General features: G+C 38.1%; 4 protein-coding genes, 1 long non-coding RNA gene, 1 other non-coding gene and 1 pseudogene across 11 annotated transcripts; 4 read left to right on the plus strand and 3 right to left on the minus strand.

Moving 5' to 3' along the window:
* Positions 1 to 1,881: 1,881 nt before the first annotated feature.
* On the minus strand, positions 1,882 to 131,493 carry IFT74 (intraflagellar transport 74). 4 transcript variants are annotated; one of them, XM_050761718.1, is made up of 21 exons: positions 123,476 to 123,616; positions 118,174 to 118,312; positions 103,132 to 103,267; positions 101,159 to 101,207; positions 97,260 to 97,358; positions 97,068 to 97,128; positions 94,135 to 94,194; positions 92,061 to 92,122; positions 64,967 to 65,105; positions 62,239 to 62,301; positions 57,297 to 57,440; positions 55,678 to 55,718; positions 44,820 to 44,899; positions 23,272 to 23,325; positions 20,732 to 20,829; positions 19,828 to 19,954; positions 12,343 to 12,506; positions 11,636 to 11,761; positions 7,430 to 7,490; positions 5,030 to 5,177; positions 1,882 to 3,910 (listed from the first exon to the last, which is right to left on the minus strand). In XM_050761718.1, the coding sequence occupies exons 2-20, from the start codon at positions 118,291 to 118,293 to the stop codon at positions 5,059 to 5,061; spliced, it is 1,803 nt and encodes a 600-aa protein (XP_050617675.1). In that variant the 5' UTR covers positions 118,294 to 118,312; positions 123,476 to 123,616; the 3' UTR covers positions 1,882 to 3,910; positions 5,030 to 5,058. The 4 variants fall into 4 exon arrangements, with proteins under 4 accessions (XP_050617675.1, XP_050617674.1, XP_050617676.1 ...); XM_050761717.1 differs by lacking the exons at positions 1,882 to 3,910; positions 123,476 to 123,616 and adding an exon at positions 131,397 to 131,493 and having other exon boundaries at positions 4,865 to 5,177; XM_050761719.1 differs by lacking the exons at positions 1,882 to 3,910; positions 123,476 to 123,616 and adding an exon at positions 124,455 to 124,473 and having other exon boundaries at positions 4,865 to 5,177.
* Positions 68,187 to 84,404, plus strand: LRRC19 (leucine rich repeat containing 19). Of its 3 annotated transcripts, XM_050761723.1 has the most exons (6): positions 68,187 to 68,287; positions 69,907 to 70,000; positions 79,522 to 79,611; positions 80,970 to 81,483; positions 82,725 to 82,913; positions 83,374 to 84,404. In XM_050761723.1, the coding sequence occupies exons 3-6, from the start codon at positions 79,531 to 79,533 to the stop codon at positions 83,700 to 83,702; spliced, it is 1,113 nt and encodes a 370-aa protein (XP_050617680.1). In that variant the 5' UTR covers positions 68,187 to 68,287; positions 69,907 to 70,000; positions 79,522 to 79,530; the 3' UTR covers positions 83,703 to 84,404. The 3 variants fall into 3 exon arrangements, with proteins under 3 accessions (XP_050617680.1, XP_050617678.1, XP_050617679.1); XM_050761721.1 differs by lacking the exon at positions 69,907 to 70,000; XM_050761722.1 differs by lacking the exon at positions 68,187 to 68,287 and having other exon boundaries at positions 69,548 to 70,000.
* On the minus strand, positions 113,971 to 117,633 carry LOC126937892 (melanoma-associated antigen 3-like; annotated as a pseudogene).
* On the plus strand, positions 131,321 to 172,621 carry PLAA (phospholipase A2 activating protein). Its single transcript, XM_050761716.1, has 14 exons — positions 131,321 to 131,646; positions 141,352 to 141,545; positions 148,459 to 148,559; positions 148,647 to 148,767; positions 150,636 to 150,803; positions 151,224 to 151,359; positions 153,800 to 153,969; positions 157,365 to 157,522; positions 158,232 to 158,451; positions 160,560 to 160,628; positions 164,084 to 164,152; positions 167,533 to 167,634; positions 170,314 to 170,478; positions 171,885 to 172,621. Exons 1-14 carry the CDS (start codon positions 131,498 to 131,500, stop codon positions 172,448 to 172,450), a joined length of 2,388 nt encoding a protein of 795 aa, XP_050617673.1. The 5' UTR covers positions 131,321 to 131,497; the 3' UTR covers positions 172,451 to 172,621.
* Positions 172,622 to 184,647: 12,026 nt separating this feature from the next.
* CAAP1 (caspase activity and apoptosis inhibitor 1) lies at positions 184,648 to 238,693 on the plus strand. The gene is made up of 6 exons (XM_050759609.1): positions 184,648 to 185,370; positions 189,939 to 190,139; positions 191,241 to 191,325; positions 192,543 to 192,618; positions 218,679 to 218,752; positions 236,704 to 238,693. The coding sequence occupies exons 1-6, from the start codon at positions 185,092 to 185,094 to the stop codon at positions 237,048 to 237,050; spliced, it is 1,062 nt and encodes a 353-aa protein (XP_050615566.1). The 5' UTR covers positions 184,648 to 185,091; the 3' UTR covers positions 237,051 to 238,693.
* Positions 238,694 to 266,393: 27,700 nt separating this feature from the next.
* LOC126937370 (uncharacterized) lies at positions 266,394 to 279,246 on the minus strand. Its single transcript, XR_007719713.1, has 3 exons — positions 279,039 to 279,246; positions 270,755 to 270,961; positions 266,394 to 267,933 (listed from the first exon to the last, which is right to left on the minus strand). It is a non-coding gene; the product is annotated as an uncharacterized LOC126937370 (long non-coding RNA).
* Positions 279,247 to 284,953: 5,707 nt separating this feature from the next.
* Positions 284,954 to 285,089, plus strand: LOC126938172 (small nucleolar RNA SNORA31). Its single transcript, XR_007719997.1, has one exon. It is a non-coding gene; the product is annotated as a small nucleolar RNA SNORA31 (small nucleolar RNA).
* Positions 285,090 to 288,358: the final 3,269 nt, after the last annotated feature.

Below are 288,358 nucleotides of genomic sequence, written 5' to 3' on the forward strand. Positions count from 1 at the left end.
GGCAGCCCTCTCCTCCCCTCCAGTAAACTAAAGTGATTTCATTTTAACAAGAAGCTAATTAAAGACCTAGAAATGCTTTTAACAATGAACTATATTTTCCTTTAGTAAAAAAAAATCAGATTGAGCTTATGGACTTGAACAAATATTTTCACCTTCATGTCAGTCTGGACTTCCTCTATTAGAGTGAGCTTATCTACTGAAAATGATAACAAAGAGAATGAGATAATATTTCAGTTTGGTTAGTTAGCTCAGCTATTGTCTTCTAATCTTAAATGGCCAATTTAACAATAGTTCTCTCTTCACCCTCTGCCAAAAGTAATTTTAATTGATTAAGTCTGCCTTTCTTACATGGTATTACCATACTGCTATCAGGTTAAGAATACTGTTTTACAAAATATTTTGAAATAAAACAATTTTGAAAACCTCATTTTAGTTTTTTTCTCTTGTAGAAAGCTTTCTGTAGTGTGCCTGAGCCCTTTTTTAGGTACTAGACAACTCAACTTCTGACTCATGCTTTCTCCAAACCCTCTTGTATATTGGACTCCCCAATACATAAATGAGTATGTCTTTTCTATCCTGTGACATACCTTTTTTTTTTCTGAGATGGAGTCTCGCTCTGTCACCCAGGCTGGAGGGCAGTGGTGCGATCTCGGCTCATTGCAAGCTCCGCCTCCTGGGTTCACACCATTCTCCTGCCTCAGACTCCTGAGTAGCTGGGACTACAGGCCTGGCTAATTTTTTGTATTTTTAGTAGACATGGGGTTTCACTGTGTTAGCCAGGATGGTCTCGATCTCCTGACCTTGTGATCCGCCTGCCTCGGCCTCCCAAAGTGCTGGGATTAGAAGCGTGAGCCACTGCGCCCGGCCGACATACTTGTTCTTTATGTGCAACCACTTGACTTGCAGGAGGATACAATGAACAAACAATACAGCCTTCGTTTCTGAGTAGATTATTCCTACACAGGTTATTCCTATTTCTCTTAAAGTTATGCAGTCAGGTTTTCAGAGCAGCAATTCATTACGATACATTATGAGGAAAAATATTGAGGCAGCAAAGTATGATCTAATATATTCTAAAAATTTGCTTTCGATGTATATTACAAAGCTATAATGAATATTTTTAAAGGGATTTTTAAGAATCAGACTTTTTTGTAATTTTTGATACAAAAACATATCCTGCAAATTAAAATATAGCTTCTAATTGCAGTAATGCGGCAGTTTTTTTTAAGTAAAACAAATGAGGTAGTGCACTGTCAGCCTGGATAACACCAGTGTTGGTGACAATGCAGGGAAACAATCACTTGTGCACACTGCTAATAATGACACCCTTCCCAGGAGGATTTGTGTCAGACGTCTTGGGTTCTGCATACTCTTTGAACCAATCTTATGAGTTAAGCATTATTATTCCATTTGTGGATGAAAAAACTGGAATTCTGAGACTAACTTTCCAAGGTCTTATAACAAATTAGTGGTGAAGCTGGGATTCACATTTCCAGCTATCTGATCTAAAACTTACATGTAATCTCTATATCATAAATCTCATTCGATAATGTAGGATTTGTTTTTGAAAGTTTTGCACAATGAAATAATATGCAACAATTTAATATGTTGTACAAGAGTATATAATGACATGGAAAAATGTGTGCTAAATTATAAATAGCAAATGTAAAATTAAAAACAATATAATTTTAAAGGTGCATAAATACACAAATAAAACAGATATGTGTGACATAAATACAGACGCATATCTAAAAAGACTGGTGAGATCACAGGTAACTTATTTTCTTCATTTTATTTATCTGTCTTCCTAAATTATCTACCTTTGTATTAAAAATTGTCTTTTAAAAAATGTTTTTCAATTACCAAACAGTAAACCTGCAATTTTAAGACATAATCTACTTTTATTTTAAAACATATATAAAAATGAGACACAATATCAATTTAAAAATAGATTACTACAGTTCTCTAGTGGTCCATCTTTATTTCTTCTTACTTTAAGTCTAAACATTACAATTTCCCTAAGGTTGTTTACACTGCAATTGTATAGCAAAAGGAAAGAAATCTAGAGAAACTGAGCAAGGGGACAGCAAAAACCCCTGGAGCTACTACTAACTGGCCTTTCATCTCTGGTGTGAATATCATGACTCCATGCTGTAATCCTCCAAGCATGCACTGAATTTTGTACCTTAAAATGAGACTACAGTATTGTCCAAATGAGGGACTCCACAGGAAAAAGAATATCAAGAACTCATGTTTATTTACTGATAAAGGATAAGGATGGGAAAAACAAAGACTTGCTAACTTTCCCATGTTGATCTTCACTAGTAGAACTGCTCAGCTTGTTTGTTCAGTCTGCAGCTTCTTTCCACGTGACTTACAAGGTGTTATTTTAGCATGAATGGAACTCCCTGAGTAATGTGAGTGACTCAGGAAGAGCCAGTTCATGCAGCTATTAGCCTCCAGTTCTATCCCAGTAAAGAGAATATTCTTGTTGGATTTGTGGAAAGGCTCTGAGAGGAAGGAAGAGACATTAGTGAGAATTTCCCTCAGATAAAACATGTTTTAATTTAAAGAAATCCTGCTCAATTATTCCCCCCCACCAATATTATATATGAATAATTTAGGATGGAAATTGAAAGCCTTGCTTTTTGTCAAGAAATTTTCTTCCTCCCAAATTTCCCATTGTTATAATGCAAACACATATATTTAATGGACAGGCCAATTTTCCTCCTACTTTCTTTCTGCATAAAGATTGGTTCAGTTCTCCTTAGCGTCAAGGACTGAAGAGTTTTTACAACATCCTTTTCACGAGTTAAAGTAGTAACTGTATATAGTACTTTATTTGAATTTTATTGCATTTCTAAGTATTATAGACAATTTTGAAAATACCAAAAAGACCAAGGAAGATTACAATCACCCATAATCCCACCACTCAGATAAAAACCCTTATTACTAATAGTAAAAATTACTAAGTTGGTTATTAGTTTAAAAGGGTACAGTAAAATGTCAAGAACACTTAAGTAGAAATTAAAAAAAAAAAAACTAAGGAAAAAGTAAAGGCATTTAAATTTGCTTTCAAATGAGGAAAACAAAGATTACTCATCCACAAACACGTATTCCAGATTCCCTTCCTACTTGGAAGTATCCACTAAGTACAATCGATGTGATTAAGAGACCGTAGTAGTCAGTTCTCTTGCCTAAACTCTATGCTCGATCATACCTCTGGTTGTTACTGTATAAAAGACGAACATTTTTCAGCAGTCACGTATATTCATAAAGGCTCCTAATCACCAAATTACAGTAATATTTTATGAGTGAACAAAGGCCTGGGCAAACTGTCATCAAACTCTATTACTTGTTTCATCTACTGAATTTAAGATTTCACTCTCTTTAACTGCTAAGAGAGTTTTTTTCCCTTGTGAAATTTAATAAGCACTTTCTGCTACCAATTTCCAATAGAAAACTCCACAGAATCACAGCATAAAACATCTGAGGGTGGCTAAAAAGAGACATACTCAGGGGTTATCCAAAAAAGGCCAAAGAGCCACCCAAAGGACTTAAGTAGATGAAATTATTTTAGTGTATGAAGTCTATTTGGTGTACAAAGTCTATTTCTTGGAATGACACATCTCATGTGACCTAGGCTCTGTGAAAGTAAGGGTTTTGTGGACAACTATCTCTGGGAAATGCTTTACAGTATATATTCTTCTTGAGCTTATTATACATTAGCATATTAAGGGTTATAAGCAGTCAAGAAAAAATAAAATAATTCACCTTTGTTTCAGACAATGTTTCCCAAACTTCTTTGCCCATGAATCCTTTGGAGGCATAACACTATTAATAACGAGATGCTCAGGATTTGTGGAACACATTTTATGAATGCCACCTTAATGAATAGATTGTCCAGGATCTTCAGCCATATTAGTAATCCAGAGTTAAGCGAGCTCAACAATGCTCACTCCTTTATTTAAATGTGTATAAACTGAATTTGAATAATTTACCATTATAAATATTTATTTTAAAAAATCAACATATATGAGTAAATTTTAAGGTATGTAAATAATATCTCAATAAAGCTTTTTTTTTTTTTTAAAGAAATCAATGTATTGTTTCAGAAATACTGAAAAGTAGAGTTACTTAGTGAACATGATATCAGAGCAAAAATAGGATAGTTTTAAGTAATATTTTATGCTGGCCAACGTGACTCATTCCTGCACAATAAGAGAAGATACATCTACAGTTACTATAATGTCTTCCAGACTCTATGCCTCTCTCCCAATCCTACCTCTTCTAGCTTTTTTTCCCAAATATTCTGGCTAATGCTTATAAATTAATCTACTTAAGTCCTCCTAATAGTATAAGAGAGTAAACTCATACTGCAGGGTGGCAATGAACAGCAGTAGCCATAGTCCCAAACAGCCCACTGTAAATGTAGTTTTTTACCTAATGTTCTTCCAAGAATATATATATGAAAAAATATTTTAAGAATTGCAAAGATTAAAAGTTTCTAATTCCAAATCTTTAGGTATAACTGGAATATAAAGAATATGTGTTATGTATTTATCTGTGACATTATATGGTCTAATACACATCAAGTATAACCTATTTGAGAAGTAAGGTTCAAAGCTAAAAATCTCCCTTCTGATCTTACGATTTTTTTCCAGAAGTAAAAATTGACAATGTTGATATAGGTGCTAAATCAGAATCATACTCCATGCATCCGTCCTAGAGTTGATACAAGAAAAGCTTATCTCATTTGTTGCCATAGATGGAGTATACCAGCTAAATAAATTTCAATGGTCACTTTTAGTTTCTTTATCTCTTGGTTCAAATACAAGTATCATAAAAAGAAAAGAAGATGATATTTTTTAACATGCAAACCATTTACTGAACTATTGACTATTTTAAAATATCATTTTTAAAAGAGGCCACAAAAATAACATTCAGGAATTTTAGGTAAACTCCAAAGGTAAGCTTTTTTTTTTTTTTTTGGAGTCAACTTGTACCAAGTTTAGCAGCAAGAGGATACTTCCTTAGAGACTTTCAGTTGACTTAAACTCAGTTTCCGCTAGTGCTATGTAAAGCATCCACGATGGTTTTATTGTATTCTGCAATCTGCTTGGTCACATTTTTCATAATTGGCCGGTAATCACTCTCTTGACTCTTGGTTGCTATGACTAATTACATGAATTAAGGGGGAAAACAATGTCAATAAAAATCGAATTGTGGCTGAGAAAGGAACTAAATACTGATACTTTTCATATTTAAGATGGTACAAAAAAGCACAAGAATACTTTAAAATACAGTACATTATTTTAACAGATTAAGTATCGATTAAAACCTAAAATGCCAAGTTAAACTTATTGCAAAAAATTCATATACAATATAAACACTTTTTAATACTTAATATGTTACGCATTTTTAATCTAATTCTGGTCTTAGAACAACCTAACATTCAACGAACTAGTTCCCATATTCAAACATACATACACACATACACACACCATGTTCTCTAGGGTACCACAAATAATATAAGGCAAATTTCTAGACTTCACTCTGCTCCAAAATCACCTACTTTATGTTGCACAAAACTCCACTGCTAGACTTAGAGCATACTGTGAACAAGTCTTCTATTTTTTTTTTTTTTTTTTTTTTTTTTTTGAGACGGAGTCTCGCTCTGTCGCCCAGGCTGGAGTGCAGTGGCTGGATGGATCTCAGCTCACTGCAAGCTCCACCTCCCGGGTTCACGCCATTCTCCTGCCTCAGCCTCCCGAGTAGCTGGGACTACAGGCGCCCACCACCTCGGCCGGCTAGTTTTTTGTATTTTTTTAGTAGAGACGGGGTTTCACCGTGTTAGCCAGGATGGTCTCGATCTCCTGACCTCGTGATCCGCCCGTCTCGGCCTCCCAAAGTGCTGGGATTACAGGCTTGAGCCACCGCGCCCGGCCAAGTCTTCGATTTTTAAACTAAGTTGCACTAACACTGGCAACAGAGCACCGAAAACACTTTATCTGGAGGTAAGTTGGAGTCCAGGCTGCTTCTGAGCTGAAGTTCAGCACCACCCTAGGGGAGAACCTATGCTGCCACTGAGTCAGGATCTACTTCTCCAGGCAGACACCCTTGAATGGGTCAAAGAAGGGAATAGAAAACAACTTTTAAGGAAATATTTGTTACAACTCCACAATACATGTTCTCAACAGCTGCTTACTGCCTCCTATAATCAAACTAAAAGTAAACAGTAAGATGAGACATAAGTATCATCTTTGTAGACATAAAATGGAGTTGAATTAACTGAAACACGGATGAGCTTGGAGGTCAAACTTCTCAGGATCTTACTTAGTCTACCTCCCTTTGCTGCCCAGATATTCAAGGTAGAACATTATAAACAAGCAACTATATATTGTATACATATATAATATACGTTTTACTATACGGTTATATATAATTCTCCCAACAACACTGAGAAGGAAATATTAACTATATTTTAGAGATTTCAGAGATGATACAATTCTGGGGCCAAGAGCAGTGGCTCATGTCTCGAATCCCAGCACTTGAGCAGGCCGAGGAGGGATTGAGCCTAGGAGTTTGAGACCAGCCTGGCTAAGTTGGTGAGACTCCCGTCTCTAAACAAAAAAGAAATTCTTGCCATGTTTATCAGAAGATTTACTGATAATGTTTAACTTTACCCAAGCCCTGTGATCCTGGAAAACTGAATCTTAAGAGATGATACAGTGCTGGCTTGAACAGATTAAATTGTACAAAGTTTGTAACTTATAAGCAGTAGAGTTAACATTTAAAATTGGATCTCCCGACTCCAAAATCTGGGCACTTAATCACTATGCTACATTAAGTCTTTGTACTCCTTTTTTGGCAATTCCCAAAATCTGCTATTACTTTAGGGCACACACACACACACACACACACACACACACACACACACACACACCTAACTGCTGTAGAATTGAAACAGTCATATTCATTTAATTTAGCTCAGTGTTTTGTACATATTTGGTATTTAATAAGTATGTGTTGAACTAAATTTGAATCTTTAAAAAAATTCCTAGAAAAAAATAACTAACTCAGTCAACTTCATTTTTAGCTTTTTTTTTTTTTTTTTTTTTGAAATGGAGTCTTGCTCTGTTGTTCAGGCTGGAGTGCAGTGGCATGATCTTGGCTCACTGCAAGCTCCGCCTCCCAGGTTCATGCCATTCTCCTGCCTCAGGCTCCCGAGTAGCAGGGATTACAGGCACCTGCCACCACGCCCGGCTAATTTTTTTGTATTTTTAGTAGAGATGGGGTTTCACCGTGTTAGCTAGGGTGGTCTCGATCTCCTGACCTTGTGGTCCACCCCCCCTCGGCCTCCCAAAGTGCTGGGATTATAAGCATGAGCCACCGTGCCCGGCCCCATTTTCAGCTTTTTAAAGGATACATTCTTTCATCACAAAATTATTTTGCTCATGGTGTTGCCACTTTCTTTCCAAATTTGTAAGCTAAAAACATAAAAGAAAAATATTAACTAGTATCCATATTTAAAACAATTATATGTCTTTCTAAGAGGATAAGACAAAAAAAAATCACTCCAACTTTAAATCTTATCAACTTGCATTTTATTGAGATAAAGCCATGGTAGAAAAAAAGATTAAATAATAGTAAATACATTAATACAGTGATGAATTCTATAACATGTTTTACCCTATATATTTATTTTAATTATAAAATATTTTAAATGTTTATTATACCAATGAGCATGCCAACTAAAAGACAATTCATGATTTTCCTTTCCCTAAAAAAACTTTTAAAAGAAAAATGGGACACGATGGGAATCTCTTCTTGAAATCTGGAAGTCTAATGCCACAAATATAATATATATTCAAACACTGTCAAAGGTTCAGCCATATAGGAGAAACTTCCTTATTTCCAGGGCTAAATTTCCTGTCTAATTCCACAAGCTGTGATAAGAGCAGAGCTGCAGTGTGAAGATTATAAGAGAGCTGGTAAAAAGCTGGCACTGTTACAATAATTTCTGCATCAACAGGAAGCTAATGTGGATATTATATTGATGGTTGCTTCCTCAGAAGACAATTTTACTGTTATAGAATTAAATTGTTTTTCTGATTTAATTAACCTCGTAACTCTGGGTTATGGTCTTTCTTTTTTAAGATGCACATAGTTTTTTCCAAAGCAAAGGACCATTTGAAAATTGAAATGCTAAAATAATGTTCCGTCTGGACATTTCAAAGAAGTAATGATTAGTTTAAAAATACAATAATTGAAGCAGCAGTGGAAATGTTTCCTTCTACCCTCATGTTAAAATAATTTTCAGGGCGCAAATTCAGCCTTGATGTAGCATCCATCTCATTGTTTCCTCCAAAGAGATAAATCTAGATATTAGAATGAATCATAGCTCATTAATTATGTGAACTGTATGTGCTGTGAGCTGGTATTACTAAATCACATCAATCTCCCCCAGACAGGACCTTGAAGTTAAGATGGACTTAAGGAAGCAGTCAGCAGTTTCTGGCAGTAAATCTCTAATAACCTTCAGCAAAGTCAAGTACCAGACTTTTTTGTCATTGTTTAATACAAACAGGTGGCCTTCTTATAATGCATCAGACCTGTTAAGTGCTACAGGAATGGTATAAAAGCAATGCTGTGTCAGATGGTCAAATTCCTTTTACATTATACCTCCATATTATTGACTTTCCTTTAAATCTCCAAGGATATCATGAAAGAAAAATTCATTTTGAAAATCTGTTTTTCCCTAACTTATTTAAATAATCTGTTACATAAAATTCTTCATAGATGCCAAAAGCCAGTTTTCAAGAAAATAGTTGTGAAAGAAAGGAAGATCAGGATTTGATTTGATCAGCTGGGATTCACAAAAGATGACAAATAACACAGAGAAGGATTCAAAATTGTGGCTTATGTTGTGATTTCCAGTTATCACTACATGGAGTTAAGAATACAATTAGCACTTAATGTAGGGATAAACAAGGTAACCACTCACTGGCTCTAAGAAATGGTGTTTGTCAAATGCTTTCCATCTTAAATCATCTATTCAGTGAATGAGGAGGGCTAATATTCCATAAGAAGTATCAGTATTTTTTTCTAAGAACCACTGAAGACAATGGCCTCACAAACTTTGTCTTGTTTCTTCCCCAGCACTCATCCTCACTCTAAACAACCTGAGAAAATTTTGTCACTGATAAGTCTATATCTAGGTTTGTATATGAAGTAGAACAGAATAACTGGTAAATTTGAATTATGTAAACTAGTGATTTCTAACCTTTTAGTAGTTGTAGTAAGCTTTCATGAGATTCTACCCTTTTCAAAAAGAATGTAAGGTATATTTTGTTTTCAAATAGTACATCCATACAATGAAATAGCTAATGCTATAGAAATGTCACCAAAGGCTGGGTGTGGTGGCTCACACCTGTAATCCCAGCACTTTGGGAGGCCGAGGCAGGCAGATCACCTGAGGTCAGGAGTTCGAGACCAGCCTGGCCAACACAGTGAAACCCTGTCTCTACTAAAAATACAAAAAAAATTGCCAGGCGTGGTGGCAGGCACCTGTAATCCCAGCTACTTGGGAGGCTGAGGCAGGAAAATCGCTTGAACCCAGGAGGCGGAGGTTGCAGTGAGCCAAGATTGAACCATTGCACTCCAGCCTGGGTGACAAGAGCAAAACTCCATCTCAAAAGGAAAAAAAAAGCTGAGCACAGTGGCTCAGGCCTGCAATCCCAGCACTTTGGGAGGCTGAGGCAGGAGGACTGCTTGAGGCCACAAGTTCAAGACTAGCCAGGACAATACAGCAAGACCCTGTCTCTATAAAAAATAACAAAAATTAGCTGGGCATGGTGGTCTGTGCCTGTAGTCCTAGCTACTTGGGTGGCTGAGGCAGGAGGATCTGTTGAGTCCAGCAGCTCAAGGTTGCAGTGAGTTACAATTATGTCACCACATTCCACCCTGGGCAACAGCGTGAGACTCTGTTTAAAAAAAAAAAAAAAAAAAAAAAGGCTGAAAAAAGTTAAGAAAATGTTGAAAGACTGTATGAATAGCATGATTTCACTTTTTGTAAAAACAATATGGATGTATGTAAGGACAAAAAGACTACAAGGATAGAGCACTAAAATGTTAACAAAATGGTTGTACCTAGGTAGTGGAAAATCAAATGACATTGTTTTTATTTTTCTCTATCATGATCACATAACTATATGAAGAAAAAGGGGGATTTTTTTTTTTTTTGGAGACAGAGTCTTGTTGTTGCCCAGGCTGGAGTGCGGTGGCGCGATCTCAGCTCACTGCAACTTCTGCCTCTCGGGTTCAAGTCACTCCTCTGCCTCAGCCTCCAGAGTGGCTGGTACTATAGGCGCCCACCACCACTCTCGGCTAATTTTTTGTATTTTTAGTAGAGATCGGGTTTCATCGTGTTAGCCAGGATGGTCTCTATCTCCTGACCTCGTGATCCGCCCGTCTCAGCCTCCTAAAGTGCTAAGATTACAGGCGTGAGCCACTGTGCCTGGCCAAAGAGCGAATTTTTAATGCATTTAGCATTTTAAACCACGTGTGCAAATTTCTAGCATAGACTAATTAGATATGAGAATGATCAATCTTTTTCAGACCATAGTTGTTGACTTTGTATATGACACATAATGCTTCATTCAATCATTCAACAAATAATTGCTGAGCACCTACTATGTGCCAACCAACAGCACAGTGCAAGGAATAAACGAGATAAACATTGTCTCTGTCCAGTCTCAGCTCTCAATCTAGACCTCACACACTGTTCAAGTAGTTATCAGCAAGATGAGTGATATGAAAAGGGGGCTGCAGGTTTATATATCTATGTATCCTATGTAAATAATTGGAGACATGAATTAAGAAGTTCAAGGATACCTGGATTGCTCTTTATAGCATTATTTCAATGGTTTTAAAACTAGAAATTACCTAAATATCCAATGAAAGGGAACTGGTTCAATATATTATGCTACATCCATGTACTGGAATATCATTAAGCTATTAATATTTTTTAAAAGTCAATATATATATTGACAAGGGAAAGTACTTATGATGTACAGTTAATCGTGAAAAACAAGCTCCTAAATGATATGTACAATATGGTGCAATTTCTATAAATGCTTCGAAATAAATGTGTACCTAAGTATATGCATAAATATGTGTATACACATATCTATCTCTCTGTCTATCTATCTATCTCTCTATCTACCTATCTATCCATCGACTAAAAGAACCCACACTACAGCAACAATAAGCATTCTCTCTTCTGGGTGATGGGGTACTAGTCATTAGAATTTATTTTATTTGTGATTTTTATGGATTTTTAGCTTCTGCATTAGTAATGTTTCACTTTCAAGATTTTTAAAAGATACTATCCCATATATCTTAATAGCTGTGCCAAAGACAGTATCTAACAGAGTTGGCTTTCAATATAGGTTTATAGAAGGTAAGAAAGCAGGAATCCATTCATTCTGAATGAAGACTGTGCAGAATCTGGCTGTCTTAAAAGTCAGAAAATATAGAAGGTATATAAAGCAAATTTTAAAATAAAAAAAGATTGTTTTGGGGTGAAAATATAGACTAAGAGAATTTCAAAGTCATTTAAAACATTTTTTACCTGAGAATGTGTCTCATTTTCTTGCAATTGTGTTTTTAGTGCCTCATGTTCTATGTTTAGCTTCTCCATTATTTTCTTAAAGGCATTTCTGCGGGTTGATAAGATCATTCTCTCCTGATGTAATTTCTAGAAAGATCCAAATAGAAGTGACAGGTTATAGAAAATATGTAGTAAGCCAGCATAAAGCATATTTAACTTAATTTCAATAACTATATTCTGGTAAAATTATATCAAGGCTATAACTACTCTAAAACCTCTTTGTAAAAATATCCTTTGAACTATAAGCTATGTTAACATTAACTGTATTAATAACTCTATTAATGCTGTCATTATCTCTCCCGACCCTACCAAATTAAGTCTAAATTAATGTAAATAGCAATGGAAAGCCACTGACAAGTTTCAGGTAGGATAGAGTCATAATCTAATCTGCATTTAACAAAGCTCATATTCGCTGAAATGCTCTGCATTAAGTAGCAGCTTATACCTTGCTTTTCAATTTTTGCTTTTCTTTAAAACTTTAAGTCACTCTAAATTCCAACTACATATGTAAACATTTTTATTTTTTCTCAGCTTATACATATAAAATAATCAACTTAAAATAACAAATCCTATTATACCACAAATCCTAATATACCACAAATATATTACATTTGATCAAGAAAAAAACAATCTGAATTGTAATTCTGTAAGACTTGGTTAATGTTTACCTTTTTCTTTTCTTCACCTGATGATTTTAAAGCTGGCAAATCATTATATGTCTCCAGATCAGTTGTCATTTGCTTAATTTTGCTTTTTAGAGAATGCTGTTCTTCAGTCATCTTACTTTCTAGAAGCTCCATTTTCTGCAGATCCAACTGCAGACGCTGACTGTCTGAAACATAAGAATTTAAGGTGATAATTAATCAAAATGTTATTCCTTTCAACAGAAGGAAATGTAATGCAACTATTAAAAATCATGTTTTACAAGAATATCTGTAAAAGAAATATATGTTCACTGTAACAAGTGAGATAATATAAATTAAGAAAAAAAATACTCATCCCCTCAGTAACCAATTTCAGGTAACCAATATATTAGGGAATCAAGTTAACCTGATGCATATTAGCCACAAGTGTCTCCATGCTAACAAACATGTAAGTTTTTTTCTTGCTTAGTAATACAATCTATATTATGAGATAAAGACACATTATTTTTAATAGGAGCATGACACAGACAGTTACGTAGGGAAAAAACCAAGTTAAATAACATTATATATATATTTGAGCACAATTTTATAATTGCACATATAATTAACTCTTACTATCTGTGGTAGATATGTCTATGAAGTTATTGTGAACAATGAGTTAGCAAATATTGAACTATTGCTCCTAAGGGAAATACAGGGTTAAGTTCCTGTGAGCCTTTAGTCACATTTTAGTCAATTAGCCAATATATGATCTTGTCTTATGTGTGTTTCTGTTTAAAGACATCTTATTTACTATAGGTTGTAGATTCACTAACACTGACCTCACAGCCAACAGCACTGTAACTTATGCCTGAATTAAGTTTACCTATCACACGTTTTCTCCACAAGCCACATCACAGCCTTTGTGCTTAGGAACACTTAGCACATCAGCACTTTGTTTGGGGCCATTTTAAATGGCATGATCACCAACAGAAAGCACAAAAATGCAAAAAACATGACACTAAATATACTGCAAAAAGGAAACCTGTTTATAGTATGAGAACTGATATAAGAAGGCAGAGTGTTGCCTTTTTCAACTTCTGTTGGCAATGTACATGTCAGACTGTTGAAATTTTTCACGAGTCTGCCCATGTCCACAAATGATCACAAAAATGCTCCAAGTATTTATTTGGGAGATACAAAGTATAAAGTGAGAAGGCAAATTCACATGTTTGTTAGCATGGAGACAGTTGTGGCTAATATACATCAGGTTAACTTGATTCCCTAATGGAATCTATGAATAATGAGGATACCTGTGTGTGTCTCATTCTTCCATTGAAAAACACCAAGCATCTACTATATGCCAGGTGCTGAGGATATAATAGAAATCAACAGAGACATGGTTTTCACTCAGGGAGCTGTATCTTAGAGGTAGAAGCAGGCAAATAAGTATTTACAAGAAACTGGATAAATAAGAAAAGAGTAGTACAGGGTGCCATAAAAGCATGTAGCAGGGATCAAGAGAGCTCTCTAAAGATATGTCTTTCAATTAAAGGCTTAAGGTTTATAAATATCACACAAAGAGGAAGGTAAAAGTGTTCCAGCAAAAACAATCAGCATGTGCAAAGTCTAGAGGTAAGAAAGTCTAGTACCTTTGGGCCAGTAACAGAAGTTCAGCATACTGAATAGTAAATGAATATGAATGAATTTGAAGAGTAAAAAACAATGCTTCAAAAGTCACTGATTTAAGAAAAGAGACTGTTATCCAACCAAAATTTTTAAAGTTTGTGTAATTAAGCCAGGATTTCTTGAATATTTCCTTTTACCCCTCTAAGAGTTTTAAAAGTCAACCATAGCGACATACACTATTTAAAAATATATATGTATATGTACACATAAATATAAATATCTATATAGCAAGACTTAAATGTTGTTGCAAAGAGTTTTGTTTTGTTGGATTCTTATCGCTACCAGGGTTAGAAATAGTTATGAGAACCAAAGAGCTGAACAAGTGACTAAGGCTTATGCTATTTTAATGCTCTAAATAGGAACTGTTTTTAGCCTGTAGATACTTTGACTATTTGGAGTAAACACTGATATAAATCTAATTGCAAGTTTAATTTGAATATATACCAGGGAAATACATTTAAGAATCATACAAATTGATTTTTCTTGATAAAAGGAGAAAATGGTTGGTATAGGGTAAAGTTTATCTTCCTTTAACAACAGGTCCCCAGTGAAAAGCTAAATGCTACTCCAAGGGAAGAGACAGGAAGAGGATGCAGTCTAGTTCCTTCTGATATGCTGTGAAGTTGCAAAGTTTACCAAGCAGTGTGTACACAGTAGCAAAATCTCAGAAGGAACCACTTTGACCTGGGGAAGTGTTTCTAAGATAGTCTGTCATCAGCACATTTGTTTACTCTCTGGAGTTTCCTTTCAAAAAATATAAATAAAAACTATTGCTGATAAATCCTTGCCTCTTTGCCCATGCAGTACATCAGTGTTTCTCAACCTTTTTCTTACATTATTGACTCCCTAAGAAGCCGTTTACAGACTTATTTCCTCCAATCACCTCACTCCCCTGAAATTTTTTTTTTTTTTTTTTTTTTTTTTTGAGACGGAGTCTCCCTCTGTCGCCCAGGCTGGAGTGCAGTGGCGCGATCTCGGCTCACTGCAAGCTCCGTCTCCTGGGTTCACGCCATTCTCCTGCCTCAGCCTCCCGAGTAGCTGGGACTACAGGCGCCCGCCACCACGCCCCGCTAATTTTTTTTGTATTTTAGTAGAGACGGGGTTTCACCGTGTTAGCCAGGATGGTCTCGATCTCCTGACCTCGTGATCCGCCCGTCTCAGCCTCCCAAAGTGCTGGGATTACAGGCGTGAGCCACCGCGCCTGGCTTCCCCTGAAATTTTTACATCACCGATGTAGTGTGTAGCCCTTTAGGTACAGTGACCTGTGAAGGGCCATTATAATATCTAGGTTTTCTTCACCCTTCCCGCAAGAAGCGATTGCTCCATTAAAAAAAATAATAATAATAAAAATAAAATACAGAGTACACTAAATCCATTATATCTGAAAGGCAAACAAGAATATTATAAACCTCTCGTGGTGCTTTCAAGATACAAAAAATTTATTGAGTTGGAGGATGGTTTTAGGGAAAGAAAGAAAGAAAAAATTATATGGTTGGTTGAAGTTAAAATGAAAACAATGTAGTAAATAAAATTAAAGTCATTATCAATGCCTTTAACCTTTACTAAGAAAAATTTCCAGCAAAATCTTTATCATAGTATTAAACTGGATTTTTATCTCCACTGAAGTCAGTTTTCTTTTTTTTTTTCCCACTGTACCTCTCTGGAGAACACATAATGACTCCTTTTTTTTTTCTTTTTTGAGATAGAGTTTCGCTCTGCTGCCCAGGCTGGAGTGCAATGGCACGATCTCAGCTCACTGCAACCTCCACCTCCTGGCTCCAAGTGATTCTTCTGCCTCAGCCTCCTGAGTAGCTGGGATTACAGGCATGCGCCACCACACCCAGCTAATTTTGTATTTTTAGTAGTGATGGGGTTTCACCATGTTGGTCAACCAGGTCTTGAACTCGTGACCTCTGATGATTCGCCCACCTCGGCCTCCCAAAGTGCTGGGATTACAGGCGTGAGCCACCTCGCCCGGCCCATAATGACTAGCTGTTAAAAGGAACTATAAACACAAAGTATAAAATGTGGAATGAATACAAAGTCTTGATTATTGAATTTGTTTCCAGGTATTGATTTTTGCCTTTTAAAAAATGTACATTTCTTGACAGCTGTTACAGAAGATAGCTTAAAGGGGGAAAAACTTGTTGAATTTACATTGACCTTAGATAAATGAAAAACTTGGGCATGAAGATCTAAAATACAAAACAGGTTTTCTAGATGAAATAATAAAACTATAAAATTATTTAGTTTATAGAAAAGATAAAATATTTAAAAATATTCATATATGTCCAAAAGAAATGAAAATAGGATCATGAAGAAATATTTACACACCCATGTTCACTGCAGCATTATTCACAATAGCCAAAAGGTGGAAGCAATCTAAATGTCTATAGATAAACTTTAAAATAGGATATATACATGCAATAGAATTGTTATTGAACCTTAAAAAAGAAAATCCTTCTTTGCTACAACATGGATGAACCTTGAGGACATTATGCCAAGTGAACTAAGCCAGTCCCCAAAGGACAAATACTGTATGACTTCATTTATATGAGGTAATTTAAAGTAGTCAGACTCATAGAAACAGAAGTAGAATGGTAGTCTCCAGGGGTCAGGGGATAGGGAAATATGGAGTTGTTGTTCAGGAGGTATAGTGTTTTAGTTCTGCAAGATGAAAAAGTTCTAGAGATTTGTTGCAGAACAATGTGCATATGGTTAACATTACTGTATTGTACACTTCAAAATGGTTAAGATGATAAATTTCGTTGTTTTTTTACAATAAAAATAAACTCACAGTCAAACCAATAGTAGTTATATATCAAGAATGTAATTCCTCCAGTTACTTGGCATATAGACATACAAATAAAACTATGGTAAACTCAACAAATCTGGATGTAAAATAGGCTTAAATATAGCAATTATATACCTATATCACCACTATTAATGCAATTAATAGCATTCAGTATGCATTTATAGGTCCATAATCCCTTATCTAAAACTCTTGTATTTCAGAATGCAGAATTCTTTGGATTTTAGAAAAGTAATATAGCACATATACTAATAATTACATAACAGCAGGGTCTGAGATAATACCTTGTCATCAAGCACACAAATATTTCTACAGCAAAAAGCATAAATAGTCACACTAGGTAGGACAATTAAAAACTATAAATAGCCTCATGTCAGTTCAGGTCAGGTCAGGTTTTGCTGCCAATATCTTTTTAGATTTTGGGAATCCAGATAAAGGTATTATGGATTGGGAATCCAGATAAAGGTATTATGGATCATTATTTCATTTCAAAAATCCCTCAACATTCTTAAGTTAGCAAATATTAATTAGGTTTTCATTTCTCGTTATCTCTAACTGTAGTAATTCCAGGTAGACAAAAACATAGCTATTTCAAAGCTGCCACACACCAGCATAAAGAACACCCATAGAAGCCATTAGTTCATAAACCAAAGATCCCATCAAATTTTTACATGGCTTTATCCTAGTATCTTTAACCTCAACTTTATTTGTATCTAATCTCCACCTGCACCATCCCAATGGCAGCCAGTAGCCCCATGTGATTTGTGAGCACTTTTAAGTATGTCTAGTCCAAGCCAGGTGCAGTGGCTTATGCCTGTGATCCCAACACTTTGGGAAGCCGAGGTGGGCAGATGGCTTGAGCCCAGGAGTTGAGACTAGCCTGGAAAACATGGTGAAACCCCATCTCTATTAAAAATACAAAATATTAGCTAGGCATGCTGGTGTGTGCCTGTTGTCCCAGGTAGTTGGGAGGCTGAGGTGAGAGAAGCACCTGAGCCCAGGAAGTAAAGGCTGCAGTGAGCTATGATCACACCATTTCACTCCAGCCTGGGCAATGAGAGGGAGACCCTGTCTTATAAATAAATAAATACATAAATAAATAAGGCTAGTCCTAATTGAAATGTCATGAAAATAAAATATCTTTTTGATCATTTTTATATAGTTTACATGTTGAAATAATATCTTGGCTATACCAGTTTAAATAAAATATATTATTAAAATTAATCTGTCTCTTTTTACTTTTTCAACATGGCTACTAGAAAACTTTAATTATATAAATATAATATATATTGGCATTACATTTATCTTGGACAGTGCTGCTCTAGTCCCATGCTAGTAAGCATGACTTAAACTAATTAAAATTAAACATCATCTCTTCTTAACTATCCAAGACTGGGCTGGATATGTCCCCTATGTACTTCCATTGCTCCTTATGCTTACTTCTATCATAGCATTATTTCATTGTATCATAACTGTCACTCCACGAGGTTGAAAATTTCTTGAGGAAACAGATTAGATTTTTTTAAGCCTCTTATACTGACAAGAATTCAATCTTTGACCAAACTAACTAGGCTCCTCTGAGCTTTCTTCTCAACTAGGCCTCAACCTCTGTCTATAAAAATTCCACTCTCAGCACAAATGATTTCATGCACCACCTTCCACCCACATTAGAAGATTTAAACAAACAGTTTCTAACAGCTCAAGTCTGCATCCCTAGGATGACCCTATCCCCACTTAAAGTGCCTGCCAGACAAAGCTTAAGGCTGCCAAAAGGATGCACTATTTATTCTAGCCCATATTGGTCAACAGGCCCGACTACCCTTTCTTAGAGCATCCAGTTGTGAATCTTTCCTCTGTACCTTTAAGATGTATATGTGTGTTAGTCTATTTGCACTGCTATAAAGGAATACCTGAGACTGGGTAATTTATTTAAAAAAAATAAGTTTATTTGGCTCATGGTTCCACAGGCTGTACATGAAACATGGTGCCAGCAACTGCTTCTGGTGAGGGCCTCAGGAAGCTTATAATCATGACAGAAGGGCACCAGATATCAGGGGAAACCTACCCCCGATACTCAACGTAGGTTCCTTTCTATTTCCTTAAGTGTTGGCCGGTCTGAGAAATAAAGGGAAAGAGTACAAAAGAGGGAAATTTTAAAGCTGGGTGTCCACGGGAGATATCACAGAAGGGGAGCCTGCGTATTACAAGGCAAGAGAGAGAGGGAGGAGGTGCCAGGCTCTTTTAAACAACCAGATCTCGCCTGAACTCACAAAAAACATACCCATTACCACAAGGATGACACTGAGCCATTCATGAGAGATCCACCCCCATGACCCAAACATCTCCCAGTAGGCACACCTCGAACACTGGAGGTCATATTTCAACATAAAATTTGGAGGGGACAAAAAATCCAAACCATATCTATATGTACCTCCCACAACTCAGAAGTATTTTTCTCAAGGACCTAAAAGCCATTCCATTAAAATGTAATTATCAGGAAAGTTAGGGCCTCTGTCTGCTAGTCTGTGTATAAGCATAGAATCCTAACTTGATACTTGCTAGCTAACAGACACAGCTGGCCTAATCAGCATGTACACTGATGAACTCTGTAATTTTTCTTTTCCCTTACCACTCCCTCATTCTCCCTTTAAAACACTCAATCACCTCTGTACTAATCAAAATTGATTTCAATTCATGCTGGACCCTCCTTGCTTACTGCCACACTGTATTACTGACTAAAATCTGTCCTTAGCACTTTCACTTGCATCCAGCTTTGTTTATCTTTAACGATACCCAGAATTATATAGCACAGGCTTGAAATAAGTATTCAATAAATGTTGTTAAATCAGTGACAATATACAATATAATACTAGCCAGCTGATGAAAAAAGCCATACATAATTCTGGGGCAATAGGCAATCATAAATTATAGCCTCAGTCAATGAGGCTTTAAAAAAATCAAGGAGAATAACACTGATATATTTAAAAAAAAAAAAAAAAAGATTATTAAAATCTAGGTTGTTTTCTCACCTGAAGTCAAATTCCGAGCTGTACTTTGTGATTTCTGCACTTCAGTAGATTTAAAATTGAGGTCATCCTGCATCATCTTTAGCTCTTGATTGGTGATAGAAGATATCTGTTTCATACGATTTATATTCTGCATTTGCAGAGAAATAAAAATACAAAAAAATCCACTGATTTAACTCTCAATAAAACCCTTGGAAAACACTGTCAAAGGATGAGATGTTTGGATCAGGTATTTGTTTTTGAAATACACCATTCAAGTTATATGTTGTATAGAAAATGAGATTCAAAATTGGATTTTCTCAATAAAGACAGACTATAAATTCAAAATTGTGGGGTTTTTTTTCATTTCCTTTATTTCACTGTAGAAAAAAATTCAACTACACTATTTTAGAAACTGGTTGTAGTCTTAAAACACTAAGAATATTGAAAGGAGACCATGCATTTCATAATAGATGCCCAATAAACATTTTCTGATAATTTGAGATACTCATTATGTATACATGCAAGAAAAGAATCCTTTTTATTTACAATAAAATTTACAGTATAAAAACATAAACATTTTCTAACATGTCTAGGTTTTGAAATTATCTGTGCAAATGTTACTTTCAAAAGTTCAGATTAACAATGGAAGAAGATCATAATAATTATTCTCAATTAGGGCTTCATTTACTGCTGAATATTGATATTATACATATCATCCTTTTTCTCTATCGCCCTAATTACCTGACATTTTGCTAGAGTGATAAAAAAGTTAATAGCTGAAATAAATAGTAACAAGTAAGGGAATTTAAAGGAAGCAGTTAAATGAGAAGACATAATAGTGAGTCATTTTATTTTTTGAGTTGTATTTAGAGAGTTAATCACAGCAAAAATAAAGGCGACACCAAGACAGGCACAGGGTACTCACTCGACTACAGTGCTCCAAGAGTGAAACAATGTTGGCTTCTATCTGTGCCTTTCGTTCCAGTTCCTGATTCTTTGTTTCCTCAAAAGTCTCAATAAAAGCTGACAATTGGAAACCATAAGAGAGGTTACTGTTGATAGAGGTAACACTATATAAACTCTGATTTGTAGGTCTTAAGAGTGCTTTTTAGAAAGTTTTTTTTTTTTTTTTTTGATATGGAGTCTCATTCTGTCATGAGGCTGGAGCGCAGTGGTGCGATCTCAGCTCACTGCAACCTCCGCCTCCCGGTTCAAGGGATTCTCCTGCCTCAGTCTCCCGAGTAGCTGGGACTACAGGCCTGTACCACCATACCCAGCTAATTTTTGTATTTTTACTAGAGACGGGGTTTCACCATGTTGGCCAGGATGATCTGGATCTCTTGACCACGTGATCCACCTGCCTGGCCCAATTTTTAGAAATTTTAAGCTACCACTGTTTAATTTGTTATTAACCCAAAGGTAATTATTCAATAAGAACTTCACATACTTACAAACTGCCTAAATCCTGTGACCTTGATATAAATCGGAAAGTTATAAATATAGGCTCAAAAGAAATAGCTGATAAAATGACAATCAGAAGAAATTTGCTTTTATAAAGATCTCCTTTGATATATCAATAATTATTAACACCCTGGCTACTAACTTTATTTCTATAATTTCCATTGCTGAATACCTATTTTATCTGAAAATGAGTATTTTATTTATAATGCTGGATTCATTTCAACTAAATGAATTTAATAATTTATTCAGATTGTAAATAAATATTCTAGGAAATTATCTTTTTATTTGTTTAATATAGAACCAGTTCTTATTTACATTTTCGAGTATTTCTATGGGGCATCTAAAAAATAGAAACTTTCAGTCAAAAATAATTTTATTGTTAGCATGAAATAAACATCAACAGCTTGCCTTCTGTAATGGATTTCCATTCTACTTTTTTCTTATATTTAGTATATTTTTAAAGTGAAACAGTCTTCAACAAAACATTTTTTATTGGAATATGGTGGTAGAGGACCACAATCAATATTTTTTATAAAACTGAATTTTCTTTAATGTCCTGCTTCAGCATTCATACAGGTCTTACGTGTGAATATCCTGCTTTTATAATCTGTTGATTTTTGTAATCTGTTAAGTGGCCATATGAGATTTTTATATATACACAAAAGCATAAATGAACATTGTCTTTCAGGGGTTATTTTTTAAGGAAAACAAACCATAATTAATATGTGGAAAGAAATCTGAGCTAGGTGACCTTCTATTTTAAGATTCTGTAGTATAGGAATTCTTTCCATTCATTCAGTAAACATTCATTAAATGAACATTTATTGACACCTAAGTGCCAGATACCATACTAGGTAGTATCTAGTAATTTCTAATATTGTGGTGTCGTGACACATTGTTCCTTGATTTTACACCTTTCTCCCTTACCAAAAGACTCAAAATAATTTTTTTGAGATAATTTTTGGTATTTACTGACATTTTAAAGAAAACTTGGTACCTTGTAAAGTAAGAGCTGACAATTACTCTTTTATAGCATGCCTTCCATGAAGGTAACTATTGACATCAGACCTAGATGAAACTCTAGCATTTTGTTAGAATTCAGATTCTAGCAAAATGATAACTTAAAAGGAAACCAGTAATAGATAATACATGCCAATTTTTTAAAAAATTATAAATGTGTAACATAAGTTTAAGTGAAAACCAATTTATAAAATCAGGCTGAGGTTTTTTTTAAGTGAATCAAAACTGTAACAAAAAGTGACTAAAATTACAGCTGGTGATAGAACAGAGTGACAATATCTGATGTGAGGGCTAATAAACAAGTATTATGGAAAGCTAAATATAAAAGTGAAAGATACTAAAGGTGAATATAGTGAAGGATGTAAAAGAGAACATTCAATCAATAAATGGTCTATAGCAGCAGTCCCCAACCATTTTGGCACCAGGGACCGTGGAAGACAATTTTTCTATGGACCAGGGCTGGGGGGCAGATGCGGGTGATGGTTTTGGGATGAAACTGTTTTACTTCATATCATCAGGAGTTAGTTAGATTCTCATGAGTGCAACCTAGATCCCTCACATGTGATAGGGTTCACACTCATATAAGAATCTAATGCTGCTGCTGATCTAACAGGAGGCAGAGCTCAGACGGTAATGCTCGCTTGCCAGTGGCTCACTTCCTGGTGTGTGGCCTGGTTCCTACAGGTCTGCAGCCTGGGGGTTGGGGACCCCTGGTCTATAAGCTTCCTCTATACAGACTACGAATGTAAGTGCTAGCTTTAGAATCTAGCCCCAATGTATAGACATTCATCACATATCTTTTTAGAATTTTCTACCCATCTCTAAATTATGCTAGAAACTATTCTTCAAGGCAAAATGCTTTGAATGTCCACACTTCTGCATTTATTAGCCATTATATCTGCCCAAAATGAGGTCTCTGATTTGGTATAAATGAACAGCAATCTGAAAATATTGTATTTTTATATCTACAAGAATATCACTTACTGTCCATATTTTCCTCCCTTTTTTTCAGCTCTTTGTATTTCTGGTTCATTTCACCTATAAGAGATATAAAATACAACATTAATTTCAAAAATTCCACATACAGTGCTCTAAATTAAAAACATCTCTTTAGTTCTCTCTATGCCATTACTCATTGACTATTCAATGTGTTCCATTAGGTGAAATTCTTTTACAATGACTTATGTATAGAGACTTTTAAAGTAGATATATGCATGTACCTTGAATATGTGGAACAAACAATATGATTGGAAAGAACTTAAAGGCTTTCCATTCCCAACCTGGGGCTATTCACCCTATACATGAACACTATGGGTGCCGAGAAACGTAAGTTCCCAAGAAAGTCCATTCCATCTTTGAAAGATCACCAGCAAGATAGCAGAGTAACTTCATTCACAGAGTTTATACTCTAAAGATTTAACAATTAATTAAAATTAAAAGGTACTAAGTGCTATCACAGGAAAAATAAAAGATGCTATAGGAGCACACAGCAAGGGCAACTTACCTAGGTCACGGTTACAGAGACAGTTTCCCTAAACAAGTAATATTTAAGTTGCATTATAAAGAATAGTAGGAGTTACCTGGTCAAAATACAGAAACTGCAAACGTCAAAGCATTACCAGTAAAAAGTTTCAAAGTGAGGATGAATATGGTAGCATAAAGAACTGAGGGAGTGGTATGGCGGGGGCAGAGAATGAAGTGAAAAAGTGGCACAAAGATGAGGCAGATTACAAAGCACCTTATAAGATCCACATTAAAGAGTTTGGACTTTCTCCTAAGGACAATTACTAAAGAATTTTAACCAGAGAGAAGAAATAATCCGTTTGCAATTTTGAAAAATATTTCCAGTCTGGAGAATAAAAGAGAAGTAAGATTGGAGGCAATAAAACCAGTTAGAAAGTTGTCATAATAATCTGGGTGAAAGATGAAAGCTGCCTGGAGTAGAGTGGTGGTAATTAGGATGGAAGGTAGTGAATTATTTTTTGTGACATTTAAGAGCCACAGTGAATGGATTTTGGTAAGGGTTAAACAGGGAGGAATCAAGGATGCTTCCCAGGCTTCTGGCTTGGGCATCTGAGAAGATGGTAGTATGATTAACCTAAATGGGGAAAAAGTTGAGAAAGAGTTGCTTACAGCAGTTTTGCACATGTTGAGTTTAACAAACATGAAAAGCAGGTCTAAAGGTACAAAAATCCAAGGCCTAGAAAAATGAATGAATTCTGCCATTTTAGCCTCACAGAGAGACCCATTAGTAGGAGTGGATCATGATCATTTTATGACAATAGGATTTCACTGTAACAAAAACTGAGCTTTGAAGGAACATGGCAGCTGCCATCTGTAGAGAAAGCAGACAGCGACACAAACCTCCATCTGTGCATATACTTGCTTGGTGTTAAGTGAATTATGAGAACACAAGGGTGATGGCAAAGTCAGAGACGTGGATTAGCAAACAGCTTTTCTGCCTTCTGGTCTGAAAAGTTTTCTGAAATTCATTGACGACAATCCTGATACTGAGAAAATCTTATGTTAAGGCCTCTACTATATTACTGGTAGTAAAAAGCTGCAAGTGAAAGCTAATGTTTAAGGACAGTAAATACCTAATGTCACAAATTCCTAGCCAGGCTACACCTAGCACCAACGGGAAACCCTGGATCCACTCAGATAAGGCTCTAGATGGATTAGCAACTTTACTGAACTACTACTCAGGTCAAATGATCAACCATGGTCTCAAAATACACTAATGTACCCTGATTAACTGTGAAGAGGAGGCCAGAGGTAATCTGTTATTAATTAAACAAACTTTGTATATGTGTGTGTGTGTGTGTGTGTGTGTGTGTATATATATATATGTATACACATTCGTAAAATATACTAAAGACAGGGTTTTGAGTGGGAAACCGAAAGAGTTGGAGTTTGTAGCACACATGATCTGGGATACCCTTATAGGAGGAAGATGTGCATATAAATATCATTGCACATGTGAAGTGGCAGAAAAGCTACTATCTCCTGAACGTGCCATGGCCCATGTTTCTAAGAAAGTCCTAGTTTCTTGTTCTGGCTATTTAAGTTCCACTCTTGGGAGACTGGTCAGGCATTAAGGGATTAGGAGGGAGGCCTGGATCCTAGACTTTACAAGGATTTAACCATCATCTTATCTTTCTTCTTTTAATCTTGAGAGAATTCCTACACATGATGGTTCCAGTTTCTCATCTTGCTTTTAGACCCCAACACACTGCAATGAGGCTTTTCCTACTCCTATTCCAATGAAATTGTTCTCAGTGAGATTATACGACTGCTTAATGATCAAATACAAAGGGCAGTCAGTTATCTTACTCTGCAATATTTGACACTATTGATACAACCTTTCGACTTTCTTTGTTTTCCTTTATGTTTTGTTTTTGCTTTTTGGGGGGATGGGGGGCTTCTCTGACTTTTCTTACTCTCAGATCATTATTTTTCTGTCTTCTCTTCATGGGTCTGCTTCCTTCTTCATTTACATTCTAGAGTTCTGTTCTTAATGAACTTCTAACGCTATATCCATGGCAATTTCATACATTCTTGTGGTTTAAGAACTCTCAAATTTAATATATTGTCTGATTTTTAGATTCTTTAATCTAAATGCTTACTATATATATTTATTTGGAAGCCCTTTCAGGAAATCCTAACTCAGTATATTCATAATTAAACTCATAGTCTTCCCCCTCTTTATTCCCTATTACATTTGGCTGTCCTCACCATCCATTTATCATTCAAGTCAGAAACCTGAGAGGAGACTCCTCCCTCCTTCTCTCCTCAAAGTCATCCTCCTAGTTGCCAACAGATTGAGCTGGAAGACATAACTGGTTAACGTTTACAGCTGCACAGCTGGCCAGCTGGATTAGATGGGACAGAGCTCCCACACATCTCAGCAGATTCCCAAGCTTCACAAAACTTTCTCCAATATCACTATTGCTAAGAAAGAGAGTGGTCAGAGCATTAGTGAACTTCTCTATTTTGTGATTTCTCAGTGGAGGATTAGTATCTGAGTTGCCCATAAAGGCAATGTAAATGTAGGCAGTCCTAAGGTAGGGTAAAACATAATGGTCATTAGCAAATCTATCCTTAGATTCAGTATCACAGGACAGGACAAGACTGTAGATAGATGGAAGCAAGTCAGTGTATCACAATGAAGGTACAAGCAGTTAAGCAGAAGGCTCTAATGTAGTAGAATCAACAATGAGGAGACCAAGGGAGAGGGAAAGGGACACAATGGTAAAAGGAAGGTAATTTTGGAGATATCCTTTAATTCTAAGCATTTGATGTCAGCATAGTTCTATACTCGTTTATTTATTTCAGATAAATTTACTGATTATCTACTGTGTGCCACATACTGTAATAGGTGTTGGGATATCAAACTGAGTAAGACAGTTTCCACCCTATTCTCAAAGGGCTTACACTCATTAGGTGTATAAAAACAAAAATGTATAATGCAACATAAGTGCTCTAACAGGTACGTATGAAGTGCTGTGGTAACCAGAAGCGTGAAAAGAGTTCAGGAGGATTTTTCACAGGAATTATACTGGCAAGGTACTTTATCAGGTAACATGGGATTAAAGAAAAAGTAAAATATTTTCCTTTGAAGAATTTATACTCTAATAAGACAAGTATACAAAAATGTATACTATAAATTCAGGCTTTTTCATCACCCAAGTAGGAAAGAAGAAATGAGTATGGGCTGTTAAAAAAAGACTAGGGCTACTGTAGAACGGACACCATCGCTTTTTGATAGTCTCTGCTATAGCCAGCAGTGGAGAAAGGGAGTTATGCTCTTCTTGCACTGCCAATAGTCTGAGCACCACCAAAACTACCTCTGTCCTCACTGCAAGGAAGTTCACCCCACACTTTTACTTCTCTGGCATCAAATGACATTCTCCTGACTCAGGCTTTATAGGCTTTTATACTCTGAGAAGTAGATCTGCCCCTAAGGTCTGGTTACCGTTTTCCAAATAGGTGGCTATCCCAATCTTCTCTCCTGATCAATACACAACAAGGCATGTACTAGGAACTCTCCAGGCCTCAAGGCCCCCAACTCAGCAAAGCCTACTGATTTTAGAGTTGAAAGGTCAACAGGAAACAAAATCAGGGAGATGGGGCAAGAAAAAAAACTCCACAGGACTTCTGCACATCCAGATTGTTTCTTGGCACTTGAAATACTTCTGAAGCAGGCAAAGTCTCCCAGTACCCTTCCTTCTTTTTTTTTTTTCTTTTGAGACAGGGTCTCATTCTGTCACCCAGACTGTAGTGCAATGGTGCAATCTCGGCTCACTGCAACCTCCGCCTCCCAGGTTCAAGTGATTCTCCCACCTCAACCTCCCAGGCAGCTGGGGCTTCAGGCATGTGCCACCACACCCAGCTAATTTTTAGTAGAGACACGGTTTCACCATGTTGGCCAGGATGGTCTCGAACTTCTGACCTCAAGTGATCCACCCACCTCAGCCTTCCAGAGTGTTGGGATTACAGGCGTGAGCGACCGCACCTGGCCTCAATATCTTCTATGTGGCATAGTTTCTATCCCTATTACCATTCTGGTCACTCTACTATGAATGAGCTCTAGTTTTTCTCTAACCCTTTTAACATACTATGCCAATAAACTTAAAATTCCAAGAAGACCGTCACTTTCCATAGTCTATATAACCACTTTTTGTTATGCAATCTAGGATTTCAGCTGTTTTCAAGGCTGTATCACATTAATTCATATTGAGTTATCTAAACCCCTTCTAACATTTTCACGTATTTTAGTGAGCCAGAACACTTTCTCCTCCCTGACTCCTGTTTCAATTTGAATTAGTTGTGGGGGCCTATAAAATTCCATCTTTTTGCATTCAGTCTCTCTCTCCCATCTACTTTTCACATACCATTATTACAGTAAGCAGCAAATGAGTATACAAAACACAGTCATTCCGTGGTATCTGACGGGGACTGGTTTCAGTACCCCAATCCCCTCTGTAGATACCAAAACCTGAGGATGTTCAAGTCTTTTACATAAAATGGCATAGTATTTGCATATAACCTATATATACCCTCCTGCTATATACTTTAAGTCATCCCCAGATTACTTATGATAACTAATATATTGTAAATGGTTGTTACACTATGTTGTTTAGGAAATAATAACAAGGAAAAAAAGTTTGTACATGTTCAGTAAAGATGCAACCATTGTTGCAAACTACACGGTACACATCAGCAACAATGTAACATTTTTTGTTTTATTTTCATTTTAAAAATAGAAATGGGGTCTTACTATGTTGCCCAGGCTGATTTCGAACTCCTGATCTCAAGCAATCCTCCTGCCTCAGCCTCCCACAGTGTTGGAATTACAGGCATGAGCCACCATGCCCAGTCACATTTTCTATCAACACTTGCAGATGACTTTCATTTAATGGCCTGAAAGAGTACATTAACATGCATCAAAACTCTGGCTTTTCTGGCTGAGCACTGTGGCTCACAACTATGATCCCAATACTTTGGGAGGCCAAGAGGACTGCTTGAGGCTGGGAGTTTTAGATGAGCCTGGGCAAAATAGTGAGGCCTGTCTTTACAAAAAATTTTTAAATAAAAAAAAAAAAAACCACAAACCCTAGCTTTTCTCTCTTGATAACCCTCATTTGATGATTATGACTATTATAATTTCTATTTGGTGCTCACGGTGCCCATATGGTGAGGTGATGAGATGCACAGCACTGTAGGTAAGTGGTGAGACATGAGGCTAACTTGAACCTTCTAATAGGACGTCGGAAAGATCACTTATGCTGGAAGAATCTTCAAGCGCTTAAGGTCAAGGCTTCATAATACAGATGGCTTTAGTTAGGAACGCTGTTCTAGGAAGCTGTTTCTCCTTTTTCCTTGAATCATCAAACAACTCTTGCAGCGGTTGTAGGCATGTCTGCTATCCCTCAGGTGACATGGAGGCTTTGTTCCATTGAAGGATCATATCCTTTAACACTTGCACCTGTTGAAAAACTGATGCAAATTTTTCAAGTATCCAAATTGATGACTGTGTTTCCTCTAAATCTGTATCACTGTCATCATCTCCTGTAGAGAATTTCAGCAGAACCTTGAGTTCCTTGCTGGTAAGGGTTTCTCTATGCTCTTCTATGTGTTCCTTGAAGTCACCCTTGATCATGTTAGAGAAGCATTCCCCATCAACTTCCTTTGGAACATTCAAGATATTCCTGGGCCAGGCACGGTGGTTCATGCCTGTAATCCCAGCACTTTGGGAGGCCAAGACAGGCAGATCACGAGGTCAGGAGTTCGAGACCAGCCTGGGCAATATGGTGAAACCCCATCTCTACTAAAAATACAAAAATTAGCTGGGCATGGTGGCATGTGCCTGTAATCCCAGCTACTCAGGAGGCTGAGGCAGGAGAATTGCTTGAACCCGGGAGGCGGAAGTTGCAGTGAGCCAAGACCGTGCCACTGCACTGCAGCCTGGGTGACAGAGTGAGACTCCAACTCAAAAAAACAAAAGCAAAAAGAACCATATTACTGACTTCTGCATCAATAATGGGGAAGCTCCTGAAATCACTGACTACGTCATTCCATAATGACTTCCAACATGCATTGACTGTCTTGGGCTTTGGGGCATCTACAGCCTCTGTAAAAAGCACAACTACATTTGCAATTGTGAAGCTCTTCCATAAATCCATGACACTGTAGTCAAGGTTAGCATCAAGGACAGCACAAATCCTCCCGAAGGTGAGGTGGATGTACGTCACTTAATGCACTTGCTGATGCCCTGATCAAATGGCTAAAACAGTGAAGTTGCATTTGCTTTAGGAGGCAAGAACATCACTGCAACATTGTTATTAGTGAAGTAGAGAGATCAGGGATGGCCACGAGTAATGTCAATTATGAGGATGACCTTGAATGGCACCCTGTTCTCTTCCAGGTATTTCTTCATTTTAGGAATAAAAACGAATTCCAGGAACAAGATGGCCATCACCCAAGCCTTCCTATCGTGTTCCGGAACACAGGCAGGCAATTTTTGATTTTGTTTTTAAGGGCCCAGAGACTGTTTGGTACACAAGACCTGGCTTGACCATGTGACCTGTTGTGTTGCCACATAGCACCAGAGTAAGATGATCTTTCCAGGCTTTGAACCCCATAGCACCAGAGTAAGATGATCTTTCCAGGCTTTGACACTCTTAAGGATTTAGGTATTAGGCCTCTTCTTCCAGAACAAGTCTGTTTCAACACAACTGAAGACTTGCCATGAAAGGTATTCTTTGTCTTCTGAGTTTCTTGAGCTCTTGTGGGAATGCTGATACTGCCTGGCCATCAGCTAATGCTGATTCTCCTGTGATCTTTAAGTTCTTGAGGCTGTAGTACTTTCCACAGCTAACTAGTCATCCCTTACTATCCTTCAATTCCTTCCTCTCACTCTCTTCAACTTCCTCACAGGAATGCTCACAAAGGCTAAATGCTTTTTCATACATAATTTTTCACACATAATTTTACCATCAACAGGGACATGCTTTTGTGATACTTTGTCTTCTCATATATTTGATGTTTTCTTCATCTCTGTAAGCAATTTTTTTTTTTTTTTTTGAGATGGCTTTCGCTTTTGTCGCCCAGGCTGGAGTGCAATGGCACAATCTTGGCTCACTACAACCTCCGCCTCCCGGGTTCAATCAATTGTCCTGTCTCAGCCTCTCTACTAGCTGGGATTACAGGCGCCCACCACCACGCCCGACTAATTTTTGTACTTTTAGTAATGACAGGGTTTCACCATTTTGGCCAGGCTGGTCCTGAATCCTGACATCAGGTAATCCACCCACCTTGGCCTCCCAAAGTGCTGGGATTACAGGCGTGAGCCACTGTGCCTGGCCAGTCTCTGCAAGCATTGTATCATGAATCACAGCGACAATTTTTTTGCCATTGTTGGGGCAGCACTAACACTTCCACAAATGTCAGCTTCCTTCTGTTTTATTGTGCCACTTTGGTAAATCACACGCCACTTTTCAAAAGATCTAAGATTTTTATTTTCTTGTTGAGAGACGGCACTTTACATTCTCTCTTAGTCTGTAAGGGATTTCTTTCACCATATAACTGATTTTTAGGAGTCTTTTTTTTCAAAGAAGCAAAGAGTGAACACAAGTAGCCAATGAATAAATTGCCAGATGAACAGTACTCAAACAATGGGTGCTAGAGAGAGACTGGGGATCTGTGAAACAATGGGAGGCTATAGCAGGGTATTCTTCAGTTCATTCAGATGGATTCCTCATAGTGCTTATTAGTACATGGCAGGTTCAAACTTGCTTTTTGAAATTTTCTGTATTTTTTTTCAATTATTTTCCATCCATAGTTGGTTGAATCTGCAGATGAAGAACTCGTGGATACAGAGAATTGACTGTATTACTAAATTGCTATGGTAAAATGAGTATATATAAGCTTAATGTTTTAAACTAACTTTGGCATTAGGTTTCACCCAATTTTCTAAATACACATTCTCTGGGAAATACAGTTGACCCTTGAACAACACAAGTTTGAACTGGGTGGGTCTACTTATATGCAGATTTTCTTCTGCCTTTGCTATCCCTGAGATAGCAAGACCACTCTTCCTCCTCTTCCTCAGTCTACTCAATGTGAAGACAATGAGAATGAAGACCTTTATAATGATCTACTTCCATTTCATAACTGGGAAATAATAAAAATCTTTATAATTCTCTTAATAACATTTTCTTTTCTCTAGCTTACTTTATTGTAAGAATACAGTATATAATACATACAAAATATGTGTTAACTGTTCACGTTATTGGTAAGGCTTTCAGCCAACAGTAGACTATTAATAATTTTTTATGGATCAAAAGCTATACATGGATTTTTGACTGCATGGTACACTCAGCACCCCTAATCCCAACGCTGTCTTGAAGGGTCAACTCTCTCTCTCTATATATATATAATATATAATAAAAATATATTATATATCTTATTTTAATATATATTTAATAAATATTAATATATATTATATAAAATATATTTATATATAATATATAATATATTATATATAAGCATAATATATAACATATATTTTATGTATAATTATATTTATATATTAATAATGTATAAAATATATTTCTGTATAATATAAATATATATATTTATAAATCTATATATTATATATTTATTTATTAATATATATATTATACATTAATTACATATTAATAAATAAATATATAATAATATATGGTATTTATATATTATTTATATATTAATATATTAATATATATTAAATATTATATATTTATATATGTATATGATAAAATATATATATATATATATAATATATATTATTATATATATTTTATATAAACATATTTTATATATATATTATATATAATACATAAAATATATATATATGTAATATATAATACACATATATGTAAATATATGTTATATAAATAATATATATTTACATATATGTACATATACATATATATATATGTACATATATAATACATATATAAACATATATTTACATATATATATATATTACATATATGTATATAAACACATAAAATATATGTATATATAAACATATATAAACATATTTTATATATATTTTATAAAAACATAAAATATATAATATAAAATATAATATATATAAATATAAATATAAAATTAATATAAATATATTAAAATGTTATATATTAATATATATTATATAAACATATTTACATATAAATATGTATTTAATATATAAATATATAGTTAATATATATTTAATATATATATTATGCAATTTTTTTGGTTTTTTTTGAGACAGAGTCTGGCTCTGTCGCCCAGGATGGAGTGCAGTGGCATGATTTTGGCTCACTGCAAGCTCCGCCTCCCAGGTTCACACCATTCTCCTGCCTCAGGCTCCCGAGCAGTTGGGACTCTAGGCGCCCACCAACACACCCAGCTAATTTTTTGTACTTTTAGTAGAGACGGGGTTTCACCATGTTAGCCAGGATGGTCTTGATCTCCTGACCTCTGATCTGCCAGCCTCGGCCTCCCAAAGTGCTGGGATTATAGGCATGAGCCACTGTGCCCGGCCAGGGTCATCTGTATTTTAAATTTGGGCAGAAAAGTTTCCTTACAGCTATGAAAACAAGGTCAGATAATTATTTCTAAAGACAGGAGGCACTTTAAAAACTGTAATTGTGATTTTTATATATTGTATAAATTGTATAATTTTTATTAATTATCTAATTATGTAAAACAAAAGGACTATGTAGAAGTTTGTTCCAACAGAGTACTGTATATAAAATCATATAGTATAGGGCCGGGCGCGGTGGCTCAAGCCTGTAATCCCAGCACTTTGGGAGGCCGAGACGGGCGGATCACGAGGTCAGGAGATCGAGACCATCCTGGCTAACACGGTGAAACCCCATCTCTACTAAAATACAAAAAAAAATTAGCCGGGCGAGGTGGCGGGCGCCTGTACTCCCAGCTACTCGGGAGGCTGAGGCAGGAGAATGGCGTGAACCCGGGAGGCGGGGCTTGCAGTGAGCTGAGATCCAGCCACTGCACTCCAGCCTGGGCAACAGAGCCAGACTCCGTCTCAAAAAAAAAAAAAAAAAAAAAAAAATCATATAGTATAATTGGCAGTAGTTGGCATATACTAAACATAAGGTCCTTAATCATTTTCAAAAGTAGTGGTTATCAAACTTTAACATGAATCAGAATCACAAGGAGGACTTACTGAAACACAAATTGCTGGGCCCTCTCCTTAGGGTTTCAAATTCAATAAGTCTGGGGTACTGAATTTGCATTTCTAACAAGTTTCAGATGGTGACGATGATCCTGGTGTAGTCATAATACCACCATTTTAATGAAAGATTCAAAGTATAGTTTAAACAATTTCTAGATTGAACAAAAATAATTCATTCTTCTTCAGCAGATATATGTTGGAAAACCACAGAATAGCAATGGATAGATGCCATTTGAAATACCAGATACCAGAAGATAAACCACTTCGAAATTCAATAAATTTTGTACATCCTGAAGGAAATACTGATGGGAAAATACTTTCTAATGTATGCTTTGGGAAAATAACTGCGGTAAAGTTATTCAATTTTCCTTTTATAAATTAACAGCATTAATAAGTCACTAATTAATATTTATGAGTATATTTTAAATTGATTGCTATTATGAATGTGTTTTGTGTTTATATATTTACTATTTATGTTATTGGTAAGGCTTCCAGCCAACAGGAGACTATTAATAATTAAGCTTTTTTAATTATCTAATCTAATTTTCACAATAACCCTAAGAGGTAGGTACTGTAATTACCTCCATTTTAAAGAAAAAAACTAAGATAAAATAAGATTAAATAGCATAAATAGCATGTCCAAGATCAAACAGCACAGCCTGAATTTGAATCCAGGCATTCCAGCAACAGGACACATGCTTTTAAATAAAATTATTCTGACGGGGCATGGTGGCTCACACCTGTAATCCCAACACTTTGGGCAGTCAAGGCGGGCAGATCACCTGAGGTCAGGAGTTCAAGACCAGCCTGACCAACATGGAGAAACCCGTCTCTACTAAAAACACAAAAAATTAGCCGGGCATGGTGGTGCATGCCTGTAATCCCAGCTACTTGGGAGGCTGAGGTAGGAGAACTGTTTGAACCTGGGAGGTGGAGATTGTGGTGAGTCAAGATCGCGCCATTGCACTCCAGCCTGGGCAACAAGACAGAAACTCCGTCTCAAAAAATAAATAAACAATAAATACATAAATAAATAGAATTATTGTCTTTAACATTTTTTATTTTACCTTCCATAACTAAAGAAAAAATGGTCCTAACCTAAGCTTTAAAACTCTGGGTATGAAAAAGTATACTACAGACAAACCAAAGTATTATATTTTGTTATTTTACTACTTTTGAATGACACATATAAATTATGCAGAAAGTTACCATGAATTCATTCAGATTTTAGGACAGTAATTCAATATTCTTATAGCACTTTGTGTATATTTCTATTATGATGTATTTACCACATTGTAGCAACTAGTTATTTGTATGTACTATGGTATATTAATAATCACATATTTGGTTTTACAATCAACTCCACATTTGGGAAAATACTTGAATCTGGAAATTAATCATTTTTGGTGAGTAATAATGCCCAATAATCCCTCCTGGAGAGACATGTGACAGTGACTGTACTTTGTTAACTCTATTTATTAATCCTACTGTGTATATATTAATAGATGCTCAGAAAATTAGCCCCATCTTGTGGATCATAGTAGTACTACAAATTCAGGCCTAACAGTCAAAACTTTGGAACTGTCAGTGATGTGTACATTATCTTGACTGACAAAAACTAAAAATTGTATAGCTAGCATTGGTGAGGAACCACTTTCACACACTGCTTTTAGTTGTATAACATAATATAAGCTTTTTTGGGAAGAAATTTGCAAACCAGTTGTAAATATAAATAATATTCTATTCAAAATTTCACTTCTAGAAATTTATTCTGTAGAAATAAATAGACGAGTTAATAAACATGAATGTACTACAGTAGCACTGTTCTTGGGAGTAAAAAGTTATAAACAGCCTAAATATCAATGTGGATACAATGAATCCTATGTAACAACAATCATGGGGGTAGCTAATGGTTGTCAGAAGTGCTTAATATGTGTACCAGGCACCTTTTTTTCTTCTCTCTCTGTTTTTTTTTTTTTTGAGACACGGTCTCACTTTGTTATCCAGGCTGGAGTGCAGTGGTGTGATTTCGGCTGGAGTGATTTTGGCTCACTGCGGCCTCGACCTCCCAGGTTCAAGTAATCCTCCTGCCTTAGCTAAAAGCTGGGACTACAAGTAGCTGGGACTACAAGCCAAGCAAACATCACCACGCCTAGCTAATTTTCGTATTTTTTTGTAGAGACAGGTTTTCACCCTGTTGCCTAGGCTGATCTCGAACTTCTGAGCTCAAGCAATCCACCCCCTCCCAAAGTGCTAGGATTAAAGGCATGAGCCACCACACCTGGACCAAGAACCATTCTTAAGTCTGACTTTAGAGCCCTAACATTGACCACTATGCTATACCATTTCCCAGAATGAAGTATATATCCTCACAGGGAAGAATGTATATTATACAGTTAAATGAAAAGACTCAGGCTCAGAAGAATTGTATATTAGTATTAGTCCATTTAAAAATATGTTTGTAAATGTATTTAAAAAGTCTAAAAGCCTAAACATCAAACCGTAAACCATGATTTCTCTGAAGACTTGGATGAGGAGAAAGGAGATGACGTTTTACTTTATATACTTTTCCACTGCTTGCATTTTTCATGTTAAATACATGTCAGATTCATATTTAAAATTACAATTTTAAAAAATTAGCTAATCTGAATCTTCAAAATAATTTTAGTAGTTTAAGGACTTTTTTTCCTTTTTTTTTTTTTTTTTGAGATGGAGTCTTGCTCTGTCGCCCAGGCTACAGTGCAGTGGTGTGATCTTGGCTCACTGCAACCTCTGCCCCCCAGGTTCATGCCATTCTCCTGCCTCAGCCTCCTGAGTAGCTCGGATTACAGGTGCATGCCACCACGCTCAGCTAATTTTTGTATTTTTAGTAGAGATGGGGTTTCACCATGTTGGTCAGGCTGGTCTTGAACTCCTGACCTCGTGATCCACCCACCTCGGCCTCCCAAAGTGCTGGGATTACAGGTGTGAGCCACTGTGCCTGGCCAGGACATTTTTTTTAAAGCTGGAAAGGATGACCTCATATAAGCTGAGGCTAATTGCCCAGTTAATGAAAGCATGAGGATGGTCATTTAAGGCAAACACACACAAAAATTTTTTTTAAAAATCAGGAAAATGATGTACCTTCAAGGTGCTTAAACTCTCAGAAATTCTAGGTAAGTAAGGTTTACAATTGTCATTTATTGGTATGAATGGCAGGTTGAACATGCACATCTAATTTTGATCCTTCCCCAAACCCCACTAAAACTATAGTAAAAAGAATTTTTAAAGGTATAAACCCCCAGCATATAGAAATAGGAGAAAATAGCAATAACATTTTGGAAGCTGAAAGCAGATGGACAACTGGTAACTGACCTAGCAGAGTTGAGAAAGTCTAAATCTAAGCCAGTATTGGGTAAAGCTGAGAGCTATCCTGATTTCAAAAGGCTCAGTATTTTTGCATAGAAAACTGATCACCTTTTTGTGATTTGTGACAGACTTTGACATGTCTTATAATAGTAATGCTGTTCTTTATAGAATTTATTTAATGTAAGGGAATACACTAGTAAAGAGTAAAACACCAGGCACAGTGGCTCACACCTGTAATCCCAACACTTTGGGAGGCCAAGGCAGAAGGACTGCTAGAGCCAAGCACGTTGAGATCAGCCTGGGCAACAGAGCAAAGCCCTGTCTCTACAAAAAAAAAAGTTTTTAACAATTAGCTGGGCATGGTGGCATGCACCTGTACTCCTAGCTACTCAGGAGTTTATTTTACTTTATTTTATTTTAATTTATATATTTTATTTAGCTAAGGTGAGAGGATCACTTGAGCCCAGGAGTTTGAGGCTGCAGTGAGCTATGATGTCACACCACTGTACTCCAGCTGGGGTGACAGAAAGACCCCATCTCATTAAAAAAAAGAAAAAAGAAAAAAGAGTAAAGTAAGGGCCTGATTTCAGCTAAGTAGATGAAGACACCATTTACTCTGAAGGACTTCAATGTAAGATATAAACTCTCAAGTATTAATTTGTAGTAAGAATAAAAGAATTTCTTAACAGATTCCTTAACAAAAACAAGCTGGGCACAGTAACATGAGCCTGTAGTCCTGGCTACTTGGAAGGCTGAGGCAGGAGGACTGCCTGGGCCCAGGAGTTCGAGGCCACAGTGAGCTATGATCATGCCTGTAAATAGTCACTGCACTCTAGCCTGGCCAACACAGCAAGATTCATCTCTATTTAAAAAAAAAAAAATTACTTGGCTATATGTTAGAAGTAAGCCTTGAGGATAAAAAATCCTTATTTAGAATAGTATCCAATGTTGAGTGAAAATATAAGCTGCTCTTGTCCACTTGGTATGTTCTGCTTTACTCAGAAGAACAATACTTTTTCTATTACTTTCCCTTGCTTGTACAGAACCCATATTTTAGAAAGCAAAAATTAAGCAAACATGAAATTGTTGGCACTTCAACTGAGAAAGGAGAAATCAGGATGGGTTCAGGTTTTTTGGAAAGTAGCATGACACCTGCCAATAACACTCCACCTTACTAATGATGTAGAGCTTGTAGCCAAATTCTGACCATATGACTTTCATTAGAGCTTTTTCTCATTGCTTCTAGTTAGCGCACACACACACAAATTCCTTCCCTGCTAAAATATAGAACAGTGTACCCCCTTTTTTTTTCTTCGAGACGGAGTCTTGCTCTATCACCCAGGCTGGAGTACAGTGGCATGACCTTGGCTCAATGCAATCTCCACCTCTCGCGTTCAAGCAATTCTCCTGCCTCAGCCTCCCAAGTAGCTAAGATTACAGGCATGTGCCACCAGGCCCAGCTAATATTTTTGTATTTTCAGTAGAGATAGGGTTTTGCCATGTTGGTCAGGCTGGTCTTAAACTCCTGACCTCAGGTGATCCACCCGTCTCGGTCTCCCAAAGTGCTGGGATTAGAGGCATGAGCCACTGCGCCCAGCCAAACAGTGTACACATTTAAACCCAAATAAATTTGGAACCATTATAACAAAATTACCTGATCTATCAATAAAGAAACACTATATGGGTGCTGCCTAGCAAATATTTAATATCACAGAATCAAGTCTCCTAGTAGTTTTAAAAATATAATAATATCTAATTATAAAAAAATTTCTATTATGAGATTATTTTATTTTTAAAAATCACTTATAAGACCAAGGAACAATTTGACAGCAAAGAAGTCCTTCTAGAATTGGTCAAAAGTCTAAGAGTGGGCTCAAGTGTGTTATTGGTCAAACGTCTAAGTATTTTCTTTGCTTTATTCCACACTGCCACAGAAAAAAAGTCTAAAAGGCTAAACATCACACTGTAAACCATAATGACCTCTGAAGACTTGTATGAGTGTGAGGAGAAAGGAGATGACTTTTTACTTTATGTTCATACATTTTATACTGCTTGAATTTTTCACATTAAAAACAAACCAGATTCATACATAAAAATCATCATTTAAAACAAATTAATCAGAACCTTTAAAATTACTAATTTAGGGAAAATTTTTTAAAACTCAGCATCTGGCCGGGCGCGGTGGCTCAAGCCTGTAATCCCAGCACTTTGGGAGGCCGAGACGGGCGGATCATGAGGTCAGGAGATCGAGACCATCCTGGCTGACACGGTGAAACCCCCTCTCTACTAAAAAATACAAAAAACTAGCCGGGCGAGGTGGCGGGCGCCTGTAGTCCCAGATACTCGGGAGGCTGAGGCAGGAGAATGGCGTGAACCCGGGATGTGGAGCTTGCAGTGAGCCGAGATCTGGCCACTGCACTCCAGCCTGGGCGGCAGAGCGAGACTCCGTCTCAAAAAAAAAAAAAAAACAAAAAACAAAAAACAAAAAAAAACTCAGCATCATATGGACCATAAAGATTTTCATAAAGTAGCCCAATAACTGTTAACTGATTTTATTTAGTTAATTTTGAGACACAATTATTCAATGTAGCTTTTGGAAAATTATAACATTAAGGACTTACCAAAATGAATAAATGTGATATACTTGAGAAAGTTGTAAGATGACAAGGTCAGCATTAATACCTAGCAGAGAACACAACTGTACCTAATTCAGTTTCTAAGGATCTTTGAATTTAGAATGAATTATATAAATATTTTAAAGTTTACTTGAAAACTGAAAGATTGCGTTACTTAAGCCAGATAACATCATTTATGGTTTATGTGCTTTCCTAACCAGAAACCCTACAAGGCAAAAGGTGGTCTGGTTGGATTATACACAGATGCTGTTCACAGAAGCCGCCAGATGGCATCTAAGAAATGAATAAAATGAGCCAAAGAGGGAATAAAGCCAGGGGGCAGAACTAAGGATGAACTAGACAGACAACGTAATTTGATTACTATTGCTATCCTAACGAACACAGCATCTATAATTGTGAGTCAGGGTAAGAATGTCCATATAAATAAGTATCCACCACTTTACTGGAAAACATAATCCAAGGTAGGAATCCTCTGGAAAGTCATAAAGCCTTTGCAGTCAAGCTGTCTCTGGGGAACAATGCATACCTACATCATAAAACTAGAGAGCCAAAGAAGTAGGTAGAGCTCAATTTTTACCTTTAGTTCATTCTGAAATTCTTTTTCTGCTAAAATGTGATTTAGTTCATTTCACAAACATCTGATGAGTATGTATTTTCCCACACATTGTGTTGATGAAAGAGGTTACCAAAGTACGTAAGACACAGTCCCTGTCCTTGAGGACTTAGCCAAAGAGGGAAGACAAACACATAAATAGATAACTGTAATATTATGTGGTCAATCCAGTGATATGTTTATACATAGTGTGCTCTGAAAACATGGAGAAAGTTCGCTCACTTAGCATAGCCTAGAAACAAATCAGGGAAGGAAAACAAAGTTATGCTGGATAAATGGATACCTGAGCTATATCTTAAAGGATGAGAATTTGGTCAGGTAAAAAACAGGGGAAAGAACCCTCAAGACAAGGGGCTGGACATGGTGGCTCACAACTATAATCTCAGCACTTGGGAGGCTAAGGCAGGAGGTTCACGTGAGCCTAAGAGTTTGAGACCTGCCTTGGCAACATGAGACCCTGTCTCTAAAAACAGTAATAATAATAATAAAAGTCAGGCAGGGTGGAGCTTGCCTGTAGTCCCACATTCAGGAGGCTGAGGTGGGAGAATAATTTGATTCCGGGAGGTCAAGGCTGCAAAGAGCCATGACTGCATCACTGCACTCCAGTCTGGGCAAGAGCGAGGCTCTGTTAGGAAAAAAAAAAAAAGAGAGACACTTTGGGAGGCCGAGGCCGAGGTGGGCGGATCACAAGGTCAGGAATTCAAGACCAGCCAGCCTGGCCAACATGGTGAAACCCCGTCTCTACTAAAAATACAAAAATTAGCCAGGTATGGTGGCATGTGCCTATAATCCTAGATACTGAGGAGGCTGGGGTAGGAGAATTGCTTGAACCCAGGAGGAAGTTGCAGTGAGCCAAGATCGCACTACTGCACTCTAGCCTGGGCGACAGAGTGAGACCCCGTCTCAAAAAAAAAAAAAAAAAAAAGGAACAAATAGTAAGAGCAAAACATTGGGGCATGAAACAGTTTGATATATGGCAAAGGTGTGAGACATAGGGTACTACAAGCAGATTATTATTAGAATTTAAGGATAGAGATGAGGGGTGGGAGAGGAGGTTGACGATGCGCACAGGCCATATCACAGACGGACTAGAATGACATGCAAGAATTCTTACATTTTATGCTGTATATCATGGGGAACCAGTGTTAAGCAGCACAATGACACAGAATAACATTTTATATACATCACTCTGACAGCATATGTCGGGGAAGAATCTGAGAGGAGGCAAGACTGGAAGTGAGGAGACCAGTTAGGGAGGCTATTGCTAACTTGTTCAGGCAAGAAATAACGAGATCTTGAACTGACAAGTAATCTTATAACAAGTAATCTTATAACAAAAACCTCCTGTACTAATGTATCAATAATCTAGGATGACCACAGTGTAGCAGAACAAAAAACAAATGCATAAACATATATGTACATAACATAAATGCATATAATTACATATTACATAGATTCATATACATTATAAATGCCACTGTTACACTGCATTATAGATTATTTTTCCACATTAATAAAAAAGAACAAAGGTTAGAAAATAAAAAGGAAAATAGAAGTAAAAATTAAAAGCCTTCTATTTGTCTTAAAACTAACAATTAATAATAAATTATTACCCCCAAAATGCATTATTTTAGTGGAAAGAAATTAAATGTTAGAAATTTAGACTTAGGAAAAGGAAAATTCTTTAGAATGTGTCCTATAAGCATCTAAAATCAAGAACATTATCAGATTTCTCAGAATGGTTTTGAACATATTAATATAGAAAACCTAGAAACTAGATCTACATAAATCAAAAGCAATGAAATGATTTAATAAAGAAAATAACATGATTAAAAAATGCAAAATTGTGTTTGGGTAGGAGGAATATATCTCTTAGGTAAGAGATCTATGGTACAACATGGTGATTATGGTTAACAGTAACAGTATATTCTTCAAGATTGTTAAGAGAGTGAATTTTGAACGTTCTCACTACCAAAAATAAGTATGTGAAGTAATGCATATGGTAATTAGCCCAATTTAGGCATTCCACAATGCATACATATTTCAAGACATACTATACACAATAAATATATATGATTTTTATTTGTCAATGAAAATAAATAAATGTTTTAAAAAAGAAAATGACATGACTCTAGTCTTAACAATGTATTGTTAGCCTACCTCACCTGGTATGCCATTTAGCAATCATAAATCTCAGTAACATAGGATCATTATATTAATTTTGCAGATGAGAAAACTGAAGCTTGGGCAAGTTTATTTACCTAATACTGGGACTTATTTTCAAGTCTGTCTGCCTTTAGATACCTTATTGAAAGCTAGTAGTAGCCATGTGTAAATTCAACTGTGTAAGTATTTTATAAGAATATTTTAAATTTGCAATATGGCACTTCATATCAGAAAGTCAAGTTGAAGCTTAGGCAATAGAACTAAAGGCTTGGGGTCAGAGAGACCTTGGTTTAAAAATAGAATTAACTCTTTACTAGCTGGAGGAATTTGACTAAATTATATAACTTCTCTGAGCCTCATTATGTAAAAAATAGGTTAACGAGGCTTTAAAAAATTCTTGCAAGACTAAAAAGTGCTTAGCCAGGTAAGTAATTAATCAGTAGTGGCTAATGCTATTCATAAATCAAGAAAAAGTATAAAAAACATAAAAATTGAAGTTAAAAATTAATTTAGGAATAGACAGCCAGATGTGCTGGCTCACGCCTGTAATCCCAGCACCTTGGGAGGCTGAGGTGTGAGGATCGCTTGAGCTCAGGAGTTTGAGACCAGCCTGGGCAATATAGCGAGACCTCATCTCTACTAAAAATTTAAAACTTAGCTGGATGTAGTGGCAGACGTTATGTATTCCCAGCTACTCAGGAGGCTGAGACAGGAGGATCACTTGAACCCAAAAGTCTGAGGTTGCAGTGAGCTGTGATTGAGCCACGGCACTGCTATGAATGTTTCCTTAGCCATAACAAGAATACATGTACATGTGCACACTGTTTATAACATACCTAACTCATAAGAATATACAGTCAATTCTTGATAATCCAAGAGCATATTAACTGGTTTTCATTTAAACTATGATTAAAATGCTATGGGGAATCTACTTTTATCTTTCTTATTAGGGAGAAGCTTGTTAGGAAATTGATGCTCAACCTCCTCCTTTAACCATATATAAAAATGTAGCCCCCACACCCAAACTCCCACCACAGTATTTCTACATAGTCAAACCCCAAGCTCCCTCAGGTGTTCTGGTGTCTGCATTGGTTCTTCAAATTCCACTCCTGGGGAAAGTTGGGGAGGATAAAGTTGCTACTTCTTTACTACTTGCTACTTCATTACTAGGCCTGGGTGGGGAATTAACTCTGTCTGGATTATTTGTATGGTATTTGTGATTTGATTTTCATCCCCTCTAATGCTACCAGTTACGGCCATTAATAGTTGACTATATTATTATTAATTAATTAATTCTGTCTGGATTATTTGTGTGGTATTTGTGATTTGATTTTCATCCCCTCTAATGCTACCAGTTACTGCCATTAATAGTTGACTGTATTATTATTAATTAATTATTTATTTATTGAGACCGAGTTTCACTCTTGTTGTCAGGCTGGAGTGCCGTGGTGCGATCTCGACTCACCGCAACCTCCGCCTCCCAGGTTCAAGCAATTCTCCTGCCTCAGCCTTCCTGAGTAGCTGGGATTACAGGCCTGCACCACCACACCCAGCTAAATTTTGTATTTTTAGTAGAGACGAGGTTTCTCCATGTTGGTCAGGCTGGTCTCGAACTCCCGGCCTCAGATGATCCGCCCACCTCAGCCTCCCAAAGAGCTGGGATTACAGGCGTGAGCCACTGCACCCAGCCGACTATTTTGTTTACAGTAAACTGTTGACTATTACTAGGAAGGAAGTATAAGTTAGGAGGAAGTATAACAACTTTAAACATTTCACTTCTGTTTTTGTAAAAACAAAACTGCTTGGCAAAGATAAATAAATTTTATGCAATCATTTTAACTCGTAAGTGGTCAGTTTAAATCACTGCTTTAATATTACTCATATAGTATGCATTTTAGTAGTTAAAGTTAGCAATATCATAGAGAATTAAATAATACATCCCAGGTAGTTAAACAGTCTCTGAGACATTGATAATACTATATCAATACTGCTAAACATCTGTTAATCTACATTATAAAAATACCAGAAGCATTACCTTGGTGTTCCTCTAAATCCATATCAAGTTGTCTAATTTCTTCATTAAACTGATTTATCTTTTCTTTTATATCTGTTAACCTGTTGAAAATATTTTTAATGAATTTATGAAGGAAATGTAGACATTCAATAAAAACACCTGATGGGGAGGTTAGATGTCTTTTCCAAGTTGCATAAACAATATCTAAAAATAATATGTCTTATTCTAAGGACAATACTATAATTGATTATGACATTAGGATATCTTTTCCAAGTTGCATAAATATAGAAAAATAGCATATCCTATTATGAGGACAATACTATAAATTTAGAGAGGAAGAATCTTGTCTAGATCTTTTTTTTTTTTTTCTTTGAGACGGGGTCTCGCTCTGCCACCAGGCTAGAGTGCAGTGGTGTGATCTCGGCTCACTGCAACCTCTGCCTCCTGGGATCAAGCGATTCTCCTGCCTCAGCCTCCCGAATAGCTGGGCCTACAGGCACGCGCCTCCATGCCCAGCTAATTTTTGTATTTTTAGTAGAGATGGGGTAGAGACAGGGTTTCACCATGCTGGCCATGATGGTCTCGATCTCTTGACCTTGTGATCCACCTGCCTCAGCCTCCCAAAGTGCTGGGATTACAGGTGTGAGACACCACACCCAGCCTAGATCTTTTTTAATGATTCATATTTGGAGCCTAAGTATATTCTGAGAACATCAGGTTGCCTGACTTAAACAGTACACCCCTTCCCAACTCTCCTTTGAGTTTGATTTGCAGTATTAAGAAAATGAAAAATATTTAACAATATTCTTTTTGTAGGTTTCTACAAGCCAAATTAAGTTGGAAAATTAGTCTCAAAAATGAGAAAATAAGGGAAAACCTATCACTGGCAGAAGATTATATGGGTTGTTTTAACATAAAGCAGTTATACTTACTATAAAGCTACCATAACAAAAACAATGTGGTATAGGCATAGGGATAGACATATATATCAATGAACTAAAATTGTGAGTCCAGAAATAAGAACACATATCTATAGTCAACTGATTTTTGGCAAGGGTGCTAAGGTAATTAAATGATGAAAGAAGAGTATTTTCAATAAATGGTGCTGGGAAAAGTACATATGTAGAAGCTAAGGAATAAAATTGGACTCCTACCTCACATCATACACAGAATTAACTTGAAATTGATCAAAGATCTAAACGTTAGAACTAAATTACCAAACTCTTAGAAGAAAACATAGACATAGTCTTCATGGCCTTGGATTTGGCATTGGTTTCTTAGATATGACACTAAAAGCAAGAGCAACAAAAGAAAAATAGAAAAACTGGACATATTCAAAATTGGAAACTTTTATGCTTCCAAGGACACCAAGAAAATGAAAAGATAATTCATAGAACAAGGGAAAATTTTTACAAATCATGTATCTGATGAGACCTCTATCTAGCATATATAAAGAAATGTTACAACTCAGTAATGAAACAATCTAGTTTAAAAAATGAGCAAAGGAACTAAACATTTCCCCAAAGAATATGGCCAATAAGCATATGAAAGGAACCTCAACATCATTAGCCAGCAAACAAATACAAATCAAAACCACAGTAAGACACCGCTTCACATCCATTAGGGATGGCTATAATAGAAAAAGAGGTAATAACAAGTGAGCATGTGAAAAAAACTGGAACCCTCACATACTGCTCATATGCTGCTCATATTACATTACAAAGAAATGTAAAATAGTACCAATTCTTTGAAAGTCTGATAGAATTCAGCTGTGGCTCCATCTGGTCCTGGACTTTATGTTGGTTTTTTTTTTTTTTTTTTTTTTTTTTTTACCATTTCAATCTCACTGCTTGTTAATGGTCTGTTCAGAGTTTCTATTTCTTCCTACTTTAATCCAGGAGGATTGTATATTTCTCCAGGAATCTACCCATCTCCTCTAAGTTTTCTAGTTTGTGCATGTAAAGATGCTCATTATAAGTTTGAACGGTCTTTTGTATTTCTGTGGTATTGGTTGTAGTATCTCCCGTTTTGTTTCTAATTGAGCTTATTTGGATCTTTTCTCTTCTTTTCTTGATTAATCTTGCTATTGGTCTATTAATTTTGCTTATCTTTTCAAAGAAACAGCTTTTTACTTCATTTATCTTTCATATTTTTTGTTTCAATTCAATTTAGTTCTGCTCTGATGTTTGTTATTTCTTTTCTTTTGGTGGGTTTGGGTTTGGTTTGTGCTTGTTTCTCTAGTTCCTTGAGGTATGACGTTAGATTGTCTATTTGTGTTCTTTCAGACTTTTTGATGTAGGCACTTAATGCTCTGAATGTTCCTCCTAGCACTGCTTTTGCTGTATCCCAGAGGTTTTGCTAGGTTGTGTCACTACTATTGTTCAGTTCAAAGAATTTTTAAACTTCCGTCTTGATTTCATTGTTGACCTAAAAAATCATTCAGGAGCAAATTGTTTAATTTCCATGTATCTGCATGGTTTTTACGGTTCCTTCTGGAGTTGATTTCCAATTTTATTCCATTGTGGTCTGAGAATACTTCGATATAATTTTGATTTTCTTAAATTTTGAGACTTATTTTGTGTGGCCTATCATATGGTCTGTCTTGGAGAATGTCCCATGTGCTGATGAACAGAATGTATATTCTGCAGTTGTTGGGTAGAAGGGTCTATAAATATCTGCTAAGTCCATTTATTTGTTTTAGGGTATAGTTTAAATCCATTGTTTCTTTGCTGACTTTCTGTCTTGATGACCTGTCTAGTGCTGTCAATGGAGTATTGAAGTTCCCCACTATTATTGTATTGCCATCTATCTCATTTGTTAGGTCTAGTGGTAATTATTTTTTACATTTAGGAGCTCTAGTGTTAGGTGCATATAGATTTAGTATTGTGAATTTTCCTGTTCGATTAGTCCTTTTATCATTACATACTGTCCCTCTTTGTCTTTTTCAATTGTTGTTGAAGTCTGTTTTGTCTAATATAAGAATAGCTACTCCTACTTGCTTTTGCATGGAATATCTTTTTCCACCCTTTTACCTTAAGTTTACATGAGACTTTATGTATTAGGTGAGTCTCCTGAAGATGGGAGATACTTGGTTGGTGAATTCTTATCCATTCCACTATTCTGTATCTTTTAAGTGGAGCATTTGGGCTATTTACATTCAACGTTAGTATTGAGATATGTGGTACTGTTCTGTTCACTGTGATAGTTATTGCCTGAATACCTTGGTTTTTCATTTCCATTGTGTTGTTTTATAGGCCTTGTGAGATTTATGATTTAAGGAGTTTCTACTTTGGTGTATTTTGAGGTTTTGTTTCAAGATTTAGAATTCCCTTTAACTGTTCTTGTAGTGCTGCCTTGGTAGTGGTGAATTCTCTCAGCATTTGTCTGAAAATGACTTTATCTTTGCTTCATTTATGAAGCTTAGTTTCAGTGGATACAAAATTCTTGGCTGATAATTATTTCGTTTAAGGAGTCTAAAGGTAGACCCCAATTCCTTCTAGCTTGTAGGGTTTCTGCTAAGAAATATGCTATTGATCTGATAGGTTTTCCTTTATAGGTTACCTGATGCTTTTGCCTCCTAGCTCTTAAGATTCTTTCCTTTGTCTTGACTTCAGATAACCTTATGACTATGCCTAGGTGATTACCTTTTTGTGATGCATTTCCCAGGTGTATTCTTTGAAATTCTTTCTTTCCTTTTTTTTTTTTTTGTAGATGGAGTCTTGCTCTGTTGCCCAGGATGGAATGCAGTGGCGCAATCTTAGCTCATTGCAACCTCTGCCTCCCAGGTTCAAGTGATTTTTCTGCCTTAGCCTCCCAAGTAGCTGGGACTACAGGTGCACACCACCATGCCCAGCAAATTTTTGTATTTTTAGTAGAGACAGGGTTTTACCTTATTGGCCAGCCTGGTCTTGAACTCCTGACCTCATGTTCTGCTCGCCTCGGCCTCCCAAAGCGCTGGGATTACAGGTGTGAGCCACCACGCTCAGCTGCGACATTCTTGTATTTGGATATCTACATCTCTAGCAAAGCCAGGGAAGTTTTCCTTGATTATTCCCTCAAATACATTTTCCAGACTTACAGATTTGTCTTCTTCCTCAGGAACACCAATTATTCTTAGGTTTGACCATTTAACAGAATCTCAAACTTTTTGGAGGCTTTGTGCTTTTTTTTTTTTAGTACTTTTTTTGTCTTTGATGGATTGCGTTATTTTGAAAGCCTTGTCTTAGAGCTCTGAAGTTCTTTCTTCTACTTGTTTGATTCTATTGTTGAAACTTTCCATTGTATTTTGCATTTCTCTAAGTGTGTCTCTCATGTCCAGCAGTTGTGATTTTTTTTTTATTTATGCTACATATTTCTCTGGATATTTTTTTCATGCATATCCTATATTTTGAATTTCTTTAAGTTGGCTTTCACCTTTCTCTGCTGGCTCCTTGAGTAACTTAATAACTGATCTTCTGAATTCTTTATCTGTCAATTCACAGATTTCTTCTTGGTTTGGATCCATTGCTGGTGCTAGTGTGATCTTCTGGAGATGTTACAGAACCTTGTTTTGTCATATTACCAGAATTGTTTTACTGATTCCTTCTCATTTGGGTAGACTATGACAGAAGAAAGATCTGGGACTCAAGGGTTGCTGTTCAGATTCGTTTGTCCCATGAAGTGATCCCTTGATGTGGTGCTCTCTCTCTCCCTTCCCCTAGAGATGGGGCTTCCTGAGAGCCAGATGCGGTGATTATTATTGCTGTTCTGGGTCTAGCCACCCACCAGAGCTACCGGGCTCTGGGCTTGTACTGGGAAGGGTCTGCAAAGAGTCCTGTGAAGTGATCTGTCTTTAGGGTCTCAACCGTGGATACCAGCACCTGCTCTGGTGGAGGTAGCTGAAGAGTGAAGTGGATTCTGTGAGAGTTCTTGGTTGTAGTTTTGTTTAGTGCACTGGTTTTCCTGAATGCTGGTTATGCTGGCAGTAAAACTGTCATGTGAACAGACTCAGGGCCTCTGGTTAGTGTGGATGTTATAGACAGTGGAATTAGCTGTTGTTTTCTCCTTCCCTTGGAGGATTGTTCTGTTATGAATTGCTGTAATGGTTTGTGTTGGTTGGCCTCTAGCTAGGAGGTGGCACTTTCAAGAGGGCATCAGATGCAGTAGTATGGGGGGACACAAGCTTGCCCTAAGGTGACCTGAACAAATATTTGGGTTTCTCAGGTGATTGGTGGGGCCATAGACCTATACCACAAGTTTATGTCTTTTGTCTTTGGCTACAAGCAGGGTAGAGAAAGAACACCAGGTGAGGGCAGAGTTAGGCGTGTCTCAGCTCAGACTCTCCTTGGATGGGGCTGGCTGTGGCCAATGTGGGTGATGGAGAGGGTGGTTTCAGACCAAGGAAGTTATGTTCCAAGGGGGATATGGCAGCTTCTGCTGCTGATCTTACTGAAACTATTCCAAAAGATAGAGAAAGAGGGAATCTTCCCTAAATCATTCTATGAAGCCAGTATCACCCTAATACCAAAACCAGGAATGAACATAACAAACAAACAAAAAAAAACACTATGGACCAATATTCCTGATGAATTTAGAGGCAAAAATCCTCAAAAAAAATTAGCTAACCAAATCCAGCAGCATATGAAAAAGATTCACTATGATCAAATGGGTTTTATAGCAGAGATGCAGGGATGCTTAAACATATACAAGTCAATAAATGTGATATACCAATTAAACAGAATTAAAAACAAAACTCATACAATCATCTCAATAGATGCAGAAAAAGCATTTGACAAAATCCAGCATCCTTTTATGATTACATATCTTAAGGTAATAAAAACTATCTATGACAAACCCACAGCCAACATTATACTGAACAGGGAAAAGTTGAAAGCATTCCCCCTGAGAACTGCAACAAGACAAGGATGCCCACTCTCACCACTTCTATTCAACACAGGACTAGAAGTCCTAGCTAGAGCAATCAGAAAAAAGAAATGAATAAAGGGCACCTACATCAGTAAAGAGGAAGTCAAACTGTCACTGTTTGCTAATGATATGATCATATAACTAGGAAACCCAAAAGACTCATCCAGAAAACTCCTAGATTTTATAAATAAATTCAGTAAAGTTTCAGGACACAAAATCAATGTACACAAATCAGTATCACTGCTATATACCAACAGCAACAAAGCTGACAAAGAAATAAAGAACTCGATTGGGCGCGGTGGCTCACGCCTGTAATCTCAGCACTTTGGGAGGCCAAGGTGGGTGGATCACAAGGTCAGAAGGCCGAGACCATCCTGGCTAACAAGGTGAAACCCCGTCTTTACTAAAAATACAAAAAAGTAGCTGGGAGTGGTGGGAAGCACCTGTAGTCACAGCTACTCGGCAGGCTGAGGCAGGAGAATCGCTTGAACCTGGGAGGCAGAGGTTGCAGTGAGCCAAGACTGCACCATTACACTCCAGCCTGGGCAACAGAGCAAGACTCTGTATCAAAAAAGAAAAAAAGAAAAAAAAGAAAAAAAAAGAAGTCAAGAACTCAACTCCTTTCACAACAGCTGTGAAAATAAAATAAAATAAAATAAAATAAAATAAAATACAACACAACACAATACTTAGGAATATGCCTAACCCAAAAGGTGAAAGACCTCTACAAGGAAAACTACAGAACAATGCTGAAAGAAATCACAGATGACACAAACAAATAGAAACATATTCCATACACATGGATTTCCTTGAAGAGAGGGGTCTTTCACCTTTTGGGTCTTTCACCTTTTGGGTTAGGCATATTCCTAAGTCTTGTCTTTGTCTTTGTCCTGTCCTGTCCTGTCCTGTCTTGTCTTGTCTTGATGGCCATATTGTGAAAATGACCATACTGCCAAAAGCAATCTACAAGTTCAATGCAATTCCCATTTTACCATCATCATTCTTGGCACAGAACTAGAAAAGAAACAATCCTAAAATTCACATGGAACCAAAAGTGAGCCTGCACAGCCAAAGCAAGACTAAGCAAAAAGAACAAACCTGGAGACATCACATTACCCAACTTCAAACTACACTATAAGGACTATAAGGTCACCAAAACAGTATTGTATTGGCATAAAAATAGGTACATGGACCAATCGCACAGAACAGAGAACCCAGAAACAAAGCCAAATACTGACAGTCAGTTGATCTTCGAAAAAGCAAACAAAAACATAAAGTGAGGAAAGGATACCCTCTTCAACAAATGGTGCTGGGATAACTGGCAAGCCACAAGTAGGAGAATGAAACTGGATCCTCATCTCTCACCTTATATAAAAATCAACTCAAGGTGGATCAGAAACTTAAATCTAAGACCTGAAACGGTAAAAATTCTAGAAGATAACATCAGAAAAACTCTTCTAGACGCGGTGGCTCATGTAATCGCACTTTGGGAGGCCGAGATGGGCGGATCACGGGGTCAGGAATCGAGACCATCCTGGCTAACACGGTGAAACCCCGTCTCTACTAAGAAATACAAAAAATAGCCGGGCGAGGTGGCAGCGCCTGTAGTCCCAGCTACTCGGGAGGCTGAGGCCGGAGAATGGCGTGAACCCGGGAGGCGGAGCTTGCAGTGAGCTGAGATCCGGCCACTGCACTCCAGCCTGGGCTACAGAGCGAGACTCGGTCTCAAAAAAAAAAAAAAAAAAAAAAAAAAAAAAAGAAAAACTCTTCTAGACATCGGCATAGGCAAACACTGAAAGAACCTAAAAGCAAATGCAACAAAAACAAAGATAAATAGATGGGACTTAATTAAACTAAAAAACTTCTGCACCAACAAAAGAAATAATCAGCAGAGTTAATAGACAACCCACAGAGTGGAAGAAAACATTCATGAACTATGCATCTGACAAAGGAATAATATCCAGAATCTACAACAAACTCAAACAAATCAGCAAGAAAAAAAAACCATAAAAAAGTGAAAAGTGAGCTAAAGACATGAATAGACGACTCTCCAAAGAAGATATACAAATGGTCAACAATCATATGAAAAAATGCTCAACATCATTAATTATCAGGGAAATGCAAATCAAAACCACAACGCAATACCAGCTTACTCCTGCAAGAATGGCCACAATTTAAAAATTTAACAAAAATAGATGTTGGAGTGGATGTGGTAAAAAAGGAACACGTTTACACTGCTTGTGGAAATATAAAGTAGTACAACCACTATGGAAAACACTATGGCGATTCCTTAAAGAACTAAAAGTAGATCTACCATTTGATCCAGCAATCCCACTACTAGGTATCTATGCAGAGGAAATAGAAGTCATTATACGAAAAGACACTTGCACATGCATGTTGATAGCAGCACAATTTGCAACTGGAAAAAAGGGAAACCGCCAAAAGGCCAATAATCAACAAGTGGATAAAGAAAATGTGGTATGTATATGTGTGTGTAGATATATATTTATACATATATATACTACTCAGCCATAAAAAGGATCAAAATAATGGCATTCACAGCAACCGAGATGGAGTTGGAGACAGTTATTCTAAGTGAAGAAACTCAGGAATGGAAAACCAAACATCGTATGTTCTCATTTATAAGTGGGAGCTAAGCGGCCAGGCACGGTGGCTCATGCCTGTAATCCCAGCACTTTGGGAGGCAGAGGCGAGTGGATCATGAGGTCAGGAGATTGAGACCATCCTGGCTAATGTGGTGAAACCCTGTTTCTACTAAAAATACAAAAAAATAGCCAGGCATGGTGGCGGGCACCTGTAGTCCCAGCTACTTGGGAGGCTGAGGCAGGAGAATGGCGTGAACCCGGGAGGTGGAGCTTGCGGTGAGCCGAGACGGCACCACTGCACTCCAGCCTGGGCGACAGAGTGAGACTCTGTCTCAATAAATAAATAAATAAATAAATAAGTGGCAGCTAAGCTATGAGGACACAAAGGCATAAGAATGATACAATGAACTTTGGGGACTTGGTGGGAAGAGTGAGAGGTGGGTGAGGGATAAAAGACTACACAGTGGGTAGAGTGGACACTGCTTGGGTAATGGATGCATCAAACTCTCAGAAATCACTGCTAAAGAACTTATCCATGTAACCAAATACCACCTGCTCCCCAAAAACTATTGAAATAAAAAAGATAAAATAAAGCTGCTTTAAACGTTCCTAAAAAAAATCTTCTCTTAGCCATAATAATATAGAAATTTGCTTAAAGTTACAAATTAACAGAAAAAAAAACATTACTTTCTTAGTACCTTAGCCAGTACTGCAAGACTTAACATGGGCTTCAATTCAGCTCATATTAGAGACTGTGATTCCAAAATTTAATTTCATAAGTTGTAATCAGTGACAAAAACATTACAATAGAATATGAGAAACATTAAAAGGCAATTTCGTCATTGTTGACTACTTATTAGTTTACAACTTAGTTGATTAAAATTAAAACAATCTTAGCCGAGTACGGTGCCACGTGCCTGTAGTCCCAGCTACTCGGGAGGCTGAGGCATGAGAATCCCTTGAACCCAGGATGTGGAGGCTGCAGTGAGCCAAGATTGCACCACTGCATTCCAGCCTGGGCAACAAACTGGGACTCTGTCTCAAAAGAAAAAAGAAAAGAAAGAAAGTTAAAACAATTGGTATGCTTTCTGGTGACTGGTGGTAAAATGATTGTTTTACAAACTTTAAATAAATATATTCAAATAGAAATAAATGAAATGTAAAATGGTAAAGTTGTTTTGAAAAACAGTCTGGCAGTTCTTCAAAAAGCTAAACATAGTCATGAGTCAGCAATTCCACTCCTAGGTATATATACAAGAGAAGTGAAAACATATGTCCACACAAAAACTTGTACATGGATGTTCATAGGAGCATGATTCATAACAATAAAAAAATGGTAACAGCACATACATCCATCAATTTATAAATGAATAAACAGAATATGGTATATCCATGCAATGGAATACTATTTGGAAATAAAAATTAATAAAATACTAAGCATGTATCAGTATTAATAAAAATTAATAAAATACTGAGCATGTATTAGTATTGTATTAATTTCTATTTCCAAATAATATTCCATTAGTCTTAGTTTTCAAGGCTCATCTATGAGCCTTGGAACAGAATAGAGAACCCTGAAATAAAGCCAAATACTGATAGTCAGCTGATCTTCAAGAAAGCAAGGCTCACTGTGTTAAGTGAAAGCATCCTGCCACACAGAAGCACATATTGAATGATTCCATTTGTATGAAATGTCCAGAATAGGCATGGCTAGAGCTGGGAGAGGCATAAGGGAGGTGATGGTTAAAGGGTGTAGGGTTTTATTGGGCTGACTGAATAGTTCTAAAGTTGACTGGGGGCCTGGCACACTGGCTCACAGCTGTAATTTCAGCTCTTTGGGAAGCTGAGATGGGAAGATCGCTTGAAGCCAGGAGCTGGAGACTAGCCTGGGCAACATAGTAACATCTTGACTCTACTAAAAATAAAAATAAATTAGCCAGATATGGTGGCATGTGCCTGTAGCCCTAGCTCCTTGGGAAGTTTGAGCCCAGGAGTTTGAGGTTGCAATGAGCTATTATCATGCCACTTGCACTCCAGTCCGGGCAGCAGAGTGAGACCTGGTCTCAAAAAGATAAAAATAAATAAAAATTGAAAAATAAAGGTGATTTAGGTGATGGCTGCACACTTCTGTGAATATACTAAAAAGCTTTAAATTGTTTACTTTAAATATGTCTATTATATGGTATAAAGTATATCTTAATAAAGATATTTATAAAAAACAATTATACTATGCAATGGCTCTTAAACACTCAAAGAAATATTTAAAGCTATAAGAAAAATTGAAAGAATGAAAGCCACTCCTGTACCTTTAGAATGTAATTTTTAAAGTGAGAAATGGATGTAAAATGTCCTAGTATAAAGGTACTTACTGTCTTTCCATGCTGGCTATTTCCTGATTATCATCTTTAACCTACAAAGGCATAAAAAGAAAGTAGTATTTAAAAAAATAACTCATTGTAAGGCTATCTTAAAGACAATTTCCTTCTAGAGTGCATTGTACTAAAGTGTCAAATCTAGTCTCCTTCTTGAAATCTATTTTTTAGACTTCAACCTTTGAAGTTAAAGGGAACAGCACCAAGGAACCATTCACAGATTCCATCCTTTTTCCTCAAAGTAAGTGTAGTAACTGATATACTCATAGCTACCCCCCAGGCACCATCAGGTTAGCACATCTTCAGGCCTGGATAAGTTGATATAAACAACTAGGATTTCTGAGAGTCTCCCTCACTTTCCCACAGGTAGGGTTTTGCTAGATTGAGCAAGTCCAGTTAAATTTGAATTTCAGATAAGTAGTGATTATCTTTGAGGGGATATATATACCATGTAATATTTGGATTATTCGTATCATTCATAAGCAATGAATAATTTTTCTATATAGATATATGTGTCTGAAAGATTATTCATTGCTTATCTGAAATTGAAATTTAAGTAGCTATTCTATATTTTATGTGGTACGTGTACCTCAAGATCACTCCTCCCCATCCTTCAGTGATTTATTTCCAAGGAACTACACAGGTTCTAGAATTAATACCCTTCTGGAATGATTCTAATAATTAAATAGTCCCTGAATTGATACCTAAATTTCTTCTAAATGCAATGGGCTTGATCTAAGTCTAGGGGCAAGGGAGTCCCTGACTGGAGCTGTGCCCAAATATAGATGAAGTTCTCCTAAGGCCCTTATAGTTAGGGTGTGTCACGATAAACAACATGCTAATTATAATTTGGAGCTAAACTATATCTACCCTTGGGGTAGTAAGAAAGCTACTAAATATATGTTACATGTGTCATGACTTTAGGACATACGATAATTTCACAGGACATTTTAATTCCATTCTCTTCATGGAGGCACTGATAATAACAACCACAAAAAGTCATTAGCCTTGGGATACTCCATTTTCTAAATACAAGGCCCAAAACAAAAAGGAAACATATCTTCCAAAAGATTATCTAAATATTTAATGACCAATAAAGAAGAGTTTCAAGTATTCCTAATAAGGAAAAGTTAGCTTCACCTACGACAGTATGAAATACTTAAGAAAATCTAGACTGGGTGCCTATAATCCCAACACTTGGAGAGACTGAAATTGGAGGATTGCTTGAGGCCAGGAGCTTGAGACCAGCCTAGGCAACATAGTAAAACCCCATCACTACAAAAAAATAAAAATAAAAAATTAGTGTGTTGGCACATGCCTGTAGTCCCAGCTACTCAGGAGGCTGAGGTGGAGGATCGCTTGAGCCCAGCAGATCAGGGCTACAGTGAGCTATGATTGCACCACTGTGCTCCGGCCTGGGTTACAGAGCGAGACCCTATATCAAAAAAAAAAAAAAAAAAAAAAAAAGAAGAAAATCTAGATTAAAAAGTCATTTCTTCACATAAACTATTTTTAGACAATACACTTACTAGCTTTTGGTTGCATTAATATCCCTTAAATAAAACAAATCAATACAAAACCAGACATCTTAAAATAAGTATGTTTCTTTTGCCCACCTGCTTAAGTAATTTCTCTCTCTCTTCCATTGGAGATCCTATGCTTTTGTCTTCTGCAATCATTTGATCTCGATGGGACTCCAACTCATAAAGCTTTTCATGCAGCAATACAGCCTCCTGTTTCACCTGGGAGTGAGCTATTTCCTAAAGGAAAATAAGAAGGGAAATTTTTAATTTGTATTTTATCAATAATTATCATCAAATAGGTTTCGGGTAATAAGAATAGGGGGTAAACTACCAGCATCTTTAAATACAGACAACAAATATCATTAGTACTCAATAATGCTACAAAGCACATTCCTAAACTGGAAGAATAAAAATAAATCCTGTATATTTTAATAAGCTATTTTCAATCTAAGATTCACAAGAAGTTGATAGCCTTAGTTTATTTTATTTTCTACATATAAGACCTGAATAAATATAGGACAACTCTACCAACGGGAGGATAAAGACAATGTCAAAACATATGTGCAACTTTAAACACAATGTCTGATTCAAAGTCCACAGAAGTGATCTTTGGAGAGAAGATATTTTTCCCTAAATAGGTCATAACATATATTTTTCCACAATTTTGTGAGTTGAATTGTGTCTGCTCAAAAGGTAAGCTGGAGTCTTAACGACATACACCTGTCAATTTGACCTTTATTTGAAAATAGGCTCTTTGCATATTTAGTCAAGTTAAGGTCATTAGGGGTGGGCCCTAATGCAATATGATAGTGCACTTAATAAGAAGAGTACAAACGCAACAGAAACACACAGGGAGAATACCATGGTATGACTCAGGCAAAGACTGAGGTGATGCAGCTGCAAGTCAAGCAACATCAAGGGCTAATGGATACTACCAGAAGCTAGGAGGAGGCAGAGCAAGATTCTTTCTAGAGTCTCAGAGGAAGCATGGCTCTGCTGACACCTTGATTTCAGACTTTCAGGCTCTGGAACTGTGAGAAAATTTGTTTGTTTTAAGCCACCCAGTTTGTGATATTCTATTACAGCAGCACTAGGAAATTAACACATGAAATGACAGTTATTGTGTACTCACCACTATCCTACCTTTCACAAAGAAAAAAATAAGGACGTGACAAAAATGTTATTAGATTAAAAAAAAAAAAAAAAGCTAGGAATGGTGGTGGTGATGATTAAAACGACATTTGAAACTCTTGTTTACTGAGCATCTGTTCCGTGCCAGGCACTATGCTGCATGTTATTTATATGTTATCTCTACTATCCAAAGTGATACTCTACAAGATAGTACTATCATCTCCATTTTACAGATGAGAAAACTAAGGACCTGAAACGTAAATAACTTTTCAAAGTTAACAAAGACATAAGAGTTAACAGTGACATTTGAAAACAGACCTACAGCATGAACAAAACAAAATTCTTAAGAGGCAAGACCTCTTCTCTCTCTCTCTTTTTTTTTTTTCTTTTTTGAGACGGAGTTTCACTCTTTCACCCAGGCTGGGGAGCAGTGGTGCGATCTTGGCTCACTGCAACCTTCGCCTCCCAGTTTCAAGCGATTCTCCTGCCTCAGCCTCCCAAGTAGCTGGGATTACAGGTGCCCGCCACCACACCCAGCTAATATTTATTTATTTATTTATTTATATTTGAGACGGAGTCTTGCTCAGTCACCCAGGCTGGAGTGCAGTGGTGCGATCTCAGCTCAATGCAAGCTCCATCTCCCGGGTTCACGCCATTCTCCTGCCTCAGCCTCCCAAGTAGCTGGGACTACAGGCGCCTACCACCACGCCCAGCTAACTTTTTGTGTATTTTTAGAAGAGATAGGGTTTCATCACGTTGGCCAGGGTAGTCTCAAAACTCCTGACCTCGTGATCCGCCCACCTCAGCCTCCCAAAGTGCTGGGATTACAGGTGTGAGCCACCACGCCCGGCCGACCTCTTCCCTTTTAAAAGTATGAAAGAAGGAACCTCCAAAAAAGGAAAGAGTAGACGAGAATTTTTCAAAGTCCATAAGCAATGGATTATATATACAGTTCAAGTAATAGATTAGGCATCAGATAAGATAAAGGCATGCTAAAAAATACATATAGAGGAAATGCAGATATTTTATGCTATCCTTTTTCATAGTCTCTTCTCCTTTTTGCCTAACGATCCTATAGACTTGTTTGAATTGCATCTTGATAAAACTGTTCTGGAAGACTTAAGCTCATGTTAATTCTTCACCTGATTTTTTTCCATTCTCGTGAACTGAATAAGTATGACCTAATACGTTGTACAGTAGTGAACATATTCAATAAATACTAGTTGATTGACCACTATCTGACACATATTTTCTTGAAGAACAAGTCCTAAATAAATAAATAAAAGAAATCTGGGCTGGGCATGGTGGCTCACGCCTGTAATCTCAGCACTTTGGGAGGCTGAAGTGGGTGGATCACGAGGTCAGGAGTTCAAGACCAGCCTGGCCAACATGGTGAAACCCCATCTCTAATAAAAATACAAAAATTAGCCGGGCATGGTGATGCACGCTGTAATCCCAGCTACTCAGGAGGCTGAGACAGGAGAATTGTTTGAACTCAGGAGGCAGAAGTTGCAGTGAGCCAAGATCGTGTCACTGCACTCTAGCCTGGGCAACGGAGCAAGACTCTGTCTCAAAAAAAATTTTTTTAAAAAGAAAGAAATCTGGCAAAAGTTAAATAGAATTAGTGACTTATGTTATCCTAATTTGCAAACATTGTGTATCTTTAAAACTCTTGTTAATGTAGGCATAAATGTACTGACATCAGAGAAGAATGGCATCAGTACAAAATGTAAATCTAAGGTTATAGCTTATCTTCTTCCTATGGAAATTAAACTCACCAACTGAAATAAGACTTGACTCTCACAAACCCACTCCAAGAAAGATTAGTGACGAATTCTACAAGCTGGTTGTATTAATACTAAATGTGGTCCTTCTTTCTTTAAGCGTATTTCCATCACCAGAGATCCAAGGAAATAAAAATTAAGTGTATTTATAGATGGACAATCAGACACAGAAAACTACCTTCCTATTTTTTTTCTTTTTTTTGAGACAGAGTCTCACTCTGTCGCCCAGGCTGGAGTGCAGTGGTGTCATCTTGGCTCTCTGTAAGCTCTCCCTTCTGGGTTTATGCCATTCTTCTGCCTCAGCCTCCCAAGTAGCTGGCACCACAGGCACCTGTCACCATACCGGGCTAATTTTTTGTATTTTAGTAGAGACAGGGTTTCACCATGTTAGCCAGGATGGTCTCGATCTCCAGACCTCATGATCTGCCTACCTAGGCCTCCCAAAGTGCTGGGATTACAGGCGTGAGCCACCACGCCTGGCCAACTACCTCACTATTTTTAATTAAATAACTTTTGCAATAGCAAATTCTCAAAAGAATTAATTACAAAATATTCATTTCTTTTACAAGCTAGGGTGTCTGCAAGCCATCAATCTACAGCAGTTCCTAACACTATCATCATGTCATCCACCTGAATCCACAGGGAATCAGGAAAGGGAGGCAAGATTTAAAGTACAGTCAGTATACCGAAATGCCAAAAATATGAAAAAGGAGTTCAAAGAAAAAGAAATTCATTGGCCAAAAATGATATAAACAGATACTCAGCTTTATGCATAAATAAATGAAAATTCAAATAAGGTAGTAATTTTTACCTATCAAACTAGCTAAAATTGGAAAAGTCAGATAATATTTGCTGTCAGTGAATGCAGGGGAAATAAGCATTCACATACATTACACCTAGAAGTAAAAGTTGGAACAACCTTTTTGAAGGCAGTTTGGCAATCTTACAACATTTTTAAAGTGTATACCTTTTGACCCATTGTGAGAATTCAATCTTATGATATACTAATACAACTTTGCATAAAATGTATGCTTTCGCCAAGTATTGTTTATAATCCCAGAAAACTATAAACAACCCGTTCATTTACAAGGCTGTGTTATAATTATACAACATAATACAACATAGCAATTTAAAATAATGAGGAGGTTCTCTAAGAACTGATATAAATAGACACTGAATATATAATGTTAGGGTGAAAAAAAAGCTGCAGATAGCATAGCAAGTATGAACCCCACTTGAGGTTTTTCACAACTGTAAAACCAAGATGGGATTTAGGACTCTTGTGGGGATTATATGAAGATGATGCTGATATAAGTTTACAGCTCAAAAAAGTATACAGTAAGCACTTGATAAACGTCTTTCCAGTAGTTCCATCTGGAAAGAAGGACACAAAATAGACATTTTTACGTTAATGTTGTTCAACTATTTTTAAACCATAAGAACATTTTGTTTTGTGAATTAAAATGTTTTAAATAAACAAATAAGAAAACAAATGGAAGTTTTTACATCCTTAAAGAGATGAACTCAGGTCTCTCCCTCTTTGTTTTTAGTCTCTTGTGTATGTGTCTTTAAATTGCCATTAGAGACTGAGCACAATGCCTCACGCCTGTAATCCTAGCACATTGGGAAGCCAAGGTAGGCACACTGCTTGAGGCCAGGAGCTGTAGACCAGCCATAATGATACCCTGTCTTTACAAAAAGTAAAATAAAAATTAGCCAGGTGTGGTGGTTCCTGCCTGAAGTTCTAGCTACTTGGGAAGCTGAGGAGGGAGGATCGCTTGAGCTTAAGAGCTTGAATTTACAGTGAGCTACGATCATGTCACTGCACTCCAGCCTGAGTGACAAAGACTCTGTCTCTAAAAAAAAAAAATTTTAATTGTTATTGGATTTTGCCATGTCCTAGGTTGGGCAGAATGATTTGTTTTATACATAGCAGGTACTCAATAACTGAATCTAATTTCTTACCGTACTAGGATCTTTGTGGGTCCAGAATAGGAAGAAAAAGTATTAAACTCCTATTAGTAAACTGCCAGATCAATATGTACTTGAATTAGTTTACTTGGCTGAATTAACTTTTTTAACTGAGTAGTATGAGAACCCTTATTTGATTTTACACTTACTGCTTCCATGCTCTCTTTTTTCATGTTCTGTGAATCCAATTGTTGTTGAAGTGTATCTAATTCCTAAGTGGAAAAAAAAAGCAAACATAAATCCAAATTACATTAAGAATACTTTGTAGTAGTGGGGGGAGAGAGCTTGGAAAAAAAAATTTGTTTCTCTATTTCTCAACATTTCAAATACAGATGTGACAAAGTAAATTTTCTAAATATCTTCACTGGCATCTTGCACTTTGACTAGAATTTATTAACACTTCATTATTTATATTTTTCCCATCTTCTTTTATTATTCTTAAAAACTTGCTGTGTGCCTTCAAAAAAAAAAAAAACCAAAAAAAAACTTCATGAGTTTCTCAAAAGTAGCTAGACCTTAGACCTTTTCACAGTGAATCATCACTATGTTCTGAGACATCAAGTATCAGAAGATTTCAAATTATGTCATTAAGGTTATTATTTAAAATATTGATGTTTAATCATGTTTTCATATCTTTTGCCTAATTTCTCTATACTATACACACACACAACACATGCACACACACATACACATATATGTAAATATAAATATGGTTCACTCCTAGGATAAGATCCTTAAATTGTTTACTCATTCATTATCCCATACAAGATTAAATATATTTTGGAACTATTTTGGCATTTCTATCATACTCTTTCTTCTCTCTTTCTGAGACAGAGTCTCGCTCTGTTGCCCAGACCGGAGTGTAGTTGCATGATCTTGGCTCACCGAAACCTCCACCTCCCAGGTTCAAGCAATTACCTGCCTCAGCCTCCCACGTAGCTGGAAATACAGCCACCTGCCACCACACCCGGCTAATTTTTGTATTTTTAGTAGAGATGGGGTTTCACCATCTGGGCTAGGCCATACTCTTTCTTCAATGCTTCATTGTATCTTATAAATCTTGTCTAAAATAAAAAGGTTACTAAATTGTCAGCAAAGGAATGTCTCAGAAACTAAAACTATAATCATTATTGGCATTTATGGGGCCTAATTCTTTGCTTAATCTTTATTAAGGGCCATCTGGGCATGAAAGGGCACCATCATGACTGAGCATTGAGAGGATTCTCAATATCCCCTAAGCAGGGATTTAAATTGCTTATTTAATATTGCATGTTCTCACTCATCTGTAGGAGCTTAAAAAAGTGGATCTCGGCCAGGCACAGTGGCTCACACCTGTAATCCCAGCACTTTGGGAGGCCGAGGCAGGCGGATCATGAGGTCAGGAGATCGAGACCATCCTGGCTAACACAGTGAAACCCTGTCTCTACTAAAAATACATTAAAAATTGGCCAGGCATGGTAGCGGGCACCTGCGGTCCCAGCTACTCAGGAGGCTGAGGCAGGAGAATGGCATGAACCCGGGAGGCAGAGCTTGCAGTGAGCCGAGATCGCACAACTGTACCCCAGCCTGGGTGACAGAGTGAAACTCCATCTCAACAAAAAAAAAAAAGGGAGGGAGGTAGTAGAATGATGGTTACCAGAGGCTGAGAAGTTGGTGCCCAGCTGGGGGCATGGGGCGGTGGAGGGGGAGAGAAGGAATAAATTCTCATGTTTGATAGAACAGTAGGGTGGCTATAGTTATCAATAATTAATTGTATGTTTCAAAATAGCTAGAAAAGGAGATTTAAAATGTTTTCCAGCATAAGGCCGGGCACAGTGTCTCATGCCTGTAATCCTAGCACTTTGGGAGGCTGAGGAGGGCGGATCATGAGGTCAGGAGATCGAGACAATACTAGGTAAGACGGTGAAACCCTGTTTCTACTAAAAAAAATACAAAAAATCAGCCAGGTGTGGTGGCAGGCGCCTATAGTCCCAGCTACTCGGGAGGCTGAGGCAGGAGAGTGGCATGAACCCAGGAGGCGGAGCTTGCAGTGAGTCGAGATCACACCACTGCACTCCAGCCTGGGAGACAGATCAAAATTCCGTCTCAAAAAAATTTTTAAAAAAAGTTTCCAGCACAAAAAAAATCCTAAATGTTTGAGGTGATGAATATCCTGATTATCCTGATTTGATCATTATACATTGCACACATGCATGGAACTATCACATGTACCCCATAAATATATACAATTGTTGTGTATCAATAAAAAATTAATTTTTAAAAATTGATATTTAAGCAATATAATTACAGGACAATAGCCATTCAAATCATAATGCTAACAGGTAAAAAGTTTAGCTGTTTATTACGCAGGAAGGAAAAGGAAAGTAAATAGCTATAGGGAGCTGGTCTATGAGGACTTCTTTTTTTCTTTTTTTTTTTCTTTTTTTTTTGAGATGGAGTCTCGCTCTGTCACCCAGGCTGGAGTGCACTGGCATGATCTCAGCTCACTGCATCCTCCACCTATGAGGCCTTTTAATGTTTGCATTAAAAGTCTGTAACTGCAAGTATTTATAGACTTTTTAATTTATAGACAAGTATTTTTATAATTGCAAGTATTTTCATGTGTCTTTATGAAAAGCAAAATGAATAAATAGAAGTGAACAAAAAATAATAAGAGTAAAAGCTAGGTCATCAAGCAGCATACAAAAACGAAGTTTTCTAAATAAATGCTTCTGAAATGTGAATGTCCGTTTGAATCAGTTGGGGACCTTGTTAAAATGAAAACTGATCTCAAAGTCTAGTCAAGCTCTCAGGGGATGTTGACGCTGCTGATATTCAAACTATACTGTTAGTAGCAAGACTGATACATGCTTGGCACAGAGTAGTAATTCATATTACCTGTAACAGTTTCTCATTTGTGGCTTTCATCTCTAGGTACTTGACTTGGTTTTCAAGAGACATATTTTTGATAATGTCATCTGCTGCTTGTTTTTCCTGTTCAATTTCTTCTTCTATGCTTCTCATTTGTTTTTCTTTCCTAAAATCAAAAGCACGTAATATTCCTGATACTGTACTGAGGAAAAAATATCCAATTATTTTATACAAGTCACAGTCCTAATTTAATAGGATACTTAAAGATATTCAACCATAGTGTGTGACTGAAAAGTCTTTATATTTGTACTAAAAAAATGCTATTTGACCTATATAAAATTTGGCCCCATTAGCACAAACTTATTTGGCATCTTTCTCTTCTCCATCCCCAAATTCCTCTATTTCCTTACTCTCCATTTTACTTTACTAAGAAATCACAAAGATTATCAAAGAAAATCTTTAATGACTTATATATATGAGGATGCATTTATACTTTTTTAAAGTTATACCTTCAAAAGACAAATAAGAGACTGGGCTCGGTGGCTCACATCTGTAATCCCAGCACTTTGGGAGGCCAAGGCAGGTGGATCACCTGAGGTCTGGGGGTCGAGACCAGCCTGGCCAACATGCCAAAACCCGATCTCTACTAAAAGTACAAAAATTAGCCGGGCCTGGTGGCGGGTGCCTGTAATCCCAGCTACTTGGGAGGCTGAGGCAGGAGAATTGCTTGAATCCAGTGGGCAGAGGTTGCAGTGAGCTGAGATCGCGTCACTTCACTCTAGCCTGGGCAAAAGGGCAAAACTCCGTCTCAAAAAAAAAAAAAAAAAAAAAAAGACAAGTAAGAAGTTTTAGAATTGTGGTTTTCAAACATCCTTCAGCATAAATTTTTTTGACCAAATTAAATATTGTATAGAAGTTTGCCATGTAAATCATCCAGTGCAGCTCTGACAGAACTAGGAGAAGAGAGGCCTGCAGTGCAGTTTGATTTTTTTAAAGTTACGGCTTTAGATTAATAATATGCTTTGCTTAAATTCTCTTTTACTTACTGCTTTAGTTAACATTGCTGTTTCACAAATTATTGATATTTTTTAGCACTGTAAAATATTAAGCTCATTTCTCTAAAAACACAACAAACATTACAAATATAATTACACAAAAGTAGTAATAGTGAAATTAATTAGAAGCAATAACCATTTTTATCATGTAGCCAAAGAATACCAATGACATGCCACTTGTTGCCTAGGCAAGGTCAATTATTGATAGGGTAGAGAAAAATTATGAAAAAAGAATAGGTAAGATGCCACTTATCTAAATACTTTCAAGATTTACATTTTATAAAAAGCTGGATTGAACATATATTTTCAGCCCCAAGATCATTAATTTCTATTTTGGGTTTCAAAATCTGATTAACCTATCACTATTTACTCTCTTTCGCTCATAGATGTCAACTTCTACAGTTGTCACCATCACCAGCTAAGCCTGTGGATCCACAAATCCCCTATACACCTTCTACACATTCATATCCTACTACTACAATAAACAACCTAAACTCAGAAATTTCCCTACCAAAAAAAAATCTAAAATAACCAAATAAAAGATGAACATAATAAAACAGACAACCTGGAATTTCAATTTATTTTTGTGTCACTATTGGAGAAGATGTGGTATCTTCACTTGAAGCTTCAATTACAACAGTATAACAAATATGTTTCCTGCTGCTACAATTTGTATAGGTATATGAGCTCACAGAATTTGAAAGAGGAAAATATCTATTTCAATCTCTTTGTTTCATAGATTAAGGATACTGAAGCCCAGTGGAAATAATCTTTTGGAAGGATTTCATTCTAAACTTGATTACTCACCACCAACAATGTTTCTTCCTACAATGTAGGAAGAAGAACTAATGTTATAAAGTATTCCATCTTACAGAGGAGAAATTACAGCATAAGAAAGGTAACTGACTTTCTCAAGGCCAAATGATGTCCAGGTGTCAGGTCTTTTTGATGCTTTGAGTACTTTGCTCCTGTTATAAGTTGGCAGTAAAACCACTGATGATGGTGTCATAAAAATAAGTAAACAAAAAAGTTGAAACTCAATAGAATACAAAACTTGGTAATATCTTTACAATTTGAATCCCTCCTTCCCTCCTTTCTTTTTTCTTTTCCCCTTCCTTTCTTTTCCCCTTCCCTTCCCTTCCCTTCCCTCTCCTCCCCTCCCTTCTCCTTCCCTCCCCTCCCTTCTTCCTCTTCCCCCTCCTCTCTCTTCTTTCTCTCTCTTTCTCTTTCTCTCTCTCTCTCTCTCTCCCTCCCTCCCTCCCCCTATTTCTATCTTTCTTTCTTGACAGGGTATCACTTGTCACCCAGACTGGAGTGTGGTAGCACAATCATGGCTCACTGCATGCTCAAACTCAAGCCATCCCCCCACCTCAGCCACCCAAGCAACTGGGACTAAAGGTACACAACGCTATGCCCTGCTAATGTTTTTACTTTTTATTTTGAATAGAGACAAGTTCTTGCTAAGTTGGCCGGGCTGGCCTCAAATTCCTGAGTTCAAATTATTCTCTCACCTTAGCTTCCCAAAGTGCTGGGATTACAGGCATCAGACACTGCATCTGACCTCAATTTGAATCCTTCTAAGCATAAAATGCCATCAGGACAAACATAAATTAATTTAGCAACAGTATGTCTTTCAAAAGTATGCATTTTCAATATTGTAAACTCTAAATCAGTAAGTAAAATTGTTAACATTTTACTAAAAGAAACACAAAAGTAGGCCGGATACAGTGGCTCACACTTGTAATCCCAGCACTTTGGGAGGCTGAGGCAGGTGGACCACCTGAGGTCAGGAGTTTGAGACCAGCCTGGCCAACATGACGAAACCGCATCTCTACTAAAGGTACAAAAATTAGCCAGGAGCAATGCTGGGTACCTGTAATCCCAGCTACTCAGGAGGCTGAGGCAGGGAGAACTGCTTGAACCCAGGAGGCAGACGTTGCATTGAGCCAAGATCATGCCACTGCACTCCAGCCTGGGTGACAGAGCGAGACTTCATCTCAAAAAAAGAAAAAAAGAAAGAAAGAAAGAAACACAAAGGTTAGGCAAACAGTCTTACTTGTTACACTAAAAAAAGGAAAAGACAACTTTAAGAAATTATTCTTCTAGTCAATGTTTTGCTAAGGAAGTCTAGTTTTTTTTTTTTTTTTTTTTTTTTTTTTTTAAGTCACCTGTTCACTGGGTACAAAGGTTAAAACAAAGTGAAATGTAATCATACGATATACTTTTTTTAATGCTGTTGAAGAAACAGAGTAATTTCCTTTAGCACACCAGTCTTAGAGACAAAAGAAAAAAGGTAAGCTCTATATATTTATAGCTTTGGTTATTGTTGTATTTTTAAAAAAATCATATTTAAGTTTGTTAAGTCTGTACAACAATCTTTGCCTTTAAGAAGTGATGAAAAATAAGAAAATGTGATTATATTTTCACACGGTCTACCTCAAAAATACTATATACCTGGGACATGGCCAAAGGGTCTTTCCTAAATACAGTTAGAATACAATACTAAGTAATTGTTTTTGGGGAGGGGGGAAGGTTTCATCTAGCCAATCAAATTTAGAAGATTTTTTATTTTAAAACACGTTAATCACAGAGCATTCTGAAGCGACATTAGTCTAAAAGCCTATTTGCAAGATAAAAAAAAAAAAAGACTGGCCATGAGTTGATAATTATTGAAGCAGGGTGATAACTATTCTCCTTACTTAGGTTTTTTTCCTTGAAATTTTCCATTACAAAAGGTTTTAAATTTGAAAAAAATCTACACAATAAATAAGGAAACAAAGTTAATTGTGTATTATTAACATCGTACTCTAAAGACATTGAATTCTGGCATAAATATATAAAATATTTAATGGAAAAACTACATTTAGATTTTATTTAACAAAACCAAAATAATTGGAGCATCTCTTTATTTCATAGCATATAATAATCATATAAAATAAATAACTTAAGAAACATGTACTTGAAACTTTATTAAGAACAATGCTTCTTTTTCAGTATCCACCATTTCCTTTGAGTAAAGCTCTTTTTTTGTTCCAGTAACGTAGATCATATGCTAGGTAAAAATGCACGTAATTTTGTGAAATAACAAAAGACACTGATATTCCATTTTCTATTCCAGTTTTCTATTTTATATTAGTTCCTAAGTAATCACTATATGAAACTCAACTATCATTTCAAAAAAAATCCAAATTAGAAAATATTCCAAAAGGAGAAATAAAGTAGCAATAACTGACTTCCTTTAAAACCAACTGTTGAAATAGGCTAAACTGACTCATGGATAATTTCTACATTATCTACTTGGCTAGCTATTTTGTCTATATGATTTTTCTTTTTTTAAGACACCCAATAATGCTAGCAAATGCTTTGTCTGGGGATTTGAATAGTGTCATGAAAATCAACATTCGCCCCCTCTTACAATCTTTCTCCTCTCAAAAGGCACACAAATATGTGAAAACTCTCACGCATAGTATGGATCAATCAATGTATTTCACAGCTTCAGACCTAACAATGCTTTAGATTTGTTGAACGCTTTCTTGTACAGAATCTACCTTGAGCTGAGTATACGCTGCTTCTAAGATCTACCAAATGGAAAAGAAAAAAAATCCTTTTCTAATCCTTATGATTTTTTTCTTTTAGCACACTCGAGAAAACAATTATTAGCATTAAATAGCAGATACAGATAATAAATATAAAACTATACTCTGTCTCCATTTCCACATAAGCTCACAGTCATGCCTTGCCTCTATTACTTTGTTCACCTGCTTCTATTTCATATCAACTTTTAACTTAAATCTAGTTAGTTTTCTTTGTAGCCTATTTGCTTTCTTTCACTATCCCCATCCTATTTGTTTCTGGAAAAAAATAGCACTTCCCTTAACTCACCTCTCCTCAGTCACCTCTGCATCCTACCAGAGACATCAGTAAGAATGTCACCATATCATTGAGAAATAGTTAAACAAGCCATTGAAGAAGCTGAACACCTATTCCTAGGAATCATTAAACACAGGTAAACTACCTTTTGTAAATGATTTAGGCAGCCCTCTTCTGTGGGCAATCATCTTGAATAAGTGATAGCTTAAATGCACTTCTGGCTCTAAAAAGCATTCTATTATGATCTCCATCCAAATTTTATAAAATATAAGAGGCAGAGTAGCTTTTTCTAACAAATTTGATTTAACTATGGAAGGAGAGAAGGTAGAAGGGGAATAAGCATAAATGGATCAACAAATCAAAGGCAATGAGGAAGTTGACTAGAACAGATTAGCACTATAATAGCAGTAAATTCCTTATTGCTAACGAGGCGAGAGACTTTAGTATGCTGCATGGATTCTTGTTTACTCTGATTAGTTCTTCTTTTTTTTTTTCTGAAACAGTCTCACTGTCACCCAGGCTGGAGTGCAGTAGCATGATCATAGCTCACTGCAACTTCTGCCTCCCGGGTTCAAGCAATTCTGCTGCCTCAGCCTCCCAAGTAGCTGGGATTACAGGCACCCACCACTGCACCCGGCTAATTTTTGTATTTGTAGTAGAGATGGGGTTTCACCATGTTGGCCAGGCTGGTTTCAAACTCCTGACCTCAGGTGATCTGCTCGCCTCGGCCTCCCAAAGTGCTGGGATTACAGGCGTGAGCCACTGTGCCCGGCCTACTCTGATTAGTTTTTCTATTACCTGCTATAATGAAATAAACTTTCCTTAAAAAAATCGTAAGTAACTAATTGTAACAAATGCTGTAAGAATGCTCAAAAAACTAAATTTCTGAACACCCTTAAGGATGACAGAATATATTTATATATTTTGAAACGGATAATTTGTTTGCAAAAGGGTTTCTAAAATTGACTTTAAGAAAACAGAGATAAAGAACAAGAAACATCAAGGTCATGAATAAAATGACTAAATAAAAAAGTAACTATTTGGCAAGAAGAGTACAGTCCAATAAATGTCGATTTCTAGGCAAAGCTGAAACCTTAAATGCACCCATTAACTTTAAATTGTGTTCAAAACCTGATTAACATGAAAATAAAAGGTAAAAAGGGATATAAACTCACAAGGACAAACAGAATGGAACAGGAGTCAATAGCAATGAAACCTAGAAACCAGAAACCTAATAGCTGAGTGGAAATTGACTAGGAAAACAAAAATTTCCCAAGTCAGCAATGAGAAAAGCTGAGAGTCACTTGAATTGCACTGCAGAAACTCTAAATAGCCCAGAAATTGGCAGCACCAGGTATTCTGAAAGTAGAGGAGAGGCTAATTCCTCTCTGTCTGTCTAGCCAGATAATGTTCCTTCTCTACACAAGCAGATTAGAGGATCCCCCACGCCACCAGAATAAAACAAAGGGAATTTGGGCAATGGGCACAAGTGAGTGCAAAGGCATTGTTGAGATTAAGTTATAGTTTCCATACTAAATATTGATGCAAATCCAGCTTTTTTTATCACTTAGCACTCAGAATGCTGGCTACCAGGCCATTATCTCTTTGGGCAGTAAATCAGAAGAGTCATTTTGTGGATAATGACATTCCCTAAGAAAACAGTCCAGCAGTTACACTCTGTGGTCAAGTCTAGAAACAATGAGACCCACACAAATGCATTTTCCTATCAGCTTTTTAGTTTCCCACTCTCACACATAAACCCTAAATAAAATATTAACAGACTAAGAAGAAGGCCTCCAATATAAAGGACACTGCCCAAAGATAACTGGAAAAATACAATCTAAGGATATAGAGGCTATTCAAAGAAAAGGAAATAACAAAAGGCACAATGATAAACAAGAAAATATAATATATTCATGCAACAGAATACTAATAAAGAAAATACTCTGAAACAAAAAAGCTCTTAGAATTAAAAAAGATGGCAAAAAATTAATAGAAGAATGTGAAGATAAAATTGAGGATGTCTCCCAGAAAGGAAAGCAAAAAACACACTGAGATAAAATGTAGGACAGTAAAGGTTTTAAAATCATTCCAGGAGGTCCAACACCCAATTGAGGAAATTCTAGGAAAAAAAAAGTGAAATTTTATTTTAAAAAATAAAAAAATTATATCATCAATGAGATAATTCAGAAAATTTCCCAAAACTGAGTGACATAGCTTCTAGATGGAAAAGACTGACCAAGTACCCAGTTTAATAAATGAAAACAGGCCGGGTGTGGTGGCTCATGCCTGTAATCCCAGCACTTTGGGAGGCCGAGGTGGTGGATCACGAGGTCAGGAGATCGAGACCATCCTAGCTAACATGGTAAAACCCTGTCTTGGCCGGGCGCGGTGGCTCAAGCCTGTAATCCCAGCACTTTGGGAGGCCGAGACGGGCGGATCACGAGGTCAGGAGTTCGAGACCATCCTGGCTAACACGGTGAAACCCCGTCTCTACTAAAAAATACAAAAAACTAGCCAGGCGAGGTGGTGGGCGCCTGTAGTCCCGGCTACTCAGGAGGCTGAGGCAGGAGAATGGCGTAAAAACCCGGGAGGCGGAGCTTGCAGTGAGCTGAGATCCGGCCACTGCACTCCACCCTGGGCGACATAGCGAGACTCCGTCTCAAAAAAAAACAAAACAAAACAAAACAAAAAACCCTGTCTCTACATACAAAAAAATTAGCCAGGTGTGGTGGCGGGAAAGACACAGGATAATGAATATAGTATTGATTTTAAAAGCTTTGATAAATAATTAGAATGACATGGTATATTTCTTGACACAGGATAATGAATATAGTATTGATTTTAAAAGCTTTGATAAATAATTAGAATGACATGGTATATTTCTTAACAGTAATACTAGAAACTCAAAGACAGTAGGGTAATACCATCAACATTTTGAGGGAAAATTACTTCTTACCTAGAATTCTATCTCTAGCCAAAATATCTTTCCAAGTCTAAAAAGTTTTCCCTCCTATCCACACTCTCTAGAAGCTACTGAGGAAGCTCCATTGAAGAAAGGCAATAAACCAGACAGGGTGTTCTAGAAAATAAGTACCCAGTAACAAAGGCAAAAGGTAGACTCTTTGATGAGGGTGGAAGTAAACAGTTGTGCAGAAGGCCTAGTGATCAGCTAGCTCCTCCAGATTACAGCATGGTAGCAGGCTCTGGGAGGGAGTTTTTAAGCTGATAAAACAGGTTAAATACTTAATATCCATAAACAAATGACAGATATGCTAGGGGAGAGTTTGGTCATAACAAGAAAACTAAGCACATGAAAAAACAGTACAATTAGTTTGGAGGAAACAAAAAGGATGCAGCAACAGAAAAGTGATCCTGTTACATGGCTTAGCCAATAACAGCTTTTTATTGACTGAGTTCAATCATTCATGATAGTACAAACACTGAATACTCATCTAACCAGAATTACAAGTAACTATGTTAGGAGATAAAGACATAGGAAGTATATATTTGATGTGTTGGAGATGAAGGGAGGGGGTATTTGAAAGAGAGCTGAAGGGGCTATCAATTCCAAAATGGTGGCCAAGAAGCAAGCTGGCTTCACTCCCCTCTACAGAAAACCAAAAACAAATATACAGACCTGAGATAATTACCAGCAATATACCAGAATTCAAATGTGAAGATGAGACAGTTCTAGGGCCACAGAGAAGTGAACAAACTTTGAGCAGATAGTAAGAGAATTGGACTTCCATATCCACAATGCCCCTCCCCCATTCAACCTAGCACAAAGCATGTGGGAAAATTTCCCCCAAATTACAGTTTCTACCCACCATCTTGTATTCCCTGGCAAGAGACTTGTCCCTGCTTTAACCCATGGGAAACATCTCAAGTGCCTGGAGACAGAAATATTCCTGAGGACATGTAGAGACAAAGAGGAGAGACAGGATTACCATCCCCAGATCTGGAAACTCTGCTCTGTAACTCAGCCAAAGCGACACCAAATCAGAGTAGCTGTTCAACAGCACCACTTTGTAGGAGGTTGGCTCCACAGGTCTCTAGTGTGGGAAGGTTGGCTGGGCATGAACCTCTAGCCACCATTCCCACACTACCAGGATATCCCCTGGAACGTCCCCCATTCAGGAAGAGCAGTGCTCTGGTCATTTACCAGAGCCAAGGTGAAGCTGGGCTTAAGGTGCCATCTAAAGCTGAAAAGGAGGCAGCAACCTAGTGGTAAAAGATCCTCTAAGCAAATATATTCAATAAAAAACAAAATAAGCCACACAGAGAATACTGGAATAAACAACTAATCTGACAATGCAATGACACATATATATCTCTACAAGAAATAACAGCCAACAGGCCAGGTGCGGTGGCTCACACCTATAATCCCAGCACTTTGGGAGGCCAAGACAGGCAGATCACTTGAGGTCAGGAGTTTGTGACCAGTCCGACCAACATGGAGAAAAAATACTAAAAATACAAAATACATCTCTACTAAAAATACAAAATTAGCCAGGCGTGGTGGTGCATGCCTGTAATCCCAGCTACTTGGGAGGCTGAGGCAGGAGAATCGCTTGAACCCAGGAGGCAGAGGTTGCAAAGAGTCGAGATTGCGCCATTGCACTCCAGCCTGGGCAACAAGAGTGAAACTCTGCCTCAAAAAAAAAAAAAAGAAAAAAAAAAAAGACACAGCAAACAGGGAACCATGATGTGTTGGTCTATTTTTCATTGCTATAAAGGAATACTTGACATTGGATAATTTATAAAGAAAAGAAGTTTATTTGGCTCACAGTTCCACAAGTTGCAAAAGCATGGCACCAATATCTACTTAGTTTCTGGTGAGGCCTCAGGAAGCTCTTTGTCACAGTGGAAGGCGAAGGTGGAGCAGGTGTGTCACATGGCAGAGAGAGGGAGTAAGAACAAGAGGAGGAGGTACCAGGCTCCTTTAAACAGCCAGTCAGTAGCTTCCAGTCAGCACTATGCCTTTTAATTGGAGAATTAAGTCTATTTACATTGCCTTTACTGTTGGATCCTACAAAATATTTAAAGAAGAACTAATACCAATTCTACTCAAACTCTTCAAACAAAATTAAAGAGAAGGGAATATTTCCAAACTTATTCTACAAGATCAGCATGACCCGGACACCAAAACTAGACAAGGGCACAACAAAAATGAAAACTACAGTCCAATGTCCCAGAAGAACACAGATGCAAAAACCCTCAACTAAATAACAGCAAACCAAATTCAACAATACTTTAAAAAGATTATTCACCGTACCAAGTGAGATTCATTCCAGAGATGCAAAGATAGTTCAACATATGCAAATCAATAAGCATGACAATATGGTTTGGATGTTTGTCCCCATCCAAATCTCATGTTGAACTGTAATCCCCAGTGTGGGAGATGAAGCCTGGTGGGAGGTGTTTGGATAATGAGGGCGGATCCCTCATGAATGGCTTGGGCCATCCCCTTGGTGATAAGTGAGATCTTGCTCTGAGTTCACAAGAGATTTGGTTGTTTAAAAGTGTGTGGCACCTCCTTTCCCACTCTCTCCTCCTTGCTCTGATTTCATCATGTGATGTGCTGGCTCCCCTTTCACCTTCTGCCACAACTGTAAGCTTCCTGAGGCCTCCCCAAAAAATGAACTGCACCATGCTTCCTGTACAGCCTGTAGAACTGCGAGTCAATTAAATCTCTTTTCTTATAAATTACCCAGTCTCTAATATTTCACTATAGCAGTGCAAGAACAGCCTAATACACATGGTAAGCTGGGCACAGTGATATGTGCCTGTAATCCCAGCTTCTCGGGAGGCTGAGGTGGAAGGAACACTTGAGTCCAGGAGTTTCCAACCACCCTGGACAGCAAAGCAAGACTCTACCTTAAATAATAATTATTATAAAATAAAATAAACATGATACATCACATTAATAAAACCAAGAACAAAAACCATATAATTATTTTAATAAATGCTGAAAACACAGTTGAAAAATTCAACATCCCTTTATGATAAAATTCTCATTAAACTGGGCACACAAAGAACATACTTCAAGATAACAAATGCCATATATGACAAACCCACAGCTAACACCATTCTGAAAGGGGATAAATTGAAGGCCTTTCTTGTAGATGTGGAACAATACAAGAATGCCTACTTTCACCACTTTTATTCAACACAGTACTAGAAGTCCTGGCCAGAGCAATTAGGCAAGAGAGAGAAATAAAAGGCATCCAAATTGCAAAAGAAGAAGTCAAATTAGACTTGTTTGCAGATGACATGCTTTTTTTTTTTTTTTTTTTTTTTTGAGACAGAGTCTCACTCTGTCACCCAGGCTGGAGTGCAGTGGCGTGATCTCGGCTCACTGCAACCTCCACCTCCCAGGTTCAAGCGAGTCTCCTGCCTCAGCCTCCTGAGTGGCTGGGATTACAGGTGTCTACCATCACACCCAGCTAATTTTTGTATTTTTGGTAGAGACAGGGTTTCACCATGTTGGTCAGGCTGGTCTCAAACTCCTGACCTCGTGATCCAACCACCTCAGCCTCCCAAAGTGCTGGGATTACAGGCATGAGCCATCGCACCCGGCAGACATGATCTTATACTTAAAAAAATTTTTTTTAAAAACCACCCTAAATACGCCACAAAAAAAATCTGTAAAAACTGATAACTGAATTCAGTAAAGTTGCAAGATACAAAATCATCATATAAAAATTGGTAGAATTTACATATGCCAACAGTGAAGAATCTGAAAAAGAAATCAAGAAAGCAAGCCTGTTTACAATAGCTACAAAGACTATAAAATACCCTGCAATCAATTTAACCAAAGAAGTGAAAGCTCTACATAACAAAAACTATAAAACACTGATGAAACAAACTGAAGAGGATACAAAAAAATGGAAATATAATCCATGTTCATGGAGTCGAAGAACATTGCTAAAATATCAATACTAACCAAAGCAATTTACTGATTCAATGCAATTCCTATCAAAATACAGTGACGCTCTTAATAGAAGTAGAAAAAAAATCCTAAAACTCATACGGAACCACGAAAGATCCCAAATAGCCAAACAACCCTCAGCAAAAAGGAACAAAGCTGGAGGCATCACACTACCTGACTTCAAAATTTTCTACAAAGCTATAGTAACCAAATCAGCATGGCACTGGCATAAAGACAGATCCATAGACCAATGGGATGGAATAGAGAACTCAGATATAAACACACGCATTTACACCAACTCATCTTCAACAAAGGTGCCAAGAACATACAATGGAGAAATAATAGTTGTTTCAATGAATGCTGCTGGAAAAACTGAATAACTACATATGGAAGAACAAAACCAGACCCCTATCTCTTGCCATATCCAGGAATAAAAATGAATTAAAGACTTAAATCTAAGTAAGACCTCAAACTATAAAACTGTTGCAAGAAAACATTGAGGAATTGCTCTAGAACACTGGTCTGGACAAAGGTTTTTTTGTATCTGTAAGGCCTCAAAAGCACAGGAAACCAAAGCAAAAATGTACAAATGGGGTTTCGCCAAGCAAAAAACCTTTTGTACAGCAAAGAAAATGGTCAACAAAGTGAAGAGACAACATACAGAATGACAGAAAATATTTGCAAACCACCCATCTAACAAGGGGTTAATAATCAGAAGATATAAGCAGCTCAAACACCTCACTAGCCAAAAACAAACCAATAAAAAACAAATAATCCAAGTAAACATGGCAAAAGAACTGAATAGACATTTCTCAAAAAACATACAAAAGGCAAACAAGTATGTGGAAAAAATGCTCAACATCAGTAACCATTCAGGGAAATGCAAATCAAAACTACAATGAGATATAATCTCACCCCCAGTAAAGTAGCTTCTATCAATAAGACAGGCAATAACGGATGCTGATGAGGATGTGGAGAAAGGGGAACCCTCATACACTCTTGGGAATGTAAATTAGTATAGCCACTCTGGAGAACACTATGAAGGTTCCTCAAAAAATTAAAAATATAACACATTTATATTTGATCCAGTAATTCCACTGGATATACATTTTTAAAAAAGAGATGATTATATTAAAGAGATAGCTGCACTCCCACGTTTATTGCAGGACTATTCACAAGAGCAAAACTATGGAATCAACCTAAGTGCCCATCAACAGATGAATAGATAAAAAAAATGTAGCATATATATACAAGGGACTATTATTCAGCCATAAAAAAAATGAAATCCTGTCATTTGCGGCAACATAAATGCAACCAGAGGTCATTATGTTAAGTGAATTAAGCCAAGCACAGAAAGACAAATATCGCACATTCTCACCTGCATGTGGGAGCTAAAAAAGTGGATCTCATACAGATTAAGAGTAGACTGGTGGTTACCAGAGGCTGGAAAGGGTGGTGGGGAGGGAGGAATGCAGAGAAGTTTATTAATGCATACAAACATACCGTTTACTTAAAAAAGAAGGCCTAGTGTTAGATCAGTAGGGTAATTATAGTTTACAATGATGTTTTTCCTTCAACTTTTATTTTTAAGTTCCGGGGTACACGTGCAGGTTTGTTACATAGGTAAATGTGTGCCATGTTGGTTTGCTGCACAGATCAACCCGTCACCTAGGTATTAAGCCCAGCATTCATTAACTATTCTCTGATGCTCTCCCTCTCCTCTAATTTACTGTACATTTAAAAACAGCTAAAAGAGTATTTGAATGTTTCCAGTATAAAAAAAAGAAAAATATTTAACATGATGGATACCCCAAGTACATTAATTTGATTTTTTAAAATTATATGAATGCACTACATTATCACATGTACCCCAAAACTATGTATATCTATTATGCCTCAATAAAATTTTTAAAAATTACCATGGGGGGGAAAAAGAGTGCTAAAGATTCTCATCTCCCACAGTTTTAAGTCAAGGTTAATACCAATAGATAATGCCTAAAATTGAAAAAATCAAGACCATCAATATAGCATATACTTATGCATAAATATATATTTTCCTGAATTTCTTTTGTGCACTTATATATTAAATTTTTAAAGTTTACAACCACTTAAATTGCTTTAAAGCTCCTTTCGTCATATCTAGAAACTAATGAGACACCCTTAAAGATATTAATTCTCTCTAAAAAGAAAAAATAAAAATAAGTCTCTCGTTCTTCAAAGGGGCTTTCTAGTTTGTTAAGATCAGAGTCCAAGGATGGTGAATGGCTGTGCACTTGTTTCACATTTTATGTATTTCGAGAAAAAGTAGATTTGAAAGGCCAGGATAAGTGGCTCATATCTATAATCCCTGCACTTTTCAAGGCTACGTCAGTGGCTGGGGTGAAATGGCTTGCACCCAGGAGTTTGAGACCAGGCTGAGTAACACACGGTGACACCATCTCTCCAAAAATTTTAAAAATTAGCCAGGCATGGTAGCGCATGCCTGTGTTTCAGCTACTTAGGAAGCTGAGTTGGGAGGACTGCTTAAGCCTGGGAGATCAAGGTTGCAGTGAGCTGTGACCATGCCACCAGGTCTGGGTGACAGAGTGAGACCCTGTCTGAGCCAAAAAAAAAAAAAAAAAAAAAAGAATAAACAGATTCAAAAGGGCAAAAAATAAAAATGTCCTTAAAATCTCTAAAGTTCTAGTTTACCATCAAAATAAAAATACTCTCTTTTCTATCAGGTCTGCAACATGAAAGTCACAGGCATCACAATCCTCTTTTGGCCTCTCTCCATGGTATTATTATCAGACAAAATCCAGTCTTCTAAAAGAGTAAGTTTTTACAATCAAAATAGTAAAAATATTTTCAAAGGTACATTTTCTGTATATTTAGTAAAATATCAAAGGGCAATAAGAAAGCAAAGAAAATCTGACCTACTAAAATTGTTTACTTAGCTGTGTATATCCAAATTCCAATTTGACAAAAGCAGCCTTCATTTTTAAAAACTGAGTTCTTTAAAAGTTGATTAAAGGGAGAGATCTGAAAATTTTCACTATAAAATCAGAAATTAGTTTTAAGACTAAAATCTTGTTTAAAATATAGGAAACTTTTTTTAAAAAAATCACGTATTTATGAGGGAAACTGCTATTGAATTATTATTGGTGAAAAAATCTAACTGCAAAAACAGTAATAAACAAGAACTATTCTTAGTTCTATTTATTCTTAGTTTACTATTCAGTAAAAACCAGAACTATTTCTTTCTTTCCATCTATATCCACATAAAGGAAGTATTTCAGATTGTGTGGCTCTTTAAATTCACTACACGGCTCCATTTCTGATATAAGATAAATATTTCCTTTTAAAACACCAAACTTTGAACTGTTAAACCCAGAGAGCTATATATTGACATTTATTGATTGCTTTTGAGACGGAGACTCGCTCTGTCGCCCAGGCTGGAGTATAATGGCATGATCTCAGCTTACTGCAACCTCTGCTTCCTGGGTTCAAGCAATTTTCGTGCCTCAGCCTCCCAAGCAGCTGGGATTACAGGTGCTTGCCACCATGCCTGACTGGGTTTTTTTTTTTTTTTTTTTTTTTTTTGTATTTTTAGTAGAGACAGGGTTTCACCATGTTGGACAGGCTGGTCTTGAACTCCTGACCTCAGATGACCTGCCTACCTGGGCCTCCAAAAGTGCTGGGATTACAGGCATGAGCCACCATGCCCAGCCTATTTATTAATTATTTAACAGCCCTAGGTATAATGTCGTTAGCTCTGCTGATTTTAAAAACACATATAGTTTAAAATAATTTCCTCACTATAAAGCAATCATGCACACTGGAATATCAAATGTTAACAGAATTATTATTTACCATATATTTCCACATGTGTAAATGGGAATATACCAATAGCATTACTTTCTGTAATGATCATGTAATAACAGTTGGAAAATACCCATATAACAAATTGGAATCTCTTTGTTCAATTGTATGTATCAGAATATCCTTAATTTTTAGTATTTCATCCCAGAAAAGAAAAAGATTTGCTCTACTATAACACCAAAGATTAGATAGTAGGTTTTTTTTCCCAAAGTAATTTCCTTCTAATGTCTAAGTGCTGAAAATGAATTTTGAGGAAATTCTATTGATACGTTTTTCTGATTAATGCATTTCTTTTTTTTTCTTTTTCTAGGAAGTCCAATGTAATTTCACTGAAAAAAATTATTCCTTGATTCCAGCAGATATCAAGAAAGATGTTACTATACTTGATCTCAGTTATAACCAAATTACTCTTAATGGTACAGACACAAGAGTTCTACAGACATACTTTTTACTCACAGAGCTCTACTTGATTGAGAACAATGTTACTGTCTTACATAATAACAGTTTTGATAATCTCTCCAGTCTAGAAATTTTAAATATCTGTAGAAACTCCATCTATGTAATTCAACAGGGTGCATTTTTAGGCTTAAATAAACTAAAACAGCTACATCTCTGCCAAAACAAAATAGAACAACTGAATGCTGATATATTTGTGCCTCTAAGAGACCTAAAACTTCTGAATCTGCAAGGCAATTTGATTAGCTATTTGGATGTACCACCACTATTTCATCTGGAATTAATAACTTTATATGGAAACCTATGGAACTGCTCTTGCAGTCTATTTAATTTGCAGAACTGGTTGAACACATCAAATGTGACATTAGGTAAGCTATCATAATCAAGCAAAACCAACATGTGATTAACTCAATGTTCCACCACAGAAAAATTTCTCATATCATGTTTTAAAGAAAAGGAAGCAGCCAGGCGCAGTGGCTCACACCTGTAATCGCATCACTTTGGGAGGCCAAGGCAGGCGGATCACCTGAGGTCAGGAGTTCGAGACCAGCCTGGCCAACATGGTGAAACCCCATCCCTACTGAAAATACAAAAATTAGCTGGGTGTGGTGGCACACGCCTGTAGTACCAGGTACTCAAGAGGCTGAGGCAGGAGAATCACTTGAACCTGGGAGGCGACATTGCAGTGAGCCAAGATCGTGCCACTGCATTCTAGCCTAGACAACAGAGTGAGACTCTGTCTCAGAAAAAAAAAAAAAAAAAAAAAAGGAAACAATTTCTGTTTAAGCAAAACAGGAAGAAACACTAAAAAGTAACAGCTGCATAGATGCTCTCCTTTCCCATTACCAGGGGGAGAAATTAAGAATTTTTTTTTTTTTTTTTGAGACAGAGTTTTGTTCTTGTTGCCCAGGCTAGAGTGCATTGGCACGATCTCACCTCACCACAACCTCCACCTCCCAGGTTCAAGCAATTCTCCTGCCTCAGCCTCCTGAGTAGCTGGGATTACAGTCATGCGCCACCATGCCTGGCTAATTTTTTGTATTTTTAGTAAAGATGGGATTCCTCCATGTTTGTCAGGCTGATCTCGAACTCCCAACCTCAGGCGCTCCACCCGCCTTGGCCTCCCAAAGTGCTGGGATTACAGGTGTGAGCCTCCGTGCCCAGCCAGAAATGTAAATGTTCTATATATGTAGGATGATAACGTCACTTCGTGTATTGTTAGCAAAGTCAATATGTAAGAGTAATTTTTTAACAGTGCTTCCTAGATTAAGTGAAAACAAGTGACCTATTTTAACTGCAAATATTGTGCCTGAGATCCAGATTGTAACCATGTAACCACAATATTAATAATATAATCTACACTAATACAGATAAACTAAATAAAAAACAGATACTGCATTTAAGCTGTATTTATAAAACAATAAACAGAAATGTGCATTACCCTTTCACTATGTTGCTAGACAAATACAACAGGAATTTCTTATAATGCCTTTAAGAATGACAGATATGTCAAAAATTCTAGATAAAACAATTATAAAATGTTAACTATTAAAATGTTGTTAATGGTTATTTTTCTCTATTCTAAATCTTATTATTTCTGATTTACTAGAAAATGAGAACATCACCATGTGTAGCTACCCCAACAGCCTGAAGAGCTACAATATTAAAACAGTACCTCCTAAGGCTGAATGCCACTCAAAACTTCCTTCACCAGTAACTGAAGATCTTTATATTCATTTTCAGCCCATCAGCAATTCAACATTTAATAGCTCTTTGAACAACTTAACAAGAAATTCAGGTAATGTACCAGTTCTTAATATTAACACTGCTGAATGTATCATACTAAATAAACTGAGGTAGTTATCTTTATTTTAAATTTCTATAAAAATATAAAAGAAAGATTCCTCATCCAACTAAAGATTTACAAAATATTGGTCTTTCAAACTAGGTTCTGCTAGTTACAAGCCAAATGCCATTGTGCAAATTATTTAACTTCTCTGAGCCTTTGTTTTAACTAGTCTAGTCACAAATCTCAACGAGTATAAATCAATAATGGTCTTAGGTAAAAAGGTAACAAAATGGCAATAGCTGTTTTGAAAAAAGAGAATTCTTCCACCACACAAAATTTGTCTAAAGAAAACTACAACGTATGTTTATTTCTAATACCAATATTGAGGAGAATTAGGATATATAATTATGATTATTTTGCCAACTTAACAAATTTTCTTTCTCTCTTCTCTCTCGGTATTCCATTAAAGAACATATACCTCTTGGAAAAAGCTGGGCTTTTCTCGTTGGTGTTGTTGTCACTGCACTGACAACTTCACTTCTCATTTTTATTGCTATCAAATGCCCAATATGGTACAATATTCTGCTTAGTTATAATCATCATCGCCTGGAAGAGCATGAAGCAGAAACCTATGAAGATGGTTTTACTGGAAATCCAAGTTCTCTTTCACAGATACCAGAAACAAACTCTGAAGAAACTACAGTAATATTTGAACAATTACATTCATTTGTGGTAGACGATGATGGATTTATTGAAGACAAATATATAGATATCCATGAATTACGTGAAGAAAATTAATTTCTTTCAAAGTTTGCTTTTTAAACAAAGTTATCAGCTCACTTACAGTTTAGATATGGAGATTTTGCTATGTGATATACCAAAATACAGCTAGCAGACATTCATATTAACGACAACGTACATGAATATCATAAAATTATGTTCTTTGCATTGTATTGAGCAAGCAGGTCCAAATACAATAACTGACACTCCCTGGTAGCTGACAGTTACATAGTTTACAATACTGGCACTCCTATTCTTAGCAGTGTTTGGGTGACCATACAGACTAGTAAAAAGGCCTAAATTATTCATTAATTAAAATGAATGGATTCTCATATTAACACAGATATTTGACATAATATGTATTAAATTATACTAAAGTTTCAATCAGTAAAGAAATAAAAGTTTGGGATTTATTAACATACAGTAAGTCAAAGTGAGGAACAGATAGCTTAAATAATACAAGATTGATTTTATGCTCACAGAATAAATTCATAGAGTTGGAAAATATTTTTTCAAAATGCTTCCTGAAATAGCATAATAAATTTCCTTAAAATTTTATAGCAATTTAAAGCACAAGCACAATGTTCAGGCATAATCCCTAATAAGTCACTACTGATTCTGGTTATAAAGAAAGGCTGTCACCATAATGCAGGATCACTACAGTTGAATATCATAGTGGCTTACAAAGTGGGCATCACAATAATCTATAAATCTTGTTTTGTTTTTTTGTTTTTTTTTTTTTGAGACGGAGTCTCGCTCTGTCGCCCAGGCTGGAGTGCAGTGGCCAGGTCTCAGCTCACTGCAAGCTCCGCCTCCCGGGTTCACGCCATTCTCCTGCCTCAGCCTCCAGAGTAGCTGGGACTACAGGCGCCCGCCACCTCGCCCGGCTAGTTTTTTTTTTTTTTTTGTATTTTTAGCAGAGACGGGGTTTCACCATGTTAGCCAGGATGGTCTCGATCTCCTGACCTTGTGATCCGCCCGTCTCGGCCTCCCAAAGTGCTGGGATTACAATTCTTGTTTTAAAAATACATATTTCTACCTCTCTCTGGGAGATTTTTATTCAAATTGGTCTGTGCTGGGACTGAGGAATCTTCATGTGGTCCACAGACAGCTGTTTCTATCTATTCAGTAGATACAGCAATATTTCCCAAATTGTTTTCCCAAAATACTAATTTCCAGAGAGACATTCACAAGTATTTACAGGAGAAGAAAAAGGTACATGGTCAAATTACCATAGGAAAAACTAGGTTTAAACAAAGTAAAACAAGATTCTTTTTATTTATTTATTTATTTTTTTTGGAGACAGAATGTGGCACTGCCGCCAGGCTGGAGTGCAGTGGTGCTATCTTGGCTCACTGCAACCTCCGCCTCCTGGGTTCAAGCGATTCTTCTGACTCAGCCTCCCGAGTAGCTGGGAGTACAGGTGCACACCACCATGCCTGGCTAATTTCTGTATTTTTAGTAGAGATGGGGTTTCACCATATTGGCCAGGCTGGTCTCCAACTCATTATCTTGTGATCTGCCCACCTAGACCTCCTAAAGTGCTGGGATTACAGGCGTGGACCACTGTGCCTGGCCAAGATTCTTTACAATAGGATTTATGAAAAACTTTACTAAGCTAAATTTACGGCTCTCTGATTATTCGAGAGCAAAGTATTAAAAATTTCCCAAACTTACTTGACAACAAAACCCATTCTTTGAGTTACATCTACTAAGAGCTCGTAGTTCAACAACAATCCAAAGAACATAGTTTGGAAAACACTGGCCTATAGACTGTAATAAGAAGGGTCTACAGAGAATTATTTGCCAATTCCTTGTAATCAATTGGCTACAATCATAATTAAAAATTTATCAATGCAAACAGTACATTAAAAACTGTAGCACAATCTATAATTTTTACCTTCATATGAAGAGAAATTAAGAATTTATGTCTTTTACAAATAAGTATATCTCTGAAACACTGAAATACATTTATGGATGAAATAATATTTCTGGTATTTTCTTCATTATAACACATGGAATGGAAAAGTGGCCAGAGGTATGGATAGAGCAAGGTCAAATATGAGCTGAAGAAGCTGGGGGCTGAGTACATAAGGATATAATATGCTATTTTTATGTATGTTGTGTATGGTATAGTATGCTATTTCTGTGTATGTTCAAATTGTTTATGTATATAATAAAGTTTTACAAATTTGTATGTACTTGACAATTCCTTAGAAAAACGAAACTAAAATAAAATAGATCTATGTCATAATCTACAGAATAGTCATTTTAAAAGTTACGGCCGGACGCAGTGGCTCACACCTGTAATCCCAGCACTTTGGGAGGCCGAGGCAGGTGGATCACGAGGTCAAGAGATTGAGACCATCCTGGCCAACATGGTGAAACCCCAGCTCACTGCAACCTCTGCCTCCTGGGTTCAAACGATTCTTCTGACTCATCCTTCCAAGTAGCTGGGTGTACAGGCGCACACCACCACACCTGGCTAATTTCTGTATTTTTAGTAGAGACAGCATTTCACCCCGTCTGGGTGAGGTGGCAGGTGAGGTGGCAGGTGCCTGTAATCCCAGCTACTCAGGAGGCTGAGGCATGAGAATCACTTGAACCTGGGAGGCGGAGGTTGCAGTGAGCTGAGATTGCACCACTGCACTCCAGCCTGGTGACAAAGCCAGAATCCTTCTCAAAAATTTAAAAAAAAAAAAAAAAGTTACATAATTAGTAAATTCAATGCAAATGTCTACTGAGAGAAAATAAAAACTATCTAGGATGATATACCTGTAAAATAGAAGAACTTACTAATTTATAATACATATTTGCTTGTGTTTACAGAAACATGTTCTCAGCAAAGGATATAAGTATACTATGGCTAATGTTTCTTTATATATCAATTATACTTTGTTTTAAATCTCAATTACAAGGTGATTATAGAAACATAAAATATCTTTTTCTAAATAATGTACCACTCTGCCAAATTATTTCCTAAGATGCAAATATTTGTATTTGAGAAATGTAGCAAAATGAAATATAACTACAAATGAGTAAAGACTACACTTAAGCTTTTATATTTAAGAGCCTCTATTGAATATGGGGTATTCAATAAACAGCTGACTAAACAAAGAAAAATAAATGGGTATAAAATTATAATTACCTATATTTTTATAGGACAACTGATCTTGACTAATACCAAACTGGAAAGCACAGGATTAGAAGAGAATCATTAGTTCAAGCAAGCCTGTGAAACTGAATTAAATCCAGGTGTCTTACATATTGTTGTAGTAATATATTGAGGCTGTTTATTATAACCAACTTTTTATGGACGTGTTTTCCATAATAAACCACATGGTCAGACCACACTAAATGGTTGTACTGAAAGAGAAAAGAATGAAAACAGAAGCTTTTTACACCTGCCTTCTCAAGGTATGGCATTTCTTGTTCACTCTGAATGTATAGACTCAAGATAGATCGTTGTGTTATTGAGATGTTGGCCATCTGGTTAACACAAGAAATAAATCTATTCTACTGCTGTATATAAAAGTAAACTTCATCAAATTGTCCCTGTTTGCAGATGACATGATTGTATATTTAGAAAACCCCATTGTCTCAGCCCAAAATCTCCTTAAGCTAATAAGCAACTTCAGCAAAGTCTCAAGATACAAAATCAATGTGCAAAAATCACAAGCATTCTTATACACCAGTAACATGCAAACAGAGAGTCAAATCATGAGTGAACTCCCATTCACAATTGCTTCAAAGAGAATAAAATACCTAGGAATCCAACTTACAATGGATGTGAAGGACCTCTTCAAGGAGAACTACAAACCACTGCTCAATGAAAGAAAAGAGGACACAAACAAATGGAAGAACATGCCATGCTCATGAATAGGAAGAATCAATATTGTGAAAATGGCCATACTGCCCAAGGTAATTTATAAATTCAATGCCATCCCCATCAAGTCACCAATAACTTTCTTCACATAATTGGAAAAAACTACTGTAAAGTTCATATGGAAACAAAAAAAAGCCCACATTGCCAAGACAATCCTAAGTCAAAAGAACAAAGCTGAAGGCATCATGCTACATGACTTTAAACTATACTACAAGGCTACAGTAACCAAAACAGCATGGTACTGGTACCAAAACAGAGATATAGACCAATGGAACAGAACAGAGCCCTCAGAAATAATACCACACATCTACAACCATCTGATCTTTGACAAACCTGACAAAAACAAGAAATAGGGAAGGGATTCCCTATTTAATAAATGGTGCTGGGAAAACTGGCTAGCCATATGTAGAAAGCTGAAACTGGATCCCTTCCTTACACCTTATGTAAAAATTAATTCAAGATAGATTAAAGACTTAAATGTTAGACCTAAAACCATGAAAACCCTAGAAGAAAACCTAGGCAATACCATTCAGGACATAGGCATGGGCAAAACACCAAAAGCAACGGCAACAAAAGCCAAAACTGACAAATGGGATCTAATTAAACTAAAGAGCTTCTGCACAGCAAAAGAAACTACCATCAGAGTGAACAGGTAATCTACAGAACGGGAGAAAACTTTTACAATCTACCCATCTGACAAAGGGCTAATATCCAGAACCTACAAAGAACTTAAACAAATTTACAAGAAAAAAATCAAACAATCCCATCACAAAGTGGGCAAAGGATATGAGCAGACACTTCTCAAAAGAAGACATTTATGCAGCCAACAGACACATGAAAAAATGCTCATCATCACTCACCATCAGAGAAATGTAAATCAAAACCACAATGAGATACCATGTCACAACAGCTAGAATGGCGATCATTAAAAAGTCAGAAAACAACAGATGCTGGTGAGGATGTGGAGAAATAGGAACACTTTTACACTGCTGGTGGGACTGCAAACTAGTTGTGGAAGACAGTGTGGCAATTCCTCAAGGATCTAGAACTAGAAATACCATTTAACCTAGCAATCCCATTACTGGGTATACACCCAAAGGAATATAAATCATGCTGCTATAAAGGCACATGCACACGTATGTTTGTTGTGGCACTATTCACAATAGCAAAGACTTGGAACCAACCCAAATGCACATCAATGATAGACTGGATTAAGAAAATGTGGCACATATACACCAGGGAATACTAAGCAGCTATAAAAAAGGATGAGTTCATATCCTTTGTAGGGACATGAATGAAGCCGGAAACCATCATTCTGAGCAAACTATCGCAAGGACAGAAAACCAAACACCGCATGTTCTCACTCATAGGTGGGAACTGAACAATGAAAACACTTAGACACAGGTTGGGGAATATCACACACTGGGGCCTGTCGTGGAGTGGGTGGAGCAGGGAGGGACAGCATTAGGAGATATACCTAATGTAAATGACGAGTCAGTGGGTGCAGCACACCAACATGGCACATGTATACATATGTAACAAATCTGCACACTGTGCACATGTACCCTAGAACTTAAAAGTGTAATTTAAAAAAAGAAAGCAAACTTCATAACAATAATTTTTGGTTGTTGTTTTTTTTTTTTTTAAGACAGAGTCTCGCTCTGTCGCCCAGGCTGGAGTATAGTGGCATAATCTCAGCTCACTGCAACCTCCGCCTCCCAGGTTCAAGTGATTCTCATGCCTCAGCCTCCCGAGTAGCTGGGATTACAGGCACCTGCTACCTCACCCAGCTACTTTTTGTATTTTTAGTAGAGACGGGGTTTTGCCATGTTGGCCAGGCTGGTCTTGAACCCCTGACCCGAGGTGATCCACCTGCCTTGGCCTCCCAAAGTGCTGGGATTACAGGCATGAGCCACTGCGGCTGGCCGATTTTTGTTCTTAATTTCAATTTCTGCTTAAAATAGACAAGAGAACCAATTTCATTCAGCCTCAATTAAAATTACCACTAGAGTTGTAAATGGTTTGGATGCATCTTCAGGACAGATTACCATGTTTGAGGATTTTCCGTAATCAAAAAAACCAAATAGATATAAAAATCTATGACATTCTTAAACTTTTGCTCTTGAAATTATGTTGTTAGATGAAATATCTGTAAAATATGTAAATATAATTTTAAAACCTGACCTCATATTTTGTAACTTTGAGATAAATTATGAAATAAATGAGAACTTAAATGTTCTAAACTCTTTAAAGCCTTCAGGGGATTACAGCTTATATATTTCTTTTTTTTTTTTTTTTTGAGACAGAGTCTTGCTCTGTCGCCAGGCTGGAGTGCAGTGGCATGATCTCAGCTCACTGCAACCTCTGCCTCCCGGGTTCAAGCGATTCTCCTGCCTCAGCCTCCCGAGTAGCTGGGACTACAGGCACGTGCCACCACATCCAGCTGATTTCTGTACTTTTGGGAGGGAAGTGGTTTCACCATGTTGGCCAGGATGGTCTTGATCTCCTGACCTCATGATCCACCTGCCTTGGCCTCCCAAAGTGCTGGGATTACAGGTGTGAGCTGCCACACTGGCCTATAGCTTACATATTTCTTATTCTTTGAAGTACCTAAGACAGTATCTTATATATAGTAAATGACAAATATTTGTTTAATGGATTAAAACCAGGATAACAATAACAACAACAACAAAAAAGGAACGTTTTCAAGGAAGAGCTTGGTTACCATGAACAAAATTTTCCTTGTAAAAGGAAAAAGACTGCTAGTGTTTTGAGTTTTTAAGATGTTACTTTACAGCAGCATCAAATGATAGACAGTGGCCGGGTACAATGGCTCATGCCTATAATCCCAACACTTGAGGACGCCAAGGTAGGAGGATTGCTTGAGACCAGGAGTTTGAGACTAGCCTGAGCAACGTAACAAGACCCCATCTCCACAAGAAACAAAAAATTAGCTGGGCATAGTAGCATGCACCTGTAGTCTCAGCTCCTTGGAGGGCTGAGGCAAGATGACTTGAACCCAGGAGTTCAAGGCTGCAGTGAGCCATGAGTATGCCACTTCAATTCAGTGTGGGCAACACAGCAAGACTCTATTAAAAAAAAAAAAAAGACAGTGGAAAAGAGAGTCTTCTTTTTAATCAACAGAAGAATTACATTTATCTTTCAATGTTTTATCAGTATGTTTTAACATCTATTCATCATCAAATATTTACTGTTTTATGCAGAGATAACAAGAGAATGTATTTGGTGTTACTGAATTTTGGTTACTGAATATGGTAATTTGGGTTTATTATTGTCTTTGCTCTCAAAGAGACTAATATTAATAAATATCTGAGAGAGAATGTGCTTGTGTGTGTATTTATACAACATAGCTCATGGTCTGTGTTTGTGTTGCCTTAGAATAAATAAATCAAGAATAAAATTTGCGTTGGTTCTAAATTAACTACTCTTCACCAACTTTTTGACCTTAGAACGAACTTTGAACCAACACAAGTTTTATTCTTGAATAATTCAGGATTTTATCTGAGTATGCCTAGTTAAAAACCTGTGCGCACCCAGCCTAAAATATGGACCCATCCCAAACAACTGACAAAACACATAAAGAAGTTAACTACATCACATCTATTATTAACTTTGTAGGCATTACTCCCACTGCCACAATCACTTTATTTCCAGCATTAGGTGGTATTTAATCTCTCTTTTTTTTTTTTTTTTTTTTTTTTTTGAGACGGAGTCTTGCCCTGTTGCCCAGGCTGGAGTGCAGTGGCGCGATCTCGGCTCACTGCACGCTCCACCTCCCAGGTTCAAGCAATTCTCCTGCCCCCACCTCCCAAGCAGCTGAGATTACAGGCGCCCACCACTACGCCCAGCTAATTTTGTATTTTTAGTAGAGACGGGGTTTCACCATATTGGTCAGGCTGGTCTTGAACTCCTGACCTCATGATCCACGTGCCTCAGCCTCCCAAAGTGCTGGGATTACAGGCATGAGCCACCACGCCCTGCTGGTATTTAGTCTTTAGTCAGGTTATATATAAAGATACACATATAATCTATATATATGACGTAGATTGTTAATATAACTATTAAATATCAATGCTAAAGAAATAATGTAAATAGCTTCCTAATGAACAATGTGTCTTTCAGTAGATTGGGGCTGACACACTGCAATTCAAATTAGTTAAAAGCCTAGGTTAAAACTAAAAATAGTAGATATAAAGATGTTCTTATCCATCATAAGTTTTCAGCTCCTAGCAGCATAAATCCTATTTAGGTAAGTTATTTAGTAATATTCTTTATACAGAATTTAGCTATTTAATAGTATATGAAGATTACAGATGCATAAGCAACAAAATTTGTGTTGTAAATATTTTTAAATGAAAAAGGCAACAGGGAAATAGTTAGAAAAATTTACAAGGAAATAACTGAATCACAATTTAAACTACCTAATAAAGCTCACTTATGAATCTGATTTTTAAATTAGCTATACTTACGCTTGTCTTTCAGTAAATATGACATCCATACTTTGTGTTTCTCGATCATTTTGAGCTTTAAGCTGGATAAATAGTTAACACATAAGTTAGTAATAAATAAATACTAAATCAAATTTTTTCTTCGTAGGTTATTTTGGTTACGAACTAAATGAGAAATTATTATAATCATCCCAGTGCCACATTACAAAGTTTAAGAAAAAAAAATAGTTATTGTCTCATTTAACAAACAATACCAGATTTTTAAAAAGTCTTAAGAAGCATTGTAATCTCATACCAAAAATATTCATTGTACTTCAGTGGTCTGTCAAATTCAACGTGAATTCAATTTATGTAAACAGCATTTAAAACATGTATTGAATGTTCAATAAATATTTGATTAGTAATATGTTAAATTTAGAACCACCACAAGTTTTATTCCTGAACCATTCAGGATCTGAGTATAGCTAATTAACTACCTGTGCATACCCAGCCTAGAAAATGGATCCCCCATCCCAAACAACCAACAAAACACATAAGGTTTTTAACTTTTATATCTGGCATTGAAATTCTTTTTTTTTTTTTTTTTTGAGATGGAATCTTGCTCTGTCACCCAAGCTGGAATGCAGTGGCATGATCTCAGCACACTACAACCTCCACCTCCCGGGTTCAAGCGGGTCTCCTGCCTCAGCCTCCTGAGTAGCTGGGATTACAGGCACGCGTCACCACAGCAGGCTAATTTTTGTATTTTTAGTAAAGACGAGGTTTCACTATGTTGGCCAGGCTGGTCTCGAACTTCGGACCTAGTGATCCTCCTGCCTCTACCTCCCAAAGTGCTGGGATTACAGGCATGAGCCACCACACCCAGCTGAAATACAATTCTTAATTAGAGAATTCTCCTGTGTTCTAAAGGTAAAAGTAACTAAATTATCATAGTTTTAGAACCCCAAATTTAGAAGAGTCATTTTATAAATCCTATGTCTTCATAGAATAGCCTTTATTCACGTAAATAAATTACAAATCATATAAATCATAAATTGTATGTTATTTTCATCCAAATGCTTATATTCAAAATAAGCTAGCTATCAACATATTTTATTGTTTTCTACCAAGTAATCTAAGAACACTGAACACAAATTTGTTTTTGTTTTATTTTAGATTCAGGGGTACATGTGCAGATTTGTTACATGGATATATTATATAACGGTAAGGTTTGGGCTTCTAGTGAACCCATCACCCAAATAATGAACACTGTACCCGCTAGGTAATTTTTCCACCCTTATTGCCCTCCTACCATCCCCCTTTTTGGAGTCCCCAGTGATATGTCCATGTTAAATACAAATTCTCATTTACCAATCAAAAATTAATATTATGTCTGGATTCATATCTATTCATTTTTATCCACTGGTGACAAAAACTATGTAAAGTTATCATTTGTCACACTGAGTATTAATCAACATTTGTGCATAAACTAAGCCAGAAATATTATAAACTAATATATATAAGGAAATGCAGATGGCACTCCCTAACTAATGTTGCATGTGACACCAGTTCAAACACAGTAGACAGTCACTACACATCCACTTAGGGGCCGGGCGCGGTGTCTCATGCCTGTAATCCCAGCAATTTGGGAGGCCAAGGCGGGTGGATCATGAGGTCAGGAGACCGAGACCATCCTGGCTAACACGGTGAAACTCCATCTCTACTAAAAATACCAAAATTAGCCGGGTGTGGTGGCAGGCGCCTGTAGTCCCAGCTACTTGGGAGGTTGAGGTAGGAGAATGGCATGAACCTGGGAGGCGGAGCTTGCAGTGAGCCAAGATCATGCCACTGCACTCCAGCCTGGGCGACAGACTGAGACTCTGTCTCGAGGAAAAAAAAAAGAAAAATCCACTTAGGAAAGCCAACTAACAGCAAGAAAATTTAAAAGAGCAACTAAGGGAGCTCAATGAATACATAATAGTGATATTTACAATTAGAATAATATTCACCTCTATAGCACTTAAGGTTTTATCAAACTTTTTCTAGATATAAATGTTTTGCTTTGTAGGATATGACTTACACAGATCAATTTGCTTATATTTATAAATTTTCTTACCATATTGTAATCATTCATTACTTCTTCCATTTCAGTGTTGGTATTAAGTTTATCTACCAACTAAAAACAAAAATACAAACAAACAAACACCATTCTGTTAGTCTTTACACATGTTCTCTATAATTAATAATACAGGTATTCAGTCTTACAAATAATGAGTAGTAACTTAAGTATTAATACTTTTAAATATGTTCTGTTTTAAGATAAATATTGAGCTAAGTAAGCATGTATTATGTACCTTGCCAATAAACAAACTACATTTTTAACATGGATAAATGAGCAGTAACAAACTACTCTTCCTGCAAATTATACCTTGTAGACCCCTTTGCCTGCTCTGAAAAGATGGCTGAGCTTATAAATAAGGGTCTGGAAAAGACAAAAGTTTTGGAAAGATCTATCACTCTCTCTTCCCCTGCCAATGCCCCCAAGGAGAGAGGAGTGTTAGCAGATTTACAAATTTACACTAGCAAAAATGTAAAAAGATGTTCTTTATCATCTAATAATTTTTAAAAAATCAACAGGGCTTGCACAGATAGAACAGTAGTAAGCCTACTTCAAAAAATTAGGCAAGGATATCAGTTGCCAACATAGGGTATTTACCTAGTGTCAAACACTATTCCATATATATTAACTCACTTAATTTTTACAGTTACTCTGTGAAGTAGATATCATTGTACACATTTTACAGAAAAACAAAATTAGGAAGTGATACAGCCAGAATGTGAACAGAAGGTCTACTAAAAACAAACTATTTGGGTATAATGTATATCACATTTTTCACTTATAAGTGCTAATAAGACCTAGCATTTATTGAGTGCTAACTATATGTCAGATACCCAGCTAACTGCTCTGTATCAGATATCAGCTCATTAAATCTATAAATAGCATATTTTACACACTAGTATTTCTATATGAATATGTCTAATTTGTTCCAGCATAACTAAAACTCCCTTTCATCTAATGTCATTTCATACCTTATAAAAACAATTTTTCTCGGCCCGGCATGGTGGCTCACGCCTGTAATCCCAGCACTTTGGGAGGCCAAGGGGGGCAGATCACGAGGTCAGGAGTTTGAGACCAGCCTGGCCAACACGGTGAAACCCCATCTCTACTAAAAATACAAAAATTAGCCAGGCGCCTGTAATCCCAGCTACTCGGGAGCGTGCCTGTAATCCCAGCTACTTGGGAGGCTGAGGCAGGAGAACCATTTGAACCCAGGAGGCGGAGGTTACAGTGAACTGAGATCACACCACTGCACTCCAGCCTGAGCAACAGACCGAGACTCCGTCTCAAAAAAAAAAAAACAACAAAAGAAAAGCAACTATTTTTCTCATATTTAAAACAGAACATCATTTACTAAAGAAAATCCCACTGAATAATGGGCTCCACAAAATGTCTGTGATGAATTGTATAGTCCAGCAAATTTAAGAATTACAAGAGGGCTGGGTTCAATGGCTCATGCTTATAATCCCAGCACTTTGGGAAGCTGAACCAGGAGGGTCACTTGAGCCCAGCAGTTCGAGATCATCCTGAGCAACATAGCAAGACCCCATCTCTCCAAAAAATATAAAAATTAGCCAGGCATGGTGGCATGCACCTGTAGTCCCAGCTACTTGGGAGGCTGATGCAGGAAGATCACTCGTGCCCAGGAGTTCGAGGCTGCAGTGAACTACAATCATGCTACTGCACTTCAGCCAGGGCAACAGAGCAAGACCCTATCTCTAAAAAAATTAAAAAATAAAAATAGTCCAGGTACAATGACTTAAGCCTGTAATCCCAACACTCTGGGAGACCAAGGCAGGCAGATAGATCACTTGAGCCCAGGAGTTTGAGACGAGTATGGGCAACATGGCCAAACCTCATCTCAATAAAAAATACAAAAAAATTAGCCTGGTGTGTTGGCATGTGCCTGCAGTCCCAGCTGTTTGGGAGGCTGAGGTGGGAGAATCAATTGAGCTCAGAGAGTCTAGGCTGCAGCAAGCCATGATTGAGCCACTGCATTCCAGCTCAGGCGACAAAGCAAGACTGTCTCAAAAAAAAAGCCCAAAAAACAAAACAAAACAAAAAACAAACAAACGAAACCCATCACCACCACTAATAATAACAAAAACAAAAATAAAAAATTATACTACAATCAGCAAAATTTTTTGATAAGCACAAGGTAACAATATCAAGTAGGTATATCATAACTTATCCTAACCATTATGATAGAATGTTTATTTCTTGTAACACTATTTCTTAATAAGTGAGATAAAAATTTGTCTTTTTCATTAAATGCAGACACCGCTGCTGCTAAAGCAACTAAAAAGTTAGAAAAAAGAAAATTCTGACACTAGAAATTTCCATGGGGCCAATATTACCCAAGGACTGAGCAGTTATCAATACTGCCAGAGGGACTGTTTCTTCTGAAAGTCCACGGGTAGAAGCACCTTTGGTAGAACTATATTTATGTTATATACTCTATTTTGACAGAATGTACACAATATTTCAAGTAAAACATAGAGATGGTGGCAATTTGTATGTTAAATAATTAAATTTTAAAATTTTCAAGATGACAACACTCAATAAAAGTTTAACTTTTCAGCTTTTTGAGGAATTGCCACACTGTTTTCACAGTGGTTGAACTAATTTACACTCTCACCAACAGTTTATAAGCATTCCCTTTTCTCTGCAACTTCATCAGCATGTGTTATTTTTGACTTTTTAGTCATAGCCATTCTGATTGGCATGAGACGGTATCTCATTACTCTTTTGATCTGCATTTCCCTAATGATCAGTGATGATGAGCTTCTTTTCATATGCTTGTTGGCTGTATGTTTATCTTCTTTCAAAAAGTATCTGTGCATGCCCTTTGCCTACTAATGTATTTTTAAAGCAGTAGTAAAAACTAATGAAAATATTAACAGTAAATTCTCTTAGAAAAGAAAAAATACCATGTTGTAGTCTGCTAGTTGTCCTTGAAACTCTTTTATTTCAACAGCTAAAGTCTCAGCCCTGCAAGCATAAAATAAATATTCATAAATATATACATAAGAAAATGAACATTACAAACAGTATGGACAGCTACAAATTTAGTATTGTTTAAGTACAAAACACTGAATGAATACTACATACTTATTACTCACCTCTTTTCATACGACAAATATACTGAATTCTCTTGATTGTACATTTCTATTTCCTTCTGAAGTTTATTAACTTCTGTTGTAAGTTCACTTATTTTACTTCTATTAGAAAAGAAATAAAAAGGTCGGCAATACTTTCAATCCAGAAAACTCTAGGTAAGCAAAATTTAAACTTTTCAGTAATATGTAACAATAATGTAAATAGTTTTGTGAAATTCACTAAAAGAATACCAAAAGTTTAGGTGGCTTATTTCATTAAGAATGAGGTATATCCCAGCTGGGTGTGGTGGCTCACGCCTGTAATCCCAGCACTTTGGGAGGCCAAGGTAGGCGGATCACTTGAGGTCAGGAGTTCGAGACAAGCCTGGCCAACATGGTGAAACCCCATCTCTACTCAAAATACAAAATTTAGCTGAGTGTGGTGGCACATGCCTGTAGTCCCAGCCACTAGGGAGGCTGAGGCAGGAGAATAGCTTAAACCTGGGAGGTGGAGACTGCAGTGAGCCGAGATCGTGCCACTGCACTCCAGCCTGGGAGACAGAGCGAGACTCTGTCTCAAAAAAAAAAAAAAAAAGAATGAGGTATATCCCATCCTATTCTACTCAACTGATGAGAAACTGACATAGATTCATTAAGAAAGATGAAATAGAACCAGAATGAAAGCCTGGTCAAACTAGTACATGCCATAGGCAGATGTAGGTGCTTAACTGTCATCATCACAGCTGCTGCTACCCTCTAGAGCACAGTTTATCAACGGTAGCACTAATGACATTCTGGGTCGGTGATTAGTACTTCATGTTGAGAGCAATCTTGTACACTGTACGATGTTTACCAGCATCCTGGATCTGAACATCAGTAGCACTTCCTCCAGCCTCATTCATGACAATCAGAAACATGTATAGAAATTGCCAAATGTTCCCTGGGGGCAAAATCACCACCAGTTGAGAACCACTGCTCTACAGCCAATTACACAAATAGCTAGAACTATTCTTTGATGTGGAGGCACAAATCCTGGGGGAGAAAGGCAATGCAATCATTAGGAATAACTGTATTTCCTTTCCTTCCTTTGATTAAAAAGTGGCTGAATATCAGAGATACTAAACAACTGATGGCCTTACTATCTTTCTTACTTCTCTTAGCTTTGAGAACAGATGGGGAAAAACCATACTTTTCTTTATTGCCTTCTAGGAGTTTGAGACTCAAAAGGATCCAGGTACTGAGAAATAAAAGAAAACAGGGCTTTCAGAGCATGATGGGAGGACGGATTAAACAAAAGAGAAATAAAAGAGAAAGAAGATACAAATAATATGCCAAGAAGAAAATAAGGTAAAACAGGAAGATGGAGATAGGACAGTAGAACAAGTAACTGGAAAAACAGTAAGATTAAGAAAAAGTCATTGATTTAGAGATGCATCCCCAGAGACATACCCAGAGACATATAACAAAAGTTTATGAGGCCGAGTGCGGCGGCTCACACCTGTAATCCCAGAACTTTGAAAGGTGTAGGTGGCCAGGCTCAGGTGTGGTGGCCGGCGCCTGTAGTCCCAGCTACTTGGGAGCCTGAGGCAGGAGAATGAGCCAAGATCGTGCCACTGCACTCCAGCCTGGGCGACAGAGCGAGACTCCATCTCAAAAAAAAAAAAAAAAAAAAAAAAGCAAGGCATAGGCAGGTGGATTACCCGAGGTCAGGAGTTCAAGACTAGCCTGGCCAAAATGGTGAAACACCCATCTCTACTAAAAACACAAAAATTAGGCCAGGTGCAGTGCTCATGCCTGTAATCCCAGCACTCTGGGCAGCCGAGGTGGGCGGATCACCTGAGGCTGGGAGTTTGAGACCAGCCTGACCAACATGGAGAAACCCCATCTCTACTAAAAATACAAAATTAGCTGGGCATGGTGGCGCACACCTGTAATGCCAGCTACTCAGGAGGCTGAGGCAGGAGAATCACTTAAACCCCAGAGGCAGAGGTTGCGGTGACCAGAGATCATGCCATTGCACTCCAGCCTGGGCAACAAGAGCAAAACTCTGTCTCAAAAAAAAAAAAAATTAGCCAAGTGTGGTGGCAGGCACTTGTAATCCCAGCTACTCGCAGATTACAGGCACGAGGCTGAGGCAGGAGAATCACTTGAATCCAGGGGGCAGAAGTTGCAGTGAGGTGAGATCCCATCATTGCACTCCAGCCTGGTGACAAAAGCAAAACTCCATCTCAAAAAAAAAAAAAAAAAAGCTTACGAATTAATTAAAATTAGGCCATATTCGTAGCAACTGACCAAATATATACTTACGTAAGACTCTGCACTGATTAACGTAACATAAATAAGTATACACATTTTTCCTTTCTTATAGTTGGTAACATTTTAATGATATGAGTAACACATTTCAGATTAATTACTGAAAAAAAACATAAAAGATTATTTTTGGCCAGGCGCGGTGGCTCATGCCTATAATTTCAGCTCTTTGGGAGGCCGAGGCAGGTGGATCACCTGAGGTCAGGAGTTCAAGACCAGCCTGGCCAATATGGTGAAACCCCATCTCTACTAAAAAATACAAAAGTTAGCCGGGCATGGTGGTGCATGCCTGTAGTCTCAGCTACTCAGGAGGCTGAAGCAGGAGAATAGCTTAAACCTGGAAGGCAGAGGTTGCAGTGAGCTGAGATCACACCACTGCACTCCAGTCTGGGTGACAGAGTGAGACTCCGTCTCAAAAAAAAAAAAAAAAGAAAAAGAAAAAAAAATTACTCTTGGATATCATCAGATGAAAAAAGTGAACTTTAAAAATGCTACAAGGGGTCAGGCACAGTGGCTCATGCCTGTAATCCCAGCACTTCAGAAGGACGAGATGGGTGGATCATTTGAGGTCAGGAGTCCGAGACCAGCCTGGCTGACATGGTGAAACACCACCTCTACTAAAAACACACACAAAAATTAGGTGGGTATGGTCGCACACGCCTGTAACTGCAGCTACTCGGGAAGCTGAGGCAGGAGAATTGCTTAAACCCAGGAGACAGAGGTTGCAGTGAGCCAAGATCACGCCACTGCATTCCAGTCTGAGTCACAGAGCAAGACTCTGTCTCAAAAAAAAAAAAAAAAAAAACTATGAGGCCAGGTGTGGTGGTAGTTCATGCCTATAATCCCAGCACTTTGGGAAGCCAAGGCAGGAGGATCACTTGAACCCAGGAGTTCAAGGTTGCAGTGAGCTGTGATCATGCCACTGCACTCCAGCCTGGGCAACAGAGTGGGGCTCTGTCTCTAAAATATAAACAAAATAAAATAAGTATGCTATGGTTTGAATGTTTGTGTCTGTCTGAAATTCATATCAAAATTTAATCTCTAATGCAATAGTATTAAGTGGTAGGGACTTTAGGAAGTTGAAATCAGGCCATGACAGCTCTGCCCTCATGGATGGGATCAGTGCCTTATAAAAGGGTTGACGGAAACTAGCTAGGTATCTTTTGCCCTTCCACTCTTCTGCCATGAGGACACCTTGATGGCACCATCTTTGAGAAACAGATGCCCACCAAACATTGAAGCTGCTGGTACCTTGCTCTTGGACTTCCACGTCTCCAACACGGTAAGAAATAAATTCCTGTTAGTTACCCAATCTCAGGTATTTTATTATAGCAGCACAAACAAACTGAGAGAAAATATAGCTCATGTATACATGCAAATTCATAAAATTATAAATCTCAGGCTAATTATACTATCACATTTATTTTACAGCCTAGCCAAATTAACCAGAAATTGCTAGAATACCAAATAATTATTAGAAATCAATAGACACCTAATAAATCCTAACAAGTGCCATAGCTAAAACTTCATATTAAAGTTACATACTCTATTTTGACAGAAGGTACACAATATTTCGAGTAAAACATATGGATGAAAAGACATGTTTAACATACCTAAGAAGCCCAAGATAATAAGATTTGTCTAAAATTTGCCTCTGGGGACCTAAAAAAAATGTTTTAAGTGTTAGTGTTCAGTTTGAAATGCCACCAAAATAGCAAATCCAAAGCACAATCAGAATTACACTCCACAATTCTCAAGACAGTCTTCATGAATGCTCCAATGAATCAAGAAGAATCACTGAATCTGAAAAGAGAATTAGTATCTTAGAATCATGACATAAAGGAAGCTTCAATTAAAACTACGAAGATGGGACTAGAGGTGGGGCTGTTAAGACAGTAGACTCTACAGAACAGGCCAATGGAATGAAAATTGAGTCTAAGGGAATCTAGAACAGAGCTGTCCAAAGTAACTTTCTGCAGTGACAGAAATATTCTAAATTAAAACTGTCCAATAAAATGGACAGCGAGACTGCAGAGCACTTAAAATTTGGCTGGTGCTACTGGGGAACTAATTTAAATTTCTGACTACTGGCTGTCATACTGGACATTGCAGACATTCCTCAGTAGGAGAAAGTGACTATTATTTATCATTTGTCTCAGAGACTTTTGTAATAATGGTCTTACATTTCAGTAGAACTAAGAAAGTATTCTTGGTTAAATGTCTCAAACCTGGTAAGAGATGAAGTACCCTGCAAAGTATGAGAGGTAAAACTAGGTGTATTAACTATAAGGTCTACGCTGAGAAGTAAAGGTAATATCTTATTACACTGGGAAATGGGGCACTAGAGGAGGTAAGAATGAAAGTCACAGTAGATAGTTGTGTGGAGTGGTAATGTTCCGAATTCTCTCATAAAAGGCTTTGAAGTATACTGGTAGAAACTAACAATCCTAAATTATATCGGTTCTGCTCTGAGGGATAAATTAATACAGAAATAAACATTTGATAAATTTACTGCAGAATTTTAATATGTTTCTACCCTTGATGTTTTAAAATAATATTAAACATATAAATATTTTTGTGCATCCACTTTCAAAAGGCTAATTAAATGACTATGTAATTTTGAAATATTTTTTCATGGTACTGATAATCATTAAGCAAACATTTCTAAATAATCAATTCATTTTTAATATTTAATGATTTAAATGTTATTAGAATGTAGATGAAAAAACTTAAGTCTCTTGAAAGGGATGATATACTATATTATAGAAAGTAGCATGTATGATATGTTATAATTAATTTTGTACTAGCAGCATATCTTCATTCCTGATAAATCATCTGTCAAAAATATAGAAAACAAACTCTGAAACAGCTCACCACAGGCTACTGACCACTGCCTATGATAAAAAGAAAAAAAAAATAAGGAGTTTACCATATTTTGGTTTATATATACCACAGTTCTAAATTTTAAACTATAATATATAATGTATTATTATGCTTCTCTAAAGACATATGCAGAAGCATGAGAGATTTAATATAAATCTATGTGTTAGCCTCATTTCCTTACGTAAGTACTAGAACAGATAGTACTCATCAGAAAAAAAATTTCTTGATCCACTTCTCATAAATACACAAGTATTTTAAGTGTCATTTTAATACAGAAACTATCCAAACTATTTCAGAGTATTTTATAGTACTAAAAATCTAATTTTCAATCTTGAACTTTTCTCCAAGATTATTTCAAAGTTCTTCAAGTTGTACTACAGCTCCATGTCAGAAAAATGAAGACTGAAATAGCTCATATCTGTATATAGCTTTCTAATTCAAACTGTATTTTCATATTCATTCTGTTGTTTAACCCTCACAATAATTTTGTGATTCAAAGAATAACAATTATATGCCATAATTCTGACTACATGTCATAATTGCATGTAATAATTCTTACATGCTATAATCCCAATTTAATAAAATGGCACTGTAATACTTACTGTTCAAAATTACTCAACTTTTACAATTTTTTAATTGTTCACAATTATTTATTTCTTACAAAACACAGGCCCAAGTGTGATACTTATCTTAAAATAGGTACCTTTCATCCCAGTTTTCATTCCAGTCAAACCTTGTTGTGTTACAGGGCGATCGGCAACTTTGATTTGAGAAGACAGAACTCCACCAGTCCCTATGGGACCACCACGAGAACCTGGTCTTGCTGTCCCAGGTGGCATCTAAATGACAAACAAGATTTCATTTTTAGTAAACTGGAGAAAACACTGTACTCGTAAAACTGCAAAGACAATTTTTTTAAAAACCAAAATTCTACTTGATTTGTAAAAATTTCCTTATTTTTTAAATGTCTGAATTATTAAATACTGTTGTTCAATTTATTAACATATTTCTTTAACATTTAACATTCTGTGACTATTTAAAAATACATTTCATGAAAATTTTAAATTCCATATGTAGACATTATTTATAATACCTCAAAACTGGAAAGGAGCTAAATGTCCACAGTAGAAAATGGTTAAATAAGTTGCAGTATATAAAAAGGGCAGTTTAAGTTGGGTGTGGTGGCTCACGCCTGTAATCCAAGCATTTTGGGAGGCCAAGGCAGGTGGATCACGTGAGGTCAGGAGTTCAAAACCAGCCTGGCCAACATGGCAAAACCCCATTGCTACTAAAAATACAAAAGTTATCCAGGTGTGGTGGCACACGTCTGTAATCTCAGCTACTTGAGAGGCTGAGCCATGAGAATCGCTTGAATCTGGGAGGTCGAGGCTGCAGTGAGCCGAGATCATGCCACTGCACTCTAGCTTGGGCAACAGAGTGAGACTCAGTCTCAAAATAAGTAAATAAAATAAAAATTAAAAGGCAGTTTACAAGATCGTATTTATAACTCCATTTTTGTTTGTTTAAGAGACAAGGGCTCACTATGTTACTCAGCCTGGTCTTGAACTACTGGCCTAAAAAGATCCTTCTGCCTCAGCTCTCCAAGTAGCTGGGATTACAGGTGTGAGTCACTGTGCCTAGTTCACAACTCTAGTTTTTTAAAACAAAAAAAATGCTGGAAGTTTGGGCATGGTGGCATGTACCAACAGCCTCAGCTACTTGGTAGTCTGAGATGAGAGGATTGTTTAAAACCCGGGAGTTCAACGCCAGCCTGAAGAACACAAAGAGACCGTCTTTTAAAAAAAAATAAAGAATAAAGACAAAAATAAAAAATTTTTAAAACTATATGAAAAAATAGTAATGATGATGATCTATAATTATATTACAGTTGATTTTTATTTTCTCCTTTATATAATTTGGCATTTTCAGCCTTATTACAATGAGTATATATTACCTTTAAAAATCAGGAAAAAATAAGAAAACTTTAATCTTGTAAAAACAAATGGATATAAATGCATCCTAAGATGACCATGTAAGTACTAAAGGGCTTACATTATTAAACAAGCATTCATATTATTACTCAACGTGATTCTCTACTTCAGGTATGAAAAATCCAACATAACATTATATGACCTCAGGAAAGGCCAAAAGACTTCCTTTATGTCAGTTCATATAATACATACAAGCATGAGAAGATATAAAAGACGTGAGATATGGCAAGGTTTCCCTTCAAACAGCCTGCTGAGCTACTTATTCTCTAATTCCAAGTACCTCCTGCCTTTCTTCTCTTTTGTCCTTCTTTCTGATTTTCCTACATGCCCAGGCATGCCACAGCCCCAGCTCACATTCCTTTCCTTATTTGAGAAACGATTGGCTCTCTAGTCCTCTGTAGATGACCCCTTCCTCCTCTCCACTCTCTCCCATCACACACCCACCTTATCTAAGAAAGTTTAAATGTTTAGCCAATCGGGTCTAGTTTAGATTGTGCAGTCCGATCCCACCCAATGGGGAAAGGACACGGGGGCAGGAGTACCATTAGTAATAAAAGCTTCTACTCTCCTTTCTTTAGTGTGCTCTCGTGACAACCAGCCCCACGAGAAGCACCCTACTGCGCAGAAGTAAATTTGCTTTGCTGAGAAATCCTTTGAGTGCTCGTCTTTCTTTACAACTTCAAATTTTATTTCTAACAATTCTGGGGGCTTGTCTGGGATTCCCATTCTCCTTCAAGAAGGCGTCTTCAGTCACCCCACCCAGGAGAAGACGTGTCCTACCATCCCGTTGCAGTGGCCTCAGGGACAGGAGATTGAGATCCACCCATTCTGATGAACAAATCCAAGCGCTCAGCAACGGGGAAAGGAGAGGCTTACAACAGCGTGGCGACCAAGTAACTCCGTGCACAGACCAACGTGAAAAACGGTGCAAGAGCAGCAAAGTATTTCCTTGGTGGTCAGGGTATCTTGGAGGTTAAAAGTGTGTGTAGATGATGTTAACACTACTGCTGTGTGGATTGAGTGGGTCCTATCTGCAGTTCCGTGGTCGCCTCATATGGCTTAGGGCGGATCCTGCCATTTCCCAAGAGGAAAGCGGCCAGAGTAGACAAAGCGAAAGAAGGGTGCAAGGAGCCTCCAACAGGTGGGGCTAAAGGATAGGCAAAAATTTCTAATACTAGGGATTGAGCCTTAACGATGCCTCTGGAAATTGACAGGCAAGAAAATCTCTAATATGAGGGACTGAGCCTCAGAGCCTCAGTGAGCTTCTGAAAGGAGGGAGGGCGAGAAATCACTAGTAGGAGAGGTTGAGCACCCCCAACAGAAGCTCCGGGGAAAGGCCTATTTGAGTTAGACACCATCCCAAACCTCTGAGATGGGAAATGTTTCAAGTAAGAAAGGAAAAATAAAGAGCCAAGTGAGTGATGAATTTCCTCCTGATAGTCCCTTGGGACTTATGTTAAACTATTGGAAAGGTAATGAAAGAACTAAACATAAAAGAAAGCAACAAATGATAAAATATTGTTGTTTTATTTGGACTCGAGGGCCCATCCTCAAACCCTCAGTTTTCAAGCCAAAATTTGGTTCCAGTGAAGAGTGGATTTGTCAGCTCTTAATCGAACATGTTAATGACAAAAGCCCTGTCTCCCAAAAGGAAACAGACTATGCTCTTTGTTGGAGGCAAGAACCTGTTCTCCTCTACCCTTTAAAAACCAGAAGTAATAAGCCAGAAACCAACTCCTCTAACAGGGAAAGAGTCCCTGTTCCTAAACAACCCACACCCACCAACACATGGGATCCTCTGGATCATCTTCCTCCGCTCAGTGCCCCTGACCCTCCCCCTCAGGCAGCTGCTGCCGCCTCAGGTCCCATTCTAGATCCTTCCCCTGCTCATGTTATTCCTCCTCCTTATAACCCTAACTCTTAGGAATTATCATCCCATGAGCCTGTCCCCTTCCAGCCTATTAAGTACCCCTCCCTGAAAGGACTTCGACGTGAGAGAGAACAGTGTAAATTTCTAAATTTAATTTCCCATTTCCCTCCACACCTAAGGAGTCAGCCCCAACTCTCTTCCCCTTAAAAGAGGTGCCACAAGGAGGGGGAGCCATTGGATTTGTAAATATTCCCTTGACCAGTTCAGAGGTGCGAAGTTTGAAAAAAGAGCTTCAGTTGCTGTTGGATGACCTTTATGGGGTGGCTGATCAAGTTGATCAATTCTTAGGACCTCAGTTATATACCTGGGTTAAGTTAATGTCCATCAGAGGCATCCTCTTTTTGGAGGAGAAAAGAAGCATAACTGTAGGGCTGCTAAGGCAATTTGGAAATGTGAACACTCTCCTGGTCAAAATGTCCCTACTGCGGACCAAAAATTTCCCACCCAAGACCTCAGGTGGGACAATAATAATGCAGCTCAACAGGAAAACATGCAAGATCTAGGGAAATGAAAATAAAAGGAATTGGGGAATCAATACTCCGAACTCAAAACCTCTCTAAAGCATTTGATATACAACAACAAAAAAAAGATGAGGGGCCTATAAAATCCTTAGACAGGCTAAAGGAGCAAACGAAACAGTATACAGGCCTAAATTTGGAAGATCCCCTTGGGCAGGGAATGTTTAAGCTCCATTTTGTCACCAAGAATTGACCAGATATTTCAAAAAAGTTACAAAAATTAGAAAATTGGGAAGACTGACCGCTAAGTAAACTTCTTAGGAAAGCTCAAAAAGTGTATGTAAGGAGAGACAAAGAAAAGCAAAAACAAAGAGCAAAACTTACGCTATCCACCTTTTAACTGGTGGCTCCAAACCCATACACTTCTAAACAAGGCTTCCAGGGGGCCAAGAACTATAAAACGTCCAAACTCCCGTGCAAAGGAACCAAGCCTCCAATTAGAGGACGTGGGCCTTCATTTCCTAGGCCCTCTAAAGAGTGTGTGGGAGCAAAGTCAAAGAATCCCAGAATTGAAAGGGAGGAAGGACAAGATACATGTTACAAATGTGGAAGAACAGGCCACTTCAAGAGAAAATGTCCTAAATTAAAAAGGGAAAAAGAAGTCCTTCCACCTTGAAAGTCTTGAAAGAAGACTTTCAAGGAAGAGTAGGGGAGTCAGGGGCTCTGTCTCTTTTACTTTGAGTCCCACCAGGAGCTCTTGATAAATTTAGAGGTGGGACCTAAATGTGAACTTATCACCTTTCTAATCGATTCCGGAGTGTCTCACTCCTCTGTTTGTCTCACTCCATCTAATCTTGCTGGCTTTTCAGAAGAACTTTAAGTCTCTGGGGTAAAAGGAGAAGGATTTAAGGCCAAAATCTTAGAAAATACAAAAGCCAAATATCAAGATTGATTAACTCATATTCAATTTTTGTTGATCCCTGCGGTGGTAACTAATCTATTAGAAAAAGACTTAATGCTAAAATTAGGCATAGGCCTTCAAGTTGGCCCTAAGAGATTCCTCACCTCATTAAATCTACTCACCACCATGGATGAAAAATATATTCATCCTGATACCTGGTCAAGAGAAGGGAATCGAGAAAAACTTCGAGTTCCCCCAATACACATCAAACTAAAAACTCCTGGGGAAATAGTAGGAGAAAGCAATACCCCACTCCCTTCGAAGGCAGGATAGGGTTAAAGCCTGTAATTGAGAGTCTCATTAAAGATGGACTCCTTAAACGCTGTACGTCTCCCTATAATACCCCAATCCTGCCTGTCAAGAAATCAGACAGGTCAAAATGATTGGTACAAGACCTCAGAGCTATTAACTAGATAGTCCAGACCACTCAACCCATTGTCCCCAACCCTTACACCGTTCTCAGTCAAATTCCTTATGATCATCAGTGAGTAATAGATTTGAAGGATGCCTTCTGGGCATGCCCCTTGGCTGAGGATAGCCGAGACATATTTGCTTCTGAGTGAGAAGATCCCCATTCAGGGCAAAAACAACAATATCGATGGACGGTCTTACTCCAAGGGTTTACAGACTTCCCTAACCTCTTTGGTCAAATTCTAGAACGAGTATCGGAAAAGTTGTTGTCCCAAAGCAAATATGCCTGCTTCAGTATGTGGATGATAGTCTCATATCTGGTGAAGATATAAAAAAAAGTGGGTGACTTCTCCACACATATTCTTAACCACCAACAGTTTGAGGGATTACGGGTCTCAAAAGTGAAGCTTCAATATACAGTTAAATATTTAAGCCAACTAATAAGTGCAGGTAAGCAAAAATAGGGCCGAAATGGGTTGAGTGAATTGTGTCCTTACCCCTGCCTCAAACTAAGCAAGAACTAAAAAATTTTTTAGGATTAATTGGATATTGCCGTTTATGGATTGACTCATACTCACTAAAAAGTAAACTTTTATATGAAAAACTTACCCAGTGGAAGCCTGACTGTCTCTTGTGGACTTCTGCTAAAATCCATCAGACTAAAGAGCTGAAAGAGATGCTCATAATTGCCCCTGTTCTAGCCCTGCCTTCCCTAGAAAAGCCATTTCACCTTTTTGTTAACGTGAATAATGGGTTAGCTTTAGGAGTGCTTACCCAAGAGCACAGAGGCAACCGGCAGCCCATGGCCTTCCTGTCAAAAGTTTTAGACCCAGTTACCTGTGGATGGCCTCAATGCATCCAGTCAAATGCAGCTAGAGCAGTATAGGTTGAAGAAAGTAAAAAGTTAACCTTTAGAGGAAAATTGACAGTAAGCACGCCCCACCAAGTTAGAACTATCTTAAACCGAAAAACAGAGAGGCATATTGTTAGAATGTCTAAAGTCAATGTGAAGAAAAGAATTTTAAAATTAGTAAAAGTATCTAGTCACCTATAAAGACAATCCTATCAGAATAAAAGCAGACCTTTCAGTGGAAATCTAAAAAATAAAAAATAAAAAAGAGAATCGGATGTCATTTTCGAAGTGCTAAGAAAAAAAACAAAAACAAAAACAAAAAGTCAGCCACAAATTTTATATCCTGACAGAATAAGATTCATAAATGAAGGAGAAATAAAGTATCTGCAAGACAAGCAAACACTGAGGGAATGTGTCACCACTAGGCCAGTCCTACAGTAAATGCTCAAAGGGGTCTTCAACATAAAAATTAAAGATGGATATACAGTATCACAAAAACACATAAAAATATTAAACTCACAGTTCTTATAAAACAATCACAAAGGAGGAGGACAAAATAATCAAATGCCAACATGAAAGAATTTCATCAAAACATAAAGATACAAAGACAGAGAAAAAGAAACAAATAAATAATTTATACAACTTAAAAACAACTAACAAAATAACAGGAAGAAAGCTTCATATATCATTATTAACTGTGAATGTAATGTAAATGAACTGAATTATTCAATTAAAAGATACATATTAGCAGAAGATTTTAAAATAGCAACAACAACATAATCCAACTATATCCTGCCTATGAGAAACATATCTAGTCCTAAAAGACACACATAGGCTAAAAATAAGAGTGGGAAAAGGTATTTCACACTATCAAAAGCAAGCAGGAGTAGCTATACATACATAAGATTAAAAAGACTTCAAATCTAAACAAGAAGATCATTATATAATGATAAAGGAATCAATTCAGCAAGAGATACAACAATCCTAAATATATATGTATCTTCTCTGACCATAATGGAATAAAACTACAAATTGATAACAAGAGGAATTTTGAAAACTATACCAACAAATAGAAATATGTTCCTGAATGACCAGTGGGTCAAAGAGATTAAAAAGGAAATTTGTTTAAACTCTTGAAACAAATTACAATGGAAATACAACATATCCAAAACTTACGTGATATGGTAAAAGCTGTACTAAGAGGAAAGTTTATACCTTTAAATGCCTACATTAAAAAAGTAGAAAAACTTGGCCGGGAGCGGTGGCTCAAGCCTGTAATCCCAGCACTTTGGGAGGCCGAGACGGGCGGATCACGAGGTCAGGAGATCGAAACCATCCTGGCTAACACGGTGAAACCCCGTCTCTATTAAGAAATACAAAAAACTAGCCGGGCGAGGTGGCGGGCGCCTATAGTCCCAGCTACTCGGGAGGCTGAGGCCGGAGAATGGCGTGAACCCGGGAGGCGGAGCTTGCAGTGAGCTGAGATCCGGCCACTGCACTCCAGCCTGGGCGACAGAGCGAGACTCCGTCTCAAAAAAAAAAAAAAAAAAGTAGAAAAACTTAAAATAAACCACCTAATAATGCATATTAAAAAATCAGATAAGCATGGCAAACCAAACATAAAATTCATATCAGAAATTAATAAAGATCACAGTAGAAATAAATGAAACTGAAACAAAAAAATATAAATGATCAACGAAACACAAAGTCAGTGTTTTGAAAAGATAAACAAAATCAACAAACTCTTAGCCAGGCTAACTAATGAAAAAAAGAGGGAAGACTCAAATAAATATAATCAGAAATAAAAAAAAAAAAAGACATTACAACTGATAACACAGAAACTCAAAGAATCATTAGAGGCCACTATGAGCAACTATATGCAATAAGTTGGAAAATCTGGAAGAAATGAACAAATGACTAAACACATACAACCAACAGAGACTGAACCATAAAGAAATCCAAAACCTGAACAGACCAATAACAAATAATGAGATCCAAGCCATAATAAAAAGTCTCCCAGCTGGGTGTGGTGGCTCACGCCTGTAATCCCAGCACTTTGGAAGTCCAAGGTGGGTGGATCACGAGGTCAGGAGTTCAAGACCAGCCTGACCAACATGGTGAAACCCCGTCTCCACTAAAAATACAAAAATTAGCTGGGTGTGGTGGCGCACGCCTGTAATCCCAGCTACTCAGGAGGCTGAGGCAGGAGAATAGCTTGAACCCAGGAGGCGGAGGTTGCAGTGAGCAGAGATCACATCACTGTGCTCCAGCTTGGGCGACAGTGAGATTCTGTCTCAAAAAAATTTTTAAAAAGTCTCCCAGCAAAGAAAAGCTCAGGACCTGATGGCTTCACTGCTGAGTTCCACCAAACATTTAAAAAAGGACTAATACCAATCCTACTGAAACTATTCTGAAAAATAGAAGATGAGAAAATACTTTCAAACTCATTCTACAGGACCAGTATTACCCTGATTTAAAAAAAAAAAACAGACAAGACATATGAAGAAAAAAGAAAACTAGAGGCCAATATCCCTGATGAACATTGATGCAAAAATTCTCAACAAAGTACCAGCAAACTGAATTAAACAACACATTAAAAAGATCATTTGTCATGACCAACTGGTATGTAAAGATAGTTTACATCTATCTTTGTAAAGATAGGTATGTAAAGATAGGTATGTAAAGATAGTTCAATATATGCAAATCAATCAATGTGATAGATCATATCCTCAGACTGAAGGACAAAAACCTTCCATTGATATTGTAAAAGTATTTGATGACATTTAACATCTCCTGATGATAAAAATCCTCAAAAAACCAGGTATACAAGGAACATATCTAAATACAATAAAAGCTATATATGACAGATCCAGATCCATAGTTAATATCCTATGGAATGAGGAAAAACTGAAAGCCTTTCCTCTAAGATCTAGAACACAACAAGGATGCCCACTTTCACCACTGTTATTCAACATAGTACTGGAATTCTTGGCTAGAGCAATCAGACAATAAAAAGAAATAAAGGGCATCCAAACTGGAAAAGAAGAAGTCAAATTAACTCTGTGTGCAGATGATGTGATCTTATATTTGGAAAAATCTGAAGACTCCACCAAAAAAACTATTCGAACTGATAAATAGTAAATTCAGTAAAATTCAGAAAAATTGCAGGATACAAAAATCAACAGCATTTCTATATACTAACAGTGAACAATATGAAAAAAAGTCAAGAAAGTAGTCCCATTTACAATAGCTACAAATAAAATAAAACACATAGGAATTAACCCAAGAAGTGAAAGATCTCTACAATGAAAACTATAAAACACTGATGCAAGGAACTGAAAAGAACACCAAAAAATAGAAAGATATTCCATGTTCATGGAATGGAAGAATCAATATTGTCAAAATATCCAGAATATCCAAATTAATCTACAAATTCAATGTAATCCTTGTAAAAATATCAATGACATTCTTCTCAAAAATAGAAAGGAAAAAAAAAAGGCCAGGCACGGTGGCTCATGCCTGATATCCCAGCACTTTGGGAGGCCAAGGCGGGCAGATCACAAGGTCAGGAGATCGAGACCATCCTGGTTAACATGGTGAAACCCCGTCTCTACTAAAAATAAAAAAAAAAATTAGCCAGGCGTGATGGTGGGCGCCTGTAGTCCCAGTTACTCCAGAGGCTGAGGCAGGAGAATGGCTTGAACCCAGAAGGCGGAGCTTGCAGTGAGCCGAGACTGCACCACTGCACTTGAGCCTCGATGACAGAGCAAGACTCTGTCTCAGAAACAAACAAACAAACAAAAAAAGCCTAAAATTTATATAGAATCATAGAAGATCTAGGACAGCCAAACCCATTCTGAATTAAAAAAAAAAAAAAAAAAAAAAAAAAGCATACTGGCATAAAAACAGAATAGAGAACTCAGAAATAAATCCATATACCTACCGGAACACATTTTTGACAAAGATGCAAGGAACATACACTGAGGAAATGCCAATTTCTTCAATAAATGGTACGGGAGAACTGGATCTCCACAGGCAAAAGAATGAAACTAGAACCATATCTCTCACCATATATAAGAATCAAATCAAAATGGATTAAAGACTTAAATTAAAACCTCAAACTATGAAACTACTAAAAGAAAACATGGGGGAAATTATCCAGAACATTGGTCCAAGAAAAGGTTTTTTTGAGTAATATCACACAAGCAAAGGAAACCAAAGCAAAAATAAACAAATAGAATCACATCAAGTTAAAAAACACCTGCACAGCAAAGGAAACAATCAACAAAGTGAAGGGACAACCAAAGGAATAGGAGAAAATATATGAAAACTATCCATTTGACAAGAAATTAATAAACAGAATATATAAGGAACTCAACTCACTAGCAAAAAAATCTAATAATACAATTAAAAAATGGACAAAACGTCTGAATAGACAACTTCTCAAAAGAAGATACACAAACGTCAAACAGGTATATGAAAAGGTGCTCAACATCACTGATCATCAGAGAAATACAAATCAAAACTACAATGAGATATCATCTCACCCCAGTTAAAATGACTTTTTTCCAAAAGAAAGGCAATAGCAAATGCTGACAAATATATAGAGAAAAGGGACCCTTTGTACAGTGTTGGTAGGAATGTAAGTTAGTATAACCACTATGGAGAACAGTATGGAAGTTCTTCAAAAAGTAAACATAGATCTATCATATGATCCAGCAATCCCACTGCAAAAGGAAAGAAATCACTATTTCAAAAAGATACCTGCATTCCTATGTTTATCACACAACTTTTCCACAACAGCAAATATATGAAAAAAAACCTAAGTGTCCATCAACGGAGATGGAGGGCTACGTAAAGAAAATGTGGTCACACACACACACACACACACACACACACACACATATATATATACACACACATACTATGAAACACTACTCGGCCATAATAAAGAATGAAATCATGTCTTTTGCAACAATATGGATGGAACCAGAGGCCATGATCCTAAGTGAAACAACCCAGAAAGAGAAAGTCAAATACCGCATGTTGTCACTTACAAGTGGGAGTTAAACAATGGGTACATATGGACATACAGAGTGAGACAATAGACTCTGAAGATTACAAAAGATGGGTGGGAGGAAGGTGAAGGTTGCAAAATTACCTACTTGGTACAGTGTTCACTATTCAGGTGATGGGTACACTAAAAGCCCACACTTCACCATTACACAATATATGCATGTAAGACATCTGCATAAATATATACAAATTTTAAAAATTTTACAAATAAATAGATAAAGTGCCTGGCAAATAGTAGGTGGCCAATAAATGTCAGATTCTTTTTATAAATATTTAATTATCAATTTTTACTGGAATAAAAGAAAAAGATACCCTTACTATCCTATGTATGAAGATTTTAGAAAAATTATGTCGGTCTAAGTTGATGACGATGTCCTAATATTATTACCTGAAACTCTAGAAAAAAATCTGAAAACTTTAGGAAAATCTGACTTTAACAAAATCATTCCCTCCAAAAATGCTGCTTTTCTTATGAGTTAACCACAGGACCCATCATTATCTGTAGTTTGCAGTTAGCCTACTGTAGGAGCTTGACTATTGGCCCTCTGCAAGTTCTCAGTTAGTTGAAATTACCTGTGTGAACATCAGATAAATTTGTGGACATTTCTGTCTATTCATTTATTTTCATTTCATTTCTATGTATGTATAAATGTATGTTTCTATGTTAAATTGATACAACACTGCTTTTAAACTTTCGTTAAAGTATATTATTTTCTGAAATATCTTGAAAGTAGTTTGTAATGACTATCTAATAGCCTATTATAGGGATATACATATCATTATTTGTTTAAGATTCACCTGTTGTAAGGTCTTTTAGGTTGTTTCCCAATTTTTTTTTAAATTATTTATTCAGATTTAATTTCTCTTGCATTCTCAAAGAAGCCAAGAAAATTCAGGTATGCATATCTGTTTGATTTTACAGAATAGACTGAGGTATAAGGCAAGAATTAACTATCTTTTAATGTCTTGAGTTCTTTATCTCATGTGTGTTATTGCTAATTCGTTCACAATTTTAAGCAAATACTTTTCCCACTGCTGTAATTAAGTCACAATTCACAAAATGGAATGGATTTCTCAATCTGAATAAAAAACAAGACTTTTACTCCTAAACTATATAAACACACTATGTGTGACTACTGCAATTCACAAACTTGGATGCTGAAGTTCATTCAACCATCTGTTAAAAGGAACATTTGAACAATTCCAATAGGAAACAAAGATAAATCTCCAAGTCATCCAATACAACAGAAACCCAAAACTGAGAATGCTGACTGCTCTCTTCAAAGAGTGAAGAATGGGCCTCATGTCACACGAGGCAGTGGAAGCTAATGGATGGGGCCCTGGAAGGTGCATTGGCCCAGACCCCCTCCCACTGGCCCTGGCGCAACGCGTGCTCGGACTCACTCTTCCCCGTCTCTCAAAGCCCATTCATGCAGGGGTGAGTAGGAAAAGTGAGGTCCTCCACTGATCTTTAGCATATGGCACAGGACTTTCACATAGCTGGTTTCAACGAGGGCTCTTGGACCCCACAGGAACTCGTAGCATGCAGGATCACTGCCGGGCACCTGCCAGTACTCCAGGTAGTTTTCTTGCACAAAATCTTGGGTGAGCAGCTTCCTGGGATCCGCGAAGATACTGTGCTCCCTCTCCTCAAACACCTCCAACACACTCAGCTCCTCCCAGATTTTCTCCTCAGGGGCGCAGTCGCCCTCTTTTGCGATGGCCAGGAGGATTATCAGGAGGCCTGTCTTGGGCATGATCTGATTGTCACCCAGCAGGCCATCGTAGGAGAGGCCCAGGCAGGTGACAAAGATGTACAAGTGGCCAATTGGGTCCACTTCCATCAGCTTGATGCCAAAGACCAGCTGCAAGGAATCAGGGGCTTTGCTGAAGATCACAGGAAAGAAGTACTGGCAATTTCTCATGACACTCTCCAGCATTTCTGCCTTTGTGACTGGCTCCCTGGCTCGATACTTAAGGAGCAGAAAATGAACCAACTCAGCCACTTTTCTACTGAGTGCTGCTTGGAAGCTGGACTCCAGGTCAGAAAAGGCGCTTGGCCCCTCCTCTTCTTGGTTGCTGGAGTCCTCATCAGATTGGCTCCAGAGAGTGTAGCTGATGGTAGTGGGAAGGGTGGAGGCTCCTGAGGACTCTGGGGAGGACCCAGTGACTCAGCAGCAGGCACCTCCCCCCGGGTGACTTCCACTACAGTAGAAGAGGAGGAGGGAGTCTCCTGCTCCTCAGTAGCAGAAGCCTGCGCACCCACCGGGCCCAGGGCCTCTCCTCCGGCTTCAAGGCGTTCTTCAGGCTTGTAGTGTTGACTCCTCTGCTCAAGAGGCATGCTGACTCTGATCAGGGCAGCAGGCGGGAGTGTGGGCAGGAGCTGGGCAATGGAAACCCACAGGCAGATCTTCTCCTTCCGTGCTCCTCCGGGGGCCTCTGGTCCTCCTTGTCAGCCTGTCCCCTCAGAACCTTGCCTCCTCACCAAGCCTAGGCCTGCTTCCCTCCACCAACATCAGGCCGTTGCCTGTTTCCCAGTTTTTACATTATAATGATAATGAAAATGTAATAATTATCTTTACAGGATATCCTGCTTAGAATATCAACTCATAAACTTCATCTAACTTTTCCTCATATGCTGTGTTTCTCTTATTGATTCACTATTTATGACACACACTCCTATGTTAAATTCTTTAACATTCACTAGAGTTTATTTCCAGGTACTGTGGCAATCAGAATATTGTTTCACTCATTGTCTATAATATATTTTACGTTAGAGTATTGTACTTTTTCTTATTTTTGTATTATTCTAGATGAGTTTTATAATAGTTTTATAGTATTACCCCAGCCTCAAAAGAAATGTCATGAAATTTTGATTGGACATAAGGCTTGTAGTCTTAATACAGAAAGAGCACTTAAAAATTAGCAGAGTTGGTCGGGCACGGTGGCTCACGCCTGTAATCCTAGCACTTTGGGAGGCCAAGGTGGAAGGATCACAAGATTAGAAGATCGAGACCATCCTGACTAACACGGTGAAACCCCGTCTCTACTAAAAATACAAAAAATTAGCCAGGCGTGGTGGCAGGTGCCCATAGTCCCAGCTACTTGGGAGGCTGAGGCAGGAGGATGGCGTGAACCCAGGAGGTAGAACTTAAAGTGAGCCGAGATCATGCCACTGCACTCCAGCCTGGGTGACAGAGCAAGACTCTTGTCTCAAAAAAGAAGTAAAGTTTACTTTTTGAGATTCTGATCCTATATATGGTATATATATTATAAATGTTTTTACCAGGTGTCATTTCTCTTTTAATTTTTATGGTGTTTTATTTTTTGTAAATTCAGATATATAATAAAAATGCTTTCCTTTTCAGTACTTGTTATTTCTGTCATTTTTAGAAAAGCCTAGTCCGTATCAAGTGTATACAAAATACTTGCCAGCATTTTCCTCTACTACATTTATGGTTTCATTTTTGAAATACCAAGTTTCTAAACTATGTAGAATTCTGACAAAAGGTATAAGAGAGGATTAAAAATACTTTCAAACAAATGGTTTAATAATTATTGGAATGTTCTATTGAATACTCCATGTTTTGCCAACTAATCTGAAACACCACATTAATCATTAACTAAATTCTTATATGCTTGATTCTATTTCTGGTCTATTCATTTCATTTTATTCTGGCCCCAATACACTATTCAACTAAAATTATTGCAGCTTTAAATTGAGTATCTGCAGGAGCAGGCATCTTCTTCCCAGAGTGTCTTTCAAACATTCTTCCACATTTACATTTCCAGATGCTTTCCAAAAAAACAACCCAAACATGTTTAATAATATGCTTATGAAATAAAGAAACAACAAAGTAGAATCTCTTATTACAGAGGGGATTTCCAACTTCTACCACAATATATGCACAAGCATTCAACAGATTTTTTGGGGTGGAAAGAGTCAAAAACTCACAAACTGGGGTGCAGTGGCATGATCTTAGTTCACTGAAGCCCCAGTCTCCTGGACTCAAGTGGTCCTCCCACCTTGGCCTCCCAAAGTAAATAGATTTGTTTCAAACTTACTGCAGTTGCCACTCGAATATTTCCTGATAGGGGTCGTATCCCAGAAGGAGGCCTTCCTGTTAATCCAACTCCACCTCTTGAAACAGGGCGAGCTGCTGAAGATTTGTGATTGCTGGCCATTGTTTCTTTACTTTAATCACTGTTTGGAAGCAATAAACAGTTCAATCCTTTGATGTCTTCTCTAGCAAGACAATAACGACCCATCATACACTTACATTTAATTCACAATTGTTCTTGCAAGCTGCCATTCTGTGTACCACTACAAGGTTAACTTTGTTCAAATTTGACATTGTGCTCCATTTAGAACTATGAGATTGTTTCTTGCAACATTCCTTCCTCCTCTTTCTATTATCTTACCAAAATGCAAGCCCCTGTAGTTATCTATTTCTTTAGTATTCTCATCCTATACTCTGGTAAGTTTTCTCTCCTGTCACAGCCAACATCTTTCTTTGCTCTTAATCTTTTCTCTGCATTTTCTGGTTCACAATTAACTCTCTTATATTCTGAATCTTGTTACAAATACTTTCTATTTTCTTAACTTTAACAGAATCTTGGCTTCCACTGAGAGTAACACTTTCAGTAGTCCATTTGTTTTAGCTTCCTGTCCTCTTTTAAAGCAAAGGAGGTGGCACTTTTCTTGCTCCCAAATGTCACTTTCAAAATATTCTTCCATACCTTTAAAAAAATAAACAAGAGGCCAGGCGCAGTGGCTCACACCTGTAATCCCAGCACTTTGGCAGGCCGAGGAAGGTGGATCACGAGGTCAAGAGATCAAGACCATCCTGGCTAACACAGTGAAACCCTGTCTCTACTAAAAATACAAAAAATTAGCTGGGCGTAGGGGTGGGCGCCTGTAGTCCCAGCTACTCGGGAGGCTGAGGCAGGAGAATGGTGTGAACCCAGAAGATGGAGTTTGCAGTGAGCTGAGATTGCACTACTGCACTCCAGCCTGGGTGACAGAGCGAGACTCCATCCCTGAAAAAAAAAAAATTAAAAAAAAAAATAAACAAGATTCACTTCCTCTGAGGATCTGTGAATGCAACAATATTGCCTTGATCTTTCCTGGTTGCTGGTAATTTGTGACTTCCTAATCTCTCCTCTATCTTTACTAAAGTCTTTTGTACCTAGTTCACAGCTTCTCTATTCCAATCTCACCATCATCCTGGATGACTTCCATTTGGATACTAGATCCAATACCTAACATTGCAGCTTCACAGTTCCGTGATCTCAACTTTAGCAATGATCTTAACTCCATTTCAGTCACTGATAGCCATGGCAATACATGGAGCTTGTCATCATCTGGAATTGCTTCATCTCAAACATCTTAATTGAAATACTCTATTCTTGGGTCTTCTCTCCTTCTACCCTTTTCTCATCTTCATTCCTGCTACACCTGCCTTTAAACCATTTCCTTAATTTACTCATTTTCTCCCGGTTTATCAGCCCTCTCCTTTATTCATCAGAATATAATATTATTTAAAATTATCTCATAATTTAGAGTAGTAGTTTTCAAATTGTTGGTCACATCCATTAGTGAGTTCTGAAAACAATTTTGCAGGTTATGACCAAGATACTAAAATGTGAAATAAAATTTAAACAAAAAGAGTTCACTGAACATACGAAGGGTAAACATTGTTTCAGTAAATTTTTGTTTCAGCTATATTTACATAAATTTACACATATGTGTTTACTAGGCTACAATATAAAAATGTATGTCCTATTGTAGGTCATATAAAATAGTTATGAAGATACTTATCTAGAGAGAGAATATGGAGAAAAAGAGAATAGTGCCCAAGATTGTCCTGAGGAACATCAATACATACAGATCACACAGAAGAGGAAAATCTAGTATGAGAGAATGAAAATTAAGGCCCAGAAAGCAAAGAAAAAAACCAGGAGTGTATGTCAGAGATGCCAAGAGAAGGCAGGAACAAGCCATGCCATTTACAGTTGGAAATTCAAGTAAGATGAAAACTGAAATATCCAATGGAGTCCCCATCCAAGAAGTCACTAGTGATACCCTGACAAGGGTGGTTAAGAACTCTCCTCCTTCTCTCATGAAATTAGTGTCTCATGAGCACCATCAAATAATTTGTATCCTGGAACTCTTTTCCACCCATCTGGCAAAATCAGAAACCCTTCTCCACATCCAACCTGAAGTGCTGAATATTGCTGGTGGAAATCATACAACTGTACAGACTGGGGTACTGCAAAGTGATAGTCACAAATCTTAGTTGGACCTTCATTTCAGAAAGTGTTTAGCCTTGTTAAGATACCTCTCTACTTGATAATTCTCATCCTTAACTACTTTTCAATCTCTGTTCCTGCCACTCTTAGCAGATGACTCATTTAAGAAAATTACAACTTGAACTCCATCACCTTTGGGGCACATAAACTTCTCTACATCCATTCTGCCCTCCTATCTCAACAGCCATTCCTTCTGTCATTCAAGATCAATCTCTACTCTGATTTACCCTTGATCCCACCTTCTTTGTGGCATTACGCTCACTGCTACCAATATCTTTAAACTTTCTCCTTTCCTTCAGTCTGTTACCATGTTCAATTCTTTTCTACCTTCAAAAACTTATTTCTTGACCCTGCAACCACCTCTATCTAACTGTCCCATATATCCTTCCCTTATGCAGCCAAATTCTTATGAATAGCTTATATCCGGCCAGGCGCAGTGGCTCACGCCTGTAATCCTAGCTCTTTGGGAAGCTGAGGCTGGTGGATCATGAAGTCAGGAGACCGAGACCATCCTGGCTAACACGGTGAAACACCATCTCTACTAAAAAATACAAAAAATTAGCCGGGTATGGTGGCAAGCACCTGCAGTCCCAGCTAATCGGGAGGCTGAGGCAGGAGAATGGCGTGAACCTGGGAGGCGGAGCTTGCAGTGAGCCGAGATCGAGCCACTGTACTCCAGCCTGGGCAACAGAGCAAGACTCCATCTCAAAAAAAAAAAAAAAAAAAAAAGAATAGCTTATATCCACTATTTTCTACTGCTTTGTTTCCACTATCTCCTGGATTGCTACTGTTTGATTCAAATGACCATTGCCAATACTGCCAGTGATGTAAATGTCATCCTACTTTACTGGTGTCCACATTTATATGAAACATCTCCATGACACTTCCCTCTCTTCTGGTTCTTCTTTCCGTCTTCTTGAGACAGAAATGCTTATATAGAGCATTTTCTAAGATACCATCCACCATCTTTTTCTTCTCTCTCTCTAAATTCTCCTTGGCCCACTTATCCACACTCAGGGTTTTAACAATTAACAACTGATTCCACACAATTTCATATGTCCAGCCCTTATTTTAGCACTCAGCTTGTGGTGTTTATATCCAAATAATAATATCTCCACTTAGACATCTAAATATTTCAAAATAAACATATATAATCCAAACTCATTATCAGCTCCGCAAAATTTGTCCTTCCTCTTGGTATCACCTCCTAGTCACAGAAGTCAGAAACTTAGTCCCTGATATCTCCCTCTCCCTCACTTCCCATGGCTGATCACATAGTTCTACTGAGTTTGTTTTGTTTAGTTCTACTGATTTTGTTAATAAGTGTTTAACAGGTACTTTACTCTCTATTCCTACAGCACTGGCCAATTCAGGGCATCACTGACTCAAGTGGACTATTATACCAGCCTCTTAAGTGGTCCCCTTGCCTAACACACATTTTGCCTGTTACTTTCTCAGGGAATCCTTCCATGACCAGTCCATAACTGGTCTTGGAATCTTCGTCTTCTTCAATTTCAGTGTATAGACCTGTTCTATGTGCTGCCATGCATCCTGTGTATTTCTTTATTCCAGAAGCTATCACACCACTTGAAATGATCTGCTTAAGTATTTCTTGCCCTTTTTGGCAAGAGCTGAATCTTAATCATCTTTATATCCCCAACATCTGTCTCAGTGACAAGCAAAAACGTTGTTCTCTTTTGTACCTTTTAAATTTCCTCCTACATAAAGGTATTGCCAATTACAAAAATTTACTGAATTGTTAAAAAGCAAACAAAGCGTGTGTTGGACTAAAATGATTTCTCTGTTTCTACACTGTATGTCCAGTACTACTTTTCTGACTTTTCTTAGCATTATTCATAATCAGTCCTTGGATTGCTTCTATTCTTTCTACAATCATGCATCTTTGTAACTCCAACTATGTGCCTGGCTCACTAAGCAATGTCTACAGTTCTGCGCTTTCAACTGGGCACCAATTTTGAGTTTTCAATTGTTTATCTGAAATTTCCAGTCAGATCTCTCATTTGAATACGTTCACACCAATCTTCCTGACCCCACTAGCTCCCTGATTCTAATTCCTTGCCATTTTGAACTCTATGTAGAAAGCAAAAGAATTTCAAATGGAAAAAGTAATTTCATGAAATGACTGTTTGAAAAGAAAGACAGGGTGTATGATCAAAATGGTTTTTCCACAAGTAAACGAGTACAATAAACATCTCTTTCCAGTGGAAAAGATATTACTCTAGGTTTCCTGCTAACTTTGAGAAAATGTACAACATACAGAAATTTCACCCAATTTTCTTTTCCACCGCTTTACTGTCGCAAAAAAAAAAGCTTACCATTATATTATTACCAGTCGGATTAAGAGGGGGGCATTAGCAACAAATATACCACTAACTCCGGGGTTATTCAATCAAAGAGTCACACAATTTCCAGTTATTCACACAATCAGAGAGGCAGCCTGGCCTTTGGATCCAGAAAAATTAGCGATACAAACTAGTGCTGACAAAGTTAGCAGCTGCATAATCTTGCCACCTTACTTAGCCCCTCAGGATTTCATCTTCTGTAAAACAGAAGGGTGACAATAAGCTCTACCTTGCAGAGCTGTTGTGAAGATAAGTATTAAATGTAAAACATCTGGCTTCTAATTATTATTCTGTCATTATCCTCCCTAAGTCAACCGTTCTCACACGTGAAAAAGTGGAAAGTTGCTAACTGCCCGCACTGTGATCAACAGACAGAAATAAATCCCTTCCACTGTAACAGGTAGAAATCTATTTCTTTGACTAAAATCCTTTAGCCCATCGTGGTCCTTCCCTCCGCTCTGTGCTTGGCGGGTCTCCTAGGGGAGTAGGGTAGTGGGGAGGGGGGTGGTTGGGCTGTTGGAGGAGGTCTGTTCTCACCCTTCGCCGGACTAGAATTGGTACATGCCTGGCCCGACAGTAACAGCTAAGACCCAGAGTTAGAATTTGTTTTGTTTGGAGCGGATCAGCATCTCCAAGGCAAGAGAACAGACACGGGAGGGAGGGAGGAAGAGATGGGACCCGGGGTTTCTCACCTCCGCCGGCGCGGAAGGGGGGCGGTCGCCCGACTCGCGTGTGCCCTATAACTTCTTTCTGAGGCCCACGCGCAGTTTTCCTCTGCTCTCAGGCCTACCCACTAGCGGCCGTGCGCCGCGGCGTATCCCGGCAACGGGGGCGGGATAGCGGAGCCTCCTCATCCTGCGTGACCAATCCTCCGCCTCAGCCGCTGGTTACACGCGGAGCTCTCGCGAGAATGGAGGACTGATGTTTGTTTCTTCACCACTCTTCAGAGATTTTTGGAAGAAGTGGGAAAGAGCGGGGCGGTCGGAAAACGTTTTATGTGAACGTTTGCTTTTCTTGATAATCAGAGCAACCTCTGTGTGCCTTACCTGAAGTAACTCTAGCGAGTTTTGCTATGTCCCTATGTAACCTCACGTCGGCTAACGTGTAACAGGTTACATTTGAAGTTATTACGTGGTAGGCAGCACTGTGCAATTTTCTAAATTCGTAATTAGTGGTAGTTTTCCTCCCTATTAGGACTGCATAGCGTACACAATGCATCATGACGTATGGATGCGATTCTGGCACCAACTGTTCTGTTCCTCATTTCACCAGAAGCTTTGTGTCTTTAAGCTTCCTTTCATTAGAATTTGGATCCAAGTTTGTGGGGAAGACTGTGAATTCAATGGAAAGTGTCTTTTTTTTTTTTTTTTTAAGAACTACTTCATCTCAAATCCCACTTCTCTAATAAAATAACTTTTACTGTATGTTTCCTTCCAATCTTCATAGATAGAGCTTAAATGTGATTGCATATGTATTGGGATTTTCACATTATTTTACACATATTTCCAACTTGCCTGCCCTCAAGGAGTTAAAAATCAGTACAAAATGAGATTATGTCATGTGGCTGAATTCCCCCTTAGTTTCTGAAACATTTTCATGTAATTATCTCATTAGAGCCCACCCTATTTGCAGTGGCCATTTGTCATCCTTTTGGCAGAGTTTCTCCCTTACCTTGTCCCCAAACACCCTTACAGGAACTGGAAGTGACAGATACTGGCTTTCCTAGTCTTCCTTATTACTGGGACATGAGTATTATTGCTTGCTAGACTCTCCAATCTAATTTGGTGGACCCAACTCAAACTTGAATGACAACCAGAAGCAGGACTTCAGAGAGTCTGTTGAAGTAAGGGTGACAGCCACGGTAACTACATCGTTTCCGAGACTGCAAAGTTCTATCACCAGCAACCAATGTCCAGCATCAGTGTGTTGGTGCAGGCTGCAGTGTTGGTACCCAGAGGCTTTATTGGGAGGAGAACCTCTAGCTTGTTTCTTCAGCTTCTGGGAGAGTCTGTGAGCTGCTTGATGTCCTTTAATAAATTCATTTTCAGCTTTTATATCATTTATAGATGATTTCTGTTTCTTGCACCTAAGGACCCTGACAGATATTAACAGTTGAAATTGGCAGAACAGATACTATTATCCAAGTTTTAAAGAGATTAAATAATATGCTTAAGCTCATTTGGGTAATAAGTATTGATCCCTGTCCCCATATCTTTTTCATGATGAAAAAGGAATAGAGAATAGGAATACATATCACATATTCGCCTCTGAGCTTCCTGAGAGTAGGCACCGTATCTTATTTGACTTTGGATCATTATGTATTAGGTTCTGTTGCTTTTAAGGTTATATCAAATTGTAATTAGGTTATATCAAGTTATAATTTGTTTAGTAATCAGGTTATATCAAATTGTAATTTTATTGTAAGACTACTTGTGTATCAAGTTCCTTTCTGTCTCTAGTCCTTTTCACTGCAATTCTCTCTTCCTGGAATCTTTGTCCCTTTGCTTTTCACTGTCCAAAGTCCTGTTCATCATTCAAGTCTTAACCCAAATGTCTTTTATTAGAGAGGTCTTCTTCTCTGACAGTCCATACTAGATTAGTGCTCCAACTCCTTCTGGTCTCCCACCTCATTATATGTCCTCAGTGCACCCTGTACTATTCCTGTTAGAAGGTAAACTTTGGAACATTAAAATTTTAAAGAGCTTGTTTGAACAGACAGCAATTCATGAATTGGGCAGCTCCAAATCATAAGTGGTTTGGGGCTCTTCTAGAGGTAGCTGAAAGCTTTCAGAGAGTAAATGCAGAGCATAGCAAAGAAATTATTTGATTGGTTAAAGTTTGAGCAGTTGTCTTATTTTGACTGTTCTTGTGGCAAGTTCAAGACAATATAACTGATGACTAGTTGGCCACTTGTGATTCTATTTTAAGTTTGTTTCCCTATGTAGGAACTCAGTGCATTAAAGCGACTTCAGTCTAATGACCTCCAATTTCATTATTTTAACACTACATATCACTCATTATAACTTGCAGTTATATATTTACTTTTGTTGTCAAAGATAACAAACCCTGACAGTAAGGACACATTTTTATCCATAATTTACTACTCCAATAGGGAAAATAGTCCAATGTGAAAGGAATTCAACCTTGATTTGTACAGCAGTGATTGGATGTTTTAAAGGGAGAATGACAGAGTAGGGAAGGGGGCAAGTGGGTACTCAGTAGAGTCAGGGGCAATAAGGCCCAATGAAGAGGATACCACGTGGTACTGAATATGGCCAGTCATGCTTATGTAGCCCAGGGTGCACAGAAGAAAAACGTTAATAACTCAAAAATGTCTTTGTAGGATGTGTGTAGGTTTTTTAATAAAATAAACTTTTTGGCCAGGTGTGGTGGCTCATGCCTCTAATCCCAACACTTTGGGAGGCCAAGGCAGGATGGTCACTGAGGCCAGGAGTTCAAGACCAGCCTGGGCAACATAGTGAGACCCCACCCTACAGAAAATGAAAACAAAAATGAATTTTAAAAAAGAAAAGAAACTTTGAGGAGTGACATCATTAAGTTATTCTACTATAAAATAGAGAAAAGTTAGTGAACTTACTAGTGAATAGGTACATCAACTAAGATTTTGGATACACTGGTAGGAGTGTCTATTGAAAGAAGATGGCTATAGACATCCAAATGCACATGTCCTTTGACCTAGTAACTCCACTTCCAGGAAGTCAGCACGTATTCACACTGAATTCATACATATAAATGACATATGCTCATTGTCCAAGGTTATTTCTTTGAACAGTGCATGTTACAGAGAAAGAATAGGAAAAAAATCAAACAACACTGAATTAATAATGCTACAGTCATAAAATCACATGAAATTTGGCCATCTATAAAAAACGATGCCCCTTGTATACTGATATTGCAGAGGCTGACTACGAACCCCAGAGCTGGTATAAAAATATTTTGGCCAGGCACGGTGGCTCACACCTGTGATACTAGCACTTTGGGAGGCCGAGGCGGGTGGATCATGAGGTCAGGAGATTGAGACCATCCTGGCTAACATGGTTAAACCCTGTCTCTACTAAAAATACAAAAAATTAGCCAGACGTGGTGGCAGGTGCCTGTAGTCCCAGCTACTCAGAAGGCTGAGGCAGGAGAATGGCATGAACCTGGTAGGTGGAGCTTGCAGTGAGCCAAGATTGCGCCAGAGAGTTCCTTATCTGATTAAAAGCAAAATTTCTGGGGAATGATGCTACCATAAATCCCCTAACTTATGGCCTTGAAGAAGCTGGAAACACCACTCCTAACCATATAGATGAACACAAACTTTCTTATTTGTTCTCCTAAAAGTCCATGTTTCTATTTTTCCCTGTAAAAGCTGTTTCTCCCCCACCATTTTCCCTACTTAGTTATGTAAGCCTTAAAGTTTAACCATTTGACTAGCCAGCTGCTGCTTTTGTTGGCTGTTTTATGCATAAGAAATTGATATTTTTCTCCTGTTAGTCTGTCTTTTGTCAGTTTAACTCGTAGGCCCTTGAATAGTGAACATGACAGGGTAGAGGAAAAGTTTTCTTCTTCCCATACAATATGGAAAGTTTTCCAAGATATATAAACTAAGGTGAATAAGTATTCAATGCTAACATTTTCTTGCATCTGTATAAACAATCTTTGGGAACAACACAAGAAACTGAGAAGCCTCCAGAGAGGAAAACTGGGTGGTTAGGGTTTGAAAATGTGCATCCTTTACATCTTTTGAATTTTAAACCAAGGAATGCATTATTAATACTTTTTAAAAATAAACTTTTGGCCAGGCACAGTGGCTCACGCCTGTAATCTCAGCACTTTGGGAGGCCAAGGCGAGTGGATCACCTGAGGTCAGGAGTTCGAGACCAGCCTGGCCAACATGGTGAAACATGTCTCTACTAAAAATACAAAAATTAGCTGGGCGTGGTGACAGCTACCTGTAATCCCAGCTATGCGGGACGCTGAAGCAGGAGAATTGCTTGAACCCGAGAGGCAGAGGTTGCAGTGAGCCAAGATTGCGCCATTGCACTCCAGCTTGACGACAAGAGTAAGACTTCATCTCAAAAAAAAAAAAAAAAAAAAGTTAAAAAAATAAATAAATAAACTTTCAATAAGGGGACAATAAAAATCATAATGAATATTCACGTTAGCCATCTTTCAATGAATTATGTAATTATCTAGACAATATTTCAAAGCATATGAAAAGAAAGGATAAAGTGTCCTTAAATGTTTAACAAAAAACTTATTAAAAGCCAAGAAAAAAGCTTACTAAATGTATTAGCACTAGAAGAATGTTTTTCTCCTTTTTGGGCACCAAAAACTTGAAAACAGCAATTATCTTTTGGGATATTGAAATGTATTAGCTTTGAAACATTTTCTGCAATGTTCTACAGGACCGGCAAGACAAATGTGATTTAGAAGCTGATAACCATCCTTAAAGATGAAGTTCATATTTCACTGTTTGTTTTTTTTTTTTTGAGACAGAGTCTTCCTCTGTCACCCAGGCTGGAGTGGAGTGGTGCTATCTCGGCTCACTGCAACCTCTGCCTCCCAGGTTCAAGCGATTCTCTTGCCTCAGGCTTCTGAGTAGCTGGGACTACAGGTGCATGCCGCCGTGCCCAGCTAATTTTTTGTATTTTTAGTAGAGACAAGGTTTCACTGTGTTAGCCAGGACGGCCTCAATCTCCTGACCTCGTGATCCACCTGCCTCGGCCTCCCAAGTTGTAGGATTACAGGCGGAGCCACCTCGTCCAGAATAATTAGCTTGCTTTTCTATAGAGCCTCCTGCTCTGGAGTCATGTAACCAGAGGTCACAAGACTTGTAACTTCGCCAACTACTCCTACAGATAACATTACTATTGTGAAACCTAATTAACTGGTGTTTGAGATATTTTTCAAATTTAGCATTTTGGCAGACCAACAGACACAACCTGGACCTGTGAACCCCACTCATCAGAAATGACTCAGGTTCAGGAAGATAGTTCTGACACGCCTGTGATTCATCCTTGACCCAACCAATTAGCATTTCCCATTTCCTAGCCTCCTGCCCACCAACTGATCCTTTAAAAACCTAGCCTCTACATTCTTGGAGGTGGATTTGAGAAATATCTCCCATCCTCCTCGCTCGGCTGGCTCTGTGATTATTCATCTTTCCCTGCTGCAACATTTGTAGTTCTCAGTGCATTGGTTTTTTTGGAAGGCAGCAGGTAAGAACACAGTTGGGCAATTACAGCATGAGGCGAAAACTTTTATAAAGGGTTGGTGGAAGCAAGACCAAGAAAATATACTTACTTGATTGGTTAAAGTGGAAAGTCCATAGTTAGAGGTTTGTCTGTTTCTGTTAGTTAAGCTTAAGTTTCATTTTACTGTTTACATTGAGTTGGGCTCCAGAGCTGGAGCTATCTCAACCTAATAGCCTCCAAATTAACATTTTTTAAACGAGGCAAATTCTTTATGTGTGAAATGGGAATAATAATACTATCTACCTTGCAGGGTTATTTTGAGAACTAAATGAGAGACTGTGAAAATTGGTAAACTGAATACAAAGTTGAAAAACATTTCCTGTTATATAGGAGGCAGTAAACTAGATGGTTAAGATTCATGTAAAATAAAAGGTCTTGATAATAATAAAATGTAGTCCGGTAGAAAAGACAGACATAAAAGAATATATTAGAATGCAGTAAATACTATATTGACAACAAATAAAACTGCATTGGTTCCCCAGGGGAACTAGAAGAAACCAGAAGATAAACTGGTGTTGAACTATGACAGATGGAGAAAGTGGAATTCTAAGTTAAAAAAAAAATGCATGTACAAAGAGCATAGAGACATGGACAGCATACAGTATAATGTGTTCAGGGAATGGTGACAAATTCGAAATGGCTAGAATAAGAGAGAAAACAGAGGGAGATGAATCTAGTAAAACAGATTAGGGAGATTGTGTGAAAGGCCCTATGTAATGCTGTACTGTAAGAATGGAAAGCCAGCCGGGCATGGTGGTTCACGCCTGTAATCCAGTACTTTGGAAGGCAGAGGCCGACAGATTACGAGGTCAAGAGATTGAGACTAGCCTGGCCAACATGGTGAAACTTCGTTTCTACTAAAAATACAAAATTTAGCTGGGCGTGGTGGCGCGCTCCTGTAGTCCCAGCTACTCGGGAGGCTGAGGCAGGAAAATCGCTTGAACCCGGGAGGCGGAGGTTGCAGTGAGCCGAGATCGCGCCACTGCACTCAGCCTGGCAACAGAGCAACACTCCGTCTCAAACAAACAAACAAACAAACAAAAAACAACAACAAAAAAAATGGAAAGCCATCAGAGGTCGTCAAGCAGATAAAAAACAATAAAGTGTGTATTTCACAAATATATTTTAATGTGTAGGATTGGCTGGAGAGAAGGGGTAGAAAGGCTAAAGAAAAGTTGAAATAATTTAAGTAAGACTAATTGGTAGAGATTTCTAACAGCTAGAAATACAGACCTAGAGTTTGGAAAAGACAATATGGGAATACAGCTTTAGAAATAAGCAAAGTAGTAAATAATCCACCCAGGGAGGGGATATGGTAGCAAAGAAGTATCAAAAGGCAACATTTCAAGAATGATCTCCCAAACCAGGAGAAAAGTGATTCCAAACCTAGAGTGGAAGTTTTAGGAAGGGGAGAAATCAGAAAAGTGTGAATTGGGCTTAGCAATTTAGAAAGGTTTGTAGAAAAGTGTAGTTGGATGCGAGAGAATAGCGGATGGGAGGGAAACAAAGTAAAGAGACAGGTCATGTTGACCCTGGTACTCAGTAAGATCTGATAATGACCAGCAAGTAGCACCACGGGTGGGTGGGCGGGGGGCTTGTTAACAATACGTATCTCGGCTCTAACCCAGACCTACTGAATCAGAATCTACATTTTAACAAGTCGCCAGAAAAAAGTAGTTATACCTTTAAAAAATTGACTTGGACCACTGTATTTGTTTGTAAATTTGACAATAGAGGGTAGGACATTCGGATAACTTGAAACGGAGGAATAGTTCAGTGATTAATAGTTCCCAATTTGGCCTCAAGCTTTCTCGTTTTAATTGAAAAACACAGTTAACTTGCAAAAACCTCGGGATTATCAGGGAAAAGAGGTGAGGATGACCTAACAGTACACACCAAACAATCTCACTCAGCCATTCCGCCAAGCCCAGCGCGAAGAACTCAGGCTTAAAATATCCGGATTCGGCGCGCTGGATGTTCACGCCAACTGGCGCGGCATTATGGGAGTTGTAGTCCCGGCCCGCGTCCCGAATTACGACAAACGGTTGGGCCCGGAGTCGGAAGAGATCTGGGTTTGGGAAGGATCCCCGGGTCGGGCGTCCTGGTGGCAGGGAGGGGCTCTTTCTCTCTTCCTTGGCGGGGAGTCCCGAGCCCAGGAGTAAAGCGAGCTCAGCTCCACATCGCCGTCAGCTGCCGGGACGCACACACTCTGCGTCATGGAGGGCTGAGGCCGATGATGAATTCCGGTGTGCCTGTCAGGCTTGCTGTGTCACTCGGCCCGCTCGGCGCGCCCCTTCCCAGCCGCCCTTCCGTACCGGCTCTCGGGCTCTTCCGGTCTCCGGCCGCCACTTACCTACAGGCCCTTCTCCGGCCGCGGCCCGGCGCTTTCCGAGTCGCCCCTACGGACTGGACTTGCGCAGTGCCCGGGCACCGGGCGCCCAACAGACACTGGCCATGACGAGCGGCGCCACCAGGTACCGGCTGAGCTGCTCGCTCCGGGGCCACGAGCTGGACGTACGGGGCCTGGTGTGCTGCCCCTTTCCGCCGGGGGCCTTTGTGTCCGTGTCCCGAGACCGCACCACCCGCCTCTGGGCCCCAGACAGGTGAGCCCTGGGAGTTGCCCCCAGGTTGCCCCCGGCTGTGTTGCACGCTTCCCGGAGAGTGGAAAGAGAGTGACCCTTCCCTGTCAATCCTGCCGTCTCTCTCTCCCCCCAGTCTTCCCTCTGCTCTCCGCTCCCTTCCAATTCTCAGACTACTGAAACTCTGTGTAAGAAACCATCGAGATTTAAGTGGAAAGAGCACCGGTTTGGGGGACCAAAGACCAGCCTTGTTGTGCTAACTTGACCGCAGACCAGTCTCCTACCTTTTGGGCCTTCAGTTTTTGGACGATGATCTCCCAAGTTTCTTTTAGACTTGAAAATTTATTGATGCCAATTGCACCCTCTGAAGTGAGGTAGTTTGAAGACATCTGACATGTCCCTTTTTTTATTTTCGAAGAAGATGCTCTGTAGTCTTCTCTAAAATTTAATTTTTGAAGACTTTAGTTCTCAAAAATTGTATTGCTGAATCCTCTTCTCGTCCAGGTTAGAATTTTAGTCTGTGGTCTGTGCTGGTCTTGAGGGAGTGAAACCTCTTGGATGTTTTGTTTCTGTGCATGTGCTGTTTCTTGAGGAGAAGGAGCATTCATTACCTTCAAAGGATTTGTCAGAAAGGTTCACGAACCAAAAAAAAAAAAGGTTAGGAATCAGTCCTGATCGAGTTCACGGGCTCAGCCCTGATTTGGCTGGTTGTTGCAGGATATTTAAGAACTAGAAGACAGATTTCAGTTCACAGAAAGAAGAATTGAGGTTATTTGTTATTTAGTAGCTCTCCCACTGTTAGGAATTTCAGAATTTGAGTCACCATCCATAAATTCAGTTGATAACTATTGAGTGCCTCCTATTTGTTTGGGATACTGGAGAGGAATAAAGGCAGACAAGTTGCCAGTTTTTCTGGAGCTTTCTTACAGTCTGATGGGGAAGATACGTTAGAAAACAAGCCAATAAATAATTAAAAACTGGCATATGAAGAAAACATACAGTTAATAATTAGGTGGAGAGATATTAAAGGAAGCCTCTCTGAGGAGTTGTTTGTTTAAAGCTGACATTTGAAGCATGAGATGGATGGAGCTGGTCGTGGAAGAGCAAATGGGGAGGGTTGAATTGGAAAAGCATTCCAGACAGCAGGAGGAGCAAACAGGAGGAATTTAGCTGTGAGCTGAGGGCAGGTCTTTGAGGCTGGCAAGAGCCAGGTTATGGAGTTTGCAAATGGAAGCCTTCAAATAGTTTCAAGCAGGGAGCAACATAATCTGATTTCCGTGTTGAGAAGTTTCTGCTGGCTGATGATAGAGAATAGATTGGGAAGGGATAAGTGTAGAAGTAGGTTTGTTTGGAGGCTTTTGAAGTAGTATAATCAACACAAGATGGTCCACTAGACTAGGTATAGTATAGAGCAAATTCCTGTATTAATTGAATGACATGATCTCTAAAGATCTCTTCTAACTCTAAAATTCTATAATATCCAAAACTACTTAGTAACACTAATATTTAACTTTTTGTTTGAGTTATTAGGTTTTTAACCTTTAAAATGGAATCCAGTGGAAGCATAAGCCCGGTAGAATATAACCATTGCAGTAAGGAGTATAGTCAAGGATGCCTGTTTTAATAGTGGAATCCTGTCATTAAACTTTTGGGACTACTAGTTTGACAAGAGTTTAATCACTGGAGTGGTTGTACTTACCAGGAACTTGAAGAACTTTGGGCTGAACTGATTCTCTATTTGAAAAGTGATTTTGTTTTTCATTGAACTATTGATTTCTTTTCTTTTCTTTTTTTTTTTTTTTTTTTGAGGCAGAGTTTCGCTCTTGTTGCCCAGGCTGGAGTGCAGTGGCACGATTTTGGCTCACTGCAACCTCTGCCTTCGGGGTTCAAGCGATTCTCCTGCCTCAGCCTCCCAAGTAGCTGGGATTACAGGCATGTGCCACCACGCCCAGCTGATTTTGTATTTTTAGTAGAGCTGGGATTTCTCCATGTTGGTCAGGCTGATCTTGAACTCCCGACCTCAGATGATCTGCCCACCTTGGCCTCCCAGTGTTGGGATTACAGGTGTGACCCACCATGCCTGGCCGAACTCATGATTTTTTTGTTTTTGTTTTTCAAAATTCATTCCTGTATGTATTTATCTAACACCAATGAAGAACTTGCATTTTGCCAGTTACAGTGTTAGTGCGTAGTGAGGTAAGATTATCTAGTCTCTCATATCCAGCTGGTTACGTTAGCAAACTTGTCCATCCTGTGGCCCATGGGTGACTTTGACAGTGACCCAACACAAATTCATAAACTGTCTTAGAACATTATGAGGCTTTTTTTGTGATGTTTTTAAATGCTCATCAGCTATTGTAATTATTAGTGTATTTTATGTGTGGCCAAAGACAATTTTTCTTGCAACGTGGCCCAGGAAAGTCAAAAGATTGGATACCCCAGGGTTAGAGTGTTTTATAGTCATTAGGTGATTAAGTTCTTATTGATGCCAACTAAAGTGTCTCAACCGTACCTTTAGTGTTGTAGAAGTGTCCTCAAGTCTGACATATTGACAATTTTTATTTCATGATACGTGTCTTCTCTTTTGTGTTGCTGTAGCAGAGTACTACAGACTGGGTAAGTTATAAAGAAAAGAAATTTATTTTTCATAGTTCTGGATACTGGGAAGTCCAGTATCAAGGTATCGGCATCTTGAGAGGTCCTCTTTGCTGCTGCATCATCCCATGGTGGAAGGGCAAGAGAGCACACAGCAAGAGGCATGGGGGGACAAACTTGCTTTTATAACAAAGCCACTCTCTAAGCAATAATGACATTAATCCATTCATGGGGGCAGAACCCTCCCGATCGAATCACCTCTTAAAGGTCCTACTTCTCAACATGGTTGCATTAAAGATTAAGTTTCCAGCACATGAACTTTGGGGGACACATTCAGGCCATTAATAGAATATGTGTGTCATTTTGTTTTTTTTGAGACAGGGTCTCACTTTGTTGCCCAGGGTGGAGTGCAATGGTATGATCACTGCTCACTGCAGCCTCGATCTTCTGGGCTCAAACAATCCTCCCACCACCTCAGCCTCTTAAGTAACTGGGACTACAGGCGAGAACCACCATGCCCGGCTAACTTTTATTTATTTTTGTAGAGATGGGGGTCTTACTAGATTGCCGAGGATGGTCTCAAACTCCTGGGCTTATAGCAATCCTCCTGCCTCAGCCTCCCAAAGTGTTGGAATTAAAGGTGTGAGCCAGCACTCCCAGCTCATAACAGCATATTAATAAAGTTAATGAAATCCTATAAATGTTTGGAACCAAGTAGTAAGTGAAATTTGCTTTCCCATGTAGCCAAGTGGTAAATGAAATTTACCACTGTAAATTTGAATCAGTACCACCGATTCAACTTCAGATTCGTTGTTCGTTACCAAATTGCCTCTTACCGAATCTGACCTGGTCTGTCTACCTCTAATGCAAATGAAATTTACCACTGCTTTCCATATATGTTGTTGCCAAGGTTCATGTAGGGATGGACTGGGAATAATGGGGGAAGTTAGTTCTAGGGAGGTAGAAATAGTTCTGTTTTAGAGTAGACTGAACCAGATACCTAGTCTTTCACAAAAGCCGTTTGAAAACCCGGAAAGTCTCGACCTTCTGAACACCTTTCAGAATGGAGACATATCTGTTAGTTGGGCATTGAACTAAGCCAGCAACATGCCATTGTTTCAGACTACTTCAGACCTCTATAAGCTAACTTCAAGCTAAATTACATTTCCCAAGTCTGTCTGTCATTGACTTCTGGGTAGGGAGAGATGAGTGAGATAAGACTTCAGCAACTTTGCCTTTATATTGCCTTGCCTTTTGAAAAACGACCCCTATTTGAAGACACATCTTCAGATACAGGATCTGATTATGTTAATCTATATTAATAGATTTTTTTAGGTGTAATCTATTAGTTCCTACTGTAGAATATGAGAATTTAGCTCTCTTTCTGCCTTCCACTCACCCCATCACATATCCATCTTTTCTGTGCTCTGACTCTTACAATTTAAGCTGTGGAATAATCTATAACTCTTCCTCAACAATTTTATAATCTCCATGTGGCTAATAATTGTTTTATTTTGGTTTTCATTTGCTTAGCTTTCTATGTGTTTATCACTGATTCAACTTCAAATTCTTTGTTCGTTACCAAATCACCTCTTAAGGCATTTAGATACATTGGATATTTTACAATTTCCTCTTCGGGACAATGCAAACTTTCTGACCTGGTCTGTCTACCTCTGATGCACAACTAATCCTGGGGTTTCCCTTCATCGTTGTTTACAAAATAACTTTTTTGAACCTCATGTGTTGGATTTTTACTGTCAGTATCCTTTAGCTTTCTCTTTGTTGGTTTCTTCCTTGTTGCCTTATTGGAACATAACCTCTAGGAGCTTCCTGAAACATAGTGCATCAGTAATAAATGTTTTAAGACCTTGCAAGTCTGAAAGTGGTTTTATTTTGCCTTGCTACTGGAACGATAATTTGAATGGTTGTAGCATTCTAATTTTAAAATAATTTTCTTTCAGAATTGTGATGGAATCCATTTTATTTCATCTTTTAGTGTTACTGTTGAGAAGTCTGAAACCATTCTGATTTTTGAACTACTATTTTTTTTCTTTCTGTAAGGCAGTCTACTTCTATCCATTGTTCCAGCCCATTGGTGGGCCCTTTTACTATGAAAACTCATGTCCATAAAGTCTGGGAAATGTTCTTCAATTAATTCCAATTAATTCTTTGGCTGCTTTCTCTTTATTCTGTCTTCTTTTTTCTGAAACTGTTTTTATTCAGATACTGAACTTGCTTTCTAAATTTCTCTTTTTTTTTTTCTTGTCTATATCTCTAGCAGGTTGCCTTGACTTTTTGTGAAATTATGTCCTGTTTCATGGTTGCAATGTCTTACACCTCTAAGGATGATAATGACAATTTTTAAAAATGTTTTAAGTTATTTTCTCCTTAATGGTCTGTTTTCCTCCAGATTGGTTTTTTTCTCGTCTCTGTTTGTTTTGATCACTGTATTTCATGCTGGAGGCTTTCCCCAGATGTCTGGTAATCTTTATTGTGTGCTCAGCCTTATGGGTAGAGAATTAAGAAGCTCCTGGGAGATCTATGCTCCTGAATGGGGCTTGTTGGTTGTGAGTTTTACTGTTGAGTTATCTGGTAGGGCCATTATATTGGGCTGATCTGCTGCCTGGAGGATGAGGGTGTGGTTTCCAGGGTTTTGTTTTGGTGGTCTTGGGCTCCAGTTCTTCACACTCCAAGACTCAACTATCCTTATGTGCCCCCATTCAAAGATTTTCACCTTTTTAAAGAAAAAGCTTCAGACTTTCGCTGAGTGCTAGCAGGACAGTTGTCTGGCTGGGTTGTCTAGCTGCCTGCCCACCCCTCCCCCCGCCTTTTTTTTGTCTTAATATCTAAAGTATTTTTTTAAATCAAGTTAAGAAGTACTTAATGCTAACCATGTAAAACATTGTGCTAGGGACTTGGGAAGATACAAAGAACCTAATCTGGATTCTGCCATTAAGAACTTCACAGACCACTATGGAAGATGCACACAAACATCTATGCTTTGAAGTGCTAAGGGATACATATAGCAGGTAGATTTAGTGGTTTACGTAATACAGGTTTTAAAACATGTTCTTTTGACTTCCTCTGGACTTATTGATAAAATGGTTTCAAAAGCATATTAAAAAACAAAAACAACACCCACTAAAATGAAGTGAACAAGTTGAAATTGGTTACTACCAGATACCTTTCTTTGAAGACTTTTTCATAACGCTTCAGATTCTGAAGACTTTCAATTAGTCTTTCTTATCTTAGTTCCTGCCTCTTTGTCCTCATTTCTAGAGGTATATAGTGCTATTAATTCTTTTCCTCCATTTTTTTATTGTGAGAAAACACACATAACATAAAATTTACCATCTTAACCATTTTAAAGTGTACAGTTCAATGGTATTAAGTATATTCATAATGTGTAACCATCACCACCATCCATCTTTTAACTCTTTTTTTCCCTTTATACTGAAACTGTGTACCTGTTTAAGCAATAACTCCTCATTCTCTCCACCCCCAGACCCTGGCAACCACCATTCTACTTTATGTCTCTGTGATTTTGACAGCTCTAAGTTCCACATATAAGTGGGATCATACAGTATTTGCCTTTTTATAACTGGCTTATTTCATTTAGCATAATGTCCTCAAGGTTCTTCCATGTTGTAGCATATGTCAGAATTTCCCTCCTTTTTGAGGCTGAATAAAATTTCATGTTTATACCTCATTTTGTTTATTCATCCATTGATGGACACTTAGGTTGATGTCACATTTTAGCTATTGTGAATAATGCTACTTTGAATATGGTTGTACATATATCTCTTTAAGATCCTGCTTTCATTTCCATTGGGAACATACCCAGAAATGGAATTGCTGGATCATATGGTAATTTTATTTTTAATTTTTCTAGATATTGCCGTATTTTTTCTGTAGCAGGTGTCTTTGTTTTCACATAGCATATTCTGTATGTCTGTTAGTTCTAGTTGATTTATTTTGTTAAGTCCTCTTTTTCCTTACATGTGTTCTGTCTGATTATTCTATCCATTATTGAGATTGGGATTTTGAAGTCTTCAACTATTATTGTAGAACTATATATCACTTCAATTATGTCAGTTTTTGTTGTATATATTATGTGCATAAATGTTTATAATTGTTATATCTTCTTCCTGCACTGAACTTTTTATTAATATATAATATCCTTCTTTGTCTCTTATTTTCTTTTTTTGATTTAAGGTCAACTTTATCTGATACTAATATAGCTACTCCTACTTTCTTTTGTTTGCTATTTTCATGGAATATCCTGTTTCATCCTATCACTTTCAGTATATTTGTGTCTTTGGATCTAAAGTGAGTCTCTTATAAAAAGAGCACCAAGTTGGATTATGTTTTTTAAAATGGTTTCTGCCAATCTCTGTCTTTTGACTGTAGAGTTTAATTCATTTACGTTGAAAGTAATCACTGATACCATTTTGCTGTCTATTTTCTTTCTTTCTTTTTTTTTTTTTTTTTTTTTTTTGAGACGGAGTCTCGCTCTGTCACCCAGGCTGGAGTGCAGTGGCCAGATCTCAGCTCACTGCAAGCTCCGCCTCCCGGGTTTAGCCATTCTCCTGGCTCAGCCTCCCGAGTAGCTGGGACTACAGGTGCCCGCCACTTCGCCCAGCTAGTTTTTTGTATTTTTTAGTAGAGACGGGGTTTCACCGTGTTAGCCAGGATGGTCTCGATCTCCTGACCTCGTGATCCGCCCGTCTCGGCCTCCCAAAGTGCTGGGATTACAGGCTTGAGCCACCGCGCCCCGCCTTGCTGTCTATTTTCTATCTGCCTTAAAGTTTTCTTTGTCCTTCATCTCCTGCATTACTGTCTTCTTTTGTGTTTAGTTGATTTATTTATTTATTTATTTTATTTTATTTCATTTTTGAGATGGAGTCTCGCTCTGTGGCCCAGGCTGGAGTGCAGTGACGCAATCTTGGCTCATTGCAAGCTCCACCTCCCGGGTTCACGCCACTCTGCTGCATCAGCCTCCCGAGTAGCTGGTACTACAGGCCCCTGCCACCACGCCCGGCTGATTTTTTGTATTTTTAGTAGAGACGGGGTTTCACCATGTTAGCCAGGATGGTCTCAATCTCCTGACCGTGATCTGCCCACCTCAGCCTCCCAAAGTGCTGGTATTACAGGCGTGAGCCACTGTGCCTGGCCGGGCATCAGCCTTTTAAATCCCCTTGGAAGTCACTTCAGCTCAAGAGGTAGAGGCTTGTATCAGTGGGGGGAGGTGCAACAACAATGGCTGCCTGCCTCTTTGTTGTTGCTCTATGATCAAAGCAGGCAATCAGTGATCAGAGAGCAGATCTCTGATATTTGGAGGACAGGATCCTTTTTGCCAACCCTAGTTCCTACAACTGTGAGCAAAGTTCTCCGGGAACAGATGCATGGCTACCTGCCATGGGGCTAGAAGGGTGAGGTGTAGGTAACTGCTACTGTGCCAAGAGCAGGCATTGATCAAAATTAACCTCAATTTACAATCCAAGCCTTCCCCTGGAAGTTGCAAGCTTTCAATTCACTGCAGAGTTTCATAATAGTTACATCAGACAGATTCTGCCAGTACCGTTGTTGTCTAGGTGGGAAGACAGATACCTGGTGCTTCGGACTCTGCCGACTTCCCAGAATATTCTCTAGTTCTTAAGCCCTTTGTTGGTAAATTGGTTCTTCGGTTGTCCTGCTGTCTGCTAGGACTCAGGTCTCCTTTGGCCCTTACTACTTTTCTGTAGGCTTTAAATATTCAAATTGTGTTCATGTCTTTTTTTTTTTTTTCATTCTCCTTGGCCTTGTGGGTTTAATTAAGCTTTATTAAAAAACGTAACTATTTATTGTTTTTAGTGGGATTTGGGAAGGAAGTGAAAATAGATGAGTTTGTTTAGTCTTTATCTGGAAGTCTTGTCTCTTTTTTTTGTTTGTTTGTTTGTTTTGAGATGGAGTCTCGCTCTGTCGCCCAGGCTGGAGTGCAGTAGCATGATCTCGGCTCACTGCAAGCTCCACCTCCCGGGTTCACGCAATTCTCCTGCCTCAGCTTCCCGAGTAGCTGGGACTACAGGCACCCACCACCGCGTCCGGCTAATTTTTTTGTATTTTTTAATAGAGACAGGGTTTCACCGTGGTCTCGATCTCCTGACCTCGTGATCTGCCCACCTCGGCCTCCCAAAGTGCTGGGATTACAGGCGTGAGCACCACGGCCGGCCTATCTGGGAGTCTTGTCTCTTTATGTGCACTTGTCTTATCTTCTTCAACTAGCCTGCAAACTCTTTGATTTAGCTGAGTTGGGGATATAATTCTTTTTATCCCTCTCAGCAGCTAATTTATTGCTTTCCACATAGAAATCATAATCTGCTGGTTGAACTTGTTAAGTAAGGCAGTGATGCTAAGTGATTGATACAGATAACAAATTGGTAATCATTTTAATCCCAGGGCAATTATTAATGTACTGTGTTCCTTGATACACATAATTACATATAACATTATATATTATATAATATACTGTAGCCATTTACATATTTCTGTATTAGGTGGGTTTTTTTTTAATTGTTTTAGCTTATCAGCTATCATTAGTGTTAGTATATTTTATGCGTGGCTTAAGACAATTCTTCTTCAGTGTGGCCCAGGGAAGCCAAAAGATTTGACACCCACCCGTGTTCTAGCTATGTAGAAACACATACTATACCATACTACTGGGCACTAAGTCAATGCTTCGTCATGTGAAAAAGTCGTCACTATATTTAGGTCTTCTTAATAATACATTTCATTATCTTAATTGCACCTATGTTTCATTTAGCCAGGGATTTCTTAGGGTAACAGTCACTAATTACCTAGAGATTGAGAAAAAACTCAGTTATGATTATTTGTTGCCCTTTCTTTTTCCCTGGTTCTCTATTTCAATGTATTCTTATCAATGAAACACTAAACAAACTTCTCTTAATCTAATGTAATTCTCTATAGTAGTTCATAGGAATTATGTAAGGTTCAGTTTAAAACAATGGATTCTTAAAATAGTATGTACTCTAAAGTTTGGTCTAGACACTAAATGAAAGTGAGTGCTTTGGCAGTTTATGTCCTAGGCTAAGTCAGGGTACAGATATATATCTATTAATTATCTTGTCTTTCCAGTCCAAACAGGGGCTTTACAGAAATGCACTGTATGAGTGGCCATTCCAATTTTGTATCTTGTGTATGCATCATACCCTCAAGTGACATCTACCCTCATGGCCTAATTGCCACTGGTGGAAATGACCACAATATATGCATTTTCTCACTGGACAGTCCAATGCCACTTTATATTCTAAAAGGCCACAAAAATACTGGTGAGTATAATAATACTTCGGTATTTTTCTATTTGAAGAAGTTTTATCCCTTTGAAAGTAAAATTTACATATCCATTTTCTCAAGTTTTTATTATATTTTGTTTTATCTATAGGTGTGGCTTGGTAATGGAAACCCTTTTGGGCTATCTTAGTTTTGTAAATTCTGTTAAAAATTTGTTGTGATCAGTAAAGGTTGATACGCTTATATATGTAAAAAGTAATCTGTTCAGTTATTGGCTGGGGACGGTGGCTCACACCTATAATCCCAGCACTTTGAGAGAGTGAGATAGATTACTTGAGGCCAGGAGTTCGGGACCAGCCTGGAAAACGTGGCGAAACCCCATCTCTAATAAAAATACAAAAATTATCCAGGCGTGGTGGTGCACACCAGTAATCCTAGCTGCTCTGGAGGCTGAAGCATGAGAATGGCTACAACCCAGCAGGCAGAGGTTACAATGAGCCAAGATCCTGCCACTGCACTCCAGCCTGGGTGACAGAGTGGAGGTTGTCTCAAAAAAAAAAAGTAAAGTGTTCAGTAATAAAAGAGGCTATATAATTTGAATATACTTCATGACTTTGGTTTTTAACTATTTTATGCAATGAATGCTTTTATTCAGGAAAACTAAAAGTATTTAATAAAAGACCCAGCCAGAAGCAGTGTGTTTAGGGCTGTGGTATTATTGAAGAGTATTTAATACATTTGCATATTATTTTCTGTGATTTGTATATATTTCTGATTCCGTGATAGTTCTGGATTTCTGTGTGGCTTAACAATTCTTTATTGTAGAATGACATGCTTAATCGGTGCACTAAGTATACTTTTTTTAAATATAAATGAAATGGTTTGGAACATTTTTCATAAACACTTTACACTTAATTCCGTCTCAAAAAAAAAAAAAAAAAAAAAAAAAAAAAAAAAAAAAAAAAAAGAATTTGTATAATGTGCCAGTCACCATGACTCATACATGTAATCCCAACACTTAGGGAGACTAAGACGGGAGGATTGCTAGAGGCAGTTTGAGACCAGCCTGAGCAACATAGGAAGACTCTATGTCTACAAAAAATTAAAAAATTAGCTGGACATGGTGGTGAATACTTGTAGTCCCAGCTACTCAGGAAGTTGAGGTGAGAAAATCACTTTAGCCCAGGAGTTGGAGGCTGCAGCGCCACTGCACTCCAGCCTGGGTGATAGAGTGAGACCCTGTCTCTAAAAACAAAAATAATTTTTTTTTTTTTGAGACAGAGCCTTGCTCTGTCGCCCAGGCTGGAGTGCAGTGGCGTGATCTCGGCTCACTGCAAGCTCTGCCTCCCAGGTTCATGCCATTCTCCTTCCTCAGCCTCCCAAGTAGCTGGGACTACAGGTGCCTGCCACCATGCGTGGCTAATTTTTTTGTATTTTTAGTAGAGACGGGATTTCACCATGTTAGCCAGGATGATCTCGATCTCCTGACCTCGTGATCTGCCCACCTTGGCCTCCCAAAGTGCTGGGATTACAGGCATGAGCCACCGCACCCAGCCAACAAAAATAATTTTTTATTTTTAATAATTTTTTAATTTTAATATTAATTTATTTTGAGACAGTCTCCATCTGTCACCAGGCTGGAGTGCAGTAGTGTGATCTCGGGTCACTACAGCCTCTGCCTCCCGGGTTGAAGCGATTCTCCTGCCTCAGCCTCCAGAGTAGCTGGAATTACAGACACCCACCACCACGCCCAGCTCAGCTCATTTTTGTGTTTTATTGTTTTGTTTTGTTTTGTTTTGTTTTGTTTTTAGACAGTCTCGCGTGGTCACCAGGCTGGAGTGCAGTGGCGTGATCTCGGCTCACTGCAACCTCTGCCTCCCGGGTTCAGGCAGTTCTGCCTCAGCCTCCCGAGTAGCTGGGACTACAGGCACCCACCATCACACCCAGCTAATTTTTGTATTTTTAGTAAAGACAGGGTTTTACCATGTTGGCCAGGATGGTGTCGATCTTTTGACCTTGTGATCTGCCCGCCTTGACCTCCCAAAGTGCTGGAATTACAGGTGTGAGCCATCAAGCCCGGCCTATTTTTGTGTTTTTAGATAGGGATGGGATTTCACCATGTTGGCCAGGCTGGTCTCGAACTCCTGACCTCAGGTGATCCACCCGCCTCAGTCTCCCAAAGTACTGGGATTACAGGCGTAAGCCACTGTGCCCAACCAAAACAGAAAGAATTTTTAAATGTTTGTGTGCATATGTGTGTGTTTGTGTGAGAAATCTTCAATACAGAGTGATACAGATTTTTAAAATTTTATTATGGAAATCGAATGTACACAAAAGTAGAGGTATCTTATTTTTGTTTCATCTTCCCCTCCTTCTGTTACATCATTTAAAAATTTCTGATATTCTATTATTTCATTTATAAATACATCCTTCATTATGTGGCTCTAAAATAGGGGATGGCAAACTTTTTCTTTAAAGGATCAGATAGTAAATACATTTTAGGCTTTTCAGGCCATATGGTTGCTATCATAACTGCTCAGCTCTGCAGTTGCAGTGCACAGCAGCTATAGACAGTAAATAAACAAATGAGCATGTCTGTGTTTCAATAACTCTTCATTTGTGAACACTGAAATTTGAATTTCATAGAATTTTCACATATTAGAAGATTGCCTTTGATTCTTTTTCTCTCAATTACTTAAATATGTAAAAGCCATTCTTAGATTGTTAGGTGTACAAATACGGGTGGCTCACTGGCATTAGTTTGCTGACCCTTCTAAAAGATAAAGACACTCTCGTCCTCTAAAAGGAAAGAATAACCACAATATTATTATCACACCTAAAACAAAACAAAAACTAATCTATTGTCAACTATCAAAATGAATGTTCAAATTTACCCAGTTGTGTCATAAATGTTTTTTACAGTTTATTTGAATTCTGACCCAAATAAGGTCCACATCTTTTTTTTTTTTTTTTGACAGGGGAGATGGAGTCTCGCTCTTTTGTCCGGGCTGGAGCACAGTGGAGTAATCTCGGCTCACTGCAACCTCCGCCTCCCGGGTTCAAGTGATTCTCCTGTCTCAGCCTCCCAATTAGCTGGGATTACAGGTGCCCACCACCAGGCCTGGCTAAGTTTTTTGTAGTTTTAGTAGAGATGGGTTTCGCCATGTTGTCCAGGCTGGTCTCAGACTCCTGACCTCTGGTGATCCATGTTGTCCAGGCTGATATCTAACTCCTAACCTCTGGTGATCTGCCTGCCTCAGCCTCCCAAAGTGCTGGGATTACACGCATGAGCCACCGTGCCCAGCCCTACATCTTTCAATCGTCAGTTTCTTTCTTTTTTCCTTGTTGTTTGAAACCAGATTATTTTAGCTGTAGAATTTCCCACAGTCTCAATTTTACTGGTTAAAGCCTTGTTGTTCCCTTTAATGTGTTCTTCAGTCACCTATATTTCTTGTAAGCTGTTAGATAGATCTAGTAGCTTTATCAGGTTCAGACTCAAGTTTCTGGCAACAGTATATGTGGTATTCTGTATTTTCTGTTGTATCACATCAGGAAGCACACAATATCTTTTTGTGATATTAAGATTGATCAGTGGAGCTGGGCGCGGTGGCTCGCGCCTGTAATCCCAGCACTTTGGGAGGCCGAGGCGGTTGGATCACAGGGTCACCCCGTCTCTACTAACAATACAAAAAATTAGCCGGGCGTGGTGGTGGGTGCCTGTAGTCCCAGCTACTTCAGAGGCTGAGGCAGGAGAATGGCGTGAACCCGGGAGGCAGCGCTTGCATTGAGCGGAGATTGTGCCACTGCACTCCAGCCTGGGCGACAGAGTGAGACTCTGTCTCAAAAAAAAAAATAAATTAAATAAATAAATAAAGATTGATCAGTGGGTTCAAGTATTGTATCATTCATTCATTATAAAGTTCCCATCAGCCTTTCACATAATGGTAATTTTTAGCAGCTACTGATAATCATTTCCTAGATTTGATATTTTATTAAGATTAACAAAATGATTGTACTGTAATTCTAATATTATTTCTGCATTTGATCACCAACACTTTTCTGTATAGATCTTTCCACATCAACTCTGGTTACCATGTGGAACTTTTATAGAGAAAAGACAGAATAAATGCTTGCCTTGACCCTTCTCCTAAATTATTTACTGATTTTCAGAAGGAGTTGTTTACTGAATATCTTTTTTTTTCTTTTCATTTCTCAAATTGTTTCATATCTGGCCATTGGAAACCTCTTTAAATTGGCTCCTATGACCTTTTAATAAGACCTTCAGTAGTCTTCCTTGCTTTCTAATATTACAGAATGTTCTAAGTTCAATTTGCACATTTCTTGCTCTAGACCTCAAACCAGCACTTTTGCCAGGAAGTCCTGTTTGTTTTTTTTCTTTTAATGGGAAATGGTATTTTATTCAATTATTTTATACTGGTTTGTGGAAGAATGTAAAGAGCACCCAAGTTACAACTATTAAGATCTCAAGCTGGGCACGGTGGTGCACGCCTGTAATCACAGCACTTTGGGAGGCCGAGGCAGGTGGATCACCTGAGGTCAGGAGTTCACGACCAGCCTGACTAACATGGTGAACTCTGTCTCTACTAAATACAAAAAAATTAGCTGGGCGTGGTGACGCATGCCTTGTAATCCTAGCTACTTGGGAGGTTGAGACAGGAGAATCACTTGTGCCTGGAAGGCAGAGGTTGCAGTGAGCCAAGATCGTGCCATTGCACTCCAGCCTGGGCAACAAGAGCAAAACTCCATCTCAAAAAAAAAAAAAAAAAGATCTCAGTGACATAACATATGAGTATTTCTCATTAACCCTGCATGTTCAACATGGATTAATAAAGGGACTCTGTTCATTAGATTTTCTCAGGGACTCAGACTCATGGGGCTTTCTCTCCACACGTGCTTCAGTGGTTGTTGCAGCAGTCAAAGGGCAACATGGTTAATAAGGCACTGGCTGTCTGGGCGCGGTGGCTCACGCCTGTAATCCCAGCACTTTGGGAGGCCAAGGTGGGTGGAACACAAGGTCACAAGATCGGGACCAGCCTGACGAACATGGTGAAACCCCGCCTCTACTAAAAATACAAAAATTAGCCGGGTGTGGTGGCAGGCACCTGTAATCCCAGCTACTTGGGAGGCTGAGGCAGGAGAATTGCTTGAACCCAGGAAGTGGAGGTTGCAGTGAGCCGAGATCACACCACAGTAGTCCAGCCTGGTGACGGAGTGAGACTCCACCTCAAAAAAAAAAGAAAAAAAGGCACCAGCTTTTAAAAGCATGTGCCTTCCTTGAATGTCACCGTAGTGGATAATTTTTAAAAATCAATTTTAAAAAACACCAAAAACGTGTCTGACTGAAAGTGTCAGCTACCATTTCTGACATTTCTGTTAAAGCTGGAAAGTGTGTTGACTAATGCAAGTATCGTGACTGTGCCTTAACTTCAAATGGAGGAGGAAAGTACCATCCTCCCATGCGTCCAAAAAGGGAGAGTTACCACAGCATGCTTTCTGGTCATCAGTTATTCAGCGTCATCAGACAATCCGAAAGTCTTCTCTGAGTGATGCTAAGTATTCTAAACATCAGGGAGGAGATGCTTATAAGTAAGCTGTCACCCATACCCAGTATACAATTATGGAAAAGGAATAGGATAATCAGAGCAAACCCTCTCATTCAGAAGAGGAAGCAGTGCAGGACAACAGTTTTTAATCTAGAGCCATTCTGAAATCCAAATAAGTGGCTGTCTCAAGGATCCTGAACTCAGGGTAGAGAGAGTTTTGTGATTGCTTCCTTCTGGTCTAGGAAAAAGGTTTCCCAATCCATTGTTCTTTATGGCTGTGCTTTGACCCCCCAGGATATTCTTCTTTGTAAGATAATTTTTTTTTTCTTTTTTCTTTTGAGAGAGGGTCTCGCTTTGTTGCCCATACCAAAAGGCAGTGCTGCTACAGCTCACTGCAGCCTTGACTTCCCAGGCTCAAGTGGTTCTCTTACTGGGACGACAGGTGCGTGCCACCATGCCTGATTAATTTTAAAATTTTTTTAGAGGCGGTGTCTCACTATATTGCCCAGGCTGGTCTCAAACTCCTGAGCTCAATCCAAAATGCTAGGATTACAGGCATGAGCCACTTCACCTGGCTAATTTTTCTTTCTTTTTGTTTTAAAGACAAGATCTTGCTGTGTAACCCAGGCTGAAGTGCAGTGGTATGTGATCACAGTTCACTGCAACCTCTGTGCCCTGGGCTCAAGCAGTCCTCCCACCTCAGCCTTCCAAGTAGCTGGGACCACAGGCGCATACCACCACTCTCAGCTAGTTTTTTGTACTTTTAGTAGAGATGGGGTCTCGCCACATTGCTTAGGCTGGTCTCGAACTCCTGAGCTCAAGCAGTCTGCCTGCCTTGGCCTCCCAAAGTGCTGGGATTACAGGTGTGAGTCACCATGCCTGGTGTAATTTTTCGTATTTGTAATTTTTAGCCTGCATACTTTTATATCAAGAAAGACATTTAATTAACCATTTCATTACTGTTGGACTTTGAGCTTGGCTGCAGGTTTTATGGTCATTTTAATGAAAGCAATCTTAAATATATATATAAACAGTGTTTTGAAATCATTTACATTATCTCCCTATTATGATTTGTTAAAGCTGGAAGGATTGTGTATTTCACTTAAGTTCTGCTCCCTCATTTTACAGACAAGGAATCTGATTTTGAGTAGTATTTCTGCAGTTACGTGACTTGTAAGTGCACAGATAGGCCTTGCACCTAGGCAGTCTGGCACCAGAGTCTGCTCTTGACCACTGTACTCTTGTGTGTCTCTGCTGAATTAAGCCTTAGTTAGCTAAGATACCGCCACTTCAAAGAGTGTTTTTAAAATTGGAATGCTTTAGTAACTTTCAATGTTGAGCATTTTTCTATATGAAAATGTGTTATCTAATGATGTTTTTTCCTTAGTTTGTAGTCTATCATCTGGAAAATTTGGGACATTACTTAGTGGTTCATGGGACACCACTGCTAAAGTCTGGCTGAATGACAAGTGCATGATGACCTTGCAGGTACAGTAGTTCTGTGTAAATATTCTAAAGAATAATTAAATTGAATGATTCTGTGGCAACTTAAATTGATACCCATTTTACTCACAGGGTCATACAGCTGCAGTGTGGGCGGTAAAGATCTTACCTGAACAGGGCTTAATGTTGACTGGATCAGCAGACAAGACTATTAAACTGTGGAAGGCTGGAAGATGTGAGAGGACTTTTGCAGGTAAGATCAGGGTAGACAAGTTTTATAATATCATTGCTTTTTATTTGCTCAGATATTTTTTCTCAGAAGTTTAAAAGCATTTGAAAATATTTGAAAACATTAGTATATTTAAGCTACTAATTTGAGTTAATGTAATTTTTCTGATGAGTTAATATCTAATACCTTTAAAAAAGATATAATGAGACCTCTCATAAAACAGCCAGGTGTAGACTGATAAATAGCTGTCTGATAAGCTATATATAATATATGTATGTGCTCTGCATATATGTATGTAAATTTTGGTACATAGTTACATTCTTGGTTGTCATTTTAATACTTTTAGCCTGAAACTTCTAAACATAAGCCTTATTGATGGTTAGTCAGCAGTGTTATCTTCATATATGGAAGAAAGCATTATTAATGTCTTTATATTGAAGCACATTGTTTATAATGGATTTCAGGCTTTGTTTATGTTGTGGTTTGTGGTGAGTATTCTTTTTAAGCCCCAGCTATTAAATAATGCCAATACTGATGCATCTGCTATCTAATAGTAATATCACTGATTTATTTGTAGAGTACTTAAATTTTTACTGTGAATTTTAATTGGTGTTGTTTTTCCTCTCTTTTTGAATTTTTTCCTTAAAAGTTGGTAACTACCCTAGATAATATGCAAGAGGTCCCTTTGTACAGATAAAAGTGTCTTTTGGCTGGGCGTGGTGACTCACACCTGTAATCCCAGCCCTTTGGGAGGCTGAGGTGGGTGGATCACTTGGGACCAGGAGTTCCAGACCAGCCTCTGCAACATGGTGAAACCCTGTCTCTATTAAAAATTTAAAAAAGGCTGTGCGCGGTGGCTCACACCTGTAATCCCAGCACTTTGGGAGGCCGAGGCGGGTGGATCACAAGGTCAAGAGATCAAGACCATCCTGGCCAACATGGTGAAACCCTGTCTCTACTAAAAATACAACTGGGCGTGGTGGTGCGCACCTGTAATCCCAGCTACTCGGGAGGCTGAGGCAGGAGAACTGCTTGAACCCGGGAGGTGGAGGTTATAGTGAGCCGAGATTGTGCCACTATACTCCAGCCTGGCGATGGAGCAAGACTCTGTCTCAAAAAAATAAAATAAATATAAATAAAAATACAAAAAAATTAGCCAGGCATAGTAATGCACGCCTGTAATCCCAGCTATTTGGGAGGCTGAGGCACAAGAATCTCTTGAACCCTGGAGGCAGAGGTTGCAGTGAGCAGAGATAGCTCCATTGCACTCCAGCATAGGCAACAAAGTGAGACTCTGTCTCACAAAAGCAAGAAAGAGAAACAAAAAAAGTATCTTTTGATGGAAAGTGGATGATGACTAAACATCCTTTTATTTCTGCTTCAATATATATTATATATATGTATCAATCATTATTAATCTGTGATAGCTAATCTAAGTCAACAAATACTGAACATAGGAAATCTGACTTCTGATCTCCTTCACAAGGTTCAGAGAATGTTTTGTTCTTAAATTTATGGGCTATTCTTTGTTTTATATTTCTATTATGTTTGAATATTATGTATTTTATAAGTTACTCTTGTTATTTGGGAAGAAAAATTAAAAATGAATTATCAGGTAGAAATGAATTGTTGGGATCAAAATACTATTTCTAGAGGTTTTTGGAGAAGACAGGATGAATATAAAATAACTTCCCAAGACTGATGATAAAAAAATATTGCTAAACCTTAAATACAAATTTTGGTTACCAGACTTTCAACAGAAAATAAGATTTCTCTAACTTGAAAATTAATTTTTACTACTCACTGATATGTTTTATAATGTTTGTAAAATGTATAAAGCCATCAGCCAAATTATCTGTTTTATTGATATGCATTATTGTTTTTTAATGCAGGGCATGAAGACTGTGTAAGAGGTTTGGCAATTTTGAGTGAAACAGAATTTCTTTCCTGTGCAAATGATGCTAGTATTAGAAGGTGGCAAATCACTGGCGAGTGTCTTGAAGTATATTATGGACATACAAATTATATTTATAGCATATCCGTTTTTCCAAATTGTAGAGGTAAGGTTATATTATGTATTTAATGTTTTGTATTGATCATTCCGTCCCATTTGTGAGATAAAAGGAGGAGGGCTGATTACTGTCTGTGGGGACTTGAATAATTTAGTAAATTTATTTCGTAAGTATCTTTCTCCTGTTTACAAAGAAGAAAATTGTATGGCGATCTTTGTATTAATTCAGATTACATTGTTGTGTTGTAAAAAGTTCTTGGGTATCTGAAGAAAGACTTTCTAAGATGTGACATGAATAAAAAATGTGATTTTGAAGTTGTATATGTTGTAGGTGACAAAACATATGAAATTTAAAGCTGTAATTTTAAAACTCTTTGGGTTTCAGAAAGTGTATCCGGAAAGATGGTATGTATAAATGTACTTAATTTTATTTATTCAAACTAATACTTCCTATGTTCATTAATTTTAGACTTTGTGACAACAGCAGAGGACAGATCTCTGAGAATCTGGAAACATGGGGAATGTGCTCAAACCATCCGACTTCCAGCTCAGTCTATATGGTGCTGCTGTGTGCTCGACAATGGTGACATTGTGGTTGGTGCGAGGTATTTATATCCTAGTCAGTCATTAAATGTTATGTGTCTAGGCCTTCAGTAGGCACTAGAGTGTATAGAGATAAGCCATGAGGAATTTCAGGTGTCTTGGGAAGACTATATGGACACTTCAGTTACTAAACAAAACAGTAGTAGATTTTATAGCTTTCACATTAAGTGATGCATGATGTACCAGTATTGTACTGCAATTGTGCAGTCAAGATATTGACTACAAAAGAAGTTAGAGAAGGTAGAGATTGGTGTGGGAAAACTTTCTGTAGAAGAAGTTTGAATTGGATTTTGGAAGATTATGAGTAAGAAAAGGTACATGAATTTTTGTCAAAGCTAAGAGTATAAGTTTCCTTCGTGAGAATGAATGCAGCATGCCTAGGAAGTGAAGGAAAATGGTGGAGTACTGATGCTGGGATAATAGGTACAATGGGGCTTAACTGTGGAGAACCTTTAGTGCTTTCATGCCAGGCATTTTTTAGATTCATTGCTTGGGGTTAAAGGGTTGTGGTTCTTGAGCAAGAAATAGAATTGAAGCAGAACTTACGAATTATTAAATGTGTAGATTGGATTTAACTACTGGTGACAATGGACAGGAAAGTATATTAGAAAGCAAATACAGTAGGAGTGTGAAGTTATAAGACATTGGCCCCACAATGCTAATGGGTAGGAAATAAATAAATGAGATAATCCAGAAGGAAAACAGTCAGAAAAAGGATGAAAGAAAAGGATAAAGCTTCAAACTGTTGGTGATTGGAAGTCCCCATTAATAAAAATGGAGAAGTGGGAGAATTGGTTGGGTACAGAAGGTGATGACTGTGGCCTTAGACTTCCTGAGGTCTGCAGTGGTGGTGAGCCACACTCATGCCGGTGGATCATGGTCATTTGAACTGGAGCCTAGTATAAGAACTGAGGCTAAGATAAAGATTTTGCAAAGCTTCCAAAAGCAAACCATAGAACACCATTCTCTGAGAGAAGAAATACAGGGGAGGAACAGAAGACTAAGAACTGAGTTTTATGATACACCATTAGTAGAGAAAAAGAAGCTAGTAGGTTAAACAAAACAAAGCAATTCAAATGTTGAAATTTCTGGGAGACAGAAAAGGAAAGATTTTGGAGGGAGATTGTCATCAGTGTCAAAAAGTGTTTGAGGAGTCAAGGAATGGTAAGTTTGGAAAGCATTTGGATTTGAAAGATGTTGTTAGTGACTTTTGGCATCAATCACATTTTGAATGGAAAATGATAGGAAAAAGGCAAATAAGAGGAAATAAAGGGTTGGAGGAGATGGATGAAGGATCGTAGACTACTCTATAATGCTACTGTAGCATTGAAAGCAATAAGAAGGCCAGCTGCTGTGGCTCACACTTGTAATCCCAGCACTTTGGGAGGTCAGGGGGGAGGATCGCTTGAGCTCAAGAGTTCGAGACTATCCTGGGTGAGCTCCTGAGACCCTGTCTCCACAAAGAAAATTCTTTAATTAGCTGGGCGTGGTGGCATGCATCTGTAGTCCCAGCTGCTCAGGAGGCTGAGGTGGGAGGATTGCTTGGGCCCGGGAATTTGGGGTTGCAGTGAGCTGTGATTGCCACCGCTGCACTCCAGCCTAGGTGACAGTGGGACCCTGTCTCAAAAAAAAAAAAAGAAGAAGAAAAAGAAGGTGACAGCTATAAGGGATAGAGGGTTTAATAAAGTGAGTGTTTTATTTTTTGGCTGGGACAGGGGGTGATTTATAGGCTTAGTTTTTTTCCCCCCAAGCATATTTGAAGTTGAAGAAAAACCAATAGAAAGAGTGATACACATGTTTGTGGATGATTAAGTTAGAAACAGGTTTCCTGTAGAATGGGCCAGGATTAATACAACTGAAAGTGTCTAATTTGCTTCTCCTATCTCAACATTTAGAATTAAGAAATCATGGAGATGAAGTAATTTTTCTGAGAAAAGAGGTTAAGATTGGCCATCTAATCCAAACATTAGGCCATTTTTTTTCCCCTTGATTGAAGTTACATTGCTAGTTACTGGCATAGTAAAGGAAGACCATATTTTTCTACTGAACATCTGCTAATTTTAAGCCCTACGTTGGGTCTTTGAGCCCTTTATAAACTAAACTAGCCCACTACCCTTCTCTATATGGTAATAACTATATAATATTGACTTTAAAACTACATACTATAGTTCTAGATTTTTACGATGGTAAATATTTAACTTGGAATTGGAACTTGTATAAAATATATATTTCTCTGTTCTTTGTCAATAATTTGTCTATTAAATAGTTGACATAATAGTAGTATGTGCTGAAGTCAGCACAGTGCTATAATCAGCAATTAATACATGCTAATGTTTCTCCTTCACAAATACAGATGATTTTTACTATGGATCATTCAGGTGTGATAATGTTAATGTATTATTATGGCAATGACTTTTTAAATCAGTTTATTTTTCCTTACAGTGATGGCATTATTAGAGTGTTTACAGAATCAGAAGATCGAACAGCAAGTGCTGAAGAAATCAAGGCTTTTGAAAAAGAGCTGTCTCATGCAACCATTGATTCTAAAACTGGCGATTTAGGGGACATCAATGCTGAGCAGCTTCCTGGGAGGGAACATCTTAATGAACCTGGTAAGTATTTTATTGTACCTAGTAGGAAAAATTCACCATATTTGGCTTTTGGAATAATTAAGAGAAGAAACATAAATGTTGTTTTGCTCGTGTTTTAGTGTTACTCTCATTGCTAGATGCTGATTTTTGAGAATTTCTACTATTATATATAATCACTATGAGAAACCATGTTCTTGCCTCTGTCTCACAGTAGACTTTGAATTAAGCTTCTCATAAACAGGAATTAAAAAATAAATCTCCCAAGACTTAGACCATTTACAGTAGGCATTCAAAAGGCACTCATTTAATACTTTTTGGTTGATTGGATTCTCTAAGAGGGGTTGTACAAACTGAATATTAGAACGAGTTTAAATACATAATTAGCCAGGTGTGATGGCATGTTCCTATAGTCCCAGCTACTCGGGAGGCTGAAGTGGGAGGATGATTGAGCCCAGCAGGTCGAGGCTGAGCTGAGACCACACTATTGCACTCCAGCACAGGTGACAGAGTGTGACTGTGTCTCAAAAAAAAAAAAGAGTTTAAATCAAGCATTGTCTGTGTAATGAGTTGGGAATCATTTGAGTTCGAAATCAGGAGACAGTAGTCATCTCAAATGAAATCTTGTGTTGGATGTATCTCTTGACTGCGTAATTATACCAGTGCTTCTAAAAGCTTGATTCATGGACCTCTGGGGATTCTGAGATCCTTTCAGGATGTCCATGAGGTCAAAACTAATTTTTGTAATACTAGATATTATTTGAATTTTGTACATTGTGTTAATGTTTGCACTTATGGTACAAAAACAATGGTGGGTGAAACCATTGGTTCATTAGTATGTAAATCAGGGCAGGGGCATTAAGCCATTCTGGTAATGTTCTATTTGCATGCAGTGTTTGTTTTGTTTTTTTTTTTTTAATGGTTTGCCATTAAGCATGTCCTTGATGAGGCATTAACATTAAGAATTATAAATTTTATTACATTTTGACACGTCTTTTTAAATATTCTGGGTGAGAAAACATAAAGTAGACATAAAATAAATCAAAATACTACGGTGTCTCAAAGAAAAGAACTTGTGCCGTCATTTGAGTTGCAGGTTAACTGCCAGTTTTTTCATGGAGTGCTATTTTTATTTGAAAGAATGACTATGGTTATTTAGGCTTTGGTATTTGGCAGGCTTTTTTGGAAAATGAACAAAGTGAGCATGTTCCCTCAAGGAAAATAACTGACAATATATGTTGCCAAAGATAAAATTCAAGTGTTTGAGTGAAAATTGAAATTTGGGAAAAATGTATCTCCACCAGGAACTTAGTAGCTTCCCATTTGTATTGATACCAGTGATAATATTAACAAATGCCATTTTTTAATGTGGAATAATTATATAAATATGCAGAAGATCTGCGTAAGTCATTGGACCATTATTTTCCGTATGACTAGTATCTCATACCAACTCAGACATGGGTAAAAGAGCCATTCAAAGTGCAAGATGGCCGGGCACAGTGGCTTATGCCTGTAATCCCAGCACTTTGGGAGGCCGAGGCGGGCGGATCACGAGATCAGGAGATTGAGACTATCCTGGCCAACATGGTGAAACCCTGTGTCTACTAAAAATATAAAAACAAAATTAGCCGGGTGTGGTGGCAGGCGCCTGTAGTCTCAGCTACTTGGGAGGCTGAGGTGGGAGAATGGCATGAACCTGGGAGGCAGAGATTGCAGTGAGCCGAGATCGCGCCACTGCACTCCAGCCTGGGTGACAGAGCAAGACTCGGTCTCAAAAAAAAAAAAAAAAAGTGCAAGATAGACCAGTGGATTTTAGTATAATAGAGCATGAAAAATTCATTGATGCTGTTTCAGATTGTACACTATAACCTTTAAAAAACTAGTATTTCTGGCCTATCCACATTTTCTGAAAAGACTCGTCTTCTCTTTTTCAGCCACCCCCGTATGTTAGGCTGGATTTTCTTTATGTGGTCAACCAAAATAACAAATTGAAACAGATTAAGATGGGGTAAGAGGGGAGATTAAAGTATGATGGTCTAGGCCAGAAGCGGCATATATCACACCCACCCAGATTCCACTGACCATTACTCAGTAATGTGACATCATGTGACTGCTCGATGGCATGGGGGCTAGATAATGTAGTCTCTGGCTAGACAACTACAGCTGTATCCAATGGAAGAAGAGCATGATTCTTTGGAGGATGGATAGCTGTCTCCACCACTGAAGGCCTTGTTGAGAACATGACATTTGTGTAAAGTCATTAAAGAGGCAAAGGAGCAAATACTGCCAATATCTATGTAAAGAGTATCATAGGCAGAATAAACAGCCAGTGCAAAGGCTCTGTGGCTGAAATTGGCAGATGAGGGGACAGGGGGAGTAGTAGAAAGTAAGATCATATAGGGTAGTAGGGACAATTTATATTTGGTCTTGTACACTACTCAAGAGTTTAGGCTTTTACCAAGTGAGATTAGAAGCATTGATGGGTTTCAAGCAGTAGAGTGTCAGGACCTACTTAAACTTTTGAAAAAATTCCTGAGGTTGCTGGGTGGAATATACACTGTCAGGGGCCAAGAGCACAGGTAAGAGGCCATTGAATCAACCCAACTGAGAAATGATGGTGGCTTGGACCAAGGGATGATGATGGAGATGTTAAGGAGACAGTTTTCTGGATATAAAGAATGAGCTGGGCCGGGCGCGGTGGCTCAAGCCTATAATCCCAGCATTTTGGGAGGCCGAGATGGGCAGATCACGAGGTCAGGATATCGAGACCATCCTGGCTAACACAGTGAAACCCCATCTCTACTGAAAAAATACAAAATACTAGCCGGGCGAGGTGGCGGGCACCTGTAGTCCCAGCTACTCGGGAGGCTGAGGCAGGAGAATGGGGTGAACCTGGGAGACGGAGCTTGCAGTGAGCTGAGATCTGGCCACTGCACTCCAGCCTGGGCGACAGAGTGAGACTCCATCTCAAAAAAAAAAAAAAAGACTGAGCTGATAGAAGTAGCTGAAGCGGGTGCTGAGAAGTAGCTGAAGGAGCTATGCGGTTGAGAGAAAGGTATCAGACTTTCCTGCTTTTCAGCCTGAGCCACTGGATTAATGGAGAGCCATTTATGGAATGAAATGTGTTAGGAAGATACATTCACTAATAAAACTTGTTTTATTTTTGATGGGCCAGTTGCTTCCTAGTGGAATCACGTTTTGTTAACCTTCCTTTGACTAATAATATTTCCTTTTAACTGTTATTTTTTTTTGGCCACTTTCTAGTAAAATTACATTTTTAAATATTTAATACAATTTTATTTTAAAACAAAATCCATATTCTCTTGTGTGTAAATTTTAATGTTAAGAATTTTCTATCTAAATGTTTTTCAATTTTACACTGCCATTCTACCTTTGATTCTTAAAATTTTTATTTTAAGGTACTAGAGAAGGACAGACTCGTCTAATCAGAGATGGGGAGAAAGTCGAAGCCTATCAGTGGAGTGTTAGTGAAGGGAGGTGGATAAAAATTGGTGATGTTGTTGGCTCATCTGGTGCTAATCAGCAAACATCTGGAAAAGTTTTATATGAAGGGAAAGTATGTCGACTTCTACTTTCTAATTACTGTTATCTTAAATCATGAGGCAAATTAAAGATTTCCTTTGCCCCATAGTGATAAAATTTTCTTTGTTTTGACATTTAAAAATACATTACTGTGTGGGATAATAATCTTTTTTTTTTCCTTGTCTTGAAATAGATATTTTAAAAGTATCTTTCCATGTAGTAAGAGCTGCATTTGATAGACAAATTAGCAATTGTCTGTCACTTAGTAATTTCTGTACAAAAGCTGTTCCCAGCCATTTTGTATTGGGAGCTTCTGTGCCACCTTTCATCTAATACCTCATGCCTGGCTATATTTAACTTGACAAGACATGAGGGACCCTGCAGGGCAGTGCTTAAAATGCTGGCATGTTTTGGTGAGTAGGGCACAGTAACAGCTGATAATTTTGACGTTGGTATCAACTAGTTGGAAACTCTCCTTTGGCTCTAGAATTAATATGTAGTTGTAATCCATCTTTCATCCTCACCCCCATCCCCTAATGAAATACTAATTTTGCATCACATGCAGATGGGGGCTATTAATCTTTATCTGCCAAAAAGGAAGATTTTAGCACTGTACTTTGGAGAAAATTTAAGTACTATAATTATTAAAATAAAGAACACATCTGTGTTATCTTGTATGTCATTAATATATGTGAACAGATAAATTAATAAACATGTGTCTCCTTTTTATATTCCTACTTTAGGAATTTGATTATGTTTTCTCAATTGATGTCAATGAAGGTGGACCATCATATAAATTGCCATATAATACCAGTGATGATCCCTGGTTAACTGCATACAACTTCCTACAGAAGAATGATTTGAATCCTATGTTTCTGGATCAAGTGGCTAAATTTATTATTGATAACACAAAAGGTCAAATGTTGGGACTTGGGAATCCCAGCTTTTCAGATCCATTTACAGGTAAGTTAGTGTTTATATTGAGTCTTACATATTTCCATTAGTGTTGATTGATACTTTTGATGTTTTCAAACACTCATGTGATTAGCTTTTTCAATAAATACCAACATCTACAACAAAGTTTTACTCCACATTCGTATGTTTAAGCCTCAAATTATGTAGTAATTCTGTATTTTACAGAAATAATAGTAAATTGTTGTCTTTCAAAAATACAATCATACTATAATGGAATTTCAGTTATTTGAAACAAAAACAAACTTGTAAGTTCTTTTATATAGTGTTTCTTTTTAAAAATTATATTTTGGCAAAATTTAGTAAATAATTCTTTTTTCACATGAGGCTAAATTGGTCAGTCATGCATCAAATCTAAAGGTGAGCCCTGTGGGTAGTTTTAGTTTATATGTGATATATATTCTACAAGTTCATTTTAAGTTAGTTGTTTGTAACATCGTATGCAATATCTCAGATGTTATAAATGCAGTTAGGTGCTCATAACAGTCTGTAAATTGTAATGCTGGTGGTACTAGTCCAAATTCTGGCTCCTAAGAAGTGGAATCTAATCCTAGTAATATTAATGTGAGTTCTGGAGGCTGGTTAAGAGGAAATAAAATGCCTCCTCCAAATAACATTTTGAGATAGGCACTTGACTGTTAATGTTTTCCTCTCGTCATTTCTGACTCACATTTTTCATGTGCTAGTGCTCTTCCTTGTTTAAAAGGACCTCATATTGTATTCCTGTCTCAAATCCTTATGTAGATCCACCTTTTCTTCCCTGAAAGCTACTCCACATTCCCAAATTATCTCTTCTCCTTCTACTTCAAAATTTCATTGCCCATTCATATAATAAAACTAATGTTTCCTGCATCTTGATTTAAATAGAATTATCAGGTCAGGTGCGATGGCTCATGCCAGCACTTTGGGAGGCTGAGGCAGGCAGATCACAAGGTCAGGAGTGCAAGACCAGTCTGGCCAACATAGTGAAACCCCATCTCTACTAAAAAAGAAATACAAAAAATTAGCCAGATGTGGTGGATATGTGCCTGTAATCCTAGCTCCCTGGGAGACTGAGGCAGGAGAATCACGTGAACCCGGGAGGCAGAGGTGGCAGTGAGCTGAGATTGCACCATTGCACTCCAGCCTGGGCGACAGTGCAAGATTCTGTCTGAAAAAAATTAAAAATTAAAAAAAAAATTATCAAAGTAACTCACTACTGAATTACAGATGATCTGATCCTCCAAATACTTGCACTTAAAAAGAAAATAAGTGCTTAGTATCTGGATATTTTTGTTGTTGGAATTTTAGACTATAGTTCAAAAGAGTGAACACAGATTGTAGTACTGTGTAAGCTATTTTGCATGTGGGATACAGGAAAGGAATTAAAGCAGCTGACTTTGTCTGGAAACCTAGGAAGCACTTGGCTTGTTTTGCCCTTCTAAGACTCTTAACTTTATAAGCATCCTTACTTTTTTTTTGTTTTTGTGGACAACCTGATTATTTCCCTAGAGGTACTAACAAAACATAGGCACATATGCCACACATTCGTAAATGTATAAATGGAAATCTCTTTCCTTTGTAGTTTTCATCCCCTTTCTAATTCTCTTCTCCAGTGGGTTGTAAGCTTCAGTGGGTATTAGCAATTTTGTTCCCTACTGGATCCCCAGCACTGAGTCCATTGTTTGACACATGAATTAATGAACCTGGAGCTCTAAAAGATTAACATTTAGTGCCTGTGGTTTTGATAACAACAACAGCAGGAATTCTTGTGAGTTTGTATAGGAACAGAGACAGGAATTGATTGTATGTATATATATTTAGGTCAGATATCACCTGCAATTCTCTTTTGATATTTGAATTAAGCTTTAATATTTAAGTGCTGGGGCTAAGATATAATAAAACATTAAAGTTAAGAAAACAAAACTTGGATATTCATTAAAATTTCAGTTTTTTCCCAGCTATAAGACTTCTAACTATAGTTTCTGTCATTCTATCATGTGAAAGTTTTGCTCTTCTGTTTTTCTCCAAATGTAGGTTCTTCTAAAACAAGCATTGTGCTGTTTGAAAAATTCAGAACTTTGGTGCACTTCTGCCTTTTCTTTGTTTTGCATGCACAGGTGGTGGTCGGTATGTTCCGGGCTCTTCAGGATCTTCTAACACACTACCCACAGCAGATCCTTTTACAGGTGGGATGCAGTTTTGATTCATGTATCTTTCTTCACTAAATGTATGGCATCTTGCATTACATGGCTTTACATCTTGGAGATGTCATCCCATAACTGATAATTCTCTTACCTGTATTTTCAATTTTGATGGATCTCCTTTTCTTTAACTTCTGATTTTTGCTTTTTCCTGGAGTAGTTGTGTAGATTTCCTCGTGAATTTTAAATAGCATATTATTAGAACTCATTGTTTTCTCCAGGGGTCCTTCCTACCAGGAGAGCAGTGTAGTTAAGAACATAGGTTTTAGAGTCAGACAAACCTTGGTTCAAAATTGGGCTCTACCACTTACTTGCTGTGAGAAGTTGGCAAGTTACCTAACCTGTCTGAGCCTATTTTTTTTATCTGTGAAATTAGATAATAGGGGAACCCACCAACCAAGACACAGCATGAGTGCTATCACTGGCGAGATGCTACCAATCACGAGCAGAGAAGGAGCCATGTGAGTCCCTGATATTGGATGGAGCAGTACAATCAAGAAGTCTCCCCAGGCATATTTTGACTTAACATGGAAGGAGACATTCCACCCAGCTACCCAGGAATAGTCTTCCTAATCTAAGTTATTAATGTCCTTCTTGAAGCCCTTGAAGTGTTGGTGTATCTCTTCAAAATGAATTTATTTACCAAGGTATGCATGCCTCAGCGTCAACACTACTGGAAAAAGTTGCCAGAGTTGGACTTTAAGGCAGCTGAAGAAGTCTCTATTTTCAGAATGGCTTTTGATATCTTATATGATGCTGTTGTTGGATCTTCAGACAGAGTTCCTCGACAGTATACTCAGTTTGGGAAGAGATCATAGCCTTTAGATATCCACTGGCCTTGCAGATTAGTACTGTGAGCTATAAAAATCACAATCTACAGTCCTAAGCCAGAGATTGGACAAACATACAATGTTGCCGGGCGCGGTGGCTCAAGCCTGTAATCCCAGCACTTTGGGAGGCCGAGGCGGGCGGATCACAAGGTCAGGAGATCGAGACCACAGTGAAACCCCGTCTCTACTAAAAATACAAAAAATTAGCCGGGCGCGGTGGCGGGCGCCTGTAGTCCCAGCTACTCAGGAGGCTGAGGCAGGAGAATGGCGTGAACCCAGGAGGCGGAGCTTGCAGTGAGCCGAGATCGCGCCACTGCACTCCAGCCTGGGCAACAGCGTGAGACTCCATCTCAAAAAAAAAAAAAAAAAAAAAAAAAAAAACATACAATGTTAAGTCAGTGTCATGAAGTTGTGGATTGCTGTCAGTGAGCTTCCTTTTTCCTGTGAATGTTTTTGTGGCCCAGATGCAAATGGTTGGACCATGTGCATTGATAACCAGTAAATGAAAATAATTAACTATCGCACTAAATGCTGTGATGGTACAGTGGCTGTTAAGGAAGTCTTTGATAACATGTGATTTCAAATGGTAGTAAGGATCTGAAGAGTAGATAAGATGGCTTTCTCTTTATCAGCAGTTCAGAAACAGTGATGCCCCGAAACTTAATACCAAGTGAGAATCCAAATCACTTTGGCGGCCTTTTTTTCTGGAACAGAAAGAACATACCAAGCTTCAACTAATACCAGCAAAATCAAGAAAACTCCGGGGGCCATTATAACCAGAGTATATCTCACTGTTCCATAATGTCAGTAACTCAGAACATGCAGTGATTATGCAGATATGCAAGATAGCATACACAATGTCCAAGAGAATTAGGGTATCATTAGGATAATTGAATACCTTTCATATAAATATATAACAGCCTCTACCATATTGAGGTATGAAAATAAAATGGCATAATATGTGTAAGTGTTAAGCAGAATGCCTGGCGTATATTTAAGCCATCGGTGTATGTTAGTCATTGTTGATGATGATGTTTTCCCAACTTTGTCAGTGGCACTGGGGCCAAAAGATTTCCCTGTCTGGCTACAACTTAAAGTCCATCTTAATTCTTCTTTCTTCCCCATATTAATTTATGCTGTCCTTAAACTGCTAATGTTTATTAGAATGATCTGGGAAGCTTGTTTAAATTACTTATCCCAGGGTTCTACGGCCAAGAGATTCTGATTCAATAGATTAGTGAGGAGGTTAAAACTAAAACTATTCATGATCTGATCTCTCACCAAAGGATTCTAATTAAATAAATGATCTTGGTGGTAGTTTGATCTTAGATTTTTTTTTTTTTTCCAAGTCAAGAGTTTTGCTCTTGTTGCCCGGGCTGGAGGGCAATGGTGCGATCTCAGCTCACCACAACCTCTGCCTCGCATCTTTAAGCAATTCTCCTGCCTCAGACTCCCGAATAGCCAGAATTACAGGCATGCGCCACCGTGTCTGGCTAATTTTGTACTTTTAGTAGAGACGGGGTTTCTCCATGTTGGGCAGGCTGGTCTCGAACTCCTGACCTCGGGTGATCTGCCCACCTCAACCTCCCAAAGTGCTGGGTTTACAGGCGTGAGCCACCATGCCCAGCGATCTTAAAGTTCCTCAAGTGTTTCTAAAGTGGAGCCAGTTTGGAATACCCCTGGGTTATGGGTGGACTCTGGGAATCTGTGTATTGAAACTGTGATTCATTCAGGTGGTCAGAAAACCATATTTAGAAAAGTGTGAGACTGTACTTTACCTCTTAAGAGCTTAATGCCTTGGGCAAGTTATTCAGCCTTCTGCTTCTAAAATATTGTGAATTATAATGGTATCTATAGAATAGTATAATGAATATATGCATAGAAGATGATTAGCTGGCATATGGTTAAATTTCAACAAACCTATTTATTCTGTGTTTCTCATTATTTTAATTAATCTTACTCTCTTTCTGGTTTTGCTTTTTAAATTTTGTTTGGCTTTTCTGTATATGTTGCACCAATTATAACAACTCCTGGAGTGTAAATTGAGAGAGGCTAGAACAGTAGCTCATTTTTCTTCTTCCCATAAAGGCTGATCCAATATTCTGAGTATCTCCAAATCCTGCTGATTCTCTCTCTATACTTACTTTTTATGTTTCCTTCTTTTTATTTTCAATAGGACAGCCACAAGTATTATCTATAATAAAATGTGACTGGGCTGTTGTCATAGTATCTCTAACCTACCTGAGTCTTTTCCAATTGTCTTATGTGCTAGTTAGTCCCACCCCTTTACTTCAATAGAATAGCATTCACATTTCTTTCTGGAAACTTTTATTTCTCTCCAATCCACTTACATTTTTGTAATTTACTAAACTTCTACAATTATAATATATAAGGCATGTAATGTTTAATTTGTAGCTAACATTTGTTGGGCACTTATGACATGCCCAGGCACTGTTCTCAGCATTTTTCTGTATTAAATTTATGGCATATTTATTATGTATAGTATGACACCATTGTGAATTCTGCTTAATAATGGAAATAAGCAAAGAAGAGTTTGAACTTTATAATTTGCAGTCACCTTTGCTTACTAGGAGTACTATTGTATTGTAGGTGCTGGTCGTTATGTACCAGGTTCTACAAGTATGGGAACTACCATGGCCGGAGTTGATCCATTTACAGGTACATACTTTTTGTTTCTTTTTCCTTTTTTTAGATTTTAAAAATTCACTGGAACTTTTATTTAATGAAAAGAGTAAGAAAATTTGTGTCATTTTCTTGGTTGAGAACTTTTTGTGTAGTAAATCAAGACCAAACTTGTCTGGCTTTTCGAGTTTTCTCAGAATTGTCTCATTACTACGTATTAGAATCATCTGGGGAGCTTTCCAAACGTACTTCAGCCTTATCCCCAGAGATGCTTACTTGGTCTAATTCTGCTGTGAGTTAGGGACTTGGCAAAGGGTAGTTTTATAATCTTCCAGTGTGATTCTAATATGCATCTAGGAACGGAAACTACTGTTTTACTGTAGTAAGTCTGCTTTCCTCGCTACTATTACAAAGTCTATGTTTATTCTCATCTCTTCATTCTTACTTAATGTGTTGAGAATGTTATTCACTGGATTATACATTGGTCTCTTTAAGAAGACTCAGGAAAGAATTTGCTTCTGTGATTTAGGCCTGGAATAGCTATCATTCTTCTGAGCAACTAATTGTTTTTTAATCCTTAGTTATCTAGTCTACAGTCTGACATACCTAACTTGTTCATTGAATATGTGCTGGTATGTTTTCCTCTGTATTGGCTGCCAGTAAAACACAGAGCTAAATTTGTGGTTCATCTCTTTCAAGTTTGACAGATATCTTGGCATTTTTTTTTCTACTTAATTTTTATATTCTTCGTAATTTATATGAGAGAAATTGAGTAACATATGTGTTATTCAGCATTAAAATAAACACCCATAAACCTACCACTCAATAACTAACCTAGCCCATGTTTTTATTTTTTATTACTTTTGAGATGGGATCTTGTTTTGTTGCCTGGCCTGGGCTCAAACTCGTGGGCTCACATGATCCTCGCACCGGAGCCTCCTGAGTAGTTGGGTTTACATGCTCATGCTACCATGTCCATCACTTGGCATGTGATTTTGTAAGCTATTTTTTAATTGCATAAGTAACATTGGTTAGCAATACTGACGTATAACATAGTAACTCTAATTAAGATTATGGATTCTGGAGTGAGAATCTAAATTCAAATCTCAGCTCTACTACTTTTTATCTGCTTGACCTTGAACAATTTATTTGATGTGTCTGTGCTTTTGTTTTTCTCATTTGCAAAGTTGAGGTAATATCTACTTACTAGAATTAAGAGCTTAAAATTATAAAATTTATGTAAATAACTTTTTACCAAATTAATGCTTAGTAATTGTTAGCTGTACTTGTTAACAAAAGTTAACAGTGCTCCCTCCCATTTTCCAGAAGTTAGTTTTTAACAGTATGGTGTGTATATTGGAACTTTATATACCTTAGTACAAGCTAATGTCACCTCTTGCCTAGAATAATGAAATAACTTCCAAATTGGTCTCTCCATGATCCATACTGCAGACAGTGATCATTTTATTGTTTACTCTTATGTTTCTGCACCTCCCTTGATTAAAAAACTCTTCAGTGGCTTCCCAGTGAATATTTTTCTTTTGCCTTGCCTCACATTCCTCTCTGCCTTTCCTCTGTCCCGCCATACTGACCGGTGTCAGTTTCTTAGCATGTAATACTGTTTTCTACCTCCAGAGCTTTGAACTCACTGTTTTCTTTTGACATACTTATGTATTGCCCTTTGCCTTGTCATTTAGACCACAAATTATTGGCTGTTTTTCTGCCTTTTCTTTTTTACTTAATTGTATAATACAGTATTAGATAAGCTCAGTGAAACTTTTCTGAACACCCACATATGCCCTTTGCTAGATCACCTACTCTTATCTTTCATTGCATCCTGAACTTTTCCATCAGGGAACTTTTCATTATACATATTTGGATGATATTTGATTAATATTTGCATTCTTAACACAACTACTAGACTATAATGACCAAGAATGCAGGCAGCGTGTGTATAGCTCATTTTTATGTCAAGAAAAATTTATTCTTTATAAACAGAATTAATTTTATACACCAGTCTCACTGTTTCATCTTTACCTTCATCCCTTTCTATTCCTGATATACTCAGAATATTAAAATAAATCTTTTATTCATATTTTTGCACAATACCTTAAATGTACGTTAGAACAAAATAGGGTTTACGTTGATTCAGATTTGAAATTTGAGATGTAAATTAGATTTAAATTATACTTAATTGAAGTCACTTTATTCATTGAATATTGATGAATTTTCATCATGTGCCAGTTCATGATCAGATACTGAGTTTCTGTTAATATAATAGAGACTTAAGATGTGAAAAAAAGTGTAAAAGACTAGGACTTGGATGGGCCTGGTGGTTCATGCCTGAAAAAAAAAAAAAAATCAGTCATGCCTCCATGATGGAGCTTTCATAAAAATCCCAAAGGTGGCTGGGCATGGTGGCTCACGCCTGTAATCTCAGCACTTTGGGAGGCCGAGGCAGGTGGATGACGAGGTCAGGAGTTCAAGACCAGCCTGGCCAATATGGTGAAACCCTGTCTCTACTAAAAATACAAAAATTAGCCAGGCGTGGTGGTACATGCCTGTAATCCCAGCTATTCTGGAGGCTAAGGCAGGAGAATTGCTTGAACCCAGGAGGCGGAGGTTGCAGTGAGCCGATATTACGCCACTGTACTCCAGCCTGGGCAACAGAGCGACACTCTGTCTCAAAAAAAAAAAAAAGGCTAGGACTCCTCAACAAACCACCATGGCACACATTTACCTATGTAACAAACTTGCACGTCCTGCACATGTACCCTGAAACTTAATAAAATAATTAAAAAAAAAAAAGACTAGGACTCCTGTCCTTCAGGGATTTATAACTTGGGAATTTATAAAGATGATGCAGAAAAAGATTAGAGCAAACGATAATGCCTACTACATCATTTGGAATAAGCAATAAAAGACATAAGGGAGAGATCAGCATGCCTTAGAAAAGATGAGAATGGAAAGTTTCATATAATTATATGGTATTCTTTGACATTTTTTAAAATGTATAATTTAGATTGAATCTTAGGCCAGGCTTGGTGGCTCACACCTGTAATCCAAGCACTTTGGGAGGCTGAGGTGGGAGCATCGCTTGAGCCCAGAAGGTCGAGGCTGTAGTAAGCTGTAATTGCACCACTGCACCGTATCTCAGAAAGAAAAAAAAGAAGTAGAAAGTATGAGATGATCTTGTTCTACATTTAAGCTTCCATTCCCCAAACCAAAAAATATTATATCAATAAATATAAAGTAACCAAAATATTGTGGATATTTTTCCCCTTGAGGTTCCTTGTTTAGTGCATGCACTAAATAGTTGCATATCTCAATAATTGTCAAAACTAAGTCATATGGTTAGTAAAATCTCATTTTTGATCACTACTTACAGTTATCATCATCTTCTATTCTTTAAATAGGGAATAGTGCCTACCGATCAGCTGCATCTAAAACAATGAATATTTATTTCCCTAAAAAAGAGGCTGTCACATTTGACCAAGCAAACCCTACACAAATATTAGGTAAGTCTCTTTAATTAATTTTTTCACATATTCACAGACTGTTTGAGATGTCATCAAGGTTGTTTCTCTTCCCAACATGTGTCAGGAATTGGGTACTTAATATGAATAGAGATTTCTATTGCGGTATTAAACAACTATGTCCACCACAAATATACAGTTTGGTAAAGGATCCATAATACTTTCTAAGAAGCCTTACACAAATGTAAAGTAAGTAATTTATGATGACTTTAATAAAAAAAAATTAAAGGTAGAAAATGTAAATTCTACCCACCCAGGTTCTTAATGTTTTTTTAAAAAAATTAATGAACATCAATGAGTCAAGCATTTGAAAAATAAAGATCTTATCTTTAAAAAATTAGTGGACCTCAGAAATAATACAAGTTCATTTTCTTTTTTTTTTTTTTTTTTTTTTTTTTTTTTTTTTTTTGAGACGGAGTCTCGCTCTGTTGCCCAGGCTGGAGTGCAGTGGCCGGATCTCAGCTCACTGCAAGCTCCGCCGCCCGGGTTTACGCCACTCTCCTGCCTCAGCCTTCCGAGTAGCTGGGACTACATTAGCTGGGACTACAGGCGCCCGCCACCTCGCCCGGCTGGTTTTTTTTTGTAGTTTTTAGTAGAGACGGGGTTTCACCGTGTTAGCCAGGATGGTCTTGATTTCCTGACCTCGTGATCCGCCCTTCTCGGCCTCCCAAAGTGCTGGGATTACAGGCTTGAGCCACCGCACCCGGCCACAAGTTCATTTTCAATTGCCCATTAGAAATGAATCTGCTGGCCTGGTGCAGTGGCTCATGCCTGTAATCCCAGCATTTTGGGAGGCCAAGGTGGGCGAACTGCCTGAGGTCAGGAATTCAAGACTAGCCTGGCTAACATGGTGAAACCCTATCTCTACTAAAAATACAAAAATTAGCTGGACATGGAGGTGGGCGCCTGTAATCACAGCTACTCTGGCACGAGAATCACTTGAACCTGGGAGGTGGCGCAGTTGCAGTGAGCCCGAGATCGTGTCACTGCACTCCAGCCTGGGCAACAGAGCAAGACTCCGTCTCAAGAAAAAAAAAAAAGAAATGAATCTGCTTTAGCCACTTTGATTGCTTTTTCTGTTTGTGTTCCTCAAAACAAAATAAGTGTTTTGTTGTTGTTGTTGTTGTTTTGGACTAAGGGTACTGTTAGCTTGTTCGCCACAAAGATTATGATGAGAATTAATTGGGATAACATAACATAACATACTTACCAGAGTATAAGGCAGGGTCAGTATTGTAAAAATTTATAAAAATCACTCATTAATGTTTTCTTAATTGCTTTATTTTGAATAATGTAGTATATGCACACTTTTAGATGTTTTTTAAAAACTCGTGAAAATCTAACAGGTATCTTGATATTTGCATTCCTTAATAAACTTGATTTTTGTTTATTAGAATTAAAGTTGTTAATACCTGAGATTAGTGAAACAGGCCCTAGTTTCCATTTATAATTGATTTCAACGGTGTAAATTTGGATAATTTACCTTTATTATCGGAATGTGGACTTTTTTATTCTTGAGATAAAGATTTTTAAAGAAACACAGTAACTCAAAAGTCATAAAAAGGATGCTGATACTAAAGATACATGTGAAGGATTTGAAGGAAATTGTTTCATGAAATGTGAACATGAGAAGAAAGGGCAGTATGTCCATTAAATAAATTTTTAAAATAATGTGATGTCAGATATGCGTATGGAACTAAGTCATAAATTAAATGTTATCAGTAGGCATTTAACTCTTTGACTATTTCATTGACAACTGTAGAAGTTGACATAAATTGGCTAAAAAGTTGTTATAAATTTTCTCATGGAGAAACTAGGTTATTGACTTATACTTGAATATATATTACACATATTTCTTTGAAAGTCATTCAAAATGGAGGCTGGACGTGGTGGCTCATGCCTGTAATCCCAGCAGTTTGGGAGTTCAGGGCAGGCGGGTCGCTTGAGGTCAGGAGTTAGTCACCATGGTGGTCAGCCTGGCCAACATAGTGAAACCCCATCTCTACTAAGAATGCAAAAATTAACTGGTGTGGTGGTTCATGCTGGTAGTCCCAGCTACTTGGGAGGCGGGAGTAGGAGGATCGCTTGAATCCTGATGGCAGAGGTTGCAGTGAGCCAAGATCAAGCCACTGCACTCCAGCCTGGGCAACAGAGTGAGATTCTGTCTCAAAAAAACAACAACAGAAAAAACTGGGTGTGATGGCTCACGCCTGTAATCTCAGCACTTCGGGAGTCTGAGGAGGGTGGATCATGAGGTCAGGAGATCGAGACCATCCTGGCTAACACAGTGAAACCCTGTCTCCACTAAAAACACAAAAAATTAGCTGGGCGTGGTGGCAGGCGCCTGTAATCCCAGCTACTTGGGAAACTGAGGCAGGAGAATTGCTTGAACCCGGGAGGTGGAGCTTGCAGTGAGCCGAGATCACACCACTGCACTCCAGCCTGGGTGACTGAGCAACACTCCGTCTCAAAGAAAAAAAAAAGACAAAGCTCACAAGCCTTATCCTTACTTTATGGTTTTTGATGATTGTGATAATTGCTGAGAAACATCTTAAATCCCCATGGTGTACACTAGAGTACTTTTATTGAAAGTCTTGACATTTATATATTATCTGGCCAATTACAGTTAGGGAATTTTGAAAGTTTGGTTTTGGGTTTTAGGTAAACTGAAGGAACTTAATGGAACTGCACCTGAAGAGAAGAAGTTAACTGAGGATGACTTGATACTACTTGAGAAGATACTGTCTCTAATATGTAACAGTTCTTCAGAAAAACCCACAGTCCAGCAACTTCAGATTTTGTGGAAAGCTATTAACTGGCCTGAAGGTAAATAAACGCTCTTCAAAAATATAACCAGAAAGCAAGAAATTTTATCTTCATTTCTATCAATATTACTGGTATTTGTAGATTAAATAAAAGTTAACTTGGGTAGTTCTAGTTCACTATGGAAAATCTTCACGAAAAGGGTTCACTACACTACTGGAATTGATAATCTTGTTTTCATTACATGCCTTATGAGAATCTGAAGGTAATATAATGATCCCCATATATGCACCAGTTTGTTTACTGTTTGAGAGCATTTGTGGATTCCCTGCCAGGCATCCAAGATACTCTTAGTGACCTGTTAACCCTAGGCTATAAACATGCACTATAAGTTTGGTGTGTTTTTTTCCCAATTATGTCAGTTAAATCTTTTTTGATTCCCAAAGAGTCCTTGCCCGTTTTTTGTTTTTGTTTTTTTTTCATGCCATTGATTTATTGCAGAAAAAGCCTTTTTTTCTTTTTTTCAATAAAATGTCCCATATTATGGATTTTGCTGATGTGTTCCTCCATCTCTGTATTTATTGCTAGTGGCAAAATTAGATTCTGGTTCAGTAGGAGTTTTTTTTAGGTAAAATTCTTTATAAATGATGATGCATACTACTTTTATATTATGGAGCACATAATGTTGGATTTTCTCACCTTTGGTGATGCTAAGATTACTTTGTGCATTCATTCAGATGGCATCTACCCAAGTCCTTGATTATAAAGCTCCCACCAACCTATAAGCATCCTATCACTTGTTAACTGGAATTCTTAAGAACTTTCTGGCTGGGCTCGGTGGCCCACGCCTGTAATCCCAGCACTTTGGGAGGCCAAGGTGGGTGGATTACCTGAGGTCAGGAGTTTGAGAGCAACCTGACCAATATGATGAAACCTCGTCTCTACTAAAAATACAAAAATTAGCCAGATGTGGCGACATGCACCTGTAATCCCAGCTACTTGGGAGGCTGAGACAGGAGAATTGCTTGAACCCGGGAGGTTGAGGTTGCAGCAAGCCAAGATCACGCCATTGCAATCCAGCCTGGGCAACAAGAGTGAAACTCTGTCTCAAAAAAAAAAGAATTTCCCGTTTAATTGTTCGGTCTTCAGAAGTTTTAAAAGCAAGGTCTGTGCCCTGTTCTTTCCATTCATTTTTGAATACTCACAGTGTGTAGGCTATTTGATAACCTGAGAGAGTTACCTTATTTTAAAGTGAATATGATCTTATAATAATTAATCTAGTTTATATAAAATTATGGAAAATTAACAAAAGTTTCAGAAATATGTGCATTTTTTAAAAGCTGACACATGATTTTTCACATTTTCTAAAATGGTTAATTTTGTAGTGGGAACATAAAATCCTTAAAAGTTGATAGTCAAAAGAAATTTTCTTTATTTTCATAAGCATTAATGACTTTTTTTTTTAATAGATATTGTCTTTCCTGCACTTGACATTCTTCGGTTGTCAATTAAACACCCCAGTGTGAATGAGAACTTCTGCAATGAAAAGGAAGGGACTCAGTTCAGCAGTCATCTTATCAATCTTCTGAACCCTAAAGGAAAGCCAGCAAACCAGCTGCTTGCTCTCAGGACTTTTTGCAATTGTTTTATTGGCCAGGCAGGACAAAAACTCATGATGTCCCAGAGGGAATCACTGATGTCCCATGCAATAGAACTGAAATCAGGGAGCAATAAGAACATTCACATTGCTCTGGCTACATTGGCCCTGAACTATTCTGTTTGTTTTCATAAAGACCATAACATTGAAGGGAAAGCTCAATGTTTGTCACTAATAAGCACAATCTTGGAAGTAGTACAAGACTTAGAAGCCACTTTTAGACTTCTTGTGGCTCTTGGAACACTTATCAGTGATGATTCAAATGCTGTACAATTAGCCAAGTCTTTAGGTGTTGATTCTCAAATAAAAAAGTATTCCTCAGTATCAGAACCAGCTAAAGTAAGTGAATGCTGTAGATTTATCCTAAATTTGCTGTAGCAGTGGGGAAGGGGGACGGATATTTTTAATTGATTAGTGTTTTTTTCCTCACATTTGACATGACTGATAACAGATGATTAAAAAAGAAAATACTGTGGATTAAGTAAAATTTTACATCTTGTAAAGTGGTGGGGAGGGGAAACAAAGAAATAAAATTTTTGCACTGCTGAACTGTGAGATTTTCCTGTGTAATTTGGGTAGGTTTTCAAGAGTATGAAAACAAATTTAAAAAGAGCTATAATCAGCAACAACACAATGACAATGACATCTTCCCCTTACCTTAGCCACTAAGGAGAAGATAAGGGCTGTTACTCATATAATTTGCTTTTATTATGTACACCAAACTGTTAATTGTTGTCAATTATCTTTTATTTAACTTCTCCATCTTCATTGCTAGGTTTTTCAAACAGCACTGATACATTTAAAGGTCTTGTTTTAGGGTAACTATTTTTAAAATTTTTAAATTATATTTATAAAATAATTTATAAATTATTCATATATTAAAACAATATAAGATAATTTCTTGATTTGTCAGTTAAAAATCCTAAAATATATTTGTTAAATGGCTTATTTTTAGATGAAGAAAAAGCCAGTTGGTAAACTATGTTAGTCATCTATCAGTTCAGACAGACGAGGTCTCAATTTAACTCCAGGCTTAGATCCAGTTTCTTTTGCCCTTCACTGTTTGAGGTAACTTCATTTTTCATTCTAGTTCTGACATTTGACTATTTATTTTTGTCATTTTCCATTATTTCAAAGGGAGTTCGGAACATGTTGAATTTTATCAAGTGATTACATAAGCAAGAGTACGTCAAACTGGGTTATTTGAAAGTCTAGAACCCCTGTCATGTGAAATTACTATTTTTGAGCCCTCTATGTTGTCCAGGCAGTATGGTAGACACACTGATATTTAATCCTTAAAACCCTTTTAAATGAAGGCGAGTATTATCCCTGCTTTCAGAAGTAGACATAATAGGATGAATCATGTAAGAGAGAAACAAAAAGTGAAGCCAAGAGGGAGTTAACTACTCAAAGTACATGCCATGCTATACTTTCTAGAGAGGAGGTCACAGATGTGTGTGAACATCCTAGCAATTAACACAAAGAAGAAACCATCACATTAATTACACAATTTATTGTGTCTGAGGTAACCCAATTTCCTGAGAGAGGCATAACTATTCTATTTTCAAAAGTGGGAAAGATCTTTTCATAAAGAAGACATTGCCAAATACAGTGAGCAACATTCTCAATATTCATGGTATAAAGAACCATGAATTTCCTGGCTTAATGCCAAATTACAGCCTTAGAAGAATAATTCTTCCCCAAATGGGCAAGAAAAGGTTCTAATTGTCTAGAATAATCTAAGTAAAAACTTCTGGAATATCAAAAGGAAATGAGTAAAATGTAAATAGAAGGGGATATGTACTTTGGTGAGTATTAAATTGCAACTTCCTGGTGTGTACCTGGACTTTAAATATTCTGTTCACTGGCTCAGTTACATAACCTATACTTTTCTTTTTGTTGATTGGGTTTAGGTGGTTATGTCAAAGTTAAATGGCAAAATTAGGAATTTAACCCAAGTATGACTGGTTCCTTTACAATACACTGCTTTCTTGTTAATAAGTCCAGTCTAGCATTAAGTTAATAAGTACAAATAATTTATTTGCAATATTTAGGAAAAGTAGGTACTTTTGAATAATGATAAGAAATAGTCTTGGTTAAGATTATGAGTTCCCTTTTCAAAATGTAAGGAGCGGCAGAATGTAAACACTGCTTCCTATTACTGTGCAAGTTTTTTTATATCAACTTTTATTTTACTATTTAATGTTTGTTGTGGAGATTACAAAATATAGCTTAGCAAAAGGAAGCAATCTCACTTCAAGGATATGTTAAATAATATGATATTTTCTTTTTTAGTTAAACTTTCCTATGATTCTATTAATGTTTTTTCTGAATACAAAAGTAATAAACATTTACTGAGTAAAACATACACACACACACACCCCAAATAAAAATTGCCTGTAAGGCCACTATCTAGAGAAAACTATTCGTAACATCTTGTGGCATAGTGACTATGTATGTAAATGTGTTTTATTTTATTAAAAAAGCATTGTATCATACATACTCTTTGATAACCTGATTTTTAAACTTATATTTGGTACCAAGAGCTCCACATTAATAAATATAATATTCTATCATATGGATAATACCCATTTCTTACTAACTGGCACTGTTTCCAATTTTCAGCTATCAAGCAAAGATACGACAAATCTCACAAGAGTCTTACTAGTTCCCTAAGAACATTTTATACATGGAATCGGTAGATCAAGATAGTGTACATTTTTTAGACTATTTACATTGCCATCTCACCTCTAGCGGTACAACTCTTGGAATTAATGTACTTCATATTGCATTTGAAACCCCATTGCCTACAAAAGAGTTAAGTTATTATTGTCTCCATTTCATAACTATTACCTTCTTTCTGGCATTAGGTTCCTTTAGATGAGTATGTTACTATTTATATGACTAGCTGAATTTATAACTAAATAGCAATGCAATGAAATTTATTATCTACCTCATAATCTTCTTAAGTGATGGAAGAAGCAAAGGTAAAAATGGATTCTTTACAGAGATAATTCTGAGGATAAGAGTGGGAGGTAGGTTCCTTAGCAGTTACCACTTTGTATGTTACTGTTATTTTATTAGGAAATGATAAAATGCATAAAAGACCATTTGTGATGTATCATCCTTCCTGAAAGTCTTAGATAAATTCCAGACTTTTAAAGTGTTATTCAATCTATTTTTAAAAAACTATTCTAATCGCTAATGCATTATTTTCTGTAGAAATTATATGCAGTATAGTTGTGATTATAAATAGTTTTGAAGACTTTAATAGCATTTTCTCATGAGTTTTCCTTCAATTTTTTAATAAAAATATTCATACATAAAAATTTAAAGAGGCTGGGTGCAGTGGCTCACACTTGTAATCCCAGCATTTTGGGAGGCTGAGGTGGAAGCATCGTTTGAACCCAGAGTTCAAGACCAGCCTGGGCAACAGAGTGAGATCGCATCTCTACAAAAAAATTAAAAATTAGCCAGACATGATGTTGCGTGTCTGTAATCCCAGCTACTCAGAAGGCTGAGGTGGGAGGATCACTTGAGCCTGGGAGGTCAGGGTTGCAGTGAGCCATGATAGTGCCACTGCACTGCAGCCTGGGTGTTGACAGAGCAAGACTTTGTCTCAAAACAAACCAAAAAATTGAAAGAAAAGTACAGTGAACATTCATGGACTTGTTAACTAGATTCCACAGTTATTAACATTTTGCCAGATTTGCTTCATCTCCATAGTTTATACTTTCTTTTGAAATTACTTAAATGCTTATCAACTGGATACTTCATTATGCATCTTATAAGAATTAGGGCATTCTTAACATAATTTGTCACCGATAATATCACACTTAAGGAAATTAGTAATTTCATAATATCTAATATCTAATCCATATTTCAAATTTCCTCATTGCTCTAAGAATGCCTTTTATAACTTCTGCTTTAAAAAGATCTAAATTCAAGGTTTGTGTATTGTATCTATTAATAGTTATTTATTAACTATTGCTTCTTTGACTTCTTAATCTAGAATAGTCTTTCATATTTTAAAACTATCATTGACTTTTTGAAATTTTTAGGGCACTCCAGCATGTGAAGCACCTCACATTTTGTGTTTGTAAAATATTTTTCTACAAGACTTTGATATTGGTTATCTATTGCTGCTTAATAAACTACTCCAAAACTTGGTGGGTTAAAATAGCACACATTATCTCAAATGTCCTGTGGTTCAGGAATCCTAACACAGCTTAGGTGGATCCTCTTGAGGCTGTAAAGTATCAGCCAAAGCTGGTGTCTCATCAAAAGGCTCCACTGAGGAAGGTTTCATTTTCAAGCTCATATCGTTGGTGTTTAGTTCTTTTGGGGTTGGACTGAGGACCTCAATTCCTAGGTAGCTGTTGGCCAGAGACTGCCCTCTCTGATTTTTGCTATATGGGCCTCCCCAGTGTGGCAAGTTGCTTCATCAAAGCCAACAAGGGGGAGTCTGCTGGCAGGACCAAAGTTGGAATCTTTATAATCTAATCACAGAAGTGACATCTCAACATCAAGGTATTGTATTGGTTGGAAGTTAATCAAGGGGAATGGATTATGCAAGGCAGTGAATACCATTGGGGAGGGATCACTGGGAGCTATCTTGGAGTCGGCCTGCACCACCTATTTCCTATAAATTGAAAGTCGTTTCCATTGAGATTAAAACTGTTTGTAGGAATACTTTACAGGTGATATGTACTTGTTATTTTGACTTGATTATATCATATTTGAGCTTCCTTAAGGGGTAAAATAGTCTTTAGAATAAGGTGGGTAATGGAAGCTGTAAACAGGAGAAAGTTGCCTAAAGCCCTTTTGCAAAGTAGATAGTCTGATGTTGGTCCTAGGCTTAAAATGAGATGTTGGGGCTTAAAACCTGACCTTGGAATTCCTGGACATGTGATAACTCAGAAAAATAAAATGTTCAAATGGCTGTGATCATCAGATTTCAAGGTATATAGCAACATTTACCACAACAGTTTGCAACGATTTAAACCAAGTAACAATGCAAAAAACAACTAGACAGCCTGCATTAATCACTTATTCTTTTCTAGTTGTATATGCATAGTTTATCCTCATTATGAGGTAGGTATTACACAGGTGAAGAAACTGAAAGAAATCAAATCTGTGTAAGTCAGTAGTAACTAAACAATGGAGAAGATAGCAGTATTTAATCAATGATGTTGCCAAAACTGGATATCAATATGAAGAAAAATATCAATTTGTAGTAGCCTCTTTATCAAAATAGCAACTACAGTGGCTACTAGTGCCATATAAGCATGACATGGATCAAAAGAAAGTGGTTTTAAGCCATTGAATGACATTTTTTTCCTTCCTGTGTCCTCAAAGGAACTAATACATTCAATAAATGTTCACTTATTTCTGTATTATTTAAAATTTTCAGTAGTAATAGCAATCAAAGGTGCAGTATAAAATAGTGAAGGAGCACTGACTTTGGCGTTCAGAAGTCATACATTCCAATAGCATTTCCACCACTTAGTAATGAATTAAGGCAAGTTGCTTAACCTTAGCCTTAGTTTAGTCATCTGTACAGTGGGACTTCATATGACAGATGAATAATTGAAGATTCATGTAAAAGCCTAGCAAAATGATGGCCACATAAATGTTTAGCAAGCATTTCTTCCAAAGACACTGCAAGGCTACCATGTTCTTTAATAATAATTGCCTTTACAAAAACAAACAAAAGGGGGGAAAAGTAATTAAGTTTTATTTCTACTGGGGAAAAAATGCGCATGGGGTGGGGGGTAATCCTGAAGGATATTTATAAAGTTGTTTAGAACTCAAAATCCTTACACTTCTTTTAAACTTCTTATAATGCCCCAGGACCCAGCAAGAAAGTGTTCTGCTGGACTGTAAAAATCACATATATGCATACTACAACCCTAGCAGTGGTCTCAAGATTTCTTGTAAGACTTCTGTGTATCGTATAGTGACAATATCAAACCAGTTTTGAAGACTTCTTACTACTAACAGAGAAATACAGGGAAAGGGTCTCTTTTAGACAGAGTGCATATCGGTTAACTATAGCCACAGTAATAGTGTGCAACAACCAACAACAAAAATAATAGTTTTTATTTAGCTCAAGAGTTTCAAGCTTCGGGTAGTATGGTCCTGGCTGGGCTCATTCATGTTTCTACAGGTTGTCTGAGGACTCACCTCCAGGCTGGGCTTGTCTGGGTAGCTTAGTTGAGGCAGCTGTGCTCTACTTGTTTCTTATCTTCTGGGACCAGTGGGCCACTTTGGGTATATAATTTTCATGATGATGGTGGAAGCACAAGTCAGTCATCCTAATTGCACAAGCTTTTTTGAGACTCCACTTGCTGCACATCTGCTAACATCCATTTGGCCAAAGTAAGTTAGATGGCTGAGCAGAAGGGTAGGGAATTATGTCTCTTGCCTGTAGCAGAAGAGCACTGCCAAATTACATTGCAAGCTGTGGATATAGGGAGAAGTGAAGAACTGGGGTCATTAATGCAATTTGCTACAAGTGTGATAGAAAAAGAAGCTCTGTGTGGGTCCTGAAATTATCAGTTTAGAATTTTGACAAATACTTGCATCCCTAGCTTGTTCCAGGCAATGTATTAGGTGTTGAGACTACAAAAAAATGTATATGCATAGTTCCTGGGAACTAACAGTATACTGGAGAAGAAACTGAGCAAGCGCCTGCAGTAAAGAGTTCTGGACACTCTAGGGAGAACAGTGGGTTACAAAAAAAAAAGAAGTGGTTAATTTTAGGAGGATTGAGAATGGAAGTGATGTGGAAATGTTTTAAATAAGTTATACTTAAAATGAATCTTAGATGCAGTAAGTATATGTGGGGCTGTTGAACAGGCCTGAAGAGTATATTTCTAGGAAAGGCTGAAGAGAAAAATGCTGTCAGATCATGGAAGGTCTTACATGTACTATTAATTAGGACTTCAGGTTGCAAGCAACAGAAATCAACTCAGATCAGGCGGAGTGCTGTGGCTCATGCCTGTAATCCCAGCAATTTGGGAGGCCGAGGCGGGGGATCATTGGAGGTCAGGAGTTCAAGACCAGCCTGACTGATATGGTGAAACCCTCTAAATTAGCCAGGCATAGTGGTGCACGCCTGTAGTCCCAGCTACTCAGGAGGCTGAGACAGGAGAATGGCTTGAACCCAGGAGGTGGAGGTGGCAGTGAGTCGAGATCATGCCATTGCACTCCAGCCTGGGTAACAGAGTGAGGCTGTCTCAAAAAACAAAAACAAAAACAAAAAACTTAACTCAGATCAGCTTAATGGGGGAAAAAAAAAGAATTACATTGGCTCACTGATGGAAAATAATAGTATCAGGATTTTTTTTACTTATTTCCGCAAGCGCTTTTGTTGGCCTCATTTTCTTAGAATTGTCACAAGACAGAGAACACGACAACGAGCAGCTAAGAGACAGTTTCCTTACAGTAGACAAATGAAATTAAATGATGACTTAGTGTGAAAGAGCAAATTTCTCACCTAATATCTCTTTATAAAATCCCAGAGAAGAACTGATTGACCCCGGCATTAATGCATGCCTATCCCTGGCAATCATTGTGATCAATGCTCAATGCATTGCTGAAATTGGTGTGTAAGAACCAATCTCTGTCCACCCTCCCATATATACTTGTTCTGGGCAGAAAAGCAGTCTGCATTTGTTTGCAGAGCTTTAAGTCCATAGCATATTTAGTGCTGAGCCTCTTAAGCATATTAAGTTGAACCATATGAAGCTGTCAATATTCAACTACATTTTCCTTTTTTTTCTCTCTCTCTGCTGCTTGAATCAACATTCAACCATTTTCAATCTGTAAAAAGCCACTTTCATATGGTTCAACCTAAAGAGACATCTCTCTAAGTCAGGCTTGTGATGTCTCTATGGCATGTTCCTAGCATAAATCAAAGTCCTTCCCCTGTCTTCCATTCAGCAGAACCCCATATAGAAAGCAGTTTGTACCTGTGGTTCCAAAACCCACTTGACTGTCAACTTCTCAGTAGCAGCTAAGTCCCTACAGCTATATCTCTCTGCCATGCGATGTAAGAGCACTGCAAACCTCCTCCCGACCTCATTTATTAAAAGACTAGTTTCTAGCCATTAATTTTACTCATTCTGTCCCCCATACTGGAGTGCAGTGGTGCATTCACAGCTCACAGCAGCCTCAGTCTCCCCAGGCCTCAGGTAATCCTTCCACCTCAGCTTCCTGAGTAGCTGGGACTACAGGCATGTGCCACCATGCCTGGCTAATTTTTTTTTCTTTTTTTTTTTTTTTTTTGTATTTTTTTGTAGAGATGGTGTTTTGCCATGTTGCTCAGGCTGTTCTTGAACTCCTGGGTTCAAGGGATCCACCCAACTCAGCCTCCTAAAGTGCTAGTATTACAGATTGGGCCACTGTATCCAGCCTTTGTCAAATTTTTAATAAGGACAGTGGGATATTCGGAATAAAGAAGCAAATAAGGCCAGGCGCAGTGGCTCACGCCTGTAATCCTAGCACTTTGGGAGGCTCAGGCAGGCAGATCACAAGGTCAGGAGTTCTAGAACAGCTTGGCCAACATGGTGAAACCCCATCTCTACTAAAACTACAAAAATTAGCTGGGTGTGGTGGTGGGTGCCTGTAATCCCGGCTACTCGGGAGGCTGGGGCAGGAGAATCACTTGAATCTGAGGCTGCAGTGAGCTGAGGTCGCACCATTGCACTCCAGCCTAAGCAACAGGGCGAGATTCTGTCTCAAAAAAAAAAAAAAAAAAAAAGCAGCAGCAAATAAAACAAAGTCCTTGCTTTCAAAGAGCTTACATTCAAGTGGAAGGAGACAGATAAATATATGTGTGGTAGTGTTTAAGGGTGCTGAAGAAAAATGGTAAGAAGAATGCAGAGTGCCATAGTGAGTGAGGACAGAAGCACTTCCTATTGTGTATTTTCTTATTGTTTCCCCTCACTAAAAATATGCTTATGAAGGCCTGCATTTTGTCTATTTTCTCCCCTTCTCTATCGCCAGAGGTAGAACAATGCCTTTGTGTCCTAGAACAAGTGTGTGAGAGGACAAAGACTGTGATTCATCTGCCAAGTTCATAAATACTGTACAGCAATCTAGTGAGGAGTGCCTTGCCTTCTTGGTCCACCTGAAGAAATATGAACACCGTCTGTCAGGTAGCTGTAGAACAAAATGGAAACCCGGAAGCTTCTCAATTAATTTTATAAGAGAGCAATTTGCAGCCAGAAATTAATAAAGAACTAGCTCTATCCAGGCTACACATAACATTGTAGATCTGTATTAGCTAGCTCAAGGTGCCATAACAAAGTGCCACAAACTGGGTGGCTTAAACAGAAATTTATTTTCTCAGTTCTGGAGGCTAAAGGTCCAAGATCAGCATGTCATCAAGGTTGGTTTCTGGTGAGGCTTCTCTTCCCGGCTTGTAGATGGCTACCTTCTCACTGTGTCTTCACATGGCCTTTCCTCTGTGCGTGGTGAGAAGACAGGGCAGTCTGTTCTTTTCTTTAGAGGCGTGGTCTTGCTTTGTTGTTCAGGGTGGAGTACAGTGGCTATTCACAGCTGTGACCTCATTACTAATCAGCATGGGAGGTTTTGTTTTGTTTTTTGAGATGGAGTCTTGCTCTGTTGCTCAGGCTGGAGTGCAGTGGCACCATCTCGGCTCACTGCAACCTCCACCTCCAGAGTTCAAGCAATTTCTGGCTAATTTTTGTATTTTTAGTAGAGATGGGGTTTCACTATGTTGGCCAGGCTGGTCTCGAACTCTTGACCTCAGGGGATCTGCCTGCCTCGGCCTCCCAAAGTGCTATAATTATAGGTGTGAGCCACCATGCCTAGCCTAGCATGGGAGTTTTTACCTGTTCCATTTTGGGCCTGGCCCAGTTCACCCCGCTTAGGCAACCTGGTGGCTTCCACTCCCAGAAGGTCACCATATTGATGCTGAACTAAGTGCAGACACCTGATCAGTACAGCACACCACAGCCCGGAATTTCTGGCCTCAAGCAATCCTCCCCAGTTTGCCTCCTGAGTAGCTTGCACTGCAGGCATGCACCACTGTACCAGGCTCTTTTTTTTTTTTTTTTTTGAGATGGAGTCTCACTCTGTCACCCAAGCTGGAGTGCAGTGGTGTGATCTCGGTTCATTGCAAGCTCTGCCTCCCGGGTTCACGCCATTCTCCTGCCTCAGCCTCCCAAGTAGCTGGGATACAGGTGCCCGCCACCACGCTGGGCTAATTTTGTATTTTTGGTAGAGATGGGGTTTCACCGTGTTGGCCAGGATGGTCTCCATCTCCCTTGTGATCTGCTCGCCTCAGCCTCCCAAAATGCTGGGATTACAGGCGTGAGCCACCGTCACTGGCCCAGGCTCTTCTTTTAATAAGGACACCAGTTAGATTAGGGATCCACCCTTACGACCTCATTTAACCTTAATTACCTCCTTAATGACCCTATCTCCAAATTCAGTCACATTGAGGTTAGGGTTTAGGGATTCAACATATGAATTTTGTGGGTGATGTTATAGAACCATCAGGTTCTATTAACCACTACATGGTACCAGACCAATACATGGAAACAGCAGGAGTTGCAGCAGAGAAATAGTTTAATAATGGTATGGCAGCCAAGGGAGAAGATGGGAGGGAACCTCAAATCACCTCCCTCCGTAAGTTTTGGACAGGGGTTTTTAAGGAAATGTTGGTAGGCAGGGGGCTGAGGAGCTAGGGGTTGCTGATTGGTTAGGGCATGGGGGATGTAATCATAAGAAGGTAGAAAGTGTATTCTTGTGCTGAGTTCGTTTCTTAGAAGGGGTCTTCAAACGGAGTAGCATCAGTGACCCCACTGATATGGTTCCAATGACTGGAGGAGTCCTTTATCTCATGCTGGTTTAAATAAAATGATACAGACAAAAGTGGAGTGGTTTTAAGGAATGGAGAATTTAATATGCAAGAAATAAGAGGCTCCATCATACACAGCCAGAGGGAAGAGGGCTCCAAGCCAAAAGAGGGAATCCCACGTGCAGCAGGCAACAGCCAATTATGAGGCTGGAGGAGGTGGTGACGAATCTGCATATGACCCAGGGAATTGGTTTGACCAGGTATGTCATTCACATAGCCTGCAAAAAAAGTGGCCCTCCCACCCTAGTCTTTTAATATGCAAATGCAGGGTGCCATGATGTTCTACACATGTGGGGGTATGTGGGGATGGTCATATTGCTAGGCACGTGGGGACAAGAAGAAGAGGGGAATCGCCATACTGAGTAAACCAAGTTTCTAATGGTCTGCATTTGCATATCAAAGCTTGCCAGCCCAGCTTTCTTGCTAGACAAGGAACATTTCTGGAGCTGCTTTAAAAGGAAAAAAACTTTCCAAAGACCGCTTTTCCTCTCTATCTACCTAAAATAATTTCTTAACTCCTATAACACCATTGGAGTACAGAATCTGGGAAATATCTCAAAATGGGAAACTTGAGATTTCTTAACTGAGTCAAAGATACTATCTATAAAGCAATAAGCAGCTATAAGGAAGTGGGCTATAGGAAAAGTTTGTTAATGTTTAGCTATGCTTCTACTCAAAACTTATCTTTTGTTAAAAATCTCGCAATTTGGCAGGGCACGGTTGCTCACACCTGTAATCCCAGCACTTTGGGAGGCTGAGGAGGGTGGATCACCTGAGGTCGGGAGTTCGAGACCAGCCTGACCAACATGGAGAAACCCTGTCTCTACTAAAAATACAAACTTAGCCTGCCGTGGTGGCGCATGGCTGTAGTCCCAGCTACTTAGGAGGCTGAGGCAGGAGAATCGCTTGAACACGGGAGGCAGAGGTTACTGTGAGCTGGGATCGTGCATTGTACTCCAGCCTGGGTAACAAGAGTGAAACTCAGTCTCAAAAAAAAAAAAAATTCTAGCAATTTAGTTTTATTAAAATTATGAGGATGGTTTCAGGGACACAATTCATAACAGGTTTATAAATGTAACATGTTATTAATTTTATGTATTTTTCCCATCTGTGAACACAACACTCTCAATCCTTTCAGATATGACTCTTAATGAGTGTGATACTTAATGGAACCCCTGGGAACACACTGGGCTCAGTCCCAGCATTTACCTTAGAAGACCAATTTAAGAGTGGGGCCTGGGGGAAGACAGTTTTCCTAGGGCTGGAAGTATTCCTAGTTATTAACCCTAGGCTGGTTTGTTTTAGGCACTTAAGTAGTTGCTGAATGACTGAGACAAATAGGAGACAAAGTGAAGGGAAGCTTCTTTAGTTGCTTCTTACCCCAGGGAAAGGCACAGAATTACTACCACCCAGCTAGTTTTGCCCCAGGCTCTACGTTTTTCCCTCAGTGGCTAAAGGCCCCTGCTGAAATGGCAAAGACCTTGGTTCACTTTTTAAGTGTTCTAGCTCCCTTTCCTCAAAATCTGCCTTCTGTTTAGATTACATCCACCCATAAAATCTCATAAAGCTTTGACCCATTTTCAATTTTAAAAATGAACTCAAGCTCTTTACTTGTCCATGTTAGACTCTACGCAAGAAATACATAATTTGCCCAGGTAATGACGAAAAGGAGATGCAACAACTTTTCCCTAGGTTCTCTTTATTGTTACAGCGTTGTTAATATCTTAAAATTTGGAGGTAAACGGAAATGGAGAATCAACAACTATACTTCAACCTTACTGTAAACTGACAAACACTAACACTAAAAAGTTTCGAAGGTAAAAGGACATAAGTTCCACCTTCTATGCTTTGTGGAGGTATAAAAACAAAACAAAACAAAACAAAAACTGTCTAGACAGGCTACCCGCTACACACTCCAACCGACCTCAGCGACCGGAGGAGGAAGCGCAACTGGTTCTAGCAACCCCTCCGCCACCCTGGCCCATAACGCTTCACCACGTTCTGTGTCACGGACGGAAGTGACGCATAACCTGCGACGCCAGTGCCTGCCGCCCACTGCCGCGGGAGTCGGGTTTCGGTCACACCAGGCAGCAGACTTTCCTCCGATGGTTGCAGCAGAGGGACCATGACGGGGAAAAAGTCCTCCCGGGAGAAACGGCGCAAACGTAGCAGTCAGGAGGCGGCTGCGGCGCTCGCGGCCCCGGACATCGTACCCGCCTTGGCCAGCGGCGGCAGTGGAAGCACTAGCGGCTGCGGGAGCGTCGGGGGCTGCGGGAGCGTCAGCTGCTGTGGGAACGCCAGCTGTAGTGGAAGTGTCACCGGCGGTGGGAGCGGCGTGGAGCGTAGTGAGCGCCGGAAGCGGAGGAGTACCGACTCTTCCAGCGTCTCGGGCTCCCTGCAGCAGGTGCGTGCGCGCCCCTCTGGCCGCTTCCCGGAGCTGCTGCTTTTTCGGAAGAAGTCGGGCTACCAGAGGGATGGGGCGCCGGCTGGAGCTCACTGCTAGCGCGGCGATCCCAAGGTCGTCCGTGCTTGAGGTTCATGTTCCTACCTAAGTCCTGGTGAGCCCCACACTCCCATCCGTGTCTTGAATCTTGAACGTCAAGTTTCTGGATTTCCTGATCATCTCTTTTTTTTTTTTTTTTTTTTTTTTTTTTAATACTCTTGGCTCCTTCCACTCCTATGGTTTCAGTCTCCCAGAAGAGTATGAGTTGGAAGCTAGCCTTCATTTCCCTTGCAAGCCAAACAGTTCTCCCTTCGTGTTCATCTTTTCATAGATGTGGTTAACTCCACATTACTGATGAGAAAATTGAGGCCCAAGGAAGTTAAGAAACTTTACCCACAGTCACAGAGTTTGTTAATAGCTCCTAGGTTTGAATCCAAATATCTGACTACAAAGGCCATGTTCTTTATACGCCACCAATCTACCAAGAGAACGCCGTTTAAAAAAAGTTCGTAATTTGTTTCAAAACAATGTAATTTAAATTCATTCAATGCAGAAATAAAGGGAAAGCGTTAAGTCCTTCTTGCCCCTCCATTAATATTTTGATACGCGGCCTCTTTTAATCACTCCTCGTCAGATATGTGTATTTAAGTTGCTACATTTAAGCTGTCTTGTGTTATTCCCGCTGTTGAGTACCTGCGTTGTTGTGATAGGCTTCTTTATATACGTGGTTTGTTATTTTTAGTGACTGCCTGGTATTTTATTATTTTTTTTGGTATTTAGGTTTGCAGGTTTTTTTTGTATTGTGACTACGAACACCTTTATGTATATATCTTATACAAGAGTTATGTTGGGAGAGAGTGTCAGCACTGAAATTCCTGGGTCAAAGTTTGTGCTGTTAAAAACTTGGTGAATGCCGCCAAATGCTTTCCAAATGAGACTTTACAGATTTATAGTGCAAACAGTACATATATAAGAATACCTATTTTTGAAATTCTTAACTAGCTTTTGATAACCATTTTTTTTTAAAAATGCCAGACTAATGGGTCAAATTAATATTGTATTTGTTTTAATTTTTATTTTCCTGATTAGTGAGATTGAACATTTTAATATTTTTATTTGCCATTTGATTCCTTCTCGTGTAATTTTCTGTACATATCCTCTGCTCATTTTTCTCTTTCGTAGAGTACAGTTTCTCTTTATGTAGAGATTTTATCAGGTGGTTTTCTGGTATTCTGTTGAGATGATCACGTACTTTTTCTCCTTTAATCAGATACTGTAATTTATTGATAAGTTAGTTGATGTTAAACAGTCTTTGGAGTCTTGGGACAAGTTCTGTTTGGTTTGTTGTACTTGGCTGGAAATCAGTGTTTTTACTTTTATATATGTGTTTCTAAATTAGATCAGTCTGTAGTTTTTATTTTTGTAATGGATTGAATTAGGAAGCTTTGTGTTTTTTTGGTGTGTTCTAGAATGGTTTATATTTTCTTCTCAAATATTTGTCAGAAGTATCTGGGTCTAGTGGAGATTTTTAGGGTGATTTTTTAAAACACTCTTTAAAAAATTATTTAATATAGATCTATTCAGTTTTCCCACCCTTTCTAGATTCAGTGTTGCATATCACCATTCTTATTTTAAATAGTTTCCTTTTTTTTTTTTTTTTTTGAGATGGAGTCTCACTGTGTCACCCAGGCTGGAGTGCAGTGAGAGGCACCATCTCAGCCCACTGCAACCTCTGCCTCCCGGGTTCAGGTAATTCTCCTGGCTTAGCCTCCTGAGTAGCTGGGATTACAGGTACCCGCCACCATGGCCAGCTAATTTTTGTATTTTTAACAGAGGTGGGGTTTCACCATGTTGGCCAGGCTGGTCTCGAACTCCTGACCTCAGGTGATCCACCCATCTCAGCCTTCCAGAGTTCTGGGATTACAGGCGTGAGCCACTGCGCCTGGCCAGTTTCCCTAGTTCTAACACTCCGTTGTAATGGGGAGACCAACAACATTGGTCAGTTGAATATTGAAAACATTTGCGTACAGAACTAAACCCATCTTCTAATGAAAAATTAATGTATTTTTGAAGAAAAGGTCATTACATATTAGGCTTGTAGATAACATTTCAAACTTTAGAGAGTGCCATTATATCTGTTGTGTATTGAGTTCCTTATTTTATTTTTTTAATTTTTGTTTTTATTTTTATTTTTTGAGACGGAGTCTTACTCTGTCGCCCAGGCTGGAGTGCAGTGGCGCTTTCAGCTCACTGTAAGCGCCGCCTCTCCGGTTCACGCCATTCTCCTGCCTCAGCCTCCCGAGTAGCTGGGACTACAGGCGCCCGCCACCGCGCCCAGCTAATGTTTTTGTATTTTTAGTGGAGATGGGGTTTCACCGTATTAGCTAGGATGGTCTAGATCTCCTGACCTGGTGATCTGCCCGCTTCGGCCTCTCAAAGTGCTGGGATTACAGGCATGAGCCACCTTGCCCCGCTGAGTTCTCTATTTTTGGGGGAAGAACTTTATTGAAATATAGTTGACATACCATACAATTCACCCATTTCACATGTACAGCTAAGTGATTTTGCATATATTCATAGAGTTGTACAACCATCACTACAGTCAATTTTTTTGTTTTTGTTTTTGTTTTTTTGAGATAGAGTTTCCCTCTTGTTTCCCAGGCTGGAGTGCAGTGGTGCCATCCTGGCTCACTGCAATCTCAGACTGCTGGGTTCAAGCAGTTCTCCTGCCTCAGCCTCCCAAGTGGCTGGGATTACAGGCACCCGCCACCTGCCCGGCTAATTTTTCTGTTTTTATTAGAGACGGGGTTTCACCATGTTGGCCAGGCTGGTCTTGAACTCTTGACCTCAGGTGATCTGCTCACCTCGGCCTCCCAAAGTGCTGGGATTACAGGCTGAGTCACTGTGCCCTGCCTAGTCAGATTTAAAATATTTTCATCACTCCAGAAAGCAACCTTATGTGTAACTTTTAGCTTATATAATATGTGGTGTTTTGTGTCTGGCATCTTTTACTTAGCATAATGTTTTCAAGATTCATCCATGTTGTAGCACATAGGGTTCATTCCTTTGTATCACAGATTCATGCCTTTTTATGGCTACTATATCACATTTTGTTTTGTTTTTGTATAGCTGTACATATGTACCACATATGTGTAGGTACCGCTATACAACATGTCATTTTTCCATTTATCACTTGATGGACATTTGTGTTGTTTCTGCTTTTTGGCTATTATGAGTCATGCTGTTAAGAACAAGTAAGTTTTTGTGTAGACATATCATTACATTTCTCTTGGGTATATATCTAGGAATGAAAATGCTGGGTCATACGGTAACTTTTTGAGGTACTGCCAAATTAGCTTCCAAAGTAGCTGCACAATTTTATATTCCTGCTAACAGTGTATGAGGATTCCAGTTTCTCTACATTATTTCATTGTAAGCTGTTAGAACAAGTGCTGATTCTTTTACTTTTTCAGTCTAATTATCATAGTGTTCTTTAAAATTGACCTATTTTAAAACTGCTTTGTAAACAACTATCTGACCTCTGTGGTCAGGGAAGATTTTCCAGAGGAGGTGACTGTTGAATTGTCCGAAGTATCTGAATTTGTTAATCTTGTGAATATAGTGTGATAGAGAAAGGAAAGAGGAAAGACTGTCATAGGAAAACAGTACGCCAAAGCCCTGCCTGTATGAGCTGAAGGAAGGAGAATAGGTTACAGTCGAGTAATTCAAAGAAGATTGTGTTCTAAACACAAAGAATGAGCATGAAGGTCAGGTAGGCCATATTACCTTAAGAGCAATGGGAATTCGTTGAAGGGTTTGAAACAAGAAGGATGAGTACATATACATTTTATAAAATCCATTCTGCTAACAGTGTCCAAAACAGAGAGACCTCAGATTAGATGCAGGGAGTCCCATTCAATGGCTATTGGTATAACCTAGGCAAAAAATTTTGGTAGTTTGGAACAAAACTACAGCAGTAGATTTGAAGAGACTGGATAGAGTAGGGAGACAGAAAGTAAAATGGACAGAAATATCTTAAATTACTGAAATTACTTGGTTACTTTGATTATGATTATGTAAGTTTTAAAAATGATGATAGCTCCTGGTAAGTATGTTACTTTTCTGTATATTTGTGATTTGTGACATTTTTACTTTAATTTATTTATATGAATTTAAGTACAATGATTATGCATACATAGAGCTTTTGGGTGAATGGCCTTTTAGGGGAAAATCCTAATTCTTCAAAAGTCTAAAACTTTAAGAAATTATTCAATATTTAGTATACTTTTGTTTGTGTATCCTAAGTATCTCTTCCCTTTATAGCTACTCCTTGAGTTAATTGCAGTATGGAGAGGAAAATCAAAGAATATTAAACAAATATTCTCTCCTATGGTTTTAGAGAAATGTGCAAAGAATTTGGGAATTTTTGATGAAGAAGAATTTATTAAATGAAAATGTATGATGTCATGTACATATTCTTTATATTTTAAATAGTATTGTTTAATGGTTCTTTATTCTTTTAACTTTAGGAAACCAAATATATTTTGCCAACTTTGGAAAAAGAATTATTCTTGGCAGAGCACAGTGACCTTGAAGAAGGTGGACTGGACCTGACTGTGTCATTGAAACCAGTTAGTTTCTATATATCAGACAAAAAAGAAATGCTTCAGCAGTGCTTCTGTATTATAGGAGAGAAGAAGTTACAGAAGATGCTTCCTGATGTGTTAAAGGTACTTCATTACACATCACACTAGATACATACATAGAAATACAACGTTCTTTGTCACAATTGTTTGTTTTACTTAATGCGTTTTTTTGTTTGTTTTTTTTGAGACAGAGTCTTGCTCTGTCGCCCAGGCTGGAGTGCAGTGGCGTGATCTCGGCCCACTGCAATCTCTGCCTCCTGGGTTCAAGCAATTCTCTTGCCTCAGCCTCCTGAGTAGCTGGGATTACAGGCACGCACCACCACGCCCAGCTAATTTTTGGATTTTTAATGGAGACAGGGTTTCACCATGTTGGCCAGGCTGGTCTTGAACTCCTGACCTCGTGATCCTCCCACCTTAGCCTCCCAAAGTGTTGGGATTACAGGTGTGAGCCACCGTACCTGGCCTTAATGCAGTTTTTAATTGGATGTTTGCATCTAAAACAAGCTACTTGAAAAGATTTTGTAAAATAAACAACCATAAACAGCCTTGTATATTTAAAAATTTGCCAAGATAAAATGTTTAGGCAAGAAATTTATTGACCCTGTGGAGATAATTCTGTTAAATGCAGGGAATGATGGTAACTAAATTGGACATATAATATTTCTGGTGCTTTAAGAAATAATGTCACAATATGCTGCTGTGTAACAACAAACAGTAATGGTTAATAATAGTTTATATTTCATTAGATTCACAAGTATTTTTGATTATTTTTGAAAATTATTTAGGGAAATATTTGTTGTTCTAGTTTTACAATTGTAGAAATTGACCTTGGACACTCAAGCCCGAGATCATGTATCTAAAGATACAAGACTTTAATATTTTAAACCTTTAGAATAATTACTTAACATAAATAGATTGCTTAAGAATAGCTGGGAAACTGTCTCACTCTTTAGTTTGTTCTTTGATAATAAATACAGCTTTATGCATTCCCATCGAATCTACAGTGTTCACACATTAACTGGCAGTTTTTCAGATTTCATCCCAGGAGAAGATGTGAATCTACTTGAGGCTTTAATTTATTTTATTGTAAGATTTTGCTAACTTAAATTTTTATGATTGAAATTTTCCAGTTTACATTGGGGCTGTGTTACATAAATGCATTTTTTAAAATGTCATTTCCTTTAGAACTGTTCAATAGAAGAAATTAAAAAACTATGCCAGGAACAGTTAGAGCTCCTGTCTGAAAAAAAAATTTTGAAGATTCTTGAGGGTAAGAATACATATTTTTACATTCTGGCAACTTATTAATTAATACTATATTCAGCATAAATCCTGAGGTATTCTTTCTCCTACTTGGATATTTAATTTCGTTACTGGGTTATCATTGAAGAGTATTTTTACTTCTATTTGTACTAAAAAATATAGTTTACATATCAGAAAAGCATTTCAAGAATAGACAATATATCATTTTTCCAAATAAAGTATATATAGGTAAGAGTATAATAAAATGAAATTTTAAAAAGTACCAAAAATCTGTAAAAAAATTAATTATTGGAAAGGCAAAGAATTTCCCTTAAAATCTTTTTAATTTTCTGCTTTAGATTTTTTATAGTGTTTAGTTACTTATTGCATACTGTTTACTCTCTAGTAAGACCCAGATGTAGAGTTAGAATACTTCCATGCAATTTACCAATATTTGTTTGTCTGCCTGTAGTATGACTACTCTTTGTGATACTCACACCTCTAGAATTTTGGATTCTCAGGCATGTTTTTTTTCCTTTTGGAACTTTGCAAGGATTTTAGCTTTAACATGACAGAAGAAGAAACAAAAATTGGAGCCTTTTAGTTTCCAGAGAGATTGCTTCATTTTTAAATGTAAAATTGATGGCATTTTGTAACTCTGGAAATAGATACATATTTATGTATGTAGTGTGTAAGTGTATATACACATTTTCTTGTCTGTATACATTTATATAATAGGTAAAAAGAAGGCAATGAGGCCGGGCGCGATGGCTTACGCCTGTAATCCCAGCACTTTGGGAGGCTGAGGCGGGCGGATCACAAGGTCAGGAGTTTGAGACCAGCCTGGCCAACATAGTGAAACCCCGTCTCTACTAAAAATATAAAAATTAGCCGGGCGTGGTGGCGGGCGCCTGTAGTCCCAGCTACTCGGGAGGCTGAGGCAGGAGAATTGCTTGAACCCAGGAGGTGGAATTCGCAGTGAGCCGAGGTCGTGCCGCTGCACACCAGCCCTGGTGACAGTGCAAGACTCTGTCTTAAAAAACAAAACAAAACAAAAGATGTCAATGAGAAATACCTAAGGCATTGAAAAAATTATTTTAAATACAAGCAATTAAAAATTTAAATTTTGACCCAGTATAAAGTTCTTTAATGCATAACTTTTAAAGATTATACTTTTTAATGTAATGATTACATCATTTTAACGTTTTTATAAGTGTGCTTTCAATAGTTTCTTTCATTTATAAGGTGACAATGGAATGGATTCTGATATGGAAGAGGAAGCAGATGATGGTTCTAAGATGGGATGTGATTTAGTCAGTCAGTAAGTTTAAAAACTTTCATTTTTATTTCAAAATGTCTTTGTTATTCCTTTGGTGATTTCTTATGTCAAAGCTGTGATTGTTTTTCTGTGTTTTATTTATAAAATCATTCAGTGGTATAGAAAGATTTATTTGTCTACTTGTAATGATTGGTCCTTTTGGTATATATGAGGATGGAGTGAACTACTTTCAGGATTAAGATGGTTTTTAAAAACTACTCCACATAGATATAGAACAATAGCAGTGCCAACCTAAAGCAGAATCACTCTTACTTGGATTTTGAATATACTCTTCATGATCCTCACTATTTATTAAGCACTTACTCTACCAGGTACTATATTAAACAGCATAGAACAATTGATCTCATGAAATTCATCTATGTATCTATTAATATTAGTCAATAATAGCCTCATTTCACAGATGAGATAGTTATGTTCATGTAAGTCTACATATTTTACCTATAAATATGTATTATTTGATTATTGGGATGATTAAAAAAATACCCATTTTGGGGTGCTGACTAATCAAGAAGCTACATGCTAATTATTAGTTTTTTCTTCATTAGTGCACATCAAACTTTCATCTTTTAATTTGAGCATCTATTGATGCTATTTGCTTAAAATAATTATTTTGGTAGTTTCCAAAGAATGACTTGTTCTTTGCAAAGCTTAGCATTTTTCCTGAAGAATATAAAAGACTTGTGCTAGATCAGAAAAAGATGAAGTATAAAAGAAAAATAAATACTTGTGTCACAGGCAGTAATACACATAAGAAGAGGTTACCAGGGGCAGTAGCATAGAGAAGTACATAGTTAACCTGAAATGCAGAATTTTTTTCATTTCTAAAAGAATGCTATTGGGTAGGAGTATTATCGGGTAATTTATATGAAAACATAGAGTAAGCCGGACATGGTGGCTCACGCCTATAATCCCAGCACTTTGGGAGGCTGAGGCAGGCAAATCACTTGAGGTCGGGAGTTGAAGACCAGCTTGGCCAAGATGGTGAAACCCCGTCTCTAATAAAATACAAAAAAATTAGCTGGGCATGGTGGCACGCGCCTGTAATCCCAGCTACTCTGGAGGCTGAGGCAGAGAATTGCTTAAAAACCTGGAGGGGCGGAGGTTGCAGTGAGCTGAGATCGTGCCACTGCACTCCAGCCTGGGCGACAGAGCGAGACTCCGTCTCAAAAAAAAAAAAAAAAAAAAAGAAAACATAGAGTAGAAAGTGTACACATTTTTAACATCTTACTGTTGGCGTTCCTACAAAATACTTAGCTTTAAATCATTTATATAGTATACTAATTTAGTTCAGCTAGTTTAAGCATTTACAAGGCCTGTTAACTTTTTAATATTTTAAAGTTCCTTAAATTATCTAAATTAATCACTTTGTTTGTTTTTAAAAAAATTTCTTTCCCCCAATCCCCACATTGATCAACATTTTGTTTCTTGATGCTACTTATAGAGAATCCTAAATTGAGCTTCTGCTTGATTATATTTATTTTCCCTCTTTAAAAATCTATTATTTTTTTCCAGTTTTTGAGGTGCCATTAGGCTTAAGTGCTTTACTTCTTCATACCTGGGCATTAGTGTTATGTTTTCAACTGTTAGAAGCCATTTAATGGTGTATTAGTTTGTTTTCATGTTGCTGATAAAGACATACCCAAGACGGGGTAATATATAAAGAAAAAGAGATTTAATGGACTCATAGTTCCACATGGCTGGGGATGCCTCATAATCATGGTGGAAGGTGAAAGGTGCTTCATACATGGTGGCGGCAAGAGAGAATGAGGGAACCACTGTGAAAGATCTGATGGTTGGAAAACCACCCCCATGATTCAATTATCTCCCACTGGTTCCCTTCCACAACATGTAAGAATTTTGGGAGCTATAATTCCAGATGAGATTTGGGTGGAGACACAGCCAAACCATATAATTCTGCCCCGGCCCCTCCCAGATCTCATGTCCTCACATTTGAAAACCAATCATGCCTTTCCAACATTCCCCCAAAGTCTTAACTCATTTCAGCATTAACTCAAAAGTCTACAGTCCAAAGGCTCATCTGAAACAAGGCAAGTCCCTTCCGCCTATGAGCCTGTAAAATCAAAAGCAAGTTAGTTACTTCCTAAATATAATGGGGATACAGGCATTGGGTAAATACACCCTTTCCAAATGGGATAAATTGGCCAAATTGAAGGGGCTACAGGCCCCATGCAAGTCTGAAATCCAGCAAGACAGTTAAATCTTAAAAGCTCCAAAATGATCTCTTTTGACTACATGTCTCATATCCAGGTCACACTGATGCAAATGGTAGGTTTCCATGGTCTTGGGAAGCTACGCCCTTGTGGCTTTGCAGGGTACGGGCTACCTCCTAACTGCTTTCACATGCTGATGTTGAGTGTCTGAGGTTTTTCCAGGTGCACAGTGCAGGTTGTCAGTGAATATACCATCCCGGGATTTGGAGGATGGTGGCCCTCTTCTCCCAGCTCCACTAGGCAGTGCCCCAATGAGGACTCTGTGTAAGGCTTCAACCCCACATTTCCCTTCTGCACTGCCCTAGCAGAGGTTCTCTATAAGAGCCCTGCCCCTGCAGCTAACTTCTGCCTGGACATCTAGGTGTTTCCATACATCCTCTGAAATCTATATGGAGGTTCCCAAACCTCCTGCAGGTGCACATTTCTTGACTTCTGTGCACCTGCAGGCTCAACACCACATGGAAGCTGCCAAGGCTTGGGGCTTGCGCCCTCTGAAGCACCAAGTCCCCAAGCCTGGCCCATGAAACTATTTTTCCCTCCTAAGCCTCCAGGCCTGTGATGGGAGGGTCTACTGTGAAGACCTCTGACATTTTCCTCATTGTCTTGGCGATTAACACTCGGCTGCTTGTTATTTATGCAAATTTCTGCAGCCGGCTTGATTTTCTCCTCTGAAAATGGGTTTGTCTTTGGCTTTGGAGGCTGCAAATTTTCTGAACTTTTATGCTCTGTTTCCCTTTTAAAACCAAATGCTTTTAATAACACCCACATACGTCTTGAATACTTTGCTGCTTAGAAATTTCTTCCAGTGGATACCCTAAATCATCTCCCTCAAGTTCAAAGTTCCACAAATCTCTAGCTCAAGGACAAAATGCTGCCAGTCTGCTAAAATATAGCAAGAGTCACCTTTACCCCAGCTCCCAACAAGTTTCTCATTTCCATCTGAAACCACCACACCCTGGATTTCCTTGTCCGTATCATTATCGGCATTTGGTCAAAGCCATTCAACAAGTCTCTAGGAAGTTCCAGACTTTCCCACATTTTCCTGTCTTCTGGCCCTCCAAACTGTTCTAACCTCTGCCTGTTACCCAGTTCCACATTTTTGTGTATCTGTAAAGCAGTACCCCACTCTTCTGGTACCAATTTACTGTATTAGTCTGTTTTCACACTGCTAATAAAGACATACCTGAGACTGGTTAATTTATAAGGAAAAAGAGGTTTACTGGGCTCACAGTTCCATATGGCTGGGGAGGCCTCACAGTCATGGTGGAAGGCAAAAGGCACTTCTTATATGGCTGCAGCAAGAGAGAATGAGGGAACCAAGTGAAAGGGGTTTCCCCTTATAAAACCATCAGATCTTGTGAGACTTACTCACTACCACCAGAACAGTATGGGAGAAACTGCCCCCATGATTCAGTTGTCTCCCACTAGTTTCCTCCTACAATATGTGGGAATTACGGGAACTACAATTCAAGATAAAACTTGGGTGAGGACATAGCCAAACTATACCAAGTGGAGATAGCCAATTATAGTAGCTATTTAACTTTTTTAAACAATTACAGCAATGGCTGTGCATGGTGGTTCACACCTGTGATCCCAGCACTTTGTGAGAACAGGTTGAGAGGATCACTTGAGGCTAGGAGTTTGAGACCAGCCTGGGCAACATAGTGAGACCCTGTCTCTACAAAAAATTAAATTAGATGGGGTCTTGCTATGTTACCCAGGTTGATGTTGAACTCCTGGCCTCAAGCTGTCCTCCCACCTCAGCATCCCAAAGCATGGGTGACTCCATTTTGATTTTTAGTCAAGGTTTTTTCTAAAGTTATGGAATAGGATTTAAGGTTTAAAGATGACAGAGAGGGCTTGGCACACTTGCTTATGCCTGTAATCCCAGCACTTTGGGAGACCAAGGTGGGTAGATGACTTGAGGTCAGGAGTTTGAGACCAGCCTGGCCAACGTGATGAAACCCGGTCTCCACTAAAAATACAAAAATTAGCCAGGCCTGGTGATGCACGCCTGTAATCCCAGCTACTTGGTAGGCTGAGGCAGGAGAGTCACTTGAACCCGGGAAATGGAGACTGCAGAGAGCCAAGATCCCCCCCACTGCACTCCTGGGTGACAGCAAAACTCCCATCTCAAAAATAAAGAAAGATGACAGGTTTTCACAACTTCTCCTGTTCTGCTGACCCACTGAGACTCTACAAGGCTGGTGCCGTCTCTAGCTTACTGAACTCTAGGTGAAGGAAAAGCGGACTAAGTAAGGAGGTTGCTATATGGTGGCTCCTACAAAGCAGACTGCACATTAACTGGTGGCAAAGCACCCAGGAAGCAACTGACTGCAAAGCCTGCATACGAGAGTGCACCCTCTCCTGGAGTGGTGAAGAAACCTCGTTGTTACAGGCCTGGTACTATGGCCCTCCATGAAATCAGTTGTTTCTGGAAGTCCGCTGAACTTCTGAATCACAAACTTCCCTTCCACAGTCTGGCTTGAGAAATTGCTCAGGACTTCAAATCAGACCAGTGTTTGCAGAGCACAACAGCTATTGGTGCTTTGCAGGAGGCAAGTGAGGCCTATCTGGTTGACCTTTTTGAAGACACCAACCTGTGTGCTATCCATGCCAAATGTATAACAATTATGCCAAAAGATACCCAGTCAGCATGGAGAACGTCCTTTTAAGAAGCCACTGTGATGGGAAACATTTCATTCTCTAAAAGAGAAACCCCCCACAATTTTTTTCCTGTTATTGGTAGTTTTGAGCTTAGATTTTTTTTGCCATAGAGTCAAAAGGTACCTGTATTAGTCAGGGTTCTCTGGAGGGACAGAACTAATAGGATATATGTATGTGTGAAAGGGAGTTTATTAAGGAGAATTGAGTCACATGATGACAAGGTAAAATCCCATGATAGACTATCTGCAGGTTGAGGAGCATGGAAGCCAATGGTGGATCAGTCCAAGTCCCAAAACCTCAAAAGTAGGGAAGCCGACAGTGTAGCCCTCAGTCTGTGGCCAAAGGCCAAGAGCCCCTGGCAAACACTGGCATAAGTCCAAGAATCCAAAAACTGAAGAACCTGGAGTCTGATGTTCAAGGGCATCCAGCACGGGAGAAAGATGAAGGCCGGAAGACTCAGCAAGTCTACTCTTACATCTTTTCCTGTCTGCTTTATTCTAGCTGTGCTGGCTGCTGATTAGATGGTGCTCACCGATTGAGGGTGGGTCTGCCTCTCCCAGTCCACTGACTCAAATGTTAACCTCCTTTGGCAACATCCTCACAGACCCAGGAACAATACTTTGCATCCTTCAATCCAATCAAGTTGACACTTAATATTAACCGTCACAGTACCTAAGTATATGATTGTTAGTGAAAAAATAGGGGATAGAAATCAAGTATTTCCAGTTTTTCCATTTTTATTTATGTGTGAATTTTTAACATAAATTCAGGGACATAAAGCATTAATGCAAGTCAAAATATTTCAGTGAACAAGTTTCAGTGGTTCAACTTTATAATAATTATAAATCTGTTAAAATTTTCTGGGAAAAAATGACATCATAAACAGCAGTTTTTCCCTTTTTAGAATTTACTACAAAGCAACAACAAAAATAAACAGAAATAGACATTATCTTGGATGAAATGAGATATCCTTAACTTCAAATCACTTTGAGGAACTATTCTTAAATGCAGTGATTTTCAAATAATGTTGTGCAAAGATACCTGTGGAAAACTTCCGTGTGTACAAATCTCAAAGATTCAGTGTACGTTTCTCCAAAGTCAGAGGAAGTGTTTCAGGGAAGAAGGAAACTTTAATGTTGCTCCTTTTTTCTTTGACTAGTAGCCATGTAGTAGTGTATCTGTTTCTCCAGAGTAAGATGGATGTTGGTTGCTGGTAAGATTTTGGCCCTTTGGGAATCATGGCAAAGATAATAACTACAAAGATGTTTACTTTGGGGTGGATAGGTACTTGCTGATTTGCATTGAAGATCCTAGAGGAAAGTGTTGGATTTTTTTTTTAGACAGTGTCTCACTCTGTCCCCCAAGCTGGAGTATAGTATGCAGTCTTGGCTCACTGAAACCTCTCTCCCACGCTCAAGCGATCCTCCCACCTTGGCCTCCCAAACTGCTGGGACTAGAGACTTAAGCCACCACGCCTGGCCAAAGTGGTGGATCTTGAGGAAAACTTGGTTTACTGAGGTCTGAGAACTCCTGTGGGGAAATGGAGGAAGATGGGGAATGGGAAAGGGAAAGTTAACATATATCTTGCGTGAATATGCCTGGTTACTTTCATTTTGTAAGTCGAAGATAGAATTGAATTCACCAGCTGTTTCCTGTCTCTGAGTCTGGGAGAACCTGAAAAAAACTGGGGAGTAGATATCTCAAAGAATAGTGGTTTACTTCTTCATTGTGGATCTGTGGAGGGAGAGACTGCTTTGCTTTCTGCCAGTTTCAGAGTAGCTGCTAAACCTGAGTCCCAAGGAATTGACCATAATGACATGCATAAACACATGCATGAATACATATATAACATCTTTAAAGGATCTTGATATCTGGAGAAAAGATTACTTGAAAGAAACAAAGCACATGCCACGCTAAATTAAACTAAATTAAACTGTTAGAGGAATGAACACTTGCAGGGAATAAAATGAGCTCTTATGGAAAATCAAGTGCAGCACAAATAATTATTCTTGGGCTGAAAAATATGATTTTTTTAAACTAAATTCTGTAAGTTAATCAGAGTAGGGGATCGTTACTGTTAAGTACCAAATTAGATGCCTGAAAGAATGGATCACAAAGCAAAAATATAAAAGATGGAAATCATAAGAGAAAATAAGTAAGTTAGAAGGCTTTAGCATCCTCATGTATAATAAATAGGAATCCTAGAAAGAGAAAATGAAACATAGAAAGAAGAGGTAAAATACTAAATCATTAAGGAATTATTAAATAGTAATTCAATAATATAGGAATTTTTTCCTGTGTGATAAATATAGGAAAATATAACAAATATAGGAAATATACTTAATAAATATAGGAAAATTTTTCTGACCTGAAAAACAAATTTTAGTCTTCAAATTTAAAGTGTTCACTGAGTTCAGGCCGGGCGCGGTGGCTCACGCCTGTAATCCCAGCACTTTGGGAGGCCGAGACGGGCGGATCACAAGGTCAGGAGATCGAGACCATCCTGGCTAACACTGTGAAACCCCGTCTCTACTAAAAATGCAAAAAATTAGCCGGGCGAGGCGGCGGGCGCCTGTAGTCCCAGCTACTCGGGAGGCTGAGGCAGGAGAATGGCGTGAACCCGGGAGGCGGAGCTTGCAGTGAGCCCAGATCGCGCCACTGCACTCCAGCCTGGGCGACTAAGCGAGACTCTGTCTCAAAAAAAAAAAAAAAAAAAAAAAAAGTGTTCACTGAGTTCTAGGCAGGATTGCAGGGAAAAAATAACATGGAAGCAGTTTTTTTTTATAAAGTGAAAAATTTAACAGCCTTCCAGTCAACATAACACATCAAAGAAGGAAAAAGATCAGATTTTTCATCTGCAATACCGGAAACTGTAATAAGATAATGGAGTAACATGTTCATACAACTGAAATTGCAACCCTTGCTTCTATACTTGGTTAAGTTACCATTCATCTGTTGGGTGAAAGAAGGATGCAGTTAGGCAGGAATGCAGAGTTATATACCCTTGTACTCATCTGAGGAAAACACAGTCATGTGACGATAATGGGGAGTTGTACTGAGAGATGTGTAGTTAGGTGATTTGTTGTGCAAACATCATAGACTACACTTACACAAACCTAGATGTTACAGGTTCAGTATCCTTTATTGGAAATGCTTGGGGCCGGAAGTGTTTTGGATCTCAGATTTTTTTTCAGATTTTGGAGTATTTGCATATACATACTGTTATCTTGGGGATGGACCCAAGTCTAAACATGAAATTCATTTATGTTTCATATACATCTTATATATATAGCCTGAAGGTAATTTTACACAACATTTATTTATTAAACAAATTATTTTAGAGGCAGGTCTCGCTCTTTTGCGGATGCTGGAGTGCAGGTGCAATCATAGCTCACTGTAGCCTCAAACTCCTGAGCTCAAGTGAACCGCCTCAGCTTCCTAAGCAGCTGGGACTATAGGCGTGTGCTACTGTCCCTGGCTTACTTTTAAATTTTTTGTAGAGACAGGGTCTCACTATGTTACCCAGGCTGGTCTTGAACTCCCAGCCTCAAGTGATCTTCCCACTTTGGACTCCCAAAGTGCTAGGATTACAGACATGAGCCACTGCACCTAGCCAATGTTACAAAATATTTTTAGTTTTTTTTTTTTTTTTTTTTTTTTTGAGATGGAGACTTGCTCTGTCCCCAGGCTGGAGTGCAGTGGCAAGATCTCGGCTCACTGCAAGCTCCGCCTCCCAGATTCATGCCATTCTCCAGCCTCAGCCTCCCGAGTAGCTGGGACTACAGGTGCCCACCACCATGCCCAGCTAATTGTATTTTTAGTAGAGACGGGATTTCACCGTGTTAGCCAGGATGGTCTCAATCTCCTGACCTTGTGATCTGCCCACCTCAGCCTCCCAAAGTGATGGGATTACAGGCGTGAGTCACCGCTCCTGACCAAATATTTTTTGTTGTTGTTGTTGTTTTGAGACAGAGTCTCGCTCTGCCGCTGGGGCTGGAGTGCAGTGGCCGGATCTCAGCTCGCTGCAAGCTCTGCCTCCCGGGTTTACGCCATTCTCCTGCCTCAGCCTCCCGAGTAGCTGGGACTACAGGCGCCCGCCACCTCGCCCGGCTAGTTTTTTGTATTTTTAGTAGAGACGGGGTTTCACTGTGTTAGCCAGGATGGTCTCGATCTCCTGACCTCATGATCCGCCCGTCTCGGCCTCCCAAAGTGCTTGGGATTACAGGCTTGAGCCACCGCGCCTGGCCCTGACCAAATATTTTTAATGCTTTTGTGCACCTGTCACAAGAGGTCAGGTGTGGAATTTCCCACTTGTGGCATTATGTTGGTGCTCAAAAAAATTCATACTTTGGAGCATTTTGGATTTCGGATTTTCAGATTAGGGATGCTTAAACTGTAGCCTACTACATACCTAGGCCATGTGATATAGCCTGTTATTCCTAGACTCCAAACCTGTACAACAGGTTATTGTAGTGAATACTGTAGACAGTTGTGGTACAGTGGTATTTGTGTATCCAAATATTGTCTAAACATAGAAAAGGTACAATAAATGATACATCTGCACAGGGCACTTACCAATACAGAAGTATGACCATTTATATAGAAAGTTTTAAGGAATCTCAAAAAAAAAAAAAAACCCTTTAGAATGCATATATGATAGAATAATGACCTCCCCCTCAACCAAGAGATATCCAGATTTTAATTCCCAGAATCTGTGAATATGTACTTTTAAAAGACAAAAGAGACTTTGCTGATGTGATTAATTAAGGATCTTGAGATGGGAAAACTCTTCTGGATTATCAAGATGAGACCAGTATAATCATGAGGATCCTTATATGAGGGAGATAAGACAGTTAAAGCCAAGAGATGCTGGGCTGGGCGCGGTGGCTCACACCTGTAATCCCAGCACTTTGGGAGGCCAAGGCGGGTGGATCACAAGGTCAGGAGATCGAGACCATGCTGGCTAATATGGTGAAACTCTGTCTCTACTGAAAAACAAAAAATTAGCCGGGCATGGTAGTGGGCACCTGTAGTCGCAGCTACTTGGGAGACTGAGGCTGGAGAATGGCGTGAACCCGGGAGGCGGAGCTTGCAGTGAGCTGAGATCGCGCCACTGCACTCCAGTGCTGGGCCACAGCATGAGACTCCGTCTCAAAAAAAAAAAAAAAAAGGCAAGAGATGCTGGAAGCAGAGATTAAAATGATGTGCTTTGAAGATGGAGGAAAGATCCACAAGCCAGGGAATGTAGGCTGCCTTTTAGAAGCTGGAAAAGACAGGAAGGAAATAGATTTTTCCCTGGATCCTCTGCAAGAAATTACCTACAACTTAATTCTAGTTAAGACTTATTTTGGATTTACAACCTTCAGAACTGTATGAGGATAAATATATGTTCTTTTAAGCCACTCAACTTGTGATAGTATGTTAGAGTGGCAATAGAAAACTAATACAATGTACTTGATTAAAATCTGGACAATAAGCAAAGTTATAGATTGGTTGCCTAGAACAATAGGGTCATTTTCTATGACCTAAGCAATGTTTTAAAATTTTTGAAATTGTTTCCAACATTCCAAGTGAGATTGCACCACAGTCTGGATTTCTTAGTTGCTCAAAAAAAAATCAGATCAAGCAACTTTCCGGGTGTGCCAAAAATTAGAGCTGAGTGCTGCAGTTCTTTATATGACATTGTATTTCAGTGCACTGCCTACTACTTCATTTGTCTGAATGTTTAATATACAAAACGTTTATAAAATGAGACTCTGATTGAAGGGGAAAATACATAAAGGACAAAAGTTGGCTTTAGAAACAATCATATCAATTTGTCAGCTTCTTATCAACTAAGACATACAGCTTTTTTAATGAAGAAAAATAATTTCAAATATGTCTAGATTAAAGCACTCTGTGTTATTAAAATACATGAAAAAATTTGGTGTTTTCTTTTAATGGGCGACCTATGCTTTTTTATTATAGTGTTTTTTTGTTTCTGTTTTTGTTTTTTGAGATAGGGTCTCGGTCTGTTGCCCAGGCTGGAGTGCAGTGGTGTGATCTCAGCTCATTGCAACCTCCACCTCCCAGATTCAAGCAGTTCTCCCACCTTAGCCTTCCAAGTCGCTGGGATTACAGGTGCATGCTACCACGCCTGGCTAAGTTTTGTATTTTTTAGTAGAGTTGGGGTTTTACCATGTTGCCCAGGCTGGTGTTGAACCCCTGACTTCAAGTGATCCACCCGCCTTGGCTTCCCAAAGTGTCTTTTATTATAGTTTTAATTAGAAAGGACATAACATCAATAGAATTGTCTAAGAAGCTGTGATGTGACATCTTTCAGTATGAGGTGTACATATATGTGTGTATATGTATGGTATTTAATGTAACCTATGTGTGTTAGTTTTCTTGTAACACATTAAAGATTTTAAGATACAGAATTATGCACAAGTGTTTTGAACAAGCTTTAAAGATTCTAAATTTATCTTTACAGTTTATCCTCTCATACTGCCAGCTTTATATATTCAAATTCTATTTCTCCTCTAAGGTCAGCTTTCAAATGTATTTTTTTTTCCAGATTTTTCTTTCTATTGCTGTTTTAAAGATTATTTCCCTACTTTTACCATACCTTAAGATAGCTCCTTTTTACTACCAATAGTAACAAGAAAGCAGTAGCCATAAGACATTTTTGATAGTGTGCTAGTTTGAAATTTGAAATTAATAATGAGCGTTACAACAGTTTTAATGGAGATGAAGATTAGGTACTGTGGAGATACAAAATCCATAGTTTCTAAATACCTTCATTTTTTAATGAATTTAGAAAATTGATTTCATGGAGGTAGTAAATAGAATGGTGGGTACCAGAGGTTGGGGTGGGTACGGGGAGAGGTTGGGTGAAGAAGGTTAGTTCAGTGAATATAAAAATACAGTTAGATAAAAGGAATAAGTTCTGGTGTTCAGTGGCACAATAGGCTACTGTAGTTAACAATAATTTATTGTTTATTTTGAAATAGGTAGAAGAGAAAACTTTAGAATGTTCCCAGCACAAGGAAATGTTAAGTGTTTGAGGTGATGGATATTCCAGTTATGCAGATGTCATCATTATTCATTGTATGCTTGTATTTGAAATACCACATATACCCCATAAATATGTACAACCATTAGGTATCTGTAAAAAAAAATTTTTTTTTTTTTAAATGGAGTCTCTCGCTCTGTTGCCCAGGCTGGAGTGCAGTGGTGCGATCTCAGCTCACTGCAAGCTCCACCTCCCAGTTTCATGCCATTCTCCTGCCTCAATCTCCCGAGCAGCTGGGACTACAGGCGCCCGCCACCACGCCCAGCTAATTTTTTGTATTTTTGGTAGAGATGGAGTTTCACCATGTTAGCCCGGATGGTCTTGATCTCCTGACCTCGTGATCCACCCGCCTCAGCCTCCCAAAGTGCTGGGATTACAGGCATGAGCCACCGTGCCTGGCCCAGGTATCTGTAAAATTTTTCAAAGAGTGAAAAAAGGCAAGGAATGGTATTGTCACCTTAGGGAAAAGAAAATGAGCAAATTTGTATTTTATTTCAGGTTGTCTAAAAACTTTAGCATGTATAGTTTTGTAGTGTTTTAAAACTATTAGGAATTGTGACAACATTTGTAAAAGTTACAGATTAAGACAACATTGCTTAACAAAGCAGCAATTTTAAGTAAATAGGTAGTATGGAGTCTTGGAATTAGAGTGTTGTCTCTGATCGGAAATGGGCTGGAAAAAAAGCTTTATTCTAGTTAAAATAGCACTAAAAATGAGAACAGGTATTAGTTTGGCCTGTAATATTAGATGATTATGTTCTAAAGAATGTGCTTATAATGAAATTTAAGTCTTGAATAACACAATAAAATAATCAGGATTGAGGTTTTATATATAAGGAATAAAAGTGTAAATACTGTAGGGAAATCTTAGCAAGTTTTAAAATTGCTTTCTCTAAATATCTTTATTAATTTTAAATGAATGTGCTTTTATTGAGTGATTTTGAGGGAGATATCAGTGAAAATGATGCTGCATTTTCCTACAGATGATAAACAGTGTTGAGATAGTATCATAGTTGTAGAAGATAAATAAATTTTTAAAATCTTAAGTTCTCAAAATAAGTTATAACACAAAGTAGGTACTTTTTGAGGCAGCTGCTCTCTTGTCACCCAGGCTGGAGTGCATTGGCTCAATCACGGGTCACTGCTGAAGTAATAAGTGATCCTCCTACCTCAGCTTCCTGAGTAGTTGGGACCACAGGCATGAGCCATGACAACCAGCTAATTTGTAAAGTTTTTGTAGAGACCCTGTGTTGCCCAGGCTAGTCTCAAACTCCTTGGCTCAAGGGATCCTTCTGCCTCAGCCACCCAAAGTGCTAGGATTATAGGAATGAGCCACTGCACCCAACCAAAGTAGCTTCTATATGAGTGTTTTGGAGCTATTTTTTCTAGCCACTACTGCTTTCTTAGCAGAGGATGGGTGTGTTTTAAATTAGTTACCAAATTTTAATTTGAAATTGTTGACTTAAAAAAGATGCTGCTAAATAGGCCTTACATTTAGGCAATATGTATAAATGGAACCATTTTATTTCTAATGAGAATATTTAAATATCTAATATATTCCTTAGGGAATTGTTTGTAATGTGAGTAAGTCTTTGATGATAATTATTTTAGGGCATGGTGGCTTATGCCTGTAATCTGAGCACTTTGGGAGGCTGAGGTGGGAGGATTGCGTGAGCCCAGGACACTGAGGCTACAATGAGCTTTGATTGTGCCACTGCCTTCCAGCCTGGGCAACAGATTGACACTCTGTCTAAAAATATATACATTATATGTATATCTATCTGTTTAAAATCTCCATTTAAGTTGCCTGTTTTATAAATCTGAAATATGAGTGCTTTTGTTTAAAATAGAATACATGTGTATTCTTAAAATATAAATTGATCAAAAAGCAAGTTGGTGTCATGTAATTACTAGTTACTACTCAAAGTGTACTGATTACTGGTTATACTAGATTTTAGTACATTGTAACAGTTACGTTTCTTACGTAGTCTGCAACGTACTGCACCCTTCAAAACAGGAGTTTCCTGCATACTGCCATTTATGGTCAGGGTAGGTATTTAGAGAAGACAGAATGAAAGAAAGTACGTAAATGTACGAGGTTTAATGACTGCTTTTGCAGTAAGATATTTATTCTTGAAAAATACTGGCTATTCCTTTGGCTCGATCAGTTGTCTTATTGAGAGCAGTAACTAGAGTTACCTCTATAACCACTCTTCTATTGCTGAACCCTAGCAGTGATATGTGGTAAAACGCTTGCTGTTTGTTAGTTTAATAAATTTTCATGAGTGTATAGAGTTACATAGCCCTTCCGCTTACATAGCCCAATTGAAAGCCAGAGATTAAAAGCTGCATTAGATTTTTTATTTATTTATTTTTGAGGTGAAGTCTGGCTCTGTTGCCCAGGCAGGAGTGCAGTGGCATGATCTTGGCTCACTGGAACCTCCACCTCCCAGGTTCAAGTGATTCTCCTGCCTCAGCCTCCCAGGTAGCTGGGATTACAGGACCCGCCGCCATGCCCAGCTAATTTTTGTATTGTAGTAGAGATGGGGTTTCGCCATGTTGGCCAAGCTGGTCTTGAACTCCTGACCTCAGGTGATCCACCCATCCCGGCCTCCCAAAGTGCTGGGATTACAGGTGTGAGCCACCATGCCCGGACTGCATTACTTTTTCTACCGAGCTATTATAACACAGCTACTCACCATCTTTTGTGTTTTTTTGTTTTGTTTTGTTTTGTTTTGTTTTGTTTTTTAAGACAGAGTTTTGCCCTGTCATCTAGGCTGGAGTGCAATGGCGTGATCTTGGTTCACTGCAGCCTCTGCCTCCCTGGTTCAAGCGATTATCCTGCCTCAGCCTCCTGAGTAGCTGGGATTACAGGCATGTATCACCGTGCCTGGCTGATCTTTGTATTTTAGTAGAGACAGGGTTTCACCATGTTGGCCAGGCTCGTCTCTTAATTCCTGACCTCATGTGGTCTGCCCTCCTCTGCCTCCCAAAGTGTTAGGATTACAGGCGTGAGCCACTGCGCCCGGTCTCTTTTATTTTTAATAAGGGAAAAACATCCATGTCCTTTTTGATGAGTTGGAGCCATCCAGTAGGTTCAGCTCATGTCATTAGAATACTACGAATTTGACTTGTTTCAATTTAGGTGACATATATTCCCTGAATATGTATGTATAAAATAGCTTTCAGAGGGGCAATGGTGTTCAGCCAAATGATAACTTCTCTCAGTAAGTGTCAGCAAAACTGAACTTGTTGAGAATAAAAGAGTTCTCCTTAAACCACTATTAATAAACTTGAATGCAATAAAGTATTTGAGTAAAATTTACCGTGCTCTATAGAACTGCATTAATGGGCAGCATAAATCTGCAGTACATACCTAAGGAAATACTTTTATCAAAAATACAGACCTGAGGCTGGGCACAGTGGCTCACACCTGTAATCCTAGCACTTTAGGAGGCCAAGGTGGGAGGATCACTTGAGGTCAGGAGTTCGAGACCAGCCCAGCTAACATGGTGAAACCCGGTCTCTTCTAAAAATAGAAAAATTAGCTGGGCGTGGTGGCGCTTGCCAGTAGTCCCAGCTACTTGGGAGGCTGAGGCAGGGGGATCACCTGAACCGGGGAGGCAGAGGTTGCAGTGAGCTGAGATCGCGCCGTTGCAGTACTCCAACCTGGACAACAGAGCGACTCCGTCTCAGGGAAAAAAAAAAAAAAAAAAAATTTATATATATATATGTATACACACACACGTGTATATGTGTGTGTATGTATACATATGTGTGTGTGTCTATATACACACCTCTGAGATCTAGGCCTCTTGGGAATTATCCAATTGGGAAATTGACCTGTGATTCAGACAACTCAGATAACCACTCTGGAATGTATCAGTTGTTATGTACCAGTTACTTATTTGCTTAACTCTATCACAGAGAAATTTTAATGTACAAAAAAGAAAAGACAGCAGTACGATGAACCCTTGCATACTTATCACTCATTATGTCCCTTCCATATGACTTTAAACACCCTCCTCCCAGTTTTTCTAATCTGATCTGAAGCAAATCTTGACATAGTTACTTTTAAATAGGAAACAGATAGGCACCTTTCCAGAATCTATAGAACTTTTCCTTAGAATGGGAGAGCATGAGCTTGCCAGAAGCCCCAGATGGGATCTTCATTTCAATCAGGTGGTATGCTTGGCAACTGTTTCCCTGTGGGGAACTCTGAGGGACTTGGGAAGCATTGTTACCTGTTTTTGTAGCTGCTTCTGGGTAAAAAAATAAAAAATAAAAAATAAAAATTATTCTATTACAGAAACCTAACTTTTAAACTGTATCTATTGTCATTTTTCCATCAGTCAATTTACTGCCTCATCCTGCTGCTCAAGCACTGGGTTAGATGATTAGCAGGTATTTTTCCTTTTTTCTACTCTTTCTCTATCACTTTTTTTTAAAATTGAAGTTTCTCTTAATCACTTAACTGATTTGTTTTATTAATTGTTCATTTCATTTGAAAAATAAATTCACTAATGTTCACAGTGTCCTAAATTGGTTGTTAATGACTACTCTCTAATAATGCCCATGTACCTGTCCCATCATTTAAACTGTTTGCTTACCAAGAGTCACTCATCTCTGTTTCCAAGTCAATTTATAATTGTGTGATTTAAATATGTAAACAGGTTAACTATTAATAAGAAAAGATTGATTGATTAAATTGTTTTGAGTTTGGGAAAATTCGAGTTTCTAAAAAGTTGCACTCAATTAGCTGTAGGGAAACAGAATATCTGGAGGGGAATTGTATAAATATAAATGGGTTTTTTTTCACATTCGGATTTTTTCATTTTAACTAAGCCAAAACTAGAAATGTCAACAATGGTTTATGTGAGTAGGATGATATGGAACTCTATTCCATGGATTTGTATTAAAGGTAAGGCCCCATTTCCAAATTGGTGAATTAAAGATGTTTTTAATTTTAAGTTAATAAAAAATGCTCAAAATTACATAATTTAACTTCAAAAAAAGTGTTTCCTATGTTAATAAGTTTTTTTTTTTTGGTGGAAGTAACATTTTCTGTCTGAGTTAAATAAAAGGAATTTCACTGTATTAGGTTTTATTTTGGTTTATTTTATGGTTCATTTTTTATTACTTTTTATTATGAAAAATATCAAGCATATAGAAAAGTAGAAAGAATGGTATAATCAACTCCCATATGCCTGTCATCTAGATCTAACAGTTATTACAGTTTTCCATGTTTGCTTCGTCTATTTTCTTGTAGTATTTTTAGTATATTGCAGATGTTGTTTTTTTTTTTTTTTTTTTTTTTTTTGAGACGGAGTCTTGCTCTGTCGCCCAGGCTGGAGTGCAGTGGCCGGATCTCAGCTCACTGCAAGCTCCGCCTCCCGGGTTTACGCCATTCTCCTGCCTCAGCCTCCCGAGTAGCTGGGACTACAGGCGCCCGCCAAGTTTTTTGTATTTTTTAGTAGAGACGGGGTTTCACCGTGCTAGCCAGGATGGTCTCGATCTCCTGACCTCGTGATCCGCCCGTCTCGGCCTCCCAAAGTGCTGGGATTACAGGCTTGAGCCACCGCGCCCGGCCTATTGCAGATGTTTTAAATCTAATTTTTTAATTTTAATATTTGCCTATACAGTCATATCTTTGTAACACTTAATGTAATTAGCAATAATTCTCTAATATGTGATATTTATTTCATATTCAGATTTTCCCAGATGTTCCCTAAAGGTCTTTTACATGTGGTTTCTCTGAAGCAGAGTACAAGCAAGAGTACACATTGCATTTAGTTGTTCTCCCTTTTTTTTTTTTTTTTGAGACAGAGTCTCTCTGGTCACCCAGGCTGGAGTGCAGTGGCGCGATCTCGGCTCACTGCAAGCTCCGCCTCCCGGGTTCACGCCATTCTCCTGCTTCAGCCTCCAGAATAGCTGGGACTACAGGCGCCTGCCACCACGCCCGGCTAATTTTTTGTATTTTCGGTAGAGACGGGGTTTCACTGTGTTAGTCAGGATGGTCTCGATCTCCTGACCTCGTGATCCACCCGTCTCAGCCTGCCAAAGTGCTAGGATTACAGGCATGAACCACCACGCCCGGCTGTTCTCTCTAAGTCTCTTTTAATGTAGAACTGTGTCCACCTTCCTATTGTCTCTTTGCTTTTTTATTAATAAATGATCTTGTTGAAGAAAGTGGGTAAGTTGTCCTGTACACCTGTTGGCTTTATCTGATTGTATCTTCATGGTGTTATTTGACTTGTTCCTGTATCCTCTGATTTTTCTTGTAAGCTGGGATTTATTAAGTTTTTAAAATTATAAGTGTGTTAGTTCCCTATTGCTGCTATAACAAATTACCAGAAACTTAGTGGTTTAAAGCAACACATATTTATTCTCTCATAGTTCTGGAGATCAGAAGTGAAAATCAGTTTTTCTGGGCTAAAGTCAAGGTGTCAGCAGGGCTGGTTATTTCTGGAAGCTCTGAGGGGAGAATTCATTTTCTTGCCCTTTTCAGCTTCCAGTTGCTGCTTATATTCTCTGTATTGTGGCCCCTTCCTTCATCTTCAGATCATATCACATCATTCTCTGCTTCCAGGGTGATATTGCCATTTCTTCTGACTCTGACTTCTCTTACATCCTTATAAAATGATTACTGTGACCACATTGGGCTCGCCAGAGTAATGCAAGATAATCTCCCCATTTCAAGATCCTTAATCACAATCACAAAGTCCTTTTTTGCCATATAAGGTAACATTCACAGGTTCCGGGGAATCAGAATGTGGGCATATTTGGGGGACTGTTATTCAGCCTAGCATAATAAGGAAGAAATAGTATGAAGTTGAAGATAACTCCTGTTGACTTTCAAATAAAAGCAAAGTTGTATGTACATATATAATAGATAAATAGATAAATTCAAATAGTACACAAGTTTAAAATGAAGATAAAAACCTTTCTGTTTCACCTTCTGATCTCACCCCATCCTCCTCCCATACTTGTTCTTTCTCCTAAGCAGTACTATACTTCTAAACCTTTTTTGTGTCAGGGACCCTTGGAAGTCTAGTGAAGCCTATAGATTCTTTTTCAAAATGATATTTGCTCTTTTTTTTTTTTTTTAATTCATGGATTAAAACAATTAGAAAGGAAATTAATAATAAAATAGTTAATATTAAAATATTTTGTAATATGGTAATATACTTAATGAACAATAAGATCTAGCAGCAGTTCTAATAACTTTCATAATTTTAAAGTACAGAATAAGTATGAACAGTATTTTGGATGTGTGCAACAACTATATTATGTGAAAATATGTGTGATTTCTAATGGTGACAGAATCACAGATACTAATACCTAGAAAAAATGGATTCTAGTGAAAATACAGATGTAATTTTTCCCCATGTGGCTATGTGGAAAATCCCCCCACATAGCCATATCTTAATCCCTAGAATCTGTGAATGTTAGTTTATATAGCAAAAGGGACTGCAGATATGATTAAGTGGGATGGTGAGTTGGGAAGATATTCCTGTATTGTTTTGGTGGGCTCTAAATGCAATCACTTGCATGTATCGTTATATCCAGTGTCCTTATATGAGGGAAACAGAAGGGGATTTGACAGTCTTTGAGACAACTATATGATAACAGCATAGGGAAACAGAGTCAGAGATGTTGGCTTTGGAGATAGAAGAAAGGGCCTTAAAGCCTGTGAAACAGTGTCTTCTATAGAGCGGTGATCCCCAACCTTTTTGGCACCAGGAACTGGTTTCATGGAAGAAAATTTTTCCACCAGGGAATATGGGGGGAGGATGATATCTGTTCCACCCCAGATTATCAGGCATTAGATTCTCATAAGGAGCTTGCAGCCAAGATCCCTTGCATGTGCATTTCACAATAGGGTTCGCATTCCTATGAGAATCTAATGCTGAGGTGGGGCTCAGGCCGTAATGCTTGCTTGCCCACCACCGCTCACTCACCTCCTGTGCAGCCCGATTCCTAACAGGCCATGGATTGATACCAGTCTGCAGCCCAGGGGTTGGGGACCCCTGCTGTAGAGCATCTGGAGGGATTGTGGCCCTGCCAATGTATTGATTTTGGGTAATTTATAGTGATTTTGGGCTTCTGGACTCCAGAATTGGGAAAGAATAGATTTTTGTTGTCTTTCAGTCAGCAAGCTGTGGTAGTTTATTACAAAATTCATAGGAAACAAATACACTAGGCAAATTCACAAATCTTCTGAATTCAATCCATACACCTGGCAGTAAGGAGATGGAGATGGTCCAAGATTCCAAGTTAAAGGCTCGAGCTTCAAAGGTAACCACTGTTAACCTTTTCTTGTGTGTCCTCTTATTCAGAAATGTTATACCAGAGTGAGTGTTTGTCTTCATGTATTGTCAGTTTCTTAACAACTTATTTGAAATATAAACCCATACACATAATACAAAGATTTTAAAAGGATATAGTGAGAGTAAGTCTCTCCTTTTGCCATTCCCTATTCTTTCTTCCTATAGGCAATCACAGTAAACCAGTTCTTGGGTATCCTCCCAGAGGTATTCTGTACATTTACATATATATGTATATATTTTCTTCTCACACAAATGGTAACATATTGTACAAACTATTCTGTACCTTTTACCATTATTTCTTCCATATAAGGATGTCTTTCTCTTGGACTTCGTCCTACCCAGTACATATACTTAGGCCTATTTACTATTCCATTGTTTGGTACAGCAGAACATAAACAGTCTCTTATTAGACATTTAAACATTTTATTAGTGGCCATTTAAAGTTATTTACTGGCCACATGTGGTGGCTCACACTTGTAATCCCAGCACTTTGAGAGGCCGAGGTGGGCGGATCACTTGAAGTCAGGAGTTTGAGACTAGCCTGGCCAACATGGTGAAATCCCGTCTCTACTCAAAGTACAAAAATTAACCAGTCATGGTGGTATGCGCTTGTAATCCCAGCTACTCGGGTGGCTGAGGCAGGAGAATTACTGGAACCTGGGAGGCGGAGGTTGCAGTGAGCCAAGATCGCGCCACTGCACTCCAGCTTGGGCGACAGAGCAAGACTATCTCTAAATAAATAAATAAATAAAATTAAAGTTATTTACTGTCTTTTGTTAGTACTGCGAAACCTTCCTAGGCCTCAATTTTCTCATTTGGAAAATAGAATCCTACCTCACAGGGTTGTTATGATGATTAAATGAGAAAATGATTGAAAGTCTTTAGAATTAGTACTTGCCCACATGGTAAGCATTGGAAAAAAATGTTACTGTATTTGTTTTGGAATTTTTACTTGGAATCTGTAACAATGACTATTCTACTTTATACTGATGAGTACTGGGGATTTCCCCTCCATTCCTCTTATGCTACACAAACCTAAAGAAACCAATAAATTTGTTGTTTTTTGTTTGTTTGTTTGTTTGAGACAGAGTTTCTCTCATTGCCCAGGCTGGAGTACAATGGCGTGATCTTGGCTCACCACAACCTCTGCCTCCCGGGTTCAAGTGATTCTCCTGCCTCAACCTCCTGAGTAGCTGGGATTACAGGCATGTGCCACCACGCCTGGCTAATTTTGTATTTTTAGTGGAAACGGGGTTTCTCCATGTTGGTCAGGCTGGTCTCAAACTCCTGACCTCAGGTGATCTGCCCGCCTTGGCCTCCCAAAGTGCTGGGATTACAGGCATGAGCCACTGTCCCCAGCCAAATTTCTTGTGGTTTTTAATCTTTACTATTGCTTAAAAAATTCATTGGTATGTGTCTATTTTTTTCATTTATTACAAAACTCATTTAGGAGAAAACATATATTTGAATGTATAAAAGGATTTTTCTCACAATTGAGATCAATTTGTTATATTGACATTATTTTCTATAAATTCAGTTCTCTTAGACACAAAGAGCTGACTGCTTTTGGGTTGGTAAAGGATCATAAATTGGTTATCTAGACACCACTTAATGTTCTCATATCCTTTGTAAATTGTATTAGGCTATATAATATGTAGAATGTTTGACATAACATAATAAGTTTATTCAAAATAACAGTTTTTCAGAAAATCTTTACAGAAAGTATTACTAATCACTGGCAATATCGTGACCTTAAATGCTAGATAGCATTCCACATTTTAAAACCTGCATGTTTGCACCTTTAAATGTCCATACAAAGTGATCTAATGCTGATTTTTGAAATTAGAAAGGACATTAAAACAGTAATATAGGGATAGAGCAAAGAGGAGATACTATACTCACCTCTTTGATTCCCTTTAGTCACTTTAAAATAAAACAGAGCCCCCTATTTAGGAAATTGCCTATTCACAAAATCTTGGAGTCGCAGGGTAGGGGACAGTTTATATACAATGAAGCCTTAGAGAATCATGGGTCAGAAAAAGCACTGGGGTGTGGTAACTGATCCTTTCATTTATATTATTTGAACAGAGGAAATGGAGATAAGGTTTCCTTCAGCGGGTGTAGGATTAAATTTTGCTGTCTGAGGAAGGGGCTTGATGAGAGACACAACAGAGATGTGAGTTGATTTATTTGCCATTATTTTACATTTGAGCAAGAAATTTATACCCACCACCCACATTTAGAAATATAGGAGTTCCTATGTGTGGTTGATCTTTATTAAGTTCCACAGATCTCCCCAGTGTATTACTCTGATTTTAAAAAAATCATTGAACTGTAACAAAGGATGGACAGTGGATAGCTTGTGGAGGTAAAATAAAGTAAGTTAGACTGATGTTGGTTTCAGAACTTAAATCTCAGTCATAAGTATAGGGCTCTCGTGATTCAAGGCCGAGCTTGTAAATTAAGCTGCTTTAAAGGAGTGTTGGAGATAGGAGAAGTGAATTAGAAATATAAAAACAGAGCTGGGTTAGGTGGCTCATACCTGTAATCTCAGCACTTTGGGAGGCCAAGGAGTTCAAGAACAGCTTGGGCAACAGGGCAAAATACCACCTTTACTTAAAAAATTAGCCGGGCATGGTGGTGCACATCTGTAGCCCTAGCTACTTGGGAGGCTGAGGTAGGAAGATTTCTTGAGCACAGGAAGTCAAGGCTACAATGGGCTGTGATCACTGCACTCCAGCCTCCTGGAAGACGGGGCAACAACTTGTCTCAAAAAAGAAAACAGGCTTTTTTTTTTTTTTTTTTTTAATTTATTTAAATGGAAAGGAGCACAAAGATAATTGCAAAATTCATAACCAAAACTGGTTTTGGCAGTGTGTTCCCACCCTCTCCCCATTCCTCTTTTTCCAGTTGTTTATAAAATTCTTCCTTAAAGTGTTTGATAGAAATATTTGAATGTCATTTAAATATAAAGTGGAATTGCTTTAGTTTTCCTGATTCTGGCACCTAGTATGTCTTACCACCTGAGAGGGGACAAAATTTTTATTTTCTTAAAAGTAGAATTAAAAAGACATGTACACATAATTTTCTTAAAATTTAAGACATTTCCTTTTTGTAAATATCTTGCCTTTTATGCCATTTATTGGAGATCTTTAAATTGTATTAGAGAATTTTATATTTTAGTCATAAAGTACATCTTGTAAAAATTGCTAGTATAGATTTTAAATTTTCAAACTATTGAAAACTTTCTGGGATTTTTTTTTTTTTCCTTTTTCTTCAGGTAATACTGACAGCATCTAACTTCACTTTTCTGCCACAGGGTGGTGTACAATACTTACTGTCTGAAATTCTGTTTGGTGACTTCAACAGCCTAATAGAACCCAACTTAAAATAGAATGTTGTAGAAGTTCACTTTGGGCACTAAAATAAATTGTTGTATGAGAGAAGATAGTCCTTATAGAGGGGTCCAATTTTTATTTAAAGGGGCTCTAAGGGGTTTTCATAGGGAAGGCAGTTATACTGAGTTATTAAAACATTTGGAAACACTTTCAGACTTATTACAATGTTGCAAGAATAAGAATAGTACAAGAAATATCCATATACCCTTTATCAGGATTTACTTATTGATCTTCTATCCCATTTGCATACTAACTTTTTATATATGTATATTTTTCAATGAAACATTGGAAGCTAAGTTATATACATCATGACACTTTTCTCTATATGTTACACTATGTTTTTCCAAGAGAGAGATACTCTATTATGTAACTGTAACACAGTATCAACTTGAGTAAATTTAACATTGATACAATACTTTTATCCAGTTCCCCATCAGTATTTCAGTGTGTCTTTTGACTCAGTAATGACCTTCATAACAATTTCCCTACCAGTTCAGCAGTCTCAGGTCAGTTATAACATTTAATTGTCTTGGCTCTTTAGCAACCCTTGAACCTGGAATAGATCCACAGCCTTTGTATTTTGTAACAATGACATTCAACTTTCCTTAACAGAACATTACTTATTTCCATTTTGAGTTTGTCTGGTGATTCTTCATAATACAGGTTTATATATTCTCAGCCAGAATATTATATAAATGATATATCGTCCTCAGAGTATTACATATATCCATCCTCCTCTTACTGGTGATGTTACATTATATTTTGAAGTCTTTTGTTTTGTTTTGTTTTGTAAATTTAGATGTGTATGTTTAGAAGAATAATTAAATGCAATTCTAGGATGTGTAAAAGCAAACATTTTTCTCTCAAGAAACGTACTTACACTAATGCTCCCAGTAGGTAAAATCTAATTTGACTGGAAGGTTTGAGGTAGCACATTTTAACTTTAAACCTTGCAAAGCTCTTAATGTAGTATACTGGCATTTAATCCGTCCCTGGATTGCCAAGGAAAATTGTTGATACCCTCCTTGGGACCTGCCAGTCATTCTGGTGAATGAATAAAATCTGAGTAGGTGAAGTTGGAGAGAAGTGTAAAACACTGAGATATCCCAATTATAAATTTCTGATGTCATAATTAACAGCAAAGCCAAATAATTTTGTATTCTCTGAGTTTGGGCTTTATTAGTGCAGTTTTAATACAAAACAAACATATAAGTGCCAGAGGTGCTGACTGTAAAGAATATTGTAAACTTCTCAAAGAAATGATCACAAGTCTTTTTTAATCCTTTGGTTATTTGACGGATTTGTTACTGTTAATGGACACAATTTTGTGAATAGGAAGATTTCCTAAATATTGCTGGTATGTTATCCTTAGGATGTGTATAAAAATTCTTAGAAGGTGATAGAGATGCCTATTTTGAAGAAAATGGTCACATAGCTCATTTGAATATTTATAATTTCTTGACCTTTTTGCTGAAAAGTATATTAAGATGGTATAATGCTAAGAAAGCACATTGTTGGCCGGGCACGGTGGCTCAAGCCTGTAATCCCAGCACTTTGGGAGGCCGAGACGGGCGGATCACGAGGTCAGGAGATCGAGACCATCCTGGCTAACCTGGTGAAACCCCGTCTCTACTAAAAAATACAAAAAACTAGCCGGGTAAGGTGGCGGGCGCCTGTAGTCCCAGCTACTCAGGAGGCTGAGGCAGGAGAATAGTGTAAACCCGGGAGGTGGAGCTTGCAGTGAGCTGAGATCCGGCCACTGCACTCCAGCCTGGGTGACAGAGCAAGACTCCGTCTCAAAAAAAAGAAGGCACATTGTTTTGCAGCTGTATTCCAGAACATAGTGAATCGAAACTTTTTTACATGATCTTACATTTAATCCTTTTACTTTGATTACATCTGTATATTACATATAAAATATGTATTTTCCACATACTGTAGACATCAAAGCATTTGAGGTATGAAATTAAATGAATATAAAGTAATTTGAATGCCAAAATGCTCATTAAATTTAACAATTGAACTTGAAAAATTATTGGTTACTGCTGTGAGTTGTGATTCCTCCTATCAGCTACCCTGCAGAGTATTGGAAGGGAGAAAAAATTACTTCCATGTTCCTTTCAGGTTTGCCCCTTGATTTTACAAAGAAGTGTACTGCTTAAATTGCTAGTAGTTTCTAGCTGCTGCTTCTGACACTTGAATACATGTTTCTGAGTTTCCAGAGTACACTGAATAACACCCTGGGAGCTTAGAAGAATTTAGCCTGTCTTCCCTAGTGCCTAACTTAATTCTGGGAACCTGGGTAGTAAATATTACATGATTGAATATAGTTTTACAAGTTGATCTTATTTTCATTTCCCAGGCAAGACATCTGTATAGATTCTGCTTCATCCATGAGAGAGAATAAGCAACCTGAAGGTTTGGAATTAAAACAAGGTATGAATCAAGTACTTGATTATTGTATAAAATTCACCTGAAGAATAGAATCATTTTACCAATAATAAATTTTCAGTGTCTAACTCACCCCATTTTACAGATAGAGGAAGAGAGCAATTTATTTGGTCAAAAATCAGAAGTGTAAAGAATATATCCTTTACTTCATGATTCTTTTAGCTACTGGAGTGACTATATTTTGTGATGTATAGTTGTTACAGAAGCCACCAGAAAATGTTTTATCATCTTGAATAGTTTTATTTCAGTAATTTATTTTATTTTATTTTATTTATTTATTTTTGAGATGGAGTCTTGGCCTGGCGCCCAGGCTGGAGTGCAGTGGCACGATCTCGGCTCACTGCAAGCTCCACCTCCCAGGTTCATGCCATTCTCCTGCCTCAGCCTCCCAAGTAGCTGGGACTACAGGTGCCTGCCACCATGCCTGGCTAATTTTTTGTATTTTTAGTAGAGATGGGGTTTCACCATCTTAGCCAGGATGGTCTAGATCTCCTGACCTTGTGATCCACCTGCCTTGGCCTCCCAAAGTGCTGGGATTACAGGTGTGAGCCACCGCGCCTGGCCTATTTCAGCAATTTATGTATCATCAGCTACAAGACATTGGAGATACGTTAACTGGGTAGCTTTGGGTTGTATGTGGAAAAAAAAAAAAGTAAGTTTTATAGGATAACGTTTTTCCCCCTGAGGTATTTTGTCCTTGTTTACTTACTTTCTTCCTTATTTATTGCTTTCTTTAAATCAGTTTTTGTCATTACCAGCTAGCAGAAATAAAGTGGTAATTTTAATTTATTCAAGCCAAGTACATTAGTAGGGCTAATCTTTTAAACGCCTTTTTTGCTTCTTTTTTATCTTTAGTAGGAAGAATTGAAAGTAAAATAAGTTTTTATTAGTTACTCAAATGCCAGCTCACATTTGTTTCTGATAAAATTAATTCAGAGCAGTAAAAATTTATTGCAGCCAAGAAGATTAGGTTATCTATCATGTAATCACCTAATCTTTGATGGCTTAGAATAGTTTCTCTAAAATATGAGTCATATGAACGTATTTGGTAGAGAAAAACAAGTCGCTATTTAGGTAGAATTTTTTAAAAAACTGGTCTTTTATTAATGCTTAATTTAAAAAGTGGAAAAAAAGGTTAGATAATGAATTTAGTGATTTGTTCAATTTATATAGAGAGAGCAAAATCTAGATTTTCTGTATTTCTGATTTATTTACTGTAGGATTTATGAATATTTGATTGTTCCGAAAATTCCCACTGCTCTTCAAAAGTTCTGTTGTGATAACCTCATATATAGCCAGACAAAATTACGTGTTTGTACTCTGACTTCTTCTGAGCACCCCCATAAACTCAGATTCATAATTTAATTGACATTTATTTGTCATATATAAATACATGCTAAACACCTATTATTTTATATAATATAATCATATATTATCTTACACCTCATGTATAATTAGATTACATCTCATGTATCATTAGACTACACTGGTACTGTTTCTTCTTTGTTTCTGCTCTTTGTATCAAATGAACAGGCAGTATAGAGGATATGCTGTTAGATCATCTGAGGAGAAGAGAATGTTCTATAAAGGATAAGAAAAGCTAGTGGAGACCACAGATTAGCCATTGTTACCTTATAAGAGAAGATGTTTTTCTTTTCGCATGTTCACACACTCAGAGTTCTTTAGAACTCCCTTCCTAGTGTCAACAGCCTGATTTGCTATGATTTCTTATGAGAACTTCAGTCATGTGAAAAACCAGTCATGAAGGTGCAGAGAGGGAGAGAAGAAGACCTCCGACGAGCCAGATTTCAAAAGCCCAGGCCTTTTATGCTTAGGAACCTGCACCACAGTCAGGTCCTCATTGCGGTATGAGATATTAAGAACACATCAAGCAGAGTTGAGAAGACGTAAGATCAAAGTGTAGCAGTACCATTGTACAATACAGTTCATGCTCATGTTGTGACTAAATCTATAGGAAATAGTTAAATTAAGTTTTAACCTTTTTTTTTTTTTTTTTTGAGACAGAGTCTTGCTCTGTTGCCCAGGCTGGAGTGCAGTGGCGCAATCTCGGCCCACTGCAAGCTCTGCCTCCCGGGTTCACGCCATTCTCATGCCTCCTGAGTAGCTGGGACTACAGGCGTCCGCCAACACACCCAGCAAATTTTTTTTATTATTATTATTTTTATTAGAGATGGTGTTTCACTGTGTTGGCCGGGATGGTCTCAATCTCCTGACCTCGTGATTTGCCCACGTCGGCCTCCCAAAGTGCTGGGATTACAGGCGTGAGCCACTGCGACCGGCTAGTTTTAACCTTTTTAAGAAAAGCAGGGAATTAAAATCTTTTGGAAGAGTATCTACAAAATGATTAAAATATAAAATGTTTTATTTCATAATGGATAAACATAAGTTACTTAGAATATTTATTTATGGAGAACATCTTCCAGATAAATATTAGTATAGCTGAAATCTGAACTAGATAGTAAGTTGCTTGAAGTTACCAAACAAGCTGAGAAGTATATCAAGAAATAGACATCCTGATAGGCTCAATAAAGATTATTCCCTTTTTTCTAATGCACTAATGTTTTCTATTTGTAACGTGCATAACCTGCAACATCTAATATCTCTAACTTTTCTTGCCTAGCTAGCTATTTTTGTTCACAGTGAGCTCAATAAAAGCAGAATATAAGCTCCTTGTGAATGCACTGTCATTTTAATGGCTTGACCAATTGAGAAAATTCACTGAAGCTTATTTAGTACAAAAGTAACCTTTTGTTCAGTAGACCAAAATATAAAGCAGCATTGAATTTTCTTTTTGCTCTTTCAGAATAAAATAAATCATATTGTGACCTATTAATGGTATATAAGTTATTTAAATTACATTATCAGTAGAGCATTTAAAATACCGAAGTATTACTTGAATAATACACAAGTATTAATTATACATTAAGTTGAAATTGGCATTTTCTTGTCTAGTGCTGGTTTCATTTGTCTTTGTTGCTAGAAAATATTTTTGAAACCGGCAGTGCTGAAGATGAGTATCAGATTGTACACTAACTTCCACTGCACTTTAATAATAGACTAATAAAAGGAACTACCTTTACAATGAAAATGTTATTTAAATGTAAATATAATCTGTTGGTTCAATGATTGGAACTGTAGTAAAACAGAAACTCTTCTGTTAGAAATTCTTTCTTTCTCTCTCTTTTTATTTTTTTGCCCTGTCGCCTAGGCTGGAGTGCAGTGGTGTGATTTCAGCTCGCTGTAACCTCCACCTACTGGGTTCAAGCAATTTTCTTGCCTCAGCCTCCCAAGTAGTGGGAATACGGGTGCCCACTACCATGCCTGGCTAATTTTTGTATTTTTAGTAAAGATGGGGTTTCACCATGTTGGCCAGGCTGGTCCCGAACTCCCTACCTCAGGTGATCCACCCACCGTGGCCTTCCAATGTGCTGGGATTACAGGCGTGAGCCACTGTACCCGGCCAGAAATTATTGCTTAAATAATTTCAGTCAGAATGCAGTTGTATAAGAAACATCAGTTATAGTTTTTACTCATTAGCACAGCTATAGCACGTTTGTAGGTACACATGTGCATGCACATGTACCTGTGCAAGCTCACATGTGCAAGTTTGAGATCTTATGTTAATTTCCTGGAGGATTTCAGAGATTGCTGCTTTTCAAATAATGGTGGCTTATATAAATTTTCTGAATTGGTCAGTTGTGCTATAGTTAAAAACTTTGTTGAAGGTATTTCATTTGTAGAAAATACTTTAAAAATATCAACTATCTGCTAATGTTAAGTTTACTGCAGACATTCAGCAATGGTAAAATATTGGTCTGTATTTAAATTGTTGCTTTAAAGTTTACAATTGGAGAAGTATGTCGTTTTGTGAACTGTTTTACTTTGTAAATTCAAAAATTCAGTTCTTATGGTTTGTATTTTTTCTTGGAAGTTTTCATGAGAAAAATTTTAAAACTATACATGAGAAATAGCTTTGTTAAGTTAGATTGAAGAGTTGAGGTTTATAGTTGTTGCTGTTAAATATTTGAAGTACTATTAAATGGAAGCGTGATTAGATTTTTTCTATATGGCCTTGGAGAAGAAAAAAAATAGAACCAATAAATAGCATTATCATTAGACAAAATTTTTTGGTCTAACGCAGTGGACTGCCTTCTAAGATGTTTCTGATGCTGAAGGTTTTGGACACAGGCCACATATATAGCCATGTGGTGGTGCTGTTGTAGAGGATTCAAGCAATGGTTGGCTGTTTGGCCTTGGTCTTCAAGTTCCTTTCTAGCTGTCAGGTTTGGTTAAGACCAGTGCCTCGTGCATTGTTTGTGCTTAGGAAGAATGGTTAATAACTGTTTTCCTAAATTGTTTAATGGAAGCAATGTGAAATATCCCCTTTTTTTTTGTTATCTCTACATTTTTTATTCTATCGGAAGAAAAGAAAATGTGTTTGATTTAGTCTTTGATTTGTTTAATGGTTCCTTAAAATATATTCATTTGAATACAGTCATTAAAATAAATAATATAATTAAATGGTGTATAAAATGATCAAAGTCAATGAAGATATTTACTACATCTTATTTTGAATATTTGTACATTAACTGTCTCATGTGAGAATCTTTTCCTTAAAGACATGCAAGCACAAAATATGCACACAGAGTTTTGCTTTAAATAGGTTCAAACCCTTCTCCCTTTTAAAAAAATTATTAGCCAGGCTCATACCCACAATCCCAGCGTTTTAGGAGGCCGCGGAGGGAGAATCACTTCAACCCAGGAAGAAGGTCGAAGCTGCAGTGAGCCATGATTGCACCACAAAGATTTCAGTATTTTGAGAGAAATGTTTTAAGTACTCATTTTACACATTCTGTCCTGTGATGTGTATCATAGGATCTTAGACATACTCCTAAGGCATCTACTTTGGAGGTCACATAGTGTAAACCTTCAATCATTATTGGGACACTGGGTTCTTTTTAGTCATTACACTCTTACTCAGTTCATTAGGGAAAGCACCTCTTTACCAAAGTGCTCCTACCAAAGGAAAGACAGTAAATACTAGGCTTGAATCCAGATTTGGTTACCAGTTTCAGAACTCTTTACACACAGCACATCATAGTCTATGATTTAATTTGCGGTTTTGGCTGCCACATCGTATAGTTGATACATAATGAACTTACACTTTATTTTTTATTAAAAGGCTTTTTTTTGGTAGCAGCTTTAGGTTTACAGAAAAAGTGAGCAGGAAGTACACGGAGTTCCCATATACCTGCTTACCAACTCTTCCCCAAGTGAACCAATTTGTACATTATTATTAACCAAGTCCATAATTTATGATTAGGACTTACCCTTTGTGTTGTACATTCTATGGGTTTTGATAATTTTATAATGACATCAATCCACTATTACAATGTACAGAATATTTTCACTGCCTTAAAAATCTTCTGTGTTCTACCTGTTTATCCTGCCCTCTCTCTCCCCCAACCCCTGACAGCCACTGATCGTTTTACAATCCCTATAGTTTTGCTTTTCCTGGAATCTCTGTAGTTTTGAATCATACAGTGTGTAGCCTTTTCAGGTTGGTTTCTGTCACTGAGTATTTGAAGTTTCTCCATGTCTTTGTGTGGCTTGATAGCACATTTTGTTTTATTGCTGAATTTCCATTGCATGATGTACAGCATTTTATCCATTCACCCATGACATCTTGGTTGCTTCCAAGTTTTGGCAATTATGAATAAAATAGTGTGCAGGTTTTTGCGTGGACATAACTTTGCAACCCATTTGGATAAATACGAAGTTTAGTTTTGTAAGAAATTGCTTAACTGTATTCCAAAGTGTACCATTTTGTATTCCCACTGATGATGAATGAGAGTTCCCATTGCTCCACATTCTCATCAGCATTTGGTAGTGTCAGTGTTTTGGATTTTGGTCATTCTAATAGGCGTATAAGTAATCTCTTGTTTTCTTTTGCAATTCCCTAATGATATATGATGTTGAACATCTTTCATTCACCTAATTGCCATTTTGTATATTTGGTGAGTTGCCTTTTCAGATCATTTGTGCATTTTAAAAACTGGGTTGTTTTCGTATTGTTGTTTTAAGAGCTCTCTATGTATTTTGGATACCTGTGCTTTGTCACATATGTTTTACAAATGTTTTCTCTGAATCTGTAGCTTGTCTTTTTGTTCTCTTACTAGTTATTCATATGTAATACACAGACTCTAGGTGTATGTTTGGTGCATACTATATTTATTCAGGTGAGACTTTGTAAATATATCATTTAAGGGACGCACAAGAAGAAGATACATTCGGCTGAACCCAGCATCCTAATTTGTGAAGCTTCTGTGGTTATTTTGAATCTGTTAAGTTCTGGAAAATCGTATAGAATGTCTTAAGTGCATAGGTTTTGGAAACTTACTTGGGTTTGATTTTGTTTTGCTACTTTAGCTATGTGAACCCAGGGCAAGTTACTTAAACTCTCTGTTCCTCAGCTTCCTCATTTATAAAATAAGGATAGTAAATATGAGTGCCTGTTTCATTATGTAGGTGTAAAGATTGAATGAATTAATACACACAAAATGCTTTAGAGCAGTGCTTAGTACATATTAAGTGCTCAAAAGGATCAGCCCTAGTAATAATTTCTGTTATTGTTGTCATTATTGTTTTCTGTCTCATCACCTCAGTATCAACCTGGCAGTTTCTAATTGGTAAAAGGGTCTCTATATATTGAATCATAATATGCCTTTATGTAACTTGTATTCATTGGTTTCTCTGTGCCCTTTGGTTTGAAGAAAATGAGTTTAATACATCTTCTAAATAATAGCTCTTAAAATTTTGAAGTTCACCCCTTCATCCAACAAACTTACTGTTTTGTTCTAGGCACTAAGGATAGAAAGATAAATATGTCCTGATCTGGAAAGAACTTGTCTAATAAAGGAAAACAGATATGTAAATAAATTTTTTTCATATCCACCTGTATCTGAACCTATGTACTCCCCTTATCTCCTGTTAAAACGGATGAACTCTTTGTGCTGCCAAGACCAGCCCCTCTGTTTGAGTCCTGATCCTGCTACCTTTTGGTACCTGCAAATACTTCATTTCTCTACCTAATTAATGTCCCCCTCTGTGGTGAATTACTGCCAGCAGCCATTTCACTCATCATTGCTCAGTTCTCATCTTGACCCATCAGCAGCATATGACAGCATTGGTTATTTTCTCTTTCTTGACACTGGCTTTCCTGGCTTTTTCTGACTTCTAAAGGATGAGTGCCCCAGGACTGACTTTTTTCTACCCTGTCTAACTGATGATCTTACGTAGTTTCAAGACTGGCAGCTACTAATTTATTTCTACAATTCTGACTTCTAACACTTGCGTATCCAGTTTACTTATTAAATGTCCAGTAAGCATCTTAAAGTTAATGTGTACCTGAATAAATTCTAGATCCCTCTCTGACTCCCTACCCACCCAAAAAACAAGAAACATAAAAACTACAATACCGTGCTGCTTCTACCATCTATCCCTGTCTTAATAAATAGCAGTTATATTCTTCTCAGTGTCCAGGCCAAGAACCTTGGAATCATTCTTCAGTCCTTTCCTTCATCTCCATCCTGATCCCCCTGTTTCTATCCGTGCTCATGGGAGTCTCTTTCACACAGCAGTCTGATTATTTTGTAATGTATGAATGGTCATGTCAATGTTCTTATCAAAGCCTTCTAATAGCTTCCCACCTCTACACAAAATCCATAGTCCATCTTTCCTTTGGCCAGTACAGCCTTAACATGATGTGACCTGTTACTCTCTGCCTTGCTGTCTCTGCTCCTACCTCATTGCTTTCTTCTAGCACTCCAAACACTCTTGTGTCAGGGGCTTTGCTTTTGCTGTTCCTTCTGCCTGCCTGCTTCCTCCTCAGATAACCATATGGGTCTTCCATGCATCATTTAGATTCCTGATCAAATGTTACCTGATCTGTCTAAACTAGTTGATACTAATTTTTTTTTTCCCAGAGCTCATAAACCTTCTAATAAACCTAGAATTCATTGGGAATTGATGTCAGGTTTACTGCACTACAGTCTTATAGAAGTCACCTTTTGAAAACCAGGACTGTGTTGATCTAACACATATCTAGTTCACAGCCTATCAGTTGTGACTGCAAGTTTTAATACCTGTGTTCCAATATATCAAATCTGAGATCTAAACTTGTTTACACCAGTAGTGTACTCTTATTTATGTCAAACTACTGTTTTTAAGATTATTTCCATATCTATGAAGCCTTCCCTTCCCTAACCTACTTCTGCTCACCTCCCCTCTTCTCTCAATACCCTTTTTGTTTGTTTGTTTTTGAGACAGAGCCTCCCTCTGTCACCCACGCTGGAGTGCAGTGGTGTGATCTCAGCTCACTGCAACCTCTGCCTCCCGGGTTCAAGCAATTCTCCTGCCTCCTTCTCCTGAGTAGTTGGGATTACAGGTGCACACCACCATGCCCAGCTAATTTTTGTATTTTTAATAGAGATGGGGTTTCACCATGTGGGCTAGGCTGGTCTCAAACTCCTGACCTCAAGTGATCCATCTCTCTTGGCCTCCCAAAGTGCTGGATTATGGGCATGAGCCCTGGGAGACTGAGATGGGAGGATTGCTTCAGCCCAGGAGGCAGAGGTTGCAGTGAGCCATGATTGCGCCACTGCACTGCAGTTTGGGTGACAGAGTGAGACCCTGTCTCAAAAAAAATTTAATTTAAAAATAATTTTACATTATCTAAATTAAGAATCAAGTCTCTAGTGTCTCTTTCTGAGCTTATATTTAAACAAGCAAAAGCAGTGCCACAAGAAACATGGTAGTTTGTGAAGTAGACGGTGAGTTCGAGCACATTTTCCTAGGATGGGTAGATTGTGGAGCACTGAGATGTTACTAACAAAGTATTTGAGTGTGATGCCCTTTTGAATGAGTATAAGTTCCAAGAAATCTCGAGGGGGAAAAGTTGCTTGCTTCCAAACTCCAGTGCTTGGAAATTGAGACAACTATTCTGCCTTCATTTTTCCCTTTTAGGTATTTTCATTTTTGATATCAAACTTTTATTCTTTCAGAACCCTGTATTAGTGGTAGGAAAAATGATAAATGCTATTTTAAACAATTTTTTATTTACTTTCAGATTACTCGACAAAAGATTATAGTCAGGACTTGCTTATGTCAGCCTGTTATTGTGCCCCAGTGCAAGACCAAAAATATCCACTTACCTGATCCATTGTAAAAGACAAGCAGGGAGTCCGTATTGTGCTTTTTATCCTAGAATGGTGATGTCTTCAGACAATAATTTTGGATACTGCCTTTTTTTTATATATTCCCACTTGTGCATTTTATTCTGTCAGGCTCACATACCTCTGTACTGAGCTTGCATCTAGCATTTTACTTGTGCCCATTTTTGGAGTTTCCTCTTCTGTTAATATCACCTAGTAGATTTTACCCATTCTTAAAGACCCGTCTCATGTCGTGTATCTATGAATGTCTCCCTGATTTTTGCCTGTTGCCTTGTATACTCTGAAATTCTGTTATATTTTATATTGCATAATTTGGTATGTTAAAGTACAATGCCATACATTAAGCAAAATGTGAAGGCAAAACCTGTGTCTTAATCATGCCACAAATATTTTGTCACTCTGACATTTTGCAAGACCTACTTCTGAGGCCTTTATAGCACCATCATGGCATGTGTAAAAAAGGTACTTAGTAAATATTTATTTGATTCTTGGAATAATCTCTGAAGGGGATAGTTAATGGATTTGTGAGTCTTAAAAGTCAAGTTTACAGGCTGGTGGATATTCATGTTATTTGGAAGTTCAGTGACGGTTCAACAGAATACTAGACAGGTTTTCTCTACTAAATCATTTGCATTTTTTCTTTGTCTTTAGAAATCAGTTATGCCACGATTAAATTTTATAAATGATGGTCAACCTAATGCACTTAAATCTAAATCAGTAGTTTAATACACTACACAGAAAAAAAAAAAAAAGCCAAGTTCTCCATAACAGTGTTGCTGAATGCCTTCATAGGTTTCATCTGTCCATTATAACTGCATCATAGATGCCAAAACTTTTTACACATCTGAAATAATTTAGTATATGTTAAGTGACTTGTATAATAGAACATGGCAAATTATTGGAAGAGCTTTATACTTCAAGTCTTTTCAGTATTTCTTAATTTTCATCATTCCAGTAGAGTCAGTAACTCATTTTTTAAAGCATCATCTGCAAACTTATTAATACATTTCCAAAGATAATTTACTCTCGTTTTTGGTATTAGGGAATTACAGGGTTTTCCCTATCAATCATGATCCTCAAATAGAAGAGGTAAAACTTGTACATTCTTTCTAAAGAATTAACTTCATCCCCAAATAACTCATTCAGAGATCTCAAAATTTTGGGGAGTAGTCATGTTCTGTCTCTCTAATCCCCACTCTGCCCACATACGTATGTGTATGTGTGTAAGAGAGAGTTTTCAGGAAGAAGTGAGGTAAATTATTTCTACTCCTTCAAATAAAGTATAGTCAGTAGTAAGAAATATAACAGGTAATGTGATACCTATTTCAATAAAGCATTAACATAAGTTTTCACAAAGTTTTGTTCAAAAATTGTTTTACTAGCTGGGCGTGGTGGCTCACGCCTGTAACCCCAGCACTTTGGGAGGCCGAGGCGGGCGGATCATGAGGTCAGAGATCAAGACCATCCTGGCTAACACGGTGAAACCCCGTCGCTACTAAAAATGCAAAAAATTAGCCGGGTGTGTTGGCGGGCGCCTGTAGTCCCAGCTACTCGGGAGGCTGAGACAGGAGAATGGCGTGAACCTGGTAGGCGGAGCTTGTGGTGAGCCGAGATCACGCCACTACACTCCAGCCTGGGCGACAGAGCGAGACTCCATCTCAAAAAATTGTTTTACTATTAGAAGTAATCATATAACATGGTTTGTGGTAAAATGTCAAAAATATGTTTGTGAACTAAAGAGGTGTTTGGGTTCTACAAAGGCACTACTAGTACTTTTTTTTTTTTTTTTTTTTTTTTTTTGAGACGGAGTCTTGCTCTGTCGCCCAGGCTGGGGTGCAGTGGCCGGATCTCAGCTCACTGCAAGCTCCACCTCCCGGGTTTACGCCATTCTCCTGCCTCAGCCTCCCGAGTAGCTGGGACTACAGGCGCCCGCCACCTCGCCCAGCTAGTTTTTTGTATTTTTTTAGTAGAGATGGGGTTTCACCGTGTTAGCCAGGATGGTCTCGATCTCCTGACCTCGTGATCCACCCGTCTCGGCCTCCCAAAGTGCTGGGATTACAGGCTTGAGCCACCGCGCCCGGCCGGCACTGCTAGTACTTTAAGCCCACTTAATTTAAGCTTTTTTAAAAATACCTAAAGGAAAAAAAGGAAATAAAAACAGTTTTGATGTATGCATGATGCTAAACTAACATTATTGAAATCCACCAAGAAAAATAAAAGACAATTGGGTCTGAGGTAAAATATAAAAAATGCAATTAAAAATAATAAGAATAAAAATTCATACTATTAACTAGAGACATAATAAAGTGGCACAGGAAAGAGAGCAAGTAAAAACTTAGATCTAAGTTACTGATGTTATAGAGCAGCAAAAGAACTAAAGTTAACTTTAAACAATACACAAAGAAACAAGAAGATATGATACATTCCTTACATTGACTGTGCTCCTTCACTAAGATGGGTAACCCCTGAAATACTACATACCATTTAGGGCACTTGAGAGAAAAACAGTGCAAATGAAGAAATGGAGCAAATAGCTTATGGGAAAGGAGTAAAGTAGTTTAAGAGCTTGGCTAGGCAATAGTTACAGGAAGACAAAGACGTAAAAGATTTCTCAGGGGAAAAAAAGGGCCTTATCATGCATTCAATCCCTTATGGTTGACCCTCTGGCTAGCTACTCACCAATGTACCTTTGTTGTATTACACTGTCCTCTAGCCTGTATACTTTCACTGTTTCTCTTTTGTTTCCTGCTGACTTCAGTCCTACCAACTTGATTCATATCTCAGTCAAACTCTGCACCCAAGTACTAAAGATTTTTAAAATAAACTAATCCATTTAAACTTGTGTCTAGACAGCAAAATGAATCAATCACTCCTCAGATTCATCACTGACACATAAATAAATGGAATAATTTTTCAGAGGAATATATGTTTATGTTATTCAGCGAGGCATAGTTGTGAATATGGGATAAAACCATAAAGGCAAAATATTTGGCAGCTAAACAGAACAGCCAACACTCTGTAAACATTTTATTAGCAAGGAGAAAACATAAACAACGTAAGACCCAATCACTCTAAAAGTAATAGACTCCTAATGTAAATAAAAAGGAGTGTGCCACATAATATAAAAAACTAAAATGTAGTACCACTGTTTTTATTGTCATCTATAACAAACCTCAATGCATGAGAGCTGTGGGATTCTCTAAATTAGATAAAAGAAAATACCGTGTGGCATAGGTTTGCTTTCTGTTAAAATAAAAGTTTTAAATAGAATATCCAATGAAAGTAAACAAACATATAAGAGGTTTTTTTTTTTTTTTTTTTTTTTTTTTTTGAGACAAGAGTCTCGCTCTGTTGTGCAGGCTGGAGTGCAGTGGCGCAATCTTGGCTCACTGCAAGCTCCGCCTCCTGGGTTCACGCCATTCTCCTGCCTCAGCCTCCCAAGTAGCTGGTACTACAGGTGCCCGCCACCACTCCCAGCTAATTTTTTTGATATTTTTTAGTAGAGACGGGGTTTCACTGTGTTAGCCAGAATGGTCTCAATCTCCTGACCTCTTGATCCGCCCATCTAGGCCTCCCAAAGTGCTGGGATTACAGGCGTGAGCCACTGCGCCTGGCCACATATAAGAACTATTAATCACATCACAAACATTTTGAGGTATAAAAATAAAGGGAACTTTTAAATTATGCTAACATATTTAAACCTTGATAGGACTTACGAATATTCTAGTTGATAATAATTTAGCTTATCAGAAACAGTTCTTATGCATAAGGTGAAAGTATATCTAGTGTTTTGAGTGATATGCTTGTGAAACCTCTTGACAGTGAATTATTAAATTAAGCCAAGACAAACTGTAGAGCTTGGATTATTTAGATACTGGTATGAATTTCCGCTAAAGACAGCAAATTGAACATACGTATCTACTTCCCATCCCTACCAAGAACCCACTGAAGTGACGGAAGAGAGATATTTAAAATAATAACATAAGTTGTAAGTTAACTGATGACAGAACTAACAGCAGTCCTTCCAAAGTAAACCACAAAATGGGGAATAAACAAAGGAAAAAAAAAACAACAGATTTAGCTAAATGTTAATATTTCTGAGAAAAAAATGCCACAAATAAACTTATAAGACAGGAAAACTACAAAAAAATAACAAATTTGTTTTTAAAAAGGACAAATATAAGAATATATAGAATCGAGGTATTGTTAAGAAACAAAAGCATGGGCAAAGGGTAGAAACAAGTCAGATATTTCACAAAACTGGAAATACAGAAGGCAGTACACATGTGGCAAAGAAAGCTCAACCTAATTTCTAATCAGATAAATGTAAATTAAAACAAAATATTACTTTTTACTTACTAGTAAAAATGAAGATTTTTATCTGTCTATAAAAAAAGTTAGTACATTGCTAAGGTTAAAAAATATGACCAAGTTTTATTGTTAAGTCAAAAAGTAAGCCAAAGAGTGATAATTATGTTTTTGTTAAGTACTCTAAATTATTAACAGTGGTTACTTCTGAGAAGGGGAATAAAAGAAGAAGAAAAATTGGCCAGATGCAGTGGCTCACTCCTGTAATCCCAGCATTTTGGGAGTCTGAGGCAGGCAGATCACCTGAGATCGGGAGTTCGACATCAGTCTGATCAACATGGAGAAACCCCCGTCTCTACTAAAAATAGAAAATTTTTATTTTTAGTGGTGGTGCATGCCCGTAATCCCAGCTACTCAGGAGGCTGAGGCAGGAGAATTGCTTGAACCTGGGATGTGGAGGTTGTGGTGAGCCGAAATTGCGCCATTGCACTCCAGCCTGGGCAACAGGAGCAAAACTCTGTCTCAAAAAAAAAAGAAAAATGAATTTTCCCGTTTTGCTCTGTCAACCAACATGTATTTCTTCAACCTTTTAGAAGAATGAACTGTAAAAAGCATTAAAAGAAAAAATGAATTTATAGTATAACAAAAAAAGATATAATGTAAAGACGAGAAATGTTATGGTTTTCACAAAATGTAAGTAAACAGGATCAAATTGACAGAAGAAAGGAAAATCACAACCAAAGACACCGTAGATAAGTGTAACTCTTTTTTTTTTTTTTTTTTTTTGTGACGGAGTCTCGCTTTGTCACCCAGGCTAGAGTGCAGTGGCACAATCTTGGCTCACTGCAATCTCTGCCTCCTGGTTCAGGCAGTCCTCTGCCTCAGCCTCCCGAGTAGCTGGGATTACAGGCACCCGCCAGCATGCTCTGCTAATTTTTGTATTTTTAGTAGAGATGGGGTTTCACGATCTCGGCCAGGCGAGTTTTGAACTCCTGACCTTGTGATCCACCCGCCTCGGCCTCCCAAAGTGCTGGGATTACAGGCGTGAGCCACCGCGCCTGGCCAATAAGTGTAACTCTTTCTTAGAGAGTCTTGGAAGCGAGGAAGAATTGGCTGTGGAACAAACAACATGGCAATTAAAATTAAATTCATTTTGAATAATTAAGCCAACTGAACTCCTCCTTCTTTCCCTACATCCAAGCACTCTACTCTGAGAGGCCTACCCCACATCCACTTTACATCAAAAAAAAGATCTGTTAGAGAAATAAACAACTGCTGAAAAACCAGCTACCAGAAAAACATAACTAAAACAAATGAAGGACCAAGATAAACAAAAGAAATAAAATCCGGGGATCAGAAGATAATCTTTTAAAGAAAGGGGAAGAAGACAGTCCATTTAATTTCCTTATTAGAGAGACTAATGTGGACACTGCAGCCATAAAACAGGGTGCAATGAAAACAAGCCAGAGACCAAGAATTGTTAGAATTTAAAAATACAGATATCGGCCAGGCGTGGTGGCTCACACCTGTAATCCCAGCACTTTGGGAGGCCAAGGCAGGTGGATCACGAGGTCAGGAGTTCGAGACCAGCCTGACCAACATGGGGAAATCCTGTCTCTTTTAAAATACAAAAAGTAACCAAGTGTGGTGGCGCACACCTGTAATCCCAGCTACTCAGGAGGCTGAGGCAGGAGAATTGCTTGAACCCTGGTGGTGGAGGTTGCAGTGAGCAGAGATTGCGCCACTGCATTCCAACCTGAGCGACCGAAAAAGCAAATATTCAGCATTTGCTGGGAGATAATGTTAAGAAAATATCTCAAAATCCAGGAAAAAATATTTTTAAATGTGCAATAAAAGTTAAGAGATGAAGATGAACAACTCATGAAGTCCAACAGGAACTGAATATAATTCAACAAATATTACTGAGCACCTACTGTGTACAAGACACTGTTTTAAGCACCAAGGAAACAGCAGTGAACAACAAAAATCTCTGCCCTACATTGGAGTAGTAGAGAGAGTAAAAATACATAAAAATGTCAGGTGCAATGAAGAAAAATAAAACAGGATAAGAAGATAGTAGTAGGATGACACTTTCACAGAGAGTGATCACCGTGATCTGATAAGGTACCATTTGAGCAGGGACTTGATAAAGTGTCAGAGTAAATCAGAAAGCAAGAAAGTAGACAGTGGAAAGGGAAAATAAAGAAATAATCTGGATAAAATCTGATAGAAGGTGAAGAAGGCCTTCACCCTGAAAGGGCTTGCCAAGTGTAGAACATCAAACCTAAGACACATCCTGTGAAACAGAATTCAAGGATAAAAAAAAATTCCTGAAAGTTTCCACAGGAAGAAAACTAGATTACAAACAAAAGCATTACAATGGTTAGGTTTAGGGAATCAAGAGTATTGTCATCAGCCGCTATAGACAATACCCAATCCCAGTGGATACTGACATGATCACAAAAAGAAAAGCAATTATATATTATGTACTGGAAGTATACAACATCACTTCTAAATATTCTTACCAGAAAATTGAACCTGAGTCTGATCAAGCCTCTGAATCAACTACCAGTTTTCTTCTTCTCCACCCCCTCATTATATTATTCAGCTCTTCATTCATTATCTCGCAACAACCTCTAGTCTGAAAAACAAGTCACATTTTTCAAAAATTTGTCTTTTAAAATATTTTATACAGCCTATAGTTTCTTATTCAGAATCAGTGACTACACACTCTAAATTTTAGGTAAAGCCTGGTGGACACTAAAATTAATTTTTTGAGACTGTGAACAACTTAGCACTTCTTTTCTTTTCTTTTTTTTTTTTTTTTGAGACGAAGTTTCACCCTCGTTGCCCGGTCTGTAGTGCAATGGCACGATCGTGGCTCACCACAACCTCCGTCTCCTGGGTTCAAGTATTCTCCTGCCTCAACCTCCCGAGTAGCTGGGATTACAGGCATGCGCCACTGCGCCTGGCTAATTTTGTATTTTTAGTAGAGACGGGGTTTCTCCATGTTGGTCAGGCTGGTCTCAAACTCCCAATCTCAGGTAATCTGCCCTCCTCGGCCTCCCAGAGTGCTGGGATTACAAGCATGAGCCACCGCAACCGGCCTTATTTTCTTAAATCTGTTTTAGTCTCAAGTTAGAATACTTGTATAAATTATTGCTTCTTAAAAGGTTATATTCAATTTTCTGTAGGTTTTTTTTTTTTTTTTTTTTGCTATTTGGAAATATTTGTTGCTTTGTGGACATACATAAAATGTTCTTTGCCATCAAATAAAATGATAATCTTTTTTTTTTGCAAGTTCTATTTATAGACACAAAAATGATTTTTTTGTTTTATTTTCCACTTTAATTTTGGAATGGGGGTGGTTTTTGAATTATAAGCATGTAGGAGGATTACTGAAGGTCAGTAAATCATCTATTATAAAACCGATGGAGTATAATTGTTTATGTCCTTCCTGTACAGTCTGTTACCAGAATTTACCATCTATCAATCTATGTTTTGTAAAGAAGCTTTCCCTACTGTAAGGAAAGCACTATCAAAGCTTTCTTATAGTAGGGACAGCTAACATTTTGGGGATCATGACTTTTTAAAAAAAAATTCAATATTTAAAAGATAAATTAATTGGGAATATAAGTGAGTACTCAAAGTTGCAATTGATGCCTGGAATTGAGTAGTATTCAATGCCAAGAACAAGGTGGTGGAGAGCCATAATCTGTTATAGAAGTTTTATAACAAACGCATTTTTTAAAATTATGGTGTACTAACTTTGTTAATTAAAATCGTCGTCATTAAAACACATTTTACCTTGGAAAATGGCCTTAGGCATTCTTCTTTAATTTATTGATTTGGAACACAGTGTTTGAAAAAGTATATGAAAAGATTGGGATAGTTGCAATGCATATGTTGTACTGCTTGCTGATGATACTTTTTCTTTTTTGTAGTTTATAAAGCAAAGTATTTTAAACACCTTCTAGAATGAAATTTTACTACTTGAATAATAAGCCATATTCTATCCAGAGGATTTCCAGTGTCAGCTTTCATTTTGTAGTGCAGAAGCTTTACTGTGATATAAAATGTTATGACATTTTAATTAGGAAAATAGATCATGGGCACTCCATATGATGGAATACATTTCTTAATGTTCCCGTGTTCTAAATTAGAATGAAAAATACATTTGAATTCACATTGCATTAGATCTGCTTTGAAGATTGAGGAGTCAGGGGAAAAGAGGGTGGCATGGGGATTATGGAATGTGTTTGGGACTCCATAGTGGGAGGTGGGATCAAAGCAGTTTTTAAATTATAAACAGTAAGGAAATTTTGACCCATGGTATTTAGGTTGACATGGATCTTTCTGCTTTTTTTGTTACAGGAAAAGGGGAAGATAGTGATGTACTCAGTATAAATGCAGATGCTTATGACAGCGACATAGAAGGCCCATGCAACGAAGAAGCAGCTGCTCCCGAGGCACCAGAAAATACAGTCCAAAGTGAAGCTGGTCAGATAGATGACCTGGAGAAAGACATTGAGAAAAGTGTGAATGAGATTCTAGGACTGGCAGAGTCTAGCCCAAACGAACCCAAAGCGGCCACTCTGGCTGTTCCTCCACCAGAAGATGTTCAGCCTTCTGCACAGCAACTGGAGCTGCTAGAACTTGAGATGAGGGCAAGAGCGATTAAGGCCCTAATGAAAGCTGGTGATATAAAAAAGCCAGCGTAGGTATTTAACTTGAGTTTGAATTTTAGGTATGTTTGAACAAAGCCACATCATTTAATTTTGTATCTAAAATTTATTTGGGGTCTTATATGTTATTTCTCATGTAACCCTTATTAGGTCAACTTATTTTAGCCCTAAAATACCTGTGGCTGTTTCTTTTTATTTTTTATTTTTTATTTTTTTGACTACTTTTATGTTTTAAATGTGTGTTAGTGTCTTATGAATTCATGGCAGTATAGCTGGATAGCCTGGATACTTTGTTAGATGAGTATTTAGCTGTGTCTGCAAATCTTAAAAGCAAAGAGTCATGGTAGTTTTTTCTTTATTTTTAAATGTTTGGGCACCAAACCTAAAAGCAAAAGATTGACCAAGCATGTTTCTGTTAAGTCTACTTGTATTTTACAATATAATATTAAATTCTTGCTTTAAATTTGTTAACAATTTGAGAAATTTAGTTTTGCTTATATGCACTTTTTAAATATACACTATTTTGAAGATTCCTTATGTAGATGCAAATTTGCTAGTTAAAACTGAGTAACAGAGATCTGAAATGACTGAGAAAAACTTTTTTATTAAAGGAAGGAATTAATTTAAGGCAGTGTTTAACAATGTGGAACTAATTGCCCATGTTTAATTATAGCAGACAAGCCATTCTAACAGGTATTCGATACCACTGGATGCATTATTCTAGATTTTTTTTCTTTAATGAAAATGGAACAAGTTTTCATTTACATTCCAAGCTGTCAGGAAATGGAGAATATTTTATTATCTAGGATTTTATCTGATGTAGTTGCTTAAAGATCTGATGTGCTATAATTTCATGAATCAGAAATAATAAAATGCTGTCATTCTGGATCTGAAGACTTTTGATACTTTTTCAAAAGCAAAATTGATTTCAGGAACCTTTGATAAGTTGTTATAATTAATCTAATTTTGTATAGTTTTTGTAAATAAATTACCATCCTTCCACAATTATGGATGCTTTTATCCCCCCATCACTAATTGCAGTTGTTTGATACCAAAATAAATTTACATAGAGATCCTTAACTTAAAATAAATTAATTTTTTCAAAAAACATAAATCTCGAACTGTTGTTTCTATATTTGATAACGAATACAGCGTATTTTATTTATCAGCCGTGGTCTACTGATACTATATGAGGTTTTTCCTTATATATAAAAGTTGCAGAGATTGTATTTTATTAGCTGCTTTAATTATGTTAATTTTAAAGGGTTTTTAAATGGAAATAGAGGACATTTATGAAACGTTGGAATTGCAGTTACAAATTCTTTTTGTTGTTGTTGTTGTTCCTGAACGTGCCTTGGAATAATTCTACCATTTTTTCCCCTCCGTAAATATTTCTAATAAAGCATAGAAGAAGCCTAATGATTTTAAATACTTCTCTTAGGCTGGTAAACAGATTTGAGTTATGAGTTTCATTGCTATTACTTCAAGACGAAAAGACATTGATATAATTTTTCTATTTCAACTTAAAGTAATAGTTAATATGCTAAAGTAGTACAGAATAAACTTTATTGCTGCTTACTAATTACAAAATACTGTAGATGGCATCTGTATGATTAAACATATAAGAGTAAAAAAGGTCTGAGGGCTTTGTAGATGATTAAAGTCTCCACCTTCATGAAGCATTTTGTGTCTGTTCTGCTCTATGCAGAATGATTTACAGGACATTTGACTGGAGTGGATATGTGTGAGGTAGAGTGAACAAAACAAATTAGTCTACTTAATTCCCTACCTTGGAAAATCAATTTTTTGTCTTCTTCTTCTTTTAAAATGTTGAAATACTTGAGAGATTTTTGAAAACGAATGGCTTTAGAGAATGGGAATGTTTGCTTTAGAAATACCTAAGTAATGGGAAAATACCATGTATCTATCTGATGCTGCCATTTAAATAATCAGCTCAGAGGTATTTATTGAAAGCCTGTAAGGTTCTCAGTCTTACTCAAATCTTAAACCTAGAGGCCAGGTGCGGTGGCTCATGCCTGTAATCCCAGCACTTTGGGAGGCCAAGGCGGGCGGATCATGAGGTCAGGAGATCAAGACCATCCTGGCTAACACGGTGAAACCCCGTCTCTACTAGAAATACAAAAAAGTAATTAGCCAGGTGTGGTGGCAGGCACCTGTAGTCCCAGCTACTCGGGAGGCTGAGGCAGGAGAATGGTGTGAACCCGGGAGATGAGCTTGCAGTGAGCCGAGATCGTGCCACTGCTCTCCAGCCTGGGAGACAGAGTGAGACTCTGTCTCAAAAAAAAAAAAAAAAAAAATCTTAAACCTAGAGATGTTACAATGTAGATTTTTATCATGTAGTCGACTGGTTAATAAAGACATGGGTGCTGCTTGTTTTTATGCCCAATTCCTTCCTTTTGTTAAGGTGAGGAACATTTTTAGGCAATATTTAATTAGTAATTAAAACAAAAAAATTGGCAGCTGAATTTGTATTCACTGTCAAGCAATCCCGATATTTGATGAAGAACTTGACTTAAATCCTTTTTATTTTTATTTTTTTAGAGACGAGGTTTTTGCTGTGTTGCCCAGGCTGGCCTCAAGTTCCCGTGCTCAGGCTATCTCTCCCACGTTAGCCTCCTGAGTAGCTGGGACCACAGGCACACACCACAGAACCTGGCCCCTCAAATCTTGAATGCTGGGTGGCAACTGATAATAAGTCTTCTGTGTTAATGAGCAGATACCTCAAACTAAGCTTTGGTTCACATTTAGATGTTCCTACTAATCCACACAGATATGTTCTAAAAGTCTATCAACAGGTTACCAGTAACATTTCAATTATGAAAAATCACTCAAAATCCACACATCTTTTTGTTGAACACTATTCATTCCTCCAGTTAATCAGGCAATATGTTCTTTCCTTATAAATCTTTTGGCCAAAAACTTATTTTCAGCAAAATGTTAGATCTTAGGATTTGTTACCTGATTAAAGGTATTCTGAACCATTTGGACAGTAATACAAATTGTAATAAAATCACCATTTTTCAATGCCATTTTCAAGGTAGATAAAGCAGAGTTGAACCTGTAATTTGGGCCAAATATTTGGGCAGCCTAAAAACTTTAAAAATTCTCAGTTCTAGTCCATCATAAAAAACAGGAAGAGGTCAGTTATGGATACTTTTCCTTGATTGTATCTGCTTAATTCTTTAAAAGGCCAATATATTTTAACTTAAAACTTCATCTTTAGATGTGTTTATATTTTCTTTATATTCTTAAAATAAAACAGTGAAGTATATCAATAGGAACTCATAGTCAACATACTGACATATTTGATATTTAATAATTATTTTTAAATGCTTTGTGATACAATGAAAAGAATGTGAGAGTTAAGAGCAGAAGGGCCTGATTCTGCCTAACCAGCTGTGTTATCTAGGCAAGTAACTGTAAAATGAGGGAAATAAATTGTAGCCAATATGTAAGATTTATTTCAGCTATAATAGTCTGTGATTCCAATACAGAACGCTGTCAACTTTGCCAAACTTACAGAACTCTTTTGAGTTCAAGTATTTCTCATCTCCCTTCCTTTCCCCACCTAATTCAAAATGAAGGCATTTGTTTAGTCTCTCTTGTCTCTCACTGTTGCTGGATGTGAACAATCTAGTATTTTTTTTTCTTTTACCTGTCCAGTCTTAAGTGTCAAGATTGCTTGATAAGTATTAATATATACTCTGTAGAGTTACTCACTGCGGTCCACAAATGTAGCTATTTAGCTGTTACCTGTAATATTTATCTCTGTATTTTTAAATAACATTATTATGCCTTTTTTTATATTTCAGTTTTAGATTTTTATCAGTTGGCCTATTTTGGGATTTGAAGATTAAGCTGTAATTCCTCTGCCTCTCTTCTAAGCACATATCTTCCTGTCTCATTTTCACAGTAGAGTGCAGTTACATCACACTTTCTGGTTAAGTTAGCATTCAATATGTATACTATTTTGACTCTAAATACTATTCACAACTGGAATGTGTGGTATCTGTAATTATATTTCCTCTTTTGGTCCAATTTTTGGCTTGAGTTTTTTGGAATTAATAATACTGCCTTATTGTTTTATTTGCTAAGTGGTCTATATAGCAGAAGACTGCTATATAGTAGTATATAGTATTTTAAAACTTCCCAGAACGAAATGATGTGAATTTACACCCAGGCTGTCCTCCTGAAATGTAAATCTTTTCTCAGTAGGTTCAAACACGTCATATAATCCATCAGTTTTTTCTTTAAAGATATTCCTTCTGGAGCTCTCTGCACTATTCTAATCTGGATTGGTTGCTCTTCACCTCTGTTATGTTGGATCCCCCATTTCCTGAATTCTCTCTCTTTTGGTGACATACCTCTTCCAACAGCTTCCTGTGAAAGACTGCATGCACAATAAGTTATTCTGATTCATTAGTGTGACCCAGCATGGCTCAGTTCTGCCTACATACTTGATCGAAACTTTCTGTGAATAATAATGTTTACATGCCAGAAATCATTGTCCTGTATTTTACAGTATTGCACCAGTGCCTTCTTTTTTTTTAATTTATTATTATTATTATTATACTTTAAGTTCTAGGGTACATGTGCATAACGTGCAGTTTGTTACATATGTATACTTGTGCCATGTTGGTGTGCTGCACCCATCAACTCGTCATTTACATCAAGTATAACTCCCAATGCAATCCCTCCCCCCTCCTCGCTCCCCATGATAGGCCCCAGTGTGTGATGTTCCCCTTCCTGAGTCCAAGTTCCCACCTATGAGTGAGAACATGCGGTGTTTGGTTTTCTGTTCTTGTGATAGTTTGCTAAGAATGATGGTTTCCAGCTGCATCCATGTCCCTACAAAGAACACAAACTCATCCTTTTTTATGGCTGCATAGTATTCCATGGTGTATATGTGACACATTTTCTTAATCCAGTCTGTCACTGATGGACATTTGGGTTGATTCCAAGTCTTTGCTATTGTGAATAGTGCCGCAATAAGCATACGTGTGCATGTGTCTTTATAGCAGCATGATTTATAATCCTTTGGGTATATACCCAGTAATGGGATGGCTGGGTCATATGGTACATCTAGTTCTAGATCCTTGAGGAATCGCCATACTGTTTTCCATAATGGTTGAACTAGTTTACAATCCCACCAACAGTGTAAAAGTGTTCCTATTTCTCCACATCCTCTCCAGCACCTGTTGTTTCCTGACTTTTTAATGATTGCCATTCTAACTGGTGTGAGATGGTATCTCATTGTGGTTTTGATTTGCATTTCTCTGATGGCCAGTGATGATGAGCATTTTTTCATGTGTCTGTTGGCTGTATGCATGTCTTCTTTTGAGAAATGTCTGTTCATATCCTTTGCTCACTTTTTGATGGGGTTGTTTGTTTTTTTTCTTGTAAATTTGTTTGAGTTCTTTGTAGGTTCTGGATATTAGCCCTTTGTCAGATGAGTAGATTGCAAAAATGTTCTCCCATTCTGTAGGTTGCCTGTTCACTCTGATGGTAGTTTCACCAGTGCCTTCTAACTTCCATTAAATTTGAAAATGTATTGGTCATTCTGATTCTTGATACTTAATGTGTGTCCTGTTTCTCTTTGGAAGCTGTCAGAATCTAACCTCTATCCCCAATATTCTGAAAGTTTTTGATGATATGTCAGGATATGGATCTTTTTTTTATCTGTTGAATTACTCATTTAATGTTAAAGAGTTAATCATGAACCTTTGCATCATCTTTTTCTCACTTGCCGTTCTTTCATCTGGGAGGCTCCCTGTCTTGCAGGAGGATGTCTTCAGTGGAGAAACTCATGTCATTCAGTTCTGGGAAGTTTTAAAATACTGCTTGAAAAGTTCCTTCCCTCTATGTTTTCTAGTGTTTATTCTAGAACTCTTTATTCAGATATTGATATCTAGGCCTGATTCTTTTTTCTTATTGTTTCTATTTTTCATCTTTTCTACTTTCCTTTATATTTTCTCAATTTTCTCTTCTGGTTCTTCCAATGATTTTTTTTTAAACTTCAAACATATGTTTAATATCCCAAAGATGTTGTTATTTTGTATTCTCTGAATATTCCTTCTTTAAAAGAGCACTAAAATTTTGTGTCTGTAGGGCGGTGGCTCCTGCTTGGCATCCTGGTATTGACCCTGCATGTATCCTGATCGGCCATGCAGGCGGACCCTGAACCTCAGACTGAACTGTCTTGGTGGAACACACCCTGTGATCCTCCCAGGAGCATAGCCAGACAGTTTTGTGAGAGCCTTTGCATGATCTTTTTCTCATTTGCCATTCTTTCATCTAGGAGGCTCCCTGTGTTGCAGGAGGATGCCTTCAGGCAATTTTCTCATCTCCCTCCCTGTTTTCTTTGAGACATGGGACTTTCTACTCCCTCTTGCCCCCACCTCCTCCTCACCGGGGACACAGCTGCAGGCTATAAAATTGCTTAGTGGCAGCATGGCATTAGCTCTGCAGCAACAGGGTGTCCCTCACTCCTGTTGTATTGTCTGGTCCCTTTGTGTTGATGTCCCCGCACAAGGTCAGGACCTTGGAGGTTTGGCACCTTTGACTGATTTTTCACTGTCTATGTAAATAATAAGCTGTCTGAATCTAAAAAGAGCTCATTGTTTTTTGTTTTTTGGTTTTTTTTATGACTAAATCTGTCAGGACATGCTAGGCCCTTGCCCTTGGCCTTGTGCTTGATGGTTTCATGGATATAATATTTACTTCTCTGAGGGTGTTAATTGTAGTGGTTGTTTTCAAGTTTTCGTCTGCTTCCTGTCTGCTGTTTTCTTTCAAGTTAATTTTTTCTTGTGGTCTCTGTAATGTTTTCTCAAATTTCCTTAAATCTTTGATGATGTGCTGCTTTTATTTTATTTTTATTTTATTTTTTATTGAGACAGGGTCTCACTCTGTCACCCATGCTGGAGTGCAGTGGTTGATTCATGGCCCACTGGAACCTTGACTTCTCCCACTCAGGTGATCCACCCACGTCAGCCTCCCAAGTAGCTGGAACTACAGGCATGTGCCACCACGCCTGGCCAATTTTTGCGTGTTTGTTTGTTTTATAGAGACGAAGTTTAGCTATGTTGCCCAGGCTGGTCTGGAACTCCTGGCCTCAAGCAATCCACCTGCCTCAGCCTTCCCAGGTGTTGGGTTTATAGGAATGAGCCACTGCACCCGGCCATAGCTGCTTTTATATGTAAGAGTAAGACACTAAAAAGCTGATTTATAAGAGGAAGGCACTAAAAAGCTGATTGGAAGTTCTGTGTTTATAGATGAAGCTCCTTAATTGGAAGAATTTTCTCTTTTCTCTTGGGCTTACTGAAGATACCCACGGATCACTATGTAGACTTTTACTTAATCCCCCTGTTTTCAGTACGATTAACTCTCCTTGGTACACCTGAGTTTAGAATCGCTTACTTCAACTTGGGTCTTCTGTGAAGATGGAGAATTGTTGCCTGTTTGTGAGGAAACTGACTTTCATGTTTTGCTCCTTGCACTCTGTCTTAGAAGAACCTAGAATCAGTACTGAGCCTTACTTTGGTTTGTGTTTAGAACCAAGTTCTTAGGTTTGAAACTGCCTTTGCAAAAATATTAACAGCGAGAAAATTATGACAATGAAATAAGTCTGACCTAACTAACCTCATCTTGCTTCTAACCTCCAAGCTGTCCTTGTTCATTCCTGAGCTGTGTGCTTAACTAACTTTGGGAGGAACTTAGTTTATAATTTAACTTTGAAACAAAGATGAATAACAGCCCTTTCCTGAAACAAACCTTGCCTGGAGACCAGACTGCCTTTGTAGGACTAACAAATCAGCCACAAGATTAGAAATTATGGTTTAGGAGTCATGCATGCAGCTAGAGGCCATCAGATTCTAAACCTTCCCAATTGCTCCTAGGGATAACATCACTATTGCAAAACCTAAGATTGGTGCTCAAGAGATTTTTCAGACCCTGCACTCAATAGATCAGCTGGTGCCACCCAGATTGACAAACTAGCTCATCTGGTCCCGTGGCCCTGACCCAGAAATTGACTTAACGCAAAAGGACAGCTTTGACTCCCTATGATTTTATCTCTGACCCGACCAATCAACTCTCCCCGCTTCCTGGCTCCCTACCTGTCAAATTATCCTTAAAAATCCTGTCCCCAAATTTTTGGAGAGATTGATTAGAGTAATAACTCCACCTCCTGCTTGGCATGGCCAGCTTCATGTCAATTAAACTCTTTGTGTACTGTAATGCTGTGGATTGGTTTTGTTTGTGCAGTGAAAGAACCTATCAGGTGGTTACAGTTTCATCTCTTCACAGGCCCCTAGGTTGAAACCTTCTTCATCTGCTAAATCATTTCCATTCACTTATTTGTCTCCAGCTTCCAAAATTTTCTTGACTCATTTCTGTCATTTCTTCCACTATCTAAATAGGATAATTCTTTTAATATCTTGAACTTTCAGTGGACTTTCATGAGGAAGCCATGGTAAAAGTGATGTTCAGTATACCATGTTTAAGCAGCTGTTACTTTTTAAAAATCTATTTTTGCTTTTGTCAATCCTAATTTTTATTTTTTGCTAAATCCAAGTTTAGTGAAATTAATGTAGAATCTTAATAGATTACAAGTGGAAAGAATGTGAGAAAGAATACACAAGAATGACAGCAAATAAAATCAGTGATATGTGAGGCTGTCAATGACACTGTTCCTTATAGGTGGCCATATTTCTTCTTTCTTTCATTTCAGAAAGTTTTACTAGAATATGTCTTGGTATTGATCGTTTAGTATTGACATAATCAGATATGCAATGTACTCTTTCATTATGTAATTTCACATTTTTTGAAAAAAATTTCAAGTACATTTCCTTGAATTATTATTGTAGCATTTGTTCTTGGTTCAGTTTTTTTTTTGGATTTTCCATTATTTGCATTTTATCTTCTTTGCCTCTCTTCAACATATGTCACTTTCTTAAATCATTTGGTTTTCTTCCTTTTGAGTTTAAAATTTTTGCCTTTTCACTTGCTTCTCTTCAGGCTTTGTCTATTGTGTTTATTCACTCCTATGTTCCTCCTGTTGGAACCGAACTGTCGATTCCTTCCTGGGCAGGGGTCGCCGCGAAGGATCACCGACACGAGATTCACAGCAGAGAGTTATTTATTACTAGCGTGCTAGGGTCCCAAGCTCTAAGTTGGCCCTGGGACCCCGAGTGCTTGTTACAGGTTGTTTATATAGGCAAACACAAGTTCAAACACAGCTTAAGGCGCGAAATTCAAACAAAGCTTTAGGTGCATGGTAATTGGGTCTAGCTATGGCCTGAGCAAGGTGTCTTGTTCTAATTGGTTAGAGCAGGACCTTATGAGGTTTTTTTCTTGGAGTTGCTGATTCCGGGAACTTCGAGGCAGGGTGGGACCCCATGAGGTTGTTTCCCGGAATTGGCAGGGTGGGACCCTATCAGGGTGGGACCCTATCGAGGCAGGGTGGGACCCTATCCAGAGCCACCTGGTGTTAATTTTTTTTTTTTCTCTATATGAGGCCTAGTTTCTTAGTTTTATGAGGCCTAGTTTCACTCCTAGTTTAGTGTTCAGTTCTGAAATTTTTTTCTTTCATTTCTATTTCTTCCCTGAATTCCATCATTTCATATCTAATGCTGATTTATGTTGCTATGCCTTTTATCATTTTCATAACTTTTATCTCATTTTAAAATACAAGTAATAATTTTAATATGTGTACTTTTGTCTGTAGCAATGTTATTCTGCTCCTATTCTCTTTTTTATTTTTAACAACATTGCCTGGGATTTCACCTTAATATTTTTGTTTCTCATTTTTATGTGAAGCTTGTTTTCCTGAACTTTTAGAAGGAACTTGGCACAGGTTAGCTTTTCTACCTTTATGCTCCTTTGTCTGTTTTTGTTCTCTAATGTTCAAAAATATGGTGGCTTGCTTTCTGAGATTTATCAGCTCTGTTCCCCTCCCCTACTTTTAACTGGGCTTCATTCCATCCTGGTGATTTTCTCTGTACGGCTCAGCTCAAATATTGTGTCTGGAATTTATTCCTTCCGGTGGGTTCTTGGTCTCGCTGACTTCAGGAATGAAACCGCGGACCCTCGCGGTGAGTGTTACAGTTCTTAAAGATGGTGTGTCCAGAGTTTGTTCCTTCCAGATGTTCAGATGTGTCGAGTTTCTTCCTTCTGGTGGGTTTGTGGTCTTGCTGACTTCAGGAGTGAAGCTGCAGAGCTTCGCAGTGAGTGTTACAGCTCTTAAAGGTAGTGTATCCGGAGTTGTTTGCACCTCCTGGTGGGTTCGTGGTCTTGCTGACCTCAGGAGTGAAGCTGCAGACTGTCACAGTGAGTGTTACAACTCATAAAGGTAGTATGGACCCAAAGAGTGAGCAGCTGCAAGATTTATTGAGAAGAGCAAAAGAACAAAGCTTCCACAGCATGGAAGGGGACCCGAGCAGATTGCCACTGCTGGCTCCGGTGGCCAGCTTTTATGCCCTTATTTGGCCCTGCCCACATCCTGCTGATTGGTCAGTTTTACAGAGCACTGATTGGTCCATTTTACAGAGTGCTGATTGGTCCATTTACAAACCTTTAGCTAGACACAGAGCGCTGATTGGGCTATTTTTACAGAGTGCTGATTGGTGCATTTACAATCCTTTAGCTAGACACAGAGTGCTGATTGGTGTGTTTTTACAGAGTGCTGATTGGTGCATTTACAAACCTTTAGCTAGACACAGAGTGCTGATTTGTGCGTTTTTACAGAGTAGTGATTGGTGCGTTTACAAACCTTTAGCTAGACACAGAGCACTGATTGGTGCATTTCCAAACCTTTAGCTAGACAGAAAAGTTCTCCAAGTTCCCAATCGACCCAGAAACCCAGCTGGATTCACCTCTCAATCCCCCCTCTAAACAGGACACCCCAACTGCTGTTGGGAATTGGGTGATGACTGCTCTAGCTACTTCCTGCTGGATGGGGTGAAGAAGGGGCCCTGCAGTTGTAGTGTCCTCCAGACGGGAGCTCTTTAGGCCAGTGAAAAAGTCAGCAGGTCTGGCCGGGCGCGGTGGCTCAAGCCTGTAATCCCAGCACTTTGGGAGGCCGAGACGGGTGGATCACGAGGTCAGGAGATCGAGACCATCCTGGCGAACACGGTGAAACCCCGTCTCTACTAAAAAATACAAAAAACTAGCCGGGCGAGATGGCGGGTGCCCGTAGTCCCAGTTACTTGGGAGGCTGAGGCAGGAGAATGGTGTAAACCCGGGAGACGGAGCTTGCAGTGAGCTGAGATCCGGCCACTGCACTCCAGCCCGGGCGACAGAGCGAGACTCCGCCTCAAAAAAAAAAAAAAAGATAAAGTCAGCAGGTCAGTCCAGGGGTCCTCAGTAGAAGTTGTTAGTTGAGCTCATTTGGGGTTTCATTTGTAAGACCATCTGTAGCTTGATGGCCTAGATTCTAGAGGAAACAAATGTAACAAGGAGGTTAAAAATACAGGGCCCAAAGGCGAGTAATAGCAAGGTGGCTGCCACAGGACCTAGAAAGGGGAGAAGCCATGTTGCCCAACTCCAGAGGTTGGTATGAGTTTGAAAGGCATTGTCTGATTTCAGAAGCCTTTTCCTGTAAATGTCGGTGGCATCTCGTACAATCCCTGACTGTTTAGTGTAAAAACAACACTCTTCCCCTGAAAAGATGACAAGTCCTCCTTTCTCAGCAATGAGGAGGTCTAAGCCTTGGCAGTTTTGGAGAGTCATTCCTGCCAAAGAGTCTATTTGGGATTGTAGTTACTATCTTTACTGGATAGATTTTGTTATTTCTTGCAAATCCTTTGAGAGTGTGTGGTAGTAGGATAATGCATGTTACACTGTTAACTTTTAGCAAACTTTACTTTAGTTGAAAACCTTGTAAGTTGGGGATTTTAATTTTTCTTTGCTATTAATAAAACCTCATTCATTCCATATTAACTTAGAATTGGTATAGATGGCTCCTTCCTGATTCTGTAAGTACTTTAAGATTTGGCTGAGTGCAAACAGTTTGAGCAGATCGATTATTAGGCAATTTTCCTAAATGCTTATCACTCACTGAATATCCGTTGTGTCTTTTTCCCTTAAATCGCCTGGGAGGAACCATCTATCATCCTGTCCTGAAGGGAGTTCCTCCTAGATCTGGTTGGACCTTTGTATGGTAATTAATTAAGATTTAGATCCCCTGTTAGGAAACCTGCTGGGTTAAGGATTTTTAATACGAAGACTATGGGTTGTCAGGACCCCAGTGCTTTCAGGCTATGCCCTTGTTTACACTGACAACAAGGTGGTATTGGAGTGTTATAGGGTTATAGAGAAGACCTTCAATTATCAATTATAGGTTTTAAATTTACCCTAGCTTTTAAAGGAATAAGGTACACTGTTTTTTCTTTACTACTCCTATCTCTTTCTCTCACTTTGACTTCTTTATCACTCTCTTTCTCTCTGACTCTGTCTTTGTCTCTTCCTTTCTCTGTCTCTCTTTGACTCCTTCTTTGTCTCTGTCTCTTTCTCTCTCTCTTTGACTTTCTGTCTCTCTCTGACTCCCTCTTTGTCTCTTCCTCTCTCTCTCTCTTACTTTCTGTCTCTTTCTCTCTTTCCTTTCTGCTGGTCTTTCCCTGCCTCTGCCAGCCACTTATGCAGCTGTTCTCCCCTCTCCTCCCCTTTTTGATGGCTTCAGCAGTGTAAGACTGACACCTCCTTGGATTTTTGCACTGCATGCAATAACTCCATGATTTCCTTCTGGTATTTAATGGGGGTTCCCCCAGAGGTTAGGAACTCCCTTTCTTTCCATATTGCAGCTTGGGCATGTAAGATTAGATAAGCATACTTGCGATCTGTATACACATTTACTCTTCTTCCCTTTCCCAGTTCTAAGACTCGGGTCAGTGCTACTATTTCTGCTAACTGGATGCTGGTTCCTGGGGGAAGAGGCTTACTTTCAAGTATGGTTATATCACTAACTATGGCATAACCTGCCCTTCACATCCCCACTCTCCACAAACGACCCTCCATCGGCATATAGGTTAAGGTCAGGATTAGCCAAGGGGACTTCCAAGAGATCATCTCGGGTGGCATAAGTCTGGACTACAACCTGTTGGTAGCCATGCTCGACCAGCTCCCCATCCTCTGGGAGAAAAGTAGCAGGGTTGAGGGCAGCACACATATGCACCTGAAGCACCAGTCTCTCAAGGAGTAGCACCTGGTATCTAAGCAGGCTGTTGTCTGATAGCCATAAACTTCCTTTGGCACCTAGTATGCCATTTCCATCATGAGTAGTCCAGACAGTGAGATCCTTTCCTTGTATTATTTTGATAGCCTCTGACACTAAGACAGCCACTGCCACAACTACCCTAAAACAGTGAGGCAAGCCTTTTGCTACTACGTCAATTTCCTTACTTAGGTATGCCACTGGTTGTGGGGTTGTCCCATGGGTCTGAGTGAGGACTCCAAAAGCTATCCCTGCTCTCTCTGTGACATATAAAGAGAAGTTTTGTCCTGTGGGAAGGCTTAAAGTTGGAGCTTATACTAGGGCCTGCATTAAGGTTTTGAAGGTTGTTTCAGCCTCTGGTTCCCATTCTACTAGATGAGTATTTGCCCTCTGGGTCTCCTTGATTAGAGTATAGAGGGGCCTGGCTAACTCGCTGTATCCGGGGATCCATAGTCAGCAAAAGCCAGTGATTCCAAGGAACCCCTGCAACTGTTTTAATATCTTAGGGCAAGGATAAGCCAGTGTAGGCTGTATTCATTCCTTGCTGAGGGCCCTGGTCCCTCTGGCTAAGATTAGACCTGGATATTTGACTTGCTGTAGGCAAAGCTGGGCCTTCATCCTAGATGCCTTGTACCCTTGATTAGCTAGAAAATTCAAGAGATCTAGAGTAGCCTACTGGCATGAGGCTTCTGAACTGGTAGCCAAAAGTAAATCATCCACATACTGAAGGACCAGAGTGCTTGGACTTGAGAAGTGGCCTAGATCTTGGGCCAGTGCCTGACCAAACAGATGAGGGCTATCCCAAAACCCTTGGGGCAAGATTGTCCACGTAAACTGGGACGTGTGGTCTGTAGGATCCTCAAAGGCAAAGAGAAACTGGGAGTCAGAGTGCAGGGGAATACGGAAGAAGGCCTCTTTGAGGTCCAAAACAGTGAACCATTATGCTTTCTCTTGTATTTGAGAGAGCAGAGTATAGGGGTTGGGTACAACTGGATATAGAGGAATTACTGCCTCATTGATGAGTCTAAGATCTTGCACTAGTCTCCACTGACCATTTGGTTTTTATAATCCTAGAATTGGGGTGCTGCAGGGACTGCTGCATTTCCTTACTAAGCCTTGAGCTTTTAAATGTTTAACAATATCCTGTAATCCTTTATGAGCTTCAGGTCTTAAGGGATATTGCCTTTGATAAGGAAAAGTGGTGGGATCTTTTAGCCTGATTTGGACTGGGTGGGCATTTTCTGCCCTTCCAAATTGTCCTTCCAATGCCTAGACTTCAGGGTTGATTCCCTCCTCAAGGAGGGGACAACAGATGGGTAACTTGTTCCCCATATTCATGTAGATAATAGCTCCAGCTTTGGCTAACATATCCCTCCCTAATAAGGGTGTGGGACTTTCAGGCATAACAAGAAAAGCATGTGAAAAGAGCCAAGTCTCCCAGTTACAACTGAGGAGGTGGGAGAAATACCTGGATTGAGGCTGTCCCAGGATTCCTCGGATGGTAACGGACCTTAAGGACAGTCATCCAAGACAGGAGGTTAACACTGAGAAGGCCAAGCCAGTGTCCAGGAGGAAGTCAATTTCTTGGCCCTCAATGTTTAACATACCTGGGACTCAGTGAGGGTGATGACATGAGCTAGTGCTTGCCCCGGGCACCTTCAGTCCTGTTGTTGGATCATCTGGTTGGGGGCTTCTGACCCAGAGAACCTTTGCCCTCTGGGGCAGTGTGCCTTCCAGTGATTGCCTCAGCACAGGGGACATGGATGAGGGGGCGGCTTGTTTCTCGTTGGACCATCTTTTTTAAAGGGTCCTTGTAAACCACACTGATAACAAGCCCTGCCCGGGTGATTGGCCTGCTCCGTTTTCTGTCCTCTGAAGGTTTTTCTGTCTGAGGGCCATATCTAAGGCTGCGGCCTTTCTCCGATCTTGCTTTTCCTTTTGGGCCTGTTCCTCTTGGTCCCTATTATAGAACACCAAGGTTGCAAGGTTTAAAAATGCCTCCAGATTTTGTTCAGGGCCCAGGGCTTGCTTTTGGAGCTTTCTCCTAGTATCTGCGGCTGATTGGGTAATAAACTTATCTTTTAGGATCAATTGACCCTGGAGGGAGTCGGGTCACAGGGGAGTCTATTTCCTTAAGGCCTCCCATAGCCGCTAGAGGAAGGCAGAAGGATTTTCTGTATCACAACTAGTTCTTTCTCCGCAGTGTGGAATCCTTTCTAGAAGGGAGACCTGGCTGGTCAGTTTCTGGAGTTCTTAGGGGCTACACTGTTCCAGCTCCATTCAGACCTTATTATTCCTTGCATTCTTATTAGAGATAAAACCTATCCTAATGGGCTTTCCTTCTCTTTCTTTCACAGAAAGGCTGATATTATGAAGGTTTTATGACTTGTTAGTGGTCTGCTCTATTAATAAATAATAATTTATATTATGGAGTTCATGAGAATATCATAGGAATATGGTCTTAACTTATGATGGTTCAACTTAGAATTTTTTGATTTTATATTGGTGCAAAAGCAACACATTCAGTAGAAACTGTACTTTGAATACCCATACAACGATTCTATTTTTTACTTTCAGTACAGAATTTAGTAAATTACATGAGATATTCAACATTTGTATTATAAAATAGACTTTGTGTTAGATGATTATGCTCAATTGCAGGCTAACGTAAGTGTTCTGAGTATGTTTAAGGTAGGCAGGGCTAAGCTATGATGTTTGGTAGGTTACATGTATTAAATACATTTTTGGCCAGGCACAGTGGCTCATGCCTGTAATTCCAGCACTTTGGGAGGCCAAGGCAGGCGGATCATCTGAGGTCAGGAGTTCTCTACCAGCCTGGCCAACATGGTGAAACCCCGTCTCTACTAAAACATATACAAAAATTAGCTGGTCGTGGTGATGGGTGCCCGTAATCCCAGCTACTCAGGAGGCTGAGGCAGGAGAATTGTTTGAAACCCAGAGGGAGAGGTTGCAGTGAGCCGAGATCACAACACTGCACTCCAGTCTGGGCAACAAGAGTGAAACTCTGTCTCAAAAAAAAAAAAAAAAAAAAAGTATTAAATGCTTTTTTGACTTTTGCTATTTCAACTTATGATAAGTTTATTAGGACATAACCCCATTGGAAGTGGAGGAGCTTCTATACTTAGCTTGAAATGTTTTGGTTTTTCTTTCTATTGCTCTGCCTATTTTATGTGGGGATTTAAAGAGATTCATAAACTCTACTTTTGCTTCCCAGGATACAACTATGTTTTCATTTTAAAATATGTATTCAATATTCTTTGTATACAAATTATAACGCAGTATTTTATGTCAAGGAGAACTAATTTATGTAAAATATATTACTGAATATTTACAAAGTCAAAATTATTTTGTTAATTTTGATGTTTTCCAAGTCTTTTTTTTTTTAATTTTAAAACCAAAGCTTGTTTGTTATTTGACAGAAGCAATTGTTAGCCTGAAGGTAAAACAAGTTAGCACTGCTTCTTATTAGCAAAGGAATTTAGTTGTATTAGGTATATTGTTATAACAGATAGTTATTGTCAGTTGAAAAACCTGTTTTATCATAAAATTGAGTCATTTATATAAAAATAAAATGGTACAACATTATAGATTTAAAAGGATCAAGGCCGGGCGCGGTGGCTCACGCCTGTAATCCCAGCACTTTGGGAGGCTGAGGCGGGCGGATCACAAGGTCAGGAGATCGAGACCACGGTGAAACCCCGTCTCTACTAAAAGTACAAAAAATTAGCCAGGCGCGGTGGCGGGCGCCTGTAGTCCCAGCTACTCAGGAGGCTGAGGCAGGAGAATGGCGCAAACCCAGGAGGCGGAGCTTGCAGTGAGCCGAGATCGCGCCACTGCACTCCAGCCTGGGTGACGGAGCGAGACTCCGTCTCAAAAAAAAAAAAAAAAAAAAAAAAAAAAAAAAGGATCAAAAATTTAATATTGTTTTAATTTTTTAAAGGAGAAGAATAGAAGTTAATATGTCACTTTTGAAAGATAACTTGCTTCCTTTGAACAATTCATATTTGTTCATTGCTCTTCTATTTTAGCATTATCCTTTCTGCTTGGGACTTTTTTCTTTTTTTCAAATTCCAGGAAAGAACTGGAAGTTTTGGTAACTGATTTTTTCCCCCATCTAAATACATTCGACATTGGATTTTTGGTTTTTAAGGGATAGGGTCTTGCTCTGTTGCCCAGGCTGCAGTGCTCACTGTGATATGGACAGGAAGCAGGGAAATACTGGGTAGAAGAGGGTGGTCCCAGTGAGGGCCACACCCTTAAGCCTGGGACTGTGGCCCCAAAGTGAGAACATGCATTCCTGTTTTCCAGCTTGAATGTTGCTTTTTGGCCTGCCCCATACCCCATCCTGTACCCATAAAAACCCTAGGGTCCACTGGCAGAGGGGCAGGGCGGCAGAGTGGAGAGGCAGAGGAGGAGAGAAGAGAAGAAGCAGCCAGATGTCAGAGAGAAGCAGCTTGACTTCAGTGGGACAGCTTGACAGTGGGACTTCAGAAGAGTTTGGCCAGGGAGAGCTGAACTCCAGGGGAAGGCTACATTCCCATTCCATCCCCTTTCCAGCTCCCCACCTCGCTGAGAGCCACTTCCACTGTCAATAAAATCCTCCACATTCACCACCCTTCAGTTCATTTGTGTGACCTGATTCTTCCTGGATGCCAGACAAGAACTCGGGTACAAGAGGGTGGGTGCAAAAGACTGTCACCCTGACCCTTCATTGAGCTGTTTAACATTTATGCTGTCCATGGATGGCAAAACTAAAAGAGCACACTCTTTTAGTAATACATGCCCTCTGGAGGTCCAGGGGCATCATGGGTACCCCCATAGACAGTGTCATGGGGCCACACAGAGTTCTACTCCTGCCAGCATCCAGAAGCACTTGTACCAGCCCCTACACCCACTCAGCTGCATGCTCCCCTTCCTGTGAGGGGTTGAGAGCTGTGGGCTGAGTAAACTAGTCAACCCCAAAGGGGGTTAAGGGAACTATCCCATTTCAACTGCAGCCTCTAACTTCTTGGCTTAAGTGATCCTTCCACCTCAGCCTCCCAAATAGCTAGGACTATAGGCAGGCACCACCACACCCAGCTGATTTTAAATTTTTTGTAGAGATGGGGTCTTCCCATATTGCCCAGGCTGAACTCTTGGCCTCAAGCAATCCTCTTACCTTGGCCTCCCAAAGTGCTAGGATTACAGGCTTGAGCCATCATGCCTGGTCTGAAATAGGATTTTTAATAAGATTCTGTCTTTAGTGTGATATTTAAAAATCACCAAATTGCCCAGGCACAGTGGCTCAAGCCCGTAATCCCAGAACTCTGGGAGGCCGAGGCAGGTGGATTACAAGGTCAGGAGATTGAGACCATCCTAGCTAACACGGGGAAACCCCATCTCTACTAAAAATACGAAAAATAGCCGAGTGTGGTGGCAGGCGCCTGTAGTCCCAGCTACTCAGGAGGCTGAGGCAGGAGAATGGCATGAACCTGGGAGGCAGAGCTTGCAGTGAGCCGAGATGGCACCGCTGCGCTACAGCCTGGGCGACAGTGCAAGACTCTGTCTCAAAAAAAAAAAAAAAATCACCAAATTAATGGAAATGTGGTATTATTGCCTATCATGTTTATCAGTCTGTTATAGTCACAAGAAAAACTAAAAATCAACCAAACAAAAAATTTCTCTGCCGTAAAAAGATTCAGAAGCATCAGTAAACATTATTATGTAAAGATTTTTCTCTCTATTCATGAAAGAGATAACTTGATGTAGTTGATAGCTGTAAAACACTTGTTTTGATATTAAACACTTGTATAATAGCTTTTCTGTGGGATTGTTCTGTTAGTAAACGTGGAAGAAAAGAATATAAAACCAAGAACACTAACATATAAAATCAAAATACGATCGTGAAGTCTTCTGGCTTATGCATGATTATATAAACCTCCATGATTATATAAACCTCCAGGTTTCTACATACCACAACTAGTATGTAGGAAAAGAAAAAGTGCTAATTAAGCTACCTTATTTACAGCCAAATTTCAATGTTAAAATTCTGCAATTTGGGGGGTGAGGTTTCATGTTTTATACTTCTTGCTATTCACATTAAAATATGTAGCATAATACTTACATATTCTAAAGCCTGTAAAATGGTTACTGCTGTGCAGTAGTTTATCAAGCTGCTGCTATAGTCATAGGAGAAAGAACCAAAGACTATAACTGTAAATACCACATGGTTGTGAAAATATGGAGGACAACCAATAACTAATTATCTTTGGGTTTTTTTAAGTACTTTTTTTTTTTGTTTTTTGGGGGTTTTTTTGGGTTTTTTTGGAGACGGAGTTTCACTCTTGTTGCCCAGGTTAGAGTGCAATGGCACAATCTCAGCTCACTGCAACCTCCGCCTCTTGGGTTCAAGCGATTCTCCTGCCTCAGCCACCTGAGTAGCTGGGATTACAGGCATGTGCCACCATTCCCGGCTAATTTTTTGTATTTTTAGTAGAAATGGGATTGTTCCATGTTGGTCAGGCTAGTCTCGAATTCCTGACCTCAGGTCATCCACTTGCCTCAGCCTCCCAAAGTGCTGGGATTACAGGCGTGAGCCACCATGCCCGGCCAAGTACGTTTTTATATAATCAACTATTCTCTTTAAATATACCTTATGATGTCATCTCTTCCCTAATCTGTAGTTGGAAAATCTTTGTCAGAATTAGAAAATCTCTTTTGTCAGGATGTGAATTTCAACCATTTTGGCAAAAATCATTCTTATATAACTTACAGCTTTCCAAGTTGAGTAAATGAAATCAATCTTCCCAGTTTTAGAACATATTTACGTCAACATAAAACTATAAGAACTGGTTTTCATGTCTCTGCCTGTAAATTAATATCAGTTGAATTTTCAAAAGCTTTTAGTGAAGAATAGGCATTTCATTGAAGGTTATTTTTGAATCCTCAAAATTAACTTTTATTAAGTGCATTGATGTGGAATTCAGGAACTCTTAAATAGTAGCTCCTCCTGAGAATATTTAAATTTGTGAGGCATCAGGGAGTGTGGTGCATACCAGCAGTCCCAGCTACATGGGAGGTTGACGTGGGAGGATCACTTGAGCCTGGGAGGTTGAGGCTGCAGTGAGCCATGATGGTGCCACCGCAACCCAGCCTGGGTGACAGAGTGAGACCCTATCTAAAAAGAAAAAAAAAATGACAGTCTCTATATTCTAGAGTTGTATGTTAACTATGGTTGCTCATTCTTCAAGCTCAGAGGATGTTGCTGGTGTGGGAGAGAGTGCTGGGAGATGTGCAGAGGAAGTACATGCAACAGGGAGAAATGATGTCTGGCAATGAAAGAAGTGACAGAGCTGTAGTTACATGGTTCTTGAACCCTATTTAGTGCAAGGGCAAATAACACAGTCAGGAGTTTTTGCTTGCTTTAAATATCACAGTACAATATGATAACTGATGTTTCTAATGATGAGTCGGTCTGCAAGAAATGGGGTCCATGTGCAATTGGGTGCAAATAAGCTTTGCAAAAACAGATATTTTGGTGTAGGAAGACTATATGGGCAGCTTCTGTTCTTGACTTACTGGTTAAAGGAGGCATTATCTTTAGGCAACTATTGGAAAACACACTGTTATATCCACTTAACATTTACTTTGAGTCCTGGTTGTAGTCAAACTCTAAATTTGCTGGAAATGCTAGAAATGGTGTAATTTCTGTTCACTGAAACAATAGAATAAAGGAAATGGACTTGTGCACTCTGTGGTAGATTGCCACTTAATGTCATTTGAAGCATAAGATATGTTGATTACTGAAAGCTGAAATTAGCCCCACAACTAGTAGGCTGTGTTTGACACTTTAAAGGTATACACTTGACGAAGAACATCACTAGGGATAACAGGCTTTTATGCTTGGCAGAGGTAGGCGTCACATTTTGTTAACATACATTGCTTAATATTACTCTCTTGACAGATTCCCCAAATACAATATTTTTTTCCCGTGGCAATATGAGCCACTATGTCTGTGAGTCAATATGGACAAGATTTTTTTTTTATGGTTGATTGCCATTGAATGATGAAAACCTTGTGGTATTATCAAAGTGAAATATCATATACTTTGGGTGTAACAAGTATGGGTTTTGTAACATGTCAAAGAGTTCAATTACACTATTGTTAAGAAATTGAAGCCAGGTGCGGTGGTTCATGCCTGTAATCCCAGCACTTTGGGAGGCCGAGGTGGGCGGATCACAAGATCAGGAGATCGAGACCATCCTGGCTAACACGGTGAAACCCCGTCTCTATTTAAAATACAAAAAGTTAGCCAGGCGAGGTGGCAGGTGCCTATATTCCCAGCTACTTGGGAGGCTGAGGCAGGAGAATGGAGTGAACCCGGGAGGCGGAGGTTGCAGTGAGCTGAGATTGCGCCATTGCACTCCAGCCTGGGCGACAAAGCAAGACTCGTCTCAAAAAAAAAAAAAAAAAAAAAAAAAAAAGAAATCGAACTTTTTATTAGCTGCGAGTCTGCTGTCTCAGTTTTCCTCACAATTCTGTGCAGAATTGCAATGAAAATTCTCTCCAAGTGCCTTGTTTAAAATTTTTGTGTTTGTGTATTATCTTGAAAGGTCCAAAATTATATTTTCACAATGATCCCTGTAAACATTTAAACTTAACTAGTAAAAGCAATAAATATGTTCAATAAACAAACAATACGTCAGTAAAATAATAGAAACATAATAAATTAATTTTTTTAAAAAATGTTTTAAATTTGTGTCTCTTTTTAAAAGATGGGGTGGAAGAGAAGAGTGATCTTTAGATTTTTATATTTAATTGAACTAACAGCATGTGCTGACAAGTAATAGAAAACAGGGCCGGGTGCAGTGTCTCACGTCTGTAACACCAACACTATGGGAGGCGGAGATGGGCAGATCACCTGAGGTCAGGAATTCGAGGGCAGCCTGGCCAACATGGCAAAACTCCATCTCTACAAAAAATACAAAAACTAGCTGGGCATGGTGGGACGTGCTTGCAATCCCAGCTACTTGGGAGGCTAAGGCAGAAGAATTGCTTGAACCCAGCAGGCAGAGGTTGCAATGAGCCAAGATCACGCTACTACACTCCAGCCTGGGCAACAGAGCAAGACTCTATCTCAAAAAAAAAAAAAAAAGTAATACATAACAGAGATTCAAAGTGGCTACATAAATTGGTTTCCACTCATCTTTTGCTTTTCATTGCCACCAGGCTAAGAGACAGCTTCTCTTTTCAGCCTATAGGAAAAATATTTGGTAATGTAACAATCCTTTCTATTCCTGCAGTGGGAGCTCTGTTACCTTGTGCAGGAGTTGCATTTTAAAGTATTTAAACACAATAATTAAGTCTACATTTGGTTGCTCATTTACCTAAAACTTTGTGAAGTTATAAGTGCTCAGTGTTTCTGGTGCTTTACAATATTTCTGGTAGAATTGTTTCCTTCCTAATTTTTCTTTGACCCATGGGTTACTTAGAAATATGTTTTTTTTTTTTTTTGGTTTGTTTTTTTGTTTTTTGAGATGGAGTCTCGCTCTGTTGCCCAGGGTGGAGTGCAGTGGCACGATCTCAGCTCACTGCAAGCTCCACCTCCCAGGTTCATGCCATTCTCTTGCCTCAGCCTCCCAAATAGCTGGAACTACAGGTGCCCGCCACCACACCCAACTAATTTTTTGTATTTTTAGTAGAGACGGAGTTTCATCATGTTAGCCAGGATGGTCTCCATCTCCTGACCTCGTGATCTGCCCGTCTCAGCCTCCCAAAGTGCTGGGATTACAGGTGTGAGCCACTGTGCCTGGCCAGAAGTATGTTTCTTAGTTTCCTAATAGTTGGAGATTTTTCTAAGGATCTTCTGTTACTGATTTTTTATTTAATTCCATTGTAGTCAGGAAATATTTTGTTTGACTTGAATCTTTTAAAATTTATTGAGATTTGTTATTATGGCCTAAAATATAGTCTATGTTGGTAAACGTTCCATGAACACTTAAAAAAAAGACGCATTTTGGGCCGGGCGCAGTGGCTCACTCCTGTCATCCCAGCATTTTAGGAGGCTGAGGCGGGCGGATCACAAGGTCAGGAGATCGAGACCTTCCTGGCTAACATGGTGAAACCCCGCCTGTACTAAAAATACAAAAAATTAGCTGAGTGTGGTGGCGGGCACCTGAAGTCCTAGCTACTCGGGAGGCTGAGGCAGGAGAATGGCGTGAACCCAGGAGGCAGAGGTTGCAGTGAGCCGAGATTGCGCCACTGCACTCCAGCCTGGGTGCCAGGGCAAGACTCCATCTCAGAAAAAAAAAAAAAAAAAAAAAAAGACATATTCTGGTATTGTCAGGTAGAGTGTTATATAAACCTCAGTTAAGTCAATTTGGTTGATAGTTGTTGAAATCTTTATATATTCTTATTTTCTGTTTATGTCTTCTGAACTTATTGAAAGAAAGCATACTTTCTGTTGATGCATAACAAATTACCTCAAATTGGGCTTCAAAGAGCACACATTTATTATCTCAGCTCCTATGAATCAGGAATTGGGATGGTTTAACTGAGTCCTCTGCTCAGAGTCTCAGAAGATGGCAATCAGGGTGTCAGCTGAGTTCGCTCTTGTTGCCGAGGCTAGAGTGCAACGGCATGATCTTGGCTCACTGCAGCCTCTGCCTCCTGGATTCAAGCAATTCTCCTGCCTCAGCTTCCCAAGTAGCTGAGATTACAGTCACCCACTACCACACCTGGCTAATTTTTTGTATTTTAGTAGACACAGGGTTTGGTCATGTTGGCCAGGCTGGCCTGGAACTCCTGGCCTCAACTGATTCACCCACCTTGACGTCCCAAAGTGCTGGGATTACAGGCGTGAGCCACAGTGTCTGGCCTTATTTTTTATCTTTTTTTTGGGGGGGGGATGATCTCACCCTGTTGCCCAGGCTGTATAGTGGTATGATCTTGTCTCACTACAGCCTCCACCTCCTGGGTGCAAGCAATTATCCCACCTCCCAAGTAGATGGAACTGCAGGTGTGCACCACCACACTCGGCTAATTTTTGTATTTTTGTAGAGATGAGGTTTTGCCATATTACCCAGGCTGGTCTCTAATGCCTGACCTCAAGCTATTCACCCACCTCAGCCTTTAAAAGTGCTGAAATTACAGGTGTGAGCCACTGTGCCCAGCCAACTACTACTTTCTTTTGATTAATGTTAGTACCTTTTGATTAGTGTTTTGCTTTCTGTTGATTAGTGTTAGTATGGTGTATACATTTTCTAACCTTTATTTTAACTCTATTTGTGTCTTATATAGATGATCCCCAACCATGGTTCAACTTATGAATTTTTGACTTTGCTATGATGTTAAACTGTTGCAATTTTGACATATTATACAGTATTCAATAAATTACATGAAATATTCAACACTTTATTATAAAATAAGCTTTGTGTTAGATGATTTTCCCAACTATAGGCTAAGGTAACTGTTCTGACCATGCTTAAGGTAGTCTAGGCTAAAGTATGATGTTTGGTATGTTAGGTGTATTGAATGCATTTTGTACATATAATATCCTCAACTTACAATGGGTTTAGCAGGGCATAGCCCCATGGTAAATTAAGGAGTATCTGTATTTAAATTAAGTTTCTTGTAGGTGGCATATGGTTGGGTCTTCTCTTTTGTAAACTAATATTAGTCTCTACCGTTTAATTAGGATATTTTGGCAATTTATATTTTTAAATTTTTCTTTACTTATTAAAAATAAATAGTATTTGTACATAGTATATCATTTGTAACACTCTCTCTTTCTAGATATATTCCACAATGTATTTCTAACATTTATTTTGACAGCTTTGTTAATATGTCATTCACATAGCATAAAGTTTACCCTTTAAAAATATATAGTTCAGTGGTTTTTACAGAGTTATGCACCCATCAATACTAATTCCAAAACATTTTCATCACCACAAAATCATCGTCATCATACCGGTTAGCAGATACCTGCCAGGCTCAACTTCCCCAGCCCATGGCAGCCACTAATATACTTTTTATCTGTCTGGATTTGCCTATTCAGGATATTTCATATAAATTGAATCACACAATAAGTGCCATTTTTTTTCTGGCTTCTTTATTTTCATCCTTCATCCATGTTATCACACTTCATTCCTTTTAATGGTCAAATAATTCTCCTTTTATACAGATATACTATGTTTTATTTTTCATTCATGAGATGGCTGATCATTGTGTTTTCACTTTTTGGTTCTCATGAATAATGCTGCTACAAACATTCATGTCCAAATTTTTGTGTAGACACATGTTTTTATTTCTCTTAGAAATTTACCTAAAAGTGGAACTGATAGGTCATATGCTAACTGTGTGTTTAACTTTTTGAGAAACGGGAAAACTGCTTTCCAATGAGCTGCACCATTTGACATTCTCACCAGCAATGTATCAAGATTCAAGTTTCCTTGCCAACACTTGTTATTGTGTGCCTTTTTTCATTCGATACTTTAAAGATGTTGCTCCACTGTGTTTCCATTAAGGTATCTCTTTCATCATTGTTTTTCTGTATATAACATGACTTTTTATAGGACTTTATCACCAGTTTTGAACAATTTGATTGCAATGTGACCATGTTTCTTGTGATTGGGGGTTAATTGGAATTCTTGGATTCGTGAGTTTGTCATTTTTAACACATTTGGAAAGTTTTTGGCTGTCATTTCTACAAATATTTTTCTATTGCCCTGTTCTTCCTTTGGGGACTCTAATTATATATATATATACACACACACATATATACACACATATATATAGTATTTAATCTTTCTTCATATGTGTATACACAGTATGTACATTTTATATATATATATAATGTACTTAAAGTTTTTACCATAGTTAAATGATGTTCTGTTTATTATTTTTTTAATTATCTTTTCTCTCTGTCTTTTAAGCTCACTAATCTTTTATTCTGCAATTAATACCATCCTTGGCATTAATCCCACCTAATACATTTCTCATGATACATTGTGATTGTTTCATTTTAATAAGGTTGATATGCCTTTTTTTTTTTTTTTTTTTTTTGAGATGAAGTCTCGCTCTTGTCCCCCAGGCTGGAGTGCAATGGCATGATCTCGGCTCACGGCAACCTCTGCCTCCCGGGTTCAAGCGATTCTCTTGCCTCAGCCTCCCAAGTAGCTGGTATTACAGGCACCTGCCACCATGCCCAACTAATTTTTGTATTTTTAGTAGAGACAGGGTTTCACCATGTTGGCCAGGCTGGTCTTGAACTCCTGACCTCAGGCGATCCGCCTACCTCAGCCTCCCAAAGTGCTGGGATTACAGGCGTGAGCCACCACGCCCGGCCTGATATGCATTTTTATATCTTTCATGCTTTAACTTTTTGAGCATATAGAAAACAGTTATAATAACTGCTTTTTAAAAGTCTTTGTCTCCTAATTTTAGCAACTCTGTTAGTAGTGGGTTAGTTTCAATTAATTAGTTTTTCTCTATGATGGATCTTATATTGCTGTTTTTTTACAGATCTGGCAATTTTGATTGAATGTCACACATTGTGGATTTTAGTTTGTTGGGTGCTGGATATTTTTATTCCTATAGTCCTAAGCTTTTTTACTGAGATACAGTTAAGTTGCTTGTAAATAGTTTGATTCTTTCCATTCTTGCATTTAAGATTTATTAAGCAGGACTGCTATGTGCTCATCTAGGGCGAATTGTCCCCTACTACTGATAAAATACCCTTCCTTGTCCTTAACTCAGCACCGTTTTTAGGACTCACAAGGCGTTCCACTGTCTTCTGGGCTTCATAGATTCTGATAACAAGTCCATGGCATTTGAATTGTTGTTCCTTTGTATGTAATGTGTCATTTTTCTTTGGCTACCTTCAAAATTTTTCTTTTGTGTTTTGTTTTAAGTAGTTTCACCTTGATGTGCCTTGTCATGGTTTTCTTTGTATTTAATCTTTCTTCATATGTGTATACACAGTATATATATTCTTCCTTCTTCTTCAGGACCCTGGTTGCTTGTATATTAGGCCTTTTGATATTGTCACACAGATCCCTGAAGCTTTTTTTAAGATCATTTTCCTCTCATGTTCAGATTGGATTATTTGCATTACTCTATCTTCAAGTATGCTAATTCATTTTTGTTTTATCTCAATTCTGCTATTAAGCCCATAAAGCAATTTAAAAATTTTTGATATTATTGTGTTTTTTCAAATAACATCTCCATTTGGTGTTTTTCTTTTTTTTTTTTTTTTTTTTTTTTTTTTTTTTTGAGACGGAGTCTCGCTCTGTCGCCCAGCCCAGGCTGGAGTGCAGTGGCGCGATCTCGGCTCACTGCAAGCTCCGCCTCCCGGGTTCACGCCATTCTCCTGCCTCAGCCTCCCGAGTAGTTGGGACTACAGGCGCCCGCCACCGCGCCCGGCTAGTTTTTTGTATTTTTTAGTAGAGACGGGGTTTCACCGTGTTAGCCAGGATGGTCTCGATCTCCTGACCTCGTGATCCGCCCGTCTCGGCCTCCCAAAGTGCTGGGATTACAGGCTTGAGCCACCGCGCCCGGCCTGGTGTTTTTCAAATAACATATCCATTGGTGTTTTACATATAAGATTTATATTTATATATTATATAAAATTTATATATATACACATAAATTTACATATATAAATTTATATACATGTATATAAATTATATATAATATATATTTGGAGACAGGGTCTTGCTCTGTCACCAAAGCTGGAGTACAGTGGTGTGATCATGGCCCACTGCAGCCCCAAACTTCCGGATCCAAGCGATGCTCTTGCCTCAGCCTCCTCAGTAGCTAGGACTACAAGTGCATGCCACTGTGCCCAGCTAATTTATTGATTTTTTTGTAGAGATGTGGCCTCACTATGTTGCCCAGGCTGGTCTTGAACTCCTGAGCTCAAGCAGTTTTCCTGCCTTGGTCTCCTAAAGTGTTATGATTACAGGCATGAGCCACTGTGCCTAGCCTAAAACATATTTTCTTTGTCTGTGCTAAAATATTTATCTCTTCATTCATCTGGACATTATTTACTTTTACTTCATTGAATGTAGTCATAATAAGTACTTTAACGTCTTTGATAATTCCAATATCTGGGTTATCTCAGTTTGCCCTTCATAGATTGTCTTCTCCCTTTTGAATAAATCAAATTTCACATTTTCTTGGGTTTACATTTTTGGGGCACTTTTGGATTCTTTTGAATAAATATCGTGATTATTATGTTGTGGAGACCCTGAATTCTATTATATTCCTTTATGTAATAGGATATGATTTATTTTCTTATATTCCTCTGCATAGTGTTGGCATTTTTGCTTCAACAGGCAGCTAGCTTGATTAGGCTCAAATTTCAAACTGTAACTGAGGGCAGCTGAAATATCAGTTTAGTTCCTCTAGCCTTAAAAACAAGTTGCTTTGACTCTGCCCTACATATTTCATGCATGGTTTAGGTCAGTCAAAGACTTGGGAAGAGTTTACACATAGAGTATGTGAGCCCTTTCCCTACTTCTCTTCTTTCTAGAATTACTCCTCTCAGTTTACGGAGTCTGTGACTTCCCCTAGCTCTGTCCTCATCATCATCAGCCAGGAAGTTGTCATGTTTTCTATGGGAACTCAGCCACCCTGAACCACATTATACTCATAGACTATTCTCAAGCCGAAGCCACAAATGGTAAGAAACTCATACTGTGTTAATTCCCTTGTCTAAATTTTTACTCTACTCCAAAGTCTGCTTACTCTCCAGAGCTTTTGGATACTTGTTTCTTATATTTTAGCCAGAGTCTGTATATTTTTTACATTCATGAGAGGATCAGTCTGTTAGAAGGTTACTCCACTGTAACAGAGGTAGAACTCCTTTTTTTGTTTGCTTTTTTGTTTTTTTTGGAGACGGAGTCTCACTCTGTTGCCCAGGGGCACAATCTTCGTTCACTGTAACCTCTGCCTCCTGGGTTCAAGTGATTCTCTGCCTCAGCCTCCCAAGTAGCTGGGATTACAGGCACACACCATCATACCCAGCTAATTTTTGTATTTTTAGAGATAGAGTTTCACCATGTTGGCCAGGCTGGTCTCAAACTCTTGGCCTCAAGTGATCGACACACCTCAACCTCCCAAAGTGCTGGAATTACAGGCGTGAGCCACTGCATCTGGCACAGAGGTAGAGCTCTTTATATCTGTGTTACCCAACGTTTAGTTTCCACTTAAGTGAGAACATGCAATATTTGGTTTTCTGTTTCTGTGATAATTTGCTTAGGAAAATAGCCTCCAGTTTCATCCATGTTGTTGCAAAGGACATGATTTACTCTTTTATGGCTGTGTAGTATTCCATGGTATATATGTACCACATTTTCTTTATCCAATCCACCATTGATGGTCAACTAAATTGACACCGTGTCTTTGCTATTGTGAATAGTGCTGTAATGAACAAACAAGGGCATGCGTATTTTTGGTAGAACAATTTATTTTATTTGGGTAATACCTAGTAATGAGATTTCTGGGTTCTAATTTTAGTTCTTTGAGATGGCAGTTCTAATTTTAGTTCTTTGAGACATCTCCAAACTGCTTTTCACAGTGGCCGAACTAATTTACATTCCCATCAACAGTGTACAAGTGTTCCCTTTTCTCCACAGCCTTGTCAACATTGTTATTTTTTGACTTTTTAGTAATAGCCATTCTGACTGGTGTGACATGGTATCTTATTTTGGTTTTTATTTGCATTTCTCTGATGATTAGTGATATTGAGCATTTTTTAAATGTTTGTTGGACACTTTTATGTCTTCTTTTGAGAAGTGTCTGTTCACATCCTTTGCCCACTTTTTAATGTGGTTGTTTGTTTCTTGCTGGTTTAAGTTCCTTATAGATTCTGGGTATTAGACCTTTGTCAGATGCATCATTAGTGAATATTTTCATTCATTTTTTTATGTTGTCTTTTTACTCTGTTGATAGTTTCTTTTGCTGTGCAGGAGCTCTTTAGTTTAATTAAGTCACACTTGTCCATTTTTGTTTTTATTGCAATTTCTTTTGAGGACTTGGACATAAATTCTTTGTTAAAGATGGTGTCTGGAGGAATATTTCCTAGGGTTTTTCTAGATTTTTATAGTTTGAGGTCTTATATCTAAGTTTTTAATTCATCTTGTGTTAGTTTTTGTGTATAGTTATAACCAGGTAGGGGTCCAGTTTCATTCTTCTGCATATGGTTAGCCAGTTTTCTCAACACCATTTATTGAATAGGGTATTCTTTCCCCATTGCTTATTTTTATTGATTTTGTTGAAGATCAGTTGGTTGTAGATATGCTGCTTTATTTCTGGGTTCCTTTATTCTGTTCCATTGGTCTATTTATCTATTTTTGTACCAGTACCATGCTGTTTTGATTACTGTAGCCTTGTAGTATAGTTTGAAGTCTTATAATGTGATGCCTCCAGCATATTCTTTAATTTTAAAACACTAACACATATGCAGAAAAGTGTATAAAACTATAAATACCTTAAAGAATTAATGTAAATTAAACAGATCTATAACTACCATCTCAATTAAGAAATAGAATATTATCAGCCTTCCAGGAACTATGGGAGTTTTTGGTTTTTGTTTGTTTCTTCGGTTTGTTTGTTTGGTTTGTTTTTCAAGAATGAGAACAATTTGATTATATTTATAGACATGAAGAAGATAACTGATGACTCGAATTCCTGAAAGAGGGAAGAAATAGTAAGGTTTTTAACCTTATTAGTCATTAGAGCAGTCCTATAAAACACAATAAAGTGTGATTAAACTGCAATCAGGATTGCTAAAAATTAAACCATGAGCAACTCATTCTCTCGTACACTGCTGGTAGGAGTATAAAGAGTACAACTATTTTGGAAAACTGTTTAGCAGTAAATTCTAAAGCTGAACAAACATATATCCTATGGCTTAACATTTTCACTCCTCAGTATGTACCTGTTAGAAATATGCTTATTTTACCCAAGAAGAGATATATAAAAATGTTCATAGTCAAAGTAGTTTTAATGCCAAAATTTAGAAACAACCCAAATGTCCATTGGTAGCAGAATGAATAAAGAATTTTTGTTCTATTCATATAATGGAATGTTATATATCAGTGAGTATGAACAAACTGTTACATGCAGTATGAAAGAATCTCACAAATGTAATGTTTAATGAAAGAAGCTAGACATGGTTGGGGAGTGAGGAGGACTTCTGGGTCCTGATAATGTTCTATTTCATTGTAGATGATCGTTACGCTGGGACATTCTTTTGTAAAAATCCATTGAATATTATAATTTATTGGCTTATCTGTATTAAACTTTAATAAAAACTCAACTTATTCCTTAAAAAAAGTCCTCCTACTGTGTTTTTGTCTTACTCTTGTAGCAACAATAAGCTACATTCTCTGCATATCAAAACACATTTATTTTTCCTATAGCTCTACATTTAGTGAGATATCAGATTTCTTTTATTTTTTTATTTTTTTATTTTTTTGAGACAGGGTGAGATATCAGATTTCTTATGATTGGAATCTTTAAATGTTAAACTTAGTTCTCATGGGCATATTCTGTACATTCTATAACTGTACCAGAGACAATATATATCTCTGCTGAATTCAGTTTCCACATTGGAATTATTTTAAGATATTATTTGTGTGTTGCTAAACAGTTCAGAATCTTTTATATACAGATAGTTTCAAGACTTTGCAGAAGGAGGTTGTGAATTATTATGACACTGTAATTCTTAAAGGAATAATGCTTTTTAAAGTCAGTAGAGAATTTAGAAGTAGAATTGCTGTACAAGATTTGGGGAACATTTGAACCTCATTATAGAAAATACTTTGATTCAATGGCTTCAGAAAATAGGCTGTATTAGTTATTTATTTGTGTGTAACTAATTATTCCAGAACTTTGTATCTTAAAACAACAAACATTTATTAACCTCACAACTTCCCTGAGTCTAGAATTTGGAAACAGCTTAACTAGATCCTCTGGCTCTGGATTTCTCACAAGGATGCAATTGAGATATCAGTGGGGCTGCTGACCCAACTGATGGCTAGGCCTGAGGGAGGATCTACTTCCAAGGTGACTCATCTGATTTTTGGCAGGATTCAGTTCCTTGTGGTTGTTAGACTGAAGACCTTAGTTACTCACTGGCCATCGGCCTTCCTCAATTTCTTGCCATGTAGGCCTCCCCATAGGGGAGTTTATAGCCTGGCACATGACTTCCATTAAAGCAAGCAAGAGGGCAAGAAAGGAAAGCAAGACAGGAGCCAGAGTATTTTTGTGATATCTGTCGTTTTTAAGTGAGTTCCCAGGTCCAGACAATATTCAAAGGAGGAGGTTGTACAAGGACATAAATATCAAAAGGTGCAGGTCATTGGCAGCCATCTTAGACACAATCTATCACATTGCCCTTTGGCTATAAATAGCCAAGATGATAATATCTGTAACTGGGTTGGAGTGCACATCAGAGTGTTTACAATAAAGATTTTCTTTTGGCTGGTTATTTTGACTTCTGTTCTTAAGGGTATTTCTCTACTTTCAATAAATTTGGGTCAAAACATACTCTTTGGATATCTTAAGACTTGTCTTTCCACCTGTTTACTCTAAGTTTTCCTCTATTCTCTGCCCTACATGGCAAAAAACTGTCTTTACATTTAGTTTCTATGATATAGTGTTTGATTCTAGAGATGTACTCGTTTCTGTGTTTGAAGAAGTAGAGAAGTAAAAAATTACTTGATTTATCCATATGCGGTTCTCATGTGAGAAGATCCTTGCCTAGGTAAGAGCGTTAGCAGAACTGTCAACTGTCTCATTTCTTTTAACTGTGTGAGTTGATTGAGGTTGTCATTTTTTTTTCCTATTTCCTAAAAGGAGATAATTGAAGCTTCTAGTAAATTAAAAAAAACTCTTTAAGCCCTTTTTCATTTACAATAACATACTGTATTATCATCAGTTTTTCTTAGTATTGTAGGTAATGAATTTTAAAAATAATTTAAATGATGCTAGCTTTAGGCTCTTTTTAAACAGCAAAGAAAAATTATTGGGGAATAAATGTATAAGTCTGTGAATAACTGTTTTCTGGTTGTAAAATAATGTTTATTTGTTTAACATTTAAATAATACAAAGACAGATGGTTAATAATTCCTATCTGCAACCATAAAAGTAAAATAAGTTTATTTAATTTTTTAAAAAATCAAATGGGCATATGAGCATTTAATCTGTTGCTATCTTTCCATTGGGAACAAAGTAAAAATAGTAGAAAAATATTTAGAAACAATTTCTCAGTCATAGAACATAGTTTCTTATTTTGTTCTCATTGGTACCTCTCTTTCTTCTTGGAAATGCTGAAGTATTGAAATACTTCTTTTCTGCAGAAGGTGGTTCTCCCTTTTACCCAGGAATAGATTTTGTGGCAAATCATTAAATCAGCAGTTATTTTGACTCTAACTGAAAGAGATAAAGTTCCTAAGAATTTATTATATATGTTTCTTGTCACTGAGTGCGCAAGAAAAATACATACCCATCAGTGCTGACTGGTTGGTAATTTCTGAAACACGATGCCACAGCTCTTCATAAATAACACGGTAACAGAATTACAGAGAATTTGGCAGAGATCAATCTCTAGATGGATGAGTTAGTCTATAAACAAATAGCTACTCGTCTTCTTTTAACTTTTAAGAATGCTGTATGTATTTTCTAATCCAGATCCTTGGGTTTCAGTGATTCCCTAGAAATCAAGAAATTTTTACAGATTAATGGATCAGCAACTGAGCATCGGTATATGGACATACCTTGTATTATTAGTGGGGAATAAGGAGAGCTCTCACCTCTATCCCATGTCACTTCTAGAAACTCTACTCTTTGACTTGAAATTTACCATGACTGTTTAGTGAGTTGAATTTAACCCTAATGTCATGGGATGAGAAAGGAGTGTAAGTTTATCAGTGATCTGTGAAACCCTGTCAATAAAATATTTGTGTCTTAAATGTCAGGGTGTATTGTAAAATATAAGTAAATAAAAGTATTTATGTGGCTTAGTTGTTTTATTTGTGGCATATTCATTAAGCCGTGTTGTGCAATGTCTTTGTTATATATATTTGTTAATTAACTTGTATTAATTTTATGCAAGGGGCTTGCATAACTTTGATAGCCAAAGACATTTCCGGGCCTTGCCATGTTTCTCTAGAAAATGTGCCACAGGGAGTATAAACTTGTAGCTGTTTGATAGGTATTGATATGGTTTGGCTCTGTGTCCCCACCCAAATCCCATGTTGAACTGTAATCCCCACTTGTTGGAAGTTGGGCCTGGTGGGAGGTGATTGCATCACGGGGGTGGTTTTGAATGGTTTAGCATCAGCCCCCTAATGCTGTTTTGTGATAGAGTTATCACAAGATCTGATGAGATCTGATGGTTTAAGAGTATGTGGCAGTTCCGTACTCTCTCTTTCCTGCTGCCATGGTAAGATGTGCTTGCTTCCCCTTTGACTTCCACCATGATTGTAAGTTTCCTGAGGCCTCCTAGCTATGCTTCCTGTTAAGCCTGTGGAACCGTGAGTCAATTAAACCACTTTCTTTCATAAGTTACTCAGTCTCAGGTAGCTCTTTATAGCAGTGTGAAAACAGACTAATACAGGTATATTGCCTGATATTTCTGGTTTCCCTCTTTGAAGCCTGCCAACATTCCCACCTCTATAAATGAACAAGCAGACGATCTAAAATCAAGTGAATATGACTTGAACTTTCACGTGAGATATAAATCCAAACAATCCCTTTTCCATTTCTGCAGACAAGAAATGAGGTGGCAGGAGATGCCTTGAAATGGTCTGTGAGGCACCTCCAGTATTTTGGCAGGTGGAGTCAGGCAGGGTGGTTAGAGATTTGAAAACAGTTAAAAATTATGACACATTTTTAATAGTCTGCATATAGTGTTTGCTTCATTTGCAATGCTTTTATACCTTTTTTACATTTGGACAAACAGGTTTTTGTTTTGTTTTGTTTTTTGTTTTGACAATTTTTGTTTCAGTATGTCACTTGGGAGGGCAAAATTGCTGAATGGGGAATGTTAACTACTTTGGGGTAGATAACCTTAGACAAAATTGTGAATTAAGTCAAATGTCTTTGTGGCAATCCACTGCCTCCTTTGAAGTATCCTTCCTGCCAAAGGGGCTTGTGCTATCAATACTGCCCTAGCCACAGACAGGAAAGAAACCTTCATTCACACAGAGACAGTAGGGACTTAATATGTTACCCACACCATCAACAGTGGCATTTTAAGAGAGAACCAAGGGGAACAGCAATGCTTAGCAATAAAAGTAATGATGATGATGATGATGATGATGTTACCTACTGTGTGTCAGGCACTGTGCCCAGGACTTTATACGTGTTATCGTCACTCATTGAGACAGCCTTATGAAGAATGATTATTATCCTCATGTCGGAGATGCCATGCCCACAATAATACAAGAGAATAGCAGAGCCAAGTTTCATCTGTGTGATGCCAAAGTCAGTGCTCTTTCCTTTGCACGGTGATTTTACTAAGATTTTGAGCATCAAAGTAGGACATAACTTTAGGGTAGGGACCCTCCTTAACTTCTTCAAATTATGGAGAGGCAAAGTTCATTCTGTAATCAGAGGCTTTTTCACACACCAGGCAAATGTTTTCCTTGGCCTGATGCAGCGAATACATTAAAATGTGTGAGAGAGCTATGAGTCAATGATAGAAGACCAAAAATAACAACAACAAGTAAAACAAAAGTTTGAAGTGATGGGAGGTTCCTCTGGCCACTGGAATAGCACCTGGGAAACAGCAGGGTCCATGAACCATTGATCCCTTTGCTCTGTTTGTACCAGAATGCCATTAGTGACCTTCTGTGTGTGTTAGGGGACAAGGACCGGTATCTTCTTACTTGAGTAGCTGCAAGGAGAAGTAAGAGCATTATTAATCATTGATAGTGGTACCATATTTTCCAGTGTGCTCCAATAGCCTAGTATACAACAATCATATATTTTCCATGAGAAAGTTCTCATTCAGTTGAGAAGTAAAGCAAAGAGGGCAGGAAATTGGTAGTGGTACATGGGTCTCTTTTTTTATGTGAGGAGTAGCAGGTTTCTCATCTATCATCTCCAAATGATACTAAGGCCTGCTTTGAGAGCTGTGTTAAAAAGGATCCTGAGACTCAGCTTAAAACACCATGATCTAATTAATGATGCCTCCGCAAATAGCAGGAAGGGGTAGAGTTTTCCATATCTTATTAGATCATGAAAATACATTCCAGGCCGGGCACTGTGGCTCACGCCTGTAATCCCAGCACTTTGGGAGGCTAAGGCGGGTGGATCACGAGGTCAGGAGTTCAAGACCATCCTGGCCAACATGGTGAAACCCCGTCTCTACTAAAAACACAAAAATTTACTGGGCATGATGGTGCGTGTCTGTAATCCCAGCTACTCAGGAGGCTGGGGCAGGAGAATTGCTTGAACCTGGGAGGTGGAGTTTGCAGTGAGCCGAGATCAAGCCACTGCACTCCAGCCTGGGCGACAGGGCAAGACTCCGTCTCAAAAAAAAAAAAAAAAAAAAAAAAAAAAAAAAACAAAAAACCAGAAAAAAGAAAAGAGAAAATACATTCCAGAAAGACCCTCAGATATCAGGTAGTTTTCTTAGAACATAACCAAATATTAATTCTGCCCTGGTGTCAGACTGCTTGTGTTCTAATCCTGGCTCTGCCACCTTTGTGAACTTCGGCTTCAAGTTTCTCTGTGCCTCAGTTTCCTCCTCTATAAAATGAGGAATAACAATAGTATTTACTTCAATGAGTTGTTAGTTTAAATAAGCTGATATGTGTCAAGTTCATAGAAACGTGCCCCTGGCATATTATATGTATTCAATAAATGTTAGTTATGATTAACAAAAAATAGTTTTGAGTACTTTTTATATATAGGCAGATTCTGGGTTTTGTGTAACCCATTCTAGGAGTCAGCCTTGCCCTAAATGGTGGCTCATGCCTGTAATCCCAGCTACTTAAGAGGCTGAGGCAGGAGGATTGCTTGAGGCCAGGAGTACCAGACTAGAAGTCAGTCTCCCTCCTCTCTCTCTCTTTCTCTCTTTATATGTGAAACTTTTCTTGAAGCTGTGTAGAAAAGGTTGAATCAACTGCTCTTTTCCATTGATACTGGAACCAGACAGAAGCTGAGATTGTATTAGTGGGCATTTAAGTAAGAATTTAGAACTTTCTGCATTATATCAGTTACTCCTGTCTGTAATGCCAGATGAGAAACTTTTTCAGCAACTTTTTTTCTTATCATCTTTGGAAAGGTTTGTGGTAGCGTGTTAGCTTTGTAGATCCAGCTGGCTTCCAACCTGGGTTCCTCCACTGCTATCTATAATGAGTTTGGACAAAACTACTTAAAATTACCTAGTCTTAATTTTCTAAATTGTAAAGTAGGGTTAATAATATTCACCTGTAAGGGTTGTTGTGCGTCTAAATGCAATAATATAAAAAGTACTTGGTATGGAAACACTAAATAAAAATTACTTCTCTTGCTATCTTTTTAGAAGATATTTTAAAGTAGTTAAAAGGAAATGAACAAGATCATTGATTGCCAAACTTAGTTATGAACTGAAATTATATGAGGACCTTTCAAAGAATATGGAACTGGCTGGGGACAGTGGCTCATGCCTGTAATCCCAGCACTTTGGGAGGCTGAGGCGAGCAGATCACCTGAGGTAGGGAGTTCAAGACCAGCCTGACCAACATGGAGAAACCCCACCTCTATTAAAAATATAAAGTTAGCTTGGCGTGGTGGCGCATGCCTGTAATCTCAGCTGCTCAGGAGGCTGAGGCAGGAGAATTGCTTGAACCCGGGAGGCGGAGGTTGTAGTGAGCCAAGATCGCGCCATTGCACTCCAGCCTTTGCAATAAGAGGGAAACTCCATCTCAAAAAGAAAAAAAGAACATGGAACTGCTGATTCAGAATCTCCAAAGTGTAGCCTACAAACCTGTATTTTTTAGAAAACTCTCATAATTCTGATACCCAACTAAGTTAAGCTTAGTTTATTTATGGATTTATTAATAATTATTATATTATTATTAAATTAAATATTTAATAATAAATTATGGATTAATAAATTCATAAGTATACAACATGGATCCTTGGGATTCTATTTTGTTAACTCCCATTATCAGTTTAAAATCAATTTAGTTAGATGATTAACATTTTACCAGTGCTAGAATCACCTATACTTAACTTTAGGAATATCTTTGGTTATGGGGTAGGTTGTAGAAGATATTTGCATTGCTTTTATCACATCTCACATCATTTTTAAAAGTACTGAAATAGCTTGATTAAGAAATATATGTAGCCAGGCATGGTGGCTCATGCCTGTAATCCCAGCACTTTGGGAGGCTGAGGCAGGCAGATCACTTGAGCCCAGGAGTTTGAGACCAGCCTGGGCAACATAGCAAGACCTTGTCTCTAAAAAAAAAAAAAAAAAAGAAAAAAAGAAATATATGTGACTGAGCACAGTGGCATGCACCTGTATTCTCAGCTACTTGGGGGGCTTAAGTTGGAGGATCACTTGAGCCCAGGAGTTTGAGACCAGCCTGGACAACATAGCAAGACCCTGTCTTCCTAAAAAAAAAAAAAAAAAAAAGAAAAAAGGAAAAAAAAAGGAGAGAACTATATGTGATAAAGTTCATTCCACAAATATTTAATACCTACTACATCCTACCTACTATGTGCCAAACACAGTAGTAGGTGCTTCTAACTATTAAACAGGCAAAAAACATCTTGGTTTTGTGGAGCTTAGTATATTTAAACTTGTTGGAGTGTTTCTAAGAACTGAACAAGTAGGCCTTCATTGTGGTTATAATTTGAAACTTAATAAATGGGCAACATAGAGAGACCTTGGAAGGTTAATAGCAAGGAAGTTTACTACCATACGTATTACACTTAATATTTATTTTTTATTTTCTTCTAACATTTTGTTATGAAAATTTTCGAGCATATAGCAAAGTTTTACATTTTACCAGTGTTAGAATCACCTATACGTAACTTTAGGAATATTTTTTCGTTATGGGCTAGGTTGTAGAAGATATTTGCATTGCTTCTTTTCACAGTAGACCCCCACATACTAGATTCTATGATTATCATTTTACTATACTTGCTTTACTATGTATTTATCCATTCATTAATCCATCTTATGATTTGTGATGTATGTCAAAGTGAATTGAAGACACTAGCACAATTCCCCTAAATACTTCAGATATTTATTATTAACTAGACTTTAATATTTGTTTACAATTTTCTTTTGGTTGAAATGCACCACCTTAAGTATATTTACTGTTTCTTGTTTTGTTTTTTTTTGATACAGAGTCTCGCTCTGTTGTTCAGGCTGGGGTGCAGTAGCACGATCATGGCTCACTGCAGCCTTGACCTCATGGCTCACTGCAGCCTTGACCTTTCAGGCTCAAGAGAGTCTCCCGCCTCAGCCTCCTGCGTAGCTAGAACTACAGGCATGCACCACCACACCGGCTAATTTTTTCATTTTTTATAGAGAGGGGATCTCCCTATGTTGCCCAGGCTGGTCTCAGACTTCTGGGCTCAAGCAATCCTCCTGCCTCAGCCTTCCAAAGTGATGGGGTTATAGAGTGAGACACTGCACCTGGCCCTGAGTTTTAAGGAATAGCCACACATGTGTAACCTATCAAGATATAGAATACAGTAAGTTTTCTCATTCTCCTTTTCAGAATATCCCTCCTACAACTCCAGAGGCAACCTTTGTTCTGAAGTTTTTCCATTCTAGATTAGTCTTGCATATTCTAACATTATGTAAATGAACTCATAAGATATACAGGTATATACTTTTGTGTAAGACTTCTTTCACACTGCATAATGTTTGTGAGATTTATCCATGTTGTCTCATGTATCAGTTATTTGTTCTTTTGTGTTGTTCATCTCATTGCTTACCACAGTTTATCTGTTCTCTTATTGATGGACACAGATTGTTTCTAGTTTTTGGCCATATGATAAAAGTGACTATGAGTATTCTTGCACAAGTCTTTTTGTGAATCTTTCTTTCTTTCTCTCTCTTTCTTTCTTTCTTTCTTTCTTTCTTTCTTTCTTTCTTTCTTTCTTTCTTTCTTCTTTCTTTCTTTCTTTCTTTCTTTCTTTCTTTTCTTTCTTTCCTTTCTTTTTGAGATGGAGTCTTGTCTGTAGACCAGGCTAGAGTGCAGTGTGATCTCAGCTCACCGCAACCTCTACCTCCCAGGTTCAAGTGATACACCTGCCTCAGTCTCCTGAGTAGCTGGGATTACAGGCATATGCCACCATGCCCAGCTAATTTTTGTATTTTTAGTAGAAATAGGGTTTCACCATGTTGACCAGGCTGGTTTCAAACTCCTGACCTCAGGTGATCTACCGGCCTCAGTCTCCCAAAGTGCTGGGATTACAGGCCAGGCCTCCGCGCCTGGCCCTGTGAATGTACTTTTCATTTAGATTGGGTAAATAGCTACAGGTGGAACTGCTGGTCACGTGATAGGTATATGTTTCCTTTTTGGAGAAACTGCCTGACCTATTCCCAGTGTGGCTGCATCATTTTACCTTTCCATCCAAACTGCTGTTGCACGCACTCTGTTCCCTGGCCCACATGTGATGGTGTCAGTCTCCCTAATTATAGCCATGCTGGGGATGTGTGTACTGGTGTCTCTTTGGGGTTTTAATTTGCATTTTCTTGATGATGCATGACACTGAGCACTTTTTCGTGGGCTTATTGACCACTTGTGTGTATATATATATATATATTTTAGTGTGTATGTAATTTGAGTGTGTATGTAATTTGACTCTTTAAATCTTTGGCTTATGTTTAATTGAGTTGTTTATATTTCTATTGTTGAGTGGTCACAGTTCTTTGTATATCCTAGGTACCAGTCCTTTGTCAGATTAAGGTTTTACAAATGTTTTTTCCAAGTCTATGACTTGGCTCTTCCTTTTTCTTAATGGTGTCTTCGGGCGAGTAGAAGTTTTTAAATTCTGATGAAGTAAAATTTATCTCTTTTTTCCTTTATGGTTACTGCTTTTGTGAGCTAGGAAATGTTGGCTACCCGTAAGTCATGAGCATATTCTCTTGCGTTCTCCTCTAAAATTTCTATAGTTTGAGCATTTATGTTTAAAATATTTTTCCCTTTTCACTAATATTTATAATTTTTGAGAATAAATTTTCTAAATGATGTAAAATAATACCCAGTTAAAATTATTTTTATATACACACAAATAAATGAAGTTTAATCAGTTTATGAGAACCTTGTTATGTCTTTCCTGTGAAAATATGTCCAAATATGAAATTACTGAAAAGGTAAAACCATCTTGCATATTCATCTTTTGTTTTCATGCATATAGTTTAAGAATAATAAAGGATTCTCTGAAAAGAACAACCTTAACTTTAAGAGGTGTTATAAATACACATTTGTTCAGGTGAAAGAAAATGGATACCCTATTAGCCAGGCATGGTGGCAGGTGCCTATAATCCCAGCTACTCAAGAGGCTGAGGCAGGAGAATTGCTTGAACCTGGGAGGCGGAGGTTGCTGTGAGCTGAGATCACACCACTGCACTCCAGCCTAGATGACAAACAAAGACTCCATATGTGAAAAAAAAAAAAAAAGACAAGCAAAATGGATACTCTGTGCATTTATATATAATGGTGAGTGGCAGGGAGAGAGGAGTAGCACCTAGTCCTGTGCTTCAGTCTCCTGGCACAGAGACTTTGGGAGGAGAGTGAGGGTAGAAACTGCACCCTCCTGGGTTACCTTACTTCTCATGTTCCCGGTTGTCCTCACACTTGTCTTCTGTCTCACACCTCCAGATCTGATCGTCAGATGACTGGCGACAGTCTTTCTGGCAAAGGTTGTAGTCTGTGTTCCTTTACACAGCTGTTACATCTTAGAGGAATCTGACCCACTGGTAAATATGATCAGGGCATCTGATATTCTATCCAACGGAGGGCAGTGGCTAATTTAGACTCTCACATAACATTTGCTCTGAAATGGATTTTCTGAAAATTTCCACTTAAGTAACTGTGGATTAACTTTTAGTGAGGCCAACATAGCTGAAGCTAAGCAGAGCATATAACCCCAGACTATTGGGCAGCTGCACTTTGTCACGGTTCCGCCTTAATTCGCTGCGTATTTCTTCCTTTGAAGTATGCAACCAGATTCTAATTATTCACCTTTTAATGTCTGGAAAATGCTTAAAGAATTTGGCCATTTATTTACTTTATTTGAGCAATACACCCAGGTAGGGTAAGAATATATTTGCCAAAGCAAAGTATACTTCTCTAAAAGATTAGTATATTCAAAATGTCTTCCCAACTTAGACAAGCCATAGAATGTTAGTGATAGTGTTTTTATGCAATCCTATCAGAGACAACATTCCAAGTTGTGATGACTCCCCTAAAAGATTCTTTTTATGAACTTAAAAAAGTTTCTAATATAAAGGTTATATTATCAACAAATGCTAGTTTGAAAGAACCAGATAGGATTTTGAAGATTATCCTTCTTTAACAATGCCTTAAATTTTTATCTCCTTATCCATTCCTCATTGCTTTCTTTCTCAAGACATTCTGGTTTATTGTGTCTCCACTAGGTACCTCACATGTGATTTACACAGTGAATGGCCCTGCTTTCGGAGCAAGTTAATGATATAATATTCCCATTTATATTCAGAACAGTCAACACTTTCTAGCTTTCAGAATAATAAAAGCACCTGCATTTAATATACATGGAAGAATGGGAAGGCAAATAGCAGATAAGGCACAATCAGGTAAATGTAATCAGATAAAATATCACAGTATTATAGTAGATCAGCATCTGGTAATGACTTGAATTTTGCAAGACTGACGAACAGCTTGGCCTAAAGCAGCCAGGCATACCTCATTCAGAGCAACTCTTCCCGGAGCTGATTGCTCCTCTCATGTGTTTTCTGGCAGATTAAGCAGGTAGGGTTTCTTATTTTAACTCTTCTAGAACTGCATTGTGCCACTGGAAAAACATTAGCAATGTTTCTTTTGAGCCCAGATTGGAAACAAAAACAAATGACATATCTAAAAGTAAAATCTTACGTCTTCTAGCAGTTATCTCGAGTTGATCCCAATCAATTTTATTAAAAACACATCTCGCGGTTGTAGACAGAGCTTTCATTTCCATGTCTGTACTTGCCTGCATGGCACTGACATTTTATTCTTTTTTTTTTTTTTTTGTAATAGCCAAGGAAAACGGTTAGGTTATTAGAAACTGATTTCTCTCTGAGAGATTCTTTCATTCTTGACCACTGGCAGCTGGTAGACCTAACTGTGTATCTCAGCATTGATGAGCCCTAATGTAACAGAATCGTATGGTGCCAAAGAGAAAGTTTCAAATTTGCAAAAGTCAAAACTGAACAAACTGGTTTGTCAAGTGGAATTAGTGGTTTCCTTTTTCTTTTAAGTTATTCTTTGTTGCAGGCAAATGATCTCTTCAAATACCTCACTTCAGCTTACCAGGTGCTGCAGTGGCATGGGGAGTACAAGGCACAAGGCCTGAAGAGGGCCCAGGTGCAGAAGGGCTGCAGCAGATAAATGTCCAGCCCATGGTTGGCCCCAGTGTCGGCCTCTCCATCAGCAGGGCTCCAGCTTTTTCACAGGATCAGGAAGTGTCCTTGCTCTTATCTGCTACAACTGGAGTAGGATGTCATATGCAGAAAATTGATTGATAGCTCCGTCTTTTTGAAATCATGTGCTTTTGTTTGCTGTTCTTTTTTTTTTTTTTTTTTTTTTTTTTTTTTGAGGCTCTGTCGTTGGCATCTCAGCTCACTGCTCCGCCTTTCTCCTGCCTCAGTTCCTCAAATCATGTGTATTTTGTTTGCCAGGATGGTTCGATCTCCTGACCTCGTGATGGCAGGCCTGGCTGGGATACTGGCCAAGTGGTTTGTTTAATGGAACTTTGGCATAAATAACTTTCATAAATATTAGTATGAAGAAGATGAAATAACTGTCCATTTCATTTAGAACAACTCTGTTTTTGTAGAAATGATTCTTCTCAAAATATCTCTGCCTTTCCTCCTGTCTTAGCTTGGGCTGTAATAACAAAATACCATAGACTGGGTAGCTTAAACAACAGTTTATGTTCTCTCAGTTCTGGAAGCTAGAAGTATGAGATCAGGGTGCCAGCATGATTGGGTTCGGGTGAGAACTCTCTTCCTGGTTTGCAAGACAGCTGTCATCTCACTGTGTGCTCATATGACCTCTTCTTTGTGTGCACAAGTGCAGGGACAGAAAGAGTGAGCAAACTCTTTGTTGTCTCTTCTTTTTTTTTTTTTTTTGAGACAGAGACTCGCTCTGTCGCCAGGCTGGAATGAAGTGGTGTGATCTCAGCTCCCTGCAACCTCCGCCTCCCAGGTTCAAGTGATTCTCCTGCCTCAGCCTCCCGAGTAGCTGGGACTACAGGCATGTGCCACCATGACCAGCTAATGTTTGTATTTTTAGTAGAGACTGGTTTTCGCCATGTTGGCCAGGATGGTCTTGATCTCTTGACCTTGTGATCTACCCACCTTGACCTCCCAAAGTGCTGGGATTACAGGTGTGAGTCGCCATGCCCGGCCTGTTGTCCCTTCTTACAATGATACTAATCCCATCATGTGAGCCCAACCCTCATGACCTCACCTAAACCTCATTGCTTCCCAAAGGCCTTGGTCCAAATACCATCACACTGGGGGTTAGGACTTCAACAAATAAATTTGTGTTTTAGGGTTGGGACAAAATTGAGTCCAAAGAACCACCCCATTGTATTATTATTAGCAAAGTTAGTAGAAGTAAGACAAAGAGCCACTGTCTATTCAGAAAGGTTGACATCAAAAGTAACTATTAGGTACTAGGCTTAGTACCTGGATAACGAAATAATGTGTACAGCAACACCTGTGACATGAGTTTACCTGCATAACAAACCTGCACATGTACCCTTGAACCTAAAATAAAAGTTAAAAAATAATAATTTAAAAAAGGAATATAGTAATTCAGTCCATAATGGAGCAAATTTCAATTGAATGGAAGTCTTGACAGCCAAATTGTTCATTCCTTCTTCTCATATATACCCATATCTATACTCAAACATTGATGTCACACCCACTTTAGGCTTTAGAGGAAGAGGGCAATCACAAAAGAAAGTGTTTGTGTTAGGAATTGAATGAAAAAATAATAGCCCTCAGGATATTTAAGGCGTCAATAGTTTCTTGTACTTTCTATTATGTTTTCTACCCTTGCAGTAACATGGACTGATCACTGATTTCAGAATGATGAATTAACCCACAAGGGTGGGTTAATATAACTAAAAAGAAATTTTTAGTTATATTCTGAATATCAAGGTTGGAAAAACAACTGATTTTCAGAAAGTTTCTAATGATAGGAGTAGAAAGCAAGAAGGAATTTGTGGAGAAACATGAGTCAATTACAAAACCCTGTTTCTGGAGCATTTTGTTTTATATAATGTTTTCTTTCAATAATTCATTATCATATGCTTTGGGGAGGTGGGCTGAGATTTACATTTTACAATAGAAAAACTGAACTTCTTCAGGTCATGAGATGAGATCTGGATTATCAATTTAGACAGTTTGCAAAATACTGAAAATTGAAAATTCCTCCTCCTACAGTTTTTTTCTTTCATTTTGTTTTGTTGTTGTGTTTTACGTTGTAGCCTAGGAGGAACAATCAAAGCAGTCTGTTGTTACTATTTTAACTTGTCATCTTGTGAGTGTGGGCCATGAAAAGCAATGCTGGCCATGTTAAAAGAGACATATATCGAGCAAGACTCTGTCTCAAAAAAAAAAAAAAAAAAAAAAGACATGTGTCATTATCAGAAATGTGGTAGGCAGCTTAGATAAAGCCCAATCGAAGCTATTTTAACTTCCAAATTGAAAATGTGTGCTTCTGCTTGAAGCCACATTAAGAGGTATTTCATAAATAGTGATGGTGATAACATAATCAGCCAAATAATTTTCTGGTTCCCCCTGCCTTCCTTACTCTTCATCAGAGCCCTCTTCTTGGAGGTCAAAGATACTACAGTAAGTAGAGCTTACTGTACTTATAGTGATCTGAAGTATAGTGTGAGCATTAATTCATCCTGAGTATTTAGGTATAGATGGTGCTACAGGTAATTGGATGGGAAGCATAAGCCTTGCTGCTTTAAGACCATGGCTTATACATGTTGCCACCACCATCCCATTTGGGGCAGATAAAGTACTGATCTCCTAGGAGATGATAATGGGAAACTGATTGAGGACAATGAAAAGACTGGGAAGACATGTGGGTGTGATGGCACTCACCCCTAAAAGAAGGATAAGAATCACCACCCTAAGACAGAATTTGTGATTACTTCCTAAAAACTGTATGTATTGTGCTTTTCCTCTCTACATAATTTGTTGAAGATTTTAGGTGACCCCCCCCCCAAAAAAAAGATACTTCTTAGTTACCTTTTCAGTAATATTTGTATCCTATACTCTGATCAAGGGAAATATCTGAGTTTTCCTTCGTTAAATGCATATCCCCAAATCTAAACTTGGTACATTTCAAGCTTCTGGAATTTGAAAAGATTAGATTTTATTGTGTGTCAGGTCTTGCTGCCCGTTCTTAGGAAGTCTAACTTTTTGCTTCAGTTTTCTCATTTTAAAAGCAGAAACATTTGTGGCTCACACCTGTAATCCCAGCACTTTGGGAGGCCAAGGCAGGCAGATCAAGAGGCAAGACCATCTTGGCTAACACGGTGAAACCCCGTCTCTACTAAAAATACAAAAAATTAGCCAGGCGTGGTGGCGGGTGCCTGTAGTCTCAGCTACTCGGGAGGCTGAGGCAGGAGAATGGTGTGAACCTGGGAGGCAGAGCTTGCAGTGAGCTGAGATTGCGGCACTGCACTCCAGCCTGGGTGACAGAGCGAGACTCCGTCTCAAAAATAAATAAATAAATAAATAATAAACAAACAAATAAATAAAAAAGGCAGGAACATTCCATGTCTGACTAAATGTCTTGATTTTTTATTTGAAAAATAGTTGAGTTCTCTCACATAATAATATTCAAATCAGGGTTTCTAATGGTCATTGCCACCAGAAAATTGCTAATTTCCCAAAGCCTTGGAGTGAGGCTACTGGCGGCAGCAGCCCGCACGTGGAGCTAGGAGGGAAATCCTTCTGAAGTTTGCAGCCGTAAATGTAAAATCCTGTCATTTGCAGCAACATGGATGGGTCTGGTGGATATTATGTTGAGTGAAATGCACAGAAAGATAAATACCGCATGTCATCATTCATATGTGGGAGCAAAAAAGTTGGGTTCCTAGAAGTAGAGAGTAGAATTGTGATTATTAGAGGCTGGGAAGGGTGGGATGGGGAAGGGAGGATAGAGAGATGTTGGGTAACAGATATAAAATAGCTAGATAGGAGGAATAAGTTCTAGTGCTCTAGTACACTGTAGGGTGACTATGGTTAACTGTAACTTATTGTGTATTTTCAAAAAGCTAGAGGAGAGGATTTTGAATGTTCCTAAAACAAAGAAACGATTACTATTTGAGGTGATGGATTTGCTAATTACTCTGATTTGAACATTATACATTGTATACATGTATCAAAATACCACCCTGTATACTATAAATACATACCATTATTACAGCCGACTAAAAATAAAAGGAAAAGAAATCAAATGTAGTAAAAAGGAAGCATATCTATTTGACAGACCTGGAGCAGTTACTGTCTGCTGCTAAGGTTTCCACTACAGATGCAAGAAAAAAGTGTCCTCATACTTTCTGTCTGTCTCACTGTGGCAGCCAACATTGAACAGAGGATAATAGAGGGAAAATAAATGAACAAACAAACAAAAAATACCAAAGCTTAAGATTTAAATGTTGTTAGTCCTAGGGTTATAATTTATCTTGATGTAGTCAAATTTATCAATTCCTATGTGGCTAGTACTTGCTCTCTTTAAAATTAAGGTATAACTTTCATACAACAAGCATATATTCTTAAATACTAGCCCAATGAATAAGCGTATGTATGTATGTAACCACATACCACAACCCAGATCAAGATGTAAAACATTCTTAGCACTCCAAAAGCCTTTCTCATGTCTCCTCCACCTTGGTGCCCCTCCCACTGTTCTGACCTCTTTCATGATAGATTAATTTTGCTTGTTTTGAGCTCCATATAAATGATACCATACAGTATGTATTCCTTTGTGCCTTCCTTCTTTTCTTGTAACTTTTATTTTAGGTTCGGGGGTACATGTGCAGATTTGTTACATAGGGAACTCATGTCGAGGGGATTGGTTGTACAGATTATTTTGTCATCCAGGTACTAAGCCTAGTACCCAATTATTTTTTTCTGCTCCCCTCCCTCCTCCCATCCTTTACTCTCAAGTAAGCCCAAGTGTCTGTTGTACCCTTCTTTGTATTCATGAGTTCTCATCATTTAGCTTCCACTTATAAGTGAGAAAATGTATTTGGTTTTCTGTTCCTGCATTAGTTTGCTAAGAATAATGGCCTCCAGCTCCATCATCCATGTTCCCGCAAAAGACATGATCTCGTTCTTTTTTATGGCTGCATAGTATTCTGTGGTGTGTATGCACCAAATTTTATTTATCCAGTCTGTCATTTATGGGCATTGAGGTTGATTCCATGTCTTTGCTATTGTGAATAGTGCTGTAGTGAACTTTTGCATGCATGTGTCTTTATGGTGGAATGATTTATATTCCTCTGAATATATACCCAGTAATGGGATTGCTGGGTTGAATTGCAGTTCTGTTTTTAGCTTTTTGAGGAATTGTCAAACTACTTTCCACAATGGTTGAACTCGTTTACACTCCCACCAACAGTGTATAAGTGTTCCCTTTTCTCTACAACCTTGCCAGCATCTGTTATTTTTTGACTTTAGTAATAGCCACTGTGACTGGTGTCAATTAATTGCAGTTTTAATTTGTATTTCTCTAATGATAAGTGATTGAGCTGTTTTGCATATGCTTGTTGGCCACAGGTATGTCTTCTTTAGAAAAGTAGCTGCTCATGTTCTTTGCCCACTTTTTAACCGAGTCATTTGTTTTTTCTTGTTAAGTTCATTTAAGTTCCTTATAGATGCTGGATATTAGACCTTTGTCAGATACGTAGTTTGTAAATATTTTCTCCCATTCTGTAGGGTGTATGTTTACTCTGTTGACAGTTTCTTTTGCTGTGTAGAAACTCTTTTTTTTTTTTTTTTTTTTTGAGATGGAGTCTCGCTCTGTCACCCAGGCTGGAGTACAATGGCACGATCTTTGCTCACTGCAACCTCTGCCTCTCGGGTTCAAGCGATTCTCCTGCCTCAGCCTCTTGAGTAGCTGGGATTACTGGTGCCCACTACCACTCCCAGCTAATTTTTTTTGTATTTTTAGTAGATACAGGGTTTCTACCTGGCAGGTTGGCCAGGCTGGTCTCAAACTCCTGACCTCAGGTGATCTACCCACTTTGGTCTCCCAAAATGCTGGGATTACAGGCGTGAGCCACCACCCCTGGCCAAAACTTTTAAGTTTAATTAGATCCCATTTGTAAATTTTTGCTTTTGTTGCGATTGCTTTTAATGCCTTTTTAATAAAATATTTCCACATTCCTGTGTCCAGGATGATATTGCCCAGGTTATCTTCTAGAGTTTTTATGGTTTGAGATTTTACACTTAAGTCTTTAATCCATCTTGTGATGATTTTTGTATACGGTCTAAAAAAGGGGTCCAGTTTCAATCTTCTGCATAAGCCTAGCCAGTGATCCCAGAACCATTTATTGAGTAGGAACTCCTTTCCTCATTGCTTGTTTTTGTCAGCTTTGTCAAAGATCAGATGGTCCTAGGTGTGTGGCCTTATTTCTGGGCTCTCTCATCTGTTCCATTGGTCTATGTGCCTGTTCTTGTACCAGCACCATGCTGTTTTGGTTATTGCAATCCTATAGTGTAGTTTGAAGTCAGGTAACATATTGTCTTCAGCTTTGCTCCTTCTGCTTAGCACTACCTTGGCTATTTGGGCTATTTTTTGCTTCCAAATGAATTTTAAAATAGTTTTTTCTAGTTCTGTGAAGAATGTCATTGGTAGTTTAATAGAAATAGCATTGAATTAGTAAATTGCTTTGGGCAGCATGTCCATTTTCATGATATTAATTCTTCCTATCCATGAGCATGAGATGTTTTTCCATTGTTTGTGTCATCTCTGATTTCTTTGAGCACTGTTTTGTAATTCCCATTGTGGAGATCTTTACCTCCTTGGTTAGCTATATTCTTATATATTTTATTCTTTATGTGGCAACTATAAATGGGATTGCATTCTTGATTCGGCCCTTGGCTTGGCTGTTGTTGGTTGTGCCTTACTTCTTTCATAAAACATCACGTTGGTGAGATTCATTCATATTCTTACATGTAGCAGTATTTTATTCTATCTCATTGTTTGTAGTATTCTATTGTATGAATATACCACAATTGTTTTCTACTGTTGAGAGACTGTTAATTGTTTCCATTTTTTCTACTAATTGAGAGACTGTTATTTGCTTCCAATTGTTTCCATTTTGGGAGTTTTATGAATAATACTAGTATGGCCATTTTTGTCTGTCTTTCGGTGGACATAAGTACTTATTTATCTTGGGAACATACCCAGGAGTAGAATTGCTGTGAGATCAGGTGCACGTATGTTTAATATTCATAGATAGTGTCAAACAATGTTCCTACGTAGTCATAATAATTAAATTTCTACCAGCAATGTGTGAGAGTTTTGTTGCTCCACATCCTCACCAACACTTGGTATTATCAGTCTTTTTACTGTTAGCCATTCTTGTGGGGAAAATAAAAACGAAACTACCAATGCTGAAATCAAGAAGAAACAGAGTAGAAAATGTCAAAGAAATTGAAATGATACTTAAAAACTCTCTTCATCCAAAAACCAGAAGCAAACAAAAAAGCCTGAGGGTTTTATAGGTCATGTCTACCAAACTGAACAATGTGGGTGTGTGTTGCGGGGTGGTTGGCCGGGCGGGGGGTGGTGAGTATGTGTGTGCATGTGTGTGTGTATATTACACATTGTTCAGAAAATGGAAAGAGTGAAGATTCCCAATTCAT

This window comes from Macaca thibetana, chromosome 15 (assembly GCF_024542745.1).
Source record: "Macaca thibetana thibetana isolate TM-01 chromosome 15, ASM2454274v1, whole genome shotgun sequence".
Taxonomy (NCBI): Eukaryota; Metazoa; Chordata; class Mammalia; order Primates; family Cercopithecidae; genus Macaca; species Macaca thibetana.

Bases quoted from the DNA above. Each gene is read 5' to 3' on its own strand.
- PLAA (XM_050761716.1), top strand. From the start codon at position 131,498: ATGACGAGCGGCGCCACCAGGTACCGGCTGAGCTGCTCGCTCCGGGGC. The intron at 148,768-150,635 runs GTAAGATCAGGG...TTTTTAATGCAG, and splicing joins ATGTGAGAGGACTTTTGCAG to GGCATGAAGACTGTGTAAGA. The intron at 160,629-164,083 runs GTGGGATGCAGT...ATTGTATTGTAG, and splicing joins CACAGCAGATCCTTTTACAG to GTGCTGGTCGTTATGTACCA.
- CAAP1 (XM_050759609.1), top strand. From the start codon at position 185,092: ATGACGGGGAAAAAGTCCTCCCGGGAGAAACGGCGCAAACGTAGCAGT. The intron at 185,371-189,938 runs GTGCGTGCGCGC...TTTTAACTTTAG, and splicing joins TCTCGGGCTCCCTGCAGCAG to GAAACCAAATATATTTTGCC. The intron at 192,619-218,678 runs GTAAGTTTAAAA...TTCATTTCCCAG, and splicing joins GGATGTGATTTAGTCAGTCA to GCAAGACATCTGTATAGATT.
- LRRC19 (XM_050761723.1), top strand. From the start codon at position 79,531: ATGAAAGTCACAGGCATCACAATCCTCTTTTGGCCTCTCTCCATGGTA. The intron at 79,612-80,969 runs GTAAGTTTTTAC...TTCTTTTTCTAG, and splicing joins AAATCCAGTCTTCTAAAAGA to GAAGTCCAATGTAATTTCAC. The intron at 82,914-83,373 runs GTAATGTACCAG...ATTCCATTAAAG, and splicing joins CAACTTAACAAGAAATTCAG to AACATATACCTCTTGGAAAA.
- IFT74 (XM_050761718.1), bottom strand. From the start codon at position 118,293: ATGGCCAGCAATCACAAATCTTCAGCAGCTCGCCCTGTTTCAAGAGGT. The intron at 101,208-103,131 runs GTACCTATTTTA...CATTTTTTTTAG, and splicing joins AATGAAAACTGGGATGAAAG to GTCCCCAGAGGCAAATTTTA. The intron at 23,326-44,819 runs GTAATGCTTCTG...TATCTCTTATAG, and splicing joins GGATTTAGAGGAACACCAAG to GTGAAATGAACCAGAAATAC.